At 40.4% G+C, this 245846-nt stretch overlaps 12 protein-coding genes across 20 annotated transcripts; 5 read left to right on the top strand and 7 right to left on the bottom strand.

The window, feature by feature from the left end:
- The first annotated feature begins 12818 nt into the window (after window positions 1–12818).
- LOC148356947 (ATP-binding cassette sub-family G member 4-like) lies at window positions 12819–34539 on the top strand. Its single transcript, XM_088347691.1, has 16 exons — window positions 12819–13109; window positions 14273–14380; window positions 14644–14879; window positions 16735–16852; window positions 16922–17054; window positions 17876–17926; window positions 17996–18141; window positions 18805–18928; window positions 22187–22301; window positions 22365–22498; window positions 23922–24023; window positions 24095–24263; window positions 24337–24437; window positions 27102–27260; window positions 27422–27540; window positions 33743–34539. Exons 3-16 carry the CDS (start codon window positions 14645–14647, stop codon window positions 33966–33968), a joined length of 1932 nt encoding a protein of 643 aa, XP_088203817.1. The 5' UTR covers window positions 12819–13109; window positions 14273–14380; window position 14644; the 3' UTR covers window positions 33969–34539.
- A 2390-nt stretch (window positions 34540–36929) lies between these two features.
- def6c (DEF6 guanine nucleotide exchange factor c) lies at window positions 36930–51918 on the bottom strand. Its single transcript, XM_088347692.1, has 12 exons — window positions 51663–51918; window positions 48606–48746; window positions 48355–48534; window positions 42860–43090; window positions 42653–42799; window positions 42480–42588; window positions 42218–42417; window positions 41058–41165; window positions 40826–40992; window positions 40561–40747; window positions 40411–40501; window positions 36930–38950 (listed from the first exon to the last, which is right to left on the bottom strand). Exons 1-12 carry the CDS (start codon window positions 51756–51758, stop codon window positions 38721–38723), a joined length of 1887 nt encoding a protein of 628 aa, XP_088203818.1. The 5' UTR covers window positions 51759–51918; the 3' UTR covers window positions 36930–38720.
- A 222-nt stretch (window positions 51919–52140) lies between these two features.
- Window positions 52141–63806, bottom strand: LOC148356945 (uncharacterized). Its single transcript, XM_088347690.1, has 9 exons — window positions 63700–63806; window positions 61235–61428; window positions 61076–61168; window positions 59650–59742; window positions 59474–59584; window positions 58998–59115; window positions 57387–57819; window positions 57241–57302; window positions 52141–56627 (listed from the first exon to the last, which is right to left on the bottom strand). The coding sequence occupies exons 1-9, from the start codon at window positions 63704–63706 to the stop codon at window positions 55243–55245; spliced, it is 2496 nt and encodes an 831-aa protein (XP_088203816.1). The 5' UTR covers window positions 63707–63806; the 3' UTR covers window positions 52141–55242.
- A 577-nt stretch (window positions 63807–64383) lies between these two features.
- washc3 (WASH complex subunit 3) lies at window positions 64384–67179 on the top strand. Its single transcript, XM_088346929.1, has 7 exons — window positions 64384–64590; window positions 64692–64790; window positions 64856–64921; window positions 64996–65115; window positions 66209–66319; window positions 66389–66453; window positions 66520–67179. Exons 1-7 carry the CDS (start codon window positions 64540–64542, stop codon window positions 66599–66601), a joined length of 594 nt encoding a protein of 197 aa, XP_088203055.1. The 5' UTR covers window positions 64384–64539; the 3' UTR covers window positions 66602–67179.
- A 2129-nt stretch (window positions 67180–69308) lies between these two features.
- On the bottom strand, window positions 69309–115969 carry apaf1 (apoptotic peptidase activating factor 1). Of its 2 annotated transcripts, none has more exons than XM_088346928.1 (25): window positions 115744–115969; window positions 109870–110037; window positions 108469–108814; window positions 105056–105254; window positions 104876–104988; window positions 101701–101832; window positions 101340–101578; window positions 100389–100556; window positions 100196–100327; window positions 99471–99584; window positions 98108–98292; window positions 97918–98044; window positions 97434–97559; window positions 97230–97370; window positions 95784–95909; window positions 95579–95725; window positions 94747–94875; window positions 75824–75949; window positions 73512–73763; window positions 73317–73442; window positions 72333–72458; window positions 71586–71711; window positions 71393–71518; window positions 71177–71323; window positions 69309–70006 (listed from the first exon to the last, which is right to left on the bottom strand). In XM_088346928.1, the coding sequence occupies exons 2-25, from the start codon at window positions 110011–110013 to the stop codon at window positions 69857–69859; spliced, it is 3747 nt and encodes a 1248-aa protein (XP_088203054.1). In that variant the 5' UTR covers window positions 110014–110037; window positions 115744–115969; the 3' UTR covers window positions 69309–69856. The 2 variants fall into 2 exon arrangements, with proteins under 2 accessions (XP_088203054.1, XP_088203053.1); XM_088346927.1 differs by having other exon boundaries at window positions 115638–115782.
- Window positions 115970–117838: 1869 nt separating this feature from the next.
- On the bottom strand, window positions 117839–127946 carry tcp11l2 (t-complex 11, testis-specific-like 2). Its single transcript, XM_088348148.1, has 11 exons — window positions 127848–127946; window positions 127577–127714; window positions 125306–125451; window positions 125105–125237; window positions 122795–122915; window positions 122509–122732; window positions 122312–122448; window positions 121339–121511; window positions 119785–119960; window positions 118866–119029; window positions 117839–118811 (listed from the first exon to the last, which is right to left on the bottom strand). The coding sequence occupies exons 3-11, from the start codon at window positions 125442–125444 to the stop codon at window positions 118546–118548; spliced, it is 1533 nt and encodes a 510-aa protein (XP_088204274.1). The 5' UTR covers window positions 125445–125451; window positions 127577–127714; window positions 127848–127946; the 3' UTR covers window positions 117839–118545.
- Window positions 127947–129475: 1529 nt separating this feature from the next.
- scyl2 (SCY1 like pseudokinase 2) lies at window positions 129476–148933 on the bottom strand. The gene is made up of 18 exons (XM_088347861.1): window positions 148781–148933; window positions 147391–147574; window positions 147164–147321; window positions 146092–146236; window positions 145873–146022; window positions 145575–145796; window positions 145399–145515; window positions 142646–142771; window positions 140645–140821; window positions 140359–140481; window positions 139526–139639; window positions 139169–139301; window positions 137002–137120; window positions 136839–136939; window positions 135335–135407; window positions 135197–135274; window positions 135007–135129; window positions 129476–132661 (listed from the first exon to the last, which is right to left on the bottom strand). The coding sequence occupies exons 2-18, from the start codon at window positions 147565–147567 to the stop codon at window positions 132176–132178; spliced, it is 2622 nt and encodes an 873-aa protein (XP_088203987.1). The 5' UTR covers window positions 147568–147574; window positions 148781–148933; the 3' UTR covers window positions 129476–132175.
- Window positions 148934–152638: 3705 nt separating this feature from the next.
- On the top strand, window positions 152639–169681 carry ttc39b (tetratricopeptide repeat domain 39B). The gene is made up of 18 exons (XM_088348159.1): window positions 152639–152720; window positions 155723–155757; window positions 155835–155939; window positions 156013–156144; window positions 159625–159695; window positions 159777–159909; window positions 161197–161302; window positions 161381–161446; window positions 162827–162935; window positions 164422–164489; window positions 164553–164612; window positions 164675–164836; window positions 164894–164985; window positions 165812–165932; window positions 166016–166127; window positions 166196–166313; window positions 166677–166793; window positions 167673–169681. Exons 1-18 carry the CDS (start codon window positions 152691–152693, stop codon window positions 167767–167769), a joined length of 1734 nt encoding a protein of 577 aa, XP_088204285.1. The 5' UTR covers window positions 152639–152690; the 3' UTR covers window positions 167770–169681.
- Window positions 169682–169770: 89 nt separating this feature from the next.
- On the top strand, window positions 169771–185412 carry cfi (complement factor I). Its single transcript, XM_088348158.1, has 17 exons — window positions 169771–169935; window positions 171121–171185; window positions 171239–171392; window positions 173699–173762; window positions 173836–174007; window positions 174077–174267; window positions 177291–177392; window positions 177502–177612; window positions 179752–179781; window positions 179857–179877; window positions 179956–180092; window positions 183279–183382; window positions 183467–183571; window positions 184346–184524; window positions 184910–185011; window positions 185078–185226; window positions 185293–185412. Exons 1-17 carry the CDS (start codon window positions 169891–169893, stop codon window positions 185359–185361), a joined length of 1800 nt encoding a protein of 599 aa, XP_088204284.1. The 5' UTR covers window positions 169771–169890; the 3' UTR covers window positions 185362–185412.
- An 867-nt stretch (window positions 185413–186279) lies between these two features.
- Window positions 186280–206573, bottom strand: LOC148356938 (aminoacyl tRNA synthase complex-interacting multifunctional protein 1-like). 6 transcript variants are annotated; one of them, XM_088347781.1, is made up of 7 exons: window positions 204599–204808; window positions 197703–197801; window positions 191311–191405; window positions 188863–188976; window positions 188530–188765; window positions 188285–188456; window positions 186280–186545 (listed from the first exon to the last, which is right to left on the bottom strand). In XM_088347781.1, the coding sequence occupies exons 2-7, from the start codon at window positions 197729–197731 to the stop codon at window positions 186373–186375; spliced, it is 819 nt and encodes a 272-aa protein (XP_088203907.1). In that variant the 5' UTR covers window positions 197732–197801; window positions 204599–204808; the 3' UTR covers window positions 186280–186372. The 6 variants fall into 6 exon arrangements, with proteins under 6 accessions (XP_088203907.1, XP_088203911.1, XP_088203909.1 ...); XM_088347785.1 differs by lacking the exons at window positions 197703–197801; window positions 204599–204808 and adding an exon at window positions 206501–206572; XM_088347783.1 differs by lacking the exons at window positions 197703–197801; window positions 204599–204808 and adding an exon at window positions 206243–206297.
- A 3143-nt stretch (window positions 206574–209716) lies between these two features.
- Window positions 209717–229656, top strand: LOC148356937 (ATP-binding cassette sub-family G member 4-like). Of its 3 annotated transcripts, XM_088347081.1 has the most exons (16): window positions 209717–210048; window positions 211418–211525; window positions 211794–212029; window positions 213946–214063; window positions 214124–214256; window positions 215073–215123; window positions 215193–215338; window positions 216002–216125; window positions 220976–221090; window positions 221154–221287; window positions 222114–222215; window positions 222287–222455; window positions 222529–222629; window positions 226160–226318; window positions 226477–226595; window positions 229168–229656. In XM_088347081.1, the coding sequence occupies exons 3-16, from the start codon at window positions 211795–211797 to the stop codon at window positions 229391–229393; spliced, it is 1932 nt and encodes a 643-aa protein (XP_088203207.1). In that variant the 5' UTR covers window positions 209717–210048; window positions 211418–211525; window position 211794; the 3' UTR covers window positions 229394–229656. The 3 variants fall into 3 exon arrangements, with proteins under 3 accessions (XP_088203207.1, XP_088203206.1, XP_088203208.1); XM_088347080.1 differs by lacking the exon at window positions 211418–211525 and having other exon boundaries at window positions 209719–210048; XM_088347082.1 differs by lacking the exons at window positions 209717–210048; window positions 211418–211525 and adding an exon at window positions 211584–211710.
- Window positions 229657–234986: 5330 nt separating this feature from the next.
- On the bottom strand, window positions 234987–245606 carry LOC148356936 (ATP-binding cassette sub-family G member 4-like). The gene is made up of 15 exons (XM_088347038.1): window positions 245444–245606; window positions 243433–243641; window positions 242296–242413; window positions 242094–242226; window positions 241497–241547; window positions 241282–241427; window positions 240401–240524; window positions 238845–238959; window positions 238650–238783; window positions 237354–237455; window positions 237123–237282; window positions 236949–237049; window positions 236352–236510; window positions 236071–236189; window positions 234987–235477 (listed from the first exon to the last, which is right to left on the bottom strand). The coding sequence occupies exons 2-15, from the start codon at window positions 243590–243592 to the stop codon at window positions 235255–235257; spliced, it is 1845 nt and encodes a 614-aa protein (XP_088203164.1). The 5' UTR covers window positions 243593–243641; window positions 245444–245606; the 3' UTR covers window positions 234987–235254.
- Between the last annotated feature and the right edge of the window lie 240 nt (window positions 245607–245846).

The raw sequence follows: 245846 nt of genomic DNA, 5'->3' as shown, positions 1-245846 counted from the left end.
TTATATTTCACAGTATTTTTATTTTAGTATTTCATTTTATTTTACTCTATTTTTTTTTTTTTTTCGATTTAGTTTCGTTTGATTTATTTTCCATTTTTTATTAAGTTTGCGTATTTATATTGTATTTGATCTTCATTTTTTCATTATCCATATTCATTTATATTTTATGTGGTTTTCATTTTATTTTGTATTTAATTTTATTTTTATTTGAATATTTTACTTTATTTTTCTATTTTTCAGGATGATTTGTTTTTAATTTAATTTAATTTTCATTTTATTAGATGTTTATGTAAACATTTTATTTAAGGTGATTTTATTTTGTTTGGTTTGGTTTTATTTTATTTTATCTTAATTTCTAATTACAATAATTATTAATTGAACATGTGATTGTATTTTTATCATTTATCTTTGTATTATTTTGCTTTGTTGTGTTTAATAATATATACATATACCTTTTATGTTTTGTTTGATAGAACTAGTTAATGTCTCAACTTATTCTGCATTGTCCGACTTTGAACTAGTGTTTCGATGTATTCTGTATTGTCCGCCTTTCACATTTTGTTCAGCTAAAGCTAGTTAGTTTCCAAAGATATTTTGCAATGTCTTCCTTTAATGATTTGTTCAGTGCACGCCAGTTTATGTTCCATCTAATCATCCTTCTCCTTTCATGTTTTGTTCAGTTGAAGCTAGTTGGAGTCCCAACATTGTACGCGTTGTACAATTTTCATGTTTTGCTCTGTTTGTTCAAGTTAGTGTCTCAACATGTTCTGTGCTGTCTGTTCATGTTCGGTTCAGTACAACCTAGTTTATGTTCCAACATAACCTCCTTCTCCATTTTTATGGTTTGTTCAGTCAGAGTTAGTTAATGTCTCTACATATTATGTTGTTTTGCATGTTCTTTGCTCAGTAAGTTTGTCAGTTAGTGTTATAAACATATCATGCGTCTTTTCCTTTTCATGTTTTGTTCAATTAGAGGTATTTAATGTTCCAATATATAATGCTTTCCATGTTCTGTGTTCAGTTTGTCAGTTAGTGTTCTAAGCATATAATGCCTCTTCCTCCTTTCATGTTTTGTTCAGTTCTTTTAGTTCATGTCCCAACATGTCATGCATTGACCGTCTTTCATGCTCTTAGTTCAGTTAGTTCGTCATTTAATGTTCTAACATTTTATGGGTCGTCCCTTTCCTGTTTTGTTCAGTTTGAGCTTGTCAATGGCCCAACATGTTATGTGTTGTCCTTTTTATGGGTTGTCTATTTAGAGCCAGTTAGTACTCCGGCAATACATTGCATTTGCTCTCCCAAAGGCACTTTCACTTTTGTTCTGTCACTTTTGTTCTGTCTCTTCCTTCGTCCTCCTTACTTGTTTTGTTACAACTGGTTGTTTGTCTGTCGTGTTCGTTTCATCCAGATCTTTTTTTTTTTAAATTGCTTTTTATTTAATGTATCTTCTTTCCACGGCTTGGACCATCTTAACAAGCTAATGGAGCCTGAAGAAGATCCAGCGCTGGTTCCTGGGGCCCAAGTCAATAGAGTGGCACCATGGGCCAAATTCCGAAAAAAGATCGACCTGAGGCTGGCATGGGCCAGGTCCCCCAGGTCTCGGCTTCACGCCCACCCGGGCCTCCGGGGCGGGCACCACTATCCAGATTCAGATTCAGATTCAGATCTACTTTATTGTCATTCTAGTACACGTGTATACAGAACGAAATGTCGATATCCCCAGCTAATGCGAGTGGGATGCGTCTTTGGAACCTGCCAGGTCCAGAACCTCAGTCACCGACTTTACCAGCTCATCGGCCAAAGCGGAAGAGATGACTCCTCGCCCATTAATCCCAGGAGCCCCCATAGTTACGGATGAGCTTTTCACTTTAGCATCACTTGTCAGATTAATTTGGGATATTAATCTTTGGCTGATATGAGAGTCAAGGAAGATGCAGGTTTGATATCAACAGGAGGCCTCCAGTAACCGCGGGGAGAAAAACGGACCCACTCCATTGAATGACTCCCTTTCTCTCACCGTGGCCCAGTGACCTGAATGTTTTTATTTGGAAGAAGTCAAGCAGTTGTAAAAACGTACCACGATGACTTTCCTGTATCCTTCAAAATAAAGACTGAAAGTGTGCATATATTTTAAACAGAATCATATAAAAGAGTAGAAAAATAGAGAATAAGTAATAAAAATAGTATGAACTCAAGTACATTCCATCAGAGCCATTTGTGACGTGAATAATAGAGATAATAGAGAAAATTACAAATAACTAGATTTAATATACCTTACATTTCCCCCCTGTTGTAAATTTCGAAGAACAGCCGTGAAAACAATACCAGAGGTTTCAAGTTTACACATCATTAAGAAATCCAACAGGTTGGTAGCTTTGTGGAGGGGCGAAAAACCTTCGTAAAGGAAAAAATTCCCCTCCTCCCACCTCGTTTTTATGAGGTCGAGAGTGTTTCTTATAAAACATAGAAAACATAGTAGTAATAAGTGATGGTTAACTATAAGAATCATAGCTAAAACAAACAAAAACCAAAACACACAAAAAACAAAAAAAACGAAATCCTGCCTGCGCGTTGGTCCCCACAGGGCCTAACCCGAGCCTGTGTGACATCGTAGGTCGCCTGCCGACGACGGTGTAAGCAGGGGCCCGACCGGCCTTACCCACTCGGATCTTCGTGTGTCAGTGGTGTATACAGTGAGGGGGTTTTCCCTTTTAGTTCGTAGGGATAAGTCCATTAGACAACGCTGTCTGGGTCAGTATCATCATCATCAGAGTATTGTGGGACAGAAATCAATTTGTAATGGTACATATGAGCAATAAACATTCTTGACACCATCTTCTTTGTCATGGGCACGATGCAGCAAGAACATACGCCACACAGGAGAATAAAGATCACTAGGATTCCGACAAATGGTGCCAGGATCTTCACCAGAATCTGGGACCAGCTGCCAGAGTACAGCCAATCGAGCCATCCCGGCTGAACGTCCTTCTCCTGGGTCAATGTGTTTTCATCCGGGATGTAGGTGCAGAAGTGTTCTCCTATCAGTGCACATACACCACCTTGACCAGGTGTATTCCCCTTCTATTGGCTTTATGACAGGACATGTCGTTTGTTGGCTTTCTGGACCCCAAATTTTGGTGCGGATGTTGGCTTGCATCGATTGGGCTGGCAAGAGGAGCAGGGTGAGGATGAGTCCCCACCCTAGGATGGTGACAAGCATGTTTATTTGAGTTCGGTGATTTTTTTGCAGTGACTCTGGTGAATCCAGGTGTCTCTTTCAGCTATCTTTATAGCTGTCGGCGTGGTGAGCAGGACTGTATATGGCCCGTCCCAACGTGGACTGGACCAGCTCTTTCTTTTCACCACTTTTACGAGCACCAGGTCACCAGGAGTCACTGTCTCCTGAAACAAAGAATAGAACCAGGCGGCAGATCATTTGCAGACACAACTTGTTTCTCTCTAAATAGTTTACATAACCACTCTGTCATTGGATCTGCTTGTTTTTTTTCTTCTGAGAATGGCTGACCTTCCCACATTGGAAGGTGGAAAGGTCTGCCATGCACAGCCTCAAATGGTGTGATGCCTGTGTTTATTGGTGTAATTCTCATATATGTTTTAACTAGACTTAGACATTCAGGCCATGGTTTGCCTGTTTCTTCCATTGTCTTTTTGAGTCTTAGTTTAACTGTCCCATTAGTTCTTTCAACAAGCCCTGCACTCTGTGGATGATAGGAACAGTGGTATCTGAGTGTTATACCCAGATGGGTAGCCATGTTGTCAATAATGTCATTGACAAAATGGCTGCCATTATCACTCCAGAGCACTCTTGGAATGCCATGCTCTGGGATGATGTGTTTACAAATGGCTTTGGCAACTGAAAGTGCATTGTTATATTTTGACGGTACAATTTCTACCCACTTTGAAAACGAATCAACAAGCACAAGACAGTATTTATATGGACCACTTTTAGACAGTTCAATGTAATCCATATGTACGATTTCAAAAGGGTAAGTCCCAGCTGGGGTCTTCCCTCATTTTGGCCTAATGTTACCTTGGACGTTGTGTCGGCAACAAACCAAACAAGATCTACAAAAATTTTTAGAATAGGTTTGTAATCCTAACGGTACTATAAATGCTTGTCGTACCACGGAACACATCCCCGGTGTTGAGACGTGGTTTTACCATGACTCAAAATAGCGACCGCGTGATACAGACTGCGGGGAATGACGGGTTTGTTGTCTTTTTGAAAAAGTCCTTCAAGAGTTTTTGTTACTCCCATGTCCATCCATTGTTGCTTTTCTTTGTCAGGTGCATTGTCTTGCATGTCTATTAAAATTTGTGTTGGAATATGAGACGAATTTTCTTGATTCGTTTGGGTGAAAGTATCTGATTGTCGAAGTGCAGCTTTTTTCGCAGCTGCATCAGCTTTTGCATTTCCAAGTGAAACAGGGTCTTTGTTTGTTGTATGTGCTTTGCATTTGCACACTGCTAATTTAGAGGGCAGTAGTACTGCTCTCAACAGTTCTGTTAGCAGTTTTGCATGTTGGACTGGTTTGCCGGATGAGGTCTTCATTCCTCGTCTTGCCCATATGGTAGCAAAGGTGTGAATGGTAGAAAAGGCATACTGGCTATCTGTATAGATAGTGACAGGTTTGTCTTTGAACAGTTTACAGGCTTCTGTCAGGGCAATTATCTCTGCAGCTTGAGCTGAGTAGTTGCTGGGCAGTGGTTCAGATTTTAAAGTCTTTGTCTGGCTGACCACTGCATAGCCTGGGTTGTTCTGTCCAAACTGGTCTTTGCCTGATGATCCATCCACAAAAATGGTGTCTCCTTCGTCGAGTGGTGAGTCTTTGAGATCTGGGCGAGGTTTGTAAACCTCTTCAGTCTTTTCTGTACAGTTATGCGGTTGTCCATCTTCTTCTGTAGGTAAGAGGGTTGCTGGGATGAGGGTGTTACACCTTTTGATGGTTAGGTGAGGTTGGGATAATAAGCTTCGGCTTCCTCTGTCCATTTTATAGGGGCATTTAGTGGTAGATCTTCTTTTTTTTACCACCATGTGATCCCCTTTAACCGTTAGTGTCAAACCTAGCGTTTTTATCAAGTCTCTTCCCAACAGATTTTCTGGACATTCAGGAACATAGACGAAACGAATTTCTCTGTGTTCAGTTCCATCTTCATCAACAACTGTCGTTGGTTTAGTGAAATATCTCTTGGCGGGTCTTCCTCCTACTCCAATTACTAACACTGATGACTTGGCCAATAATACTCCTGGTGGAAGGTTTCTAACCACAGATGATTGGGCTCCCGAATCTACTATAAAATCAACTGGTTCTTCTCTTGGTCCTACCTGTACTTGTCTTTTAGGAGGATTGACCGATGAGATATTTCCAAATAATACACTGAGATCCAGAATGGGAGTTGGTAGCAGATCTTTAGTCTCACCAAAGTTCTCCTCATCTTCCTCCTTGTCTATCTCTCTGTCGGTTAGTCAATCTTCGGATGATTGAGGATTATTATTTTTATGATAATGCCTTGGTTTCAGCTTGGAATTGCACTCATCTGCGAAGTGTCCATATTTTCCACAATTGTAGCTGTTGTCGTTTTTCTTTGGACGTCTTTTCCATCTTCCGGTTAAACGGCCGTTCTCTCTTCCACGACCTCTTCTTCCTTCTTCTCCAGGTGATCAGATGTTTTCTTATATTATTGACGATGCTGTCTTCCAGACCATCTAGGAAAGCCGACCTTAGCATGATTTGGAAAGGTGTATCCGGGGCTTCAGCTTCTTGGACTCCACTGCAGTTTCTCATTTTCTCTGTCAGCCTTTCGACATATTGCCTGACTGATTCTCCTGCTTCCTGGCGGCATTGGGTGACGGAGCTAAAATCAGGTGGCTTGGTGAAAGCTTCTCTTGTTCGGTCCATAATTTGGGTGAAATCCGCAGTCAAATCATCTCCATATGGATGTGCGACTTGGTTGACATCGAGGGGGTTGAAGTTCCCCATAACCCGTCCTACCCTGTATCCTAAAAGGTATCTGAGGACCGTCACAATTTCTGGGCCATTTAACCTGTAACTGTTGACAAGCTCCCTAACTGCTTCAGTCCATCTTCCCACGTTCTGCTCTAAAGGAGGGATGGAGGCACAGGCTTCTTTCATCTCAGTTTGGGTCCAAGGGCGATAAACGTGAATTTGTCTTTCTTGGCCCAAAACTCCGAAAGCTGGATTTGCAACAGCTATCATTGGATACATAGGATTTGTTGGTATGGACGAATCAGGCAGTTGGGGGTACAAGTTGGCTGGTTTTGTGGTGGTTATGTTGATCCTCGCCGTTTGTTCTGGAGCGGATGTACTCATCTCTTCATTCTTTGCTTGAAAAGTCTTGCCTCTGGTGCGGCCTCCCATTGGAGAGTGGTGCTTTTCAATTTCTCTTTCTTCACCCCCAACTTTTCCTCCTTTTGCTCGCTCATCCCTCTTATGCCTGTCGCTGACAGCCGTACGTTGATACTGCTCTTCTCTAACCCTCGCTTCGTTCTGCTCCTGTTCTCTCCTCACTCTGTTCCTGACTATCTCTCCATTCACCCCAGTTTCTTCTTCTGCTTCAATCTTCATACGTAACATTTTTCTCTCTTCCTTGCTAGCAATATCCATCCTTCTTTTCTTACTCTGATCAATCCACAGATGTAATATTCCTATCTGTGAGTCTATCTCACTTGTGTCTCTTCCCTTCCTAGCCCTTTCCTTTCTCCTGTGAATTAACTCAGTTTTCAATTCGAGCTTTGTCTCTATTTCCTTCAGTTTTTGATTAAAACCTTTCTTTAGCCATTTCTCCAAATATTTTGAACTATCAGGGTGTATTCTATTCATAAATTTCACATCTGGGTCCTCTGCTAGCATCTTTCTTTGGGCCTGGCCCATTTTTTCTTAAACAAATGTCACCCACAAAGAAAAGTATCTCTCAATAGCTTATTCCTGATCTTATTAAACTTTGACTTGCTAATTTTAAACTAAAAATGGCCTTTTTTTTTTTTTTCTATTAATTTTATTTCCTGGTATTGCTTTTAATTTATCCGTGTAAAATTACCAAATTGTATTTTACCTAACTTCTTCTTTCTTAAATTATCAATTTCCAATTGAAAAAGGAGAGGAGAGTGTAAAGGAATCCTTTGTTCTGCCTCTCTTAATAAGGAATAATCCGTGGGCCGGCGAGCGCATGCGCAGTACACAACACATAAGACAAAGGACACCAGAGGAATGCGGGAGGGGTTAGGGACATGCAAAAAGTAACTAACAGCTCAGATACATAAATCACGTACACAGACAGACATTGGGCCCACAGACAGACTCCTACAATACTCCCCACTTTAATGAAGCCACGTATTTATTCTGGGTTATTTTATTTTGGCCTGCTCATTTTAAGACGATTTCAAACAGAGGACTCTGCCGACTGCAGAGATTATATATATTCTCAAAAGCGAACCACTTTATGCCTGTCTTCTCTCTCTGATTTACGAGGCAAATTCCTCTAGTAATATCATAAAAGTGCCGTCTAACTTTCCGTTAAGAGCAACTGAAACGAGGCCTATTCCTCTAGTTTCATTCGATTGAGACTAGTAATCAATCGTACAGGCTACCGACACCGTTAGCGATGAGGCGAATCCTCGAATCCGATAATCGGCTCGTCAATATATGAATCACACACACACACACATATATATGTATCATACATATATATGGACATACACAATCATATTTGACTCGGTGAGGCACAACCCTCGAACCAATTTAATAATTCGCTAATGAATCCCCAATTGTCAACCTCTTATTTCATTTTATGGCTTTCCTTAATTATTTTTAATCTTAATATCAAAAATGCATCCCACCTGATTGATCAGATCAGCCTCCCCTTGTTCGAAGAACGGTTTTCCCAGGTCGTTGACTGAAACTAGATGGGAGAGAGAAAAAGAAGAACCAGTCAGGTGGTCCTTTGTTTGAAAAAAAAACTGTTGAAAAGTTTTCCCTCCTCAGTCAGACGACTGCTGGGGCACTTCCCGGGTTTCGGCACCAAAATGTCAGATTAATTTGGGATATTAATCTTTGGCTGATATGAGAGTCAAGGAAGATGCAGGTTTGATATCAACAGGAGGCCTCCAGTAACCGCGGGGAGAAAAACGGACCCACTCCATTGAATGACTCCCTTTCTCTCACCGTGGCCCAGTGACCTGAATGTTTTTATTTGGAAGAAGTCAAGCAGTTGTAAAAACGTACCACGATGACTTTCCTGTATCCTTCAAAATAAAGACTGAAAGTGTGCATATATTTTAAACAGAATCATATAAAAGAGTAGAAAAATAGAGAATAAGTAATAAAAATAGTATGAACTCAAGTACATTCCATCAGAGCCATTTGTGACGTGAATAATAGAGATAATAGAGAAAATTACAAATAACTAGATTTAATATACCTTACACACTGCAAGTCTCGAGAACCATAGCTAAACAAATTCAAACAAACGTTACAGGAGCTTAGTAAAGACTTTGGAACAGGAATACAATACTGTATTTGTTGTGCTGTATTTATTCACAATGTTTTTTAAAGCTTGCAGTGATGCTAAAGAAGTAAGCAAAAACATGATAATGAAAACCAAGCTTGCAATTATTAGGAAGTTTCTACCCTTGCTAAATCTTGTGCTCGTAACCAATCAAGGATCAGGAACATTTATTAAAACGATGTGTCCTAATAGCACAGTACCATATTTTCCCACAAACATGCTCATGCGAAGCACAATTTGACAATGTTATCAGCGTTTTGTTCAAATAATCGGAGCACAAAAACATCCAAATCTTATGTGAAAATTTCCCAAGGTCATCACGAGCAAACGGACTAACATGATTTGAATTTAAATCCCTTCTAAGGCTCGAGCTCGTCCATGTCTCGTGATGGATTATAAAAATGGCCGTCGTGAACCCATGTGGTGAATCTCTGGAATCAAGAATCTTCTTTATCGTCATTGTTGTTGTGTTTACGTTCTCTCTTGTCGTACATTGTGCGAGATTTTCTTTTTTTGTTTGTTTTTTTGCACATTGCCGCAGGACTTTTGTGGGAAAAATAACGTTTTAGTCATCTTCTCTGTATAAGTCTTGTGTAAATACACCTCCACAGTCGCTATTTAAAGTCTTAATATTTAAGTTATATTTATGTTGTGCCGGAGATGTTTTGTGTTTTTCTGTATTTTTGTGTATTTTTGTTTCCGCCTTCAAAAAAACGGTCCAAATGTTCACATTCGATGTAAAATAAAGAGTTATGTTTATTCTACTGCTTGAATTGGTGTGGACTTTGTTGGGTTCTATGCACCCCTGACTTTCAAGTTCTGTTCTGTTAGACCCAGTTAGATTTTCCAATATGGTTTTTTTTTCTTGTTTGTTCGGTTAGGGCTAGTTAGGGTTCTAATTTTTGTTCTGTCCACGAATGGGAATGGTTCTTGTGCTGTCCTACTTAAATATTGTGTTCCGTTTCTTGCATCTTCTTACTGTCAGGTTTTGTTCAGTCTTGCAATCATGTTTTGTACACAACGTTTTGTTGCACTCCTATAACGATGCATTGCCCTTTTTTGATAACATAGGCCAGTCTCTATGCACTCCTGTAAACATTTTGCCTATTCATCCTGACAGTCTTTGATCTTATTTTTCTCTTTGAAGTCTTTATTTCTTGTTTACCTGGAGTGCCATGTCTAATCTTGTTGCATACAATGTTTCACCACGTTGATATCAATGACATTAACGACAAAGACAAGCTATTAATGTTTTGGTTGTTGTTCTATCCACATTTGGGATATGCTTCTCTCGTCGTTTGCCTTTCATGTTTCGTTCAGTTAGAGCCAGTTGGTATTACAACATATTCAGCATCTTCATATTTTCATGTTTGGTTCAGTTAGAGCCAGGTAGTTATCGATATTCCGGTACAATACTGATATTGCAGCCCGGACTGATATCAACTAATTCGATATCTACACTATGAACTTTCTAATCCTGGATTTTGATCTGAGTCCAGATTTAGGTCCGGATTATCAGAGTTAATCTTACACCTACTGCCCTTAAATTGAGTTCAATTTCACGCCCTCAAAAAAATAAACCTATGGATTTTTGGGACAATATCGGACCAATATCAATATTTGATCAGGCCAGCCCTATAATCACAATAATAGCTCTAACTGAATTAAATTGTCTTTATTGTCTTTGATATCAACACGGTGAATCATAATGTGCAGCAAGATTAGACATGGCACTCCAGGGTAAATGTGTAATAAGGACTTTAAAGAGAAAAATAAGTTTGTTAGATAGATAGATAGATAGATAGATAGATAGATAGATAGATAGATAGATAGATAGATAGCCTATCTATCTATCTATCTATCTACCCATGTCATATCCCCAAGAGGGGTGACCAACAGCAAGAAAAACACTCACAAAAACAAAGAAAATTTAAAAAGTAGCAAAAAAAAAAAACCCCACACACAATTTTTTTTGGAACATAGCCAACCCAAATCCCCAAACACCTAAACGAGTTAAGCACCTCGGCACACAAGTTGGTCATCATGCTTTCGTCCCTCCAGATGAAACGGGACATGAGAAAGCGGCCATGTCACTTGGTCAGGGTGACTCAACACACTCTTCTGTTCAACAGCAGGGCCCGACAGCTTTCACTGGTTTACCGCTGCTGCATCATACAGGTGCCCTGCCCATCCCTTAAAACACGCCCAAACATCTCACTATCCTTTCACTACACTTCCACTCATTCCACTGCTCTAAATCCTAATAATGAAGGAACACGGGAAGTCTGAATCTAACTTTGTGACGTCACTACCAAGCATAGACTAGACCAGGGGTCAGGAACCTTTTTGACCCAAAGAGCCATAAAAGCAAAAGTTGTTTCAAAAAGAAATTGAGAGAGCCACATCATATATTTTCAGACAAAATTGAAGATATGGCCAAACACGCTTTCTAGACACAAGCTAATACTTCAGCACATTTAATTTCACTGTGTGTCATTTGATGATTTTATCATATTTATGATAATAATGCCAAATCCCGCGTTCCAAATCAATGTAAATAAGACATTCACAATTTGTCTTCCACCTTAAGTTAAGAGTGTTAAAACAATTATTTTCCATGAAATGTGTCCTTAATAACGGTTTCAAAACAATGTGAATGCAAGTTCTTTTGTAAAAATGTCACAAATTACTGCAAACGATAAGCATATCGTCATATCCACTTTCGATGTAGACTGCACTGAGCGAGAGAGAGAGAGAGAAGGAAGTGCCTTGCGCTGTGTGCAGGGATCCGCCCACCTGCACTGCTCACCCAATCAAAGTTGTTTGCCAGTGTTTTTATTTATCGGTTTAAATGGTTTCTTATCGAACTTCTGCATTAAGTTGCTTTGGCTTTATATGGACCAAAATCGGGATGGAATCACTTGACTTTGGAACGCCACCGAGAGATGAGCAATAGTTACATTTTATTTTGGAGCCTTATGTACTCATGAAAAGAGCCATATATGGCTCCCAAGCCATAGGTTCCCTACTCCTGGACTAGACGATGTCTTCAAGAGAGTCAAGTCAAGTCATTTTTATTTGTATAGCCCTAAATCACGACGAGTCTCAAAGGGCTTCACAGATTATTACACTATATTACACAGACTATTTTTCAGCCGACGAGTAGACCGGCGCTTTCAGAACGAAGGCTTCGGACCGAGACATAGGGGCAAATCAGATCTGAAAGATAAGAGGGAGCAAGTCCATGTATGATTTTGTATAATACTAAGAGAACCTTGAAATCACATCTAAGGCTAACTGGGAGCCAATGCAGGTTAGCCAAAATCGGTGTTATGTGATCGTACTTTTTTGTCCTAGTTAAAAGCCTCGCTGCGGCATTTTGTACCAGCTGAAGAGACTTGATTCTAGACTTCGGGAGACCAGAGAGTAGTGTATTACAGTAATCGAGATGGGAGGTAACAAACGCATGAATTATAATTTCCGCATCCGACTGAGACAGTATTGAACGGATTTTAGCAATGTTACGAAGATGGAAGGAAGCGGTTATAGTAATTTTCTTTACATGCGTTTCAAAGGATAGATCAGGGTCAAATATGACACCTAAATTTTTAACTGAGTCACTCTGTGTGATGTGACATTTGTCAATGTTCACAGCAGTTTTTGAGAATAAGTCACGGCATTTAGATGGACCAATGACTAACATTTCGGTCTTTTCAGAGTTAAGACGCAAGAAATTGAATGACATCCACTCTTTTATCTCAACGAGGCAGGCCTCCAAATTTCCACAGTTTAGTGTGGGAGATTCCTCCAACGGAAGATAGAGTTAAAGTAACTTGCTCTTCAATGGTTTGAAACTATTTTGAATTTTGAAATGTACGTATTAAACAGGTAACTAGAAACACGTGAAGAGAATTCTATGTCCTTTTATATTTAAATTCAAAATAATTGGCAACCCGGAAATCTCAATTTATAAAGTGCGAGTTGATGACGTCGGTACGAAGGACATAGAAGAGAGGCGACATTAATTTTTTTTTCAATGGTTTGAAATTAGTTTTTAAATCATAAATCTATTTTGTTAAATCAAACGATGTAAAATACGTGGGGACCAATTTTCTTCTTCAAATTTTGCACTTGAACCTTAAAAAGAACAAACTGTAGACATATACCTGACGTCACTACCAGACGTCACACGCCATTTTACAATTTTATTTTTACTTGTTATGTTTATCTATTTTGTGTGTCTGATTTAAAACTCAAACAACTTGACCTGAAAGTATTTTCTTTTCAAAAAATGAAATGTGGATATTAGGAAAGTGTCACATCAAGTCCGAAGTGACGTTAGCTTTTTTTTTATTCTTTACGTTGAACGATCAAAGAATATAATATCATAGCAGGATGAGGATGGGATACATTTACAGGAAACACACACAAGAAAAGTCGCGTTTTAGCGTCCTAAGGGACGAAAATATATTTATTTCCCAAGTGTTCTTAGAGGGGTGCATTTAAGTATCTTTGATAATCAGAGCTTTCGATGATCGTCGTGGAACATCGCTTTCTTTCAGGTAACTTTACTTTTCTGTATAAAATTGAAGATTTACATATTTGTAAGGAGTTTCAGGTTGCTAATTCCTCTGCAAGATGACTTCCATCCAAATACAAATTCAATAAACCAGATTACTTCTGAGTTTATGCTAGATTCATATGATTATCGTTCCAAAATAAGAATAAAAGAATAAACTCTCAAAAATGTATATGCATCAACAAAAAACGGTATCACAGCATCTTTAAGACATCATAGAGCAGAGATTCACCTCATAGTCTTTGAATTTAGCACTTCTTTCATCTTTTAATACATAGGTAAATGCACACATAAACGAAGTATACAGTTTTTATCGTATTATTTAAAAAATACAGCTTTATAAAGCATATTTATTACATAAAATAAACCATATTTACAGGGATTTAGGAAGTTGAATTGACTGAATATATGGGTGGACAATTTTTTCATTTATTATACTAAAAATAATAATAAATAAATGAATTTAATTGTATGTGCCAAAACAGAGCCCAGAAACCTGGGCGAAAGATTTGTGAAAATAGCCTTTTTTTAAACATTTATTTATGAATATTTATTTTATATTTTATTTGATATTTGCAGTGAATAGATTCATTTCATCAAATTGGTTGAGAAACACCCAGGATTACAGCCAAATCATACATTACGCATACTATATTTTTGTTTTGATGTAATTATTTTTCAATGTTATTTTAATGTCATTCTAATTTTGTCTTTATTTCCATTCTATTCTCTTTCATTGGATTCAATTATATAAGTTTACTCAAATTTTAATGTTAAAGGTGTGGTGCGTAGTTAAAGCTGTCCTCAAAAATCTTTTCTCTATTAAGTATGTTTTAACAATGCCCAACTGAGTTCAAAGAGCCCTAGTGCTTTATTTTCCATCTTCTTTTATCTTACTTTTATCAGGCCTGTTTAAATCATGCATTACTCTGCAACAATCTTTCTACTTAAAGTGATGATTAAAACCTTACATTTTAAAATGTTGCACCCCACCTCTAATGGTATATCATTTTATTTAATTTTATTTATAAATTTTTCACATCATTTTATTTATTTTATTTGTTTTTATTGTATTGTTATTGTTAGCTGCTCATGCTTACTTTTTCATTGGCTTTTTCACTGGGTTTTTCACTGGCTTTTTTACAGGCTTCATTCAGCTGCCCATGCAAGCGAAGATCATGTGATTCAGGCCTCTTCCACTTTTTTCCCCACTTTGTCCTCTGTAGCCACTGAGATTACCCACTTGGCAGCAGGGTATGGATTGTCGCTATTGTTATTTGTGTAAATCACTCTTCCACAGCTGCTAATGCAAGCAAATGTCGCTAAATTCTGTTCTTCAGAGATCTGGCACTTTTTCCACCATTTTCTTCTCTAGTCACTCATGTTATCCGCTTGGCTTACTGCTATTGTTATCTTTAGCCGCTAGGCATATAACTAAGGTTTTTTTTTTCCGATATTTTGATGTCAGGGTTATTGAGTGTTTAATAGAAATTATCACGCCGATTGCCACCTTGTAGCATGTTCCGGAAAGTGCAGGACCGAGCCGCCAGCTGCCTCCAAATGAGAGACAACGGCTCCGACCTTGCTAATCCGGCGCAGCCCCAACTGGGCATCTTTTCGATGTCCACTTTGAAGAAAGTAGACAACAATGATGCTCAACGTCTCAGCCAATTGCCGCGCCAGGGCGCCGTCAACTTGGACTTCAGCGATCTGTCCTACACCATCCAGGAGAGGACCTGCTGCAGGAAGTCAGGTTAAGTCATTGCCGAGCAAACAGAACCCAGATTACCCAACTCTCGGAAAAATGTTCCAATATTGAATATCATTCTGGGGGAAAAAAATGATTTCATTGGTGCTCATGTACAAGCATTCAATCCCAGTTTCCACTCCAGAGTATTTCAAGAGTTGACCTGATCCAATATTGAATGAATGAATGAAGCTTTTATTTCAAACATAACATAACAAAAGCAAAAACAAAACGACAAATCTAAAAAATGAAATAAAACACACAATGTTATCGTACATGTTCGAAAGGGAGTAGGAAGAAGCATATGCTCATTAAATCCTACCCCCTTGACTCTGTTAATAATTGTGTCGCACAGTTAACTCTTCTGTGTATATACATGTAGAAAATAAAGTATTATGATAACATAGTTCTCTTGGGTGCTCATGGTAAAACTGACTGCCATGTGGTGTGTGTTGTCCGGTATATAAGTATCTTTGGACCTGCTACCTTAAGGGGTCCGCACCCAGGCAGCAGGACCATCATTTTTAAGTGTCCTGATCTTTGCATCAAAAAGACAAGGTACAGGAGCTTGAGCCAGATGCCTCCAGCATCAAGCTCCCACTTGTCTACCCTAACTCTGAAATGTGAAGCATACTTCTGTTTTGAGTTCTTTTGAAGCTGTATATCTATGTGATTGTATCCCCATTTATTTAGTTTTTGTTTGTGTTTTACTAGTTTCTATCCTCACCTACATATTTATCCACCTCATAGTTTTTTGTTTATAAATATATGTCGAGATAGTGATGGATTTGCATATGATGGTGACAGTTATATAATAACAATGTTCAACAATAGCAATAGGAATAGACAAAGAGTTGATAATGATAACGACAACAACAACAATATAATACTAGTCATAATAGTCATTTAAATAATAATAAGCTTAATTATTAGCTTGACCGATCTAAAGATAAGGCATCTGCACACTTATATTATTTGGATCCCAATACTACTACTGATAACAATAATAGTTGCATAAATGTTATAAAAATAATTATCATAACAAGAGTTATAATGCCAGATTAATTCATCTTAGTTTTACCCATCTATTAACCATATAATGCTAGTAATCACTAAATATCATTCATACACCAATTATGACAATAACAACAATTAATAGTTATAAATATTATTATTATTATTATTATCACAATAATATAAGAATAACAATAACAATGTTGATTTGCTTGCATCTATTGAATTGAATTGTCCTTATTGTCATTGATATCAACATAGTAAAACATTGACATGGCAATCCAGGGTAAACATGTGAGAAATACTTTAAGGAGAATAAAAATAAAGACTGTTAGGATATAATGACAAAGTAGTGCTTAGAGACTGACCTAAGTCATAGATGTGCAATGAAAGAACAGTGCATCATAACAGTAGTGCAATAATAAGTGGTGCAATAGCAAAAGTCTCAAGATATATATTTTCAGAGTTTTGCATGCTTGTGCAGGGCGGCGATAAGAGAACAATTTTAATTTCATTCTGGTATCAGCCCAAGATATCTGTATTTGATCAATTCCATTATTGGCTCCCATTATTACAGTCAATTCCTGTTTCTGTTCTTGGAAGATTATTAGGGTTGGTCTGATCTGATATTGATATCAGATATTTCCATTTCAATTCAATTTGAGGGGAGCAGGACTAAGATTACATCTGATAATCCGAACCTGAATCTGGACTCCAAATTCATTATTAGAAAATTTGTAGTGAAAATATTAGATTGGTTGATATTGGTCCGGGCTGCAATATCGGTATCATACTGTAAGATGAATAAACCATATTTTTTTTTCCATTCTCTATTTCTCTGGATCAGATATGAAAACCCTGTTGAAGAGTCTATCTGGGCAATTCAACAGCAAAGAGCTCACCGCCATCATGGGACCTTCCGGAGCCGGCAAATCCTCCATGATGAATGTCCTGGCGGGTTACAGGTATAAAGGCCGGGCTGGGACGCAAGTCCTCCAAATGGGTTTTTCTGCATTGGTCTAAATCCTTCGCAGGGAGACGGGCATGAGGGGCAAAATCCTGGTCAACGGTCATCCCAGAGACTTGAAAAAATTCCAAAAGATGTCCTGCTACATCATGCAAAGCGATGTGCTTATGCCGCACCTATCCACCAAGGAGGCCATGATGGTATAGTTATAAAAACTAATAAAAGTATTAAAAACAATGGAAAAAGTGCTGAAAATGAACAAAAAATATCAGAGCCAGAACAGAGGGTAGGCCCAAACGCGTAACGTTTCACAACAAGCTTTATTGCGGAAGCGGAGAAGTCAGGTGCAGGAAAACTAATGCCAGCGATTTGGCGATCGCTGGGCAGGAGAAGCAGGAAGCCCACGAGATCGTAGCGTGGTCTGAATGCGGAAACGAGTGGAGTAGCCGAGACGGGCGATCGGAGCGTGGTCGATGTGCAAAATTGGGTCAAGTAGCCGGAGCAGGAGATCTGGGCGAGGTTGTTGGACAAAACAGGTGAAGTGGTCGGAGACGATTGGGAAGTCAGGGACACACGAGCAGGATACAAGTGAGGACGGGACAGACAGGATCGATACTGGATACAAGATACGGAATAACGGGGCTTGGATCAGGGATTGATATAAGATACAGGATACTGGACAGGCGGGATCGATAATGAGCAGGATACCGGACAGGATACAGGCTACGGGGCTAAGACCAGGGATCGATACAGGATACGGAACAGACTGGACCCATAGTCAAAACGCTTGCCTTGCAAGTGCGGAGGTTTGTTGATGGACTGACAAAGAGGGAATCAAAGCACTGAGCTTAAATAGGAGGGGAACCAGTCAGGAAACGAGCAGCAACTGGATCCAAATGAGCGAGAAAAGTAAAATAAAGTATTGTCTCAAAACCAGCACTTGCATTTAATAAATTATAAATACATAAATGAATAAATATTGAACCCTAAAAAATGGAACCCTCTGTTTTCTGTATATTAGGTGGCCGCCAATCTGAAACTCAACGAGCCCATGAACGTCAAGAAGAAAATCGTAAGTCTTCCCATGTCAAGTATCGCTTTTGGGATTGTTTTGCTGATTACGATTCCTGGTTGGTCACAGGTGAATGAAGTTCTGAGTTCTTTGGGTCTGACCGGCTGTGCTAAAACCCGAACGGACAACTTGTCGGGGGGCCAGTCCAAAAGGTTAGCCATTGGTCTAGAGCTGGTCAACAATCCACCGGTCATGTTCTTCGATGAGCCCATCAGGTATGATGTTCCATGAGGACGTCTTCAATTATTAATTCTCTCAAATTACAAAATCAGCTTCTAAATGTAATTGATTTTGTCCCATCTTTATTTTCTAATGTTGGAAATAAAGTTTTCATTTATTCAAAGTTTTCAAATGTACCCCAAAATTTCATGTCCAGGATGTTTCATAGTTTTATTGACTGAATTTACTTTTTATACGCTGGTTTTGAGTTTCATAGACTGGCTTTAAGTTTTGTTGCCCGGATTTCAGTTAGATGAAAATTAAGGTCAATAAATCTTAAACAGTCAATAAAACTGTAAGCAAGTCATTAAAACTGAGTCTACGAAACTGAAAGGCAGCCTTCAGTAAGGCAGACCAATCAATAACACTGAAATCTAGTCCATAAAACTGAAAGCTGGTCTATGAAACTGAGATCTAGTCTCTTAAATTTAAAGCGAGATAATAATACTAAATTTCGTTCAATGAAACGGAATCAAACTGAAAGCTGGTCAATAAGATTAAAAGCCTTTCTATAAAACTGAAAGCCGTTCAGTATAACTGAAAGTCAATCAAAAAAAACTGAAGGCCAGTCTATGAAACTGAAATCAGATTGATATTTCGAGTGAGGTACGTTTTGACTCAGTCTACAATCAGTTTGAATTTGTGCATTTGTGTCTCAGTGGGTTGGATAGCGCAACGTCCATCCAGGTGATCTCTCTCCTCAAATGTCTCGCTAAAGGGGGGCGGACCATCATCTGCACCATCCATCAGCCCAGCGGGAACCTCTTTCAAATGTTCGACAAGGTAATAGATTTTGGGTTTAATTCGCTCTTTAAATCATTCATTCATCTGAAGAGATGAGTTTCAAATTTCTATCAAGACCAACACAGTAAGAAAAACCTCTGTGTTTTAAGATCTGAAGTCAAGAGTTTGTGTTACACATGGGGCACCACAATATATGATCAGGCTTGACTTCAGGGAACCTCTTTTTTCAACTTTACTGCATTGAAGTTCAATTGCACCTCCGCTACACTAGGAGGCAGTGACATTCTTTGTGGCAGAGTCTTTTGTTTACATTTAACCTCCACGCAGAACATTAATCACCGGGTATAATCATAGAGTATGAAGTGTAGACATTCAGTGTAGCCTGCGCTCAAGTGACCCAATAAAAGAAATAAAAATAACACTGATGCGGGGACAGGTGAGGAGAGACAAGGTTAGGAGACAAACAAAAATATCCTCCCTTAGCACTTCACTGCGACTTTAGAGGGAGCCGAGCAAAGAACGGTGCGCTTGCTTTGTTAAAAATATTGGCAGCGGACAGCACAAAGCCAAAAAAATTAAGCTGTCACTTAAAGACATTACAACCTAATTACACTGATAAGACGCTGGAGTATTCCTGCAGCGAAAATGTGCAGAGCAGCAAAGATTTGGCATGGTGAATTGTTACCATTAATATATCCATCCATCCATTGTCTACAACGCTTATCCTCCATAGGGTCACGGGGGCGCTGCAGCCCATCCCAGGTATCTTCGGGCATCGGGCAGGGGACACCCTGAACTGGTTGCCAGCCAGTCGCAGGGCACACAGGGACAGACAATTCGCTCGCTCATTCATACCTAGGGACAATTTGGACCGGCCAATTAACCTAACATGCATGTTTTTGGAATGTGGGAGGAAACTGGAGTACCCGGAGGAAACCCACCCAAGCATGGGGAGAACATGCAAACTCCACACAGGGGGTTCGATCTCATGACCTCAGAACTGTGCCGCACATGTGCTAACCACTGCTCCGCCGTGCTGCCCACCGTTAATATAGAGCAATCTTAATTTAATTCCCACCAATATTATGTAAGGGGGCTTGCACGAGGGAGTTTTTTCTTCCGAGGGCGGGCTTGAAAGAAAATAATTGAGAAGATTAAGGTTAAGGGTTAGCGTTAAGGGTTAATTTGGTGGATTAGGAATTGAGGCTAGGGTTAGGAGTTATGGGGTTAAGATTAGGACATCCTGTTGTGGAAAATACACTTGCAAATGTAGAATGGATTTGCATACATGTGGAAATTTAGAAAGACTTGCTTACGTTTGTGGGAAAAGGCTGGGTAGACATCCTTGAAGATACTCTTGGCAGACATTAAGTTTCCTTGAAGATAGCGTGCAAGGGACGGGACGCTCTGTACTTGATACGTGATACAGGACCGCCTTTTGGGGTGTACTCAATCGAAGCCTAATCGTCACTACCAGCTTTAAATACATTGTCATGTTCCTAGCTCTGTGAGATCTTTATTGACGCATCAATAAAGTGACATCTCCCTCCGTAACGAGGCTGGCTCTCTGTCTATTTCTTTTATCCACTTATGAGAAGACTTTCTCTCGATTATCGGACCTCCAATTTCTACAACAATCCGGGGTTTGGATTTGGGTTCCTAGGTTAGGGATAGGTGTGAGGGTTTGGGGTAATAGGTTCGGGTTAGGGTTAGGGGTGTAGGTTAGGAGTTATAGGTTTAGGGGGATAACATTAAGTTAGTGGGTTAGGGTTAGGGTTAGAGAGATAGGAGGTTATTGGGGTGGACTTAAGGGTCAGGGTTTCTGGGTTAGTGATAAGGGTTGGAATTTATAGAGTAAGTAATTAGGTTTGTTGGTTAGGTTGCCCCTTGGGGTAAGGGTTGACACTAGGGGTTCAAGTCAGGGAGGTAGGATTAGGAGTTATTAGGGGGTTATGGTTAGCAGGTTATGGGTTGGCGCTAGAGGGTAGGGATTTGGGTTAGGAGTTATGGGTTTAAGCATAGGGGGTTAGTTGTTAAATTAGTTCACAATGGTTCGGGGGTTGGGAGGATGGGGTGATGGTTACTGTGTTCGATTAAGGGGCTTGAGTTCCGACAATCATGTTGATGTGTTTCAAAATATTCCACGTGCCATGGAACTCGAGAAATTATTAAGTTAACTTTTTTAAGTTGACTTTTGACCCGATATTCCCTCGAGCTGTGACGTCATCGGATGACAACAAGGAATCAAAACAATTGTGCGTCCCATTGAAAAACAGACGGCGATCATAGTAATCCATAACACTTACTTCCGCTTGGAATGATGGAAACTTTGCTTACCTTGTCGCTGGGGGACTTCTGACTGATTTGTCCGAGTTGCGTGCTTTGATCATCAAAAGCTGCGTGGGGTAAGTTTACCTGCCGTCGTGAACAGCGTGTGTTCTTTTTTTACCTTCGCCTACCTTTTCAGTATGTGATTGCGACTTTTTCTTTTGTGTTTTTCACTGGTTGTTTTGCAATTAATATAGTATCGTACTGATAGCTCCTCATTAGCATGGGGATCCCGTAGGCTTCCAGTTTCCGATAGCAGTTGGCTAGCTGGGTAGCCTGCAATGCACATTGTTTTTCCCTGGCCAGGTTTATGTTTGTTGTCATGGTAGTTTTTTGTTATTGGCTTTGGTTATCCTGGTTGCTTACTGCATGTTCATTTCTGCATGTTTTGTTTCTGCCTTTTAGCAACCAGCTAGCCTTCCGTGTACCTGACTACCTAGCCTTTTAGCACACTTATTTTTGCCAGTTTGCCGCATTTTGGCTGCTCGCCTTTTGTTTGTACCATTGCTGCACCCACCTGCGACACAACGCCTAAGCATTTCTCACAAAAATTACCAGAACCGTGCTTATAAAACTATAAACCCTTTTGACTAATTATTATGTAAACCAATATGGTGACTGGCTTGCTTTGGTGCTGGTGTTCTTCACGTGACGTCACAGCTCAGGTTTTCAAAGACGAGACTGACTGTTTTCAAAATGCATTATCTCGAAAATAATTGGAATATGCCAATGAAATATACTGTATATAGATATTATGACAAAAACATGTCTTATTTTCTCACATTTTAGATGTTTTAGAATTTGGGTATCCCTTTAAGGGGTGAAAGATAAAGGTTAGTAGTGAGGGGAGTGGGCTAGGGTTAAAGGGTTAGGGTTTGTGAGGTTGGGGGAGGGAAGCAGCTGCGGTACCTGTGCTTTGTTTAAAATTTGGCACCTTACAAGCTGAAGTTGCTCTCTTCTTCCCATCAGTTGTACATCCTGAGTCAAGGCCAATGCATCTACCAGGGGACGGTGCAACACTTGATCCCTCACCTGAGCCAACTCAACCTGGTTTGCCCTCAGTATTACAACCCGGCCGATTTCAGTGAGTGTTGCGAGAACCCGTCTCCTTTCTTTGGCCTGTTATTGACCCGTTTTCCCCCTTAAGTCATCGAAGTAGCGACGGGGACGCACGGGGACATGCAAGCCATCTTGTTCGAGGCAGCACAAGGGAGTCAATGTTGTGAGGACAGCAAGAGAAACTTGGGGGGAGAGGACGCTCACTCCTCCGATAGCGAATTGGTAAGACATCCCGAAGACTTGGAACAGTTCTAGATTTCAGATGTCAGAAAAAAAACATTTTTTTTTAAGTTCATAATTTGTATTTGAATTACTTGAATTTAGATGCTACTGAGGATAAGCAGTGCCGAGTGTGGAAGGATGGATGGATGAAAAAAATAAATACATACATTTGTATAAAAAAGATGAAATAATGAAATCAATAATACATTATAACAAACAATGTAATATAATTTTATGCTAAACAAAAAATGAAAAATTATCTTTAATTAAAAAGTAAAAATAAAATGAAAAACAAGTTAGAAAATGTATTAAACAATAAATAGCAAAAATAATACAATATAATACAGTGATAAAAATATGGAATTTAATTTAAAAATGGAGGATAAAATAACGTGTTTTATTTTTGAAAATGAAAAAAGTTGTAAAAATACATGTTGCATACATTTTAGAAGAATGAAAAATGGAAGATGAGAATAAATTAATAAAATAATAAATTATATGTATAGAAAATATATAACATTATTGATGAAAATGGGTTACTTATTGGGTTTTTGAAATACAGGGTTAAAAAAAATTAAAAAATTAAAAAAAAAGTATTTGGGAAATGAAAACGTTGCATTCAAGCAGATAAAAATTATACATAAATAAACATTATAAGAATGAGTAGATAAAAAATAAATTAATCAAAGAATGTAAACTTAAAAAAAATTAAAGAAAAAAATAAATAAAATGAACCACAAAATTAATGTAAAAAATTAGAAAGAATTATATAAAATAAAATTATTCTTTTTTGCTATGATATTTCAATCAGTAAAAAAATGAACTAAAAATATTTTTCAAAATAACTGATTCAAAAATTAAAGAAATAATAGAATATAGATTAAATAACTCCCCCCACCCCAAAACTAAAAAAGTGCTTTGATTAACATTTCTTTATGCAGTCAATAAAATAATAAATTATATGTATAGAAAATATATAATATTATTGATGAAAATGAGTTAGTTATTGGTTTTTTTTAAATACAGGATTAAAATAAAATGTAAAAATGAAATAAAAAGTATTTGGGAAATGAAAACGTTGCAATTTAATCATGCTTTCAAGCGGATAAAAATTATACAGAAATAAACATTATAAGAATGAGTAGATAATAAATAAATTAAACAAAGAATGTAAACTTATAAAAAAAATAAAATAAAATAAAAAATTAAAATGAACCACAAAATTAATGTAAAAATTTAAAAAGAATTATATAAAATAAAATTATTCTTTTTTGCTATGATATTTCAATCATTAAAAAAATGAACTAAAAATATTTTTCAAAATAACTGATTCAAAAATTAAAGAAATAATAGAATATAGATTAAATAACTCCCCCCACCCCAAAACTAAAAAAAGTGCTTTGATAAACATTTCTTTACGCAGTCATTGGCTCCCCTGCCCAATGCTCGAGACTTTGCCACCAGTACCTTGCAACAGTTCTACATCCTCTTCAAAAGAAACCTGGTATCCATATGCAGAGACGCGGTAAGACTTTTCCATCCCAAAGAGTTCTGAGACTATTGTGAGAATTGTGATTGAGGGAACGGTCTATGAAGGTTCTGACCCACCTCCAAGTGGCCTCCCACATCGTGATCGGCATCTTGATCGGTCTCCTTTACCTCGATATCGGAAACGACGCCCAACACGCCTTCAACAACACCGGCTTCCTTTTCTTCTCTATGCTGTTCCTGATGTTTGGCGCCCTGATGCCAACCGTCCTCACTTGTGAGCAATGCAGAAGGTGGAGGGACTCATTAAGGTGGCACGCTTAGAACCAATTGGGCTTTTTGTTGTCCAGTTCCTCTGGAGATGTCGGTTTTTGTCAGGGAACATTTGAACTCCTGGTACAGCCTCAATGCCTACTACATGGCCAAAAGCTGTGCGGACATCCCCTTTCAGGTAAGATTTGCAGCACCTTGTTTTTATGGGACCGATGGTTGTGTACCCTCCCGGAACTCTTCAGTTTATCCTTTGCTATGGACTTGCTCTTTCTTCTCCTGGAATATCCACCTTTTTGGGCTGTTAATATATATATATATATATATATATATATATATATATATATATATATATATATATATACAGGGAGTGCAGAATTATTAGGCAAGTTGTATTTTTGAGGATTAATTTTATTATTGAACAACAACCATGTTCTTAATGAACCCAAAAGTCTCATTAATATCAAAGCTGAATATTTTGGAAGTTGGAGTGGGGCTTTTTTAGTTTTAGCTATTTTAGGAGGATATCTGTGTGTGCAGGTGACTATTACTGTGCATAATTATTAGGCAACTTAACAAAAAACAAATGTACCCATTTCAATTATTTATTTTCATCAGGGAAACCAATATAACAGCTCAACATTCACAAATATACATTTCTTACATTCAAAAACAAAACAAAAACAAATCAGTGACCAATATAGCCACCTTTCTTTGTAAGGACACTCAAAAGCCTGCCATCCATGAATTCTGTCAGTGCTTTGATCTGTTCACGATCAACATTGCGTGCAGCAGCAACCACAGCCTCCCAGACACTGTTCAGAGAGGTGTACTGTTTTCCCTCCTTGTAAATCTCACATTTGATGAGGGACCACAGGTTCTCTATGGGGTTCAGATCAGGTGAACAAGGAGGCCATGTCATTAGTTTTTCTTCTTTTAGACCCTTTCTTGCCAGCCACGCTGTGGAGTACTTGGATGCGTGTGATGGAGCGTTGTCCTGCATGAAATTCATGTTTTTCTTGAAGGATGCGGACTTCTTCCTGTACCACTGCTTGAAGAAGGTGTCTTCCAGAAACTGGCAGTAGGACTGGGAGTTGAGCTTGAGTCCATCCTCAACCCGAAAAGGCCCCACAAGCTCATCTTTGATGATACCAGCCCATACCAGTACCCCACCTCCACCTTGCTGGCGTCTGAGGCGGACTGGAGCTCTCTGCCCTTTACCGATCCAGCCACGGGCCCATCCATCTGGCCCATCAAGACTCACTCTCATTTCATCAGTCCATAAAACCTTAGAAAAATCCGCCTTGAGATTTTTCTTGGCCCAGTCTTGACGTTTCAGCTTGTGTGTCTTGTTCAGTGGTGGTCGTTTTTCAGCCTTTCTTACCTTGGCCATGTCTCTGAGTATTGCACACCTTGTGCTTTTGGGCACTCCAGTGATTTTGCAGCTCTGAAATATGGCAAAACTGGTGGCAAGTGGCATCTTGGCAGCTGTACGCTTGACTTTTCTCAGTTCACGGGCAGTTATTTTGCGCCTTGGTTTTTCTACACGCTTCTTGCGACCCTGTTGACTATTTTGAATGTAACGCTTGATTGTTCGATGATCACGCTTCAGAAGCTTGGCAATTTTAAGAGTGCTGCATCCCTCTGCAAGATATCTCACTATTTTTGACTTTTCAGAGCCTGTCAAGTCCCTCTTCTGACCCATTTTGCCAAAGGAAAGGAAGTTGCCTAATAATTATGCACACCTGATATAGGGTGTTGATGTCATTAGACCACACCCCTTCTCATTACAGAGATGCACATCACCTGATATGCTTAATTGGTAGTAGGCTTTCGAGCCTATACAGCTTGGAGTAAGACAACATGCATAAAGAGGATGATGTGGTCAAAATACTCATTTGCCTAATAATTCTGCACTCCCTGTATATATATATATATATATATATATATATATATATATATATATATATATATATATATATATATATATATATTTTGTTCTTTTTTTCTTTCTTTCTTTCTTCCTTTCTTGCATTTGTATTCCATTTGCCCATTTCCTGGAATTTTCTTCTTTTTTGCCATTTTACTGGATTTTTTTTTATCTGCCTGTTTTTTATATTCTGCCTTCCCCTCCTGGGGATTTTGTCTTTCTGGATTGGGTCTTTTCTTCCCAGATTTTACCATCTATCTGTCCTACACTGGAATTTTCTTTCTGACCTTCTTATGGATTTTCTTTTTTGGCATTTTTGCTAGATTTTTTCTATCTGTCTTTCCCCCTGGATTTTTTTATTACAGGACACTCGATCTTTCTGCCCCTTTTGGATATTTTATCCAATTTATCAGCTGTTTTTTGGGATATTATATCTACCTAACTGTCTATTTTGCTGGATCTTTATTGGTTCATGTATTTTTCTAAGTTTACCTATCTGCCCCTTTACAGTATTTTTCAAGCAGTCTATTGCCCCCTTCTGGATTTTTCTGTGTATCTGACTGTCCTTTTTCTGCCCTTTATGGAGAAAAATCCTTCCTTTTTGGGGATTTGGGGAATGAATCATCAGCTTTTCTCATTTCTATTTAAGTGACCTCTTTCTGGATTTTTATATCTTTTTGCTTTTGTATCTGGATTTTCTTTGTACATGTAATTTTTCTGGGTTTTCCTATCTGCCCCTTTTTCTAGATATTTATATATGTCTAGTTGCCCTCAAATGTTTTTTCTAGCTAGCTAACTGTTTTGCTGGATTTTTCTATCCTCCCTTTTCTGTCTTGTGGCACCAGAAAGAGGCCAAAAAGAATGAATTCCGTAGTAATAGTAGTAAACGAGTAAAAATATGATAATCTCTTGCAGATTATCTGTCCAGTCCTGTACTGCAGTATCGTTTACTGGATGACGAGCCAGCCTCCAGAAGCGATTCGGTTCCTGCTGTTCCTGGCTTTGTCCACAGCCATCCCGATGGTGGCACAGTCTCTAGGCCTGCTCATCGGGGTGGTGTCTCCTTCACCACAGGTCAAACTTTCTGTAATAGAAAATCCAGATCCGGAAAAGGAAAATGGTGGACGAAAAGAACCTAAAAAAGACAGATATTCACCTTCTGGATCTGGATTCGCTATGGTTAGAGGCTTCTCTTTAATTCATTTGATTTCTTTGTCATCAATGATAACTCCCAGGTGGCGACCTTTGCTGGACCAATCACAGCCATCCCCATCATCCTCTTTTCTGGATTTTTTGTGAATTTCAGCACTATTCCGTACTACCTGCAGTGGACCTCCTACGTCTCCTATGTCAGGTAACTTTGGCACCTTATTAATAAACTTCCATTTCTGAATTTGTTCCTTTTTTAATAAACTCCCATTAAAGAAAATAAGTAACTACAAGAAATCATATTAAAAACAAAAAAGCAACTAAAAACAATTAAAATGACATACCTAACTAAAAGACATTATCTCATCTCATCTCATTAGCTACACATTAGCTTATCTTCAGTAGGGTCGCAGGGTTGCTGGAGCCCATCTCAGCAATCATCGGGCAGTGGGCAGGGGACACCCTGAACTGGTTGCCAGCCAATCGCAGTAAAAGACATTATATGAATGTATATTTTATTACAAAAAAGAAGCCAAACAAACATCCTTACATTTTGCAAAATATTTCTCACACACCTGTCTTACTGCAAACACCTGATCCACACATCATCTTCCTTTACGGAAACCACTCTGCTCCTCTATCACCACCACCTCTGTTTTTTCTCTCACTCTCTTAATCAAGACTCTTCCATACAGTTTACCCGGCACAGACAACAAACTGATACTTCTCTAATTGCTACCATCACACTTATCACCTTTACCCTTGTACAATAGCACCATACATGCACAACACCAATCAACAGGAACAACACCACTTAAAAAGCATACAATCAACAAGCTTACTAACGGGTCAACCATAGCCGTGCCACCTTTGTTCAAACATTCAGCAGTACAACCATCCGACCCAGGCGCCTTCCTATCTTTAATTTCTTTCACTGCATCTTGCGCCTAAGATGTTTCCACAGGCTTTGCTTTTAAATCACCCAACATTGTTATTCTCCCCATACCACCGATCGCCTCGACTCTCACGTCTCTCCAATCCTCCACATTCAGCAACTCCTCTAAATACTCTGCCGATCTCGTCCTGACTGCACTACCCCTAACCAGCAATCTACCTATCTAAATTAAATACAATTGGAATAAATGATAATAAATGAAATGAAATGTTTATTGAAGGTATTGTTGGATACATTAATCAAAACATGACACAAAAAGAAAAACTAATGCTGAGAGTGAGCATGGCCAAATATGGTCACCTTACGCCCCCTCCCCTAAGGAAATTTGACAGATCTGTTTCTGCCAACCTTTGCTTAAAGGTTTGCACCGTATTTGCACTAATAACCCAGTCAGGCAAAAAATTCCAAATTTTTGGTATCCTGAAAGAAATAAAGTTTCCATGCAAGTTGCTGGTAGGTCTAGGCACCCGTAACTTATATCTGTGACCACGTAAACCATCAACACGACAGAACTCAAAAAATTGATCAAAAGGCACATCGATCATTCCATGCAGTACTTTGAACACAAAAATTAAATCAAATCGAATTCTACGGAGCTCCAAAAAGTCCAAGTTCAGTCTTTGTAGTCTTTCCGGATATGACAAGCTGTGCATCCCAGGTATCCGCTTCGTATACCGTCGTTGAACTCCTTCCAGTAGGTTAATGTCCTTGAGTAAGTAAGGGTTCCAAACATTGTGTTATATTCTAACCCGGGTCTAACATAAACGCAAAACATTCGAACTAAGAATGCTGGGTTCTTGTTGTAAAAGTTTCTGTAAATGTTTGATGCTATGTTATTGGCTTTGTTGGTAATTTTGGCGATATGCGTGATAAACTTTAAGTTTGAAGTAAGAGTGACACCCAGATCCTTATGTTCAGTAACAACATGCAAATCATGATCATTAATGTTATACAGCGGAACAGAACCATGTAAAAACGACTGTGCTAAGCATTTATGAGATGACAATTGCAGTTGCCACTTTTCGGACCAAAGAAAAACTGATTTAATGTCATTTTGGAGAGAATCAATTGTTCCTGTCACCTGGGTTTTTGGTAAGAAAGCTGACAGTTTAGCATCATCGGCAAAAATTGAGATGTCACTACTTTGAATGGCCTCAGGTAGGTCGTTCACAAATAACAGAAATAATAATGGTCCTAGTACTGAGCCCTGCGGTACCCCACTACAAACTTCCGACCACGCTGAAAGAACATCATCAATTTGTACGCATTGTTTACGATTTGACAAATATGCTGTTATCCATTCAGGCAGTTTTCCCCTAATACCATAGCATTTCAGTTTTTGCAAAAGCTTGTTATGAGACACTTTATCAAAAGCCTTGCAAAAGTCTAAGTAAACAACATGACCAGCCATATTGTAAACAAAAAAACATACTGGTAATATTATTCAAATGAGCTATTAAGTTAGTCATGGTAGAATGTCCGGACCTAAACCCATGTTGTTTAAACGTAAAAAGATTGTGTTCCTGTATAAATTTCCAAATGGCTTCTGAGATAATTTTCTCAAACACTTTACAGACGCAGCTAGGCAAGCTAACTGGTCTATAGTTGGCTGCACTTGTTTTGCTCCCCCCTTTAAAAATCGGTATGACAATAGCACTAAGCCAGTCCTCAGGCAGCTGTGAATCCTCAAAAGATCTAGAGAACAGGTAAAATAATGGTTCACATAAAAAGTCAGCAAGTTTTTTAAGCAAGAAATTTGGAATTTTATCAGGGCTGGCTGAAAATTTGCTGGGAAGTTTTATCAAGTATCTATGAATTAACTCCTTTGAAAGTTCCACAGAATTTAGAACAGCTGAAGTTCTGCTGGGAAAGTCGGGTGAAACACCATTGTCACGACCAAAAACACTGGCATACTGATCATTTAATATACGGACATTGTCAGCATTATCTGTAGCAACGGTACCGTCAGATGCCTTCAGGTTGGGAATAGATGCCTTAGAAATTAGTTTACGGTTGATGTATGAAACGAATTTACGAGTATTATTAGCCTCTAAAACTTTATTTTCCTCAGCCACCCTTTCCCGCCTGATGGCCTTCCGCAGTTCCCTTGAAGCATCTTGATAACTTTCCAAGTATGCCAACTGATCACGTTTATAAAGCTTGTGAATAAACTGCTTTCGCCTATGCAATTCAGCTATATCACGGTTGACGTGAGGTGTAACAGCAACTGAGGGTATGTATACAAAGTGTAAACAACAGATTTAAATATTGCCCACATTTCTTCAATATTCCCACAATTATCAAAAGAGCGGTACCAGTTGACACTAGACAGAAAGTATCTCATGCCATGTAGATCACAGTCTTTAAAATTTATGTAATTCTGAGCAGCGGTGTCTTTTTTAAGAGCCAGGTTAAGTTGGAAAGTAACAGAATCGTGATCACTGGTAGAGAAACTCGGCCCAACGTCAATGTTTTTAATCAGATATCTGTCAGTGGAAAACACAAGGTCTAATACGTTGGACCCCCTGGTTGGTTTATCGACATGCTGAAAGAAACCTGCATTTGAAACCAAGTTTTTGAACATTGAAGTTAGATTAGTATCAGAATTTTGAAGAAAACTGTAGTGAAGGTCAGGAAAGTTAAAATCACCCATAAGTAGAATTTGCAATTTAGTATCAAAAATAGAATTCAGATGTTCGAACATAGCGACGTTGGCCTGAAAAGAGCTCAGACCAGAGCGATATACATGCACTATTCTCAGCTTCACCCCAGAAATAAGAATATCACAACTCAATAACTCAATTCTATCGAATTGATAATTAGCGACAGAAAACACAGCTATACAATGAGAAACCATGAGCAAAACTCCTCCATGTTGGGCATTTTTACGGTCAGTTCTAATGGACTGATATTTCTCTATAGTTGGCCCTGTGTCACCAGCGGAGTACCAAGTTTCTGTAATTGCCAAAATATCAGGGGTGTAGAAATTGATGTACGAGATCAAGTCATCTGCCTTAGAAGTCAAAGTTTGGGCATTAATGAGATGAATCAAGGGGCTGTTCAATAAAGGCGAAGGCGACCTTAGGCAAGTCCCGGCTTGACAATAATTTTCCCGTCCCGTATAATAATGTTTACTTCACCTTCGTCCCGACGGCGCTTAAGTTCGTCCTGTAGTTCCCTGTCGCGTTCCCTTTCTTTTGGTGTCATATCTGGACAAACAAATCCAGAAGACAACGTCGGGAAGGTACTTTTCACCCGATTGAATCCACGGAGAAACGCCAACCTTGATCTTGTATTCCGGAATCGGATCTTCACAATCCTGGGTTTACCATCATTCCTCAGCCTTCCATCACGAAAAACTTCCAGAATGTCCTGTTTCTCTACTCCCGGGACTGCTTCGGCGACTTCCTGAAAGAGCTGGGTATCCTGGACAGCTTCCCCATTTTCTCGATGTGTCTTTGCTCCAACCACCACGAGATTTTATCATACTGGACTGTCTCGGAAAATTATAATATTGTGATAAAGTTCTTTATTTTCTGTAATGCAATTAAAAAAACAAAAATGTCATACATTCTGGATTCATTACACATCAACTGAACTATTTCAAGCCTTTTATTATTTGAATATTGCTGAATTTGGCTTACAGCTTAAGAAAACTCAAAAATCCTATCTCAAAATATTAGAATATCATGAAAAAGTATACAAGTAGGCTATTCAACTAATCACCTGAATCATCTAATTAACTCGAAACACCTTGCGAGGGTTTCCTGAGCCTTAAAAACACTCAGCTTGGTTCAGTAAACTAAATCACTGCTGATCTGACTGCTGTCCAGAGGACAATCATTGATACCCTCCATCAGGAGGGTAAGACACAAAAAGAAATTTCTCAAAGAGCAGGCTGTTCACAGAGTGCAGTTTCAAAGCATATCCACAAAAAGTCTGTTGGAAGGGAAAAATGTGGCCGGAAACGCTGCACAACCAAGAGAGATGACCGCAGCCTTAACAAAATTGTGAAGAAGAGCCGCTTCCAGAATTTGAGGGAGCTTCAAAGACAGTGGGCTGAAGCTGGAGTCCAGGTATCAAAAGCCACAGTTCACAGACGTGTCCGGGAAATGGGCTACAATAGCCGTATTCCCATGGTCAAGCCACTTCTGAACTCAAGACAACGGAAGAAGCGTCTGACTTGGGCTATGGAGAAGAAGCACAGGACAGTTGCAGAGTGGTCCAAAGTCCTCTTTTCAGACAAAACCAAGTTTTGCATTTCATTTGGAAGTCAAGGCGCCAGAGTCTGGAGAAAGGCTGGAGAGGAGCAAAATCCAAGTTGCTTGAAATCCAGTGTCAAGTTCCCACAGTCAGCAATGGTTTGGGGAGCCATGTCAGCCGATAAAGTATTATTTTTTATGTTATGGACAGAGAAATTGTGGGTCCACTGTGTTTCATCAAGTCCAGAGTAAATGCAACTGTGTACCAAGAAATTTTAGAGCACTACGTGCTTCCATCTGCTGAAAAGCTCTATGGAGATGAGGATTTCATTTTCCAGCATGATCTGGCACCTGCCCACAGTGCCAAAACCACCAGTAACTGGTGCACTGACCGTGGCATCACTGTCCTTGATTGGCCTGCTAATTCCCCTGACCTGAACCCCATCGAGAATTTGTGGGGTATAATTAAGAAGAAGATGAAAGACACCAGACCTACAAATGCAAATGAGCTGAAGGCCGCTATCGAAGCATCCTGGGCATCAATAACCCCTCAGCAATGCCACAGGCTGATTGCCTCCATGCCACGCCGGATTGATGCAGTAATCCGTGCAAAAGGATTCCCAACCAAGTACTGAGTGCATCAATGGACATTTTCAAATGTTTGATTTAGTTTTGCTGTTATAAAATTATTTTTTTACTTGGTCTGAGGAAGTATTGTAATTTTTTGAGATAGGATTTTTGAGTTTGCTTAAGCTGTAAGCCAAATTCAGCAATATTCAAATAATAACAGGCTTGAAATGGTTCAGTTGATGTGTAATGAATCCAGAATGTATGACATTTTTGTTTTTTTAATTGCATTTTAGAAAATAAAGAACTTTATCACAATATTCTAATTTTCTGAGACAGTCCAGTATGTTATTCTAAAAAAATGATCATTAAAATAAAACATTTACGCTTAAAGAAGTAAAAAAAAAATTGTGCGTATAATAGATTGTAACAAATAATATATTATCTCCTTTTGAAAAATAGTAAATTTAAAAAATTAACTCGAATTGACACATGTTCTTGTCTTGCATTGTCCTCAATATGACTACATCGATTCGATTCTGGGGGAAAACAAAACAAAAAACGCGAAACAAAAAAGTATAAACTAAGGGAATTATTTCTGGTTCTGGATTTTTAAAGAGATCCGGCCCGTCTCGATCTCCGGCCCGGTTATGTGAGTTGCAAACCCTATCTTTCCCTCGCAGGTACGGCTTCGAGGGCGTGATCCTGTCCATTTACGGCATGAACCGAAGCGATCTTCATTGCGACGTGGAGCAATGTAATTTCCAGGACCCGCAACAAATTATACACTTGCTGGATGTGGAGGACGCCAAACTCTACGTGGATTTTATTGTCCTGGGAATTTTTTTTCTTCTCATCCGCGTGGCCACCTATTTGTTCCTGCGCTACAAAATCTCCTCCAATCGCTGAGCTATGCTAATGACCGCTAGCCGTTGTTTGCACGTAACTCAAGTGAAATTCTTGAAAAAGTCACATTTTTTGCTCTGCATCTTCCTTACAAAGTTTTTGTTTTGATCTCATATCCTTTAGATGATTGTAGGTCCTTGCTTTCCGGATTCCCGTAAAGAAAACCGCTCGTGATTGTTTTTTATCATTTGTAGCATATAGAGTGCTTTGACGTCCTAAGATTACCCACAATGCATTGCTGGCGGGCATTTTGGAAGTCAACAAAGCTTTTTACTTCATTGTTATTGTTCAGCGAACCAGTTAGATTCTACATTGTAATGCCGAATACGTGCGTTATTGTTGGCTGTTGTAGCCGAGGGGAAAAGGGTGGGAAGGGCTTCTTTAGACTTCCGAAGTGTGTTTACGATCAGGGCATTGAAGCTCAGGCGAAAAGTCAACGGCGAAGACGAATGTGGCTGGCAGCTATCAACCGGTCGAATTTGCCAAAGCTTGACTGTGTTCGTGTTTGTTCCGACCACTTTCTGACTGGTAAGTTGAATTATTTATGATGTAGAAATAAATTTTAAAAAGGTTATGGGACATGTGTACTTCATGACAACAGCTCGACGACCCCAAACTACTTTTATAACATATATGTGAGGTATTTCGCCGAAAACGACATTTAAAAACCGAACAAAACTCCGTTTCTCATTCGTTCACTATTTTGGTGGAGAAATTCAACGCGGTTTCAGGGAAAGAGAGTCTCCTTAAAGCCCCCGAAAGCTAAGCTAACTTAGCCACCGGTGCGCCGTTCGGAGAAGCGTTGTCTTTCCCGGGTTGTTCAACATAGAACAAAAGGGAAGCAACATGAGAACAACATTCCCCTAAACCTGCAACACAGTTGCAATGGGCACACAGAATCGATGATGACTTGTCAACAATGATCCATGGTTGTAAACTTGGCTGAGACAAACTCTGAGAATGTAGAACTTTCCCTTTCACAGTCTTGTTTTCATCACCTTTGCTTGTGTGCACAGACACATCCCGAACCCAACCAGACACAAATCTGTCGTAGGCTTCCATACTAATTTTGAAAATCCTTCAGTTCACAAAAGGGACTTGGGTGGAAAATAAGATAGTTAACAAGTTCGATGTAAGTCACACACGGCAACAAATCGGGATCAGACTTCCGGTCCTTGTTTTTAATTTTGTAGGGATCCAATTTTCCAATAAAATGCAACTTCGCAGCGTACCGCTCGCGTGCTTGCTTGTCTAAACTCTCCACGTAGTTTTCCATAGTGTGGATGGACAAAATCCGTACACAAACGAAGCTAGTTGAGTAAATAAATAGACAAACTGAGTAAATATTTGCTCCTCTCGCTATCACCGCTTGTAATCGACTGACTTCCGAGATGGCGGAACGAAGCCGTGTTACTATTTTTAGCACAAAGCTCGGAGCCCTCTATAGTTAATTAACATTTTGTTGTGAGATACTGAGTTGCTCGACATGAATGAGGTTTATTATAAAAAAAAGTTCAAAAATGAAGTAGCTTGGACGTTCACTGTAGAACGATAATATACATGCATATATAATTGAGTAGAATTTTATTATTCAAATTATGAATTCATTTTCTGCTTTAAATTATTGTTGGTGATATACTGATTAAAGGGATAACCAGAAACCTGTCTTTTTTCATTTTCTCCTTTTATACTTCCTTTTTTTCTTAACTTCTTTATACAACGTAATAATTCGTAATGTAATGCATCAAAGCAAACGAGCCGTTTGAGAGCCGGCTCTCTTGAGTTGAGCCGAAAAAGCCGGTTCTGTAAAAAGAGACGGACTTCCTTTCACTACACAACTCAAACTCGTTTGACTTGATTGATTTGCAGTTTCGTGATAGTCGGTGTATACCGGATGGTGCCCATAATTAACAAATTTGCGTTTTTCCGTACAGATTTTCTTGTACGTCATACAAGTCCTAAAATGCATAATAAACGTACTTTATACGGCAAAAACATACAGGTTGACAGGTATGATATATACGTAAGAATCCCTCCCTCATGTTGAGTAATATGTCGTAACTTATATTTTGATTTTAACTTTGCAGTTTTTGTTTTCTGTTATTCTGCATTACCTTCTGTTCCCTTGAAAATTGTTAACCTCGTATTGTTGTTAGACTGTTTCAAGCACAGCGCGTCGGTGGCACAATTCTGAGGTCATGAGATCGAACCTTCCTGTGTGGAGTTTGCATGTTCTCCCTGTCCTTGCGTGGGTTTCCTCCGGGCACTCTGGTTTCCTCCTACATTCCAAAAACATGAATGTCAGGTTAATCGGCCAGTCCAAATTGTCCCGAGGTGTGAATGAGCGAGTGAGTTTATGTGTGCCCTGCGACTGGCTGGCAACCAGTTCAGGGTGTCCCCTGCCCTACTGCCCGAAGATAGCTGGGATGGGCTCCAGCACTCCCGCAACCCTACTGAGGATAAGCGGTGCAGATAATGGATGGATAGATTGTTTCATGCCTCTTTCGTTCGTAATGATGCAATGTTGAATAAAAATATTTTTTAAAAATGTTTTCTTAAAAGCAAACTCCCTTCATAAGATTTTGTCTTTATTTTTAAAAAAAATCTACATTGAATTCGAAGGGCATCCTGCTCGAAATGGTCGCCTCTATCTATTGACTTTCATGTTCAGAATTTGTCTTTTTGTTTTGGTATTTGCTTTCATTGCTTGGTAAGAGCACCATTTCCTGTGGTGTCTCCTGGGAAAGTACAGCCTGATGGCGCCCATCCCTCTTCAGATAAACATGTCGAGTTAAGTGAAAGTCACATTTATTTGTATAGCCCTTAATTACAAGGACTGCACAGGTTACAATTACACCATCCTCCTATCTTAAACCAACATGCGGGCAAGGAAAAACTCAAAGCCTCAGCACGAGAAAAATAAGAAACCTTGAGAGTGGTAATCCCCCTTCCAGGATGCAATACATTTAGCATTGGGTAACAGTACACAAAACATAGTGAACATCAATAAAATAAAATATGTAATATGTTGAAATTTGTCAGAAAGTGCAACTGCAACAACACCTCAAGCCTGTAAAATAGTCCAAAAAGCCCATAACATAAGTTTCCATCCGGTGTCAAACAGGACCTTTCGCGTGTATCGCCAATGTGCCATTTGCTTTCATTAGATATTAAAAAAAAACACAAATCATGTTTGAAGCAATTTTTCTTATTAAGCTCCACCCTTTAAAGCAAACTACACATTACTATTATAAGTACAATTGATTTTGCTTGTTATAATTCAGAGATGAAAAATATTTTTGAAATGGGCGGGTTTTGATACCATAGCTGATACAAACATTTTTTTAAAGGGACAGTGTATATTCATTATTGGCTCTTAGTGATAAAAGATACTTCATCTTTTAAATAAAACAATATTGATTTAAATACAGTGCACAGAAAAGAGTATTGTATAGTTATGCATTTTAAAAATGTACCGTATTTTCCGCACTATAGGGCGCACCGTGTTATAGGGCGCACCCCCAAAAAATAGTTTTTGGTCCTATATCTTCCATAGGCGCACCGGATTATAAGGCGCTACAATGGGAACGTCGACAAAACAGTCAGATGATTCAGTCCAACTGATTACCCCCTTAACATTCCCAAAGCTTGGAAAGAAGCAAATACGTGTCGTAGACACGTGCGGATGCGGTGTCCGTACGATGTCACTTAAATGCGTCATTTCAAACATCATTCGGAAGGTTGAAGTCTTGGGATTCAAGAAATGCCAAACATTTCTATGTTACTATTTTCTTTTTCGCTCACAACTTTACTGTGCATATGACAATAAACACTTGGAATTGAGTTTAATTCACTCAACTCATCACAGCAACATCAAGATAGTTCTAAAACAAGATACCGGGAAATATAAAGCCGCAAAACTCACCCAAGTTCTCACGTTCAATAATGATACGCACTCATGGTCTTCTTACAACCGTGAGGGAAGTAAATCCAGGAGAGTCAAATATTTACAAATACAGACTAATGAAACATGTTTCTTTATGGCGTACTGTAGCAAGCTTGCTACGCCATTGCTAAACTCGGCCGATTGAAGGGTTTGTTTTGGGCATCTAGCCAATCCGAGGCTCCGAATAACTTTAGCCAATAGTGATCGATTCAAATGATGATTGACACATTGGTTAGCCAAATCCCAGCATACACCGCGGACTACTCCTTGTTCGGGGTAAAATCAAGTCGGCGGCCGTTGAGTAAGTTGTGAGACCTTGCGAATTTAATATTGAGCCATATAAAAGGCGCACTGTGTTATAAGGTGCATGGTCAGCTTTTGAAAAAAATTAAGACTTTAGGTGCGCCTTATAGTGCGGAAAATACGGTACATGTATTATACGTAACATGCACCTGATGTAAAGGGAGCTGACATTATTGTCTGTCATCCTGCTGCTATGGGTGAAAAGTAAAATGGTGCATTTTGTTCACTTTAAGATACCGTGGTTTGTATTCTTCTTTGTACTTTTAAGCACTCGTTGATGGTTGCATTACATTGCACAGCAACATCAGTGGGTCAAATAACACACACTGTACCTTTAAATTATCATTACTCGCTATGATAGCCGATACCATTTCAGCCAACTTTCAGTGGCCAGGAAAATGACCAGGAAATGAAATTAATGATTTGCCGGGGGATTTTCAAACAATCAATTTTATTGTACAAAAATCAATTTCAGTGTTCCGTAGCTATAAATATTAAAAGCAAGTTTATTCCGTCCCATTGGACGTTTCGTCTTCATCCTGGGAGTCGTCCGACAGACGCGCAGCTTCTAACCTGTCCACCATCGTGTCCCGGTACTCCTGGTGTGCGTGACTATTTTCGGGGGCGTAGCTGTTTTCAGAGGCGGGCTTCTTGAATCTGGAGATGAACTCGTTGCTAGCCAGGGCGCCTTCCTTCTTAGGACACGAATGTTTGGTAGAACGACGTTCCAAACGGTCTAGAGTGGAGAGGTGCGTTTGATTTAAAAAATAAAATATGCACTGTGTTTTCATATGAAATATTGACCCTTTGCATGTGATGTCACGTTGCCTTCCCCGGCAGAATAAGAGCCATGACGGACGGCAGATGATCCCTAGCAGTCAGCACTTGAATCAGCACTTGAGTTGAAACAAATATCAATAGCAAAGTACTCCATGATTTGCAGCAATTATTCTTACAAGGTACGTTTGCTGTATTTCCGAGCAATTTTTTGTTAAGTAGGTACGAGTCACGTCAAACAAACTCAATATAGCTACCTAAAAGTTAGCTAGTGCTATTGAAACCAAGTGTCTGATGTCTGCTGTGGTTTAAGCCATTGGCCTTTTTTTAAATGAATATAAAGGACAAAACAATTTAAGCAGCATTTGGTTACAGTCGATTTGAGATTTGATGGCACACTGGATAAAACAGACGCATACAGAGCTAATGTTAGTGTCTTACCATTGCCATTTTTATCACATAAACAAGTTGCTTTTATTGCAATTAACCAGTAAATCAGATAAGTAATTTTCCATATATCACATGTATTGAAGACTGTTATGTGCTCTACTATTAAGCTTATGACGCTGAAATGATCTGTAAAATATCAATGGATAAAACGGGAGACAAACGTTCAGAAGTATAAATTGTCATTTAGCCAAGGTAAATATTCTAAACATGCTAGATAGTGTTTTTTATACAAAGTACAAATGCCCTATGCTTTACTGTTCTATTAATTTCCTGAACAGTTTAGACACAAAGTCATTTTGGTCCTGTTTGCGCAAGAGGGGACATTTCATGCCAAGGTGCAATGTTCGACACAACAATGATAAAAACTGGTAAGAATCCAGATGTTAAGATTTTAGATCAGCGTGTATTGGGATACATTTACAACATAGTGGTACAGATGGTGAGGACCGAAGTCAAGCAGACTTGACAATTTGGTTGGATGTGTACATATGTCAGGAAGATGACAGTGTGGGTCAGTAGCTAGCCCTGTTAATGCTATCCCCAGTTTTCTAAAAAGCGCTCGTTGTGCTTTCCGAAAAGGTGGGCCAACTCATCCAATATTCATTTGACTAGTCATTGCCAATGGTTTTGATTAGTATAGCTGTCTTAAGTTTACTGGCCTCGTCCACAGTTTACTAAGGTTTACTATTGTCCATCATGGTGTCGTCACGTGGTTAGGTCACGTGAGTGCAAAGGGTCAATATTATGTTGTTAAGCGCTAAGCTAACAAACAATACACTAAGCGTAAAGGGAGAAGCAAAGCGTGAGAAAATATTCTCCCCAAAAAATAACAATTGATTTCCAAATACAAACAAAACATTACCACAGAAAAATAGTACTTCCACACCTTAAACCAGGGTTCATTATATTGACAAAAGGCTGATATAAATGGCAACTTGTGTGAAAATGAGATTGATGTGTGGCAAGCACCTCCAGGTCCAATGGGCTTCATAAGCCTGTTGAGTTGAACGTTCCAGTGGCGGACATGTTGACTGGCGTTCCGGAGCTTTTCCTGGACTTCCTGGAAAGCACAAGGACTATGCGGTCTGAGTAGTCCAACCAGGGCTGAGATGTTCTCACCTCCAGATGCTGGTGACTCCTCTGCCTGGACGCTCGAAGATCTAGGAGCTCCAGTGAGGCCGAGTGAAGGGCGTCATCGCGGGAAGGAAGGTCCAACTGGCGGTCTATGGCCTGGTCCTGCAGGACTCGTTGCTGCTCCTGGAGGAGTTGGAACTGCAGTTTCTTCTCCTCTTCTGCCTCTAGAAGCCTAAGAGGAACCAGAGATAAACAATTAATCAAATGCAAACTGTTACCATGGCCCTCCTATACTGCGTCCTTGAACGACCTCTCCAGTTCCTGCCGGGCCCTCTCCTCCTCCATGCGGGCCTGAATCTCCATGTTGAGCGCCGCCTCCATTTGGCGCTGAGTCAGCTCCAGTTCTTGGATTCTCTGGCTCTGTCGTTCCGCCTCCTTGGCCCGCTCCAGCATTTCCGCTTTCATGCTCTCTCTCATCTGCCGACGCATCAAATCAGTACCCCTCAAACTAGCGAAAATATACGTTGTGAGAAAATGGAGACCATGTGCGCCTCTTCCAGTTGACGCTCGAGCTCCATCTGCACCTCCCTTTGCTTCCTTCTCTCGCGCTCCTCCACTTCTCGACGTCGGGTTTCCAGCTCCCGTGCATGCTGCCAGGCAAAGCCGGTCAAAAGTAGAACCAACAGAGAGTAACAAACTCTTTCACAAGAACTGTCCTTGCCAGGCCCTTCGGTCATATGCCTTCTTATAAACGAATGTCTGAGCAGGATGAACTAAGGTAACTAACAATACCGCCAGACAGAGCTGGGACAGAAAATGGGCAGAGGTCCCTCGCCTTTGGATTCGGGGAAGTGTCCTAACCTGCCAGACAAGGTGTTGGCACAGGAGACGCCCAGAGTTCTCATGCCAGAACAGAACAGGAGGCAACCCGAGGTCCCTCCCTGTCAGAATAGAAGAAGCGGTGGCTGATGGACCTTCAGTGCTGAAACCAACAAGGCGCTGGCCCATTGTGCCTCCTTGACCAATAAGGAGCTAGAGGGGATAGAGGCAGCCAAGGCTCCTACGCCAACAGTGAAGAACATTGAAAAGAAACTAGCCGAGGGTCTCTCAACGCTGGAAAGGGAGCCAGAGGGGATAGGGGTAACCAAGGGTTTTATGCCACCCGACAAGGAGCCAGAAATGGAGAAGGCCAAAGTTCTATCGTCGCCGGAGCAGATTAAGAGGCTGCTGGAGGTCCCTCACCACAGGGATAGAACAGGTGCCAGTTGAGGGTCCTTCACCGCCTAATAAGGAGCCAGAGTCAGCCAAGGATCCTATGCCACCAGTTCCAGGCACAGAAAACGACCAGGCCACGGGTCCCTCATTGCCAAATAAGAAGCCAGAGGGGACAGAGGCAACCAAGGGTCCAATGCCGCCAGACAAGGAGTAAGAACAGGGGATGGCTAGAGGTCCTTCGCTGCCCAAACAGAACATAGCCAAGGGAATTGGCACGGACAATTGTTTTGGGGTTAAGTTAAAATGAAGGGGACATATGGCTCCGGGACTTGGCAAAGACGGTTGTTATAACAAGGCATTTTTCCAGAGAGCATGGCAATGTTGTTATAAAGGTTGAGTTTGAATAAAGTTATTAGATATAAATGGGCAGGTGACCTCAATGGCAGGGGTTTCAAATTTATGAAGCCCCCCTCCTTCCCAATCTTACCTGTATTATGCCGTCTATCTCCAGGTCCTGCCGCTCCTTGTCCTCAACATCCAGACTGCCGGAGTCTTCTGACCGACTGCCGCAACTACCACGGCTGCGCCGACGTCCGCTCTGCTGCCGCTGCAGCCGGCGCTTGGCTTTCAGCTGGCCGTGGAGTGATGGCTCACCGTCGCTCTGCAGACGTAAGGCCGAATACACGGCTACACACGACACGTGAGGTTCAAGTCCGACTTTCGGGGTTGCAAAGTCAGGCCTCGCCCACCTTGCATCCATTCTATTTTCTGCCTCTGGTCCGGGGCGCTCATCTCGTAGGTTTTATTGTGGGTTTTGACACAGAACAGGCAACGCTTTCCCTCGCGATCCGGGATGGGCTGCAAAGACCAGAAACTATGAAAGTGGTCTGAGAAACGTAGAAGGGATTCCACGCATATGGACCTCGATGACGCAAGTCTTGTCCAGCTGGATCTCGCCTCGCTTGTCTTTGAGATCCTCAGCGACGTAGTAGGCCATGGAGGACGGCTTGAGCACGAACCAGCGCTCGGTCCAGTTGCGCCGCACGTGGCCCTTTTTCCACATGTAGCCCTGCCGTCACCACACATTTATAAATTTGCTAACCACATTCTGAGCGGCACACTCACGCACCCTCTTCAGTACGTTGTGGTACATCTCCAAGAAGACTTGGTGCAAGGCCAGACTGAAGGCCTCGACGCTGGTGACACGCAGCAGGCGCCCGGCGTCCACCAGCTCCAAGAAACTCCAGACAGAGAGGCCTTCCTCGTGCACAGCTGAGTTTCCGGAAAGGAGCTCCTCCAAGGGCTTGCCGTCCCACTCCTGACTCATGGCCACGCAGATCTTTTTCAGAAGATACTCCACCTTGGCAAGGACCAATAACGGGATTTTTTTCCGAAGTTTAACAAAAATTGTATTTTCAAAAGTAATATATATCTGGCAATATGACCCTGAAGAAAAACGACACAGCATAAGTCCATTTCACAGCTTTCCCAACGAAGTGGCAGGAATAAGCCCTCTGACCTAAAATTGATTCAAGACAAGAACTGTCAATAAACCTTTGGATTCCATCCTAAAACTGAATCATAGAATGTTATGTGTCTTGTCTGTTTAATATGTCAAAACAATGCATTTTGCTTATCTGTCATTCTGTTCATGTAGTATTAAAAGACGGACATTTGTTTTGAGAAATGTAACTGATTAACTGAACGTCTCAAATGTCAAGCCACAGTGAGTTTGCTTTAGACAGTTAAACATCAATGAGGTCAATTTCACAGGTTCCCTAAATGGCTGAATTTCCTTGGATCACTTGTTTTTAACTCAGTCACAACTTTGTGGAGTAGGTGGTACAAGTGGGTGTAAAAGGAGTTTTTGAGGGATATGGTCTCATTGATGTGTTAGAAAACTTTTAAATCACTGATACAGACAGTTTTGTTATTTTCGTCTCTTTATTTTGAAAGCATAATCCCACGTTTATCTAGATGGTAGATGGTTAATGGACTGCATTTTATGTCGTGCTTTTCAAGTCACAGAAGACCGCGCTTTACAATGTATTCCATGCTTACCCATGGGGGCTACCTGCTTCTTGGGGACATTAGGGGTTCAGTGTCTTGCCCAAAGACACTGAGGAAATTCAGAAGAACGCAATGAAAAAGGTGATCACCGGCGGGTGCGCTGTGGATTGTTAATGGGCATAGAAGACACGGAGGCGGTGTTGGGAGAGAAGGGAATAGTGGCCTAGTGTGGCTAGGATGCATAGCAACTCTCACAATCTACCTTGCCAAGCCTGTTTTCACCAATTCTAGATCTATTACACATGAATGGAGAACCTGGAGCAACAACTTGTAGGAACCCGCTTTCTGGTCTCTACTAATCGTGATAATGGAAGGATTACTGTATGTCAAGATAAGAAGGGGGTCATTTTTATCAAAGGTGAGAATTTTTAAATGAATGCAAACCAAATGCTCTCTTTAGCCGATAGGACAGTGTTGAGTTTGTATAGCATAGTGAGTTGGTTCAGGTGTAAGATTGTATTCACTCAAGTGCATTCCTGTCAACCTCAGCCAATTGCTATTCCCCTTCTTAATAATAAACCCTTCAACACAACTATCTTTATTTCACTTATTATACACATTTCAAGATGGCGGCGCCCTCTATGGCGGCGGCTGGATCTGCTCCGGACAGTTTCTCACATTCTAGTCAAAAACCCCAATCTTCGACTCAGTTTATGAGGGCGAACAAAGACAACTCTAACTGTAGATTAATATACGATCGCAGTTTTTTGCTGGATATGCGAACATCCAGAAATCCAGCGCAAATTTCGACGATCACTCTGGAGTGTTTACTTAGCCTCGGAGTGCTACGTCAACAGAACGCAGCGGCCGACAAAGCAGCGAGTAAAAGTGGCAAGCGGAAGCGCTGTGACCGGGGAAGGAAACGAGGTTGTCGGGCCGGGCTAACGGCTCGGATGAAGGCTAAACCCTTCAAAACGCCTCTACCATCCATTTTCCTATCCAACGTCCGCTCCCTGGACAACAAACTGGACCATTTACAAGTGGAATTTACATCGAACCGCGAATTGACGAACTGTTGTGCTTTAATTCTGACGGAGACATGGCTAAACTCATCTATCCCGAATGACGCTGTTAGCATTGTGGGGCTAACTGCTTTCCGCGCTGATAGAAGCGGCGAGCTCACCGGCAAAAGCAAGGGGGGCGGTCTATGCATTTATACCAACAACAACTGGTGTAAAAATGCGAAGATAATATCGAAACACTGCTCACGAGACATTGAACTTTTGACGGTGATCTGCAGACCATTCTACCTACCGAGGGAGTTTAGCGCGACCATCATTACTGCCGTGTACGTGCCCCCCAGCGCTAATACGAAGGAGGCAATGGACGTTCTCTACCGAACTGTGAGTGAACTGCAGCATGCTTACTCCGAGTGCATTTTTATTGCGGCGGGGGACTTTAACCAGGCCAATATGAAAACAGTTCTCCCGCATTTCCATCAGCATGTAAACTTTGCTACAAGAGGTAGGAACACATTAGACCTGGCCTACACAAACATCAAAGGTGCATATAAAGCAGCCCCCCGCCCCCATCTTGGCTCATCAGATCACCTTTCTATTATGCTAATTCCAGCATACAAGCCCCTGCTGACCAGAGAAAAACCTACAGTGAAGCAGGTGAGGGTGTGGTCTGAGGGGGCAATGGAGGCACTACAGGACTGCTTTGATTGCACTGATTGGGACATGTTTAAATCGGCTGCCACTTACAACAACAAAATAAATATAGATGAGTACGCCATTTCTGTGTCAGCCTACATCAGTAAATGCACAGAAGACGTCAGCAATAACAAAACTATATGCACCCGTGCCAATCAGAAGCCCTGGATGACTGCTGAAATACGAAAACAACTAAAAGTACGGAACCTTGCCTTTAGATCTGGTGACAAGGAGGCGCTGTTATCAGCGAGGGCTAACCTGAACCGGGCTATCAGACTAGCAAAGCGAACGCACAGTCAAAAAATCCGGGAACGTTTCCTCAGCACAACCAACACCAGGGATATGTGGAAAGGCATTCAGGCCATCACCAGTTACAAGTCGACCACCGCCCCAGTGCAGAACACTAGCATGGACTTTCTGAATGACCTCAACAAATTCTTTGGAAGGTTCGAGGCACAAAACGGCACCCCTGCAGCGAAAGCGGTTCCAAATCAGGACGAAAGAGCACTCCACCTGGACTCATCTGACGTGAGGAAGACCCTGAGAAGGGTCAACACAAGGAAGGCTCCAGGCCCGGACAACATTCCGGGGCGGGTACTTAGGGAGTGCGCCGATCAGCTGGCTTGTGTACTAACAGACATTTTCAACACCTCGCTAGACCAAGCCAAAGTACCATCATGCTTCAAATTTGCCAACATCATCCCAGTGCCAAAGAAACCCCAGATCTTATCACTCAACGATTACCGGCCCGTTGCACTGACTCCTATCATAATGAAGTGCTTTGAGAGACTGGTTAAAGAGCACATCACCTCCAGTCTCCCCTCCTCATTCGACCCCTTTCAGTTTGCCTACAGGACAAACCGCTCCACCAGGGATGCCATCTCCTCTGCGCTTCACCTGAGCCTGACACACCTAGAGGAGGAGAACACCCATGTGCGGATGCTGTTCCTGGACTTCAGTTCAGCATTCAACACCATCATCCCACAACATCTGGTAGACAAAATGAGACTCCTGGGTTTCAACACCCCCCTGCGGAACTGGCTGCTGGACTTCCTCTGTGACAGACCCCAATCAGTGCGGATAGGTCAGAACAGTTCAGATGTCATCTACCTCAGCACGGGCTCCCCCCAAGGCTGCGTCCTAAGCCCCTTGCTGTTCACCTTGATGACACACGACTGCGTCCCTAGGTCCGCCACAAACCACATCGTGAAGTATGCTGACGACACAACAGTGGTGGGCCTCATCAGGGATGACAACGACCTGGCCTACAGAGAGGAGGTGGAGCAGTTGGTGGGCTGGTGCAGGGACAACAGCCTGGTCCTGAATGTCGACAAAACTAAAGAGATCATTGTCGACTTTAGGAAAAACCAGCCCAACCATGCCCCACTTTGCATCAACAACAAGGCTGTGGAGGTTGTCAGCAGTATCAAGTTCCTAGGGGTGCACATTACAAACAAACTCACCTGGTCCGTAAACACTGCATCACTGGTTAAGAGGGCACAGCAGCGCCTGTACTTCCTGCGGAGGATCAGGAGAGCCCACCTGCCCCCACCCTCCCTCATTACATTCTACAGGGGCACCATAGAGAGTATCCTGACCAGCTGTATCTCTGTGTGGTGTGGAGGCTGCAGCGCTACCGACTGGGGTAGTGTGAGGAGGGTAACGAGGACAGCAGAGAAAATAATCGGGACTACACTTCCCTCCATTCAGGACATTGGCCAGAAGCACTGCCTATCCCATGCAAAAAACATTACCGGGGACCCCTCTCACCCCCATCATGGACTGTTCACTCTGCTAGCCTCTGGGAAGAGGTACTGCAGTGTGCGGTGCAGGACCACCAGGCTCCGCAATAGTCTAGTCCCCCTGGCCATTAGACTGTTAAATGGTCAATCTAACATATAGTTAACTTAAATCTAAACGGCTGCTAATCTGACTTTTGCACTACTGGCAGTTTTTTTTTATAGCTTGCCACTCCTTGCACATTGCTCTCTGCACTATTGTAATTACAGCGTTATTGTTACAGTGTTAATGTTACTGTGTACCTGACTTGTTAACCTGACTGCCCATATTGCACATCTGGTTAGCTACTCTTCTTGCACTATCGGCACTATGGTAAAATACTACACGTAGCCAAAATACAATACAACATTATTTATATCTGTACATTCAAGGAAACTGTGGGGGTCAGATGCATCGACATTTCGTTCTGTATACACGTGTACTAGAATGACAATAAAGTAGATCTGAATCTGAATCTGAATCCTTCGTTCGTCCCGCGTGTCGTGTTTTCATCTATTACCTTTGTTAATGTAGTATTAAGCGTGCACGAGGATCCAACTTCATTAAGTACTTGTTTGTGTACCAGTTAAAAGGTTGTTGTGCAGTCAACTCATAGGTTAATAACCGATGACTGCGTTCCACTGTTAAAACTATCCAAAAAAAAAACGAATCCGGTGCTCCGAAAGAGGGGACAATCTTGATAGGAATATTAAATGCATCTCTTCAGATTAATTGATACATTATTTATTCAAAAATAATTAATTGATTTCAATATTAACAAAATATATTGGTGCCCCATGCGAGGGACAAACACACAACTGTTAGATTATGAGATTGATTATGACATTTTCATCCTGATGAAACAATTTAAAAACTGATTTGTTGATCTTAAAGGCAGGGCCTTACTAGAAATTTCAAACATATCCCTTCAGATTAGTTATTGAATCTGTTATTTATTCAAATAATGTAATTACCCCCAAAAATGCTAGATTCAGATAAAAAGTGCTGTAAGTGTATATGGGAACCCCCCTCAAAAATTCCAGAGAAATATCAGGAAGGAAGAGCCTCATTAACTGTAAACTGGAACGCGCCCCGGTGATGTCCCCTCCCCACAACACACCTCTTCCGGGATCATGATCAGCGGGTAGCGGTCCTCTGAGAGCAGGTTGAACAGGCAGAAGAGCTTGAAGCAGTTCCTCTCCGACAGCAGGCCTCCTTCCGGCGCCTTCCGGTTTTTCTTCATGGTCATGGTCCAGCACAGGTCGTCGAACTTTTCTTTGTCGAAGGTACCCTCCTTTACCTGCAGGGGCATGGCCTCGTGTTGTAATTAAAGCGCTACAATGAAACGCTCCCAAGCTAGAGGGGAAGAACCTTCTCCAGGATATATTTCTTGAGGTAGGGCATGTAGCCATGGTTGGACACAGGGCCGTCGTCGTCATCCTGGAAGTGCTCTTCCAAGGTCGCCGCCTCGTGCGGGATGTTCAGCACCGTGTACAGGTTGTGAGAAAGCACCTCCGCCGCGAGAAATGAAATATGACAAATATTGAAAAATACATATAAGGAAATTCTCACATCACAAAATGTATTCTTAAGTGGCATTGTATGCCGTCTTTTGACACCAGGAAGAGGCCAAAAAGAATAAAGTCCGTAGCATCTGCATTGACCAGCTGGCTAGGATGCGAAGCTGCGTCATTGCTGTCCTGAAGCCCTTAGAGACTAATTGTGATTAAGGGCTATACAAATAAAAATGACTTGACTTGACTGAACATCTAGATCAATTTTACTTATTACCTCTACTTATTGTTGATGTTGACTTTGCTTTGTGTATTGTTACTCAATGCAAAAATGCATTGCAGCCTGGTCATAGTGGAAGGGGGATTACCTCATGTGCGGTCCCTTCTCAAGGTTTCTTAATTTCCTTATGTTGAGATTTTTGGATTTTTTGGTTTCCCTCATGTAGGTCTCAGATCAGGGGGATGTGTTATTTGTGGCCTGTAAAGTCCTTTGAGCTATTTTCTGATAAAGGGCTATATAAATAAATGTGACTTGGCTTGACAAATACAAGTGAATGAGTAAATACACAATAACTAGATGCGTCACACACCCTGCACATGTATTGTGACATCAGGAGAAGGCCAAATAAAATGAAGCCCATATTAATACTGTACAAGTAAACAAATCGATATGTGATAACGAGAGGCATCACACACCCTGCAGGCCTTGTGACACAGGAAAAGGCCAAAAAGAATGAGGCCCACAGGAATACTAGTGAATATATGATAAGTTGATACATCACACACGCTGTATGACTTGGGACACCAGAAGGCCAACATGAGTGAAGCCCCTTAGAAAGACCTATGGTCCTGTGACACTGGGAAGAGTCCAAAAAAATCCCCATAGTAATACAATCAATGAGTCAAGATATGATAACAACTCATGACAAAAGTTACCGGACACCAGGGCAGACAACTCAGAAAAGTTGCCTGCCCAGCCATAAAGTTGCCTGCCCCAATTTTCAAAACTTGAAACACAATAAGACGAATAAAAACAACAACATTGTTGCAAAGTATTAAGGATTGATAATCAGAATATATAACAGAATAACAACACAACACAATTTAGTTTATTATAAATCTACTTATAACATTCATTGCATGTATATGACATCGCTGTTTTCCATCTGCCATCAGTATGTACCTGTATTTACGCATCTTCATTGATGCAATGTTTGCGTTGCGTCATCTGCTACAAGCCACGTGAACTCCTCTTTCCACGATGCTTTTAATGTATGTTTACGTTTTGTAGCGTCATCAATTTTGTTAGCTTCTTTCGAATCTTTCTTCCGGGGCTGAGGTTTTGGCTTGATTCTTGGTAAGGATATGTTAGGTGTGCAGTTTCCTCGTGCGTGAGAAAATGAGCAGGGCACTGTGGTTCAGCCTTTAAGAATATTTATTCCTCAACCGCAAGTAAACAACAACACGGCTCAATTCAATACAACATAGCGAGCAACAATTAGCAAAAAGAAAAATGGTGCGTGCGTCAAATCTTAACAATTCCTAACCACTTATCCATATTTCTTGTGTTCTCTGTGAGTCTACTTTGGAAAATGATATGCAATTGCACGACCTTACAACGCTCAGGATAATCGATGCAGGCTTCCGATTGGCTGCAGAGTATGCAAATTGCCAAACGAACAGAAATTGCCAAAACAAAGATTTCGAAATCGGAATAAAACTGTTTTTTTTTTTCTTGAAAAAGTCGTCCGCCACCCGGGCAGAGACGTTGTGTAAGATGTACGCCCGACGTAAAAGATGCACGTCCCGGGCGTCCGGGCAGATGTTATTTCAGACACTGTAACAATGTAAGTCAGGCCGAAATAATGAGGCCGCCTACGGCGCCTAGTATTACTATGAATGAGTTGGAAGAGAATTACATAGTGATTGTTATGTATCAGAGTCAATTGTTTTTCATCTAAAAAAAAGCTGGTATAGAAAATTATTCCGTTCACATTTCATACCATTATAGATAGTTAGTGTCCCAACAGTATCTTCATTGTCTGTTGTTTTTGTTCAGTTAGACTGTTAGAGAAAGTTGGTGTTCCAACATAATCCTGAGTTGTCTTACTTGCATGTTTTTATCATTTACACCCAATAAGTGTGCCATTGGTGTATTCAATGTTTTTGTCATCATGGCACACTCTGTCTGTCCACTTGAATTGTCCCTTTTCATGTTTTGTTCTGTTAAAAGTTGTTGGTTATCAAACATATCCCAAGTTGTCTCCCTTTTATGTGTTTTTCAGTTCGAGCAGATGACAATGTTATTGCAGATTGCTAATATTGTTGCGGTATTCTAATAGTCTGTCTTGCTGTGAGTAAATGGGCAAAGCATTGTATTTGTAAGGTTAAATAAGGGGGATTGTAATCATTAATAAAGGAGCAAATGGCTGAGGTTTCCAGGTATAGATATGGATTCATTTTCTGTCATTAAATCATTTTTCGAAAATCCTGTTTCGTGTTTGTAGGACCTGTTATGACATATTTTCATTTTAAAAGATAAACAAATAAAATATAGATTAATTAAAATGGGACAGGCTGTGACTATAAAAACATAAGCTTGCACACCACGCTTTATTCTTTTCTTTTTTTTTTTGTAACTGGAGCAAGCACCGATTGCAACATGTCAGGACAACTTTCTACAAATTCTTTTCGTCTTGGGGACCTTCCAAACTTGCGAGCAAGAAGTTTGAATAACAACATTAAAAAACATCTAATGGAAGAAGACTATGAATTTGTTTTATTGTTCTGGATTATTTTTTTTTTTTGTTCTATGCAAAATGTGAACGTCAGAAGCGTCCACAGAAATCAAAGTCCACTTTGTGGATGCCCTTTGCCCCCTCTCCCTTGCAGAAAGAAAATGTTGCTCGCTTACCTTGAGCTGCGACTTAGACACCTTCCCACACTTTTCCACATCCAACGAAGTAAAAGCATACCAAATGGACTTGAGAAGCTCCGATTTCAAGTCCATCTTTTTTTCCCCTCTGCCCCCCTCCCTCACCGGCTGGTGCGTGCAGCCGCTACGCTGGTTTACATGTCCCGAGGCTGTGGAGGGGGGAGGGGAGTGGGGAAGGAATGCGGGGCACGTCCTAAAAAGCAGATGATGATATTATTGTCTTATCTTTTTTTAATTAGCAGTTTTAACATACATTTCAAGTTAAAAAAAAAATAATTATTTTATGTCCTGATTCCATAAATTCCTCACCGGATAAAACTAAGTAAATAAGAGGATGTCAAGACACGCCTGCTTTGGTGACGTCACTAAGACAAAAGTCTTTGTTTTTCTATTTGTTCTTGTCATTATATCTCATACAAAACACAGATGGTGTCAATTTCTCAAACATTAAGCTGTTTTTTCACTAATTTTCCTATATTTTACTGGATAAAACTAAGTAAATAAGAGGATAGGAAGATACGCCGACTTTTGGCGACGCCCCCTGACGCGACTTGGACATTGTTTTTTTCCGTTATTTATTGTTGTACCAATTTTACACAAAAAATACATTCAAAGGGAAAAAAGGGAATATTTTCATACTCGATCTCTTGAATTTATCACCGGATACAACTAAGTAAATAAGCTGATTGAAAAGGCATATCTAACATGGACAATGTTTTCTTTTGGATCATTTTTGTCCTCATTTTGCACACAAAATACATTTAAATTAAAAGAATGGACTGAATTTCTTACATTTCTAACCGGATAAAAGTAAGCAATAATAAGATCGTAAAAGAAGGTTCTCATTTGGTGACGTCTATATCTATGACGCGAGCTGGGCATAGTTTTATTTTATTCTTTACTTTTTCCTGATTTTCTTTTTTACACAAAACACATTTGAAGTAAAAATCGGACTGTTTTCTGACTGATTTTTTTAAACTCTTCACTGGATAAAACTGCTATGCAAATAAGAGGATCCGTAACAAGCAGCCGTGTTTGATGACGTCATTGTTAAGTGATACGGACATACGTTGCATTCAATAAAAATGGGAAGTTGGAGTTTTCCAACCTTATTTCCACAAAATATTACACTAAATGTCAAAAACTTGTCTATTTTGTGACCTAATTGAAATTCCTCACCAGATAAAACTGCACTGTAAATAAGAGGATCAGCAAGACACAGCCACCACAGCAAGACTTTTTCTTAATTTTTACTTTTCTTTCTCGAAGTTATTTACAAATTATTCATTAAATGACACAATAAGCGGCACTTTTCTAAATATGTGAAAAAAGTGAGAACTACTGCGGAGAGAAATGGCACGCCCAGTGACGTCATTTGACTTGAAAACATAGTTATTCGTAATCTTTTGAGTAAATCGTTTTAAAAGTCGCCATTAGACGAATATAATTGTCTGAAAGAATAATAAGAAGCACTCATTTGCGAATGAGTGGAAAGGTCACAACAGGGTTAATGATGCCCGCAAGCTATAGCATCATGTAGGCTAATCGATAGGGTAATGAGGTCGTGGAATTGGAGCTTTGTTATCTGAGTAAGGAGGATTCGCTGCTTAACCAATGAAAATGTTAGAAACTAGTAGTGATTAAAGAACAAAATAATAAAAAGTATTTTTTTTAAATTAGCACACTGTTCCGTTTTGTATGTCTGTTTTTTATTTGTGTTGCAATGTAAACCACTTTTTTCTCCAATATTATTCGTATAGCCATAGACAAATATCCTTTTGTTTATTTTTAAATCCATGATTTTGAAGCTTCAGGGTGTAATACATAGCAAACCTTATTGGCGTAAAAATAATTTCTTAATTAATAATTAAAACACGATTTATTCAAATATTTAGCAAAAAACACACTTTTCCCACTGCTTCCTTCTTTAGCTACTCACGCTAGACACATTTTTTCCACCATTTTCTTTTCTAGCCAATCATATTAGACACTTGGCTCCTGCTTGGTCCTTCAGTGTCACTCACTTTCCACAGCTCAACCTTCTGTTTTTCCTGTTTTCTTTTCTATCCACCCATGTTAGCCATTTGGCTGCTTTTATGTTAGCCTCTTTGCTGCTGCTTTGTCCTTCAGTGTAACTTGCCTTACACAACTGGTCATTGACTATTTTTCCTTTTCTATCCAACCGTGTTAGTCACTTGACTCCAACATTGTCCATTGTCCAGTCTCATTCGCCTTCCACATTTGCTCATTGACTTTTGTTCAGGGTTTCCTTTTCTAGCTACACCATACAGCCTCTTTAACCATACTTCTCCAGTGTCTTCAACACCATACAGCCTTCTCCTACTTAGTGGTAAACTGAGAGCGATGGGAGTAGGCTCACACCTTGTGGCATGGATTGCCGACTACCTGACAGGTAGACCCCAGTATGTGAGACAGGGGGGTTGTACACTGTGGTCAGCAGCACGGTAGCGCGGCTGGGGACCGTGCTCTCTTTGGTCCTGTTCACCATGTATACGTCGAACTTGCAGTACAACTCTTGAGTCCTGCCACGTGCAGAAGTTTCCTGACGACACTGCTATCGTGGGATGTATCAGAAGTGGGCAGGAAAATGAGTAAAGGCAATTGATCCAGGGCGTTGTCCAATGGAGCGACGCTAACCACCTGCACCTGAACACCACCAAGACCAGGGAGATGGTGGTGGACTTCAGGAGGACTAGACGTCACCCTGAACCTGTAACTATCAAAGGAGAATGTGTAGAGTTTTTCCAGACCTACAAATACCTGGTGTGCAGCTGGACAATAAACTGGACTGGACTGCCGACACAGAAGCTCCGTGCAGGAAAGGACAAAGCCGACTGTACTTCCTCAGAAGGCTGGCGTCCTTCAACATCTGCAAAAAGCTCCTGCAAATGTTCTATCAGACTGTTGTGGCAAGCTCCCTCTTCTATGCGGCAGTGTGTTGGGGAGGCAGCACTAAGAAAGAAGGATGCCTCTCGTCTGTATAAACTGGTGAGGAAGGTGGGCTCTGTTGTGGGCACAGAGCTGGAAAGCCTGACAACTGTTGCTGAGAGACAGGCACTGAACAAGCTGCTGTCAATCATGGACAATTCACTAAAACCACAACACAGCATCATCTCCAGACAGAAGAGCAGCTTCAGCGACAGACTGCTGTCACAGTCTTGTTCCATGGAGAGACTGAGATCATTACTCCCTCATGCCATGAGGCTCTTTAACTCCGACCAGGGGAGTACAAGACCACATTAAACCCCAACCCAAAATTTGCATATTTTACCCTATTTTTATTACAGTGTCTATTTTTTGGAACATTATTTAAATGCTCTTTATTCTACATGTTATCTTGGGTATTTTTGTGTTCTTTATCTCTTATTTTATTTTTTAACACAAGGATACTGCTGGAAATGTGAATTTCTCTACGGGGATGAATAAAGTATCTATCTATCTATCTACACATGTTAGCTGGCTGGGTTTAAACTATGGCTCGTTGTTATTGTTAAAGTTAGCTTTTCCTGCTCCAACGTCACTAGGCCCGCCCGGCCGGTCATTGACTTTTTTCTTTACAGTTTCCTTCTCTAGCCGGCAGGTCTCCTGAGAGCATCGGCAAGTGGGCGGCCCGCTTATGCGCCGCCAGCTGTGACGAGCTCTTGAAGCGCGTCTGGCAGGCGTCACAGGCGTAGGGCCGCTCTCCGGTGTGCAGGCGTTGGTGCAGCTGCGCTTCGCCGGCGGTCAGGAAGGCCTTGGGGCAGTAGTTGCAAGGGAATGGCCGCTCGCCCGTATGGGTGAGGCGGTGGCGGCCGAGGGCGGAGGCTTTGGCGAAGCCTTTGCCGCAGGTGGGGCAAGGGTAGGGCCGGGCGCCGCCGTGTGAGGCGGTGTGCTCGCCTTGCGCCTTTTTGCTTTTGAAACGCTTTTGGCACAGCGGGCATCCGAAGGGGCGTTCGTCGGCGTGCGAGCGCTGGTGCTTGGACAGCTCTCCCTGCGACAGGAAAGCCTTCCCGCAGGTGCAGCAGAGGAAAGGCCGCTCGCCCGTGTGCATGCGCAGGTGGCGGGTTAAAACCGAAGCTAAGGTGAAGCGCTTGGCGCAGTGCCGGCACTGGTGCGGCCGCTCACCCGTGTGCACACGCGTGTGCTTGGCGAGCATGAAGCGCAGCGAGAAGCGCTTACCACATTGGTTGCACTGGTGCGGCCGCTCGCCGGTGTGGGCGGCGGCGTGGCGCTTGACGTCGGAGCGCCGCGAGTACGTTTTATCGCAATGTGGGCACTTGAAGCGCCGCTGAATCAAATGCGCCCGCCGGTGCAGAGAGCGCGCCGCCATTGAGTCAAAAACCTCCCCGCAGGTGTCACACGCGTAGCGGCTAACCACGTGAGATTTCCGGTGTTCGAGCAACTCGTCGGCCGAGGCGAATCCGGCGCCGCCGCAGATGGAGCACAAATGGGGCAGGCGGGCCGCGTCGGCGTGACGCCGCTTGTGGTGAGCCGTCAGCGTCCGCAGGTTAGCAAAAGAGGCAGTGCACGCCGAGCAAGCGAAAGCGGCGGCGGCGGCCGCGTGCCGCTTGCGCCGATGCTTGGCCAGGTCCCACGAGTGCTGAAAAGTGGCGGCACACTGCGAGCAACGGAAAGGCCGCTCGCCCGTGTGGCTCAGCTGATGGCGCCGCACGTCAGACGTGCGCGTAAATGTCCGTTTGCACGTCGGGCACGTTAACGCTTTTTGACGGTCGGCGAGGATGCCGCTGGAACCGTCTCCTTTGGGGAAGAGCTTGATGGAGGTGAAGATCTGATCGCAGGAGGTAGGAACGGGGGCGGACGCCGATAGCCATTGGTAGTTGTCAGCGCTCTGCATGTGGAAGTGCGGCGGGCTGTCGCCGTTGGACTGGTGGAAGGGACAGTGGGAACACGTGAAGATGATAGAGGAGTTCTCGTCCTTGCCGCCTGCATGTGGGAGGAAACCAAACACTTGTTACATCACAACATTTTGAGTGGTAGGCTGCTTGTGGTTAAATAATGTGGGGATATTTTTGACTCTGAGCTCAATTTTACTCTACTTCTCAAGAGTAAAATTGGGTTTTATCATGTGAATAATATAGCCAGAGGTACTGCTTTAATATCCTCTCGTTTACATTATTGTAATGCTCTACTCTACTCTATTATAAGAATATTGCCAGCTTGCAGCAACTAGAAAACATTCCCATGCGTTTAAAGATTTATTTCTAGGTGCTTTAAATAGTTTTTAAATGGCTTAAAAGTCTTGTGGCATCCTATCTGTCTGATCTGCTTTTTTATATAAGCCCTCCGAGTTCTTGAGGTTCCCTTGCAGCGGCTTGTTGACAGTTCATAGGGTAAGGAGCAAAACCTATGGTGAAGCAGCATTCAGCCACTCGGGTCCTCATCTATGGAACAATCTGGCGGAGGACATCCGGTCTGCAGACCACTTATTATTTTAAAGAGATATTACTCTTGTCATAAGCAATCATAAAATGAAACATTGAAAATTCCTATTTACAGAACCTTAGAAAACTTCGCTTAGTTTGATGCATGCGTTTACCTTCGTCACTTCCTCCAATGGAGATCACAGTGGAGGACACTGGTTGGTCTGCTCCTCTAAAGCTGTGGGACAAAAAGGACATTGTTGTAGGTTCCAGCACACCTCCTACATAATATGAAATTTTTATTCATGCTTGGTCAAGATACCAAATGAGTGAAGTATCCGTCTGTGGAGTGGACGAGGAATGCTTTTCAGACACAGAATCAACTTTGGCATGGGATGTTATGTCCTTTCCTGCTTTAGACAGTGTATTGCCAGGCTGGACATCGTCCTTTTCCAGGACATACAGATGATTTAATGTAGCGTCCTTAACCGAGACCAACGTTTCAGTCAGCATCTCCATCGCGTTGGGCGTGTCCACCCTCTCGTCTGACTTAGCGGAACCCGCGTGCCGGGAAGCTGTCTGAAACTTGCCCGCCATGTCTTGGACATTCACTTCGGTATAGACCGTCACAATGTTGCGCTGATATAAGATATTGGAGGACATGTCCTCTGGATCCACGGACAGCTTTGCTTTTTGAGAAGGTGGGATGGACAGAGCAGACATGATACAGCTGCCCACATTGGACGACGGACCTTCTGCAAGAACCACAAACAAGAGTTGAACTTTGACTTCCAATTTGGAAGCCTCAACATTATACAGTATCCTGGGCAGCTGAAAAGGACCAATAGGTGGAGTTGGTCAGAGCTGGTCAAAGCGGCTAACTTTAGCAGCTATCGGGAGAAGCTAGTAACAATGCCAGTAAAAGATTGCAAGAGTAAGCTTTATTTATACAGGGAATTAACAGTAGGGATTACCACTTGTGTGGCCCCTTCTCAAGGTTTCTTATCCTTGCCCGCATGTTTCAGATCAGGTGATGGTGTAGTTGTGGCCAGTGCAGTCCTTTGAGACAATTTGTGATTAAGGGCTATACAAATAAATGTGACTTGTGAAGGAAAATGTGAAAAAACACACCAGATGCCTGAATAAAATGACTTTGTGACCTTTGTTTGTTTGACAAGTTGTGGAAGGGGAGTGACACTGAAGGGCAAAACACCAACAGCTTACAATAATAATAGCAGCTAGCAGTGGACCATAGCCTGCAGCCAAATGGTTAGCATTCCTGGCTAGAGAAGGAAACAGTGGGGTAAAAAGTCAAAGATGCATGAATCACAGGTCTCTGTGAAATCCAGTTACACAGGCAGCTTTGGTAGGCGAGTGACACTGAAGGACAAAAAAACAAAAGCTAACAATAACAATAACAATTGGAGCTAACAGCAAGCCATAGCCTTCAGCCGAGTGACTAATGAAGGAATTAGTGGGAAAATAAATTTAAAGATGCTTAATACTTAGACTCAGGGACATTCACTTCCATGACCAGCTGTGAAAGGCAAGTGACACTGAAGCACAAAACCCCAACAGGTAACAATAACAATAGCCATTGCCGAGAGCGGAAACGCTAAAAGTGGCTAGAGAATGGGACTGTGGAAAAAAGTGGAATATGGCTGAATAATGGAACTTGGTTGTGAAAGGCAAGTGACACTAACGGACAGAGCAGGAGCAGCTAACAATAACAAAAGCGGACAGCCATAGCCCACAGCCAAGGGGTTAACATGAGAGGTTGGAGAATGAATAATTTCTCATTTGAATCAATAGTGTTTAATTGAAATTGATCAAGGATTATCCACCATCAACGGGTCACTACACAATACATGCTGTCACTTTAAACTGAAGACAAAAACAGATCTTGAATAAAGCAGAGTAACAATATACTCACTTTGTACTTGAAAATGTCCATCAGTTTTGCAGTGTTCGAATATTGATGCCAGCTCTTTTGGCGTTGGCTGGACACACTTGTTCACAACAGAAGGAGCTGACTCGAGCCAGGCTGCAGTCTTAAATCAAAACACAGCAAAATGAAATAATATACCGGTTTAGTTCTGTTATAGAATCAACACACACACATGAGTTGAAACAGAGCTGTTGGGCGCCTTTCCTTGGGCCTTGTTCAATCAAGAACAAAAAAGACAACAGATGCTTCCGCTCGGTTTCCGCATGCAGGAGGAGCAGCATCACACAATTACACTCTCTGCTGGTTTTGTCTGCTCTACCGATAATCCAATGGCAAAGCACAATAAGCTGACCTTATCCAGTGACATTAGGAACTTGTGACACCAGGATGAGGCAAAAGACAAGTACATAATGACTAAATACACAAATATTTGACAAATAAAATCAAGGTGGACTTCAAACCTGCTTCAGATCTGGTACAGGAAGCAGCTTCTCTAATTTGGAAAGGAGATCCCAAAGTAAAACAAGAAGAGCTGCATCGTAGTTTGGTCCGTATTGGACGGGGAACACTTCCTGTTAGAATACAAAACAAAATAATTCACGATAAAACGAGGGGAGGAAATCATGCTCTCTCCTACCTGAAAGAAGTAGGCCCGTTCGGCCGGATCCTTCAGGAGGCTCTGAACCAAAGCCACAAAAGTGGCCTCGGCCACTTTCACCTCTGCCTCGCCCTGCAAGTACAATCATAATAATAATGATTCATTTCAATAATGATGATAATAATAATAACAACAACTTGAAACAGGCACTTTCTGGAAATAATTTCTGTAGTGACAGCGAAAAGGCTAAAAAGTATCAGAAATAGGTCCAATTTGATTGGAGTAAAGTGGAATAAGCTAAGGAAAGTTGAAAATGTTACATAAGATATTTGAATATTGTAAGATAATGTAGCAAAGATGAAAATTAAAAAGGTACTTGAAATAATGAAAAGTATGAAGAAGGTATTGGAAAGTACTAATTAAAAATGCTATGAAAGTATGATAAAATTCTTCCAAATCTTAAAAAGTACTGAAAAGTATGGGAAAGTGATTGAAATGTATTGAATAGTCCTGAAAAATGCAAAAAAAAGAATTTCCAGGTATGAAAAAGTAATCAAAAGTAAGAAAAACTTCAAAAAGGTCAAGAAAAGTATGAAAAGTACACAAAGGTATGAAAGTTAGTAATATTGATTAAAAAGTACAAAAAGCTACAGAATGGTGCAGAAAAGTGCAGTAAGAAATACTCAATAGTACGAAAGATAACGATACTGAAAAGCAAGAAAAATATGAAGAAATACTGAACGTTTCAAAAGAACCGAAAAGTGCGAAGATACGTAAAAGTACAAAAAGTACATAAAATAATTGAAAAGTGGTCAGAAGTGGTCAGAAGTGCCAAAAACGACTGAAAAGTATGAAAAAGTAATGACAAATTCTGAAAAGTGAAAAAAGAAAACACACTCTTTTCCAAATATGGAAAAGTACTGAAAAGTAGTAAAAGTGCTGGTATCGTACAGTAAAGTACGAAAAAGTAAATAGATGTATAATAAAGTATTCAAAAATACCAAATACTTAAAAAAACAAAAAGTACTGAAATGTATGAAAGAGAGGTGAAACGTCTTAAAAACTACTAAAAAGTACTCAACGTTATAAAAAAAGGATTGAAAAGCAATGTAAAGAATGACAAAGTTCGAAAAACTACTGAAAAGTATGAGAAAACACAGAAAATATACTGCAAATATGAAATAGGACTAAATAGTATGAAAATGTACTGAAAAGCATGTAAAATACCTGAAACGTAGTAAAAAGTACTAAAAGGGACAGAAAAGTAGGAAAAAGTACTGAAAGTCCTGAAAAAGAGGCAAAAAGTCTGCAAAGTATGACTGGAAAGTACTCAATAGTATGAAAAAGTACTGAAAACTATGAAAAAGTACTGAAAACTATGAAAGAGAATTAAAAACAATGAAAAAGCGCTGAAAATGGTGAAAGTACCAAAAAGTGTGAAAAATACTCAATTTCTTAAACTTACATCTGAGCTGACTGGAAGTCTCTCCAAATGGTTCTGGACCCGACGAGAATCTACGGAACCTCGGACTGAACCTTTGCAAATCTCCAGGATCATCTTAAGCAAAATACAGGTGGGAAGATCTCAACAGCTCTAGACTAAACGGGTCCATTTGCAACCTACCTTGGCCCTGAGACCCAAAACCAGTTGGGCCCTCTGGTGTGGTTCCATCAATTCAGGCATGGCCTCGGTTACTGAGGTAACGAACTCTTCCAGTTTTTGGTACTTGCTATCGTCTTTGCCTTTTGCCAGCTGCCACATAGCGGCCGAGCACAGTCGCAAGGGGGGCACCAGGTAGCGCAGGGCGAAGGCGCTCCCTGCGCAAAATACAATCGTACCGGGGTGAGTAAAGTATGTACCCAATATTATGAAAAGCTACCCAAAAAGTATAATAAAGCACTAATAGTATGAATGTGTTTAAAAAAAATACAGACAATTCTGAAAAAGTACTTATAGGTATGAATAAGTATTGAAAAGGGTACTCAAAAGTAATAAAACACACCCCAAAAATATGAAATAGTACAAGCAATATAAAAAAGAACCCGTTCATATGAAAGTGTATGAAAATGTAGTTACAAATTTTAAAACATGAAAAAGTACTAAAAAGTATGCAAGTGTACTTAAAAGTACAGAAAAGAGTGAAATAGCATTGAAATGTAAGAAAAAGTACTGGATAGTACTAAAACGTACCCAAAAATATGAAATAGTATAAAAAGTCCTGAAAAATATGAAAAAGAACTCGATAAATTGAAAGTGTTTGAAAAAGCACTGAGAAGTTTGAAAAGAATGAAATAGTATAAAAAGTATTGAAAACGTACTCGATAATATGCAAAAGTACTGAAAGGTTTGAAAAACTACTGAGAAGTATGAACTTCTACTAAAAACAAGAAGAGTATAAAACAGTAATAAAAGTAGTGATAAGTATTAAAAGGTTCCAAATAGTATGGTAGTGTATGAAAATTGTTGAAAGGGTATGAAAAAGTACCCAGTGTAGGAAAAAACGTAACAAAATTCTGGAAAAAGCACTCATAGGTATGAACATCCGAAAAAAGTATATGAAATAGTATAAAAAGTAAAGAAAATATGACAACAAAACTTGTTAAAATGAAAGTGTATGAAAAAGTACTGAAAAAATGAAATAGTATTGGAAAGTAAAAAAAAAAAGTACTCGATAGTAGGTAAAATAACTGAAAACCTTGAAAAATTACTAAGAGCAATGTACTTGTACTGAAAAGTACTAAGAAGTACAAAAAAGCATGAAATAGTATTATAAGTACTGACAAGTATTAAAATATTCTCAATAGTATGAAAATGTATGAAAATGTGTGACAAATATGAAAAGGTACTAAGTAGTAGAAAATGATACTAAAAAGTAGCCGAAAAATGAGATAACATAAAAAGTACTTAAATGTATGAAAAATTACTCGATAGTATGAAAGTGTATGAAAAGGTACTGAAAAAGTTTGAAAATGTACATGATCATATGAAAGTGCATGAAAAGGCACCGAAAAGTATCATATTGTATAAAAAGCAGAGAAGAGTACGAGAAAGTACTTAATGGTATAATAGTGTAGGAAAAAATAATGAAAAGTTTGAAAAAGTATTAAATAAGTAATGGAAAGGATGAAAAAGTACTGAATAGTATGAAAGTGTATAAAAAAGTACTGAAAATTACTCAGAAGTATAAAAAGGTGCTTAAAAGCATATTAAAAAAAACTATAAAAAGTACCAGAAAGTATTGAAAAGGTATTCAATAGTATGGTAGTGTATGAAAAAGTACTGAAGTGTATTGAAAAAGTTTTCAAAAGTACTGAAAAATATGAAAGTGCACAGAGGAGTACTGAAAATGACAATAAAGAATAAAAAAGCTCAGAAAAATATGAAATAGTAAAAAGTACTGAGAGTTATGAAAAAGTACGCCACAGCATGAAAATATAGGAGTGGGAGTATTAAACTAAGAGAAAAATTCTCAATTACAAATACTCATATACAACCATTTGTCAGCACATTAATGGCGTTTAGCATTGAGTGTTAGCATCAAGCAAACAGTTTCAAATAATCAAAAAATATTTTAAAGCATACTTGAATAAAAAAAAAATAAAACAAACAAAGAATAAAATCTGTATTAAAATAAAAAGACTTAGAAATACTAAACACATAACAAATTTATTTGCAGAAAAATAATGTCTTATAACGTATATCTGCATATACATTTATTCATAGACAGATATCAGTGAATTTGAATCAGTGAAGTGTGAGTTTCCCTACGGGGATGAATAAAGTATCTATCTATCTATACATCAGAAAACTGTAGTAAAACAGCAATGACGTCATTAACCTGTCTCCAAAAGAGACAGCATGTTTAAGAGCAGGGAACTCTGTACAGTTGACAAAAAAATACATGCTAAATGAAACAAATTTCTTAATATGATCGCATTGAAATTATTATGTTTTTTTGTTTTTAAATAATAATAAATACTGTTAGTTCAAATATAAATCGAAGCGTCCCTAAACGCAACACCACGAAATACCTTTACAAAATAGCTATCTTGTTTAAAAAATAAATAGTTTATTATTCAAATACATACGGTTCATTTTAACTCCCAGTGAAGTTTTTACTGCTTATCTCGTGGTTGTAGTCAAATAAAACAAAGGTTTTTGTCTTCATTTACGGGTTAGCATGCGCCATCTCGACGCAAGCAGTTGTCCTAAACTCCTCAACGTCATTTCCGGGTTTCAAAACAAGAATTTTGTCAAGCGCTGCTCATTTTACAGAGAGCAAATGTTTATTTTTGTAATATAATGCGATAATAAGTATCAAATAAAATTACTGAAACATATTTCAACAGGATAAACTATTCGTTTGAAATTTATGGAAATAGGTTTTGTGTCGCTTGAAAAAAAAAAACCTAGTGTTTTTCCTTTAGCCTATTTACGCCATTTCCGGTTTAGGAAACCACAAGGTTACGTCAAACGGAAATAAAATGTGTATTTTCGTTATATTCACCTGTATTTTTTTGAATGAAACAGTTTTCAAACCATAATTCAAATATGAAACGTAGAGTTTGGCTTTTTTTTAATATATCAAATCTCTTGACATACTTGTAGTCTCGCGATATTATAGATTCCGAGCAGTTTTCTTTAAACACACTAATATTTTCATACAATCTAAAAAAAACAAACATTTAGCTAACACAAATTTTAAAATCATGATCTAACAGCGAAAAGTATTTGTTGCCTTTTCGGGAACTGTTTTTGTGTCACTTGAAAAACAAACGTAATTTTACAGTATTCTCGAGAAGTCACGCGATATTACCTTTTGTAGTCACATGAAACAAGTCAACACTACACGTCTGATTCTTTATCGTATAGATCAAAATACATTTTATTAACACCTGCTAGAAGCGATTTATCTTCAAGTAAATGACATGGATGAGCACGGGCTTCCGATTGTGGGCTCAGGGGTCGATTTAACAAAGGTTGGTGACAACAAGCTAGCTGGTTGGCTTGTGCAGCAAATGTAGCCTTGCATTCTTATTGTTGCAAATGGGAATACAGTACTGTCATTTCTCTCATTTAGGTTCCGGCGATCCAGCAGAGAAGAATTGTGGCTTTTCTCAACCAGTTCATCGTGCACACTGTTCGCTTCCTGAATAATTTTTCCACAGTGTGTGAGGAGGTTTGTGATACTATTTGCACTTGTATGTCCTCAATCAAAACAATTGATCTTTTTCTGCCCCGAAGAAACTTGGCAACATTTCCCTGCGGATTCAGCAGCTTGAGACCACACTGTGCATACTGGAAGCCAAGGTAAGTCCTATCTTCTTAATGATTTGAAATATGATTTGTCCTTCTTGATGGACAACATGTACAACTGTATCCAGCTGTCCTCGATCCCCGGGTTGGAGGACGTCACCATAGAAACTGGAAGACAAAGTCTAGGAAGCAATGTGACTGAAATTCATGTGCAAGATCAACCGGCAACGATGCAAGCCAATTCACAGGTAAAACGGTGTTATTAAAACAACAGTATGTAAAATCGGAATTAAAAGTGCTTCATTCTTTGAAGTCATAGAGTATCGATTCAAAATGGAAGCACAAATGCACGTGCTATTTCGTAAACATGATTTTAGGTTTAGGAAATGGTAATCCTGTGCCCCCCTAAATGTTGTTGCACTTGTTTTCATTTCACTGTTGTTACGATGCATTATCATTATAACATCGGTCAGCCTCTAAGCACTACATTGTAAATGACCTCATGTGCAGTCCCTTCTCAAGGTTTCTTCATTTTCCTCATGCTGGGGATTGAGTTTTTCCTTACCCTAATGTAGGTTTTAGATCAGGGGATGGTGTAATAATCTGGTCCGTGCAGCCCATCGAGACTCTTTGTGATTAAGGGCTGTACAAATAAACACGATAGACTTTAAAGAGAAAAAAAGATAAGACTATGATCCTGGAGTGCCAGGTTGAATCTTGTTGCATACAATGTTGATATCAATGATAGTAAAGACAAATTCAAATCAAGTTCAATAAAATCAATGAGATCCATCACAACCAGGCACTTTTTCCACATTTTCCCTCAAACGGCTCATGTTAGCTACTTCGCTGCTGGTTATGGCTTGCTGCTAGTCGTGATTGTTATTGTTAGCTTGTCCTTGTTGGACCTTTAGTGTCACTTGCTTTCCACAGCTTTCCATGCAAGCAAACGTCGCAGAATCCTCTGATTCAGGCTTTTGGCACTTTTCTACAGTTTCCTTCTCTAGCGTCTTATGTTAATTTGTCTGCAGACTATGGTTCGCCGCTATTGTAATGTTAGCAGCTCCATGTAAAGCAAGTTTGCTTTTGCAATCTTTCGCTGGCCTTTTTAGTAGCTTCTCCTACTAGCCACTAAAGTCAGCCTCTTCCATCTGCTCTGAACAATTCCAGCTATTGGTTCTTTTCAGCTTCTCTAGGTAAATTATGGAAGTGAGGTTGGGAATCTTTCCACATGGTATTCTTTGAGTTTTTGTGGTGCATTTTATTCCAATGCCTCAGTTCCATTCTAATTGACAACGACCTCTAGTGGTGAATTATGACACATTGTCTATTTAATTTCAGTCATGTCCCAGCGCTCCAGACGACATCCCAACTCCCAAAAGCGAAGACGCTAACATCATGACGGTGGCCAAGGATCCGCGCTATGCCAAATATCTGAAGATGGTTCAAGTGGTGCGTGAAATTTGGCATTCTGGCTCCCAGGCTTTTCATCCCCAGTAACACAACTGGTTTTCTCGACAGGGTGTTCCACTCATGGCCATTCGAAACAAAATGAGCACAGAGGGTTTGGATCCAGATTTGCTGGAGTGAGTTTACATTTTTAGGGGTTGTTTTTGTTTTTGTTGAATGTAACTTTTGCTTTTTTGTGCCAGCAAACCCAACAGTGTTGTCCCTGATTTGGAAGGGAAATCTGGCGAGGAAGCTTCGGATAGCGAGTCATCCTTCAGCGATTGATGCCAAGACCTGGAAACACATCTGCCCAAATATGGACAATTAGCCAGCTGGCAAGTGCTCTGGATAAAGCACTTAATTTTATTTCACTAAAGCATTTGTTGGAGAATCCAAACATTTCAACGAGGACGTTGTAGTTCTCTTATTTTGATGACGTGAAAGTACGTCACTTTGAAGTGCTCTGATACTGAATGTCACACAAGAAAAGAAGATGACTAATTTTATCAAGCTTTACACATAAGTATTTATGAGAAACCATGTACACAGTACCGTTAAGAAGTTTGGAGTCGCTGAAAAATTTCCATCCTTTGACAAAAGCAAAGTTTGAAGGAAAAAAAAAACATTTCTTATTTCTTATCTCGATTATACCTACTATTTATTTTGCAACTCATTTGATTGATATCAAAAAGTGTGAATTTACATGGAAAACTAATGTTTGGGTGACTCCAAAGTTTTGAGTCGTGTAGATATTGCAAAAATGTGAAAATATGTCGCGCTGAAACATTATATGAGTGCCCCAATACTAAAAGGCTGCCTTGGCTAAGAAAAATAGATCATTAATTAAAATTGTTTTTTTTTTATTTCTAAGCTAAAACATTTTTCAACAATATTATACAAAAAAAGAGTACTCTAAAATGTTTTTGTTGAGAGTTAAATTACAAGTAAAAAATAAACAAAAATATTGAAAATTACATTGAGCAAAATTTTCTTCATGGAAAGAATTTTGATTGTTGATTCAAAATTATCCATCCATTTTGTGCACCGCTTATCCTCAGTAGAGTCGCGGGGGTGCTGGAGCCCAGCTATCTTCGGACAGTGGGCAGGGGACACCCTGAACTGGTTGCCAGCCAGTCGAAGAGTTAGAAGTGGCCAGACAGTTGCAGGGCACACAAAGATGGACAACACACTCGCTCATTCAAACCTAAGGACAATTTGCACCATCCAATTAACCCGACCTTTTTGGAATGTGGGAGGAAACCCACGCAAGCATGGGCAGTATAGCAAACTCCGCACAGGAAGGCTGGTAGCTGGATTTGAACCCATGACCTCAGAACTGTGACGCGGATGCGCTAACACTTCATCTGCCGTGCCGCTGATATGGAATGATTCTTTTTTTTTTTACTTTGCTGACAAAAGTTTAATTTCCATTCTTCGAATTCAGCTAACCTGTTCCCAAAGCCAAACCATTTTTCAAGCAAATCCAAGCTTTCATTTCATATTGAATTACATTTTATTCCAGGGGTTGCCAACCTTTTTGCAGTTAAGAACTATTTTTTGTTACTGATGAGAGCAAACGGCTACTAGTTTGACATGCATTTCTAAAAAAATAAAAGTAACGTATTGCTTAGTTGTTACTAAGTTAATAGTATGTTATTCCCAGGCGCAATTACAGTATTATTGGTGTTAAATAAGCTTACTCAATAACCAAACAGCATGCAAGTTAGAAATCAGATTTCCTAAAAATTACCCATGATATATTTTCAGAACGAGTCCGCGGGTATTCAGGTGGTCTTGGGGTACTATCTGGTGCCTACGGGCACCAAGTCGGAAAACCCCCTTTTAACGGGGATACGCATTATCTGTTATTTAGGACATCCGTTTTTTCCTACCGTAACCCTTATAATCCTGCTTCTGGAGACAAAAAGAATGCCTCACTTCTAAACATGAAACAACCCTCAGACCCGTTAGTGGTCACCGGCAGGGATGCTGTCAAGCTGAAAAAGGAGTCTTATCGGGCCCTCCTGGTCTGTGGGACTCTGGAAGCAGCTGGCATGTATTGGTAGGCCAAGCGGAATGCGCCTTCGGCTGTCACTCAGGCAGAAACTCGAGCATGGGAGGAGGTTGGCGAGGCCATGGAAGCTGACTTCCAAATGGCTTTGAGGAAATTCTGGTCCAGCATCCGGTGTCTTAGGGGGGAAAGTGCCATCAACACAGTGTATAGTAGAAATGAGGCGCTGCTTACCCCAACCTGGGACGTTGTGAAGCAGTGGACAGAATACCTGGAAGACCTCAATCCCACCAACACGTCTTCCTCTGAGAAAGCAGAGCCTGAGGGCTCTGAGGTAGGGTCTCATATCTCTGGGGTTGAAGTATCTCAGGTGGTAAAAACAAACTGTTCATTGGGGCTCTGGATGTTGTGGGAATGTCATGGTTGACCGGCGTCTGCAACATTGCGAGGACATTTGGGACAGTACCTCTGGACTGGCTGACTGGGGTGGTGGTCCCCCTTTAAGAAAGGGAACTGGAGAGTGCGTTTTAACGACAGGGGAATCACACTTCTCAGCCTCCATGGTAAGGTTTATTCGGGGGTACTGGAGAGGAGGGTTCGTAAGGAAGTCGAACCCCGGATGTGAGCCGCTGAACAGTGGACCAGCTCTACACACTCTGGATGATTTAATATATTAATTTTCATTATTTTTTCTTTTTTTGTTTTTAACACTTTTCTTTTGGATTAGTATCTTTTATATTTTTGTTATACTGTAATTTGTTTATATTTAAATATATTATTTTATTATTTTGCAAAATCTCAGTTAAAAATTGCATTTTAAAAAAACATCCTCCATTACCTATTTCTGTTAGCAAGTAATTCTCACTTTTTTGGATGAACTTTAATTAAAATAAAACAAATTCTACTAAATTTTTACCCATTTCTTTTTAGAAAATTTTAATTTGGCTTACTGTGGTTTACTATAAACACAAATCCCTTAAATCAAGGCGTGTCAATTTTTTATTATTAATAGTGCATTTATCAAATACAATAAATACTTGCACATGAACAGTACAATATTATTAACATTCATAATTCCTGAGTAGACAAACATTTTCAAGAAATCAGTTTGACAGGTACAAATTATTTTTTGCAGAAAAAAATATACAAAAATCCTCAGAACTTTCCCAAATATGACAAAAAAAGGCATTGATGAATGCATTGTGTAGGATATTGCGCCTCAGTGGTTCAAAAAACTCATCCAAAAAAACAAACATTGATCTTAATTATAAGCAAAAACACATGGGCTTGCTGATGAATGTTTTTTTTAAGTGACAATGTGTAAGTCTAGTACATGTGTTTTTGCTCTTTTTTTGATGTTTCATCTAAATGAATGAAGTATTTTTTTTGCTAGGGGGTCACTATATAACACTCACTGTTGCTTAAAGAATTGTATTGGCACTAAAGAAAAAGGTCCGTTATAAAAAAGGACATGGGTCATCTGGTTGACCGATATGGACGTGAAAATCCTGAAACAACTTGCGGACTTTTTATGCTAGCACCCTCTTCAGGACGTAAAGGATGCCCATGTTGTCGATGGTGACAAAGGTGGAGAAATCGTGGGTAACGTGGACCTTCTTCAGGGCGCTTCCAGTTGGATAGAAGGTCTGAAGGGCTTCCCCGCTGTCCACGTCCCACCACTAGACAAACAAAGAACAAACAAAAAAATGAATAGACCACAGTCTAACCCCGGGATAACAAATGGAGCATTTGATCATGATTTTGCTTATACCTTTAGTATGGCTACAGGATCCCCCCCACAACTCCCCTTCTCTCACTCTTCTTTTATCTTCTTCTTGCACTCTCTTTTGTTTTGTTCATTCATTCACTCATTTGTTAGTTATCTCTTACTCGTTCTGTTTTTCATTCTTTCTCCCTTGTTCTCTTTTTACGTTTCTTCTATTTTTTTCCATCTTTCTCGTTTTTCTCTTGCGTGCTATCACTCTTTTTCCTCTTTCTTGCTCTCATTTGATTTGTTCATACCATTTTGTTTGTAGATTCTCTTTCATTTCTTTGTTTTCACTCTCTTTAGTCAGTCTCTCTCTGTTTGATTTATTCTTCCCCCTTTCTTTTGTTTCCACTCTTGTTCACCTTCTCTTTTTCTTCTCCTTTATTGTTCTCTCCCTCTAACTATTTCTCTCTCACTTTTTCACTTGTTTGTTTTCTCTCTTTCCTTCTCTTCACACCCTCTCTCATTTGTTTGTACAAGTCTCTCGTTATGTCTCTCTTTCATTTGTTCTGTTTTCCTCTTTTTGATTCTCTTTCTCACTTGTTTGCTCTCTGTGTAGTTCATTCTCTCTTGTTCTTTTGTTTTCTGTCTCCCTTGCTTTCTCACTCTTTATTTTTTTGCTCTCTTTTATATTCTCTCTCTCTTACTCTCTCACACTTACTGGGTTTCTTTTTTCCCCTCTTCCTGTCTGGTTATCGCTTCTGATTCTTGTGCTTTCTCTCATTTGTTAGTTTTCCCTCTCATTTTTATATTTTCTCTCTCTCTGGCGTTAGTTCTCTCTCATGTATTCGATATCTCTGTCCTTTCTTTTCTCTGTCTCTTTCTGTTTGAATCAATCTATCTCTCTCTCTTTTTTTCCTGTCACCCATTGTTTTTCACTTTTTTGTCTTTCTAGTTCCCTGGCTTATTCTCTCCATCCCTCTTGTTCTCCCTCTCTATTTCTCTCACTCTTTCTGTCTTACTCTCGCTCTCCTTTTTTCATTTATTAAGTGAGAACGTCGTCAGGCAAAGACAACATATCTCGAGGGTCTAACGTATATAAAAATAGGACATTAGGAAAATGTAAAACTTGTGGCCGCACCTTGACGTATCCACCTGTGGACACCAGGAGTGAGTCGTCGGGGGAGAAGTGCAGGTCGGTCACCCAGCCCCCGTGCAATGAGTCCAGGCCATCCTTTCCCTCTCGCGAACAGATCTTCAGCAAGGTGCCGTTGCTCACACTCCATAACTGTTTGAAAAATATATTTTAAAAAATGGTGGTGTACTTAAGACAGGATAACCAGCTCGAAGGACCAACTCTGATCTCTCCGCTGTCATCCCCCGTTGCCAGCCGCCGCCCGTCCCAGGTGAAGCGGCAACTGCGTACGCAGTCCTGGTGGCCGCGGAGGACGAGGAGACCCTGCCAAGACTTGCCGTGCCACATCTTGATGATGCAAACAAAAAACCTTTTAAAAATATATCCAAAATAAAAGTAATGTTGTGGTGCAGACCTTGGTTGTTTTGTCGGCGGAGGTGGTCGCCAGAAAACGTCCGTCCCGGGAGACGTCACAGGACAAAATGGCTCCCCGGTGAGCCTCCATGTGCTGGAGCTCCGCTCCGCTTTCCAGGTCCCACACCTGAGACGGGCCAAGAACCAAATCGGATCAATTCTAATGGTAATTTTAAAAATGGAATTTTTAATTGAACCTTTTTGTTGATTTGTTTATTTAATTATTTATAAATTGTATTTTGAATCCTTTTCTATTTTATTTTTGAAGGAACCATTTAATTTCTTAACCATGTAGTTATCTTGCGGTTAAGATATCTGTGAGTCATGAACTGTGAATTTCCAAGAACAGAAAAAACATATTTTGAAAAGAGAGCAGATCAAAGAAAAAATGTTTAAAAAGAAAAATAAAAAAACGAAATGATTTATTTAAAAAAAAGGATTATTAGAAATGTGTTTTGTTTTTTACTTTTTTTTAACTTTATAATAATTGTTCTGTTTCATTATTTGCAAGTTATAGGAAAAAAACGCCATACAAATGAAGCATAGAGTTTGCTGAATCAGATGAAATATTTTTGCTAAAGATTATTGATCAATTTGTATTCATTTATAATAATTATTATACGCTATTATTATTATTATCATTATTATTGAAATAATAAGAACAACAAAAAGAAAAAACGACTCTATATAGGGACATAGTATCTGTCCGTTTCTTAGAGCTGGACGGGTGTGTCTTCCTCCAGGTTACCTTGAGCGTGCCGTCAAAAGAACATGTCAGCAGTAGCTTTCCAGCTGGGGGCAGTAAAACAAAACGTCGGACTTGCTCCTTGTGCCCTCGCAATGTCATATGCTCATGAGTTTGCCACTTCCATACCTGCCAAGAGAAATCAATTCAGGGAATGGAGGAACCAAAAAGTAACAAGGACAGGAAGGGGGACATGGCGGCAGTTAGGGGGAAGAACAAGGATGTAACAAGGCCAGCAGAGGAGTTGGAAGAAGTTGCAAGGGGAGGAACAAGGAAGTAATGAGTGGGAGGGAAGAGAAAGTCATGAGAGCAAAAAAGGGGAGGGAGTAGGTAGTAGTAGCAAGGGGGAAGAATGAGGAAGACACGAGTGGGAGGAACCAGCATGCCATGAGTGGGAGGCACAATGAAGTTATGAGAGCACCAAAGTAACAAGGGCAGCAAGGGGAAAGGACATGGAAGTAACGAGGGCATGTTGGAGGATGGACATTGAAGTAACAAGGACAGCCATGGGAAAGAACGAAGAAGACACAAGAGCAGCAATGCGGAGGAACGAGGAGGTTACAATAGGGAAGAAGGAGGACATAACAAGGGCACCAAAAGGGAGGGATATGAAAGTAACTAGAGCATGTAAGGGGAGAAACAAAAAAGTAACAAAAGCACTGAGGGAAGGGGACAAGGAAGTAATGAGCGGATGAGAAGGACGGATGAGGATGTAGCAAGGCCAGCAAAGGGCTAGGATATGTAAGCTACAAGGGGGAAGAACGAGAAAGTAATGAGTGGGAGGTACGAGGAAGTCATGAGAGCACCGAAGGGGAGGAGGAAGTAACAAAGGCATGTTGGAGGACGGATGAGGAAATGACAAGGCCAGTTAAGGGAAATGACAAGGAAGTCACAACGGCAGCAAGGAGGAAGAACGAGAAAGTAACTCGTGGGTTGGACGAGGACATAGCAAGGGCACTGAGATGGAGGGACAAGTCAGGAGCTCACATTGACGGTTGTGTCTTCAGAGGACGTGATGAGTGTTTCTCCGCCGTGGACAAACTGACAGTGCAGAACTGTCCCTGTGTGACCCAGTAGGGTGGCTAGAACCATCCCGGTTGGGAGGCCCAAAACCTGTACCAAAAAAGGAGAAGAAATGAAAAAACCTGAAAACACAAAATCCAAACGGATTTTGTTGAGAACCTGGACTGTGCCATCTTCTGTGCCGAAGGCGACGGCCATGGGCTCGGCGCTCAAGCACGTGCATCGAATCCTGGAGGGCATCTCCTGCGACTGGAACAGTGGCTGACCCGGTTTGCTGGCCCGGCTCACCCGGAGCCGGTTCCGGTTGTCGGCGGCCGAAACCAAAATGTCTCCGTCTTGGGTGAAAAGGACATCAGAGTCTCGCTTGAGGCGCACTGCAGACGTGGTGTGCACTTTATTGGTCTCCCAGAGCTGCCAAGAAGGGGAAGGCGGAGCTAAATAGGAGGTGGGGCTTAAAAGGCAAAGACACATCAACTTTTGTTTTTAAAAACAATTTTTGGGGGATTTCAAAATATAGTTTAAGGTTTTTAAATCATTTTATTATTCTATTTTTTTAAGTATGTTTTATTTATTGAAATATATTAACACATATAATATTTTTGGAAATTGTTGTTTATGCTTTTTAAATAATTTATTTTAATGATTTAATTTTTACTGTTTTTTTTCTGGAGAAACCATGAGAAAAAAAACTATTACCCAAAAACAAAAATTTGTCAGACAAATAAAACTTCCACATTTTTAAACTTCATTTAATTTAAAAAGATATATATTTTTTTGTTAATAGAATTTATTCCTGTTTTTTGAAAAATAGTTGTTTTTATTACACATGTATATTTTTCTGTTGTAGAAAAAAATCAATTTATTTATGTTTTTGATATTTTTTTTTAATATACTACAGTGGAACCTCGGTTCTTGACCATAATCAGTTCCAGAACCCTGTTTGAAAACCGATATGTTCGATCACCAAAATCATTTTTCCCATTAAAAATAATGTAAATCGTTTTAATCCGTTCCAACACCCTGAATGTTTACCATGAACGTAAACATGAAGCTAACCCAGGCTAATCGTATTTTCACGTTATCGTAATCTTCCGTACGAAAGATTACGCTAACATGAACGTGTAAAAATAAAAAAAAATCAAGTCATTTAGCACCCGGGCCTCCACAACAAGTGGTGAGCGGTTCATTGGAAAGGGGGCTCCGTTCAAACACCCTCAATGTTGGGCTCCGTTCAAACACCCTGAATGTTTAGCTCGAATGTTTAACGTAAACTTAAAGCTAACCCAGACTAATCGTACGTTTGCGTTATCGTAATCTTCCGTACGAAAGATTACGCTAACATGAACGTGTAAAAATAAAAAAAAATCAGGTCGTTTACAAGTCATTTAGCACCCGGGCCTCCACAACAAGTGGTGAGCGGTTCATTGGAAAGGGGGCTCCGTTCAAACACCCTCAATGTTGGGCTCCGTTCAAACACCCTGAATGTTTAGCTCGAATGTTTAACGTAAACTTAAAGCTAACCCAGACTAATCGTACGTTTGCGTTATCGTAATCTTCCGTACGAAAGATTACGCTAACATGAACGTGTAAAAATTTAAAAAAAAAAGGATAAAGAAAAGAATTATGAATAGGATTTCTTACCTTTGTGGTGGTCAGCAGAAGGCAGTACTTTGCTATTATTTCTTTCTTAAATGCAATAGTTGTACGCACTACTTTTTTTTTTTTACCTGTAGCAACTTTGCTGCTTGCACTGACTTTCTTCGGAGGCATAATTAAGGGCTAAAACACTTCGTACACCTAAATTAAAAGCGAAAGCAAAACGAAGCAAGTCCGCACGCAATGACAGTTGGTCACGCCGCTCAGCATCGCACCCTAGCGTATGCACTCACGCATTACCGGCGTTCGAACTCCGATTTTTTGACCGAACAGCGAAGCAACAATTTCTCAAAATTTTTGGTCGGACTGGGAGGCGTTTGAAAACCGAGGTTCCACTGTATATTACTTCAGTATTTCATCTTACTTTTTGAATATTTTTTAACTGTTTTCAAAATATATATTTTTTTCTTTTTTGAAAAGAAAAATAATTTTTCTTCTGTTTTTTAGAAAAATAAAATCAGCTTTTTCTGAAGGAAAAACATTTTTTCTCCCGCAATTCTATTTATTACCAGTAGAACCGTAAGAAAATAATATTTTTTAAAAGACAAAAAAATATAAGTCAGAAAAGCAGAACTTTTGCATCCATTTAAAAAAGGAAAAAGTAAAAAAAAAACAGTAAATGCTAAAAAATATAAAAACACAAAATAAAACACGCAGAAAGCAGATCTTTTTTTCCAAAAACAGGAAATAAATATTTCCCTCAAAATAAGATTATAAATATTTAAATATTCCAAAAAAAGAGAGAAAAACAGCTAAAAATAGAAGAATGCATTACTTGAAAAACAGACAAAAGAATAAGATGAATGAGGTCTGACCCGCACGGTCTGGTCATCAGAGCAGGAGAGAAACTGTGAGCCGTCAGGCGAGAAGTGGACCCGCTGGACCCAACTCAGGTGACCGCTGCAATCCGCCAACTTCTTGTTGTTGTCCAAGTCCCACAGCTGAGGAGAACACAGAAAGATCCCCAATTTTTCAAAGAGGTTTTTAAATCAATGAAAATATCTATCTATCTATCTATCTACCCTGGTCATATTCCTCGAGAGGGGTGACCGAAAGATAGACAAACACATACACAAAAACAAAGAAAAATTAAAAAAGGGAAAGAGTAGCAAAAAACACACACAAAAATGTTTTGGGACCATGGCCAACCCAAATGCCCAAACAAGTTAAGCACCTCGGCACCCAAGTTGGTCATGCTTTCGTCCCTCCGGATGAAACGGAACACAAGAAAGCAGCCATGTTACTCAGGTCAGGGTGACACAACACCCTCTTCTGTTCAACAGGAGGGCCCGACAGCTTTCGCTGGTTTACCCCTGCCGCATCATACAGGTGCCCTCCCTGCCCATCGCTTAGAGCGCGTCCAAACATCCCACTATCCTTTACAACACATCTCCACTCATTCCTATCACCAACAAGAGCTCTAGCTTTCACTATACTTAGACCTCTTTCCTCCAGTGCACTCATAACTCCATCCATCTACGTCAATCACGGCCTTCCTCTTGGTCCCCTTCCATTTACTTCTCTGTCGATCCTCTTCAACATTCGCTCCTCATCCACCATCTCCATGTGTCTAAACCAACCGAGTACTGTCTTATCCACACGCTTGCTCTGTTCCATGACCACTCTGTTCTGTCTCTCTCAATTTCATTTCTCAATCTATCCAATCTTGTCACTCCTTGTCCCGCCCAACATACTCTTCAAACATGTTCTGTTGTAGAAATTGGAGGTCCGATAATCGAGAGAAAAGTCTTCTCATATGTGGATAAAAGAAATAGACAGGAGCCCGCTTCGTTATGGAGGGAGAGGTCACTTTATTGATGCGTCAATAAAGATCTCTCCCTCCATAACGAAGCGGGCTCCTGTCTATTTCTTTTATCCACATATGAGAAGACTTTTCTCTCGATTATCGGACCTCCAATTTCTACAACATTTGGCGCCCAAACGTGGATTGGCACTAATTAAATAAACAGAAAAGGGAAAAGACTTCTCAGTGGAACGGTCTCGAATGAGCGGTTGAGGTAAGGATAGTTTTTTCTCTCCTTGTTTCAATTTGCTTGTCGAGATACGTGGGGGGACGGGAGCCTGTGACGTCGGAGCTAAATTATGAAAATTCGTGCACGTGGGATTTTCCGTCTATAATCAGGCCCAAGTTCGGACGGATGAGATATGTAAACTGAGTTGAGATTTATTTTTTTTGTGTGTCCCGGGAGTTCGGTGCTACTGAGTTGTGATTTTTATGTCCGACGGGAGTTCGGTGCTCAAAGAATATGTAAACTGAGTTGAGATTTATTTTTTTTGTGTGTCCCGGGAGTTCGGTGCTACTGAGTTGTGATTTTTATGTCCGACGGGAGTTCGGTGCTCAAAGAATCCTGTTTGTTTTGGGACGTAGGCTGCTTGAAAACCTGGATAAGAGGTAGCAGCGGCGTCGGTATTTGTATATTTATGATTGTCTTGAGATTTGTGTAAAGCTGTGATAAGACGTCGTCAATTGCTGAAGTGACAGTTCGAGAGTAGACGATCTATGTATGGTTAATACGGGGCATGTTTTATGTGTTTCCCTAGTTGATTGATGATTTGGGAGGGAAATGTAACCTTGCACTTAAGAAAAAGTGTGGTGCATGGAACCTCGCCATTTTCTACAATCTGAAAGGTTATACCGACGTTAGAAAAATGAGCAGTAATCAGATGTTGTATTATTAAGATATATTCGCATAGAAACAAGCGATACAAAGAATGTGTGAGAATTGCTGACATGTTTTCAGTCTGGGAGACGTCTCATTCGGAAATGTTGGTGTGTGTGCCAGCTGGCGTTAATTGTGCATGTGTCTCTCTGTATGTGGATGTGTGTTCTGTTCGGTTCGGTTTCTCCGTCGCCTGCCTGAGTGAATGTGCGCGGGTGATTTATGCTTAACTGTTTAAGGGCTAGGAGAGCCTGTGTTTCTTTTTGTCTTTTTTGTTTTTTTTGTGTTGTTTGGCGTTGGGAGAGGAGTTAAGGAAGCATGGATGATTGATGGGGTGACTGCTTATTCTACGTTTTGCGGTCTTGTATGTGCTTTAGAGTGTTTTGCTTACCCCCACCACTCTCCATCTTCCCTGTGTGAGTTGAGCTCAACCGTGTGGCCCTACGTATTTACGTATTTGGGAAAATATAACGATTCAATATTGTGCTTTAAAAGAAAGCTAATTAAACGATTTAGGTTCACTATCAAGACATTTCTAATAAAAACTCGCAGGAAAAAACCTTAACCGAGAACGAACGTTTTATCCAGAAGCTGTAGCAAAGAAACTCAAACGTTTTTGATTGGGTAAGTGTTAGGAACTATAAACAGGACATGCGCATTTTGCTCCATTGCCCAGCGCCTGTGCTAAAAGTAAATACGTAAGTGTCTTCAGTTGTAGGGATTTTTAACACTTTCGTTTTGGAATAGAGTGGCAGACAAAATGAGCGTCAGCACTCATAGGTGACGGCGGGAGAGAGTCGAATTTTAAGTCACTCAACACTCAAAACGTCACACAGTGAAAATTACAATCGCTGAATGAAAGTACCGTAAAATTACTACGACAGTAATAAGGTAATAGAGAAATGCCCCTGGGGCAAGGGTGTCAAAGTCATTTGAACTCGGGGGCCACACGATAGAACAAACATTCTGTCGGGGGCCTGACGGGTAGATACAAGAGAAAGAAGTTAAAAAGAGACACAGTAAGTGAAAGAGACAGAGAAAGAGGGAAGGAAAAGGAGAGGGGGAGAGAGCATGAGAGACAAGAGGGATAAAAAGTCATGAGAGAGGGGGAAAAGTAAGTAATCAAAAGAGAAATAGAAAGACAGAAGGAGAGAAAGGAAAGCGTGAAGGGTAGGAAGAAAAAGAAGAGAGAGGAAAGGAAAAATGAAGGTAGGGCAAAAGAAGTTAAAAAGAGACACAGTAAGTGAAAGAGACAGAGAAAGAGGGAAGGAAAAGGAGAGGGGGAGAGAGCATGAGAGACAAGAGGGATAAAAAGTCATGAGAGAGGGGGAAAAGTAAGTAATCAAAAGAGAAATAGAAAGAAGAAAAAGAAAAGAGAGGAAAGGAAGAAATGAAGGTAGGGCAAAAGAAGTTAAAAAGAGACACAGTAAGTGAAAGAGACAGAAACACAGTGGGAGAAAAGGGGTGGAAAAGAGAGAGAGAAAGCGAAAGAAATACAGAACAATGTCTTGGTTCAGCATTTTTCATAATTCAACCTGCAGCCTCTTTGACACCTGTGCCCTAGAGGTATACTAAACAGTATCACAAAACTAACGATTAAAAAATAAAATAACTACAGAACTAAATACCAAGTTAAGTGCAAGAAGGGCATTTATGAGCTGGCTCTCTTCAATAATTTTTCATGCTCATTTTGTTCTAAAACATTTGATCGAATATCACACTTAAAGATACACACAAGATCGCACACGGGCGAAAAACCTTTTTCCTGCTCTTTTTGTAGTGTAAAGCTCCCAAAACTTTAAAGCTAAGTTGTGAGTGTGCTCATGAGAATACCGATAATCACTAGGGATCTTATTTTCGTACTGTATTTCCAATTTGGAAATCATATTTGTCACTTAATATACAAATGACCATGTATATTGCTGTTTAACATCTTGGACTAATCTGATTAAAACGAGTTCTATGTTTTAATAACCTTTTTATTATTAATTTCTTCTTGCTTGGGCTATTTTTTCATTTACACATTCAAAAACAAAATCATCTCATCAGAAAAAAGCCGTTTTGTCCAATGAAAAGGACTGACTTAACCAATTACCAACAGCAATGACGTAATCTCGAAGCGACGAGATCTCATTAGCAAAGATCGGCGTGCAAAAAAGAAAATATAAATAAAATCTCATACAGCGAAACCAAATAACGATAGGGCTTGCAATGCGTTGAATCTTTGTTAACGAGGAATTAAATGATAATGACAATTGAAAGGAAAAGGTTGCGTCCCCAGCATGGATGATGCATCACCACTCACAACCACCCCACTCTCCGTCTTTCCCCCGTCTTTCGCTCCTTTACTGTATGGAAAAAAAAAAAAAAAAAGTGGAGGGATTACTTAATTCGTCAAGTGCTCCGTTTGCGTGTGGCCTTTTGATTTGTGGGATCTTGTTCCGATAAACGTGATAAGTATAGTTTGGGTAAATTGAGGAAACAATTTGGCAAGCATTTTCAAAAGACAATGAGGGGCAGATTACTCGATCTTGAGGAAGACCATGACAAATTTAAGAATTTAATTGCTTAGGTGATCTCTTCATGGTCATTTAACCTAGACTAAACATCCGAGTTTGTAAACATAACCGATTTAACAGGATTCAGAAGTCAGACGGACTGCTGAAAAGGGCTGAAGATGGCAAAAAACAAACAAAGACGTTCACTCATCCGTTGTCTGCGCCGCTTGTCTACAGCAGGGTCGTGGGGACACTGGAGCACATCCAGGCTGTCCTCAAACAGTGAGCAGGTGGCAATCTGAACTGATTGCAGCCAGTTTCGAGGAGAAAGAGGTAGACAACTGGGCGCCAAGGTCAGTGTGGCACTGATAAAGCTCATGGCACATTCCTGCAGCGGATTGCGAGTGGAACGTCACGATGGACTGAGCCAGACGGCCAAGGCCGTCGACGAGGCGGTGATAACGAACAACACGAGTCTGCATTGAATCACGCTAGAATCTTGTTGATTGACGTGGTGTTTACAAATCTGAGGAATATTGATACGTTTGGATTGTGAATTATTTTTATTTTTGACACAGAAATACTGCTAAAATTGTATTTTGAATCTGCTTTCCAGGAAAACGGTGATGTGTCTCCAGATGCAGGAGCATCAGGAGGATTATTAAGGAGAATAGGTAACAGGGGAATACCTTTGACTTTATATCAGATACAAGTGCACAATTTAAAAATATTATGCAAGGGGGGGTGTGAAATAGCTGAAAAAACAGGGTTACTGATCTCCGTATTTACAGGCCACGGCAGACGGAGAGAATAATAATGGAAAAGAGTAAATGGAATATTAAAATCAACGATGAACAAGATCTTTGTGAGTACTAGGCTCAACTGAGGGGATGCGCTACAGTTAGCGCTGATGAGTTATCGCATGCAAACTCATTGGATCACGCATTTAACACCGCATGAAATGCTAACAGGCAGACCAGCACCGCATCTAGGAGGTCCCTATAAGGGGCCGCCACTTGAGCAACTACAAACTGAACTGAGAGACTGTATGAGACAATTGACGGCTGTCATCTACCGGCTGGTGAAGAGGCAAGAGTCCAGGGTCGAACAACCATTCGAGAGGACGGTCGTCCCAGGAGATCTCGTGTACATCAAGGTGTTTCGACGAAAGTGGAACCATCCGAGGCGTGAGGGACCCTACACCGTCGTGAGGGCAACGCCGACCGCAGTCCAGGTCGAGGGCAGCTCAACCTGGTACCATCTGAACCACTGTACCAAGGCTCGCGCTGCCACCGTCGACGAGACCAAGCAAGATCAACAGGGCAGTAACGTTAAATTTGGAAAACAAGATGTGGATGACAAAGCTGTGTGTGATAATAAATTGTCTGATATGGTTGTTACTAGGAGCAGAGCTCGGGAAATCGCGGCGGCAGATGGAAATTGCGGGTCCAGAAGTGCAGCCGGAGATCCCGACAGCGACGCTGCAGTTGCGGACCATGGCATATCAAAGAGACAGCGGCCCGGTTAAGTGTGACACTACTATACAACATGCTGAAACAATTGAAAATTTGGAAAGTACAAATAGCAGAAATAAACAAATTGGAGGTACTAAAATCCCGAGTACGATGGGATTAATCCGACAAAAGAGAGACGTGGAACCAATCGAAGTGCCGACTGTATACCGAAAACCAACTATGTTAACGACAGTACAGACTGAGGTAACGGATAACACGCCAAGCCTTAACAGCTGGTGGTTCAGTTTGGGGGTCACTCCAGCACCTAAAGTCATGATACAGACGGTAACAACACACCTAAAATCAGAGAAACCTACACCCACGGCGACAGCACGGAAGAGTGAGGTTACAACGCCGACAGCCAAAAATGAGTGCACGGCCAGTACGTAAAATTCGGGAGATTGTGTAGAAGAGGAAAACCATAACCCTAACTCGGTAGTTGTGTAGGCACATGGTCTCAATGTGCACTGACTTAATTAGACTAATTAACTTAAATTTTTGTGGGCCATCTGTCTTGTTTTATGTTTTATGTTTGTTCAATGTTGTAAGTGTTTGTATTCTTTCCTGTATTCTTATCTTTCTTGTCTATATGGTTGTCCAGCGTTTAATCGGCCCACGTAACTGAAAGGATTAACAGAAAAATATCGAAGGAAGAGGAAAAAGGGAACAATACAGTACTCATTGAGACGAGAAAAACGTTTTTGAAGAGGAAGACGGTTTAAAATGTATTGTTTTAGATAGAACCGATAGCACGTCTCGTTAGGAATCGAAAACGTTCGTTTTTTTATAGAAATCGTTTTGACGCTAAGGGTGTGCAACATAGCGTCCGAGAGCCTATGGAGTTCCCAGAAAAATAAATGTTTTTTCAGTTGGAAAACGGTGAATTTAGGGGTGAAAAGTTTCAAAAAAATTATGTTTGGTTATTTTAGGTGCTTTAGATTAAGTTAATGCCAGAATGACACCAAGAAAGAATAGGATAATAACAAAAAGAAAAAGGTTAACCTATTCCAGTTTTCAGTTCGAAATTGGAAAATTAAGGAATGTGAAGACGAGGAAAAATCCAATTGAGTGAATTGGGATGGAGTAATTTGAGATGGAAGCATTGTTGTACGAAAGTAGTGGAAAAGCGTGAGTAAATACTTTCTTTTCATTGAATATGGAGGAAAAATTCATTGAGTCGAATAAAAATGAGTAAGATGAATCATTGTAGATCAATGCACGTCGTTTTCACATTAAGTAGGTGAAGCTAAGATAGTAGATTGAATTGGTTTGGAAAAAATAAAAAAAAATATAAATAAATAAATAAATAAATAAGTGAGATGGTTATATGTCAATTTCCCATTAAACTAGTGGGCTAAAAAGCATGTGTTAGAGGGCGTAGGAGAAGGGAAAGGTATGTAGAAAATGGATTGTTGGCAGAGCAAGTAAGGAAGTTACAAATACAGAAAGATAAAAGTTAGTAAAAGAAGGTAAAAAGGGGAAAAGAAAGTAGGCGTTGAGGAAAAGAGAAGAGGGGGACATGCAAGTGACAAAAGGAAGAAATGAAAAGGGGAAAAGGTAATTAAATGACATATTTTTGTTGACAATTGGCCGCAGTAAAGAAAGCATATGTTCCGGGTAGACGTGTATAGCTAGATACCATCGGACAACCGAGAGGAATTCCAGAGGAATTTAAAGTTAGGAATGAAATTAAGTCTGGATTAGAATCAATGTTTATCTGGATAACTCCGAATAAGAACGCAGAATGGATTAATTACATTTATTGATTTATTACAACCAACGACGTTTTATTAATTACATTAACGAGGCCTTTAGTGCAGTAGGAGAGCAAAGCGATTTTCTCTTAGCCAGTAAAGGAGGCGTGTGTCATATGATAAAGGAGGAATGCTGTACTTATATACCTTTAAACACAACCGAAGCAGGAAGCTTCACAAAAGCACTGTCAAAGATTCGTGAGTTGAGCAATGAAGTGACAGTAAATACTGAAAAGAACAGTATCTTTTTTTGGTTCTCGTCTACATTTGGGTACTGGGGTAGTCTGTTAGCGAAAGGGGAAATTATTGTGCTAACTGTCGTAATAATTATGTGTTTGTTGTGTTTCTGTGCCATACCTATTCTTAAAAGAGGAATTCTTAAGACTTTTGGAGAACAAATGACAGTAGTGGCTAATACTAGGGTGGCAGAAGCTCAATGAGCACAGTTAGTGATTAAATATCCAAGCCTATTCCTAAGTGAGGAAGAACAGATGACTCAACTAAATTCAACGCCTTGAATTTTATCTGGCAACGTTGATAGTCAGTCTACATTATAATAAAAAATGGTGCATCTGCGGAAAGAGACACAAATGATGATCTGCACTAATAACAATATCAAGTAGCACTATTGTTAAACACGTAACACACTATATAGCACTAGGAATAACAGCAACAAATATATTGGTTTCTGATTGTGATTCTTTTGTTGGTATGTCACACTGCCGGGGAGCAAGCTGCTGTCTGGGATGGTCAGGATGCATCGTCGCTTCCGGGTTTTTGGCTGCATGGAAACTGAGCGTGATGCCTGCTGGGATGAACACTCACTCCAACATCTGACTTCACGACACCCGTTGACGAATACGACAATGCATGGTCTTCAAATTGTTCACGGGGGTCAGGCCAAAGGCCAATGTGGATATCACTATCCAGTCATGCACTCATCTTGGAATGTACCGACGACTGTTACCGAAATTTGTTATCACTCACTTATCAGTTCATTTATTCATTTACCTTTATCACGTACCGATCAACCGTCGACGGTCCGCGTGTATAATCCAGTGTGTACGGATAAAGATAAATGAAGGGGGGGTTAGTGCATGGGTCAGATGTTTGGAGTGTTGGGGGTTTTTGTAAATGAAACATGAACAATGAAAGTTAGAATGATCACAGCAGGCTGACCGCCAGAATTTTATTTTATTTTCGATTCGCGTAAACTCTGTCCGTGTATTGATGTCTATGATTTGTAATACTTTGCCACTACTCTGTATTGATTTTCAATTTTAATTTCCATTCAAAATGGGAGTATAAACTCCCAAAAGGGGGGATAAGGTAACAGAAAAAAAAAAAAAAAAAAAAATTGAAAATCAATACAGAGTAGTGGCAAAGTATTGGTAGCTTCACCTACTTAATGTGAAAATGACGTGCATTGATTCACAATGATTCATCTTACTCATTTTTATTCGACTCAATGAATCTTTCCTCCATATTCAATGAAAAGAAAGTATTTACTCACGCTATTCCACTATTCTCGTACAACAATGCTTCCATCTCAAATTACTCCATTCCAATTCACTCAATTGGATTTTTCCTCGTCTTCACATACCTTAATTTTCCAATTTTGAACTGAAAACCGAAATAGGTTAACTTTTTCTTTTTGTCATTATTCTATCCTTTCTTGGTGTTATTCTGGCATTAACATAATCTAAATCACCTAAAATAACCAAACATAATTTTTCTAGACTTTTCACTTCTAAATTCATCGTTTTCCAACTGAAAAAACATTTATTTTTCTGGGAACTCCATAGGCTCTCGGACGTTATGTTGCACACCCTTAGCGTCAAAACGATTTCTAAAAAAAACGAACGTTTTCGATTCCTAACGAGACGTGCTATCGGTTCTATCTAAAACAATACATTTTAAACCGTCTTCCTCTTCAAAAACGTTTTTCTCGTCTCAATGAGTACTGTATTGTTCCCTTTTTCCTTTTCCTTCGATATTTTTCTGTTAATCCTTTCAGTTACGTGGGCCGATTAAACGCCGGACAACCATATAGACAAGAAAGATAAGAATACAGGAAAGAATACAAACACTTACAACATTGAACAAACATAAAACATAAAACAAGACAGATGGCCCACACAAATTTAAGTTAATTAGTCTAATTAAGTCAGTGCACATTGAGACCATGTGCCTACACAACTACCGAGTTAGGGTTACGGTTTTCCTCTCCTACACAATTTCCCGAACTTTACGTACTGGCCGTGCACTCATTTTTGGCTGTCGGCGTTGTAACCTCACTCTTCAGTGCTGTCGCCGTGGGTGTTGGTTTTTCTGGACTTTGGCGTGTCGGTACCCTTCTCGCCTGTATCGTCACATTAAGGTTTAGCATATTATCCGTCACTTTAGTCTGTACTGTCGTTAACACATTTGGTTTTCGGTAGTCCATCGGCACTCCGACTGGTTGCACGTCTTTATATTTATTTTAAGTGAAAATCAAAATCCCCACTATAAGATGCCCTATCCATTTTGAGCATTCTATCCCAAAATTCCAACTGGAAGATAAACAATTTATTTTTTAAATTGTCAGTTCTAAATTTCGAATTTTGCTTTTTCACTAAATACAGTCACTGGATCAGTTTAACCATTATCCTTGTCAGAATCATTTACCCTGATTTGAGTGTTTGAGTGTTCTCTTTTGTAGATTGATCACATCCGAGAAAAAATTTGTATGCACTTTTTATTATTTTATTTTATTATTAATCTCAAAAAACAATTATATGGAGAGCTTTTTCAGAAGACAATTTTTCATCAATCCGTATGTTATATTTCATTGTATTTATTTCATGTTTATCTATTTTGTGTATATGTATGAACCCCTACTGAACACCAGCATACCTTCAGGGCAATTGCAGTTGATTCAACAAGGTTCGTTTGCTTTCGGAACGGACTAATCCCGTTTCAATCCAATTGATTCAAATTGATAATGTGTTTCGATTTACAATAGTTTCATCATTCCATATTTACTACTAGAACCAATTAAACTTATAAGTAGAGATACAACTGTGTTATTGTAGTTGTGCACGTATGTAGTATTTCTGTCATGTCCAGCATGGTCGCCGTGGCGACCGTCTAATTTGCGAGTGTCCTTCTTAAGGGCTTGCCGGTCTGAGTAAAAGCCTGTTTTATGAGTATTCCTAGTCTGAGTTCCCGTTTGCCTGTAGGCCAGTTGCTGTTTTGTTTTTTCCCTGAGCGTTGGACAATTTTGCTGAATAGAAGTACCTGGTCGTTAAGCGATTGAGTTCTGGTCCGGTCTGCACTTAACTCAACCATTCCTGCAGTAGTATCTTATAATATTTACATATTTACAATAAGATTCTGTAATATTTTCGAAGTCTGTTGTAGTATTTTTGAAGGATTTTTTTTTTTTAGTAGCGCTAGTATTAATGCTGTTGTAGTTTTGCAGCAGTATTCTTGCAGAATTTCTGTAGTTGGTCTTTTTAGAATTATAGCCGTACCATATACTATGTCCCGTTTTTCAAGCTCTATATTCCGTTTTCTAGTAATTTCATAGAATTTCTGTAGTAGGATTTACATTATCGTAATACTTTACCATCCCATTTCTTGTTCTCCTTTGGTTTACTGCACATGAATGGCATGATTAAACCCTAGAGGTTTAATTCTGACCCAATTGTGGAAAAATGTATTTGATAATGTTACTTCCGGCGCCGTCACGAATGGCAGCCACTCCAGCAGCTCTCGTGTTATTTTCGCTACTTTTGTGATTTATTTATTTGTTTATTTATTTTTGCGTACTTTATCAGTGCCTTGCAACACTTGGATTACTTTCTATCCTACGGATATGAGTTTCATCTCGCAAAAATACGTACATTAAACAACACCACCTACATTGGACATTACCGAATCTTACTGCAATATGTATTCTGCGTAGCACTATTTAGTTACTCTATATAACATGCTAAAGTGGGCATTTGCACGTCACACTGGGTATTTGTATATTGTATTCTTTTGGCTTTACTATTGTTTGTTATTGTTATTGTATTGTTCTCAGCTCAGGGATGCTGCTGGAAATGTGAATTTCCCTCAGGGGATGAGTAAAGTATCTATCTATCTATCTATCTGATTAATTCGTTCACCCCTGTGCTCAGCATCTTTTTCTATAACAAAATTTTATGTATTGCGTGGTACGTATCTTCTTATTCTAAAGCAAAACAACATGTTATGTCTATGTTTATTTGCCTTCAATTAGATATTGATCCTTTTAATAATTTCCTTTTATTTTCATAGCTTATCTATAAAATACTGTTATATGTTTTGCACAATGCTGACAACTTCTTTTTTGCACTACAATGACTATTTTTCACCAAATGCATATTTACACAAACCTCAACTGTATGTAACATTTTAAATGCACATTCTTGTGTAAATATTGTATTAATTACAACTATAACCTTATATTTTCCGATCCTTTACCTAACTCTGAAGATGGAGTGTCATGCCAAATTTAATTGTCAGTTACAATATGTGAACCCGTTTTGTAACTATGTCCGTAAAGGTATATTCCATTCCATCATAAATGGTCTGGATTTATATAGTACTTTTCAAGACCCTGGGGAACTCCAAAAACACTACCTAATGTGTTGTTTTTCATACTTTTGTCTCAAGTTTTTCATACCCAATTTTCAGCAACTTATCCTTATTTAAATAACTTATGTTGTATGTTTGTCTTAGTGTTTCTTTTTCCTTTCCTTTCGGAATTAAACAAAACAATATACTAGGTTAACTTTTTTGTGTAATTCAGGGGCACTTAGAGTCTCGTTAAGTCTCATCGTGCTTACGTACTGAGATGTTTTAGTGAATTAGCCAGTTTATTCAATTTCTAAATTTTTCTCTAAATTTAAGTACTAGTAGACATTAATTATCTTAGTTTAATTAATTTCCATTCATTTCCCATGCAGTTATATTTCTAAATCACCAAAATCGTCTTGTATGGTTGTCTCTAAATCCACTAATCCGTTATTTTGAATTCCTTTAATCCTTTCCAGGATTGATCAATCTTTTTCTCATTGTCTTCTAAAACAAAAATGCTCTTTTCCATAGACATTGTTTCATTTTAACTTAACCAAACCATAAGTCAGCTATTGTTTCACATTTATTAATCATTTGTCGAACGTAACGCTCATTCTAAAAAAATTCAGTGTGGACTCAATTGTCCTAAAAAACTGCCAACTCGAACTCAATGTCAAAAATTTCTAATTGTCTTTTCATCCCTCTGTAATCATAATCTCTTATTGTTGATTCGATATAAAGTAATACCTACTTGTCACTCATGAATTATCTTGTTGAATCGTATTTATTTTATATTACTATCTTAATCTTTTATTCCGCGCAACAATCTTCGTTTTTACGCAATCGTCTTAGTTCCCTTTGTTTCTTTTTTTCTTTTCTTTTTAAAAGAAATATTTCATTCAGTGACTGAAATAGCTTCAGCTACGTTATTAATGATTTCTAGTCTCCAATTTTCTTCCCTGTGATAATATGTCGTCATTTTCAAACTTCTTTCAATTTTTTGATAATTCGAAATCATTCATACCACTAGTAATCTATTATTGAATATGAGAAAAACTAAGGAAACAATCTTTTTATGTATTACGCCTCTTTTGAATTTGGCCATTTATAACCAACGAAAAGATGGACACTGAAATTATGGACGGTTTCCAGTCGTCTTCTTTGTTTTACTCGCCCTTGCTTTATTAGGAGCATAACTACACGTCTTAAAAATTCTTACCCTTTTGCCATTCGCATATTCAACGAGAGATGATTAGTTTTGCTATTTAAACATTCTTTCTTTTTAAACTATTCTGTATAATTATCTTGTATACACTCAGTGTTTTCATTTCACCATGTACCTGTGTCCCAGATGCATCATTCATGCTGGGGACGCAAACTTTTCCTTTAAATTGTCATTATCATTTAATTCCTCGTTAACAAAGATCAACGCATTGCAAGCTTCATCGTTACTCTGTATTGCTGTATGAGATTTTATTTTTCTGCACGCCGATCTTAGCTAATGAGATCTCGTCGCTTCGAGATTACGTCATTGCTGTTGGTAATTGGTTAAGTCAGTCTTTTTCTTTAGACAAAACTGCTTTTTTCTCAATTTATTGAAGAGAGCCAGCTCATAAATGCCCTTTTTGCACTTAACTTGGTATTTAGTTCTGTAGTTATTTATTTTCAATTGACGTAGTGTACCATGTCTTTGTTTTAAAATACCATATTGAATCGTTAGTTTTGTGATACTGTTTAGTATACCTCTAGGGCACAGGTGTCAAAGAGGCTGCAGGTTGAATTATGAAACCCAGGTGCCTTGAACAAAGACATTGTTCTGTATTTCTTTTCGCTTTCTCTCCCACTTTGTCTCTGTCTCTTTCACTTACTGTGTCTCTTTTTAACTTCTTTTGCCCTACCTTCATTTTTCCTTTTCTCTCTTTTCTCTTTCTTCCTACCCTTCACGCTTTCCTTTCTCTCCTTCTGTCTTTCTATTTCTCTTTTGATTTCTTTCTTCCTCCCCCTTTCTTTTGACTTTTTTGTTTCTCATGCTCTCTCCCCCTCTCCTTTTCCTTCCCTCTTTCTCTTTTATTTCTCTCTCATTTTCTTTCTCTTGAATCTACCAGTCAGGCCCCCGACAGAATGTTTGTTCTATCGTGTGGCCCCCGAGTTCAAATGACTTTGACACCCTTGCTCTAGGGGCATTTCTCTATTACCGTATTACTGTCGTAGTATTTCTACGGTACTTTCATTCAGCGATTTTAATTTTCACTGTGTGACGTTTTGAGTGTCGAGCGACTTAAAATTCGACTCCCTCCCGCCGTCACTTATGAGTGCTGAGGCTCACTTTGTCTGTCAATTTGTCTCAAATTATTGATTCAAAACCTGATGCAAGCCAAGTTATTTTGTGAAAATGTCAAATTCCTACAACTGAAGATACTTACGTATTTACTTTTAGCACAGGCGCTGGGCAATGGAGCAAAATGCGCATGTCCTGTTTATAGTTCCTAACACTTACCCAATCAAAACGTTTGAGTTTCTTTGCTACAGGTTCTGGATAAAACGTCCGTTCTCGGTTAAGGTTTTTTCCTGCGAGTTTTTATTAGAAATGTCTTGATAGTGAACCTAAATCGTTTAATTAGCTTTCTTATAAAGTATTTTTAGCAATTTACATCCAAAACAGGGACCGCTGGTGTGACTACGTGACTGTAAACTAGAGTAATAATTAGAAGAAAATAGTGCTTCTTTGGGCACTGTGACTCTCCTTATTTATCCTGTTCAGCACTTTTACTTCGGTTGCACTCCACAGTGCAAAGACATCTTGGGGTCAATGTATACACACTGTCCCTTTAAAAGTTTCCGAGTGCATGTTTCTTATGAAACCATATTCTAAAAATTATATTTTACACATTTTCGTCATATCTCACATTTTTCTTTTTTCCTGTAATATTTTTGATTTTGGTACTTTCGAGCTTCCATACCTCAGGGCCATTGAGCCCTTCATGAGGTAAAATGTACTTGTACTTTCCAAATCCTCAACCGTTTTGGCATGTTATACAGTAGTGTCACACTTAACCGGGCCGCTGTCTCTAGGATGCGTCATGGTCTGCAACTGCAGCGTCGCTTCTTGGATCTCCGGTTGCACTTTCGGAACCACAATTTCCATTCGCCGCTGCGATTTCTCGAGCTCTGCTCCTAGTAACAATCATATCAGACAATTTATTATCACACACAGCTTTGTCATCCACATTTTGTTTTCCTAATTTTAACGTTACTGCCCTGTTGATCTTGCTTGGTCTCGTTGACGGTGGCAGCGTGAGCCGTGGTACCGCGGTTCAGATGGTACCCTTTTGAGCTGCCCTCGACCTGGACTGCGGCCAGCGTTGCCCTCACGACGGTGTACGGTCCCTCACGCCTCGGATGGTTCCTCTTTCGTCGTAACCTTGATGTAGACGAGATCCCCTGGGACGTCTTTTCAAATGGTTGTTCGACCTTGGACTCTTGTCTCTTAACCAGCCGGTAGATGACAGCCGTCAATTGTCTCATACAGTCTCTCAGTTCAGTTTGTAGTTGCTCAAGTGGCGGCCCCTTATAGGGACCTCCTAGATGCGGTGCTGGTCTGCCTGTTAGCATTTCATGCGGTGTTAAATGCGTGATCCAATGAGTTTGCATGCGATAACTCATCAGCGCTAACTGTAGCGCATCCCCTCAGTCGAGCCTAGTACTCACAAAGATCTTGTTTATCTTTGATTTTAATATTCCATTTACTCTTTTCCACCATCCCTTGACTTTGTTGATAAACCTCACCGAACCGTTGTTTAATGTGTAGTTTTTGTAAGATGCCCTTCACGACCTTTTGAACAAATGTTATCCGAGCTTATTTCTGACGGTATGCCAAATCGCGGAATAACTTCTCTAATCAAAAACCTAATTACTGTTCCCGCACCTAGATCTTTTGATGGCACTGCTCCTATTATTCCTACTACTCCTATTATTATTATTCTCTCCGTCTACCGTGGCCTGTATCTGATATAAAGTCAAAGGTATTCCCCTGTTACCTATTCTCCTTAATAATCCTCCTGATGCTCCTGCATCTGGAGACACATCACCGTTTTCCTGGAAAGCAGATTCAAAATACAATTTTAGCAGTATTTCTGCAATATTTTTCTGAAAACGTTTCACTAGTTTTCCAACCTCACTTCTCCAAGACAGGTCTGTGAAGTATTGCTCTTAATTAACCCATCGCAGAAAGGAATGATTTTGAGAATTTACAGTTACAGAGCGAACAATCCCGTACTAGGATTCAGGTCGCATGGAAAAAAGGACGGGGGCTACCGATTGATAATGATTTTTGTCGAAGAGAATACTAAGTTACACCTCTTGTGTTTGACTGGCGCTTATCCAGTTTAAAATGCTGCACAGAGTTGATTATTCCAAGTCCAAACTTTCTCACATAATACAAATGTCTCCGTTCGATTAGGCCTCTCAGATATTAGATAAGAGACTTGAGTCGATTTGCTAGTTGCTGTGACCTTTCTTGCTGAGTATCTTCCTATCCAAAAGTATTCTTGCACACGTGATCAAGTTTGAACCAGTTTGGGCCATTGAGTCTCACATTGGCACATGGAAGAGGCTGAGCCACTCCTCCCCCCTTTCTCTCTCTCTGCATGGGTGGGCAGCGAAGACAGTATAAGAGTACAGTGGGACCTCGCTACTTCGCGGTTCGACGTTCGCGGATTCAGAGCTTCGCGGTCTGTAATGGTAAAAAAAAATAAATAAATAAATAAAATCTTTTTTTTTTCTTTTTGAAGGGGCATCGCTACTTCAAAGATTTTCAGTTTTTGCGGGTGGTTTTGGTCCCCATTAACCGGGTCTAAAAAATATTTAAAAAAAAAAAATATATATATATATATATATATATTTTTTTTTTTATTATTTTTTTTATTTTTTGAAGGTGCGCCGCTACTTCGCGGATTTTCACTTGTCGCGGGTAGTTTTGGTCCCCATTAACCGCGATAACCGAGGTGTTACTGTATGGGCACTATCTTAGATAAAAAAAACTTTTGTGTCACACCGAAAAAGGCTCCACAGCTGTGTATTCCATCTTTCTGGCATCCAGTAAATAGTTGAACAAGAATATGTCGTATCCTGGTTTACATTTGTAGCATAAAGAGCATTTAAGATAAAAGAACCAGGCTGAGGTTCAGATCGAACTTTACTGGCTAGGTGTAACAAAATGCAAACGGATCCCTCTGAAATCTTAGTCTTATGTTCTATTGCTGCCCCAACCTGTATATAGGGCTGTTTTGATACCATGTCAGTTATTCTCTGGGTGAATTTAAAACCTTCCCTTCCCTTCGATAGCAATAATTGGTGCAAGGGACATTTCTACTGCATTGAATTCTACCCAGAAATATATTAAAGCCTTCTAATTTTGGCTTGTAAGGGGATGTTTATTCCTGCGTTGAAGTCTACTTGGTACCCATACTTTGGCTCAAGGAGACTATACTCTTTCCGAAACTTAAGAGGATCAAGTTCACCACTCACTTTTACCAAAAGTGGCTACCTCTTACTTCAAAAGCTTCAAACGTTTGTCCCCCTCGATAAGTGCCTTATGAAGTAGCTTTTTGTTTTTATGTGTGTATGTTTTCACTGTGGGAGTCCCGGCAGCAACGGGAGCTACACTGTGGGAGTCCCGGCAGCAACGGCCTGGGTTGTGGAACCCAGAAGGAGAGGACCCACACAGAAGGGAGAAGACCCACACAGAGGACTGTCAGAATGCTGCTTGGGAGGGTGGGATGGCAGAGCTATGCCCTTGCACAATAGTATTGCCTTTTACACGCTGGTTAACTACTGTTAAAAGAAAATAACTCTGAAATTGTTTAATTGATGAATATGCTTGATGGCTGTTGAGATTGTCGTTTTTGTTTTTGCTGCTGTTGGTGTCGGTGGATTTGTTCAGACCAAGGACAATCAACTTTGGCCTGGACGGATCTATCGACACTAACAAAGATGTTATACAGTATAATGAAATTGTGAATATGCTTGATTGCTAATATGTTTTTCGAGAAGGGTTGTTCAAACCTCACATTGTGTTTGCTGTTAAAAACGTCATATTGGAATATAATATTGTGAATGTGCTTGATTGCTGTTGTGTTGGTCAAGATTGTTTTCTGTTGTTGGTGTCAAGGGATTTGTTCAGACCAATCGACTTTGGCCTGGACGGATCTATTGACACTAACAAAGATGTTATATAATGAAATTGTGAATATGCTTGATTGCTAATAGGATTTTCGAGAAGGGTTGTTCAAACCCTCACATTGTGTTTGCTGTTAATAACATCATATTGGAATATAATATTGTGATTGTGCTTGTTTGCTGTTGTGATTGTCATGATTGTTTTTTTTGTTATTAGTGTCAATAAATTTGTTCAAACCAAAAAGTATGTTTTTGAGTACACACACATAGCCAACCACGTAAACTCAGGCCTTGGTGGGGCCTGGGTCGTACTTTTGTTTGTTTGTTTACGTATGAGTCCTCTGCTGTCATTTGAAAATCCTACACCCAGGATTTTGTGAGGTCCAACTGTTTTGCATATGCACTTTGAAAAAAAAGTACAATGCATGTTTGATTGTGCTTCCAGTTGTATTAAAGATATCAACAAAAACATAAAAAAAATAGAAACAATAAAATACAAAGGGTGGTTTGAAAAGCACAAGTTTGACCTCCACAGCGTAGTTGGAGAAGGCGATGGCCAGCAAGTTTCCGACGGGGCATGTGTGGCAGAACTGGACCATGCTCATCCGACCGGTTCGAATCTCCAGCAGCATCTGCGACGTCCCCACCTCCATTACCTGTGCAAAAGCCGCAAACGTTTGGCAAACAAAATAACAAAATCATGTGAGGTGTACCCTTGCCAAAGAGTTTGACCCCATCTGTCGAATTATCAGCCTTTGACCAGCTTTCAGACAAAAAGAATCATGAAGTCTGACACAATTCTCAAGTGAAAATAGATACATTTCATATTTCATTTTTTTTTGCTAATAAAAAAGCCATAGAATATTATTTGTCCTTTTACGATTTTTATTTTTTCAAATTAATTGTAATTTAAAAAAGAATAACCTAGAAATTAACAAAATAATGATATTAATAAAAATAATAAAATAGAAACATGAAAAATAGTAATACAAAATATAAAAATATGTACAAAATTTGAAAGATTATCAACATTTCAATATTTTATACTATGTAATCTTTTGAATTTTATATAATTTCTATGTTTTCATTATTGTTTCCATTTTCATTATTATCTTTATTTCAAAATAAATTAACCAAATATTTTGGTAATTCTCATCTCATCTCATCAATTTTCTGTATTATCCTCTTGAGACCAAAGCTCTTGTATGATGTGGATTGATGTACACTTATGTGTACACCAGGTCTTAAGAGGTTAAGTCTGAAGCCTGAAACGTCCCGAAAGGTCGAATACAAGTGGAATAATCCAAGAAGGGGGGGCATAATAGACTTTGGCAAGGCATTGTATCGAACCGGACAAACCAAAACGGCGCTCCTGACGGCGCAAACCAAACGCTTTCCGTCGCCAGTCCAGCTGCTGCACTTGACCAGAACATCCTCGCCGGCATCGACGCACCACTCTTGCACATTTATTGTCTTCCACTCGTTGGCGGAGGACACGTCAAAAAGCTGGAGGGAGCAGGGTATTTAGTGGGCGTGGCCTGGCTGGAAAAAAGGAGGCGCTCACCTTGACGGTGCCATCATTGGAGGAAGTGGACAGGTAAGCATCGTTGGGGGAGAAGCAGCAGTGGTTGACAGGCTCAAGGTGGCCGAACAAGGTGTTTTGAGATGAGGGTTTGTTCAGGTTCCACAGCTGGAACATGGATGAAGATGGAATTATAAGGGACAGTGTGAAAAAATTCCCCACTAAAAGTAATAATCATAGTTGTAGCTTAGAATGGCACAAAAAGTGTGTGCATTTCAAGAGGAAACTACCAAAGTCTGAAGTATAACACTTCCCAAGCTTTATTTAAACTAGGCAGCTAACAATAGCAGCTAGCCCTGAGCAATAGCCTGCAGCGTAGTGGCTAAAGTGGGTTGAAGATGCATGATTCTGTGGAAGGTGATTGATACTGAAGGACGCAACAAGCTTGATTTACCCTACGTATGTCAAAAGTGTGGCCAGAATCATTGCATAATTTTCTTCTTCTCTAAGAAAGTTTTGATTTTGGTAAATAGACATATTCAATTGATTTAAAAAAATATAGGTGAATCAAAGAAAATTGTCATTGTAATTGTTTTTTGGCACTCAATTTAGCCCACTTTTGCTAAAATAGAAACTATAGACTACTCAGGGCGCCTGAATAATGGCGGCTAACGTTGATAAAGAAACTTTTATCATCAATCTTCTCAATTAAAAAAATTGGAAAACTGAAAATGAATGCACAGAATACTGTACTATGCAAAATATAATAATTTTAAGTAGTGTAAACAAATTTAGCTTTAGCGATTAGCTTGTATCCTTAGTATCTGTATTGTCAGCGCTTTAGGGGTCGCTAGCTGCGACCCACACAACATTTACAACTTGCTACGTTCAAGCAGCGGACATCAAGGACACCGTCACCTCTATTAGCATTAACTATTAATAATATTTATAATGATTATAAGCAACATTAATTTCTAGCATCAGCAATCTAGCGTTACTCAATTAAAACATTGAACAATTGAAAATTGATGCAGACCAGAGCAATCCTTTCCCCTCATTTTAAGTATAATTTTTCAGGCTGCCGTCTACCTGAACTGAATACATATTTAGCCTAGTGGTTAGCTTTAGTATTGTATAACATTGCTTTGGGGGTCGCTGGCTGTGACAAGCACAATATAAGCAAGTAGCATTAGCAAATTCTTTCATTTAAAACATTTGATCAGTCCGGCCCTCAAATTGTAGTCAAACTTTTTATTCGGCCCTTGGTCCATTTGACTTTGACACCCCTGATTTACAATGAAGAGTTAACAATAGCAGCATACAGAAGGCCATAGCCTGCATCCAAGTGGCTAACATGCGAGGCTAGAGAAGGAAACAGTAAGAAAAAACGGCAGATCAAAAAATTGTAAACCGAGATATCAAAAATAATGCCTAATTTTGACACCACTAGGAGTGGCCATAGCACACAGCTTTATGAGCTGCATTGACCTTGACGTTCATGAAAGCGTCGTTGGAGCAGGTGGCCAGCAGGAGGGGCCGTGTGGTGTTGGTGAACTGGCAGTGGTTGACCTGCTCTTCGTGCTCCACTTTAAAGATTCTAAGCAATATTCCCTGCTCGGCGTTCCACACCTGCAAAGAGAAAAAAAGTTGCACGAAAAGAAGAAATGTAGTCGGAAGTCGTTAGCGTTTGACCTTGACTTTTCTGTCACTGGAGCAACTGGCCACGAGACGGTTGTCGGGGGAGAAGGCGCAACACAGGACTTCGTCGTCGTGGGCTTGGATCTCTGTCAGCTTCTCGCCAGACGTACTCCGGAATACCTAGGAACGTGGGATTGCGGCGCAGATGGAGTAAGAGAGGGGGAGATAGAGGGCAAGAGAGAGAAAAGAAAAGAAATAGAAAAACAGAGAAATAAAGATAGAAAGAGGGTAAGAGCAAGAAATCGATCAAATTAAATATATATAGAGAGAGAGAGCAAGAAACAGAGCAAATTAGATGGAGATAGAGTGAGAGATGGAAAGAAAGCAAGGCATCTTTCTTAATTTCTTAAATTGGCTATGGGTCCAAAGATGCTAAAGGGAGGCCAAAAACACCATAACCATTGAAACGAGGCCGTGACCATCACAACTTATCTTCGGAATACAACCCTTGCCCACTATAAACGAGGCTTCACTGCACCTTGAGCGTCTTACTGGAGCCGCAAGTTGCGATTTTGCTTCCGTCGTGGGAGAAGCAGGCGGCATAGACCGAGCCCTGGTGGGGATGGATCACCAGCCGGGTAAGACTCTCCACACTGTCTTTGTTCCTACACACAAACCAATCATAAGTAGGATGACATGTCCCCAAGGCGGACATTCTGTTAGCTTACAGCCAGTCAAAGTAGAGCTTCCCGTTTGTGGCTCGTTCTTGAGCTTGTTTCAGAGCTTGCCGGTAAACTTCGGATTCCTGAGGCTGCGACAAAGCGAGCTGGACAACGTCTGGAAATGGTCGCTGCTCCAGCTGATGTCCACTGAGGGACAAAAACTCCTGGAAGTGACTTCGTACATCACTGTTCTGGAAAAAAAATAAAATAAATGCTATTCTTGCGCCAAAGCACACTTCTGCAATCGAACGAAGCGCAAGGCACATGCCCAAAATATTAAAGTTAACCTATGGAAGCAAATTGTGAATTTTTTCTCAATGTTTCCTTCTCTAGCCGCTCATTATAGCCACTTGGCTGCAGACCCTGGCTCACCGCTAGCCGCTGTTGTTAGGTGCTACGGCTTTGTTCTTCAGTGTCACTCACCTTCCTCCACGCACATCATCAAGTCCCATGATTCAGGGACCTTCAACTTTTTTCCCCACCATTTCCTTCTTGAGCCACTCACGTTAGCCACTTGGCTGCAAGCTACGGCTCACTGCTAGCTGCTTTTGTAATTATTAGCTGCCCCTGCTTTGCCTTTTACAATTCCCCTTTTTGCTGATAGTAACTGTTTTTTTCCCCACCGTTTTCATAGCTGCTCATGCACTGGGTTTTGTGATTCACAAATTTAGCACCTTTTTACACTTCTTACTTCTCAAGTCACTCATCTTAGCCACCTGACTGCAGGCTAAGTTTTATAGCTATTGTGTTTGCAAGCTGCTCTATGAAAATCACTTGGGTTCCACAGCTGCTCATGCAAGCAAATGTCGCTCACTTCTGCGATTTGGGAATCTGGCACTTTTTCCATTATTTCTTTCTCTAGCCACTCACGTTACCCACTGCATGTGATAGTTGCGGAGTCTAGTGATTTTTGTTTTTATGTTTGTTTCCTTCTCTAGCCACTAATACTAGCCGCCTGGCTGCAGGCTACGGCTTGCAGCTAGCTACATTTGTTGTTGTTATCTACTTCTCTCAGTGTCACTCGCCTTACATAGTAGAGTCCGGTGACTTAAGCATCTTCCACTATTTTCCACTGTTTCCTTCTCTAGCTGCTCATGTTAGCCTCGTTGCAGGCTATGGCTAGCTGCTAGCTGCTTTCATTTCCATTAGCTACTCCTGCTTCCTCTTTCAGTTTCACTCCCTTCCACAGCTCTTCTGGGACTTTTTTCCCCACCGTTACATTCTCTAGCCACTGAAGTTAGTCACCTGGCAGCAAATTGTTTGTAAATTACAATACTTTATTGGTTTTCATTGCATTTAAAGTGAAAATCGAAAATATCTCAGAGTACTTTTCATTTTTTTACTGTGATAAATTCGGAATTTTGCTGACCTTTCTGTCCAAAACTGGTCCGTATTCTACTATGTCGTTGATGAGATGAGCCGGGCCCAGTAGGCGGGCCTTGTGTGCGACCCAGTCCAGAGAGAACAACAGATCGAACAGCTCCTGGTAAGACAAAAACAATTTTAGGCCTTTTTCATTTCAGAACACCAAAGACTGAAACGAACGTTGCACACTTTACACTCTATCTGATATGCAGTCGTCCAGGCTTTTTTTTTAAATACCACATGATAATAACTAAGGGAAACAATTTTGGTTTAACTTATGACAAATCTGATTTTGCGTTTATTTATATCTTTTAGGACGACTTTGTTTCCTCCATTCTCTAAAATTTGTTTCTGGTACAGTGAGTATAAATAGTGGGATTATGAGATTCAAGCTAATGCCTTTTCATGCAAAATTTATATCACCAGTGGTCTAGAGGTTAGGATTCGGTGCTTTCACTGGCGCAACCTGGGTTCCATTCCTGTTGCATACAGTGTTTCGCAAGATTGATCAATCATTTCACAAATACGGTAGTATACAGTAAAACCTCTGGAATCAACAGACACGAATAAACATTGTATGCATTTTCCATATTATCCTCTGTATTTTCCGGTATAAAAGGTACACCTAGTTATAAGGCGCACTTTCAAATTCCTAGCCAATTTGGGGTTTTTAGGTGCGCCATATAGTCCGGAAAATACGGTACTTATTTTCAGTTGCCATTGTGTTACCTGAGGGAGGTTGGCTCTGGCCATGTGGTATATCAAAAACCGGATCCAGTAGTGGCATTGGTCTTCTGCAGATGTGGGGGGAGCTTCGCTGTAGTGCTGCTGGTACTGGCGCACCACCTTGGTGTGAAGGTTCTGTAGCACAAAAATAAATCTCGTTCATCGATATTTTTGGTTTTGTGAGCTCGATTCACACCTCCAGCTGGGCACGGTTCTGCTCCACCAAAAAGTCCAGTTGAAGGTCGTGGAGATAGTAGAGCTGAGGTTTGCTGTGACTGTCCACAAAAAGCAGAGACTTGTTGACAAACTCCTCCAAGATGTCTTCCACTTCCTCAGGCTCCAAATCCCACAGGACCGACAAAACCTGGACAAACGATGCCAGAATGGGGTCCACGTGACTTCCCTCGGCCAACATTTCAATAAGAACCACATATTTAAAAAAAGCTAGAATAAGTAAAAAATGATTAAATATGATTTGAATATTGAACATTAACGTCAGCGAAACAAAAATTACAAGTATTGAAATGTACTAAAAATTCTGGAAAGTATGAAGAGGGCATTGAAAATGAAAAACCATGTAAATAAATGCAACAAAGTACTGAATCATATAAATTAGTACTGAGAGAATAGAAAGAATCTAAAAAGTGCAAAAAGTAGTACAACGTACTGCAAAGTATTGACTATTTGAAAACATACTAAAAGTGTAAATATTCAAAAAAAGTAGTGAAAAGTACTGAATAGAAATAATACTGAATAGTACTGAAAGTATGAAAAAGTACTAAAACGAATGAAAGATAAGTGGAAAAAGTACAGAAAATTTTCAAAAAGTAATAAAAAGGACTGAAAAGTATTGAAAACGTAAGAAAAAATACTAAAAAGATAAAAAGTATTGAATGCTACTGAAAAGTATGAAAAAGAAAAGTAACTCTAAAATATCAAAAAGCATTCAAATGTAGTAAGATATCAAAAAATATGAAAACGTAAGTATGAAAAGTAGAGAAGAGGACAAAAAAAAAATATGAAAAAGTACCGGAATTTTAGGTGATCAGAAAATACAGAACGGCAATTTTAGGTTCATGGCAGAATAAGTTGAAAACGTTAAATAAATTGTTCTAATTTCCTTTCATCTTTTTTTAACGGCCCTGACCTTAGCAGGAATCTTGACATCGGGCCCCAGCACCGCGAGATCCCGGTAGAGGTGTCTGTGATCTTCGGGCAGGACCTCGATACTTGCTGCCATGGCCTGGTCCAGGGCGTCGTAGTCGTAAGATGAGGACTTGCGGATGCGCTTGAACTGTTTCTGCTGTAGTTGCTGCAGGTAGTAGCTCCAACGCGAAGGTTTTTCCTTCAGCAAGGCGCCGATCAGGGACACTACCAGGGGGGAGCCTAAGACAAGAAAAAAGCAGAGGCTCAAAGAGGTGACAATGTCTTCCAGATTGTGCAGAGACCGGACTCTCGGTCAGGTTCTCCTTTGACATTGGTGAGTGAGGAAGAGGATCTGGATGCACCTTTGCATTCCCGGACGATGCTCCGAGCCTCCTCGGGCAGATTTTCCAAAACGTAACCAGTGTAGAGGGCCAGAATCTCCAACGCTTTGTTGTCTTCTAAACCGCTCTCCACCTCCTCTTCATACCTCACTCCTGAAAAAGACAAAACGTTCAACTATGAAATGTGTCTAGTCTGCTTAATGTGTAGAAACAATGATTGTTCCCATGTGTTTCATCTAGGATGACATTTGTTTTGAGAAATGTAACTGGTAAACAGAGAGTCTTAACATTTCCATCTTCAGTTAACAGTTAAACATCATTAATGTCCATTTTTTTTTTACTTAGAATCCAAACTTTTTTCCCAAGACTGATGAAATTAATTAAGAAAGCACGGACTGCTCCTTTGTTTCTTCAGAAGGCCGAAACTCCTTTTGTTTTCGTGCAGGATCAAATATTATTTCACTTTTGACAGGTAATGAAAATAACTCCTGATCATTTATATGGGCTTGTGTCAACAATGTCCTTTTTTCTTTTATGTGTATCCATTTTTCCTTTTCAGGTAAATGAACGTAGTTTGTTAGTATCAAACACATGATTGTTTATTTGTGTGTCTTTATTACTTTTCTTCTGGACTGATAAATCATTATCCACATCAATAAACTAAATAAAATAATTTAATGCTAAAATTAAAACATGTTAAGAGTATTGCTTCCTTCATGATAAATGCTAGAGAGAATATGAGGCTTTGTCAAATTAATTCAGGTGGAAAACGGTTAGCAATACCTGCTGGCCGAATCAGTTACCACTGAATTGGATTCTAAATTAAATAAATAAAATTTAAAGCAATTTACTCTACAACTAAATATATTGGAAAGTATGAAGGGGATACAGAAAATCAATTATAAGTAGGGACAAGACAAGTAAATACTATAAACTATTAATACAGAGAACAACAACGTCTTGAAAAGTATTAAATAACTTGGAAAATCTATTCAAGTACTTAAGAGTACTGAATAGTATGAAAAGGTACTAAAAAGTAATTATATGGCGCACCGTGTTATAAGGCGCACCTTCAATGAATGATATATTTTAAAACTTTTGCCATACATAAGACGCACCCCATTATAAGGCGCTATAAGTGCATGCTGGTTTAAGATCAGGTAATTGTGCAATTTTGTAATTGTAATCTTGTGCAGTCCTTCGAGACATTTTTGGGATTAAGGGCTGTTTACGGTAAATAAATGTGACGACTTGACTACAGTAGAGAATGTAGTTACGTTATGCAACCTCTAGATGTTGCCACGCTAAAGGGAATGTCAACAAAACATTCAAAAAGGTCAAACTTTATTAAGAAACAAGCTTTCCACAACTCCATTTACTCCTAAAATAAATAAACAGCCGTTTTATTATTTTATCTGAGGTAAAGCATTTTCGTGACACATCTTTAACATCTTTGAACAACATCAAGGCATATAGTTTACTTTTCCTCCATTTAGTCAACACGCAAAGAAAAAAACGTCTGATTCTGTTATTTTAAATGAAACGTTAGTGCAATCGCAATAAAGTGACACTCGCAATGTGCAAAAACAACAAGTGCAAAACAATAACAATAAAGCAATAACATAATAACTGTAAAATGTAAAACATAAACACACAAAAGAAAAACAGATCACTCTATAAGCTCCTCATCGACGAATCCCTCGAATTCTTCTTCTGCTGTGTTCGAATTGACCATATCTCAGTGAATGGGCCATCCAACACGTCCGGTGTTTTTGTCCTGTGCCAGCGCTGTTGCCTTCATACGTATGGTTATCGTACTGACACTTCTGCTTGCCGCTCTTTGTTGAACAACCCACTGTTCAAGTGTCTCCTCTAACTCTGGCCATCTTGCTTTATTGCCACGGAAACTTTGTTGAGTTTTCCTTACTTGGCGGAGCTTATCTTCATCCTTTCTCCACTTCCGTACCATCGATTCATTTAAGTTTAACTCTCTCGCTGCCGCTCTATTGCCGTGTTGTGCTGCGTGACTGATCGCCTTGAGTTTAAACTCGGCGTTGTACGCGTGTCTCTTAACAGGAGCCATTTTTTATACAAATGCACGTATGAAAGAGAATCGTTGTTTAATATTTCCCAGTATGCACAGCGCAAAAAATGGAGTCGGCGGCTGTTTCTCGTAGTTGCAAGACCTTGCGAATTTAATATTGAGCCATATGTAAGGCGCACTGTGTTATAAGGCGCATGGTCAGCTTTTGAAAAAAATTAGGACTTTTAGGTGCGCCTTATAGTGCGGAAAATACGGTAAAAGGGTACTAAAAAGCACTGTCCAGTATGAAAAAAATCAATGGTTAAAAGTAATTACAAGTACTTAAAACATAATGAATTATGAAACATTCTAATAAACACTGAATAGTAACGAAAAGTATAAAAAAAAAGGTTCTCAATAGTAAAATGTCATAACAATTACTGAAACGTACGAACAAATTACCAAAATGAACAAAAGAGCCGAAAATGTTCTAATAAGTAGTGAAAAGAAAAAAAACAAATAGGAATGAAAAGTATGAAAAACGAACTTAAAAATTATAAAAAAGTAGTGAATAGTAATAAAATGTATTGTATGATAAAATGTATTGTATGATAAAATGTAATTGATAAAGTTCTGATTAGTAGGGTATGACAAAGTATAAAGTAAAAAAGAATACTGAAACATATGAAAAAAGTAATAAAATGAAAAAAGGTGACAAAAAGGTTCTAATGAGTAATAGAAAGTAAAATACAAAAAGTCCTGAAAAGTTAAAAAAATAACTCAAAAATCAAAGTGTGAAAAATAAACTTCAAAATTAGGAAAAAGTAAGGAAAAGTAACGACTAGTATGAAAACGCACTGTATAATATGATGTAATCAAAAAGTACTGAATAGTACTGGAAAGTATGACAAAGTATCGGAAAGTAAAAAATCATTAAAAAAATACTAAAAAGTATGAAAACATAATACAAAGTACAATGAATACTGAAAGGTATTAAGAAGTCATCAAAAGTCAAAATAGAAAATGTACTGAAAAGTATTTAAAAGTCATGAGTAGTATGAAGAAGTACGAAATAGTATGAAAAATCCTGAAAAGTATTTTCTAGGCTTAATCTTAATTTGCTGTCTTTTATAATCCACTCCTGCAGAATACAGCACAGAAACCGTTGCTCACCGCTTACAGAATCGGCAAGACTTCGATTCCTGGTGGTCAGAAGTATTCGGCAGTGAATGTCAAAGGTTTTGAGCACCAGGCTGTCCCAGATGTCGTCCAGAATCAGCAGACATCTAGAAACCGACAAGCAGACGTGTGCAAAAACCACTCGGAGAACGGTTCGGTTGGCGGGGAACTCACCTGGGGTATCGGCGCAACACCAGGAAGCGGAGTCGTTCCTTGGCCTCGTCTAGGGAGGTGGGAGGACGCTGGGTGACTTGAGGGACCTGAGACTCCAGGTTTTGCTCCAGACGAAAGCACAGCGCTTGGATCTTCACCAGCAGGTTGGCTTTATCCACTTGACCGATAGACAGCCAGTGGATACCTCCTGGGAAGCACTCTGAGGGACAGACAGAAACCAAAAGTCTGTCTCAATAATGGGTGCAACTAACAACGGTTTTAATAACAATAATCAAGACTATTCAAACAATTCCTCAAACAAGGGATAGTTACATTTTATTTCTTAAATTTAGGATGAAGTTGTTTTAATTATGTGGCAAATGATAATAAACACAAAAAATGGGTACAGTGACTAATACATCTTTTATTGAGCATACTGTGGATTTGTACAAAAATTGCTTTAAGACGCATGGGATTATAAGGCGCACAGTCAAAAATGTTGTGAATTTTTTTTTATATATAAGGCACACTGGAATATAAGGCACATATAAATACAAGTACAGTAAGGACGAGGATTTCACATAAAATAAATAGGTCCCATATTTGTGCTTTGATTGATCACTCAAAATACATATAGCTGATCACAATTGCAAAATATTGATGCAACACGAATCGAAACTGGATAATGGCAAGGAGAGTGCCAGATCCTATCCACTAGACCACCAGGGATACAAACGACACATTATTAGCTTTTGTAGAGAAAATTGCTTTAAATTATATGTCATCACACAATTTTTATGTTGGCCTGGAGAGGGATGGGCGCCACCAGGCCGTAGGGAATGGTGGCTATACGACAATAGTGGTTAGGTTGGGTTCCAAACAACCGACCAACTACGTTATTGATATTATTGGGCCGGGCCGCAAGAATATTTTCAGACATTAAACGAGTCTGGGTACAGAAACTCGCAATGTCTTTACAAAATGCACAAGATTCTAAACTGAACGAAGAGAAAGGCATTGTAGAAAGAAAATTTGTCATCCTGAAAGATTTAATAGAATTGTCTTTATTGTCATTGATGTCAACGGATAACTATACACACTGGAAGTAACAAAATTAGACATGGCACTCCAGGGTAAAACATGTAGTAAATACTTTGAAGAGAAGACTAGACTATCATGATAAATTGGCAAAAAAAAAAAAATATTATTACAACGTAGTGCTCAGAAAACTGCCCTAAATTATGACATTTGTGAATTGTAACAATGGTGCAATGAAAATAAGTGCAATAACATATAGCAGTAATCTAAAGAAATCGAATATAATTCACAAGATATATATACAGTAATCCCTCGGTTATCGCGGTTAATGGGGACAAAAAGTGAAAATCCACGAAGTAGTGACGCACCTTCAAAAATGCTTAAAAACATAAAATAAAATAATTTAAAAAAAAAAATTAGTAGTATTTTTTTTAGACCCGCAAAGCTCTCAACCCGCGAAGTAGTGAGGTCCCGCTGTGTATATATATATATATATATATATATATATATATATGTAGGGCAGCACGGCGGCGCAGTTGTTAGCGCATGTGCGGCACAGTTCTGAGGTCATGGGAACCTCCTGCGTGGGTTCAAATCCAGCTCCTCCGGTTTCCTCCACATTCCAAAAACATGCATTTCAGGTGAATTGGTCGGTCCAAATTGTCCCTAGGTGTGACTGAGCGAGTGAGTTGTCTGTCCCCGTGTGCCCTGCGATCGGCTGGCAACCAGTTCAGGGTGTCCCCAGCCCATGATTGCTGGGATGGGCTCCAGCAACCCCGCGACCTTACTGAGGATAAGCGGTGTAGCTGATGAGATGAGATGAGATATATATATATATATACACACTCAAAAAATACAGTAAACATTCATCTCCCTGTAGCGAAAAACCAAGTACAAGCAGTGGTAGAACAGTAGAAAAATTTAATGTGCATTTGGTGAAATACATTCTGTGTTCAACTGCAAAGTTTATAACTTAAGAACTTAACGATTCTCAGCAGTTTGTAATCGAACGATTTCACCAACGGATGTTTTTCTTTTTATCTTCAACCCTTTAACAACTAGCGTTTGTTCTTTGGACTGCGTGCATTTTATTTGTCAGGCACAGTCTGGCATAACGCTGAGGCTCTCCTTTATAGCAAACTATACATTTTGGTTTGAATATTACAGTACAGTGGAACCTCGGTTTTCGAACGCCTCTCAGTTCAAACAAATCGGAGTCCGACCAAAAATTTCCAGAAATTCTTGCTTCGCTGTTTGGTCAAAAAATCGGAGTTCGAACGCCGGTAATGCGTGAGAGTGCGTACGCTAGGGTGCGATGCTGAGCGGCGTACGGGTGTAGATCGCTCTTTTCGTGACCAACTTTTATCGCGTGCGGACGTGCGTCGTTTAGCTTTTGCTTTTGATATAGGTGTACAAAGTGTTTTAGCCCCTAATTATGCCTCCGAAGAAATTCAGTGCAAGCAGCAAAGTTGCTACAGGTAAAAAAAGTCGTGCGTACAACTATTGCATTTAAGAAAGAAATAAAAGCAAAATATAAAGGAGGTGTGCGAGTGTCTGATCTTGCTAGGGAATACCCCACTGTCCACCTGTGCCTTCTGCTAACCACCACAAAGGTAAGAAATCCTATTCATAATTCTTTTCTTTATCCTTTTTTTTTTAATTTGTACACGTTCATGTTAGCGTAATCTTTCGTACGGAAGATTACGATAACGCAAACGTACGATTAGCCTGGGTTAGCTTTATGTTTACGTTGATTATTCAAGGTAAACATTCAGGGTGTTGGAACATAGCTCAACTTTTAGGGTGTTGGAACGGAGCCCCCTTTCCAATGAACCGCTCACCACTTGTTGTGGAGACCCGGGTGCTAAATGACTTGTAAACGACGACGATTAGCCTGGGTTAGCTTTATGTTTACGTTGAACATTCGAGGTAAACATTCAGGGTGTTGGAATGGATTAAAAGGATTTACTTTATTTTTATTGGGAAGAACGATTTTGGTGATCGAAAAAATCAGTTTTCGAACAGGGTTCTGGAACGGATTATGGTCGAGAACAAAAGTTCCACTGTACTTGAATCTAACAGAGGCGAGTCATACTCCGTTTTGTTTAACTGTCCGATATTTTTCTCTAAAATGTTTGTGCATCACCGAAGTACTGCAATGATACGCAAGGTCTGCTACAAAATTATTTGTTACGGTTCGAAACTTGTTCATAAGCGACCCTCAGCAGAGATTATCATCAGGTAAGGTGCCTTACCCTTTTGGGAAAACGTGGCGATAATAGTGGACAATGGAATTTATTGTTGACTATTTTTGATTTTTGTCGACAACGTTGACTAATCATTGCACCCCTAGTCTCGCTTGGGGACAAAAAAAACAAAATGAAGAGACCAATCACCTTCGATGAGTCTCTGGTCTCGAACGGCTTCTGCTGCCAGCACGGACTTCCCAGAACCGGCCATCCCGAAGACGGTCAGCCATCCCGGCTCTTTTCCCAGGTGGTAGAGCTTATCCCGGATCTGGTTGACCAACTCAGGACGGCTGACGAAAACCACGGGCCTCTGAGGGACGCCCCCAGCGCTCAAAAGTGATTGGACGGCGCCGTCAGAACTCTTGACTTGGAGTAAAGCGGCTAAGTCGTAGTAGGCCTCCTTGACCAGAGCGTTATAAAACGAGAGGAAAGCATCATTGTCCTTCATGAGCAAGAGTTCCAGTAGTGCGGATGCCTGCTCTCTCCTGCTTGGCTTTACAAAGACACAAAATCAGCATGTTTTAGTCTCTTAAAGTGACAGTGTTTAAGAATTGACTACATGAGGTTGTTTTAGCTTAAATGAAAAAGAAACCTTGGAAGAAGACACACTACAGAAGCCTGAAGGATACCATTTGGCAAATCTCTAAAAGCTACTGACATTTTATACCCTGAGTGGCTGAAAAGGCCAATGGCTGAAGTTGGTCGGAGATAGCTACTAAAAGGGCCATTGAAAGATTGCAAGAAAAATATTTAACTACACAGAGCACTTACAAATAACAATAGCTATTATAGGTGATACAAACCCTGCAACCAAGAGGCTAACTTGAGTGGCTAGAGAAGGAAAAAAAGAATCATGGGACTCAGCGACCATTACATGCCAGGTTAAGCCGTGGAAATTGTGTGACACTGAAAGATAATGCTGGATCTGCTAACAAAAGCAGCATTAGTGAGCCATAGCCTGCAACCAAGCGGCTAACATGAGTGCCTAGAGAAGGAAACAAGCAAAAACTCATTGGACTCATTGACCATCACATGCAGGGCTCAGCTGTGGAAGGCGAGTGACACTGAATAACGATGCTGGAGCAGGTTACAATAATATTAGCAGTGGTTAGGTGGCTAACACGGGCGGGTAGAGAAGGAAAAAGTCCCAGATTGCTGGATCACAGAACTCACGACATTTGCTTTTGCATGAGTAGCTGTGAAAGGCAGGTGATTTACACTGAACAGCTAACAATGGCAATAAGTCATTGCATGCAGCAAAGTGGCTAACATAAGTGTAAGATGCCTGAGTGACAGGACTCAGTGACATCCACCTGCATTAACAGCAGCTGACAATAGCAATAGCGATTAGCCATACACACCAGCCAAGTGTCTAATATGAGTGGCTAAAGTTTAAAAAAGTGGGAAAAAATAAGATCACACTTATGAACTAGTACATGCATTTTTGCTTATTATTTGATTCAAAAGTGTTTGTCTTAAACCAATGAGGTATTCTACACCAGTAGAGTCACTATATATGACACACTGTCACTTAAGAATGCCACCAACCTGAGCACTGATCCTCTCCTCCTCCTCGCTGGTCAGCACCTCGTCGCTGATCATGTGATCCATCAGGTAGGGGGGTTTGATGTCTTGCTCCAGGTGGTGGCGGAGGCGAAGCAGTCTGCTCCGCGCGCCTTCGTTTAGCGCCATCGCCCCACATGCAAAAAAAAGGCACTTTTGTGCCACACAAACCATTTAAATCTTTTTGGAGACCAGTTTTGGACCTAAAACGATAAGAAGCACTGACATTCGTTCACAACTTCAATTAAAATATCTATTTCTTCATCTTTTCAATTAAATACTAAAATACAATATGTATCCGTATATAACGGCCATTTTTTGTTTTTTGTTAACAAAAAATAATTTTAAGTTTGGTATACAACCCTTAACGTACATTGCTTATTTAGTCAAAAATTTCACAAAACTGAAGGATTTGAACCCGGATCATGGCAATGAGAGTGCCAAATTCTAACCCCTAGGCTACCAGTGATGTAGATGACATACAAAATATAATGACATTTCATTTCATCATCACATTATTTTTAGTCATGGTACCAGAGACAAATGTTTGAGAATGTAGAAAACAGAGAGTCAACCTGAAAGAAATGAACTAAAAAAGGCCAACAACGAAAAACAAAACTTTGTTTTATCTGATGATGAATCGGACTTTAAAGGACATTATACAAATACACTGTAAATGTTATATTGGTATTGTGTTCATAGTTTGCGTTGTCAATAAATGATTTGAATCATGGCCGCACGAATCAAATAATGTTTGTCATTTACACTGCTTAGGCTGAGCTGAGAAAAAGTTTAACAATACTCTATGTGGATTTTTAATAAAAAAATAAGGTTGTGCGTTATAAACGAGCATACATTTGCACGAGAGAGCATTATATACGAATAAATACGGTAAACATTATTTCTTTTTTTGACCAGAGGTGTGATGTTCTGGCCCGCCTAAAATGAAATGCACGGTTTGGGTTTTTGAGTTTTTCCTTGCCCTCATGTAGGTTTTAGATCAGGTAATAATAATAATAACAACAACAACAACAATAATAATAGGTGTAATAATAGTCTGTAGTTTGCAATTATCTGTGGTCTGAGCAGCCCTTTGAGACTCCTTGTGATTAAGGGCGTCACAAATAAACATGACGTGACGTGTTGTGACTGCGATCGAGTATTGATTAAAATTATTTTTAACCACTGTGCCGCGACACACTAGTATGCCGTGAGAAATTATCCAATGTCACTTTTTAAAATTTTATAAAACATTTATAAATCATTTCCTGCAAATATTATGTCATTGACAAGTGTCTGTACTATAAAAACTGGGGGTATTATAAATTATATTGTAATTAAACGTACTGTTCAGTGTAATTTTGTAACATTTTTGGTGAGTGGTGTTCCGCAAAGTTTTTCCAGTGTAAAAAACATGTCCTGGCTCAAATTTAGGTTGAAAAACACTGGATTAGAGCAGGTGCCAGCAGAGCACTATATTTTATTTTTTAATTATGGCCGCTGAAGCATTGCCATTGTTTCATCTCATTAGCTACACCGCTTATCCTCAGTAGGGTCGCGGGGGTGCTGGAGCCCATCCCAGCAATCATCGGGCAGTGGGCAGGGGACACCTTGAACTGGTTGCCAGCCAATCGCAGGGCACACAGGGACAGACAACTCACTCGCTCATTCACACCTAGGGACAATTTGGACCGGCCAATTCACCTGAAATGCATGTTTTTGGAATGTGGGAGGAAACCAGAGTTCCCGGAGGAAACTCACGCAAGCACGGGGAGAACATACATTGTGTCTCTCCTAAAATGAACTGCACTGTTTTGGCCACAATACATTATCCCCAGTCAACTATTGGCGAGAGAAAGGGTTGGGAGCAAATTTGTGTCATGCGTGGAGGCTCCTCTCTCCAATTTTATCCGCCTAAAATAACCTGCACTGTTAAGGCCACGATCCATTATCCCGAATTGACTATTCCTGATAGCGGTGTTTGGAGATGGTCAAATCATCTGGGTTCAAGTCTTATTAATTGATTATGATAATTTTATATTAAGGGCAGCACGGCGGCGCAGTGGTTAGCGCGTGTGCGGCACAGTTCTAAGGTCTTGGGAACGTCCTGTGTGGGTTCAAATCCAGCTAGCGGACTTCCTGTGCAGAGTTTGTATGTTCACCCCGTGCTTGCGTGGGTTTCCTCCGGGCACTCCGGTTTCCTCCCATATTCCAAAGACATCCATTTCAGGTGGATTGGCCAGTCCAAATTGTCCCTGGCTGGCTGGCAACCAGTTCAGGGTGTCCCCTGCTCACTGCCTGATAATTGCTCGAAAGGGCTCCAGCACCTCTGCGACCCTACTGAGGATAAGCGGTGCAGCTGAGGAGATGAATTTTATATAATTCATCAATTACTTAATGGTTACTTCCAGGACAGTCCAGTGAATCCCACCGAGTAAAATATTTACAGAGAAATAAAAAAAGTAAGCCTAAAAGCATTTCTGCTTCATTGGATGTTCCTTGACGTAATCCGTTTGTTTCATTACATAATTTCTGTTTACAAATGAACTCATTTGTAAAATTATTCCCAATATGGACGATAGACTCTGACCTGTTGTTTGACACCACTCTTGGCCAACAGCAAGCTTTCTTTTATGGTCCGGAGCCCACATTAGCCTATAATAGAGCTAAGATCGGATCTTAAAAAAACCCAGCCTGACCTGACTCGACCCGCAGGTACAAAAACCCGAACCGCCCAAACCTAACTGATTACCGTATTTTCCGCACTATAAGGCGCACCTAAAAGCCTTTATTTTTTTCAAAAGCTGACCATGCGCCTTATAATACAGTGCGCCTTATTTATGGATCAACATTAAGTCGCAAAGTCTTCCAACTAACTTGCAACCGCCGACTATATTTTCCCCCGAACGCCGAGTAGTCCGCGGTGTATGCTGGGATTTATTTACCGGCATTTCATTGGCTAACCAATGTGTCAATCATCATTTGAATCGATCACTATTGGCTAAAGTTATTCAGAGGTCAAGGGGCGGATCCTTTTTATCATTTACAGGCTGGCATTGGCTTGAACGGCAAAACAAAGCCTGCAATTGGCCAAAAAAGATGTGTCAATCATCAGTTGAATCGATCACTATTGGCTAACGTTATTTGGAGGTCAAGGGGCGGATCCAATAAACCATTTACAGGCTGGCATTGGCTTAAACGGCAAAACAAAGCCTGCAATTGGCCAAAAAAGATGTGCCAATCATCAGTTGAATCGATCAATATTGGCTAAAGTTATTCGGAGGTCAAGGGGCGGATCCTTTTTATCATTTAGTCGCTAGTTCGCGCCTCGGCCGAGTCATACCTAAGACTTAAAAAGTGGTTGGCGGCGCCCTCTGTTGGCAGCGGCTGCATCGGCTCGCTACAACGGGTCAGGTGTAATCGACATTTCGTTCTGTGTACATTGTTACACAGAATGACAATACAAGGAAATTATTATTATTATTATTATTTACAGGCTGGCATTGGCTTGAACGGCCAAACAAAGCCTGCAACTGGCCAAAAAAGATGTGTCAATCATCAGTTGAATCGATCACTATTGGCTAAAGTTATTCGGAGGTCAAGGGGCGGATCCTTTTAATCATTTACAGGCTGGCATTGGCTTAAACGGGAAAACAAAGCCTGCAATTGGCCAAAAAAGATGAATGTGTAGAGCACGTGGTTGACGGCATACAGAAAGCATTTTTTAACTATACTATATTTGTAAATATTTTATTCTCCTGGATTTACTACATTCACGGATATAAGAGGACATTGGCTGCACATTATTATCAACACGCCTTCGGTCAGCTACTCCGGTTATATATTATCCCTGTATCTTGTTTCAGACTGAACTCGATGTTTCTGTGATAAGCAGTGCAGATAATGGATGGAATGGAGTGTCTATTTTTAAATTAAACTCAATTCCAAGTGTTTATTGTCATATGCACAGTAAAGTTGCGAGCGAAAAAGAAAATAGAAACTAAGGAATGGTTGGCATTTCTTGAATCCCAAGACTTTAACCTTCCGAATGATGGAACGATGCATTTGAGTGACATCGTACGGACACCGCATCCGCACGTGTTCTCGACACGTCTTTGCAAGCTTTCGGAATGTTAAGGGGGTAATAAGTTTGACTGAACTATCTGACTGTTTTGTCGACGTTCCCGTTGTAGCGCCTTATAATCAGGTGGGCCTTATTTATGTCAAAAATAGGACCAAAAACTATTTTTTCGGGGTGCGCCCTATAACCTGGTGCGTCTTATAGTAACTTGATTGTGGGACCAGCCCCCCAAAAAAACCTGAAGCTGCATTTCTGCACCATGTGTATTTGGCTCTGAAGTGTGCGCTTCGGCACCAAAGTGCCTTCTTCAGCAGAAGTGAGCACTGCACCAAAATGCAGTGCCAAGGTGCAGCTTCTGGTTTACTTCGGGCTCGGTCCCTCAAAGAGTGTGCACTTCGGCCCCGAAGGACACATGGCCCAAAAGTATAGCGTTGAATAGCACAATTTGACCCCAAAGTGTGCACTCTGGCGCCAAAGTACATGTGGCGCTGAGGTGCAGCAGCGAACTTTGTTACTCAATTAGAAGTACAGTTACTTCAGAATTTTATCACTTGACTCAAAAAGTGAGAAGTAGTCTTTAAAATAATTACTTGAGTAAAAGTAAGGGCATGCTGTGCAGGTTCTCCACGAAAGGATAAAAAAAAAAAAAAAAAAAAAAAAAAAAAAAACAGCGAGAAAGAGAGGCCCTACACGGCCCGATTTAGTGATTGAGATTTTATGCCCGAAATTCTGTCCGAGTTTAGGTGTGGGCCCAAGATCTTATCTTGTGGGCCTGTATTGATAAAAACAAGATCACCTTATTTAGCTTTAAATATCTTTAGACAGTAGTAACCAAATTAAATGATGATTGACACATTGGTTAACCAATGAAATTCACAACATAAATGTAAAAGTTTTTTCTTTGTGTATATTCAAATTAGAGCCAAAAATTATACATGCGCCAATGCAACTGGGAATCCATTTTCATGCACCATTATTACGCACAAGTGTGCAAGTCATTGATTGACTACTGGAAAGAGAAGTAGCACATTTGCAACTCTTTCGAAATATCTAAAAAGGTTTTTAGTCTTACTTTTCAAAAGAGACCAAAACCGTCCATATTTTCCGAATGGTTCAAGGACAACTTTCTATTTACCTTAGATGCGTCTAGGAACTACAAGGGGTTAAATGAACACAATTCAAGTGTTTTTTTTTAACGTGGAAAAGAAGATAGTGAATTACTTATTTTTCCCCGCGTTAATTTTGTCATGATTTATTTATTTTATAGATAATAGATCAAATAGAAATATAATGAGTATTTAACTAAATAATGTATGTTGTATTATGTATATTAATTTAAATACATATCATTTTCATTTGTTTGTTTGGAATACATCATTTTCCGTTTGGAGAGCGTCATATCATCTGGAGTCAAGGTTTAAAAATCGAATATGCTAATTTCAAGTTCGAATCAAAACTTCTATTAATAAATAAAACATACAACACAAATAATTAGTAACTAGTGCTTGGGTGTCCGAAAACAATTGAAAATAAATTTGAAGAAAATGCATGAGAAATATATTTTAACAGGGCAACTAATGAATTCAAAATCGGAGAAGCGAAAGTCTCACGACATGCCGAGACATGTTGAAGTCTTGAGAAACAAAGAAAGTAAGCGCTTAGGGATACTTACAGTAATCTTCTTATAGGTAAAAGGGAGGATATTTTTTGAAATGATTATTGGTATAATATAACGTCAGAATATAAATATAAAAAGTGAGTAAATCCAACGTGTTTACCAAGCTTCACACCTTCCCACTTTTGGCGACTTCCTGCTTGACAACATAACAACTAGAAGTGGCCAATAGTGATCCGAGCTAAGACCATGTGACTTTTGACGTTTGCCTTCTTTTTAAAAGTAAGTGCTAAAGTTACGTGCGATTTATTTTTATTTAGAAGGGATATTTACTAAGGTGAGTAATATTATAATTTAAGTAAGGATATAAGTGTAAAAAGTGAGCAGTCCACAGAAATCTCAAACCCTTCTTCCGTCAAAGACTTCCGTGTTGACAACCTGAATGACCAATAGTGTGCCGACGCATGACGTAATTTGTTTGCCACTTTGTAACTGGGCAGACTGGGGACATCATTAAAGACGAGTAAATAGATTATAAAAACGTTATCATTTTTAATTACTGGCAGACAATACGATTTACTTGTAAATTCCTAACGCAAACAACACATTTTAAAATATACATTAAGTTTTTATTTACTAAATAGGAGAATAACAATGTCATAATTTGTTCTGTTAATCCTCCAGAAAATACACTAACAAATCACACAAAAATGATAACAAACTGAGTAACTCTAGCGTAAACAAAAACATAAACTCATGCATACAAATATATTTTTAAATCCCTATTGTTTTTTTAACACTTTTAACTTATAGCAGCCTTTTTTAGAGATCGAGAGAAACATTATATTCCTGAAATTTCTTAATGATTATTCAAAACCTGTTAAGTGTATGCAAAATAGTAATGGAAACGAATATTTATGACTTTGGTTATTGCCTTACTGAAATTCCTTTATGTATTCCGGTTGATTAATACAAATGAATTAAGAAAATAGCTATTTGACTTTTAATATGAGTACAATTGTAGTCATTCATAAATCAACCGTTTTATGACAGTGTGGGGGTTATAAAATAATAAAATTGAGGGTCAAATCAGTTGGTATTGACAGGTTTATGACCTCAAAACAGGAATTTTGGAAATGACGGGCATGTGTTTAATAAATAAAATGTTGTTGACCTTTTGGGAAATTTGATGACATGTGGGGGACATAAAACTAAAAAAAAACCTGCTGATCTTGACAAGTTTGTGACCTTTTTGATTTCTGTAACTGTTAGAAAATATGATTTATGAATGTAGTCATGAGTATAATTGTGTTCATAAACCACAGTTGTATTAAAAAAAAACACCCTTGGTTTAAGGTGTTGAATCCGAGCAGTTGTAAAAACCAAAAAGTCCCCAGATTTTGTTAGTTTTGTAACTCTTGACTAAAGCTACATTGAGATAATTTCTCAATTCATATTGAGTTTTATTTAGCAGAATTCATGTGATATGTACCGGTATTCGTTAAATGCTTTCGGAATACAATCTACTGTCATAAATTATTTTTTTCATTGATAAGAGGTTATAAACCCACCATTATTTGAATATTCTTCTGACAATTTTATGCCAGGAGGTAAGGTAAAACATACATCCATTTTCCGCCACTTATTCACACTAGGGTCCCGGGGAGCTGGATTCCAACCGAGCTATCTTCGGGCACAAAGAGACAGACAATTCACTTGCTCATTCGCATTAGGGGATGGTGTAATAATAGTCTTAAAAAATAGTCTGTGTAATAACCTGTGAAGCCCTTTGAGACTCTTTGTGATTAAGGGCTATAGAAATAAATTGACTTGACCTAGGGATAATTTGGACCGGCCAATTAACCTGATAGGTTTTTGGAATGTGGGAGAAAACCGGAGTATCCGGAAACGCCGCATGGGGAGGCTGCGGTAGCTGGAATTGAACCCTGGACCTCTTCATGTGGGGCTGCACGCTAACTACCCAGCCGCTATGAGACAACAGAATGACATTTTTAAAAATGCACAAATGCGCAGAATTGCAGGCATAAATCATAAAAAAACGATGATCTTGTTAAGATGACCCTTTTGACAAAAGCGGCATTGTAATAGTTTTTTACGTTGGTCTGCTGATCTTAAAGGGTTTATGACCTGACAAAAACGTTTTTGGGACAGGGATGGTTAGGGATTTCATGAATACAGTCATGCATTATTCTTTCCTGTTATGACAGTTTTATGACAGGGTCACAAAACAATCCAAGTTTGCTTAACTCAACAGTTTTATTCCCCTAAACCATTTTTTCAGCAACTTTGGAAATAACACAAATGCATAGAAATGCAGACATTAATCACGATAAAAATCAGGTGGTATTGACAGGTTTATGACTTTTTTAAGGAAAAGCTGCATTTTAATATCACTCCCAATGTGAATTTATTGGATTTAGAGTTTTCAACTCGTTTTTTTTCTCCATTCTGAAGATATTATGCCAGGCAGGAGGGTTATAGAAACAACGGAAACATGGTCTTAAATGAATTAATATCTTCTGATATTGACAGGTTTATGACTAGGAACTTTAGAAAGGCAATGAATGCATCAATGAATCCTATTTTTTGACAGTTTTATGACAGGGTCACAAAGCAATCAAAGCTAACTATTCTTGACAGGTTAATTCCCCTAAAACATATTTTTTCAGGAATTTTAGAAATGCCACAAATGCATAAAATTTTAGCAAAAAAAAAAAGATCATTTTGACAGGTTTTTGGCCTTTTTGACAAAAGCTTACAGATTTTGTCAATTTCTACATCAATTTTCATTTATCTGCATTAAAGGTTTTTCAATATAGACTTTTGCACCACATTGCAGGATCATATAACTTTTCATATTTGTTATTTATTCTTCCCCCTTCACTGTAAATGTGTCTATGGTAAATGTTTTAGGTAAAAGTTCAGTTTTTGGGGTAAAAAAAAATCATTTGGTGGTGACGTGGTCCTCAGGGGGGCGAGTTGGTGTCGACGGGGCCGCCGCTGTGCCGTGGTCAAACATCAACTTCCTGATGATGTCGGCATAAAAAGGTCCATATACGGCTTTGTTGTAGCTGACCAGGGAGAGGAACCTGCTCGCTAGCGCCACCAACTCCGAGTGGATGGCAGCCAGACCGGCGGGCGTCGTTTCCAGTCTGGATTGCGGTTTTGGGTCGCAGATGAGAGTCATGAAGTAGTGCTGCACACGGTCCTCTGCGGGAAGATGCGTTAGCACGCTATTACGCTAAGGAAGCGTCGGGAACCTACCGACTAAAGTGCGGACGGGGTTGTCCCGATGGGCGAGGCTAGAGATCTGGCCCGTCAGGGTGGACTCCAGGGCGGGGCTTAGCGTGGAATAGCCCCTCTCCGCTAGCGACTTGTTCAGCTCGCCACAAATCTTAACGCTTATGCCCGCTAACGCCTCCTGCAGGCTAAAATAAATAAACGTGGGCTTGAAACGTCAAGAAAAAAAAACAAAAAAACGTTAAGAACCGTCTGCTTCCTTGAATCCACCTATGCATAAGGGGAGGAATGAGTAAATTAGTACATTTAATATAAGTAACTTAACTCTCTGTGATTGATCGGATCTTTGTCAAATTCACACAGATGAAAAAATTGTGTTTGCTGAATTAAAACACCCAAATATTTAAGGGTTTCCATATTTTAATGAGGATAGCATGTAAACAATGACAGAAGGGTTCAGTTATTTATTCCCCCCTCTAAAATCACCATCAAACGTGATCTGATGTCAGTCAAAATCACACGGATAAAAAGGACAGTGTCTGCTTAGACTAAAAGCACCTACACATAGGTTTCCATATTTCCATGAGGATAGGATGAAAACAATGACACATGGGCTAGGAATAAGTAACTTAACTCTCTGTGATTGATTGGATCTTTGTCAAATTCACACGTAAGAGAAAATAGTATCTGTTTGAACTAAAAAACCCAAATATTTATAGGTTTCCATATTTTAACGAGGATAGAATGTTGACAATGATTGAAGGATGAAGAATAAGTAACACTCTAGCTATGGAGACTCAAAAAGCAATATTGTTTCAATTATTAAAACCAATTTTCCTCATACAAGCGTTTGGTTAAACTCAGTGCTGCCAGCGAGACCACAATAATGTGATGGTTGAGTTACTTATTCCTCCCCCTTCTGTCATTGTAGCCCTGTACTTACGAGTTGTGGTCGAGCAGAACGGCGGTCATCCTCTTGAGGCGCTCGGAAAGGGCGGCCACGTCCTGGACGGGCCCGCCCACCGTGCTGTTAACAATGAGTAAGACGGCATTGACCATCTGCCAGCGCTGCAGCTGCTCTTGCACTTCCCGCAGACGCACCTCGTCTGTCATCCAGGTCTGAAATGGGAACAAACATTTCATCCTAAAGGGACAGTGTGTAATATTTCAACACTAGATGTCGTCGTAGCTTTAGAGTATGGTTGGGTGCCATGTGCCTAACATGAGTGGATAGAAAGAAAAATAGTGGAAATTGTTTTTTTAAGATGACAAGCCTGAATCAGGGAATTAACTATTCAATATCGTATAAAACTCCTGACAACAACAATAGGGGGGTTTTGCAAGCCATGGCCTGCAGCCAAGTGGCTCGAGAAGGAAATAATGAAACATTATTTAAGATGAGAAGCACTAGCCGCCTGAATCACAAATCTATACAATAGTATACAATACAGTAAACAATAATGATGACTAGAAGTGAGCCACAGCCTGCAACCAAGTGACTAACGTGAGCGGCTAGAGAAAGGAAATATGGGGGCAAAAATAAGATGACAAGCGCTAGATGCCTGATTCACAGAGTTACACAATACAATACAGTAAACAATAATAATGGCTGTGAGCCACAGCCTACAGGGACATGGCTAACGTGGGTGGCTAAAGAAGGAAGCAGTGGAAGAAAAAGATGACAAGCGCTAGATGCCTAAATCATGAAACCAATATTAAACAGTGAGAATTCGTTGTAGCTTGGAATGGCGAAGAGTTGTGTACGTAAGCTGAAGTGGCTAACATGAGTGGCTAGAAAGGAAACAAGTTGACCTTTTCTGTTAGATGACAAGCCTAAATCATGGAACCATTTAATAGTGTACAATACAGTTAACAATATGCAGCCAAGTGACAAACATAAGTGGCTAGAGAAGGAAACAAATGGAAAGAAGATGACAAGCGCTAGATTCCTGAATCATGAGATTAACATTTCACCACTAGTAGTTATTGTAGCTTCGAATGGAGTTGAGTTGTGCACATCAGCTGAAGTGGTCAACGCGAGTGGCTAGATAGGAATCAGTTTTTTTAGCTTGAATCATGGACTTATTCCAGACTATACAAAACAGCTAACAATAATTGCGGCTAGCGCAAACCGTAGCCTGTATGGCTAACATGAGTGGCTAGAGAAGGAAACACTGAAAAGGAATTTAAGATGACAAGACCTATTTGCTTATGCCACGGAACTTCAGACTAATTTACGATACTATTAATAATAACGGCTAACGGCAAGCCACAGCCTGTAGCCAAGTGGAAAACGTGAATGGCTAGAGAAAGAAACGGTGGGAAAAAATTAAGATGGAAAGCACTACATGTCTGAATCACAGAACAATACAATACAGTTGACAATAAAAGCGACTAATGGCGAGCCACAGCCTGCAGTCACGTGGCTCGTGGAAGTGGCTAGAGAAGTAAACTGTGAAAAAAAACACTTTCTGGATTTGTTTTAAAAACTACTGACCTCAGGGAGTGTGCTTTTAGAATAGTCCCACAACAGGATGTGTAGGAAAGCGGTGTTGAGGACTTGGAAGGGTCCAGGTGATGGCGGCTGTCCTTTCCCCAAATTTTTGGGCATTGTCGCCAGGAGTTCTTCGTAGGTCATTTGGATCCAAGCGCTTGTTTTGTCCAGAGCACCTGAGAAGGACAATACAGGATGCCGCTTAAGAAGGGGCTCTTTGTTTTTGTTTTTTCTCTTTCCTAATTTTCCCGCCTGTCTTATTTACTTCCTTTCAACCCCTTCCCTCTCTGTTCTCTTCTCTATTTTCCTTTCTTTCACCTGTTTTTTCTTTCTCTTTTTTATTTTGATGCTCTTCTTTTTTGCCACTTCCTTTTTAATGATTCTTTCTTACGTTCTTTTTTGTGTCAAGTCATTTTTATTTGTATAGCCCTTAACTTTAACTTTCTCGCGTTCTTCATTTCTTCCTTTCGCTCTTTATTCCTTTAACGATATATTCTCTCTCTCTCTCTCTCTCTCATTTCTCTATCTTCCATTCCCTCTGTCTTTTCTGTTTCTTCCCTTTTGCTTTCTCTTTTCTGTCTCTTATTTGGCACTCTCTCTTTTTCTTCCTTTCACTCTGTTTTTCTCTTATTCTTACCTTTACTTTATCTTTTCTGTCTCTTTCTTCCTTTTCCTCTTTTCTCACTCTCTTCTCCTCCCTCTTTTTTATTTATCTCTTTTTTCACTCTATTTCGTAGTTCCCTGTTTTCTCTCAATATTTTTTCCTTTCCCTGTCTAAGTCTCTCTCTTTTATCTCTTAATATCCCTCTATCTTTTCTTTATCTTCCTCTCTTTGTTCAGTCTCTTGATTTCCCTCTTTTCTCTCCCTCTTTCTTTATCCCACTCTTTCTATTCTTATCTCATTTTATAGAGAAAAAAAGCCAATTGATTTGAGTCAATTAAGGTTCTTTTGGTGTGTGTGTGTGGGAGTCCTCACCAGGAGTGGTGTCCAGAATCTTCTGGAAGGTGGCCCTCTCGTAGTCCACGCTCTGTTTCTGCATGACAGGCCGCATGTTGTGGATGGTCAGGTTGACGAAGTCCGCTTTCATCAGGTCCAGGACGCGGAAGATCTCCCTGGAAGACAAAAGCATCGTCAAAGTGGATTCCGTCCCGGAACGTGGCGGACACGTTTACCTGAAGAGCGAGACCACGTTGTCCGTGTTTTTCTTCAGTTTTTCTATCTCGCTGTCTCGGATAGGAGCGCAAAGCTTTCCCATGATGCCGACGATGTAGGACGCCAGGCCTGCAATGTCCACCACATGGTTCTCCATCTGCTGCTGGATCAGGTCAGTGTCCAGAACCTCCTGGATTTGGGACCGCATGCGATTTGCGCCGGGATTGAGGAAGGAGAGCAAAATCTAAAGGAAAGTTTGCCTGTCAGCGTCTCATTATTTATTTCAGATTCCTTTTAATGTTGCACCTCTCGGATTTCCTTTAGAAGTTGGATAGCTTTCTGATACTGCGGCGGGTCTTCATTGAGTTCCAATTCGAGGATGTCCCAGAAAGCTTTGTGAACATTCTCGCGGACCATCTTCCATAAACTGGAAGTACACAAAAAGAGAACATGGATTAATGTCCATTCACAAACATGGGTTTCCGGGTCTTTTTCCTTGAGGTCTTTTTCGATCCGGAAAAACTAAGACAACAGACACTTGCGCTCGATTTACACATGTGGGAAAGCGGAATCTCGCATTTACATACTTTCCTTGTTTTGCTGCTTCTCCTGGCATTATATTGACCCAGAGAAGCCAAAAAAAGAACGAATCCTAATGTCAGACAACATTGGTCAAAGAGTTAAAAGGGAATATTGACGATACTAGAAATCAAACGCGGTCTATTCTATTTGCTTATTGGAGTGGTTCATGAATCTGTAGCGAACCAAGATCTGAATCTCTTCCTGACAATGTCATACCTGTCAACCTGTACGTTTTTGCCGTACAAAGTACGTTTATTATGCATTTTAAGACGTGTACAATGTACAAGAAAATCTGTACGGAAAAACGCAAATTTGTCAATTATGGGTAACATCCGGTATACACCAACTATCACGAAACGGCAAATCAATCAAGTAAAACGAGTTCGCCGCGATAGCCTCTATCTCGGTATCATTTTTTTCGTTGCAAACGAGCCGAGTGGTTTAATGCTACTGTGCGCATGCGTCTGCCGCCTGGGGATTTCCCATTATGCATCATCAAAAAAAATATGGTGTAAGATTATTTTGTATTTTGTAAGGGAAAACACGACAGTTTGTACGGGTATGGAGCAGTGGAGGTTGACAGGTATGCAATGTTCGGAGACTGTAAAAAGGTTGGGCAAGTTGGATACTCCCAGAGCAGCTAGAAAAAGAAAAATAACTTGGCTAATTGGTTAGAGATAGAGGAAGTGACTAATTTTAGCAGGATACTGAAACAAAGGTACAAAAAAGGCCAGTAAAAGATTGCAAGAGCAACTTCAATTACATACAGCGGCTAACATTATAGCTGCTGGCAGTCAGCCATAGCCTGAACCCAAGTTGTTAACATGAGTGGCTAGAGACCAGAGGTGGGTAGAAACGAGGTACATGTACTCTGTTACATTCACTTGTGTACGTTTTGGGACATTTTGTACTTCTGGGAATATTTTTTAATCACTCTTCTTTTAACTTGAGTAGGTTTGTGAAGAAGTAACTGTACTCTTACTCCGCATTAGGCTACATTGATCCCGTAACTTGAATCCCCTCTATATACAAATATATATATATATATATATATATATATATAGAATATACATAATTAAAAAATGCCACTTTTGTTTTAATCCACAGAGGGCTCACCCAAACAAACTGACAAGTATACAGACTTGTAATTTATTGTTGATTGGATAAACTTTGATTATCTGATTAAATGGTTGTTACAAAAACAAATAATCAATAAATAAGATATTGCTACAGTAGCTGAGTACTTGAGTAGTCTTTATCACCAAATACTTTTTTACCAAATACTTTTCTAATCACATAGATGAATACGTTTTACTTCTACTTGGGTCATATCATAATGAAGTGACAGTTTTTGCACTACTATACCCACCTCAAGTCAAGTCACATTTATTTATATAGCCCTTAATCACAAAAATGTCTTAAAGGACTGCACAGGATTACAATTACAAAATTACACAATTACCTGATCTTAAACCAGCATGCGGGCAAGGAACAACTCAAAAACCTCAGTGTGAGGAGAAAAGAGAAACCTTGAGAAAGGACCTCACATGTGGTAATCCCCCTTCCAGGATTGACCAGGGTGAATTACAATTAGCATTACTGTACACATATATAGTAAACATTAGGTAAGATGTTGAAAATGTCCGGAAAGTGCATGACATCAACGACGCCCCCAGCCTGCAAACCAGTCCAGAAAGTCTATGCCACCTTTGCTAGAGACAAATGAGCAAAAGAGCAGAAGATATCTAAATCACATCACTCAAGCTATGCTAAGCTAGTGACCCTGAAGAACAGAGCAGGAGTAGTCAACAATGACAGCAGCTAGAGAAGGAAAGAAGTTATGTTGTGTAATATGATCATATATTATTGAATCATACACACTGGGGATTTAATGGTGTCTTTTAAGTGACAGTGTTTGTGGAATGTGGGTGTGTTCAAATTCCTTTTTCAAGGAACCGGTTTGTTGTCAAAACTGCCTGTCATGGCATGCGACGGGTGTCGATATTTGTGGAATAAAATGCACGTTTTTCCCACCTGTCATCGGGAAGCGTGTTCGGCTCCAGACGGAAGTCTCGGTTCACCACAATCTCGTGGAAGAAGCTGAGGTTGGAGAGGTCCCTGGCGGACCCCATGACTTCGTCCAGAGTGATGGTCTCGGGGGGACTGGCTGGAGAGGGCACAACGGGCAGACGTTGATCAGGGATTCGTGCTGGAAACAAATCAGTGGGAACTTACAAGACGGCGAGGACGTCTTGCTGGAGCCTTCGCTGGTGAAGCTCTCGCGGGAGGAGTCTGTATCGCTGGTGCTGCTGCGGTAGCGCCGAGGCGAAGATTCGCCGTCGCTGGAGGACGGCTGCTCGTTGTTTAGAGGCATCTTCAAGCTGCAGGCCAATCACGAGAGTTTATCGTCTCGGACATTTGCTCTATGACCGCTAACTTCTTTATGACCTCTTGGTCCATCGCCGTAGCAACAGTTGCCATGTCACACTCAAAAGAAAACACTTTCAACAGTAGCTTGTATTCAATTGTTGCCAGGGTAATGCCAGCTCCCCGATCGGTGGATTGAGTTACAGGAGGCCGGCGGACATTGAGTGGCAGGCCGCAATGGGCTGAAAAATTGGCAGAGGGGCGGGGCCAATAGGAAAAAGAAATATACTTCATGCTACTGTATCTGAAGATACTTTGGCCTTACGTGAATTTGTTTTACTTTTATTTTAACTATAACATATTTTTATGGCATTATCAGAATCAAAGTAAACAAATAATTTAGATAATATAATTTTTTAAAGAATTGTATTGTTCTTATTTTATTGTATTATTTCTATTGTATTTTATATATATATATATATATATATATATATATATATATATATATATATATATATATGAAAATGTTTTATGAATTAAGATAGATAGATAATGTTTTTGTTTTAAATTGTATTTAATTTACATTTTATGCTGTATAATATGTATGACTTATATGTATAGTTGGTTTTCATTTTCTTTTTTCTTTTAATTTATTTATTGTATTTTATTTGGGTTTTAATTTTATTATAATGTAACATATATTCATAATATATTTTCATGAAACACAAATTTGGATAATATGTGTTTGTTTTGGCATTTATATTGTATGTTTACAAGGTATATATTATATATATTTTTTGTATATATATATATATATATATATATATATATATGAGAACTTATGTAATATGTTTAGTATTTTCATTTTCTTTATCATTTTAATTGTATTATATATATATATATATATATATATATGTATATATATATATTTTTTTTTTATTTTTTTTTTTGTGGAGCACTAAATTTAGTAATATGCATGAATAACCTCAAAATGTGTGTTTTCTTTTGCACAAATAAGATAAATACATGATTAGAAATCATTCCAAATACAGAGAAACACAATTTAAAAATTAATCATTAAAATTACTACACATATAAAAGGGAAACTGGGAACAAGACTCCCACCTATCAACACGTTTGTATTCATAGTATTTTGTTTTACATATAATATCAATGATATATTTTGAACATTTTAACTATATTTTTATGGAGATAAGACATTAGGTGACACAGGGGACACTATTTGCATCAACACGTTTTTACAAGCAGTACTTTTTCTTTCCTTACATTATAAATATATACTGTATTATCATGTTTTTCTTCTGGAGTGGTTGTCCTGCTATCTGGAGCTATGAATGACCCCTCCCACTTTTGGTTTAAAGATAGCACTAGTAAAAGGGGTAGGGGGGGTTGCCACTGTGTGTATATTTTTTTCCTTTTTTGCACGTTGGTTCATGATGTTGACTGCAAGAGAACATACCTCGGTCAAATAGAAAACAAGGCTGATATTTGCAGGTTCATAAGGGATTATTTGAACATTTATATTAATTGTGGTCTCTGTGTTTTTTTTGGTTTGAACCATTTTATTGACACTTTTAACAGCAATTAAACACATTCACAATTTCATTATATCATATTCTAACAATATGAGGTTTGAACAATAGTGGTGATTTTTTTAAATTTAAAAATCAACAGTTGAAGAAAAAGTCTTAGATTTCGAGTCCCCTTGAACACTAAAAGTATATAAATGTCATATAGGCTCGTTTCTGGGTCGCTTTGGTGTCACAAAGAGGTCCACAAACGCTGCAATGCAACGTAAACAAAGCGAGGAATGAATAAGGCGGGGTTTAAAACACTTGACGCACCCCATTGGCTTCATTTACCCGTCTATCATGCTTACATGTAAAACAATTGGTTGGGACCGAAACGACATTCCCACACGCGTGAGAACATTGTACACGTGATCTGGAATCTAAAAAAAAAAAAAACAAGAACAAAAGCTAAAAAAAGTATCAAATATTTGTTTGAAACAACATTTATTTGGTTATGGTCAAAGCCAATCGACAACGTGACCTCAGTTAAAAATGATTTATTTCCGGATGATTACCACTTAATAGAGCTCACAAAACGCAGTCTTACCTTGTTGAAGTATCCTGAATTTTGTGAAGATCATAAATAGTTGCTTAAAACTAAGTTAAATCGTTGTTTCCCGAGATTATCTTGACGATTTAAAGGTCCTTGGAGCCTCAGGGGAACTGGAGTACGTATGGACGAAACCTTAGGTGACACGGGGTTGTGTTATCAAAACAGTCGTTTAAGAACACCAGAGGGTCGTATTTTCCCGTAAAAAATCCAAAGTAATTAACATAAACAATTAAAAATTGTTTTCAACTATGAAAATTTTGGTTACCTTTTTAACATGTGTTTTAATTTCGGCGTGAAATGCGTCCGCATCCAACCCTCAGAGAAATGGTATGTTCCTATTCGTTTTGTGAGGGAGGGCTTTTTGTATACGGATGTGACGTCACTTTTTGGACCACACTAAGAACTCGTTTGTATGATTTCAGATTTGAATTTAAAAAGTTCAGATAAACAAATTCAGATTCTTTTGAGACAGCCTAAAATAGAATAGAACTCCGTATTAAACGTTATGGTTTGCACTCAAATGTATCTTATTTGACATCAAACTACACTAGTGGTGTAAAATTCGTCCTCATCAACGTCTGAGAAAATGGTTTACCTGTAGTGGGTTTTACATAATTCACCCACGGAACCATTGTTTAGTTAGCGAGTTCCTAGGGGGACTCTTAATTCGGCCGGCTCGAGCCGCTCTCTTGTTTTGTTTTGTTATTGCAAGTTTAAATGTCATTAAAGCAGCTTTCGTTGGCACCTTCTTTTGACACTCTGCCTACGACTCCCGTCTCTGCTCGCTACATACCCCTATTTTTTTGCATAAAACGTCACTTTTCTAGACGGCACTAGAATTCGTTTGTTTGAATACAGACTTGCATTTAAAAAGATTTTTTTTTAAAACCTATACATACGTATTATATTTTTAACACTTTGCTATATTTTGTATTTGGGGAAGAAACACTGGGAACAGATCGCACTGAATCAACTCATTTTTTATTAGTTCAGTACAGTATTTATTTACAAGCTACGAAGGCCCGAACAGATCTGGGACCAAATGGAATCAGACATGATACAAGTAAGCTAGGTGGGCCTAACATGACTAGTTTCCTGAATTTTTCCTTCTATTTTCTCTTCCCTTTGTTTCTTTTTTCTCAGCTTTCCACTACTTTTTCATTTTGGAATTTTTTTTTTGTTCTATTCCCCCTTCCTTTAAGTCATTTTGTGCATAATTTTACATAATATTTGGTCATATAGGGATGAAAGAAGCAAAAAGAACCTGGTGAACCGTTTAGGACCCGAAAGAGACGGTTTCTTTTAGTGAGCCGAGCCGAAAAAGCCGGTTCTCAAAAAAACTCTGACTTTACTCAACTTTGTTCTACTTCGACCTTGACTTCCAAATACTGCATTTAAAACACAACGTCAGGGGAACCCTTGTTTTTTTACCTTCATGCACTGTAACTTGGACTTAATTCGCTTCTTAATTAGCAATTTCGAGCCCTGATTTTTGTGAGCTGGCTAGATTTTCTTGTGCGCGGAAAAGCTCTGGGTAGTGCACAATTGCGCACACACGCAGCTTAGAGGGAACATTGCGCTGGATAGATTTTCTTGTGCGCTGAGAATGTGCGGGCAGTGCGCTATTGCGCACGCGCGCAGCCTAGAGGGAACATTGCCCTTTACCTCATCTCTTTCCTCCTTACTCCCTGGCAACTAAACAGTCCATAAAACTTGGGACAATTTTTCACACGAGACTGCATGAAACAGGATCCCATATAACGCAACCGGATGAGAAAGTTATGAGGGTCGACGAGAATCAGTCATTTACATTTTTTTAACGTAAACCTTAAATGTGTACATTGCCAATTACAAGTGCAGCTTTTTTTCTCGCTCGGAAAAATAACTCCACGCTTTTAACGATAATACACTTTTATTAAAACAACTCAGACAACAGTACAAGTACACACAAATGCCAGGAGCACTGCACAAGAGATGAGTTGGAATGAGCAAAAAAACTTCCTGGAACGTAAAAGCGCAATTTTCATATCAGATGTAAGAGTAATCATACAGCTGCGTGGACATCAGCGCTATATGATCAGAAAGAATCTTTTGATATTGCACAATTTTCATCGGCTAAGGCCTCTTCAACTCTGAGCCATCCAAACAAAACCTGTCCAAAAGTGCTCCAATCTAAATATATAATAACTTCTTTAAATATTTTAAATCATAAGTGTGAACGATAAACTGCAAGTGTGAAACAATCACTGGAACAAACACAAATGCTTAATGTTCATTGGTCAAATTTAGGGGAAAAAAGTTGAACCTTGTAAGGCACAACAGCCTACGATGCCAGCATCCGAATCCAGCTCAAACTTATACACACCACAGGATATGGTGCCCCTACGATCCCAGTAGTTGAGGGATCCACCCACTCACCAATGGATGAAAGTAAACGTGAATGTTTTTGATGAGCGAATCGTAAAATACCGTTGATGAAAAAATGTTGATGAAAAAGATACAAGAGACTGGTTATTGGCAGAACACTAATATATATATATATATATATATATATATATATATATATATATAAGCACTGGTTGTGTAACGGTCTGTCCCTGGTAAATCTGATCATACCAAACTCAAATGTTGACCATTAGGGCGACAGGGCCTCCCTTGGATTATATAGCACATTTAGTTCCAGATGTACCATGCAAAGTTCATGCAGAGTTTACTCAGTTTCTTCACAATATTTCCCCCTTGTGGAAAAACTATGACCTCTGGATAAGTTTGCGGGACATATCTGTAAGAAAACGTGCTTCAAGATCAACCTGGAGAATTTACTCTGAATGTCTATTATATAGTACGGTATAGCATTTGCTTCTAGGTCAGATTCTACACGATATCCCCACCTTGTGGTTATACGGAGTGAACTGGAAACATCTGGAAGCAAATGCTGTGCTATACAATTGATGTTGAGAATCTGCTCCCAAGGTCTGTTGTATAGCAGAGTATTCTTCCAGATTGCCTTATGCATGACCCCTCCGTGCTGGGTTTATTATTTTTAGTTTTTCCTTGCACTCATGTAGGTTTCAGATCAGGGGATGATGTAATGGTGCTCTTTGTAGCCCTTTGAGACTTTCTGTAAGTAATGGCTGTAGAAATAAATATGATTTGACTAGATCTGGATCTCAACAATATCCGTCCGTGTGGAAAAACAGTGTACTGAACACACCTCGATGCAAAATTTGTGTGACCAAGAGAAGGTCTTGACTCCCGTTTCAAAAAGGGTAAGAAACGAGGGGGAAATATAGTGGAAAAGCAGTCAACTCTGCACGAACTGTGATATATAATATACCGTAATTGTCAAATCTTTTGTTAAGATTTAAATTTCTAGGAAACAAACCGTTATCACTGATAACATCCTTTTACCGCCTGGGTCGTAGGGGCCACACTGTGTGATGTGACTTTGGACAGCTCCCTCCACTGCTAAGGTTCCTAGCCTGATTTTGGGTTGTGGAAAAGTTAACAACTGTCCATCTCTTGATGTTGTCAACAGAGTTGTATTTCTTTCTTCCTCTCCTTCTGCCTCCATGGACTGTGCCCTGGAAAATGATCTTAGCCAGTCCTGATAATCTTGTGATGTGACCATGCCACTGCAGTTTTTAGTCTGCGGCAGTTGACAACACTATTTGGTAAGGTCCAATATGCCTTCTGAAGGTGTTGCGCACCAATTAATCTTTGACATGGGCTTTGTAGCCGATGCTTAAGATATATTCTGTAGCATTGTACCTGTCTGGATTTTTACTTTACAGCATTGCTGTGAAAGTCCATGTCTCACAAGTGTCCCTCCAGATGTGTTTTAGTCTAGAAAGTGCAGTTATGGTTTGAGCTGCCCCAGAAAGCATTTCTGGTTCTGATCCATATTTTGATACGACGGCTCAAAGACATTTACATTAGGTGACAGGTTCATGTTCTTGGTTGTTGGTGATGTTTTGGGTGATACATTGGGGGTTGTTTGTCATTACTTTTGCTTTTTTTTCTACGCTGATTTCTATCTCATGGGTTGATCTCTGGGTTGATGCTTTGTCCAGGTGATTGACCAGGTCTCTGAGATCCTGTTCTTTTCCCTGTCAGTTTGGCAATATCATCAGCAAAATAAAGGTTAGTAACCCCAATGCTGACTGAACCTCTATGTTGGTCCAGGGCTTTGGTCATGATCCTCTCCGGGGAAAAAGTTAAGTAACGTTATATAACTTGTACATATTAGCTTTCTGCCTATAACCACACCTTTCCTGGTCACCACAGACAAGCCAATTGTCTTTTTCATCTGCATTTAAGATACAATATTCTACAATAACCGTTGTCATAGAAAAAGGCCTACCTTAATCTCAGATGCTACACAATCAGCTGCCCCCCTCCCGGATGAACTCCTCCTCCCAAAAAACTGGAATAAGTAGAACAACCCCAAGGTCAAATAAAAACCCCATGTAAGAAACCCGTAGCTTGGTAAAAGACGACGAATGACAAGAAACGCCATTTCCTTCAAATACAAATGAGGTGCAGAACGTGAGCACTATCCAAAAATGGGTTAAAAAAATCCTAGGTGGACCTTCAGCCAAACAAGTCTTTGAGGTCGTTGTTGGCAGAGGTGCTGTGTTTGAGTCCGCCTTGGTTGGAGAAGTTCTGGGGGCTGAAAAAAGGGTTGGCCTGCATCCCGAATCCAATCGCTGGCTGAGCGTTCTGGGGCGGAGCCAACTGGCCTACCCAAGGACCGCCACCTGCGGGAGCCATTTGGCTGAGGGACACTTTGGGCTTACTGGACGGGAAAAGGTTGTCCAGGGCCGACATGTTGACCTGACCGTGATTGGGCGCCAGGTTCGCGAAGTTGGGGGCGCTGGTGGTGGAGGCCATGCCGCCGTAGACGGCGGACCCTGGGGGGCGCATGCCTGGAAATCCCAAGCCATTGGATGCCATGTTCGGGGGAAAGGTGGGCATGGCAGGCTGAGCCTGCGCCATGGGTGGGGGTACCGTGCTGGTCAAGGACATACTGTTCAGGGACGCCATGTTGCTGAGGAGGCTACTGGTCAAATCTTTTGTCTGCAAAAATGAAAAGGAGCAATTGATGTCAAGGAGGAATGTGCGATAAGAAATTCCAATCTATTCTAAAAGCCCTCCCGTGAGTCTAATTTTTAAAATAAAATCTCCCAGGTTACAATAAGCAGATCAGTTCCAAAGTGTGTTGAAATTAACCCCTTAACGAGCCTGTAAATTTTGCCTTAAATCCCGATCCAAGACGTACCCAATTAAATCGAATACTGTTCTAGAATCGTTTGGAGAATATGGACGGTTTTGGTCTCTGAGTAACACTTTGTCCCAAACTGAAATAATCAGTGCAAGTGCTGCCAACATTGAGTGATCCAAGTTGGAATACACAGAAATAGGAATCTATTCTCGCTAGGTTTTTTTTTCAGTTACATGCCTGCAAACGAGTGTAGCATAGGCATTTTAGCTGGAAAACAGCTGAGACAATAGCATTAAGTCCTACTTGTTGCCAGGTCAAATTTTCTTTACAATCTGAAAAACAAAATTTTGTATTTTACACATTTTTCTAAAGGTAAGTCAAAACTTTTCCAAAAGTTACCGTTCGGAGACGATTAGTTAACAGCTCTAAAACCTCTGCAACCGTGTTTTTACTTTGGTCAATATTTAGACATTGTGAAAGAGTTTTCTTTTTCCAGATGTCAATCACTGATTGTGCACAGAGTTATCACAGGCTCGGGACCACAAATAAAGCTTGCAATTGGTCCAGAGTGTTATCAATCAAAAGTTCAGAGTCTAATTATTTTCGATTGTTCTCGATTGTTCTCAGCTCAGGGATGCTGCTGGAAATGTGAATTTCCCTTCGGGGATGAACAAAGTATCTATCTATCTATCTATCTAATGGCCATTTTGGACGAGTCTGTTTCCTTCTAAAAAGGAATTATGGGGCGAAACAGACAGATAACAACAAAGATCATCAAACGATGCCGGAATGCTTTTAGGCATATTATATATATATTTTTTAATCTGTCGGCATTACCGTGTGTTGACGTAACTATTTTATACTGTTGGATTCACTTAGATGTAAATGTAACTAGACCATGTGTGTGAAAAATTGTTTCATGAGTGGAATACTACCACACTTGTTGGGCGAGTTATACCAGCTTTATAGTTTTTGGGTATCTTGTTTCAGACTAATCATGTTTCTGTGATGAACATTTTGATGTAAATTGAAATTGAATTTAAGTTTTCTAATGATATATGGCATACCATTTTTCAGTTTCTGTCACACTGAATATAATAGTTATAATTCATTATATGATATATGTAGATATAAACTGTCACATATTTTGTTCCTCAATAAAAAATCAATAAAATGCACTATTCCCTCTATTAAATGTGTGACCCAGTTACACAAGCACATCAAGTTACTGAACATACAACTGACAAATATACGGACAATATTTAATGGACAAAACTTCCATTATTTTGTGCACATATTTACTGGTTTGTTGTCGATTGAACACCTGCGTTACATCAAATGACCAGCTGATGTTAGCACTGCTAAATGAGATATTAAATGAGGCCTCGATTGATCAGGCTTTTGGCAAAGCAATTGGCCCAAAAGACTCGATACATTCACGGGGCTTCATCCTGCCATCACGACAGGCAAGCTGTCGAAATGTCAAGGGGTTAGAGAACAGCAACATTATGGGCCGATATTGACAATTATGTAAACGGTGCATAATAGTCAAAATAAAGAACTGGAATCCTATGCACTCTCCTTTGAATGTCTCCAAGGTTAAAAACATAATAACCTTTTCAGTTACAAAAAACAAAAATATAATTTCACACTCATTAGCCTGCTACATAAAAAAAGATCGATAATGAGTCATTTATATTTGAATCTATTTTTATATTCCTAATGTTAATTTTATTGTAAATGAGTAAATTTAAGCAATTTAAAATATTCTTTACATTTAATGTATCTTTTTTACTTATTATGTATAAAAACATTTTTTTTTGTTTTATTAATTTTTGGATATGAATAGCTTTTTAAAAAATATTTTTTATCAGTTTTTATTGGTCATTTTGTTTTAACTTCTTAATTTTTTTAAAATAAAAATAAAAAACATTACTCCAAAACAAGTTTATTAGATTGTAAAACATATTGAACATTTCATTAAATCATATGTCAACGCTTGAATTAAAAAAATATTTTCTTTACTGCAAATAAATTTTTTTATGGCATTCGAATATTTATTTTGATTTCTTCTTGTTACTGATGTGTACAGCTAAGATAATGCCCCCTGATAAGCATGAGTAATCCATTTTTCTTTGCCGGGGCATATGTGTGACCTCAAGTATTGGGAGCACTCAAATCATATAAAGTAAAAACGTACCCGCGAATTGGCAGTCGTGGCCGGTTTGACGGCCTGCGGGGCAAGCGGCTGCTGTCGCCGGAGTTTGGCGGCTTGCTCCTGCTCTTTAGCCAATCGTTGTTTCTCCTCAAGCGTTAGCGACATCTTAAAACAGCACCAAAAAATCCATGACATTGAGGTCGTCACCAAACCAAATCGGTATTTTTCTTACTCGATTCGGCTGCGGGGCTGCCGTCAAGGCACTGTTCTCCTTCCCGTTCATCCCCCCACTGCCGAAAATGTCATCGATCTGCAATTGGGGAATTGTTTTGCAACCTTTCATGTTTCTGACCTAGAGGGACTTTCTCACCTGGTGTGACGACGGCGGCGGCGCGTTCTTGGTATCTTCTGAAGGTTTGTCCGTGCTGGTGATGTTCAAACTCCTGGAAGAAGCGCCATGAGTAAATCACAAATTAGTCACCCAAGAATCGTAAAGACGTTAATGTAAATGTCTGGGAACCAAGGTCACGTTCAAGGGCAATGAGTTGCCCTGGGGCACTTCTTAGAAAGATGTACTGCAATTCAGAGGTAACTTGCTAACTTCTATCATTGAGCTTGTTTCTTAGGCATTAAAGTGCTATTGTTGACAGAAGGAAGAGGAAAAACAAGTAAAAGAACCCATTGCATTTTTAAAGTCACACAGATGAAAAAAAAGAGTCTGCTTGAAACATCCATTTGAGGGGGACACGACAAAGATTGTATGTTTAAGGTTTGTATTGGTATGTTTAAGGATTGTATAAGTAACCTGTATTGTTTTGTATTAAAATATTAAAATATGCTCTATAAAGATAAAGATAAATACAGTTAAATGTAACTTACTTTTGGAAGATGAGCTTCAAGAGGTCCTCCTCCGTGTTAGAGAGTGGCCGGAAAAAAAGCGATCCAACGATTTTTGTCAACCGCATCAAGCTTTCTTATTCCACTTTCGTTTCAAAAGTAACGGCTCGCCTCTTATACTTTACACCAACCATATTGAAGGGATGCACGAGATATTAAACAATAAAAACTTCAAAGTTCTTAGCGCACTAGAAATAGTAAAGACACAGTATAGACTGTATACAATGTTTACACACAAACTAGGAAAATGATTTTTTTTCTTCCGGGTGGATGCTGGATGACCTCTCATAGCGCCACACAGCCAGGGAAAGAAGCACTACAGTAATGTCCTGTGCCCGGAAAAAGTTGCATAGAATACAAAATCTAATTTACAGCAATGTCCTGAAATTTTCTTTTCGTATCTACCATTTTTCGTGTCGAATGGTCGTAAGTAGGGAAGCGTCTGTACTAGTGTGGAAGGTGTTGAAATACTTGAGGGGACACGACCAAGATAAACTTAAAGCTTTTTCCACCCCGTCGGGTGTGATGATTTCGATTCAAGGATTGACGTTTAAAGGAGTTGAGGGGACATGACCAAGATAAGCCTCATCTTTTCCCGTCAGGAGTTCAAAATTAGAATTTTTAATTCATTGTCAACAAGCAACGCAACTTTGCGACTAATAGGGGGCGAGGACACTGCACAAGACAAACGTCCAAACCAATGACAGCGGCCGTTAATCACGAGGGAAGAAGAAATGCAATGGCAAAGTGAATCCACCAAGAGAGAAGAGTCAACGTCAGTTATTATCAATATACCATTGTAGGAAGGTGTTGAGGCACTTAAAGAGACACGACCAAAACAAGTTTTGCCCCTTTCCTCCCTTAGCAATTTTTCTTTTAAGTTTACTGTGTATTTGTGTTTTTGGATTTATTTTTCTCAGCCTCGATTCGGGGATGAAAAATACAAAGATAATTCGTGCTGTGTTAGAGTAAATCACCTCTGCTGCTCCTGCATCATGTGCAGCTGCTCCAGCTTGGTCTTGTGCTCAGCTTCCATGCGGTTCAGCATCTCCCGTATAACCACCATGAAGGAGTTGAACTACAATGACACTCATTTAAAAACGGATGGATCACAACCTCCACCCCCCAAAAACGAGCTACCTGATTGAGGTTGAGGCTGCTGTCAATACTAAGAGACACTAAATGAGGCAGGGTCTTGGAGGCCAGGTTCTCTTTGGGGATACCCAGCTTCTTGTGACTAAAGGTGCACTTGTAGATGCCTGAAGAGACAACGGATACGGCAGAAATAAAGATCAACTACAATAGCATTGCTAACATTTTCCACTAGCAATGGGAGAACTACATTTACCATTAAAAGGAACGTATACATTGACTTTTCAGCTAGCACAAATCCATCAATATATTAAGTGAATCATTTGGAATATCTGGACAGATTTTAAAGGAGCATTTTCTTTTTGCTCATTCTTAATGGTCAATTTTATTGATTTTTTTCTTTTCTTCTTCTTTGGCAGAATTTGAAGTTTTTCGGTAAAAAACTTAATTCAAATAGCTTATGCGAATAAAAATGTTTTTATAGTGTTTCTGAATATATTTTCCCTTTTAGGAACAAACTAGAATTTGGTCAAAAGATTTATTCTTTTGATTTTATTTTTTGTTATTTAGGGAAAAAAATGTTTTTCAAAATATTTTTTTGATTTAAAATATTGTTTCCTAGTCTTTCCGAGTATTTCCCCCCCAAATATTTTGTTCCCATTTGGAAACAAACATGAATGTCTACAGATTCATTATTTTGATATTATTATTATTATTTAAAAAAAACAACCAGCTCGGTGGACTTGGGGGTATGGCGCCCGCCCCGAGACTGGGAGGTCGCTGGTTCAAGCCTCGGCCGAGTCATACCTAAGACTTACAACATTGGTACTCATTGCCTCCCTGCTTGGCGCTCGGCATTAAGGGTTGGAATTGGAGGGTTTGGTCACCTAATGACTCCCAACACATCAGTTGGGTTGAGCTAGGGGGCTGGGAATCCCCTCCTCTTTATCAATCTCCCAGAAAGAGTCAGAAATATGAACGTGTTCCTGACTCTAGCCACCTCCCACTAGGGGGATATGGCTCCGGTATGTATGTATGTGTATCCATACATGCCGGGACGGCAGTAGCTCAGGAGGTAGAGCGCTCGTCTTGGGATCAAGGGGTCCCAGTTCGAATCCCGGCTCGTCCGTGTTACATGTCGAAGTGTCCCCGGGTAAGACACTGAACCCCTAAAACCCCCAATAAGCAGGTTAGCGTCTTACATGGCTGCAAGGCCGCTTTTGGGAAATGTGGAGCACATTGTAAAGCGCTTTGGGAAGTCATTGACTTGAAAAGCGCTATAAAAAAAAATATATATATATATATATATATATATATATATATATTTTTTTTTTTTTTTATATATATATATATACACACACACAGTAATCCCTCGGTTATCGCGGTTCATTTTTTAAAAAAAATTATTATTATTTTTTAGACCTGCAAAGCTCTGAACCCGCGAACGTGGAACTATGAAGTAGCGACGCCCCTTCAAAAATGCTAAAAATTAAATAAATAAAAAAATTGCTTTATTTTATTTTTTAGACCCGCAAAGCTCTGAAACCGCGAACGTGGAAGCGCGAAGTAGCGAGGTCCCACTGTATATATATATATATATATATATATATATATATATATATATATAAAAACAAACAAAACAAAAAACAAAGTCTGTTTATTTTTGTCCTGTTTTTCGAAATGCTGTATTTTAGATTTTTATCCTAGGTGTTTTGAAACAAATTTGTAGTACTTTTTACCTAGATTTTCTGAATTTTGCTATTTTTTTTAACTTAATGACTTCTGAGCAGCAACTGGAATATCAAAAAATAAGAGAAAATACTAAAGATTCGAAAAAAGATAACTACATGAAAAATAAACCTCGTAGTCATGAAAAAAAAAATTGATAACATGTACTTTTTTCACGGCCAAGCATTTTAAGGACTTTTTCAATTTCTCCAGCACCATTAAAAGTAGAAATCCATTGTATTTTGCATATCCACAAATATATCTGTGATTTATGTATGCGATTTTTAATTTCGAGAACTTTTCTATCCTTGAAAACACAACATTAAAATTCAAGCATTTTCAAGGATTCCTAGCACTCGTGCGAACCCTGAATATAACAAAGAAAATGATTTTTCGGGAAAATACACACAATTAACTTTAAGGTAAGTAAAGAAGAAATGTGATTGATCACGTCTTGACAGCAATGGTAAAAAGAGGATGGGCTGACCCAGGATTCCCATGAGCACGGCTGGTTCCCTGGAGGGGATCTGTCTGAGAAATGGCAAGATCTCGTCGATCACGAACCACTTGTCCATGTACTCCAGGATCTTCCCCAGACACACCAGCGAGTTGACTCGCACCTACCACAAAAGTGAAACAGGTCAACTGTCAGCTAAATCAGTAAACTACTAGAATCAAACCCTCAATGAGAGACGAGACAAATCCATTCCAGAGGAGATATGATAACTTCTTGCTTTGAATTTCATCAAATTCAGCCGAAACCCACCCCCTTATATTGCCCACAATATGCATATATATATATATATATATATATATATATATATAAATTAAGAAAAAGACTGACGGCAAGAGAAGACGTCTGCAGGCAGGCGGATTTGATGCGAGGAATGAGGGAGTTCTTGATGGACGGGTAATCGATTAGGTTGGCGAACGTAGGGATGATGTTCAGGCACAGCTCCTGAGGGATCGACAACAAAAACTTGACCAAGGGGGACACATTTATCTTTTAAACGTTTTTGAATTTAAATAACAACATTTTTATATTTAAAAAAGATGGGAAAATATGTTTTTTATTTTTCAGATTCCTAAAAAATATTTCTGAAATACGTTCCGTTTTTGCAATTTGATTAAAACAATATTTTGGATCAATGAAAATTGTAATAAATAAGTGTATCTTTTTAATGTAATGTTTTTTCCAAAGAGGTGCATTCAAATTAATAATTTGAAAATAATAATCAAAAATACTATATAGAAATATAATTAATAAATTGATATAGTAATACAAATAACAAAAAACCTAATAAATATTTTTTTAAATGTAAAAAAATGAGAATAATTGAATTAACTAACACTTAAAATCAAATATTATATTTTTTATTTTTATTATTGTTTATATTTTTAAATAAAATTTTCTTATATATTTAATTAATTTGAATTTAAGTAAATAATGTTAAGAAAGTTATATTATGAATTCAAAGTGACCCTGTAATATTGCATGCTTAATTTTCAGTTGTTTATTTGTTCAAAAAGTCTCAAAAGTACAATAATACTGGTTCCACTTCACAATTGTGTCCCACTTGTTTATTCCTATTTTTATTTTTATTCTTATAATTAAAGTTCGTTTGTCACTTAAGTTTTATTTTGTAGGTGCCGCAAAAAAAAAAAAAAAAGCTCCACCTGGATCTGCACGGACGGTGCCTCCAGAGCTCGGTACACCATGGGCAGCACACTGTTCTTGATGTCCTCAGCCGGCGTTTTGGTCAGGAGCAGGTCCATTTTTTGCAGGAAGATGAGCAGAATCTGAATGGGGAAAACACAAAGAGGATTTACAAAAATACTTCCTTATCCAGAAGGCAAAATACCATCTCACCACCTACCATGTTACTGGCCTTAAGAAGCATGAAAAAAATAAAGAAAGCTCTAAAATGAGAAAGTCCTGTTGAGCGAACGTCCCTTTTCTTACCTGGACGGGTTCCTGCTGCTTGAAGACGGGGTTGAGGTCTGGAAGGACAAGACGGACATACTCGTCCTTGGTGCACTCTTCAGCGATCAGCAAGACGTTGGGGAGCACAAAGGGGACCATGTCCGGGTTGACAAACTCTGAGGTGAGGGCTGGGAGGATGCGGTAGACCACTACTCGCTAAGACAAAAAGAAAAAAAGAAATTAGATTTGCCATCTACAAGCATCATCTACGCTTGTATGAAAAAACACTATGAATCTTTTTTTTTTTTCACATTTCTGCATGAAATCACCATAAAATGGGATCTGGTCAGAGGGGAGAGGAATAATTAACTGAACCCTCGGCCTTTAAAAAAAATCACAGTGGCTCCTTCAAATAAAAGCATCCACACATTTCTAGATTCCCTCAATTTGATGAGGATAGGATGGAAACTATAGACCCTTTTCCATTACATGGTTACAGCTCTCCATGCCTCGTCCTGGGTACCAAGTGCTTTTCCTAGTCTCCTTTTTCCCCATTACAGTCGTACCGCATTGAATCTTTTCTTCCGGCGCCGTCACGAATGGCAGCCACTCCAGCAGCCCGTGTTATTTTCGATTGTTCTCAGCTCAGGGATGCTGCTGGAAATGTGAATTTCCCTTCGGGGATGAACAAAGTATCTATCTATCTATCTATCTATCTAGTACTGTGCCTTGACTTCATCACCATGTACGGGCGACATACTCCCTCTTGTGGTCAAATTGGCGACATACATGACATCAAATTGGCTTATTTTCCATCCAAACTTGTGACCATAAAATGTTTAAGTTGTCACATATACGGCATACACAATTAATAAGAGAGGGTTGGGTTACCCTTTCCCCCCCCCCCATCTGTTATTTGGATGAAAAAGAAGAGTGTGTTAACTATAACCACGCAAACAGGTCTATGTTTCCATAATTCAGTCAAGATAGCAGGCAAATAATGTCAGAAGGTTATGTTAATTATCCTTCAGTCCTTCTGTTGATTAAGAAAAAAATGTGTCTGCTTTGATTAAAACGGCCCTAACGTTTATAGGCTTTCATATATTAATGAGGATAGCATGCAAAAATGATGGAACCCGTTTAGTTACTTATTCCTCACCTTTCAAAATCACTCAGATGAAAAAATGAGTCCGCTTGTACTAAAACCATCCAAAGCTTTTCAAATTTCCATGTTTTAATGAAAATAGCATGTAAATAATGACACAGGGTTGAGGTCTTCCCTTCTGTCATTGTTGGCATGCTAGCCTCATGAAACACTCAAACATTTACAGGTTTTCCTATTTTAATGGGGTTGCATGTAAACAATCACTAAGGGTTCAGTTACTTATTTCTCCCCCTTCTGTCATTAATGGCATGCTATCTCAATGAAAAATCTGCTAGAACTAAAACCACCCAGACCTTTATAGGTTTTCCTATGTTAATGGGGTAGCATGTAAACAATTACAGAGGGTTCCGTTACTTATTCCTCCACGTTCTGTGATTGTTGACATGCTATCCTCGTGAAAAATCTGCTTGAACTAAAACCAAAAAGATATTTATAGGTATCAGCATTAAGTAAGGAAATCTATAATTGTGCGCTCTTAATAAAAGCATATTCTTTGATTTGTGTGATTTTGTCCAAGTTCAGATAAATGGCAAGGTTTCTCCTCATTCATAATGACAGACAAAAAAAAATCTGGTTTAACTCAAAGCACCCAAGCACTTTTAGGTTTCCATATTTTAATGGGGTAGCATGAAAACAATAACAAGAGGTTCAGTTACTTATTCCTCCTCCCTTCTGTCATTGTTGCTATGCAATCCTCATAAAAATGTGGAAACTTGAAATGTTTGGGTGGTTTGAGTTAAAGAAAACTGTTTATCCATCTGTGTTATTTTGGCAAAGATGAGATCATATTTGACAGTGATTTTATGCAGAAATGTGAAGAATTCCAAAAAGCTCATATACTTTTTTTTAACACAACCAAACTGGTTTTAAAGCACCTTGGGGAGTTTGGGCAGGACTTTGGGGAGGCCTTTGTAGAACTGCGACTTCTGCAGGTTGTCCCTCTGGAAGAGCGAGTCAAAATACTGCAGCGTCACGGCGCCCACGTCGTCAAAAAATGGTATCTGGTGTGTGATACAGAATAATATGACCTTTAATATCTATGTTCAATAATATGATATGAATATAAAATGAGAGTGATTTTCTGGAACAACTTTGGGCAAAGTAATTTCTGCTGGGATATGCCATCACACTTTTTGATCTGGCCCAAGCGAAAATGGTAAAAAATAAATACAATTAATATTATATATATATATATATATATATATATAAAATATACATATACTGTATATATATATAAAATTGGTGGTAAAATAAAATTAATAAAGTTGTGTTGTTTTATTGTTTCCAGTGTCCCTTTTTCAGAAAACATGTCTTGCATTGTGTACATTCAAATAATGTTAATGTGATTATTGAAAATAAATATTTTCTCTAGGGATGTGTGAGGTGCTAGCTAAATGTAGTGTTAAAAAAGCTGAAGGATTTAGCGGACGCAATATAAGCACTGGCACAGTTTCTGAGCTCTTTGAACTCCTTCCTGGAGCAGTTGCGTCCTTTCCTTCATACAATGGCTCGATTGACTCACTCATGAATGAGTTCAATACCACCCTGACTAGTGTCCTGGATTCAATAGCGCCCATAAAGCTAAAATCACGTCCTAAAAGACGCACGCCTTGGTTTACTGATGAAACTAGAACCCTTAAACAAGAATGCAGGAAATTGGAAAGAAAATGGCGCGCTACCAAGCTTGAGGTTTTCCATCAAACCTGGTGTGACAGCTTGTTAAAGTATAAAGCGGCCCTTGCCTCTGCAAAATCGGCCTACCTTTCGAAGGTGATTGCGTCTCAAAAGAACAATCCCAAAGCCCTTTTTGACACTGTAGCATCGCTTACAAGGCAACAGACTATCGCAGATAGTTCGACGCACTCTGCTCATGACTTAATGGTCTTCTTTACTAAGAAGATTCAATGCATACAGGAAGAAATTGCTAAAGACATTATTAAGACCACACATATTAAAGGGCTGAAATCTACAGATGCACTACAGGGTGGCTGTCCTGGGAAATTGTCCGGTTTTAGTGAACTGTCACTTGATGATCTCAAACAGGTGGTGAATGCGGCCAAACCGACAACTTGCTAGTTCGACCCGCTCCCAGGTTCACTTATTTAAAGTCTTTTTGGCGTCCTTGGGCCTTCAGTTCTAAATATTATAAACATATCACTCTCCTCAGGTGTAGTTCCAGCAGCTTTTAAGTCCGCCGTTATTAAACCCACACTGAAACGACCCAACCTTGATCCAGAAATCTTAAGTAATTATAGACCTGTGTCAAACCTACCTTTCCTCTCTAAAGTACTTGAAAAAGTAGTGGCACAGCAGCTGAATGTTTTCATATCCGAGAATAACCTTTTTGAATCCAAGCAATCAGGATTCAGGGCTAACCACTCTACTGAGACAGCTCTGATCAAGGTAACAAATGATCTCCTACTGGCAATGGATTCTGGCGCTTCATCACTTTTGCTGCTGCTGGATCTTAGTGCTGCTTTTGACACAGTGCACCACAATTTCCTACTAGAACGGTTGGAAAAATGGATTGGTCTCTCAGGAACCGTCCTCTCGTGGTTCAGATCCTACCTCTCAGATAGGACGCACTGTGTTAAATATGGTGAAATGACATCTGAGCCCTTTAATTCTACATGGACTTGCTCCCTCTTATCTTTCAGATCTGATTTGCCCCTATGTCCCGGTCCGAAGCCTACGATCTGAGAGTGCCGGTCTTCTGGTGATCCCAAGAGCAAAGAAGTGTTCTGCTGGTTCGAGAGCGTTCTCCATCCGGGCACCGGTGCTGTGGAATGCTCTTCCCCCTGAGATCCGATCTGCAACCTCAGTGGAAATGTTTAAATCTAAACTTAAAACTCACTTCTACTCCATAGCATATGAATAACCTACTCTTCTCGTCGGCTGAAAAATAGTCTGTGTAATATAGTGTAATAATCTGCGAAGCCCTTTGAGACTCTTCGTGATTTAGGGCTATACAAATAAAGATGACTTGACTTGACTTAACTGAGTTCAAAGAGCCTTTATGCTTTATTTTCCACTGCCTCTATCTGCTATCTTACATTTAGCTGAGGTGTTCGGGGTTGAACACATTAGGTTCAAGGAAGCTGGGTGGAGTGAGTGTAGTCATGTTCGTCCCCGCAGTTTTTTTTTAAATTTATATTTGGCAGTGTAGTATGTAAATTTCAAAGAAAAGTTTTTTTGTGCACGTCTACAAAATGCACGTCGTTGCACGTGCATCATGAAAGAGCTTGCTGAGGCTACAATGATGACGCAAGCAAGTGAACGATCTCACAAAAAAATTGGAATTCACCCCAAAAATGGTGTAACTCTTAGGTATGACTTGGGCTAGGCTCGGACCTGTGACCTACCGGTTTATGACGTGGTGTGTCGAGTCAGACCGCCAAGAAAAATTGAAAGATTTTCAAACATTTTTAAGTACTTGAACCAAAATCCAAGCACCCGTACAAGTACAAGAAATATAATAATAATAATAATAATAAATCTTTAAAAATAATGTATTTATTATAAAAGAAAGTAAAAATGAGATCAATTATTACGTAAATAATAATAATCGTTATTTCGTGAGAAAAAGGTTTTTTTTCTTTCAATCATGCATTCTTGTGACGATGCCAACCTTGGTCATCTGGTCAGCGTCGGGCCTCAGGTTTGGGGTGACGCTGAGCAACATCTTCACGTGGTCGCGCACTTCTTCTGGGAGTTTGCTCAACAGCGCCGGACTTATATTTGTGAGCTGCAAAGACGGACATCAGAACAAGCAATTGCGCGGCGTGGCGATGGCGACCCGCCTACCTGGTCGAGTTGCCGACTGAAGCTCTTGAAGATTTCGTGCTTGTTGACGGCAAAGACGGCCTTGCCCTGGTTAAAGATGGCGTGCGCCACAACACCCAGCGAGTACATGTCAGAGGCCGTGTCGCAGCTCACCGACAGGATGTACTCGGGTGCCAAGTACTCGGGGTTGGGCAGGCACAGCGGCGGCAGGTTGGGTTCCCATTCTTTGCACGAGTACTTGGGCTGTAGAGGAACGAAATGTTATGGAAAAACCTATTTGACTTACATTTGCGAGTCACATGATTCTAAATGGACTTACGTCAGTATTTGACGGATCTGTGGATGAAATACTGAAATCAAAGCCCATAATCTTCCAGGATCCGCTTTTGTTGAGAATAATGTTCTCCGGACACAAATTCCCGTGGACCATCTTGACTCCGTTGTGCAGAAAAGACAAACCTTCAGATATCTAGAAGGACAATAAAATAAGGACAATCAAGTAAGGATGATTACAAATTGTGGCCTTTTTTCTTTTTACCTGCAGCAAGCCGTATTTGATCTCCACGTCGTATAAATTATAGTCCTTGATGTCCTTGGGCACAGGGCTAGGCAGGTTGTCCCAGTGGCCCAGGACATTGGACAGGCTGGCGAAGACTGGCTCTGTGCAGAAGGCCAGACAGTCTCTGGGGAAACCACATCAAGACATTGATTGCTAAAATACAAGCCACTGATGGTGCCTGAATAATACTGGCTTCTTTAATTTAATATTTATGTAATGGGGATTTTTACATCAAGGAAATTGTCTTTTGTGTCAGCTAGAAAAATAAAGAGAGCTGACAGATCCCTAAGAAAATACTTTATCTTAACATATTGAGATTGATTTGTTTCAGTAGGTCAAATTAAGTTCAGTAGAAGACATGAGTCTTTTTTTCAATTTTTCAACATTTCATCAGTACATCCCTCGGCTTGTAGCTGATTTTTTTATTTTCCGTTTGAATTTCACATGTCGTGTCTTGACCACGAAACCCTAAAATATAATTCTTGAAAAAAAAAAGAGAGCTAAATTCACAAAAAAATAAAAGGAAGACGACGCAGAATATGTAAAAACACTTTGCTGTAACAATAATGAAAGTGCCAAGACCATGAGAACATGAAACAAGGTTGAAACGCTAACTGAACAAACCATAAAAGGAAACGGACGCAGGATATGTTGTGAGTGATGTCATGGCGCAAATAGAATTGTTTCTGTATTTAACTTTTGGCATGAATTAAAGGATGATTTAATCCACGTCCCTCACCAAAATACAAGTACCGCGCTTGCTTGCTCTGTTGCTGCATATTATGTAATCACAAAATGAGCTTGTATGTGACTAGATATAAGCATCAACACACACTAAATAAAGATTGATACAATGGTGGCATACACAATACGTGATAGCACAGTACTCAAACGAATCTTTGTTTGAACAAATCCGTTATCAGATTGGTATTGGTTCCCAGAAGTAGGATTTGATCAGTCATTGGTAGAAAAAAAAACAGTTTTTTGCATCCCTGTAGTAGTATTCACTTAGTCCCGCCCCATGTGGACCTATGAAAAGCGCGCTAATTACCGCGACTCTTCCAGTGGATGCTGAACCGTCAAAAGTCGGGGGTGTCGCAGTCGGGTCAGCTGCTGCACCCCCCGCTTCAGTGAATCCACAATTTGGTCTTTGTCAAACTTCTGGTACTTGTCAATCATCTTCTTATCAAAAACAAACACAGCCACTTCCTGGAAACAGGAATAGACGTCTTGTGAACAAAAAAATAATATTAAAAAAATCTTTGAATGGCGGCACACCTGCTTGGTGGACTTCTTGGTTCCATTGTAGATCCTCCAGCACATACCGGGCCCGGCGCTGGCAATGTGCCGGCCCACCTCGAACTCGCGCGTGACGGGATTGCCCATGACGGCGCTGGTGACGTCGGCCGTCACTTTGGTGACGGTGCTCTTCAGTTTGTTCAGCATCAACTCCATGATGAGACTGCAACGAAAAATCAAGAGTTCATTTCTTCATGTTAACAATCATCAAGCAAAAATTGCCATACCATTTCAGCCCTTTAAAAAGCTCAAAATCAAATGATGTTGAAACAGGAAGTCTGACAAAGGGATGTCAACAACATAAAACGATAACTAAACCTAGCAGGATACATTCTTGCTCAATCACTAAGGAATGCAATAATTGAAAGCATGCTAGAAACACTTTATTTTTTTAAGTGACAGTATTTTATAATTCACCACTAAAGATAATTTTACCTTAAAATCGTGCTGTTGTTTTGGAAGAAGACATACGATGGAAGCCTTGAAAACCCCACTTGGAAAAAAAATCCCAAGCCTAGTTCCAGATTATAACCGGAGCGGCTGAAATGAACCAATAGCTGGAGTTGCTCAAAGCTAATGGCTGTTGCTGAATTAAAAGAGTAGCTGGAGAAGTTACTGAAAAGATCATTAAAATATTAGAGTAAGAGCAAGCTATTTATACGCAAAACATCTAACCATAACAAAAACTGAGTGGTCAGAGAAAGAAAACTGTGGCAAAAAAGCCTCAGTTTTCTGAATCACAGGATTAAGCGATGTTCACTTGCATATCCAGCAGTGGAAGGTGACATTGAAGAACGTCAGTTTTACTACACACTAAGTTGTAATTATCATATTATTTTTTTGCTTGTTCATCCAGATAGCATGATATTTTTTCTCTTCAAAGTCTCTGTACTACATGTTCTATCCTGGATTACCATGTCTGATAGCGTTGCATATAGTTTCACAATGTTGATATCAATGACAATAAAGACAATTGTAAATCCCATTCTAATATAAAACAATACAATCTCAGTACATTTTCTTTTACACATAATGAATACTCTGTATTCTGGAATTATTTTTAATCATGTAATTATTACACAATGTGTAAATCATGTTTTTAACTTAATTTTTTTTCCATTATGACGTGATTGGTCCAGTCTCGCATTATTTACCAAGGCAAACATATAGCAATTATTCAATTTATAAATAAATACAACAACACACTTGTATTTTTTCACTTTATAATAAGATTATTTAGAGCATCCATTTTAAATACTTTTGAAAGAATTCACCGCGGCAGTCGCGAAGCTAACTAGCGGACAATGCGCAGTCGCACTGTTGTGTTAAGACTCAAGCTCAACCCCGAAGTGATATCTGGTCAACTTACACGAATAAATGACGATATATTTTCCAGGTGACTCCTTTTTAAAAAGTCCACTCCGTTCGGAGCGTTGTCACTGACGTGGCTGGCTTAGGTCCCCATTTTTTCGAGCCGTCCAAAGACTTAGCTAGCATACTACCCCAGAATGTCTTCCTGAGAATACAGTTTTACTTCCTAGTTTTGCGACACCTCACCTTACGTTTACGTGACATATTGTGGGTGGACTTCTTCCTGGTGATGAAAATGAGCAAATTTCACAAACTTAAAATACATATTGTTTTTGTTTTTTGTTTTGTTTTTTCAAAAAATTATGAAGACACTTTAAAGTTACGTGGTTTTTTTCATTACTTTACAATGTTTATCACACTTTTATTACTACTTCTGGATCTTCTGAATAATGTGGCTTTGTTTTAAAGTTTAAGAAAATGATTGAAAGTTTATACCAAAATATATAAGTTGTGTGTGCTTACTTCATACCTGTCAACCTGTACGTTTTTGCCCTACAAAGTACATTTATTATGCATTTTAAGACGTGTACGACGTACAAGAAAATCTGTACGGAAAAACGCAAATTTGTCAATTATTGGTTCCATCCGGTATACACCGACTATCACGAAACGGCAAATCAATCAAGTCAAACGAGTTCGTATCGTTTTTTTCATAGCAAACGGAGCGAACGTTAGATGCTACGTACGCATGCGTCTGCCGCTGTAGTGCCTAATTTCGACTCCCCTGCAAAATCCTCCCCACCTCGCGTGAACCCGCATTCTGCTGCGCTTCCGACAATAGCAATCGTATTGTATATAATAAGCTTATTAAAACAATAAAGCTATTGTCGGAAGCGCAGCAGAATGCGCGTTCACGCGAAAGGGGGAGGATTTTGCAGGGGAGTCGAAATCAGGCACTACACATCAATGGTTGATATTGTAGTTTGGTTTACAAAATAGAAATGCCAACTAACTTTTTCCTCCCCAATTTCTTTTTTTTTTTTAAATCTTTTTTTATTATTATTAAGAATATGTACAGAATGATATAACGAAACACATGTACAATATAACATGTTAAACTATGTACATAAATAAACACGTTTGGAAAAAATATATATGGTGTAAGATTTTTTTGTATTTTGTAAGGGAAAATACAACAGTTTGTAAGGGCATGGAGCCGTGGAGGTTGACAGGTATGTTACTTGAAGGTACAACACCAAGTTTTAAGATAAATGTTGGTATCCCACAAAGATGCCCTTTATCACCCTACATATTTGTTGCAGACGCCATCTACAACAAAAATTGACAATCTATTAAATTAAATTAAATTAAATTAAAATATTGTTTTTAAATCTATCTTGCTTCCGGTTGAACTTAAAAAATATAAACTTTTAGCTATTCATGATGCACTAATTCAAAAGACTTTGACAACCTACCTATGAAATGTACCATTCATCTAACAAAAGATACCAGACATCATGAAAAAAATGAATTAAAACAATGTAAATCTCAACCGGATTTATGGCTTCAGCAGGACATATCTTTTATTGGCTGAATTTTTTTTTGACTAAAATGGAATGTTTATATAGATGCATCTATCCAGCAATTCAAAACAGTATCATCAACTCTATCAACTAATTGCACTTTAGTTTTATTTGGAGAAATAAACCGCATTACATGAAAAAAGTCACACTGTCAAATAAATAGGTGAGGGTGCCTTGTAACCAATATATTTTGACTGCTTTAATGAAATTCTAAACATAAAATGGATTAAAACATGGATGACCAATAATTTGTTCTGGTATTGTATCCCTAACTATATATTTAAAGGCTCAGAAGAATTGATTCTCTGTGTTTTCGTTGTGCAGTTGTTAGTGCATTCATCTGGCATGCGAAAGATTCCTGGTTAGAGACCAGGTGGAAACATGTGCTGGCCTGGAGAGAGATGTGCATCACCAGGCTGTACTTGCTCAGGACACACCACAGGAAAGAGTGCCCCTACACACCGAGTGGTTAAGTTATTCAACCAACCAACTAATACTGGAGAACTACCAATTCAATTGTCTGACTTTTACAAATTCTGCTGCACTGGAAATTACTTTGCGTGCACAACTTTTTATTGCACTCCATTGCCATCTGGAATAACTTCTATGTATTAAGTATGAAAAGAACATGTGGTCAATATCACATCTGATGGACAATAACGGTGTAATATCAAATTGTGATTTTTTTGTAAATCAAGTGGGACTTCAATGCAGCCCGATCTGAGTTTAACACATTAGTAAATGTCATTCCAAAGTAATTAATATCCATAACAGCCAAAATTCTAAAATATCAACAAATAAACCTCCAAATACCTCCACCTCCTACACAGAGCATGTCAATTCTGGACAGTAAATGCAATAACAACAACATCATAAGACAATGCTTAACAAAATTGACATTTCCTGGAAAACGAAACAAAAATTAAATTCATTATAAATTTGATGGCACAAATCTATTGAGAGCGATATAATAAAAATTACCCATAGCCTCCAAAGTCAAAGAACCACTACTTAAAATTATGAATCACATTAATCCATCAAAAGATTAATTAAAATTGAAGATTAAATCATGTATATATATATATATATATATATATATATATATATATATATATATATATATATATATATATATATATATATATATATATATATATATATATATATATATATATCACATGTTGTGCACGGTCTTTTTTTTAATTAATGATAACAAAAATGAGCTGAATTTATTCGTTTCAATTTTGTAACTTATTTTGATATCTGTATGTATGTTAAGTTTTTCTTTCAATACGTTTTTTCTTTTAACTATTCTTAACTCCTAAAAAAAATCAAACCCCTGAATTACTGGGCTTTGGGTGTTCTCAACTTGCACCCACGATGCGTTTACGTCACCTGTTGTGGGCGGTCTTTTCTCATAAATGTTGAATTAAGTTTATTTACGCACTGCGCAACAAAAGCACTGACAACTGATTAACAAAAGGAACACAAAACATTTGCACAAAAAACAGCTTAACAATACGACAATATTACACATGAACATTGCCAAAAGGGAGTAGGCTGAAGCCGATGCTTTTAAGTGCCCACCCCTGTTACATTTTTTCCCTTGCAGGTAAGACATATTCAAAACTAAAACAAGAAAACAGAACTTTACCCCAAGGAAAATTAAAAACAAGGAAATGTAACCTATCACAGCATCACTTGTGCTCAGAATATAATAACCAGAGAAAATATTGATCATAAATAAATGTCTTAAGAATGTAAATCCATAATACGTATATATAAGATTAAAATTGATTTAAATAAGGGACATCTTTAAGGTCTTTATCTAACTTGTTGTATAAATGAATAGCTTTTCAGGTCGCAAATTGGCTTTTCAGATGTAAGTATGACATTCAAAAACACAATTTTGTGCACTCTAATATCGATAATATCGCTTATATTAAACTCATGTAAAGCGCTTTGGGAGGTCTTCATTGACTTGAAAAGCGCTGTATAAATACAGACTATTTACGGTTTACCATTCATAAATGACTTGGGTAGAAAAAGGCAGTGAAAACAATCATCCTTAAAGTCGACTTTTATTTTTTTCACACGAGCAGAAGGGGCGTGCCGGTGTTGTGCCCAATGGGCACGTTTTTTTAATTAAAACATGTTATAAAGGCTTTCAAAAGTAAAATGTTACACTTTCATATCAATACTATTTTAATCATGGACTCGTGAATGCCATTGTTTACAAACTCTTCAAAAAATATCAACGTTTAGTTTCTCTTTTTTCAATGTTATGCTTCACGAGCGGAAGTGACGTAATATACACTTTTTTCCACCTCATTATGCTGGGCTCTCCTCCAGTCCAGTCGCGAGTGACGTGTCGGAACCGACGCGATGGAGGACCCAAACCATACAGAGGACGAGGTGACTTTTCTCTCTTCTACTTTGACATTGCATTGTTTTTTTCATACACGAAGCATAAAGCTGTTGCTTTGACGAGAAGCTTTTTGTGCGAGGTTAGAATCAGAACCGGTTTCAAAAAGGTCCTCAGGTATGGTATACCGGCTACAGGCTCGGGTGCTTTAATTTGGTCTGTGTTTGGATGGGACAAGTTGTTTTCTCTATGTGTTTTTCCATGTAACATGAGCTAATTCTAGACTGTTACCGCTGGGGGGGAGTGGCTGGACAAGCGAGCCTGCATCTTCATCTTGTGAAGGGCCATTGTTTGTGGAAATTGAGGATGTGCTGAGGTGGCAGGTTATCCGTAATGTGTGGAATGCAAACGATGAGTCAAAGAAGCTTCTGTTTTGCTGCTTCGTCGTCAGGTGGCACTTGGGTGTTCCGTCTCTAAGAACTCGTGACCTTTGCCCCCATGTAACACTTCCTTAGGCCACCGTTATCTGTTATAGCTAGAGAAGTGGATCCCGTAAATGTAGACATGGAATACGATTTTATATGATGATTTATTGACAGAAAAGAAATTAGTATTGAAGAATATACAAAAAAAGAAAAAGGAAGTTTTCTAGGATCTTGAGAATGAAATACATCAAAGCTATGTCAATGCAGGCTTGACGACGCATCCCTGCTACATCATGTTGAAACACTAACTTTAATTGAACAGAACATTGTAGGACGAAGACGCAGGATAGGTCAGAACACTAACGAGCTTGCACTGAACCGACCATGAAAATAGGCACTGCAGGATATGTTGGAATGCCAACTGGTTCCAACTGAACTTAAGATGAAAAAAAACATATGTGTCGGGACACTTATTACTTCTTACAGGATTTAAAAAAAAAAAAAAAAAAAAAAAAAAACTACAGAAGCTATGTTGCAACACTTCCTAATTTCTAATTGAACAAAAAACATGAAAGAAATGTGCAAAATATGTCGGACCACCCAAAAACACAAAAGGGAGAGAGAAGAGCATATATCTAGACTATGGTTAGCTTTAACCGAACAAAACATGAAAGTAGGACGATCGAGGATTGTCACCCACACAAGATGACAAGACTATGAAACATAGTGTTAAAAACACTAAGTGGCTGTAATTGAACAAAACAAACTAGGTTTCACTGCTATATCAAGTAAAAACAAATATTTAATGGACAAAACATTAACGTAATAAATCCCAAGATATAACACCACTTAGCTTGCACTGAACAAAAAATGAAAAGGGACAACATAAGATATTTTGGAATCCCAACTGTTACTAACTGAACAAGACATTAAGATATAACAACACAGGAATTGAAATAAAGGCAACAAAGTATATGATGGAGCACTAACTAGCTCTAACATGATACAACATGAAAGGAAAACTTAGGGTATGTCGGAACACTAACTAGCTCTAACTCTGGGATCTTAAACTTAATTTACCGGTACTTGGGGAGCCGCCAGACCTCGGTTCTGTGTGAGGTTGGGCTAATAGTTTTTCATAAAAATGTTCTGATTAAAATATTACACAAAATAAGATCTAAAAATAAAAAACATTAAGAATAAATATGAAAATCCCTCAATCAAGTCAGTAGTAAAACAATCGGTGCTCCGCTAGGGCTGCACTTAAAAGGGCAATGTATTATTCAATACCTCCTAGCAGTAGAACAATGTTTGAAAAAACAATGTATAAATACACAAACTGTCATGTAAATGAGCATTTTTTAAAAATACTAATAGGTCGAAAAATGTAAATTGATTTTGCATGAGCCTCACCTAGAGGGAGATGAGATAATTGTCGCCTTCTTGCTGCTATGTTGTACCCCCAAAAACCTGGCAAAAGGCTAGGCAAATGAAAAGAAGATAGATGATTCTGCATGGTCACTTTAAGTCTCTGTCGTTTGTACTTATACTTTAGCACTTGTTTCCTAGCGGTCAAACGATACATAATTTTCCTTCAACTTTAATATTCAAGCGGAGGCTTGAATTTATCATCCTAAGGGCCACAATTGGCCCCTGGCCTGTGAGTTTAAGAACCATGCTCTAACTCACAGGTGTCAAACAGGCTACCCGCGGGCCAGATCAGGGCCGCTAAGGGATTGAATCCGGCCCGCGAGACAACACTCGGAGAAGCGCAAGAGAAAAACAAGCTGCAGGTTGAAATATGTCAACTTGATGTGGCCAAAGCCAGGTGCCTCTCACAAAGGCCTGTACTTGTACTTATTTATTCATCTCTCTTTCTCTCTTTCTCTATCTTTCTCCCACTCTCTGTCTCTGTCTTTTTCATTTTCTGTGTCTCTCTTTTTCTCTTCCTTTGTTGCTCTTTGTCTCTTTCTCTCTCTGCGTCTTTTAAACTTATTTTGCTCTAACTTCTTTTTTTCCTTTTTCTCTCTTTTCTTTCTTTCTTCCTACACTTCACGCTTTCTTTTCTCTCCTTCTGTATTTCTATTTCTCATGGGATTTCTTTCTTCCTCTCCCTTTCTTTCCCCCTCTCGCACGACTTCTCTTTTTCTCTCTTTTGTTTCTCCCGCTCTCTCCCTCTCTTTCTTTGTCCCACCCTCTCTCCTTTTCCCTCCCTCTTTCTCTAATTTGTGTATCTCTCTTCTTCTTTCTCTTTAATCTACTAGTCCGGCCCCCGACAGAATGTTTGTTCTATCGTGTGGCCACCGAGTTGAAATGAGTTTGACACCCCTGTCTAACTTAACAAAAAACATGAAAGAAAACGTGCAAGATTTGTTAGACCTCCAACTACCTCTAACTGAACAAAACACAAAAGGTAGAAAAGACGAGATATATTTGTACTTGAGCAGTTCGGGCTGAACAAAACAAGAAAGGAGGGCAATGCAGGATATGCACTAACACGTGGATAGGACAAAAATGAGAGTGCCAAGGCGACAAGACATCTTGTTTTAACACTAACTGGCTGTAACTAAACAAAACATAAATATGTCGAGTATATGTGACACTGTATGGTCATGTCTTTTTGTCAGGAGCGTTTTGAAGACGCCTACGACCGCATTCCCAGGTGAGTAAGCCTACCGAATGGCGTGCTTAGCGCTGTTTTTCCCACAGCTTTAAGCTAATGTGTGCTTGTGACGACAGTGCGTGCGGCATGGACCTGCAGTCTGCCATCCAGGAGACCCAATGCGCCCTTAACTTGGTCCTCAACAACAAGTTCTCGGAAGCGCTGGATCTGCTCAAGCCCTGGTAAATTGTGGGAGGGGTTGGTGGTGCCGCTCTCTTCTTTGGCTGAAGCGTCGCCCACTGTCGTTCTGTGCAGGTCGCGGGACAGCATGTACCATGCGCTGGGTTACAGCAGCATCTTGGTGATGCAGGCCACCATGACCTTCGAGCACAGGGACATCCAGACCGCCATGGCCACCATCAAGGAGGCACTGCGCACATGCCAGAGGTAGGTGGGAGGTGAGCGCCACCTCCACCCCCACTGACTGCCTTGCATTGGTGCGTAATGTTCCCGGTTAAGAGAGAATGTGGGGAAATTATTTGAGTGGTCAAATGTAATGACCTCTGTGACCAAAAGGGGGCACCAAATTGGTTTAGTTTAGAGGTAAAATCTTAATCCCAAGCACTTCCACTGAAGTTTCAGATCTTATGTCCGGAGGCAAAGCATTCCACACCACCGGGTGCCGGATCGGGGGTGCTTTCGAGCCTGCAGATTTCTTCTTGGCTCTTGGAGTCACAAGCAGACAAGCATTTTTTTGAGTTGAGGTTCCATGCAGGAACATAGGGGAAATCAAATCTGAGAAATAAAATCTTAGGAATAAGAGTGGGCAAGTCCATGAAAAAAATTGTATGTTAGTAAGAGAACCTTAAAGTCCCATACTGGAGCCAGTGCTAGTTAGCTTATGTAGAACTGATCAGGCCAAACTTTCTCGTCTCAGTCATAAGTCTTGCTGCTGCATTTTTAACCAGATTGCAAACATTTAAAGCTAGATATCGGAAGACCAGAGAGTGATACAGTACAGTAATCAAACTGAGAAATGATAAACGCATGAATTTGGACCTGCGGAAAAGATATCTGCTGTCACACATACAATAATACTCACTTTTATTCTTTATTGTGGTGGTTTGCAGTGAATAAATATATAAATAACAGACAATACAACTCAAATATAATTAAATAGTCCTTGTTGTCATTGATAACAACATACTGAAACATTATATGCAGCAACAATAGACATGGCACTCCAGCCTAACCGCGTAATAAAAGATTAGAAAAAAATAAGATGAAAGACTGTCAGTATAAATGGGCCAAAATATTTACAAGGTAGTGCTCAGAGCAGGGGTCACCCACTTGGTGCCCGTGGGCCCCAGGTGGCCACCGGAGAACACCTGAGTAGCCAGCGGACTGGCTTAGAAAACAACTCACCATTGATGGGGCATTGTGATTTTCTAGGAAATGTGATTTCTAACCGGCATGATGTTCAAGTGGTTGACTTAGCCTATTGTAACCCTATTTCGAAAATTACAACCTGAGTATAACATCATAATAATAACATAGTAACAAAATGGTACAATGATACGTTATTTTAGAAATGCATACAGAACTGGTAGCCATTGGCACTAATCATTTACGCAAAAGGAGCTCTCATCTTCGATAAGGTTGGAGATCTTTGGCTTAAAGCACATGTGTCAAACTCCCGGCCCGCGGGCCACATCTGGCTCACGTGTGATCAAATCCGGCCCGCAAGACCATTTAACATTATCGTCATTAATGGCCCGTTATCCATTTTGTTCAAAACTTGAACCATTAATCCTGTTCAGATACACGCCAAGTCAAACCAAATCTGAATTTTGAGTTGGAACTTTTCAAGATTATATATAGGGCACGTTTTCACTACGATTTGCAGTCAAGGTGGCACACAAAAAAATAATAATCTGTGTTCAGTGTTCAGATACTTTTTGATGAATCCACGGAACAAATTGTAAATATGCCAAAACACTGGAAGAGAACTTAAAGTTATTTGATTGGGTGAGTGGGAGGGATGGGTGGAGCTATGCAAAAAGTGCAAGCACTCCCTCCCATTTCTTGCCCTACGCCGTCTGCGCACATAAGGCTCCCTGTTTGCAGAATCTTTTGACGTTTTTACAAAATAAATGCTTGCATCTGGTTTTGAAACCAATATGTATGAAAAAAAGGGTCAAAATGAGTTTAACCGATCTTGAGTAATTGGGACACGGGCTCTGGCATTATTCTCTTTTCATAATTTTTATCAAATCATCAAAAATAAATGTGCTGAAGACTAAGCTTTTGTCTGGGGCGCGGGTTTAGCAATTTAGTAAATTTGTCTCATAATATATGGTGTGGCTCTTTCCCAAAATAAAATTAACATATTTTGCTTTTATGGCTCTTTGAGTCAAAAAGGTTCCCGACCCCTGCCATATACTATATATATAATATACCCTTTTCGCCGCGCTGAAAACACAATACTGCAAAGAACTACACAGTGTCTGGCTGCGATCAGAGCAAATGATCAAATCAGAGTCATAAGAGCAAAGAAAACGGAATGATTAGAATTGTTATTTCTGAAAAATACATGTTTTATGTATATTTACAGGTTTTGTAGCATTTTCATATTTCTACTTTTGACAGGAGATATATTAAGGAGAGCAAAATATTTTGGGATATTTAAGTTTTTTTTTAATATATACGTACGATGACATAGGAGCTAAGAAATTTGAATGTTATTTTAATGTTAAGTTGTTTAAGTTAAGTTCTAAGTTGTATAATTTGACAAGCTATTTTTATTTAGAGCAAAATAATAAATACTGTAAGTGATTTAAGGTTTGAATGTAATATTCTTGTCTGTTTTTATTCATATTTATCTTCCAAAAATATTAAGTTTAAGTGTGTTCAATAAATGTTTATCCTAGTTGGCCCGCGACCTTAAGTGTGTTTTGAATTTTGGCCCCTCGTGCAATTGAGTTCACTGGCTTAGAAACTGGCCTAAGTTGTAATAATTGTGCAATGTAACAATAGTTCAAAAACAGTTGAAAATGTATTGTCTGAAGGTTGCTAGTCTTTATTTATATTTGTTTTGTCAATTCGACGGTAGAATTACTATTTGTTTAAATCACACCCTTTGATCGGATTTAATAGAGTTTATTTAGTCTACTGTCCATCCAACAGCACTTCAATGTGATGTATAATCTATCCAAAGACTTTGACTGTTAAAAGCAAAATGGAGAAAGGGGGTGGATGGAGATTGTAGACTTAAATTGTTCTAACTGGATAAAAGGTCGTCGCAATAATTTTTGGCCTGGAAATGGTTAATGTTGTTATTTTACTCCTAAACAGTTCTTTATGATCTCAAACTGGAAATCATGTTATCAGTTCAGCTAGGATTCCGTTAGTCAGCTTCAACCGGAATACAATTCTGGAAGAGTCCGCTGGCAAAGTCCACATTGATTAAAAAAATCCCCAAAATAAGGAGAGTTGTGGAAAAAAAAAGAATCTTGGTAGGGCATAGGGGGGCAGCTTAGCATTGTGCAAAGCGTGAAAGTGCGTGCAGATGCTGGTGACTTCTTGTAATATGACAAGCGTGTGTCTTTGACATGGTCCCAGACATAATAGAGTAATGGCTCGTTCTTTTGCCTCCTTTTGCACTGTAAGGAAAAAAGTCTAGGAATGTGTGGTTGTGTCCAGTCCTACGCTGCCACAACTCTAACTGGTATCTCTTTACGATTTTTCTAAACTTAACTGTTTAATTTTTCCAAAAGAAGATTAATTTTTTTAGTTATGTCTAAAACCATACTAATGTTTTACACAAGAAGCAAGCTATGTGACATCAGAAAAAACAGTGATGCAGGCATAAAATCATGAGGCGTTGCAGTACTTAAATGCCTAAAATGTCTGATACTCTACATTTAGGTTTCGCAAGAAGAACTCTGTGGTGGGGTCCCTTTCCAGTCTGCTCAGCAGGCAGCCCAACCTTCAAGAAGGTACAACAGACCACAAATTGCCCCCCCCCCATGCCTAATCCCCAACAAAACCTCACATTGGCGACGTTTGTTTTACCTCAGACGAGATGCACGCTGAGCTGTGCTACGCCGAATGCTTGCTCCAGAAGGCTCTGCTGACGTTCGTGCAGGATGAGAACATGATCAGTTTCATCAAAGGCGCCATCCAGATCCGGAGCAGCTATCAGATCTACAAGTTGGTCTTTTTTCATCTTGAGCCCAGTGATCGGCTACCTTTTCTATACCACGGGCCAGTCCAAGGGAAGCATTAACAGCCATGTGATTTTTCTAAAATAATGATAATGATAATAATGATATCAATTGTAAATTTTATAATAATAACAACATTATTAATAACAACGAGCATAAATCAATTTTGTAGTTATGTGAAAAATTTAGATGTCTTTGCAACATTGCACCAAAATCCCATTCATTCATTCATTCATTCATTCCTTTTTCGAACCCCCTTATCCTAACGGGGGTCTTGGGAGTGTTTTTGAAATGTGGGAGGAAACCGCAATGACTGAGGATGCGTGGAGAACATCTGTTGGTGATATATTGTCTCTGTGTTGCGTTCTTGACTTAAAGCCCCAGAGTGTACTACTTGACCACTAGAGGGCCCTGCTGTCTAATTCAAACAAAAACCAATAATCACTGCAGCTACATGCCAGACAAACATGGCAGCGACTACTAGGTATGGATTCCACAATGCAAAAGAGCTATGATTTTTTTTTTTAAATAAAAAACAACATTGGTATAATGGTTTATGTATTTGTGCCTAGTATTCAAAAACATAATTTTCATTGAATGGAATTGTTTCTATACCACTATGAGGCAGTAAATATTACACACTGTCCCTTTAAGGATGCATGCATCCTCCAACTTCATTGCCAAAGGTTTTCCATAGCGGCAAGTTTGTTTAGCGTTATTCTAGCATGACGTAGTTGATCATTCTCCACGCTGAATGGCTATAAGCACAAAAGTGTAGTTTGATTCATTCTTCACTGTATCTTCAGCGGGTGGGAATATTTGTTTCCAACGTGACAGTTGAACCGCCCAACAGGCACTTGTGCCTGCTTGTGTGAACCCCACTGATTTTATTTCAAATGTACTTCCTAAAAGTCCCGGTTCAAGTTCAGTCTAAATGGAGCTGTTTCGGTACAAAAAATAGGTGAAAGATAATGGAACTTATTTTTCTCTCTGCGCGGCCCGGTAACAAACTACCCACAAACTAGCAAAATTCTACGTCCACACCAGAGGCTTTTTAGTTCTCGTTAGGTACATCGCTGGAAAACAAAGATAAATGAGATTAACTAGTGCCATCAAAAGTCCTGCTCTGGGTAGCTTTGCGCCGTTTCTGGTGTGGACATAGCACCTCACCTTGAGCATTTTGAAAAGAACGTGTGTTGGAACTTGCCGTCATTGTGTAAGGCGGGATTAACAGCAAGGCGCGATTCCTCTTAACTTTTGTTTTCCATTTTAGGGATTGTCAAAATGTGCTGAATGTGACTCCCGACCTGAGCGTCCAGTCCGACCCGCATCGGCAGTTCCAAGGCGGAGTCAAGCTGGGCGTGGGCTCCTTCAACTTGGTGATTCTCGGCATTAATTACACTGAGCTTATCGACTTCTCCTGGAAGAGGAGGGGCTAACAAAGTTTTTCCTGCCAGATGCTGTCACTCCTCCCACAGAGGATCCTCAGGCTGCTAGAGTTCATCGGCTTCTCTGGAAACAGGGCAAGTGTCTCATACCTGTCAGCCTCCACAGCTCCATGCCCATACAAACTGTCGTATTTTCCCGTACAAAATACAAAATAATCGTGCACCATATTTTTTTTTTCCGGAATGATGCATGATGGGAAATCCCCAGGTGGCAGACGCATGCGCACAGTAGCATCAACCTGCTTGCTTCGTTTACAATGAAAAAAACAATACAGAGATAGAGGCTTCCACGGCGAACTCCTTTGACTTGATTGATTTGCCGCTTCGTGATAGTCGGTGTATACCGACCGGATGGTACCCATCATTGACAAATTTGCGTTTTTCCGTATAGATTTCCTTGTATGTCATACTCGTCTTAAAATGCATAAAAAACGTACTTTGTACGGCAAAACCGTACAGGTTGACAGGTAAGGTGTCATAATTGGTCATTTGATCCGGACAAACCCCTTAACAGGCAGTGCTGAGCGCTTACCTGGAAAAAAAAAGTATTAGTTACAGTTACTGTTTACTTCATTAAAAGAGTAATTTCGTTACCTTCCAGACTACTGACACCCAAAAGAAACTCGTTACTCTGTAAGTAATATGTAGTACAAATGACCATACATACTCCTACATACATACATACACGCATACAGTACATACATTCCCTAAAATCCCAATCCCCTAAAACTGCTTTAAAATACACACTTAATAACAGAAATGGAAGCAAACGTGCACACGAACCTGTGAAAGCTTTCAAATTTCTTGCTTGTGCAATCTTGTGAGTTTGCAAACAAACACTTAGCCGAGACACCCTGTATCCATTTTGTCTCTGGGCTTCGAACCGTTTGAAGATTTCCTTCTCCATTTCTGGATACTGTCTAAGACTTTTTCATGTATTCTCCAGACATGGTGTTTTGCAAAAATAATTTTACAAGTAAAACGACCAAATTCCAGCCCACTTTTATTGTAAATTCTGTCTCACATTTGCCTCATTGATTTTGTTGTAGCTGCCTACCATTCACCACTAGTCACCAAATATGCGCATATAAAGTAACCCCTGATTTCAATATTTTGTTATATAGTTGTAAATACAGATTGGATATGAGTATAAACGGTAGGGACAATAACCCCATGAGAAGAATTCATTGTGCCACCTTAACTGTATTCAGTTATACTTTGTAGATAAACATAAAAATGCCCTACTTTTTTATCATGCATTGCTGGTGGTTTGAGAGTTGTATGTTACATTGTGAGCAAAGGTAGTACAGTCAGCGATCAGAGTATGTCGTAATTAATTATCTGTTTTTCAAAGCGTAGCAGAGTAATGCACCATCTGGTAACAAAAGTTGAGTTACAAAATGCTATTAATAACTCATTACTGTACTAGTTACCGAGGGGATTCTCTCCCAACAGGAGTTCGGCCTTTCCCAGTTGCGAGAGGGAACGTCGGGCTCTACCCTGCGCTCCATCTTGTGCACGCTGACGCTGCTTTTCTATCACACCTATGTCACTCTCGTGCTGGGTAAGTAAATTGAGAAAATAATACAAATGCGGTCAAATTTGGAAGTTGGAAAAGTATGGAGTTTGATGACATGAATACTCGAAAAAAATATAAATTTTGCCTCAAGGCTGTGCATTTGATTTTTTTGGGCACTAAGATCTATTTATTCATTCATTCATGAATTCATGCATTCATTTATTTATTTATTTGTAGGTATGTAATAACAAATGAAAAATAAAAAAGGGCCTATAATATGTCACTTTTAATCACGCTATAACATTCAATCAACTTGATAAGACTCAGAAAAAGTAAATGGATTTATTTTCCTCGATAGAATATATTTTGATTTTCTTTAGTAGCAACACAACTTGGCCGACTCTCTACCGCTTCGTGATGTGCCTTAGGCACTGGAGAGCTTGGTGTGTTAGAAAGATTCTAACAATTTATCTTACTCATCAGAATAGATTTTAAGTTTTCTATAGATTGTTTCCAACCCTAAAAAGGACATGTGCTGCATACAGTATAATGGATGGATGGATGATTTTCTGTATAAGTAGTAGGACAACATGGTCATGTCTCCTCTCAGCCTCTTCATAATATGCGTGAGGCACTGGGGAGGTTGGTTTGCTAGAAAGATTTTAAAAATGTGTCTTCCTCATTAGAATAGAATTTTGATTTTCTATAAAAGTAATACCACAACTTGGTCTCCTCTCAACCTCTTCACAATGTGCACGAGGCACTGGAGAGATCGGCTCTCAGTTGCGTGGCTTACCCTTTTGGGATTGGACGGGTTTAAAAACAAATTGTTATAAAAGATATTTTGAAGAATTAATAATAATAGTTATAAAAGATAGGTAATTTTAAAAAAGTAAAGCTATATAATGTTCAAACATTAAATTGAAAAACATATACTTAATTATTTTATTTTATTATTATTATTTTTTTAGACTTGCGAAGCTCTGAACCCGCGAACGTGGAACCGCGAAGTAGCGAGGTCCCACTGTAATTGTACATAAAATAAGATTTAAGATTGACAGCCAAACAAACGACCGTCTTAATGGTGACACAATTTGTTGCATTCCTTTAAAAACTACACAAAGTGTAGAGGACATATTTGAATATTTTGTACTCCTTTAGCAAAATCCTTAATTTTCTTCACGACTATTACAGTCATCATTGGCCAAACGTTACGTATGGCCGATGTAGCGTTTGTAAATTAGTTTTGTTTTATTATTGCTACTAATTTGTCCAACTAAGATAATGCAAGTTCATTAAAAAAGAGTTTTTCTTAGCCAAGGCATGTGTGACATTTAGTATTGGAACACTAGTATCATGTTTCAAAGTATCTTGTAATTCTAGTCATGTCTGACATACAAAGTATGAATCAATTGATTGATAAAATAATGCTCTATTCCATCCAATATTACGTTTTACCCAAACTGTATAATGTAATTGTAATCATAAAAAAGAAAATGATGTTACACATCAAAATAATTGTATTTTGCAGGATGTGGAGAGGGAAATGTGGCAGAAGCTGAAGCCCTGCTGGAGCCCTACCTTCAAAAGTATCCCAAAGTAAGCGCTTACATCACCTCCGCCCCTTTCATCCTCCCCTACCTCTGCCTGGTTTTTCTCCAGGGTGCCATCATCCAGTTTTACGCAGCTCGGCTCGCCACGTTGCGGGGACAATTTGAAAAGGTATGGGCTTGGTTGTTGGCGCCGGCTAGCCACGCTAGTGTTAACCGACTTTGTCACCGCAGGCATGCTCGGGTTACCAAGACTGTGTTAGCAGCCAGCAGGAGTGGAAGCAGATCCACCATCTGTGCTACTGGGAGCTAATGTGGACGTACTCTTACCAGCAGGACTGGACGCAAGCGTACCACTACGCCGAGCTTCTGTACCGCGAGAGCCGCTGGTCCAAGGTGAGCGACAATAACTAGCGCTGCTGCTGCCATGTTAACCTTTCCTGTTTTCTGCAGGCCATCTATGTCTACCAGAAGGCCGCCATTCTCAGCATGATGGCAACAGAAGAGGCGCAGAAGACGGGGGAAGATGTGACACAGCTTTTCAGGTGCGGCTTCACGTCTAGCGCTCAGGGCTAAATGGTAAAGTGTTAGGGTTGGGGTTAGAGTTAGAAGGGTTAGGGGTAGGTTTTGGAGTTAGGGTGGAATTTGGGGTTAGAAGGGTTATGGATAGGGCCTGGGTAGGGTTAGGGATTCTAGAGGTTACAGTTTAGGTTTAGTGGTAGAGTTTGGTTAGGGTTAGGGTTAGAAGTGTTTGAAGGGTTTTGTTTTAGAAGGGTTTAGGTCTAAGGCTAGTGGTGTTAGAGCTAGGGCTAATTTAAGAGGGTTGTGTCTAGGGTTGGAAGGTTTAGAGCGAAGACCACCTGAGTAGCCCACCAACTGGTGGAAAATATATCAAGGGTAATTTTTGCTCTTTACTAAATGCCATTTCTAACTCACATGATGTTTAGTGGTGTACTGACTAACTTCTAATTATGACAACCTGGTACTAACATAGTAATAACATGTTATTTTAGGAACTCATATCAAACTGATACTCTTTGCGCTTATTAGTGAGAAAAAGTAGATCTCAGGTTAAAGATTGGAGACCCCTTGTCTAGTCTTAAACTAGTTAGAGTTGGGGTAGGTTTAGGGTTTGAGGGGTTAGGACGGTTAGGGTAGGGCTAGTGTTGGATGGTTCAAAGGGGCTAGGGTTAGGTCAGAGTAAGAGGGGTTACAGTGACAGGTTTAAGTTTAGAAGGCTAGGATTAGAGGGGTTGTTGTTGAGTGTTTAGGGTTTTGGCTATGGGTTAGTAGGGTTATCGTTTGAAGAGTTAGGGTAGGGTGACCGTTAGAAGGGTTATGGTTTTCCTTCCCTTATGCTTTTATGTGCAGACAGGTGGAGGGTCTGAAGCAGCGTCTAGCAGGGAAGTCCCTCCCCGTGGAGAAATTCGCAGTGAGGAAATCTCGGCGATACAAGTCTGACACGCCTGTGCCTCTGGTGCTTCCGGCTCTGGTAATCCACAATCATTCTCTGTCTCGCCAGTGAGACCTCCCCCTCCATTCCCTTTGCTGAGCTCTCTGTGGTGCTCCTCATAGGAGATGATGTACATCTGGAGTGGCTTCACCATTGCCGCAAAGCGAGCCGACTGCATCGAAGCGCTACTGGTGACCATCGAAGCGGCCGAGGAGCAGCTGGCTGGTTGCACCCGTAGGTGGCACCCCTCAGCAAAACGACAAACCCAACCAAATCAGCAGACTAACCAGCTCTCCCCACAGAGCCGTCCGAGTTCCGCGTGGACGACGGCTGCCTGGTGCAGATGCTGAAGGGCCTGTGCCTCAAGCACGCCGGGCGCCTCTTGCAGGCTGAGCTCTGCTTCACACACGTCCTCTCCAGGTACGAAATATCAGCATGATGGCAACAGAAGAAGCGCAGAAGACGGGGGAAGATGTGTTTCTTATGAAATGGAAAAGGGAAATATTCACAAAAAAAGAAAAGAAAAAAAAGTGGGGTGGGAAAAGGGAAAGAAAGGGAAGGATGAAAAAATGGAAAGAAGAAGAAAAGAGGGGAAAACAAAAAATGTGGGGAGAAGAGGTCAAAAAGAAAGAAAACAAGACAAAAAAAGAGCTTTTGGGTACTTTAAGCATTAAGATGGCGGACAACCCCCTCTAGGTGTTGTGTAAATAAATACAAATTTCTAGGATAGTTGTATGGGAAACACTGGAATCCATTTGTCAGTGGCCATTTGTCTCTTCGCAGCGAAAGCCGCATCCGTTACGACCATTACCTAGTGCCCTTCACGCTCTATGAGCTGGCCCTCCTCCACCGGCAGCAGGGGGACCTCGCCAAGGCGGCGGCCTTCATGGAAAACGCCAAGTGAGTCTCTCTCTCTTTCTCTCTCTCTCTCTCTCTTTCTCACCTCTCTCTTTCTTACCTCTCTCTCTTTCCTCTCTCATTTCTCTCTTGCCTATCTTTCTCACCTCTCTCTCACTTCACACTTTCTTGTCTTTCACCTCTCTCTATTGCCCCTCTCTCTACCGTCTTTCCACTCTCACCTTTCTCTCTCTCTCTCTCTCTCTCTCTTCACCCTCTTGTCTCTCTTGCCTCTTTCTATTCTTCCTCGCGCTTCCCCATTCCTCTCGCCTTTCTCCAATCTCTTTTGCCTCTCTTTATTCTCTCTTTTTGTTTTTCTCTCACCTCTCTTTTACCCCCCTCTCTTGCTTTTCTCTCTCTTCCCTCTCTTTCTCAACTCTCTCGCGCCTCTTTCTGTTTCCTCTGTATTTGCTCGCTTGCCTCTCACCTCTTTCACTCTTTCTCTCTCTTTCTCTCTCTCTGACCACTTTTTCTCTGTATCTTACCTCTTTCTATTTCCACTCTCGCTTCGCTTTCTCTCTAGCTCTCTCTCACCTCTCAATTTTGTCTCTTTCACGTATCTCTCTTCCGCCTGATTGTCTTTCCACTCTTGCCTCTCTCTCTCTCCACTCACTTGTCTCTCTTGCCTCTCTCTATCATTACTTTCACCTTCCTCTTCCTCTCACCCCTCTCTTATTTCTCTTGCTTTTCTTTCTCCTCTCTCCTGCCTCTTTCAGTTTTTATCTCATCTCAATCCTCTCTCTCTCACCTTACTCTCTTTCTCTCCTCTGTCTTTCGCCTCTCTTGCTATTTTGCTTTCTCTCTCTCTTTCTCTTTCTCTCTCACCTTACTCTCTCTCTCTCTCTCTCTTTCCTTATCTCACTCCCTCTCACCCACTTCCAGGTGCAACTACAAAGACTACTCCATGGAGTCCAGACTTCACTTCCGGATTCACGCCGCCCTCAGCAGTCTCCAAAAGTCTCCTTCCGCCACCCCATAATACCCGGGCTACCAAATCTGAGGTTATCCTCTTGGATTTGCTCACCGGACATTTCTCGATTTGTTCCAAACGTTTTTTTATCGGTCCGGGGATGACCAAAGAACCTTTGCATGAGCAATCTAACTTGTCCCAAAAAGCCACTGAAGTCTGCAGCTTCATCTTGTCACACTGACCTTGGATAAGCTTCACGAGCCTCCTAGCTCTTCCTTTGGACGTTTTCCAGGACTTATGACAATAGACCCTCGGAATATGGCGAACCCACCTTATGATCTTTTCTATGTTTTCATGTGGAATATGATGATTTTTTTTCAGCCCCTAGTTGCCTGGTTATGGCATCCCTAGTTTACGATATTTTATCGTTAAAACCATAACACAGTATCCCTAGCTTACTATATTTTCACATTACCACTTAGAATCCAACGTTTTTTGGGGCCTTCATTATTGCGTCATTAGCCTACGATTTTTTTAACGTTACTATGTGGAATTAAAGGTTTTTCGGTCACTTGTTACGGCGTACCTAGCTTACAACGTTTTCATGTTATGAAGTGGAACACGATGTTCTTTGTGCCCTTAATTACTTTTTTTTCCCTCACCAAACTACAACAACAACACAATGTCCCCAGTTTACAATATTTTCTCGTTACCATGTGGAATCCGATGTTTTCTCGGCCTCTCGTTATGTCGTCTCTAGTTTACGATTTTTTTTCACGTTACCACGTGGAATACGATGTATTGTTCAGACCGTTGTTGCGTTTTTTTCCCCCTGCCATACAACACCAACAACACAGCTTCCGAAGCTTACGATACTTTCACTTTACCACGTGAAGGCCAAGTTTTATTTCTGCACCACGTTATGGCGTCCGTAACTTTATGATTTTTTTTTTTACGTTACTTCGTGTAATTCAACGTTTTTTTTGGTCCCTCATCACTCCGTCCCTAGCCTGAATATTTTAATATTATGATGCGGATTACGACACTTTTTTGTCAACTAGTTGTTTTTTTTTCCAACGGTATATGATATCAACAACATAATGTCCTTCGCTCATGATATTTTCATTATTGCAACGTGGAGTATACTGTTTTTTCTGTCCCTAGATATGATTTTTTTTCCTCAACCACAACACAGTTATGATATGTTCATGTTACCATGTGGAATATCATGTTTTTCTGCCAATTGTTAAGACATATTCCCCACCAAACAATATTGACAGCACGGCATCCCTAGCTTAGAATATTTTCACGGTATTATGTGGAATATGATGTTTTTACGGCCTTTAGTTACGGCGTCCCTGAATTTTAAGAAATTCATGTTACGATATTACATTTTTACGTCCCACTTTGAGTCATCTACCTCACTCTACGACATCAAAACAAATTATTTCGCGGCCCAAAAACTTTACAAAATACAAACTTTTGCAGTTTTACTTAACCATACCACCTCAGAACAGATATCGTCGTATCCCGAGAGTCTATTGTACTTGAGAAATGTACGTTCTCTTATGTTGATTGAGTTTCACGCTTGCCAGCGCCTTAATTGTTAAAACGCACTTAAGCTGTTTTTTTGTTTTGTTTGGTGAATGTTTCGAAACCAAAAAACAAGAAAGCAACCGCCTGGATGCGTCCAGGCATCCGCTGCCACCTAGTGGACTTTAGCGGGATAGAGGCAAATTCCTTACAACTTCTAAGATAAAGAAGCGTTTTTCTGTGTATTTTCTTCAGTGTGCCTGTTTGACATGCATTGCCTCAATGGGATTTTCTTTGTGTTGGCAGCTAGCTAGCTAAGCTAGCAGGCAGCTAGCTTCCCAAAGTCATGCTTGTATAGCTTTCGCAAAATGAGATTTACGAGCAAATATTTATTCGGATGCTGTGTCCACTTCTGAGTGAATTGAAATAAAGGACTTCCCTTACCACAGTGTGCGGGAAACGTCACTAAAAGTTTGTTTGTTTTTGAGCCCCAAATTGACTCATTCCTCCCTCCATCGCTCGGTGTGACTTTCCAATGTTGGCTGCCGGGGTCGGTGTCCTCGTACCTCATACATTGAGCTAATCATTGACCGAGAGGACTCTTTAGGTGCCCTTGAATTTTCGAGGCCTCAGTTTTGGGGAGACGCTTCGTTGGAGATGAGACTTTTCCTGCCTTCGTTCCTCCTTTTCACCTCCATATTGGTAGGTTTACTTTTCCTCCTCACGTGATAAATGTGTTATCTTTGAGTGTATTGAGGTTTCCAGGTTTTTGCCCATTATTACGAAAGAAAGCCTCCCTCCCTGTTTTTACTCCAGTTGGTTATTCCTCTCCCTTCTCTCATTGCTTTTATTGTATCCTCATTAAAATAAGGAAAGCTTCAAATGTTCGGGTGCTTTTAGTTAATGTCACGGTCGCCATGGCTACCAGTCTGCCGCGCCCCCGAACTCAGCTGCAGCAGATCAGCTGATTGCTGGTCTGCTATTTAAGGCTGGATTTTGGGTTTGGCGGGCGCTGGCTCATTACACAATCCCAGGTCTGTTATGCCTTGTCCTGTTGAGTTCGTGCCGGAGGAACTCTGTATTGTTCTGTTTTGGTCCCGGAGTATTGGGCGACTTTTATTTTGTTAAATAAAACTTATGATCGTCAACGCATATGAGTTCTCCCTTCCTGCCTCCGTTCTGGTCCGATCACTCCTTCACTCCACCACGTCACGTGACAGTTAAAGCATCTTTGTGATTTTAAGATGGTAGTGGGTTCCATCACTCATTGCCTTACTTTCCATCAATGTTTGCATGCTATCCTTAAAATATTAAAATCTATAAATGTGTGGTTTTAGTTAAAAATACATTGTTCTTTCACCTCCCGTGATTTTGAAAAGGAGTTCAGTTACTTATTCCTCCCTCTTCTCTTTGCATGTTATCCTTATTATAATTTGAAAACTATAAATGTTGGTGTGTCTTAAGGTTGGGCACATTTCTTTTCATCTCTGTCATTTCAAAAAGCCAAGGGGTTCTGTTACTTATTCCTTCCCATTCTGTCATTTTTTGCACGCTATCGTATTTAAATATCGAAACCTATAAATGTGTGGTTTTAGTTAAAGCAGGCACTGTTTTTTTCATCTGTGTGATTTTGAACAAGAGGGTTCGGTTACTTATTCCTCCACCTTTCAAAGTTACACAGATGATTTAACAAACAATTTCTAGGTTTTTCTGTCTTAATAAGGACAGCTTCCAAAGGACAGATGTTTCGATTACTTTTCCTCCATCTTCTGGGTGCTCCTGGGTCATGTCTATTGTTGAAAAGCGGTTCTTGCAGTTATGATCGGGTGATCTGGTGACATCCTAAGGAACAGGCTTTTGATCAGACTGCTACGTTTCTCCCTGCAGGAGTCGAGCCAGATTGAAAGTCCACCGGACCAGTTTTTGGGTCCCGAAGAGTGTCTGGCCAGGAAGTAGGTGGTTCCGGCGTCCCTGCTGTTGCTCGTGCTCAGTGCTTTGCTTGCAGGCCCACGCGAGCGTCATGTGACCTGGTGTTCTGTCCCCCCTGGGAGCGATGCATCGACGGACGTTGCAGCTGCAAGCCACCATATTTGTGTCCCTCCGAGGACATGGCTCCTGTCTGCGGGCGGCAAGGACGAGTCTTTTTGTCCTACTGCCAGGTAGCGCGCCCTCAAAAATTGAGGCTATCACTATTGGCGTAACCAGCTAGTTTTTGGGGGTACTCAAGCAACCCCAATTTCAACCCAACCAACAAAAATAAGCACCGAAAACAATAGTATTTTTAAAACTCTCCTTTCCTAGGCTTAAATATGATGAAAAATGCTAAAATGAAAAATAAAAATCAAACAAAACAAATTGAAATTACTCCACCGCCTTGAAATGATCAAGTCCATTTGATTCCTAGCACCGTTCTCCGCTTCTCTTTAGCTCAGATAGTGTCACTTGCGCCATAGCGGCAGAGTCTATGAAGGCTCTGGTGTGATACAGTGAGAGTATGTTACACGGTGGTTATGTTGAACAACTATTTTACCACCAAATGATATCATCATCAGGTATTAGCCTTTATCTTCTCTGTTACAAATTAATAAATAAAAAATGGACATGGTACAGAAAGATTATTTGTGCAAATAAATAAAATATATAAATATATATATATATATATATATATATATATATATATATATATATAGGGCAGCACGGCGGCGCAGTGGTTAGCGCGTGTGCGGCACAGTTCTAAGGTCTTGGGAACCTCCTGTGTGGCCGGTCCGAATTGTCCCTAGGTGTGAATGAGCGAGCGAGTTGTCTGTCCCTGTGTGCCCTGCGATTGGTTGGCAACCAGTTCAGGGTGTCCCCTGCCCGCTGCCCGATGATTGCTGGGATGGGCTCCAGCACCCCCGCGATCTTACTGAGGATAAGCGGTGCAGCTAATGAGATAAGATGAGATATATAATATATATTATATACTGTATATATATTCACTTGGCCCCAAATATCAACCTGTATTGGAAATTAGGAAAGCACAGCACAAAAATCATGTGGCCACATGGGTTATGATTTACTTTTTGTATCTGCTATATTATTATTATTATTAATAATTTGAAGGATGTAAAATGGCATAACCAAATAGAAAATATAATTAATTGTAAGATAATTAAAAGAAAAAATAAATTAAAGAAAAATAATGAGTGAATTGTATATTCTTTGGAATGTGCGCAAGGTGCTGGAGAGCTTGGCAAAATAAGATTATAAGCGTTTATGTTCCTAATTAAAATATTTGTGTAGTTTCTTTTTAAAGAAATATTAGCAAAACTTGGTTGTGTCTCCTCTCAATGTCTTCATAATGTGCAGCAGATACTGGGGAGCGTAGCCAAGATAAGATTCTGAGTGTTTCTGTTTCTTATTGGAATTTTTTTTTTTTTTTAATTGTATTAGTAGCACAACTTGGTTGTTTCTCATCTTTACCTCTTCGTATTGTGCATCAGGCACTGGGGAGCTTGGCCAAGATAAGACATAGCATTTATGTTACTCATTAAAGTATATATTTTCATTTGATTTGATTTATTATAAAGTACTAGCAGAACTTAGTCATTTCAAGTCAAGTCATGTTTATTTGTGACGCCTTTAATCACAAAGACTATCAAAGGGCTGCACAGACCACAGATTATTGCAAACCACAGACTATTATTCCACCATCCCCTGATCTAAAACCTACACGAGGACAAGGAAAAATTCAAAAACTCAGGACGAGGAAAAATAATATACCTTGAGAGCCTATGCTAGCAATGTAGGCACCGTGGCTAATTTTGTAATGCACACTGCAAACTTCTGTAAAAAGAAATAGGAGAATTTAGTAAAATAGTGAAAATATTAATCTTTTTATATTTTATTCTTATTTAAGGAAAAACTGCAAAAAAATAATAACATTGCACTTGGTCAAAATAATTCCAGTTATTTTTTTCTTTTATCTATTTTAAATAATTTATGATTGATTTGAGGCGGGCGGCACAGCGGCGCTTCTGCGGCACCGTATTGAGGTCATGGGATCAAATCCAGCTACCAGCCTTCCTGTACAGAGTTTGCATGTTCTCCCCGTGCTCACGTGTGTTTCCTCCGGGCACTCCGGTTTCATCCCACATTCCTAAAAGATGCATGCCAGGTTGGCCGGTCCAAATTGTCCGTAGGTTGAATGAGCGAGCGAGTGAGTTGTCTGTCCCTGTGTGCCCTGCGACTGGCTGGCAACCGGTTCAGGGTGTCCCCTGCCCCCGCGCGAAGTTAGTTGGGATGGGCTCCAGCACCCCCGCAACTCTACTGAGGAAAAGCGGTGCAGATAATGGATGGACTGATGATTTAAGGCCCTAATTGTTATTTTTTCTGGTTTTGTCAAAATTAAACTATAGTTTGGACTCTATGTCGTGGATGGTATTACTCAATATTAGCATTGTAGGGTGTTTTTCTTTGTCCGCAGGCCATGGCCCTGTCCTGCCGCACCGGAAAGTCGGTTATGTCTCACTTTGGACAAAAGTGTCCAGGTTAGATTGCAAAGTTGCCGATTGTCCTGCTGATGCAGCAAAAAAAACACGATCACTTTTGTGCTTCCACCAGCTGCCGATGAGCATCTGGAGTTCCAGACTATCCTGGCCTCGGACACCGGCGCAGTCAGTGTGTCCGTCCCCGATCCTGTCCGTCCAGGAAAACGGAGGACGTTTCTTGTTTGCGCCGCCGGCTGGGACGTGGCCGGTGCCAACGTGGCATGCAGAGAACACGGGCATCCTCTGTGAGAACACTTTCATTGGTCAGTCTGTTTTAGTGAACTTACTCTGTCTTTTGTTGGCGTATCCTGCAGGGGCGCCGCCTCAGCCGGCTCATTGGTGTCCGCAGTCCTGAGCAAAAGAAATTCCACGCTCCCTGCACGATGCATTAGCGTTCGCTGCCGAGGATTTGAGAGGTCATTGTCTGAGTGCGTCCTGCACGACAGTGCCCCCGTTGGCTGGAAGGTTGCCACGGCAACATGCTACCAGAAGGACACTAAGAAAGGTACGAGGGACCAGAGGCAAGATCGGGCCCAAAGATCCAGCCCGACCTGAGCCATGTCCATGGGTAATAACGCCTGACTGGACCCAAACCTGACCAATTAACATGATTTGCAGTGCCAAGCCCAAAGCAAACCCAAATTTCACATTTTATTTGTGAGGACTCGAGAGGAGGTTAGGTGAAACCTAATATGATCTAAACATTTACATTTTTTATATTTCTGTGTTTGCTGAGATTACATTATTAATATAGATGGATTTTTTTTTCTGAGAGCTGACGGGAGGCACTAGATGGTCACAACGTATGGCCCACGTGCTGAACTCAAGGCTGCAGTACAGGCCCGCACGGCTGCTTGCCGCGGCCATTTCGCGAGACCAACCAAACAGCCAACCAGGCAGAAGAGAAGAAGACGAGCTGTCAATCAGCTCCTCTATTTATACGGACCAGGGACGCTTGACCAGATCACGCCTCTTCGAGCGTGATCTCAGATATCTGAGACCACGCTCGATCCAATGATGGTGTTTGAAGTCGCTTAACTTGTTAGAAAGCCAAAGAAGTGAGAAATTTGCGTAATGTTCTGTACTTGAGAATGCCTCTCCAATCGACATAATTACATAGGATGAGAACATTGTTTTGTCAATCCATAGCCTTGGATGTTTTAATTACATTCAAAACTTCACGTTATCAGATTTTATTATGGTACATGTTTAATTGGTACGTTCGGGAACTGGTCAAAATGGTACGCTGTCGTTCCATCCATTCCAAAGCAAGCCACCCGAAATAAAGAAGGTGGAAGTAATTTTTGTGCTGGGCTTTTTTGCTCTACACTTTAATAAAAAAACACACACTCTCTCGGATTTAAGACATTTTCTTTACTTATCATCCATAGCAGAATAGGGCACAAAAAAGAACAAGGATAAGAAAAAGACAGAAATAAAAAAGTTGGGATCTTGGCTTGCACCATTAGTATAGAAAAAAATGTGGTTGGCTTATTTTTTTCTGTAAGTAGACCTTTAAGTAAGATGAGATTATTGTAATTGGATCCAACTCCCCTTTAAACACACCAATCAATACCTGGAACCATTGTGAAGAACTTTGGTTCCAGTGTGTTGATGTGGTGATGGTCAGTCTGCAATCTTCAAGTCCGGAGGCCTGGTCGGGAGCAGAATCAATAGATGTAGAACGTTGATGTGTTGGTTGGATGCTTGCGGCTGGCAGGACCTTTCTTTGTCTCTCTGGGCACGTTAGCAAGCATAGATTGGCATCCCTACCCCAATCTTTGGCCCAACGGTGAAGGAGCGTGCAGGCTAGACTTTCGAGGTCACTTGTGGAATTCGACATGCTTAGCTGCTAGCTGAAGCAGAACTCTGTCGCCCGCTTGCTGAATCCAAAGTGTTGGTCTCTTGCTAAGCAAGAGCTTCTTGCTCCTTGCTCATATGACTGCCTCGGCCGCTGGCTGGATCAGAAACGTTGCCCCTGGCTTAACAGGACTTTCCTGCTTTCTGGCTCAAACAGAACTGACTTTTCTGGGTGAGGGGCGTCAGACACAGACCTTTCTTGCCAGCCTCCTGGGAGGTTACCAAAGCAATTCCACTATGCTCTTTGTTTTCACAGACAGTCGATAGGATCAGACCAACCCACACCCAATTGCGAATACACCATACAATTCAATCCCTTTAATGATTTAATGCACAAGTTCTGAAATCATTTGATCATTTTATTTAATTGCAAACAGGTAATTTTCCAATATCTGCGCAAACCCAGATGGGCTGTTTCAATCGTGTATAGCTGGGATCGGGAACCTTTTTGACCCAAAGAGCCATAAAATGTTTTGATTTTTTTTTTCAGTGAGAGAGCCACACCATATATTTCAGGAAAAAATTCGACAAAACCGACAAACCTGCTCTCCAGACAAAAGCTAATTCTTCAGCGCATTTTATTTCACTGTGTGACGTTTGATGGTTTCCCATATCACACATCAATATAAATATACCACCTCCCACAGTTACTTAAGAGTGTTGAGGCACATTTTGTTCGTCATTTTTCTCCTAAAAAATAGTTTCAAAACAAGGTAAAAAGGAGAAAGAGTGTGCGGGTCTTGTCAAGTGTATAGCTCCGCCCATTCCTACTACTTACCCAATCATATAGCTAGATGCTTTGCTCGAGCTTCTAGGTAAAACTTTGTTTTGGGTTAAAGTTTGTTCTGTGAGTTTTCATCATTTAATCTGTTGGTGTGTCACCCTGACTAAACTGTGTCCTATATACACAGGACTGAACCCTTGGAATAACAGTATTGTTTCGGCTTTGAACGTATGACAATTGGCTCCGCCTAAAGTGGCACATCTATTCACGTATTAAATTCATTTCGGAGTAGCTTCTTATGTGAAGATGCATTGTGGATGTGAATGCTCTAATTCGTTCCAAACCCCGCAAAAGCAAAGTATGATATTTTTGGGATAAATCATAAGAGTATCAGAACATTAAACAAATACATGTTAAATTTAGATGACTACACAATGAACATAAAATGAGAGGCACATAATGTAATAAAAGAAGAATAAAGGAAATAATTAAAATATCCATTTTTGACCCATGTTTACTGAAAAAAATGATCCAATGATGTCTGCTTTTGCTGGCTTTTGACAATTCGCCGAAAATGCGCAAGGCAGACGTAGCGATTGCCTGACTTGTCAACACTTTTTCAGGTCAATTCCTTTCCACAAATCCCGAGACTTTATGGAATTTTGCTAAAATGTCTTTTATTTGGGCTGATTGAATGATGACTGCGTCTGGCCAGAAACCTTCCCCTTCTTTGTCTGTGAACTCCGAACTGTGACAGTGACACGAAGAGCATACATGCTCACTGGTTGTCAGGCAGATTTAAAGCGGGAAACTGAGAACAGCAAATTGCAAGATCGCGCTGCAAAAAAGGGAAAATCTTGCACCTCATTTTGATATTTTCTAAAAAAAAAAGAAAAATGCAAAAAGTTGTAACACAATAAAACCATTTTATTTTATCTTTTCAGAATGCGGATTTTCCTGCGGCAACGGCAAATGTGTGTCGGCCGACCGGACTTGCGACGGCGTGGACGACTGTGGCGATCTCAGCGATGAAATGTGCTGCAAACGTAAGGAGGCCCGCAAATAGAAAAGCCTTCCAATTTCGTTAGACTTGTACAATGACACTAGAGGCCGTTTATTCCGTTAAATGACTGTCCCGCCCCTTTTTCCCGGCAGGCTGCAGAAGTGGCGCTTTCCTCTGCAAAACGGGCATTTGCGTCCACGCCGACGCGCTTGCAGACGGACAGACGGACTGCTTAACGGGCGAAGATGAGGCAGTGACCAACCGTGAGACTGCTCACACATTCATTCTATTCAACCCAGTCCCAATAGTCAAGTAAAGTCACATTTATTTGAATAGCCCTTAATCACAAGATGTCTCAAAGGACTTCACAGGTGACAATTACACCATCCGCTGATCTTAAACCAACATGCGGGGAAGGAAAAACTCAAAACCTCAGCACGAGGAAAATAAGAAACCTTAAGAAGGGGCCTCCCGGGTGGGAATCCCCCTTCCAGGATGACCAGGGTGCAATAGATTTAGCATTGGGTAACAATACACAAAACATAGTGAACATCAATAAAACACAACATAGGTAGTATGTTGAAATATGTCCATAACGTGCATGACAGCAACGATGCCTCAAGCCTGTGAAGGTTTCCTCAAATAGTCTCTGCGAGGAACGAAACCTCGTGCCTGTAGAATTGTCCAAAAAGTTCATGACAACCACGACGCAGCTTCCCGTTTCTGCCAGCCAGTCAATGCAGGTGTTGACATGCTTCATGTCCAGATGCTGGTCCGCTGACTCATCTCAAGTCGTCCTTCTCCCTTGTATCACCACCAGCCAGTCGAAAATGTCAGGAAATACTGTAAATGTAGACACAAAATGAAATTTCCCAAAAGCTTTTATTCACAGAAAAGTAATCAGTGTTGTATAGTGTACATGAACAGAACAATTAAGTTTTTTAGGATCATGAGAGACATCAAAGATAAACTAATAGATGCATGACTAAATCATGTTCAAACACTGTCTAGATCTAAGTTAGAGCATCAACTGGTACTAACTGAACACAAGACAGAAGTAAGAAAAACAAGGGCACAATGTTCCTGGCTCTCACAGAACCAATCATGAAAGTAAGACGGCACAAGAAAAATTCCCAATTAAGGACAAAATAATAAAGGGAGTTCACTGATGGCACGACAATGAAATAAGTGATAAGTATAACTAAAACAAAACATTTTTCAATTGGTTGTGATGCTAACTAGCTGAAACTGAGCAAAACATGAATATACAGATGATGCTGAATTGAACACAAACTTGTTCTGACAAAACCAACAGCACAAGACACACCCCTACGCGAGGAGAGAATAACAATGAGAGCGCTGTGACGACGAGACAATGAAATATGATGCAGGCGCACTAACTATCTCTAACTGAACAAATGTGAAAGGAAGACGGTAAAAACTAACCCTTACTAACTGTAACTGCACAAAAACAGGAAAGTAAGACAACTTTCGATATGTTGGGACGTTAACTAGCTCTTACTGAACAAAACATACATATACAAATGACGCTTATCATGTTTGAACACAAACTTCCTCTAACTAAACAAAACATGAAAATAAGACTGAGTAAGTTTTTGTTCCAACAAAATAACTGAAAGAGACATGAAAGTAAACAACTTTCAATAGTTTGTGAGCTAACTAACTCCAACTAAATGAAACATCAGAATACAGACAACGTTGGATATCTTTGAACACGATAGCTCTAACTGGACAAAATGTGATAGGAGGATGGCATAGATTATGTTGGAACAGTGACTCTAACTGAACAATATATGAAACTGAGAAAACTTGGAATATGTTGGGAGACTATCTCGAGCAGAACAAACCATAGGAGAAAGACAATCCAAAGGTTTGTGGTGACACTTATAAACTGTAACTAAACAAAAACATCTAAGGAGGACAACCCTAAATATGTTGTGACGTGAAGTAGCTCTAACTGAATGAAACAAGAACTACAGACGACGAAAACAAACAAACTGGGCGAAATATAAGAATACGCATGCTGCAACTCTAACTATACCTGGACAACTCAGAATATGTCAGGACACTCTCTGGCAGAAGAAAACATGAAAGGAAGATGACGCAAGATATGTTAAAACAGTAAATCTAACTGAACAAAACATAGAACTAAGACAACGCAGAATATGTCAGTATGCTAAGTAGCAGGACAAAACACTAAAGAAAGAACACAAAATGCGTCCGGATATTTACAAATTATAGTAAACAAAAATATGAAAGAAAGACAACACTGAATATTTTGTGACGCTATATAGTTCTAATTAAACATAACATACAACTTAGCTGGGGGGGATTTTCTTAACCCAACACATGTCTGTAACGTAACGCTCTTTCATGTCCAGAACGAGCCGGTGTGGACCTGAACAGCACAGGTAGGTACCCGAGGGGCGAGGAGCACATCCACCTTGTTGTCCAATGATGGCATTCTTCCTTCCTTCTGCTTGTAGAGTTCGTCTCTCCTAGAGAAGGTTTGTAACCTCAGCTGACTATTTTTTGGGGGAGGTTTGGTGCCCCTGTTTTCAAGCAATGACTGGTGCATCCCACAGAAACTCGCTCTAGCCGTCTCCACCTGGAGTCACGCCTGAAATGCGGCGTCCCCAACGTCACGGCGGCCCTAGACATCAGTGTGAAGGACCGGCAGAGCCGTGTCAAGAGGGTGGTGGGCGGCATTGCTGCCAACCGGGTGAGTTGGCGCCACCAGCTGGAGCTTGTACTGTACATAACTTGAAAGGAAGTCTTCACCCCAGACTAGGGCTCCAACTAACGCCTATTGAAACGATGAATCCAATAATCAGATAATTGTTATTTTTTTGCGGCACAGTTCTCTGGTCATGGGATCAAAGCTTCTTTTGCGGAGTTTGCATGTTCTCCCCGTGCTTGCGTGGGTTTCCTCTGGGCACTTCGGTTTCCTCCCACATTTCATGCATGTCAGGTTAATTGGCCAGTTCAACTTGTCCGTAGGTGTGAATTGTATGTGTCTGTGTGCCCTGCGACTGGCCGGCAATCAGTTCAGGGTGTCCCCTGCCCACTGCCCGAAGATAGCTGGGATGTACTCCAGCACCCCCAAGACTCTAAAGAGGATAAGCAGATAATGTATTTTTTTAACATACAGTGAATTTTTACAAAAATTAAATAAAAAAGGACTATCCAAAACCCATTAGGCACCTTGTTAGTAGAGACACAAATCCATCAATAAACCTCTGTTCATTTTTTCAGGGACAGACAAATAGATAATACATTAAAATCAAGTAAGGCGGCATGGCGGATGGGTGGTTAGGGCGCAGCCCCACGGTGCAGAGGTTCAGGGTTCAGGTCAAGCTATTGCAGCCTCCCCGTGTGGAGTTTGCATGTTCTCCCCGTTGCTGCGTGGGTTTCCTCCAGGCACTCTGGTTTCCTCCCACATCCCCAAAACATGCATGTCACGTTAATTGGCTGTTCCCTAGGTGTGAATACGTGAGTTCGTTGACTGTCACTGTGTGCCCTGAAATCTATCAGTCAGGTGCATCACCGCCCCTTATTATCATTTTCTTTTTATGTCTCTGTTCCTCAAATATCTTTCAAAAGGTCCAGTACACTTCAAAAATGGTAAAAGTATCCCTTGCTGAGGCCTATTATTCAAGTCCAACAATCCTTTCAATGAAAATTCCTTTATTCCTTCTTCTGCCAGCCCCTTCCTCATCTTCTCCCTCTGCATTTCATAACTCCTGCATTCCGTTATTGCAAGCTCCACCCATTCTTCCTTCTGACAGTCTTCACACAATCCAGTTTTATGTTCCATCATTTAGGAGTATCTTTGTAACGTGAAAACTTCTTATGTGAAGATGCATTGTGGATGTAAATGCAAACTTCAGGAGCATGAAGTAAGGCGTGTGCTGAAAACTGTTACCCCAGGAAGGCAGCTGGCCCGGATGGAGTACCAGGCCGGGTACTCAGGGACTGTGCCGATCCGCTGGCTGGGGTTTTCATCTTCAACAAGTCCCTGTCACAGGCTGCCGTCCCACCCTGCTTAAAAACCTCCATCATCATTCCCATCCCCAAGAGGTCAGCAGTGGAAAGCCTCAAAGGCTACAGGCCTGTCACACTTACACCTGTGGTCATGAAGTGCTTTGAGAGGTTGGTGTCCCAGCACATCAAGGACTCCCTGCCACCCACACTGGACCCCCACAAGTTTGCCTATAGGGCAAACCGCTCCACTGACGACGCCATAAACACAGCACTTCACACCGCGCTGAGACACCTGGACCACCGGGGGAGCTACGTCAGAATGCTCTTTCTGGACAGCTCAGCCTTTAACACCATTATCCCGGAGATCCTGGTGGAGAAACTCTCTCATCTAGGACTCTCTTCCTCCATCTGCCACATAATGGACTTCCTTTCAAACCGCCCACAGTCAATGAAACTCTGCAACCACGTCTCTCCCACCTTAACACTGAACACTGGCTCCCCCTAAGGATGTGAACTGAGCCCTCTGCTTTTCACCCTCTACACCTCCGACTGCTCACCGACCCACCTCACAAACACAATTGTTAAGTACGCTGACGATACTACCATGGTCTGCCTCATCTCTGAAGGGGACGAGGCGGCGTAAAGGGATGAGGTGGAGTCACTGACAACGTGGTGTTTGAAAAACCACCTCGTACTGAACACCGCAAAAACAAAATAACTCATACTGGACTTCAGGAGGAAAGGCAGGAACCCAGCACCACTCATTATAAAAGGACACTGTGTAAAGAGAGTCCACTCTTTCAAATTCCTGGGTGTGCACATCTCCAATGACCTCTCCTCTGCAAACATCAGAGCGGTGGAAGGGAAGGCCCAGCAGCGACTCCATTTCCTGAGAGTGCTCATGAAAAATAATCTGAAACAGCAGCTGCTGGCGTCCTTTTACAGAGCCACAGTGGAGAGCATTCTGACATACTGCATTATGGTGTGGCATGCTGGGCGCATGGCAGCAGACAGGAAAACACTTCAGAGGGTCATCAACACAGCCCAGAGAATCGTTGGTTGCTCTCTACCCAGTCTGGAGGACATTGCCTGCTCTTGCTACCTCAGCAGAGCAGAAAACATCATCAAAGACTTTTCTCTCCCCGGCCACCACCTCTTTGACCTACGGCAGATGCTACAGGTCACTAAGAACAAAAACAAACAGACTCAGAGATGGTTTCTTCCCCAGAGCCATTACCACCCTTAACACACCCCGCACAAAAAACTGAAACTCTAGCAAACACACTACCTCATACAGATGTAAAATTGTATTCATGCTTATGCTCACTTTGCACAATGTTGCCTATTTTTGCACTACCGCATATTGCACTAATACGATCCCAAAACTGTATGTAATATCCTACATGCCCACACATTCTTGTGTAAATATTGTGTAAATTATAGCCTGTATCTTCTTTTTTCCTCTATCTTCTTTGTTTTCTTTTATCCTCACTGTAAAATGTGAGACTGGAGTGCCATGTCCAATTTTGTCGTGACAATATGTTCAACCCATTTTGTAACAATGACAATAAAGCTATATTGTATTGTATTCTATTTTATTCTACTCTATCAAGGCACTTTGTCTAGTCCTTAGTCATTACAAGTCAGGACCTCATTATTACAGTCTCCACTCTTTTTTTTTTGCCACCGAACCTTGCTGTCCTAACATATTTGGTAACGTTTATACAGGTGTTGCCCTCGGCTCCATCTGTCCCACATGCCCTGCCATTTCTGATTTGTTCTTCCCCTAATTACACATTTAGTTTCTGCCCTACTAAAGCTGACTTGCATTTCAACCTTTTTAGCTCTCTGTGCCCCTTTCGCCAAATTGTCTGCCCTCTCATTCCCTTGAGACCCCCGACTAATGGTTGCAGCCCTACCCCAGACGCAGATCCAGTGGCAGGTGGGCCTGGAGGAGAACGGAAGGATCAACTGCGGGGGAACATACATCGGTGGCTGCTGGATCGTCACGGCAGCGCACTGCGTCAGGTGCCGGCTGGGGACAGTCTTCGGTTGTTGCTATCTGGTGATGGATCGCTTGAATGACACCCGTGAACTTTGTTTGACTTGCAGCCCCAACCCCTCAGCGTTCAGAGTCAAATTTTCCATCTGGAAGAAGTCCAGGCCCCAGGACACCACAGACATCATTCCGGTGGGCCAGATCATAATCCACCCCGGGTAATACCGCAGCCGCCGCCTGTCAACAAGTTAGAATTTGAGTTGTTCTATTTAGATAAAATTTGTGCTTTGATACCATCGTGGTACAATAGAGTTGTTTGGGTCCAAAAATAGTGCTTCACCGCAACCCTGGTCCCTTCGGAACTATGTAGAAGTGAATTAAGGTGTTTAAGTAAGACAAAAGGTTGCTTCCCCGACATTCTTGCACCTAAGGAACTATGTTGAAGTTAATTGAAGCGTTTATTTAGACCAAAGTAGTGCTTCATCGCCACGATGGTGGCTACAAAACTATACTGAAGTCAGTTGAGGTGATTGATTTTGGCAAAACTGTTAGCCCCATCTTGGTGCCCGATAAACTATGTCAAAGTCGGTTGAAGAGCTTTTAGAGCATCCAGACAAAAACAGTGCTTCAACATCCTAGTGCCTAGTGTTGAAATACATTGAGTTTAATATTAACACATTAGTGCTTTAATGCCATCTTTTTGCCCTATAAACTGTGTCGAAGTGTATCGAGGTCTTTCTTTGGACCAAAATAGTGCTTCACCGCCATGATGTTACATGCATACGGTAACTATGTTGAAGTTAGTTGAGGCGTTTCCTTTTGACAAAACTAGCGCTTTGTCGCCATCTTAGTGCTCTGAAAACAAAGTTGAAACCAGTTGCAAAGCCTTGTTCAGAAAAAAGGGAGCTTCACTGACATCCTAGTGCCTAAGGAACTATGTTAAAGTTTTAACCTGACAGCATTTCTAGCGGCTGTGCTGTCTGTCCCCCCAGGTACGACTCTAGCACCTACCAGGACGACATCGCCCTGGTGAGGCTCAAGGACCTCCCGGAGGACAAGGGGAGGTGCATGGTGGAAAATCCTGCCGTAAAGCCCGCTTGCGTCCCCTGGTCTGAGCGGCTCTTCGGCGCCAACCACACCTGCAGTATCTCGGGCTGGGGGCGCACAGCAGGTACCAGGAAATCACCAACTGTACCTAGGCCATAAACTCCAGACTGGGCTTGACTGATGAGCATAAACTGTTCGTTTATATCTGTCATGGCCAAGCCCCTCTGATATGTGTCTTATTGCAACACGTTTTAGTGTAGGGGTTGCGTTGACAAAACTATAACAAAATCACCAACAGCACTTGGGCCAAAAATTCTGGACTGGGCCCAATAGATGATCAAAAACTGTCTATTTCCACCTGTCCTTGCCAATCTTCTATGTGCAGTGTACAAGTTACAACAAGGTGTTAGAAACAGGCACATGGCCAAGGGGCTTTGCGAAGTCAGATGTTATCGAAATTGAGTTTGAATGAAGGAAGAGTGACCTGACTAGCTTCCACCATCTCCCAGAGGGACAGGCGTCAGAGGTTCTCTTGTGGGCCAAAGTATCCCTGATCCACGACTGCCAGCGCTTCTACAAAGACCGCTTCAAACCTGGGATGATGTGTGCCGGTCAGTTTTTTGCCCCACTCGCTGTCTCCCATCACCCAAAAAACTCACCATAGTTCATCTACATAGGTGACTTGGAGGGAAATGTGGACTCCTGCCAGGGGGACAGCGGCGGCCCCTTGGTGTGCGAGGACAATCTGGGGGTTTCCTATCTGTGGGGAATCGTCAGCTGGGGTGATCAGTGCGGGCAGCCGGACTCCCCTGGCGTCTACACTCAGGTGAGAGACACTGGCAGGGAGGATAGTCTTTGAGGGATGTTCACATTCCTGGTGGACTTCCCATAGGTGGCGCACTACTTTGAGTGGATCCGGTTGCACACAGGTTGGCCCACCATCACCCGATTCAACTCATGATCCTCATCTTCAATTGCAGGGTCAATGTCAATAAAGGCGCAAAACGGAAAACACCAGTGTCCATTTATTCCGCCTTTAATGTTTTTGTTTGGTTAGAGACAGTTGGCCTTCCAACTTTATTTCATGTTCTCGTCTTGGCACTTACGTAATTCTTCCATCAAGAACTTTCATGTTTTGTTCCATTAGATCTAGTGTCCGGACATAGCCTGTAGCATCTTATGTTCATGTTTTTTTCATTCTGCACCAGTTAGTGGTTTCAACATAAATTCCTATCTGTCCTTGGCCGCATGGGTGCATGCCCTGTGTGGTCACTCTCTCACGATTTTTTCAGTTAGAGCCAGGTGTTTTTTCAGCCAGTTAGCTTTCCATCATAATGTTTTATGGGCTCTTCTTGGTGCTCCCGCTATTTTTCCATCAACATATGAGTCTATATAATGCATGGTCTCACTTTCATGTTTTGTGCATTTATATATAGCATGTTAGTGTCCTAACAAATCCTGTGGTGTCTTACTTTGTTGAGCAGTTTTAGTGTTGGACAACCCAGTATATGACTAGTCCTACCTGAACAAAACGTGTGAAATAAATTGCGCAGGATATCTCGAGAACCTCCTTACATGTTTTGTTAAGTTAGAAGTAGTCAGTTCACGACACATCCTGCGTTTTCCTTCATGGTTTATTCAGTTCGAGTCAGTGATTTGTTTAAAAATTATATTATTTGGTCTCATCTTGGCGGTCCATAGGGATGTATGTCCTGTCTCCTTTTATTTCATATTTTGTTCAAATAGACCTAGTCAGTTAATGTTTTGTGCAGTTAGAGATAGTTAGTGTCCTAAAATATTCTGTGTCACCTTTCTTTCATGTTATTTCTAGCACATAGCACATAACTTTGCTGAAAGAGACCAAAGGCTTCAATTTGAGTTACAGTTCCTCTTTATTGAACCAAGATGGCCGAGTTTGACTCGTATGAAAGGTCCAGACATGCGGCGTGATGACATCACAGGGTGCCGACGTCTATGTGCATCCGATGGTGGCATCAGTGATGGTTGGTGCTGTGCACAGGCCTTTGCCGCTCACCTGGAAGGCGCTGCCTAGGTAGGTGGCCACGCCCTTGGCGTCCACCCGGAGGCCGGGCTGCACCCGGTCCCAAACCCGGTGCTTGGCTTTTAATTCACACTCGGGTTCTCCTAGAAAAGACATGAGCACCAGCATCTAGTGAAGCGTGTTAGAGCTACTGAGAACCCAAGAAAAACAGTGCAAGTATAAAGCTGGGGTTATGGCTCAGCTCATGGCTCTTTGGGTCGGAAAGGGAACCTTTTATAATATCAAAATATCTAGATTTGTTTTTGTTTTTACCATAATTTTAAGACAACATTTAGCAAAACAGCCGCACCCGCTCTGCATACAAAAGTTAATTCCCAGTGCATTTTATTTCTCTGGGGGACATTAGATGATTTGATCAAATTTATAATATAGTAATAATGCCAAAGCCTGTGTCCCTTTTCAAATAAAATACCACTTTATATTTGTCTCTCTCCTACAGTTACTTAAAATAATTGAGGCTCATTTAGAACTTCATTTTTCATCAATAATGGTTTCGAAACAAATTGCAAGCAGTTATTTTGTAAAAAAAAAAAAAAAAAAAAAAAAAAAAAAAAAAAAGGCACCAAAAACTACAAGTGAAAGGTTGATGGATGTATTTCCCTTCAGCGCAGTGGGTGCGTATGAGAGGAAACCGGGCCATGTGTGCATAGCTCCGCCCACCCCTACCGATCACCCAATCAAATTGTTCAGTGTGCTTGGCTAGGGTTGGCTAGGGACACTTTGTTTTGTGGGTTTTTAATCATAAGATGTCTCAACAGAGAACATACATTATTGATTGAGCTTCCATGTAAAATATTATTTAGTGATATGCAGCCAAAGTGTCCAAACCGCAAAATGTTTCTCCTAATGTCTTTGCCCAGTATTTCACAAAGTTTTTGTTTTTTTCTGGGATACCCATAGCACCAAGATGACTGACAATGTGAGCTCCCACTAGATTAGCCTCATGTTATGTAAAATGAATACAAATTTCACAACCTACCAGTATTTTAAAAATGCACTCATATATGTTAGTTCATCATTCAAATCAAAACGTGTTTTTTTAATGAATGAAGTTTTTTTTACACTTGGTGGTGTCTTATTTTACACAATATGAAAATTCCCATAACATGAAAAGTAGCTGCTGATGCTGGTTGCTAATATTGTGCTGGTCGCAGCTAACTACCCCTAAAGCTTATGTCAGCTGTTAAAGCAACACTAGTTGCTAATGTTGTGCTTTAAGACCATGTTGGCAATGCTAGATTATACAAACTCACAAGCTGAGAGCGAAACGCTAGAGTTAAATATATGCTCACTTCTTAAAATAGGAAAGATAGTATGATTATCCAGCTGTTATGACTTAGGTACCATCACTAGCCTATAGTTTTATTTTAAGTCAACTCAAGTCAAGTTGTTGATTTGTGTAGTCCTCAATCACAAGGAGTCTCAAAGGGCTGCACAGGCCACTAACTATTGCAAATTACATACTATTTTTACACCATCCCCTAATCTAAAACCTACATGAGGGCAAGGAAAAACTCAAAAATCTCAACATGAGGAAGATGAAGAAACATTGAGAAGGGACTGCACATGAGGAAATCACCTTTGGAGGATGACCAAGCTGCAATGGATTTTTAGCAAAAAGTGAGTTAAATTTACTTCCAAGAAATATTTCTGCAAAAACAGAATTGTTTCAAACAACAAAAAACACAAACATCTATGAATCATAAAACGTAAGTTAAAAAATATTAGACAATTCTTGGGGTATGACACAATATTGTATCAAGATCATATCGGGGGCTGTAGAAATCCTTCATTCGGGTGTCTAGACGGATGGAAGAATTACCGGGATAGTCGGGGAACGTGACACGGTCTCCCGGGTCAGAACTCTCGGGCGGGGCCAGCAGCTCGGCCGCACCGTCAGCCCCTATGCAGCGCAGGAGGCGGGCCTGTGAAGCCACGCCCTTGACTTTGCAGGCTTTCATGTTGCAGAGCAGTAGAGCGAGTGAGCCAACCAGCTGCCAGTGACAAACAAATTCAAGTTAGTTAAGTCCCGCCCTCTTAAGGGGACGGAAATTCCTGAAACCGAACCGGCTGCCTGTGACCCGGCCGGCGCTTGCTGACGATCGAGCGTGGGCTTTTCTCTCCCACGTCGACATCTTGCACATTCAGATTGGTCGCCGCCGGATGTCGGCGGACACTGAGAATCCGTCCCACCCTCAGGTCCAGCAGGGACACGTCTATTGGTGCCCCAGATGAGGAGGCTTTGCGGCTTCTGTCCTCAGTGGGGGACTGGACGGCTTTGCTCGCCGGGGCGGGGGCTTTGCCTGAAAAGTGGGGACACAAATGGGTGGATGGGGCCTCCGGTGGACGGGGGTTCCCCAAAGACGGCCCTCTCGTCTTTTGGCCACCCCGCGCTCATACCGATGCGTCTCCGCTGCTTGTCCCGGAGTTCGTGCCTCAGATCCTCTATGTCCTTCTTCAGTTTGCCGTTTTCCACCAGCAGCTTCTTCTGATCGCGCATGGACGTCTGCAATACTGCGAGAGGTGTAAAGACCACCTGTCAACCTCCACGGCTCCATGCCCTTACAAAATAATCTTCCCATCTCATCAGCTGCACCGCTTATCCTCAGTAGGGTCGCGGGGTGCAGGAGCCCATCCCAGCAATCATCGGGCAGTGGGCAGGGGACACCCTGAACTTGTTGCCAGCCAATCGCAGGGCACACAGGGACAGACAACTAATTCGCTCATTCACACCTAGGGACAATTTGGACCGGCCAATCCACCTGAAATACATGTCTTTGGAATGTAGGAGGAAACCGGAGTATCTGGAAGAAACCCACGCAAGCACGGGGAGAACATACAAACTCTGGACAGTAAGTCCGGTAGCTGGATTTGAACCCACACAGGAGGTTCCCAAGACCTTAGAACCGTGCCACACACGCTCTAACTGCTGCGCCGCCATGCTGCCCCAAAATAATCTTACATCATATTATTTTTTCAAACGTGTTTATGTACCGTATTATTCCAGACTATAAGCCGCTACTTTTTTCCCAAACTATCAACCCTGCGGTTTATTCAGTGATGCGGCCAATTTATGTAATTTTTCTATCGGCTGCCAGCGGCGCTCAGTTACAAGAGGTAAGATTTAGACTGCAACTTTGAAGCTTGTGCACAAATAAAAGTAGCGTGGACATATCTTCATCATGCAAATTGTAAAAAGAAAGGCACATGACGCAAATTCAAGCTGAACGCTTTCGGGAAGTCCGATATAGAAGGAAACAAAGCTATCGCGCGCAAAGTTTACTTTGCTATAGTGATGCTAGCGTGTTATTGATTAGGGGAGCGTGGAACAACGTCTATAAGACAAAGACTCTTTCCCAGATTATAGGAAAACGACTTTGATGACGTCAGCTAAAAGGAGAAAGATGAGGACGGTTTATCGCGCTTACTACAAGTACGGTATGATTTTTTAACGGAGCTGAATACTGTGTTGCGAGCGTGTTGCTAGTAGGGTCTTGCTACCCTTCACAGGCACGGTTTGGGATGAAAGTTATAATATTATTATTAAAGCTTAGAAAACTCTCTCAGTGTACCGTCTTTCTTTGTAAATATGTGTAACCATGTATAATATGTATTTGCAACTGTATATTTTGTAATGTATGTATTTTAGAAACTTATTCTAATATGTTTTGTACGAGCAAATGAGAAAGAAGGGGCAGGGCAAACGCGGGCTGACAGGAAGTGGAGTAAAGGTGAGACGTGTTTGTGGATGTGGCCGACAATAGTGGATATATATTTATCCCACCCTTAACTTTGGAAATATACACTTTTTTCCTTGGATTACTTTCAACGGGGACCCGGACTCTGCAGGTCTGCATTAAATGTTAAGTACCGGTATCATTTATCAATCGTTTTGACGGCTGTGTTTTTTGTACTGTGTGTATGGATTATTTTCGTGATTGTATTGCGTTTTTTTCAATGTGGGCGCATGCGGCTAATATACAGGTGCGGCTTGTGTATGGAGAAAATCGTTTTTCCCCCCGATATGTGATGGGTGCGGCTTATAATCAGGTGCTCGATAGTCCGGAATTTACGGTAGTTTAACATGTTATATTGTACATGTGTTTCGTTATATCATATATATTGTTAATTAACATTTTGTTGAGAGATACTGAATTGCTCGACATGAATGAGGTTAGTATGAAAAAAGTTCAAAAATGAAGTACGTTCACTGCAGAAGGAAAAAACACATGCAAATAAAAATAAGTAGAATAATACATTTTTTAATTCAAATTATTCATTCATTTTCTGCATTAAATTATTGTTGGTAATATACTGATTAAAAGGATAATCACAAGCCTGTTTTTTTTTCATTTTCTCCTTTTATACTTCCTTTTTTTCTTAACTTCTTTATACAACAATAATGATTCGTAATATAACGCATCAAAGCAAGTGAGCCGTTTGAGAGCCGGCTCTCTTTAATGAGTTGAGCTGAAAAAGCCGGTTCTCTAAAAAGAGACAGACTTCCTTTCATTACCACATGAAATCCAAGGCGGCAGATGCATGCGCACAGTAGCATCAAGCCGCTCGTTTCGTATGCAACGAAAAAAAAAAACGATACAGAGATAGAGGCTACCGCGGCGAACTCGTATGACTTGATTGATTTGCTGTTTCGTGATAGTCGGTGTATACTGGATGGTACCAATAATTGAAAAATTAGCGTTTTTCCGTACAGATTTTCTTGTACGTCGTACACGTCTTAAAATGCATACTAAACGTACTTTGTAGGGCAAAAACATACAGGTTGACAGGTATGGGTTAGCCTGCGGTTAGCAAGGGCCTGCACCGCGTTCTTCCCGGGGATCTTACGAGCTTTTTCTCTGGCCAGCAAAGCGTGAGTCTGGAAGTACTCAACAATCTTCCCGCCGTCTTCAGGATCCAACTTCATCAAGGCCGCAGAAAGGCTGCACAGATGAGTCAAATAATTAACATCTAACGTAGACTATTGTTTTTGTGGTATTATGCACTTGTTTTGAAAGTTAAGATGAATGAATCATTGGTTGTTCGGATCAGCAATTTCAGTTAAATATATCATATAGCGGGCAGCACGGCGACGCAGTGGTTAGCGCGTGTGCGGCACAGTTCTGAGGTTGTGGGAACCTCCTGCGTGGATTCAAGTCCAGCTCCTGGCCTTACTGTGCGGAGTTTGTATGTTCTCCCCGTGCTTGCGTGGGTTTCCTCCGGGCACTCCGGTTTCCACCCACATTCCAAAGACATGCATTTCAGGTGGATTGGCTGGTCCAAATTGTCCCTAGGTGTGACTGAGCGAGTGAGTTGTCTGTCCCTGTGTGCCCTGCGATTGGCTGGCAACCAGTTCAGGGTGTCCCCTGCCCACTGCCCGATGATTGCTGGGATGGGCTCCAGCACCCCCGCGACCCTACTGGGGATAAGCGGTGCAGCTGATGAGATGAGATATCATATGGCAGACAAACACAGTAATATCTGAGAAGTGAAATGAAGTTCATCGGATTTACAGAAAGTGGGCAATAATTACCTAAACAAAAGTAGGCAGGTGCATACATTTGGGCACCCTTGTTTTATTGATTTGAATACGTTTAGCACTAATTATTGGAACACAACATTTGTTTGATAAGCTCATTAAACCTTGACCTACATACACATGTGAAGCCAATCATGAGAAAGGGTATTTAAGGAAGCCAGTTGCAAGATATCTTCTGGGGAGTGGCAATGATGGGAGCCTCAATACAACTGTCAAATGACCAGACAACAAATATTGTTCAACATCATGGTTCAGAGGAAGGATACAAAAAGCTAGCTCAGAGATTTCAGCTGTCAGTTTCCACTGTGAGGAACATAGTGAGGAAATGGAAGCCACAGGCACAGTTCTAGTTAAGGCCCGGGGTGGCAGGCCAAGAAAAGTCTCAGATGAGCAGAGGCGAAGTATGGTGAGAACAATCAAACTCAACCCACAGACTAGCTCCAAAGACCTAGAACATGATCTTGTTGCAGATGGTATCACTGCGCATTGTTCAAATATACAGCGCACTTTGCACAAAGAGACGCTGTATGGGAGAGTAATGCGACAGAAGCCTTTTCTGTGCACATGCCACAAACAGAGTTGCTTGAGGTATGCTAAAGGACATATGAACAAGTCAGCTTTATTTTGGAATAAGATGCTGTAGACTGATGAAACTAAAATTGAGTTACAGTATTTGCACATAACAAGGGGCGGTATGCATGGCGGAAGAAGAACACAGCATTCCAAGGCAAACACTTGCTACCCACAATAAAATTTGGTAATGGTTCCATCATGCTATGGCGCTGTGTGGCCAGTGCAGTTACTGGCAATCTTGTTAAAGTTGAAGGTCGCATGGATTCCAGTCAGTATCAGCAGATTCTTGCGAACAATGTTCTGGAATCAGTGACAAACCTGAAGTTGCGCCAGGGCTGGATACTTTAACAAAACAACGAAAATTCTACTAGAGCATTCATGCAGAGGAACAAGTACAATGTTTTGGAATGACCATTTCCGTCCCCAGACCTGAATATTATTGAAAATCTGTGGTGTGTTTTAAAGCGGGCTGTCCATGCCCGGAAACCATCAAACCTGACTGAAGTGGAGATGTTTTGGAAAGAAGAATGGTCAAAAATACCTTCAACCAGAATCCAGATCCTCATTGGAAGTTATAGGAAGCGTTTAGAGGCTGTTATTTCTGCAAAAGGAGGATTTACTTAATATTGGTAGAATTTTTCTGTTGGGGTGCCCAAATTTATGCACCTGCCTACTTTTGTTTCAGCAGTTATTGTACATTTTCTGTAAATCCTATGGACTTAATTTCACTTCCCAGATATCACTTTGTTTGTCTGCTATTTCACATATTTAACTAAAATTGCTGAGCTGAACAACCGATGATTGATAAAGGAAAATCTTGAACATGATCAGGGGTGCTCAAACTTTTGCATATGACTGTATATGTTCGTCATGGTTTACCTTGTATGTTTTTGTTCAGCTGGGATGAAGGTGTATTGCAACTCACCCAGCGATGTCTTTCAATTAGAGCTAGTTAGGTTGCTTTCTTTATATTACATTGTCTTGCTATTGTTGTAATGACACCATGTGGGAATGTATCATGTGTCGTATCTATTTTATGTTTTGTTCAGGTAGATTTACAGGTAGTTGATGCCCCCACAAACCTTGCGGGTTTTAAAGCGAGTCTTACTTTCATATTTTGATCAGTTAGAGCAAGTTAGTGTGCCTGAGTCATATAGTCTTGCTGTGATTGTTCTGCCCTCGTGTGGCAATGTTCCTTGTGCTGTCTCCCTTTCATGTTTTCTTCTGTAAGTTTGTGTTGCACCATATCCTGTGGTGAGTTCCTTTCATGTTTTGTCCATTAATAGCTAGTTAATGTGCCTGCATTATATGTCATGTTCTTGTTGCCTCACAGTTGTGTCGGCTTCTTTGATGATTTGTTCTGTTACAGCTGGTCTGTGTTATGACATTTTGTAGTTGTTCCATCCACACGTGAGTATTTTCCCAACATCCTCTCCTTTCATGTTTTGTTTAGTTAGATCTAGTTAGTATCCCAACATATTATGCGTTTTCTTACTTTCATGTTTTTCTTTAGTTAGAGTTAATGTTCCAACATATCCTGTTCTTCCTATTTTCACGTGTTGTTAATTTAGGTCTAGTTAGTGTTTCAACATATGTAGCAGGGATGCACCATTGAGCCTGTGTTAGCGCACTTCAGATGTCTTTGAATTCCAAGGATCCCTTCATGTTTTGAGTATCCCCCCGAGTGCTGAAAGCATGTGTGTCTGAGCTGGGAGACCCTCTACAGCGCATCTTCAACCTGAGCCTTGAACAGGGGAGGGTCCCTCAGCTGTGGAAAACATCCTGCATCATCCCAGTCCCAAAGAAATCAAGACCTCAGGAACTCAACAACTTCAGGCCGGTCGCCCTGACGTCACATGTGATGAAAACCATGGAGCGGTTGCTCCTGCACCACCTGAGGCTACAGGTTCGTCACGCCATCGACCTTCTGCAATTTGCTTACCAGGAGAAGGTGGGAGTGGAGGATGCTATAGTATACATGTTACACCGATCCCTCTCTCACCTGGATAGGGCTAAGGGGGCTGTGAGGATTACATTTTTGGACTTCTCCAGTGCCCTCAATACCATACAGCCTCTGCTACTGAGTAGGAAACTGACAGAGATGGGAGTTAGCTCACACCTTGTAGAATGGATTATGGACTACCTGACAGGCAGATCCCTTTTTGTGAAACAGGGGGGCTGTACATCAGACACTGTGGTTAGCAGCACAGGATCTCCGCAGGGGACCGTGCTCTCTCCGTTCCTATTCACTCTGTATACATCGGACTTTAAGTACAACTCTGAGTCCTGCCATGTGCAAAAGTTTGCAGATGACACTGCGATCGTGGGATGTATCAAAAATGGGCAGGAGGAGGAGTACAGGAAATTGATTCAGGACTTTATCCGATGGAGCGATGCAAACCACCTGCACCTGAACACCACCAAGACCAGGGAGATGGTGGTGGACTTCAGGAAAACTAGAACTCACTCGGTTCCTGTAACCATCAAAGGAGAATGTGTAGAATTTGTCCAGACCTACAAATACCTGGGTGTGCAGCTGGACAACAAACTGGACTGGACTACCAACACAGATGCTCTATGTAGGAAAGGCCAAAGCCGACTTTACTTCCTCAGAAGGATGGCCTCCTTCAAAATCTGCAAAAAGCTCCTGAAAATATTCTATGAGAAAGTTGTGGCAAGCGCCCTCTTCTATGCGACAGCGTGTTGGGGAGGCAGCGTCAAGAAGAAGGATGCCTTTCGTCTCAATAAACTAGCGAGGAAAGCGAGCTCTGTTGTGGGCACAGAGCTGGACAGCCTGACAACAGTAGCTGAGCGACAGGCACTGGAAAAGCTGCGGTCAATCATGGACAATCCATCGCATCCACTACACAGCATTATCTCCAGACAGAAGAGAAGTTTCAGCGACAGACTGCTGTCACTGTCTTGTACTACGGACAGACTGAAGAGATCTTTTCTTCCTCATGCCATGAGGCTCTTTAACTCTACCTGGCAGAGTAAAAGCCCACATTAAACCACACCCCCTACATTGCATATTACCGAATTTTATTGCGATATCTATTCTGTGTAGCACTATTTAGATATTCTATACAACACGCTACAGTGGGCATTTGCACGTCACATTGGGTATTTGTATATTGTATTTTTTTTGCTTTATTATTGTATTGTTCTCAGCTCAGGGATGCTCCTGGAAATGTGAATTTCCCTGTGGGGATGAATAAAGTATTAGAGGTAAGATCGGGCCAAAAAAAAAGCACCCGAGCCCGACGCAGGCCCAAGGGGTATTAAACCCGACCCAGACCGAGCCCGACTAATTAACTGGATTTGCTGGCCCGGCCCGAAAGGAGCCCGAAATTACATGGAAAAAAAAAATATTTCTTTTTTTTTTTCGACGGGAGCTGCTTTAATGACATGTAAACTTGCAATAACAAAACAAACACGGGAGTCGCTAGAACCGGCCGAATTAAGAGTCCCCCTAGGAACTCGCTAACTAAACAATGGTTCCGTGGGTGAATTATGTACAACCCACTACAATATTTTATTTATAAGGAGGGGTGATTTATGATAACAAATTAAACTCTGACTTTTGTTACAACATCTAGGCCTAAGTTAAATAAAACTGTTACATCTTTTATATTTCTGTGTCTGCACTGCAGATGTTAGATTAAGCGACAATCTGTCTTTGACGGGTTTTTTTTCGAGGCGGCATAAACATTTAAGGGCGTCCATCATTTTGACGACTTGATCATTGGGCCATAATCCACAGCAGCGGTACGTCCTTAAGATTCTAGCGTTGGCTTCGCTGAGTGTCAAATTGACACTCAGCGAAGCCAACGCAAGTCTCTGTATCATTTTCGACTATCAATTTGAAAGTGCTCCACACTTCACTCTTACCAGAGTGTGTTTTCCTTGTCAGTTCTCATCTCTTTAGTTCACCCTTCACTTCTTGTTGGTCCGACTCCATATCGGGGATACCAGGCCAAAATCATGCGAATTTGCGGAGGGGAAGATTATTAAGAGGACAGCATTCACGTCACGTGCACAGAGCATGCTCTGGCTCCGTTAAATAGCAATTACAGCTCCTTCTCCGTTTTATCCAAATTATTTATTTTATAACAAGTATTCCTTGGTCTAGTATCCATACATAGTTTAAGTATATATTTTTAATGAACATATATTTATAATTATTAATTAATTAAAAAAAAAAAAAAAAAAAAAAAAAAAAAAAGCAGGACCGGACCCGACCCGACCGTATGACTGACATTTCAGGCCCGAAATTGCCTCTATCTATCTATCTATCTATCTATCTATCTATCTATCTATCTATCTATCTATCTATCTATCTATCTATCTATCTATCTATCTATCTATCTATCTATCTATCTATCTATCTATCTATCTATCTATCTATCTATCTATCTATCTATCTATCTATGTTTTGTTGAATTAGATTTTCGGTTTCAACATTTACCTGTAGTGGAGCCTACTCTAGCGTTGCTTTAATGTATTTGGAAAAATGGTAAATGGTCTGCATTTATATAGCACTTTTCATTTGGCTTCTGAAGACCCTCGTAAACGTCTTCTGTTTATGTTCACTCAAATTCCTTTTCTGTAAATAAATCATTTTCTAAAATGTTATTTACTATTCAGATTATGGAGATCCGTTTCTTTGTGTTGTGTCTCTTTGGTCCAAAGTAATTAACGAACCACAAGTATAAATATAAATGTACAGTATAGAAAAATAAATAATTTTGTGGAGCAATTTTTTTTTCACAGGGGCGCACAGACAACAGCTGTGCGCGCTCAAAATAACTTGCGCATGCACTCACCGTCAAAAAGTTAGTTAACGAAAACCTATTCACACACATCAATTTTATTAAATGTAGAATGTAGATATTAGTAACAGTGAGGTATTTTGTTAATTTATTCGGAGAAAAGTGATGATGCACATGCACACGCGCGCACGCGTACACGCACGCACACACACATATACACACGCACACACACACACACACACTCACACTGCTCAACAAAATAAAAAATTACAAACTATTGTATGAACAATTTAACTTTAGTGAAATAAAAAGTAACAAAAAAGTTAAGTAAAGAATAATTAAACTGATTTTCCAACCTGGAATGAAACATCTCGTCCGCGTCCATTAGTGCAACGGCTTTTCAGTGTACTGTGTAATGTCATGTGACGTCACGCAGGCCCATCAGCTGTCTCAGTCTGTCTTAAAAACTCAATGTCGGTCACATGATCTCGCAAGGACACAGGACAGGATACACACATAAATATTTATCTCTCTCTCTCTCTCTCTCCATATATATGTATATATATATATATGTATATGTATATATATATATATATATATATATATATATATATATATATATATATATATATATATATATATATATATATACCTTTATTGTTATTGTTGAAAAATGGGTTGAACATATTGTGACAACAAAATTGGGCGTGGCACTCCAGTATCACATTTAACAATGAGGATAAAAGAAAACAAAGAAGATAAAGGAACAAAGAAGATAAGGTTATAATTTACACAATATTTACACAAGAAATGTGGGCATGTAGGATGTTACATACAGTTTTGGGATCGTATTAGTGCAATATGCGTTAAGTGCAAAAATAGTCAACATTGTGCAAAGTGAGCACAGGCATGAATAATAATAATAATTTCCTTGTATTGTCATTCTGTGTAGCAATGTACACAGAACGAAATGTCGATTACACCTGACCCGTTGTAGCGAGCCGATGCAGCCGCAGCCAACAGAGGGCGCCGCCAACCACTTACAATTTTACATCTGTATGAGGTAGTGTGTTTGCAAGAGTTTGAGTTTGTTGTGCGGTGTGTGTTAAGGGTAGTAATGGCTCCGGGGAAGAAACTGTCCCTGAGTTTTTTTTTTTTTTTTTGTGTGACCTGTAGCGCTTGCCGGAAGGCAGCAGGTCGAAGAGGTGGTGGCCGGGGTGAGAAAAGTCTTTGATGATGTTTTCTGCTCTGCTGAGGTAGCGAGAGCAGGCAATGTCCTGCAGACTGGGTAGAGAGCAACCAATGATTTTCTGGGCTGTGTTGGTGACCCTCTGAAGCGTTTTCCTGTCTACTGCCGTGCACCCAGCATGCCACACTGTCATACAATGTGGGCGCATGCGGCTAATATACAGGTGCGGCTTGTGTATGTAGAAAATCGGTTTTCCGATTGTATGTTAGAATGCTCTCCACTTTGGCTTTGTTAAAGGACACCAGCAGCTGCTGTTTTAGATGATTTTTTCCTGAGCACTCTCAGGAAATGGAGTCGCTGCCGGGCCTTCCCTACCACCGCTCTGGTGTTTGCAGACCAGGAGAGGTCATCAGAGATTTGCACACCCAGGAATTTGAAAGAGTGGATTCTCTCTACAGTGTAGAGGGGTGTCAAACATACGGCCCGCGGGCCGGAACCGGCCCCCAAGGAGGTTCGATCAGGCCCGCAGGATAATTTGAAAGTGGAAAAAATGCATAAAAGACATGGAATTAATATTTTTAATTCGCTGCAATTCATAGATTATCCGCTAAGGGGCGCACTCTTTCCATCAGAATAGAAGAAAAGGCCGCATCCCTGAGACAGACTGAAAACCGCAGACGATATCAATGCGCCATCTGCTGCTTGTTACGACGTTGTTAATACCTTGGTCTCTACCTCTCTGCTACACCCTAATTAGCCAAAATGTCGTTATCCAAACGGAGAAAAGTAGATAAGGAGTGTAGAATTTTCAAAGAAAAATGGACCACCTCCTATTTATTTGCAGAGATGCACGGAAAACCTTTGTGCTTGGTGTGTTTGCAACAAGTTTCGGTATTGAAGGAATATAATATTCGACGCCACTACGAGACTCATCACAGCGAAAAATATGACGGCTTGCAAGGACAACTGAGAAGAGATAAGATTAACGAATTGCTGGCGGGTCTGAGGAAACAGCAGTCAACTTTCATCCAGAGCCGAAAAGTCAGTGAAGCAGCGGTAAAAGCCAGCTACACCTAGCCACCCCCCCCTAAAACAGGTTCAGTTGCATCCAGCTAGCTGTGCTTTTCACCGTGAGGACATGGGCCCACCACGAGTAATCAGGGTAAATTTCATGGCCCTGTGAACTTCATAGCCAAAGACAGATTGGGGGGGGGGTACATTTCTCGGCAGCAGCCAAGCAGCCAGGATGGTCCCTCCCACCAGCATTGTTTACAGTGTTAGGTTGACGTCGGATCATTTGTACTAGAAAAAAATGACACCGTTGCTGTGACAATATTAGGCACACGATGATCTGTTTATTCAAGTCAAACACAAAATACAATTATCGACGTGTTACGTCTTCGTTTGAGAAATCATACACGTTCGTGTCCCGTTTATCTGTTGATGATTTGACACTTCGTTTCAGCATAATCAGCTTTATGGTAGCGTGCATAACAGTTTCAATACGAGCGATTTGAGTCAGAAAAGGCCTTTTTAAGAGTTATTGATCTTTTTCGTTATTCATTATCCATTATCAGTTATCAGTCAGTTCGTTATACGCTACAAAGACTAGGAGCCGGGACTCTTACTCTCAGCCAAAAGGCTAAGGTAAGGGGCCGGTCACACAGACATTTGCGGTTGAATGATGGCCAGAAATTTCTGCCTTTGAGGCGGACGCTATTGGACGTATTGAGCTCGCCATTGAAACGTTATAAAGCTGTGCTTAACTCGAGTTCGAGAATTGACGCGCGGGTGGCAGCGCGAAACACTTTTGCCATGCTCAAAGCTTCAGAGCGCAGGTGGGGTGTTTTGGGGTTTTTAAGGGTTATTGATCTATCTTCGCTATTCATTGTCCATTATCCGTTAGCGGTCAGTTCATAGTACGCTACAAAACCTAGGAGCCGGGACACTTGCCCTCAGTCAATAGGTCAAGCTAAGGTCCTAGCCCCAAAGCCTTGATGTGATCATTGCGAATGCACCGTAACCCAGAAAGTCCTGGTCGTGAAGCAGATGCCGCTGGGGCGCTGTAGGCTGTTTAGAGCCCGCAATATAGACAAGATAGAGCTGTGCTTTACTCGCGGTCGCAAATTTTCACGTGCTTGGGCGCGTTCAAAACTTTTGAGCAGCTCAAAAGTTTGAGCACGTGTTAAAAACGCGTGCCGCACACGTAGTCAACACGAGTTAATGACAACAGAAATGACGTGCTATGGTCGCGGCCAGGGCGCAGTTACACTTGGGTAGGACGGGAAATTTCAGCGGGTAATCGTGGGTGGAGCATGGTAATAGCATGTTCTGTGCCTGTATCGCGGTGTTATTACGTGAAATTAGCGTGTTACGCATGTGACAGTCAAACACCTTTCTCTGCGTATAAACAGCGCAAATGCCGAACGTGCTCGTGACGTCAAAGGGGTGAACATGGATCCCCGTCAGCGTAGTTTCTCTTCATTTCGAATAAATCATTCGGTGCATCCGTCACAGTCGCAGCAAGGCTTCCAAGCTAGGACCTTAACTTGGCCTTTTGGCTGAGAATAGGAATCCTAGCTATTAAGCCTTATTACACATAATGAAACTGGTCGACAATGAATGGTGAATAAAGAAGATGGACTCAAAATCCCTAAACTCCACCCCCCTCCGTCAACATGAGTCTGTGGTTTGTTCTATATTGTTCTTCTACAGCCCGATTCCCAGGTTATCGTCCCCCCGCTAATACAACCACGTGTACATCGTCCAAACTCACATTTAAGGAATGTAATGGCGAATAGACAATCAAAACCTCTTCATCTTGCTTTTGTTGGAAATGTAATGCAGAATAAACCGTTTTGTCAACGCGCATTCTCCTGCGCTCCCAACGAAAGCGGATTGTACTCTATATAAAACGCTTAATAAAACTAGAAAGCGAGCTAATTATAATAATTGGGAGATCCTAGTCTATATAACGCGTTTATTTAAACAAAAAATTGCGATCTTGTTTTACAAAATGCGTTTGTTAACATGGAAGAAAAAGTCACGCGAGGGGGTGGGGCGGTTTGGTTGTTGCGTAGGAGTCGGATTTGGGCACATCATCGGCTCGGCAGTTTTCATACACGTGGTCTAAACACGGAAATGACGCGCAAATGACGCGATGAGAGGAAGCGGAACAGTCGCCGGCGTCTTTTTTCCGGCCATACCACAGGTCAAAAGCGGGTTGGCCATTTTTGCGCATTTTCCGTTGCGGGCAAACACGGGCGAAAAAAAAATCCCAAAATTTTAGCCGTTATTCAGCCGCAAATACCTGTGTGACTGTACCTTTGAGGCGGACGTTATTGGGCTCGCCATTGAAACAATGGCCATTGAGTCAATGATTAACTTGAGTTCGGGAATTCACGCGCGGGTGGCAGCGCAAATTATATTTGCCATGCTCAGTTCTTCGGAGAGCGGGTACACCTCCTTTGACGAGCGTAGTGAGGCTTAAATACGGCCATTAATTCTTAGTTGTGAAGCAGATGCCTCTGGGGCGATGTTGGACGTTTTGAGCCCGCAATATAGACGAGATAGAGCTGTGCTTTACTCGCGGTCGCAAATTTTCACGTGGTTGGGCGCGTTCAAAACTTTTGAGCAGCTCAAAAGTTTGAGCACGTGTTTAAAACGCGTGCCGCACACGTGGTCAACACGAGTTAATGACGCAGAAATGACGTGCTAGGGTCGCGGCCAGGGCGCAGTTACACTTGGGTAGGACGGGAAATTTCAGCGGGTAATCGTGGGTGGAGCATGGTAATAGCATGTTCTGTGCCTGTATCGCGGTGTTATTACGTGAAGTTAGCGTGTTACGCATGTGACAGTCAAACGCCTTTCTCTGCATATAAACAGCGCAAATGCTGAGCGTGCTCGTGAAGTCAAAGGGGTGAACATGGATCCCCGTCAGCGTAGTTTCTCTTCATTTCGAATAAATCATTCGGTGAACCCATGATAGTCGAAGCAAGGCCTTAGAGTTGGGACCTCAACTTGGCCTTTTGGCTGAGTTTACGAATCCCAGCTATTAAGCCTCAATACACATTATGATTTTGATTGATGATGAGTAATGATTAAAGCAGATAGACTCAAAATCCCTACACCCCACCCACCTCCGTCGACGTAACAACTTCGGCTTAAGCCACTTTTTATATCTTGACATTTCTTATCTCTATAATAAAATAAAAGGGATGCCACAGTTTGATATATTGCTCTTCACGGGACTGTGATTTGGTCTATCATGATATTCTCCAGCCAGGTTCCAAGATTAGCGTTCCCCCGCCACTATAACCACATTTACCTCGTCCAATCTCACATTTAAGGAATGTAATGGCGAATATACTATCAAAACCATTTCACCTTGCATTTGTTGGAAATGTAATACAGATTAAACCGTTCCGTCATTGTTATTGTTGTGAAAGTAAATTGACGGTAGATCCTCCCCCCCTCGCGTGAACGCGCATTCTCCTGCGCTCCCAACGAAAGCGATCGTATTCTATAAAAAACGCTCATTAAAACTATAAATTGAGCTAATTATAACAATTGGGAGATCCTAGTCTATATAACGCGTTCATTTAAACAAAAAATTGCGATCTTATTTTACAAAATGTGTTTGTTAACATGAAAGAAAAAGTCACGCGAGGGGATGGGGCGGTTTGGTTGTTGCGTAGGAGTCGGATTTGGGCACATCACCGGCACGGCAGTTTTCATACACGTGGTCTAAACACGGAAATGACGCGCAAATGACGCGATGAGAGGAAGCGGAACAGTCGCCGGCGTCTTTTTTCCGGCCACACCACAGGTCAAAAGCGGGTTGGCCATTTTTGCGCATTTTCCATTGCGGGCAAACACGGGCGAAAAAAAATCCCAAAATTTTAGCCGTCATTCAGCCGCAAATGTCTGTGTGACCGGCCCCTAACAAATGGTGTCACGGATCAGCATGAGACTGTCGCTGATCTTCCTTCCCACGATAGCACAGGTTTGATCCGGATCAACCAAGTCTCCCAAGACTACAGACATTCGTGTTGCTAGAAGCTTGCTGAAAATTTTACAATCCACGTTTAAAAGCGTTATGGGACGCCAGTTTTTTAAGTCAGTTTTGTCTCCTTTTTTGTGCAATAGAGTAACTATCCCTATTCTGAAACTGTCTGGCATGTTGTCTCGACTGGAAAATTCGTTAAAAACAGTAATCAGATCTGGTGCTAAAATATCCCAAAAAGTCTGGTAAAATTCGAGGTTAAGCCCGTCCTCCCCGGGAGATTTGCCTTTTTTCATAGTCTTTATGCAACCATTCAGTTGGTCTTGGGTAAAGTCCGATGTTAAAAAGGGGTCTTGACGCACTGATCTTGAAATATGATCTAATACATGCCCCATTTCATTCTCATGTGTTTCTTTCTTTTCATATAACTTTTTGTAGTAGTCTTCGACTAATTTGGTTATTTCACTACTTTTCTTTGTTATTTGCCCGTTTTCGTTTTGAAGTCTAAAAAGCCCCTCACTTTTGCTCATAATTTTTTTTAAAAAGTAGCGTGTACATTTTTCCCCTTTGCTCTTTATTTCCGCCAAAGTGTTTAGTTCCTGTTTGGTCTCTTTGATTTAATCATAAAAGTCCATCCCCTTTTCTGTTAGGACGAAATAGCGTTGGAGTCTTATTTGTAGTCCCGACATGCGTTTCATCTCTTTAAGTTTCTTGTTTTTCCCTGCATTTTTAAAAAAAGTCTGTGTTCGTTTCTTTGTCATTTCCCACCATTGTGCTCGTGAATCGTACGAGTCTTGAAGGGTCTGCCAGTCTTTGTACAGCTCCCTATATTTTGTGGCTAGAGCCTCATCCTCCAGCAGGGAGCAGTTTAACTTCCACAGACCCTTCCCAACATTCATACCTGAAGGAAACGAGAGAGAGCAGGACAGCAGCAAGTGATCCGAAAAAAAAAACAGGAATTAATCTTGCATCACTCAGTGCTAAACCCCTTGTAAATATGTAGTCTATTCGAGAGGCTCTGGCATTGTCACTACTGAACCAGTTGAAGCCCTCCTCACCTGGATGTATGGATTTGAAACAGTCCACCAGTTTAAATGTCCGGCACATGTCTTGTAATAAAGTTGATGTTTTATCTACTTTAAACTCCTCATCGGTCCTCTTTCTATCCTTCCTACTTAGGATGCAATTAAAATCTCCTCCCACGATTAGTAGTTGATGGCCTAGCATATGCGACTGGATGTTCTCTAAGAGTTCGTACCTGAGTTGTCTGTCGGTATGGCCGTATATGTTAATGAGGTTAAAATCATTCCCTATATAAGAAAGTCTTGCTAAGATTGCGCGTCCGTCTCTCATCACAGTACTCCCCTTTATGATGAGTTGAGGGTTGTTTATTAAAATGGCTACTCCATCGTTAAGGTTTTCATTCGAGCCACTCCATAATGACGGATATGGCCAAATCTCTTCCCACTGTTTATAATTTTTTTGAAAAGGGATGCAGCATTCTTGTAGCAAAAACACATCCGTTCTGATAGTTTTTAAGAACGATAATACGCTGTGAGCCTTAACCTTTGATCTCACACTTCTCACATTGATAGTAGAGAATGTAATGTTCATAATTGTTGTTAAAGTATTTAAACTACTTAGACAAAACCGGGGGATCCGAGTCCATTCTTTGGTGATCATCGAGAGTGTCATCTGTGTCGGACACATCACTTAAGAGCAGTACCTCATTTGGAGACTCATCGGTTAAAACTCTGGAATCCTCTGACTCTCTGTCTGTGTTTCCAGGTCTTCCCCTTTTTTCTGGGTTAGGGGGTGAGCCAGAGGACCTATGGAGAGGTCTCTTACTTCCCTGCCCACAAATGGTCAGATTTTTTCCCTCCCCGACTTCCTCCGGCTCAACTTCATACAGTTTCCCTTGTGGGATTTTTCTTCGGCAATTGGCTTTCCTCTAAATCTCTCGTCTTTGTTTCCGGTGTTTTCACCACCCCCAATTTTGTCTTACTTTTACCCCTTTTTCTAGTGCCTTTATGGGTTTTTGGAGAGTTGTTCGCCTTTTCGATTTGTTTGTCATCTCCAAATTCCAGCAGTGGCGTAGCAAACAAATTTGCTAATTTGGACTCTGTCCCAGGCCCTTCCTGATTGATATGTGTTTTTGGATTGGCAGTTGCCTTTTCTATTTGTTTGTCTTGTCCAAATTCAGGTATTATATGAAAAATCGAATTTGAATTTCCAGGTCCTTCCTGATTCAAATTTGATTTTTTGGTCCCTCCTCCAGGGGTTTTGGTAAGAACATCTGTATTTTCAGTTTGTTTGTCATGTCTATTTTCTTTGTGCATTTCTTGATCATCTACATTGGGTATTTCCATAACTTTATTCATTTCTTGTTCATCTTCATTAGGTATTTCCATAACCTTATTAGTTTCTTGTTCATTGTCATTTGTTATTTCCATAACTTTATTTATTTCATTGTCTTTGTTATCTTTATTCATTACATTGTCTTTGTTACATGTATTCATTTCATTGTCTTTGTTGTCTTTGTTAACTGCTTTCCTAGCTTTCAATTTGTTAGCAAAAGATTTTGGGCAGTTTCTATAGAGGTGGTTCGTTTCTCCACAGAGGTTGCATTTTCTGCTATTGGTGCATTCCTCAAAGGAATGTCCAATTGTCCTGCACTTTCCACAAAAGATTTGATCACATACCTCAGCCAGATGCCCATGCTCACCACATTTGCGACAGAGTTTCGGTTGTCCTTGATAGTGGATAAAGCCACGGTTTTCCCCCAGGGATATAGTCGAGGGGAGGTGTTTCAATCCCTGAAAGCCCTGAGGATCTTGCCATTGTTGGATGGGTACCCTCCAGGCACCGGTCCAATAGCCTTTCTCATCCCTCACCTTCATAGCCTGGCCTTTTACTGAGCAGTATCTACTCAACCAATAGCAGACGTCATCAGCACTCACCATCTCGCTAAACATTCTGACAATTACAATCTTGTTGGCGTTATCAGTCAGCTTCTCCACCGTAAATCCAGAAAACTGGGGCCTCACTCCCTCAAAGCGATTCCAAAAATAAAGAGCCACAGTTTCAAAACTTACATCAAAGCCCTTGCCAGAAGGCATTTTTATGACAGCATGTATCTCCTCCTTTTTAAACTTCAAAAGCTTTTCAATAAATTTGCTAATAAAATCCAGCCTTGACATACCCTCCGAAATATCCACAACATCTTTGAGCCAGAATTGTACGCAGTTGTGTCTCCGCGCGCCGGTATAATGCCCGGCCATGGCAGGACTCGTCAAAAATAGGCGAGTAGCCAACTCTCCCAGGGTAAGTGAAGGCCTCAGTACCTATCGCTAAATTGAGTCTTGTCTCTCTTGCCGAAATCCCTTGGGCGAATTATTAGTGTCAATAAATTTATTCAAACCAAAAAAAAAAAAAAACCCTGTACACTCCACGTACCGGCCCGGTATTGCATTACGTCCGGGAATGATGCATTCGAAATGATCGCAGCAAGGCTTTAAGGCTAGAACCTTAGCTTGGCCTTTTGGCTGAGAGTAAGAGGCTTTGTAGCACATTACGAACTGACTGATAACTGATAATGGATAATGAATAACGAAAAAGATCAATAACCCTTAAAATCATAACTTGCTCAACTGCCATATTTTATACGTTTAAGGTTTATAGAGGTAGGTTTAAGACTTGTATAAGTAACCTGAATTGTTTTGTAATAAAAAATGAGCAATTTATTAAGTAATATGCTCTACAAAGATAAATAAAGTGAGGTTTAACTTGTTTTGGGTGATGCGCTTCAGGAGGTCCCCCTCCGTGGTAAAAAGTTTCTGGAAAAAAAAAACGGTCCGACCATTTAGTCATCTGCATCAAACTTTCTTAATGGGCTGGAGATAGTGAAGGCCAGGGGTCAGGAACTTTTTTGACCCAAAGAACCATAATAGCAAAAAATGTTACTTCAGCACATTTTATTTCACTGTGTGTCATTTGATGATTTTATCAAATTTATGATAATAATGCCAAATCTTGCTTTCCAAATCAATGTAAATATGACATTTACAAATTGTTTTCCACCTTAAGTTAAGAGTGTTAAAACAATTATTTTCCATGTCCTTAATAACGGTTTCAAAACAATGTGAATGCAAGTTCTTTTGTAAAAATGTCACAAATTACTGCAAACGATAATATCCACTTTCGGTGTAGACTGCACTGAGCGAGAGAGAGAGAGAAAGAGAGAGAAAGAGAGAGAGAGAGAGAGAGAGAGAGAGAGAGAGAGAGAGAGAGAGAGAGAGAGAGAGAGAGAGAGAGAGAGAGAGAGAGAGAGAGAGAGAAAGAAGTGCCTTGCGCTGTGTGCAGGGATCCACCCGCCTGTACTGCTCACCCAATCAAAGTCGTTTGCCAGTGTTTTTATTTATCGGTTTAAATGGTTTCTTATCAAATTTCTGCATTAAGTTGCTTCGGCTTTATATGGACCAAAATCGGGATGGAATCACTTGACTTTGGAACGCCACAGAGAGACGTGCAATAGTTACATTTTATTTCGGAGACATATGTACTCATGAAAAGAGCCATATATGGCTCCCGAGCCATAGGTTCCCTACCCCTGGACTAGACGATGTCTTCAAGAGAGTCAAGTCATTTTTATTTATGTAGCCCTAAATCACGAAGAGTCTCAAAGGGCTTCACAGATTATTACATTATATTACACAGACTATTTTTCAGCCGATGAGAAGAGTAGGTTATTCATATGCTATGGAGTAGAAGTGAGTGTTAAGCTTAGATTTAAACATTTCCACTGAGGTCTCAGATCGGATCTCAGGGGGAAGAGCATTCCACAGCACCGGGGCCTGAATGAAGAACACTCTCGGACCAGCGGAACACAGCGGATCACCAGAAGACCGGCACTCTCAGATCGTAAGCTTCGGACCGGGACATAGGGGCGAATCAGATCTGAAAGATAAGAGGGAGCAAGTCCATGTATGATTTTGTATAATACTGAAATCACATCTAAGGCTAACTGGGAGCCAATGCAGGTTAGCCAAAATCCGTGTTAGTCAAGTCAAGTCAAGTCATTTTTATTTGTATAGCCCTTAATCACAAAGAGTCTCAAAGGGCTTCACAGGTTAAAAAGATTTACTGGACAGACACGTGAAGCCGCTGCGTCTAGACGCGCCGCCATCTTGAAAAAAAAAAAGTCTCAAATCAAGGTGTGTCCCCGGGACACAACTTTCTGCCACAAAATTGTCATTATGATCTATGAGCTGCATTTATATTACATGATTGTACTTTTTTGTCCTAGTTAAAAGCCTCGCTGCGGCATTTGTACCAGCTGAAGAGACTTGATTCTAGACTTCGGGAGACCAGAGAGTAGTGCATCACAGTAATCGAGACGGGAGGTAATAAACGCATGAATTATAATTTCTGCATCCGACTGAGACAGTATTGAACGGATTTTAGCAACGTTACGAAGATGGAAGAAAGCGGTTCTAGTAATTTTCTTCACATGTGTTTTAAAGGACAGATCGGGGTCAAATGTGACACCTAAATCTTTAACTGAGTCACTCTGTGTGATGTGACATTTGTCAATGTTCACAGCAGTTTTTGAGAATAAGTCACGGCATTTAGATGGACCAATGACTAACATCTCGGTCTTTTCAGAGTTAAGACGCAAGAAATTGAGTGACATCCACTCTTTTATCTCAATGAGGCAGGCCTCCAAATTTCCACAGTTTAGTGTGGGAGATTCCTCCAACGGAAGATAGAGTTAAAGTAAATTGCTCTTCAATGGTTTGAAACTATTTTGAATTTTGAAATGTACGTATTAAACAGGTAACTAGAAACACGTGAAGAGAATTCTATGTCCTTTTATATTTTAATTCAAAATAATTGGCAACCCGGAAATCTCAATTTATAAAGTGCGAGTTGATGACGTCGGTACGAAGGACATAGAAGAGAGGCGACATTCATTTTTTTTCAATGGTTTGAAATTAGTTTTTAAATCATAAATCTATTTTGTTCAAATCAAACCATGTAAAATACGTGGGGACCAATTTTCTTCTTCAAATTCTGCACTTGAACCTTAAAAAGAACAAAGTGTAGATATATACCTGACGTCATTACCAGACGTCACACGCCATTTTACAATTTTATTTTTACTTATGTTTATCTATTTTGTGTGTCTGATTTAAAACTCAAACAACTTGACTTGGAAGTATTTTTTTCAAAAAATGAAAAGTGGATATTAGGAAAGTGTCACATCAAGTCCGAAGTGACGTTAGCTTTTTTTTTTTTTATTCTTTACGTTGAACGATCAAAGAATTAAATATCATAGCAGGATGAGGATGGGATACATTTACAGGAAACACACACAAGAAAAGTCGCGTTTTAGCGTCCTAAGGGACAAAAATATATTTATTTACCAAGTGTTCTTAGAGGGGTGCATTTAAGTATCTTTGTTAATCAGAGCTTTCGAGGGTCGTCGTGGAACGTCGCCTTCTTTCAGGTAACTTTACTTTTCTGTATAAAATTGAAGATTTACATATTTGTAAGGAGTTTCAGGTTGCTAATTCCTCTGCAAGATGATTCTCATCCAAATACAAATTCAATAAACCAGATTTCTTCTGAGTTTATGCTAGATTCATATGATTATCGTTCCAAACTAAGAATAAAAGAATAAACTCTCAAAAATATATATGCAATAACAAAAAACTGTATCACAGCATCTTTAAGACATCATAGAGCAGAGATTCCCCTCATAGTCTTTGAATTTAGCACTTCTTTCATCTTTTAATACATAGATAAATGCACACATAAACGAAGTATACAGTTTTTATCGTATTATTTAAAAAATACAGCTTTATAAAGCATATTTATTACATAAAATAAAGCATATTTACAGGGATTTAGGAAGTTGAATTCACTGAGGAATGCCCTTCCCCCTGAGATCCGATCTGCAACCTCCGTGGAAATGTTTAAATCTAAACTTAAAACTCCATTGCATATGAATAACCTACTCTTCTTGTCGGCTGAAAAATAGTCTGTGTAATATAGTGTAATAATCTGTGAAGCCCTTTGAGACTCTTCGTGATTTAGGGCTATACAAATAAAAATGACTTGACTTGACTTGACTTGAATATATGGGTGGACAATTTTTTCATTTATTATACTAAAAATAATAATAAATAAATGAATTTAATTGTATGTGCCAAAACAGAGCCCAGAAACCTGGGCGAAAGATTTGTGAAAATAGCCTTTTTTTAAACATGTATTTATGAATATTTATTTTATATTTTATTTGATATTTGTAGTGAATAGATTCATTTCATCAAATTGGTTGAGAAACACCCAGGATTACAGCCAAATCATACATTACGCATACTATATTTTTGTTTTGATGTAATTATTTTTCAATGTTATTTTAATGTCATTCTAATTTTGTCTTTATTTCCATTCTATTCTATTTTATTGGATTCAATTATATAAGTGTACTCAAATTTTAATGTTAAAGGTGTGGTGCATAGTTAAAGCTGTCCTCAAAAATCTTTTCTCTATTAAGTATGTTTTAACACAATGCCCAAGTGAGTTCAAAGAGCCCTAGTGCTTTATTTTCTATTTTCTTTTATCTTACTTTTATTAGGCCTGTTTAAATCATGCATTGCTCTGCAGCAATCTTTCTACTTAAAGTGATGATTAAAACCTTACATTTTAAAATGTTGCACCCCACCTCTAATGGTATATCAATTTTATTTTATTTATCAATTTTTCACATCATTTCATTTATTTTATCTGTTTTTATTTATTGTTATTGTTAGCTGCTCATGCTTACTTTTTCATTGGCTTTTTCACTGAGTTTTTCACTGGCTTTTTCACAGGCTTCGTTCAGCTGCCCATGCAAGCGAAGATAATGTGATTCAGGCCTCTTCCACTTTTTTCCCCACTTTGTCCTCTGTAGCCACTAATATTACCCACTTGGCAGCAGGGTATGGATAGTCGCTATTGTTATTTGTGTAAATCACTCTTCCACAGCTGCTAATGCAAGCAAATGTCACTAAATTCTGTTCTTCAGAGATTTGGCACTTTTTCAACCATTTTCTTCTCTAGTCACTCATGTTATCCGCTTGGCTTACTGCTATTGTTATCTTTAGCCGCTAGGCATATAACTAAGGTTTGTTTTTTTCCCGATATTTTGTTTTGGGTTATTGAGTGTTAAAGTAGAAATCATCACGCCGATTGCCACCTTGTATGTAGCATGTTCCGGAAGGTGCAGGACCGAGCCGCCAGCTGCCTCCAAATGAGGGACAACGGCTCCGACCTTGCTAATCCGGCGCAGCCCCAACTGGGAATCTTTTCGATGTCCACTTTGAAGAAAGTAGACAACAATGATGCTCAACGTCTCAGCCAATTGCCGCGCCAGGGCGCCGTCAACTTGGACTTCAGCGATCTGTCCTACACCATCCAGGAGAGGACCTGCTGCAGGAAGTCAGGTTAAGTCATTGCCTAGCAAACAGAACCCAGATTACCCAACTCTCGGAAAAATGTTCCAATATTGAATATCATTCTGGGGGGAAAAAAATGATTTAATTGGTGCTCATGTACAAGCAGTCAATCCCTGTTTCCGCTCCAGAGTATTTCGAGAGTTGACCTGATCCAATATTGAATGAATGAATGAAGCTTTTATTTCAAACATAACATAACAAAAGCAAAAACAAAACGACAAATCTAAAAAATGAAATAAAACACACAATGTTATCGTACATGTTCGAAAGGGAGTAGGAAGAAGCATATGCTCATTAAATCCTACCCCCTTGACTCTGTTAATAATTGTGTCTCACAGTTAACTCTTCTGTGATGCCTCCAGCATCAAGCTCCCACTTGTCTACCCTAACTCTGAAATGTGAAGCATACTTCTGTTTTGAGTTCTTTTGAAGCTGTATATCTATGTGATTGTATCCCCATTTATTTAGTTTTTGTTTGTGTTTTACTAGCTTCTATCCTCACCTACATATTTATCCACCTCATAGTTTTTTGTTTGTAAATATATGTCAAGATAGTGATGGATTTGCATATGATGGTGACAGTTATATAATAACAATGTTCAACAATAGCAATAGGAATAGACAAATAGTTGATAATGATAACAACAATATAATACTAGTCATAATAGTCCTTTCAATAATAATAAGCTTAATTATTAGCTTGATCCATCTTAAGATAAGTTCTGCACACTTATATTATTTGGATCCCAATACTACTACTTATAATAACAATAATAGTCACATAAATGTTATAAAAATAATTATCATAACAAGAGTTATAATGCCAGATTAATTCAGCTTAGTTTTACCCATCTATTAACCATATAATGCTAGTAATCACTAAATATCATTCATACACCAATTATGACAATAACAACAATAGTTATAAATATTATTATTATTATTATTATTATCACAATAATATAATAATGACAATAACAATGTTGATTTGCTTGCATCTATTGAATTGAATTGTCTTTATTGTCATTGATATCAACATAGTAAAACATTGACATGGCTATCCAGGGTAAACATGTGAGAAATACTTTAAGGAGAATAAAAAATAAAGACTGTTAGGAGAGATATGCAAAAATAATGACAAAGTAGTGCTTAGAGACTGACCTAAGTCATAGAAGTGCAATGAAAGAACAGCGCATCATAACAGTAGTGCAATAATAACTGGTGCAATAGCAAAAGTCTCAAGATATATATTTTCAGAGTTTTGCATGCTTGTGCAGGGCGGCGATAAGAGAACAATTTTGATTTCATTCTGGTATCAGCCCAAGATATCTGTATTTGATCAACTCCATTATTGGCTCCCATTATTACAGTCAATTCCTGTTTCTGTTCTTGGAAGATTAATGGGGTTGGTCTGATCTGATATTGATATCCGATATTTCCATTTCAATTCAATTTGAGGGGAGCAGGACTAAGATTAGATCTGATAATCCGAACCTGAATCTGGACTCCAAATTAATTATTAGAAAATTTGTAGTGAAAATATTAGATTGGTTGATATTGGTCCGGGCTGGAATATCGGTATCACACTGGAAGATGAATAAACCATGGGGGCGGCAGTAGCTCAGGTGGTAGAGCGATCGTTTTAGGATTAAGGGATCCCAGCTCGAATCCCGGCTTGTCCGTGTTACATGTCGAAGTGTCCTTGGGTAAGAGATTGAACCCCCAATTACCCCCAATAAGCAGGTTAGCGCCTTACATGGCTGCAAAGATCATGGCCGCTATTGGGAAATGTGAAGCACATTGTAAAGCGCTTTGGGAAGTCATTGACTTGAAAAGCGCTATATAAATGCAGATCATTTCATTTCACCATAATTTGTTTTCCATTCTCTATTTCTCTGGATCAGATATGAAAACCCTGTTCAAGAGTCTGTCTGGGCAATTTAACAGCAAAGAGCTCACCGCCATCATGGGACCTTCCGGAGCCGGCAAATCCTCCATGATGAATGTCCTGGCGGGTTACAGGTATAAAGCAACGCAAGTCCTCCAAATGGGTTTTTCTGCATTGGTCTAAATCCTTCGCAGGGAGACGGGCATGAGGGGCAAAATCCTGGTCAACGGTCATCCCAGAGACTTGAAAAAATTCCAAAAGATGTCCTGCTACATCATGCAAAGCGATGTGCTTATGCCGCACCTATCCACCAAGGAGGCCATGATGGTATATTTATAAAAACTAATAAAGTATTAAAAACAATGGAAAAAGTGCTGAAAATGAAAAAAAATTTCAGAGTCAGAAAAGACGGTAGGCCCTAATGTTTCACAACAAGCTTTATTGCGGAAGCGGAGAAGTCAGGTGCAGGAAAACAAATTCCAGCGATTTGGCGATCGCTGGGCAGGAGAAGCAGGAAGCCCACGAGATCGTAGCGTGGTCTGAATGCGGAAACGAGTGGAGTAGCCGAGACGGGCGATCGGAGCGTGGTCGATGTGCAAAACTGGGTCAAGTAGCCGGAGCAGGAGATCTGGGCGAGGTTGTTGGACAAAACAGATGAAGTGGTCGGAGACGATTGGGAAGTCAGGGACACACGAGCAGGATACAAGTGAGGACGGGACAGACAGGATCGATACTGGATACAAGATACGGAATAACGGGGCTTGGATCAGGGATTGATATAAGATACAGGATACTGGACAGGCGGGATCGATAATGAGCAGGATACCGGACAGGATACAGGCTACGGGGCTAAGATCAGGGATCGATACAGGATACGGAACAGACTGGACCCATAGTCAAAACGCTTGCCTTGCAAGTGCGGAGGTTTGTTGATGGACCGACAAGGAGGGAATGAAAGCACTGAGCTTAAATAGGAGGGGAACCAGTCAGGAAACGAGCAGCAACTGGATCCAAATGAGCGAGAAAAGTAAAATAAAGTATTGTCTCAAAACCAGCACTTTCATTTAATAAATTATAAATAAATACATAAATGAATAAATATTGAACCCTAAAAAATGGAACCCCCTGTTTTCTGTATATTAGGTGGCCGCCAATCTGAAACTCAACGAGCCCATGAACGTCAAGAAGAAAATCGTAAGTCTTCCCATGTCAAGTATCGCTTTTGGGATTGTTTTGCTGATTACGATTCCTGGTTGGTCACAGGTGAATGAAGTTCTGAGTTCTTTGGGTCTGACCGGCTGCGCTAAAACCCGAACGGACAACTTGTCGGGGGGCCAGTCCAAAAGGTTAGCCATTGGTCTAGAGCTGGTCAACAATCCACCGGTCATGTTCTTGGATGAGCCCATCAGGTATGATGTTCCATGAGGACGTCTTCAATTATTAATTCTCTCAAATTACAAAATCAGCTTTTAAATGTCATTGATTTTGTCCCGTCTTTATTTTCTAATGTTGGAAATAAAGTTTTCATTCATTCAAAGTTTTCAAATGTACCCCAAAATTTCATGTCCAGGATGTTTTATAGTTTTATTGACTGAATTTACTTTTTATACGCTGGATTTGAGTTTCATAGACTGGCTTTAAGTTTTGTTGCCCGGATTTCAGTTAGATGAAAATTAAGGTCTATAAATCTTAAACAGTCAATAAAACTGTAAGCAAGTCATTAAAACTGAGTCTACGAAACTGAAAGGCAGCCTTCAGTAAGGCAGACCAATCAATTACACTGAAATCTAGTCCATAACACTGAAAGCTGGTCTATGAAACTGAGATCTAGTCTCTTAAATTGAAAGCAAGATAATAATACTAAATTTCGTTCAATGAAACGGAATCAAACTGAAAGCTGGTCAATAAGATTAAAAGCCTTTCTATAAAACTGAAAGCCGTTCAGTATAACTGAAAGTCAATCAAAAAAAACTGAAGGCCAGTCTATGAAACTGAAATCAGATTGATATTTCGAGTGAGGTACGTTTTGACTCAGTCTACAATCAGTTTGAATTTGTGCATTTGTGTCTCAGTGGGTTGGACAGCGCAACGTCCATCCAGGTGATCTCTCTCCTAAAATGCCTCGCTAAAGGGGGACGGACCATCATCTGCACCATCCATCAGCCCAGCGGGAACCTCTTTCAAATGTTCGACAAGGTAATAGATTTTGGGTTTAATTCGCTCTTTAAATCATTCATTCATCTGAAGAGATGAGTTTCAAATTTCTATCAAGACCAACACAGTAAGAAAAACCTCTGTGTTTTAAGATCTGAAGTCAAGAGTTTCTGTTACACATGGGGCACCAATATATGGTCAGGCTTGACTTCAGGGAACCTCTTTTTTTAACTTTACCGCATTGAAGTTCAATTGCACCTCCGCTACACTAGGAGGCAGTGACATTCTTAGTGGCAGAGTCTTTTGTTTACATTTAACCTCCACGCAGAACATTAATCACAGGGTATAATCATAGAGTATGAAGTGTAGACATTCAGTGTAGCCTGCGCTCAAGTGACCCAATAAAATAAATAAAAATAACACTGATGCGGGGACAGGTGAGGAGAGACAAGGTTAGGAGACAAACAAAAATATCCTCCCTTAGCACTTCACTGCGACCTTAGAGGGAGCCGAGCAAAGACCGGTGCGCTTGCTATGTTAAAAATATTGGCAGCGGACAGCACAAAGCCAAATAAATTAAGCTGTCACTTAAAGACATTACAACCTAATCACACTGATAAGACGCAGCACGGCTGCGCAGTGGTTAGCACTTGTGCGGCGCAGTTCATGTCATGGGACCCTGTCGTGGGTTCAAATCCAGCTCCAGACTTCCTGTGCGGAGTTTGTATGTTCTCCCCGTGCTTGCGTGGGTTTCTTCCGGGCACTCCGGTTTCCTCCCACGTTCCAAAAACATGCATTTCAGGTGAATTGGCCGGTCCAAATTGTCCCTAGGTGTGTGAATGAGCGAATGAGTGGTCTGTCCCTGTGTGCCCTGTGATTGGCTGGCAACCAGTTCAGGGTGTCCCCTGCCCACTGCCCGGAGATGGCTGGGATGGGCTCCAGCCCCCCCGCGACCCTAATGAGGATAAGCGGTACGGCTGATGAGATGAGATGAAGACGTTGGAGTATTCCTGCAGCGAAAATATTTGGCATGGTGAAGTGTTACCATTAATATATCCATCCATCCATTGTCTAAAACGCTTATCCTCCATAGGGTCACGGGGGCGCTGGAGCCCATCCCAGCTATCTTCGGGCATTGGGCAGGGTCACCCTGAACTGCTTGCCAGCCAGTCGCAGAGCACACAGGGACAGACAATTCGCTCGCTCATTCATACCTAGGGACAATTTGGACCGGCCAATTAACCTAATATGCATGTTTTTGGAATGTGGGAGGAAACTGGAGTACCCGGAGGAAACCCACCCAAGCACGGGGAGAACATGCAAACTCCACACAGGGGGTTCGATCTCATGACCTCAGAACTGTGCCGCACACGCGCTAACCACTGCTCCGCCGTGCTGCCAACCGTTAATATAGAGCATTCTTGATTTAATTCCCACCAATATTATGTAAGGGGGCTTGCACGAGGGAGTTTTTTCTTCCGAGGGCGGGCTTGAAAGAAAATAATTGAGAAGATTAAGGTTAAGGGTGAGCGTTAAGGGTTAATTTGGTGGATTAGGAATTGAGGCATGGGGTTAAGATTAGGACGTCCGGGGTTTGGATTAGGGTTCCTAGGTTAGGGATAGGTGTGACGGTTTGGGGTAATAGGTTCGGGTTAGGGTTACGGGTGTAGGTTAGGAGTTAATAGGTTTAGGGGGTTAACATTAGGTAAGTGGGTTAGGGTTAGAGAGATAGGAGGTTATTGGGGTGGACTTAAGGGTCAGGGTTTCTGGGTTAGTGATAAGGGTTGGAATTTATGGAGTAAGTAATTAGGTTTGTTGGTTAGGTTGCCCCTTGGGGTAAGGGTTGACACTAGGGGTTCAAGTCAGGGAGGTAGGTTTAGGAGTTATTAGGGGGTTATGGTTAGCAGGTTATGGGTTGGCGCTAGAGGGTAGGGATTTGGGTTAGGGATTATGGGTTTAAGCATAGGGGGTTAGTTGCTAAATTAGTTGACTATGGTTAGGGGGTTGGGAGGATGGGGTGATGGTTACTGTGTTCGATTAAGGGGCTTGAGTTCCGACAATCATGTTGATATGTTTCAAAATATTCCACGTGCCATGGAACTCGAGAAATTATTAAGTTAACTTTTTTAAGTTGACTTTTGACGCGATATTCCCTCGAGCTGTGACGTCATTGGATGACAACAGGGAATCAAAACAATTGTGCGTCCCGTTGAAAAACAGACGGCGATCATAGTAATGCATAACACTTACTTCCGCTTGGAATGATGGAAACTTTGCTTACCTTGTCGCTGGGGGACTTCTGACTGATTTGTCCGAGTTGTGTGTTTTGATCATCAAAAGCTGCGTGGGGTAAGTTTACCTGCTGTCGTGAACAGCGTGTGTTCTTTTTTACCTTCGCCTACCTTTTCAGTATGTGATTGCGACTTTTCCTTTTGTGTTTTTCACTGGTTGTTTTGCAATTAATATAGTATCGTACTGATAGCTCCTCATTAGCGTGGGGATCCCGTAGGCTTCCAGTTTCCGATAGCAGTTGGCTAGCTGCCTAGCCTGCGATGCACATTGTTTTTCCCTGGCCAGTTTTATGTTCCCCCTCGGATGGGTCTGGCCTTGATGCGGCGAGGGGGCTTGCGTGTTCCAGTGACCCTGGAGAGCGATACCGTCGGGAGCTTGCTCCTGGTAGGGTCACCCATGGCGGGCCGGTCTCCGGGGTAGGTTCCAGACAAACAAAGACCCCAGCGTGTTGGTACGCTGTGAGGTGGCAGCCCCACCAACCGACTATCCTGCGGAGGGCTAACAACTCACCCAGGAGAAATCCCCTTTGTTATGAAACTGATCAGAGAAAGAAGCCGGACTGACCAACACGTTAACGGACCCCAGCCTGCCCCCGACCAACGAGTACGGATCGACCTTCGCTGTAAGACCCGTGTCGCCACCTGGAATGTCCAGACACTCCTTCGCCCTGGAGCTGCCACCCTGCTGTCCCGAGAGCTCTGTCGCTATAACATCACCCTGGCAGGGCTCTGTGAAGTACGATGGCAAGGCAATGGTGAAACAACAGCTGGCAACCATTGCTACATCTGGAGTGGCCCCGAGAGCCGGACCGGCCTTTACGGTGGTGCTCTTGCCATTCCAAAAGCCCTCCGGAGGTCCCTCATCAGCTGGACACCAATAAGCGACAGACTACTGTCTGCCCGCTTCCTCCTCCATCACGGCAAGATGACAGTGATCGTCGCCTACGCCCCCACCGATGTCGCTGATGAGGATGCGAAGGACGCGTTCTTTGACCAACTCCACCAGGCTGTCGACCAAGCTACACGACGTCACCATCATCCTCACTGATGCCAACGCCACTCTATCCAGCAATGATCGGTCCCCCGGCTCACCTGTCGGCACCACCTTCGTTGACAGCACAACAAACGAATATGGCAACCGCCTCCTCCTCCTCTGCCACCAAAACAACCTTTGTGTTGCTGACACCTGGTTTCCCCGGAAATGCATCCATCACTGGACGTGGTACAGCCCAGATGGCAGAACCAGGAAGGCATTGGACCACATCCTGAAATCACGACGCTGGAAGTCGTTTGTAACCAACTGCCGGGTGTTCAGAGGAGCACAGCTTGGCAACACAGACCATCGTCTGCTGGTGGCCCAGCTCAAGCTAAAGCTCCGAGTCAACCAGCACAAGACTCTGCCTCGCCCCGACTCCTCCAGACTCAGCGACCCCAACATCGCCAGAGACTTCAGTTGCTCCATCCGCCGCACTCTCGATGCCCTGGCTCCTGACAAGCTGACAGACTGGGCGGCCTTCAAGGAAAGTGTCCTGCAGTCTGCTCACAATGTCCTTGGACGCCCGCGATCCTCCCAGAGAAAGCCCTGGATATCAGAGAGGACACTAAACATCATAGACCAGCGGCGTGAGGCCCGGCTCCGAGGCGACCTCACGGAGTATCGGAGACTGAACCGCCTGCGCAATGTGGCCATTGCTGAAGATAAGGAGAGGTTTTGGCAGACAGAAGCCCAACAGCTTGAGTCCGCGGCCAACAACAACAACATGAGCCGCGTATTCAGTCTACTACGCCAAGCCCGTAGCGGCCCACACATAAAGACAGCGCTGGTAAAAGACTCAGACGGCAACCTCATCATGACAGAAGCCAACTGCTTTGTTTGTAGGAATAATCAATCAATCAGGTTTATGTTTGTTGTCATGTCATGTTTCATTTCATTTCATTTCATGGTAGTTTTTTGTTATTGGCTTTGGTTATCCTGGTTGCTTACTGCATGTTAATTTCTGCATGTTTTGTTTTTGCCGATCGGTCCCGGTTGTCATTTTAGCAGCCAGCTAGCCTTCCGTGTACCTGACTACCTAGCCTTTTAGCACACTTATTTTTGCCAGTGTGCCGCATTTTGGCTGCTCGCCTTTTGTTGTACCATTGCTGCACCCGCCTGCGACACAACGCCTAAGCATTTCTCACAAAAATTACCAGAACCGCGCTTATAAAACTAAAAACCTTTTTGACTAATTATGTAAACCAATATGGTGACTGGCTTGCTTTGGTGCTGGTGTTCTTCACGTGACGTCACAGCTCAGGTTTTCAAAGACGAGACTGACTGTTTTCAAAATGCATTATCTCGAAAAAAATTGGAATATGCCAATGAAATATACTGTATATAGATATAATGCCAAAAACATGTCTTATTTTCTCACATTTTAGATGTTTTAGAATTTGGGTATCCCTTTAAGGGGTGAAAGATAAAGGTTAGTAGTGAGGGGAGTTTGCTAGGGTTAAAGGGTTAGGGTTTGTGAGGTTGGGGGAGGGAAGCAGCTGCGGTACCCGTGCTTTGTTTAAAACTTGGCACCTTACAAACTGAAGTTGCTCTCTTCTTCCCATCAGTTGTACATCCTGAGTCAAGGCCAATGCATCTACCAGGGGACGGTGCAACACTTGATCCCTCACCTGAGCCAACTCAACCTGGTTTGCCCTCAGTATTACAACCCGGCCGATTTCAGTGAGTGTTGCGAGAACCCGTCTCCTTTCTTCGGCCTGTTATTACCCCGGTTTGCCCCTTCAGTCATCGAAGTAGCGACTGGGACGCACGGGGACATGCACGCCATCTTGTTCGAGGCGGCACAAGGGAGTCAATGTTGTGAGGACAGCAAGAGAAACTTGGGGGGAGAGGACGCTCACTCCTCCGATAGCGAATTGGTAAGACATCCCGAAGACTTGGAACAGTTCTAGATTTCAGATGTCAGAAAAAACATTTTTTTTAAGTTCATGATTTGTATTTGAATTACTTGAATTTAGATGCTACTGAGGATAATCAGTGCCGAGTGTGGAAGGATGGATGGATGGAAAAAATACATTTGTATAAAAAAGATGAAATAAATAATACATTATTTCAAACAATGTAATATCATATTATGCTAAACAAAAAATGAAAAATTATCTTTAAATAAAAAGTAAAAATAAAATGAAAAACTACAGTTAGAAAATGTATTAAACAATAAATAGCAAAAATGATACAATATAAACATGTTGCATACATTTTAGAAGAATGAGAAATGGAAGATGAGAATAAATAAATAAAATAATAAATTATATGTATAGAACATATATAATATTATTGATGAAAATGAGTTACTTATTGGGTTTTTTGAATTACAGGATTAAAAGAAAATGTAAAAACTAAAAAAAAAGTATTTGGGACATGAAAACGTTGCAATTTAATCATGCATTCAAGCAGAAAAAAATTATACATCAATAAACATTATTAGAATGAGTAGATAATAAATAAATTAAGCAAAGAATGTAAATTAAAAAAAAATAAAATGAACCACAAAATTAATGTAAAAATTTAGAAATAATTATATAAAATAAAATTATTCTTTTTTGCTATGATAAATCAGTAAAAAAATGAACTAAAAATATTTTTCAAAATAACTGATTCAAAAATTAAAGAAATAATAGAATTAGATTAAATAACTCCCCCCAAAAGCTAAAAAAGTTCTTTGATAAACATTTCTTTCTGCAGTCATTGGCTCCCCTGCCCAATGCTCGAGACTTTGCCACCAGTACCTTGCAACAGTTCTACATCCTCCTCAAAAGAAACCTGGTATCCATATGCAGAGACGCAGTAAGACTTTTCCGTCCCAAAGAGTTCTGAGACTATTGTGAGGATTGTGATTGAGGTTACGGTTTTTGAAGGTTCTGACCCACCTCCAAGTGGCCTCCCACATCGTGATCGGCATCTTGATCGGTCTCCTTTACCTCGATATCGGAAACGACGCCCAACACGCCTTCAACAACACCGGCTTCCTTTTCTTCTCTATGCTGTTCCTGATGTTCGGCGCCCTGATGCCAACCGTCCTCACTTGTGAGAAATGCAGAAGGTGGAGGGACTCATTAAGGTGGCACGCTTAGAACCAATTGGGTTTTTTGTTGTCCAGTTCCTCTAGAGATGTCGGTTTTTGTCAGGGAACATTTGAACTCCTGGTACAGCCTCAATGCTTACTACATGGCCAAAAGCTGTGCGGACATCCCCTTTCAGGTAAGATTTGCAGCACCTTGTTTTTATGGGACCGATGGTTGTGTACCCTCCCGGAACTTTTCAGTTTATCCTTTGCTATGGACTTGTTCTTTCTTCTCCTCTCTTTCTTTCTTTCATTTTCCTTCCTTTCTTTCTTTCTTTCTTTCATTTTCCTTTCTTTCTTTCTTTCTTTCTTTCTTTCTTTCTTTCTTTCTTTCTTTCTTTCTTTCTTTCTTTCTTTCTTTCTGCATTTTTATTCCATTTGCCAAGTTTCCTGGAATTTTCTTATCCTTTTTGCCATTTTACTGGATTTTTTGATCTGCCTTTTGAACCCTGTTTTTTTATTCTGCCTTCCCCTCCTGGGGATTTTCTCTTTCTGGATTTGGTCTTTACTTTCCAGATTTTATTATTTCCACTGGATTTTTCTTTCTGACCTTCTTATGGATTTTCCCATATTTTCCTTCTGTCTTTCTGCCCCTTTTGGGTATTTTATCCCATTTATCAGCTGTTTTTTTTCTGGATTTTATATCCACCTAACTGCCTATTTTGCTGGATTTTTATGGTTACATGTATTTTTCCAAGTTTACCTATCTGCCCCTTTACTGTATTTTTCAAGCAGTCTATTGCCCCTTTCTGGATTGTTCTGTGTATCTGACTGTCCTTTTTCTGAATATGTCCTTTACCTTTTTGCCCTTTTTGGAGAATAAATCGTCCTTTCTGTGGATCTGTATCCCCTTTCCTCATTTAACCATCTATTTATGTGATCTCTTTCTGGATTTTTATCCCTTTCTGCTTTTGTATCTGGATTTTCTTTGTACATGTAATGGATTTTTTTTTATTCCTCAAATGACACTTTTTCTGCAATTTTCTGTCCCTCCGAATACTTTTTTTCAGGATTTTCATTATATCTTTCTTCCGTTTTGTGTCAGAGATCAGAAACGGAGACAGGAGCCACTTGCGTTTGTTTTACCAAGCTTTATTTAGAAGGAGGAAAGGGCTTACACCGGGTACCCGATCGCTTTCAACGCGGAAGTGGCACTTCCGTGGTGAGCGAAGGCAGTGTTGATAGCGGGGAAAGAACATGGCCAGGACGGTTGAGCAGAAATGTAATCGGGTTCATAAACTGCTCCACGAGACGCGTCAGGAAAGGAAGCTACTGGTCCGGGCTGCCCCCGGGTTGCAGGACAGTCATGCCCCCATTGGAGAACCTCTGATCGTAGGCCCCCCCCGGAACGAACAGTCGCCCTTCAGGACAGATACTGGGGCCTGCTTGATCCTGGAGCCCCTTCGTGACCCGGTCCTCGATGTCCCAGGTGAGCGTAGCTACCACACGGGAAGCAAGGAGGATGGCAGCCGGAACCCGGGGTAGATTGTCCTCCTTCTGGAACTGACGGGAGAGGGCGTCGGGCTTGACATTACGGGACCCCGGGCGGTAGGAAAGGGTGAAGTTGAACCGGGCGAAGAACAAGGACCAACGGGATTGTCGCAGATTCATGCGCTTCGCCGAGCGGATTTATTGTAGGTTTTTGAGATCAGTTCATACCAGGAACAGAACGGAACCCCCCCCCAGCCAATGCCACCATTCCTCCAGCGGCAGTTTTATTGCGAACAGTTCTCTGTCTCCCACGTCGTAGTTTCACTCAGTAGTGGACAAGCGCCGTGTGGTCCTCGGCCGACCTCTGGGACAAGACCGCACCAACCCCAACATCCGAGGCATCCACTTTTACCACGAGTTGACGTTCGGGGTCAGGCACCTGGAGAATGGGTGCAATGGAGAAGTGGGCGTCGAGGGTGGTGAAGGAGTATTTGGCCACTATAGACCATCGGAACGGCTCCTTGGGACTAGTGAGAGCCGTGAGGGGGGCTGCCACCGAACTGTAGTTCCTAATGAAGAGGCGGTAGAAGTTGACAAACCCGAGGAACTGCTGGAGTTTCTTGCAGCAGTCGGGGACGGGCCAGAAGGTAGGTGACTGTCGATTCCTTGGCGGGGTCCATTTGAAGCCTCCCCTCCGCCATGATTTTTCCTAGGAAGGCCACGATCTTGGCGTGGAACTCAAACTTTTCACCCTTGACGAAGAGCAAGTTCTCCAGGAGACGACGAAGGATGAGCTGGACGTGTTGCGTTAGGATGTCATCCAGGTAAAAGAAACACGAACCGGTTAAGCACGTCACGCAGCACGTCGTTGATGAGAGACTGGAAGACGGCGGGGGCATTGGTCTAGCCGAAGGGCATGACCAAATACTCGTAGTAGGGTTGTTGAATGCTGTCTTCCACTCGTCGCCCTCCCGGATATGAACCAGATGAGAAGCATTGCGGTGTTCTAGTTTGTTGAATACCGTGGCCCCCTAAAGCAGTTCGAAGGTGAAGGAGAGAGGAGGTAAGAGGTAAGGCGGAGCGTGGGACACCAACTCGTCTTTCATATAGTCTGCCAAGCTGTGGAAGTAGGTGTCTACTAACGCCTCCGCGTTCCAATTACTCTAGCTTGCTAACGTCCGAAAGTCGATCGAAAAGTCGGCGATCGTGCGCCTCACCTGGCACATGTTCATCAGCGATCTCGACGAGTCAGCTGATGAGGATCCCGTGTCGAACACCTTGAGGATGTCCTGGGCCATGAGATCAAACGAGGAACACGCGGCCGATCCCCGTTCAAATTCTGCCGTTCCCCAGGGTTGACCCCTCCCGGACAAGTGGTTGATAGTAAAAGCCACCTTGGCCGCTTCGGATGCGAAGTTACGGGGTAGCAAGTCGAAAATGAGCCGTCAGTTTACGAGGAATGCGCGTACTTGAGCGGGATCGCCACAAAATTTCTCCGGAGCACCCACTCGCGGCTCCACCACTCCCATGGCGGGCATGTTAGGAAACTGCATGGCCGGGGAACGCGGTGGCATGCTCGGGGTGGAATTACTGGGGGGTGGAGCTGATGACGTCAGTTGTCTTGACAGCAGCTCCGACAACTTTGTCACTTGCTTGTGCAAGAGGTGTTGATGTTGCTGGACTTGTTGCAGGAGAGTGGCGACGTCACTCAAGACTCGTTGGACCGCCCCCTCGGCCCAATGCAAGCATTGCAAGGCGGAGGGAGTCTCCGAGTTTTTTTTTTCCTTTTTGCTGATTATCCAGACATTCTATCCATCTAACTAGCCTTTGTGCTGGATATTTCTATGTATCAGCCTTTTTTATGGGAGTTTCTATCTGATTTTTTCTGGATTTTTCCGTCTTCGCCTTTTCTGGATTTTTCTGTCAATCTTATTACCTCTTTTCTGCATTTTCTCGTTAGCCACTCTTTTTTGCTGGATATTTCTATCTTTGTGCCTTTTTCCCCCTTATTTTAGATCTGTTGTTTCCTTCTGGGTTATCCTATTTGCCCCATTTCTAGATATTTATATGTCTAGTTGCCCTTGAATGTTTTTTCTAGCAGGCTAACTGTTTTGCTGGATTTTTCTATCCCCCTTTTCAGATATTCTATCTGTCTTGTGGCACCAGGAAGAGGCCAAAAAGAATGAATTCCGTTGTAATATTAGTAAACGAGTACAAATATGATAATCTCTTGCAGATTATCTGTCCAGTCCTGTACTGCAGCATCGTTTACTGGATGACGAGCCAGCCTCCAGAAGCGATTCGGTTCCTGCTGTTCCTGGCCTTATCCACAGCCATCCCGATGGTGGCGCAGTCCCTAGGGCTGCTCATTGGGGTGGTGTCTCCTTCACCACAGGTCGATCTTTCTATAAATAGAAAATCCGGATCCGGAAAAGGAAAATGGTGGATCAAAAAAACCTAAAAAAGACAGTCACCTTCCGGATCTGGATTCGCTATCGTTAGAGGCTTCTCTTTAATTCATTTGATTTCTTTGTCATCAATGATAACTCCCAGGTGGCGACCTTCGCTGGACCGATCACAGCCATCCCCATCATCCTTTTTTCTGGCTTTTTTGTGAATTTCAGCACTATTCCGTACTACCTGCAGTGGACCTCCTACGTCTCCTACGTCAGGTTACTTTGGCACCTTATTAATGAACTTCCATTTCTGAATTAGTTTCTTTTTTAATAAACTTATATTAAATAAAATACGCAACTACAACAAATAATATTAAAAACAAAGAAAAGCAACTAAAAACAAAAAAATAACATACTTGACTAAAAGAAATTTATGACTTTATATTTAATTACAAAAAATGTTAAACTTGAATTAGATATTTATCTACCTAACCTGGTCATAATCCCTCGAGATGAGTGATTGACAGCACGACAAACACTTACACAAAAACAAAGAAAAGAAAAAGTAGTAAAAACACAAAATATTTGACCATGGCCAACCCGAATGCCCATACACCCAAACAAGTTAAGCCCCTCAGCACCCAAGTTGGTCATGCTTTTGTCCCTCCAGATGAAACGGGACACAAGAAAGCGGCCACGTCACTCGGGTCAGGGTGACACAACACACTCTTCTGTTTAACAGCAGGGCCCAACAGCTTTCACCGGTTTACCCCTGCCGCATCATACAGGTGCCCTGCCCATCCCTTAGGAAGCGTCCAAACATCCCACTATCCTTTCACAACACCTGTCCACTCATTCCTATCACCAACAAGGGATCTAGCTTCCACTACCTTTAGACCTCTTTCCTTCAGTGCACTCATAAAACCATCCATCCACGTCACTCGCGGCTTTCCTTTTGGTCTCCTTCCATTTACTTCTGCTCTGTAGATTCTCTTCAACATTCACTCCTCATCCATCCTCTCCATGTGTCTAAACCACCCAAGTACTCTCTTATCCACACGCTTGCTCAATTTCACTACGACTCCAGTTCTGTCTCTCACGATTGAATTTCTCATTCTATCCAATCCTGTAACATACTCCTCAAACACTTAATGTCAAAAACATTTTAATTCATTCTCAAATATCCATTCGGGCTCCAAGTCTCTGCACCATACTACACGGTTGACACATTTCTCATTCAGTCCCCTCTTAACATCCGTACTCATACTCTTGTTGCTCATCACTCTCCTCAGAGCACCCAAAACCTAGCTTCCTTGATTCACTCTGTGCAAAGCCTCACACTCCATTCCACCAACTGCAGCCACATCACAACCCAAGTTCCTAAAGCTTTCAACTTCTTCCAGCACCTGTCGATGCAACCTTATTTCTAACGCCATGCTCACAACTTCACTGTGAACACTTCATCACCTTACTGTTCCCAACAATCGCCAATAACTTACACCTATCACACACTCTTCCAAACTCCATCACCAACCTTCTCTTAATGTTTCTTCAGAATCAGCCATAAGCGCTGTGTCATCTGCAAACAACTGACTTACCTGCCACACCGTTCCAATGTTATCCATCCATCATCTCTCCACCTCTGCCAAATACTCTTGCATTCACCTCTCACCACGCCATCCATGTACACATTAAACTGCCATGGTGACATCACACACCCCTGTCTCAGACCAGTCAACACAGGGAACCACTCACTTGTCTCACTCCCTACTCTTACACATGCTCTGCTGTTCACATAAAAACTCTTCAATGCTTCCAACAACATTCTACCCACTCCATACATTACCATCACCTGCCACAACACCTCTCCATCTACTGTCATACTTCTTTTTCAAACAAACATCCTTACATTTTGCAAAATATTTCTCACGCACCTGTCTTACTGCAAACACCTGATCCAAACATCCTCTTCCTATCTTGAAACCACTCTGCTCCTCCATCACCACCTCCTCTGTTCTTCCTCTCACTCTCTTAATCAAGACTTTTCCATACAGCTTACCCAGCACAGACAACAAACTGATACCTCTCGAATTGCTACATTCATACGTACTTACTTACTCACCTTTACCCTTATACAATGGCACCACACATACACAACACCAATCAACAGGAACCACACCATTAAAAAGCATACATTCAACAAGCATACTAACCATTCAACCATAGCCGTGCCACCTTTGTTCAAGCATCCAGCAGTACAACCATCCGACCCAGGCGCCTTCCAATCTTTCATTTCTTTCACTGCCTCTTGCACCTCCCATGTTTCCACAGGCTTTACATTGAAACCACCCAACATTGTTATTTTCCTCACACCACCGATCGCCTCGACTCTCTCCTCTCTCCCGTCCTCCACATTCAGCAACTCCTCAAAATACTCTGCCCATCTCGTCCTGACTGCACTACCCCGAAACCAGCAATCTACCTATCTAAATTAACTGGAATAAATGATATCATATGTTATTCTAAAAAAATATAATTAAAATAAAACATTTACACTCAAAGAAGTAAAAAAATGAGTGAATATAATAGATTGTAACAAATAATTAAAACAATTAACTTGAATTGAAACATGTTCTTGTGCTGCATCGTCCTCAATACGACTACATCAATTCGATTCTGGGGGAAAATAAAACAAATAACGCGAAACAAAAAAGTATAAACTAAGGGAATTATTTGTGGTTCTGGATTGGCGGTCTTTTGTCAAAGAGATCCAGCCCGTCTCGATCTCTGGCCCATCTGGTTCTCTGGCCCGGTTATGTGAGTTGCAAACCCTATCTTTCCCTCTCAGGTACGGCTTTGAGGGCGTGATCCTGTCCATTTACGGCATGAACCGAAGCGATCTTCAGTGCGACGTGGAGCAATGTAATTTCCAGGACCCGCAACAAATTATACAGTTGCTGGACGTGGAGGACGCCAAACTCTACGTGGATTTCATCGTCTTGGGAATTTTTTTTCTTCTCATCCGCGTGGCCACCTATTTGTTCCTGCGCTACAAAATATCCTCCAATCGCTGACCTATGCTAATGACCATTAGCCGTTGTTTGTGCACGTAACTCGAGTGAAATTCTTGAAAAAGTCACAGTTTTTGCTTTGCTTTTTCCTGGTTCAGGCAAGCGTTATTGTTTTAATCTCATCTCCTTTAGATGATATTATGTCCTTGCTTTCCGGATTCCCGTAAAGAGAATTGCTCGTGATGGTTTTTTATCTTTTGTAGAATATAGCCTGACACATAGTTTGTCATGCACGTGACAAAAATAAAAACCTTGAAAAAGTCAAATTTGTCCTCTCTCTGGCAAAGATGTGTTGATGAATGCTTTTAGCTTCTCTCGTTAGATTATTGTAATTTCCTGCTCACTGCGTCCCTAAAAATAGGTCATTGTAATTCTCTGCTTCTTGGACTCCGCAAAAATAGATTGTGTCAATTTTTCAGGTCTGAGGAATCCCGAAAAAAGTGTATTTCCCTTCTCTCTGGAATCCCCAGAAATAGGTTATTTTAATTCGGTCTGATGAAGCCTTGCCGAGACTCCCCAGAAATAGATTTGTATTACCGGTTCTGAAGACTCTTGAAATTTTGATTATTCTCATACCCTGCTCGCTGGATTTTTCAAAGTAGATTTTTGATATTTTTATATGATAATTCCCAGCTCTGAAAACACCCTAAAATAGATTATTGTGATAATTCACTCCCTGGACTCCCTCAAAATAGATTATTTCAACTCCAGCCTCTGAGTATTCCCCAAAAAATAGATTATCCTGCTTTTCTTTGTCTTTCTATCTTCTTTTTTATTCTTTTTTCATGTATTTTCTTTATCTTTTCTTTTTTTCCTTTCTTTTTCTTATTTCTTTCTACCGAACTTTTTGTCTTTTTTTTCTGTTCTTCATTTCCTTTTAGTTTTTATTTTCATTTTTCCTATTTACTTGTTTTCTGTTTTTCCTTATTTTATTCCTTTTTCTTCTTTTTCTCTTTCGTCTTTATTGTCCTGCTTAGCGAAAGGCTGGGCAAAAAAAATGAGAAGAAAAATGGTAGCCATGTCTCCTTGGTTTGTATTCTTGTGCTTTGCAACACTTGTTTTCGGTGGCACTACACAATACAGCGACATCTAGTGGTCAGATATCACACAGTGTCCCTTTAGAGTTTAAGTTTTGCCGGTAAAACTCAACTTCCCTTTCCATAAGCGATGATTAAAGGATTTTGGGTTTACCTGGCGGGACAAATATGAGCTCATTCTCAAAAGCTCCTTTGTGAGTCCAATGTGGCTTGATTTAGAAATCTTCATTGCCTGGGGGGGGTCAACTCCTTCAAAAAACATGAATGTGAAAAATGGCACAAAAGATGAACGTGAGCGCCTCACTTTCCAGACTGCGTACGTGCGGGACTGAAAATGCTTTGAGATTAACATAGAAAACATTTTTTCCACTGGATTGGGAAACTTGGCACCAATCTCACCCAAGGTCAATTCAAACTAATTCAAAATATTTTTGCCACAATTAAAGCAACGATTGACTTTCAGTTCAACATCCCATTGCCTTTTTTATTCACAACGTGGGTCAGCCAAGTGTTTAACACAAGTGGCTAGAAAAGGTCAAAGATGACAAGCCCCAGATGCAATGGCGTGTTTCACTAAAGGTAGGTTTATTTGTATACAGCAGCTAACAATAACAATAGTGCTTAGTGGCAAACCATAGCCTGAATCCAGGAGGCTGGCCAAAGAAGGAAACAGTGGAAAAAAGATGCCTGAATAGTTGAATTTGCCAACGTTCTCTTGCATGAGCCGCTGTGGAAGTTGGGTGACACTGAAGGTGATGGCAGGAGTAGCTAACAATTACAATACCATTGCTTGCAGTTAAGTGGCTAGCCCGAGTGGCTAGAAAAGGAAACAGCAGGACAAAGCAGGAGCATCTTATGATAACAGCGGATCGCAGTGAGTTGTATCCTGCAGTCGTAAGTGGCCAGAGAAGGAAACAGGAAAATAATTAACTTGTTTTTTGCTAATCATTGAAATAGTGTTTAATTTCAATGGATTAAGAATTTGGACACCACAAGGTGTCGCTGTATAATGAACGCTGTCATTTTAAAGTTAGCCTTCAGTTCTATCAACATGGACTGTGGTTTTGATGGGGTTGTATTTATCCTACAGTTGACATTTAATATGTTATATGTGTTCTCAGCCATTTTGAAGAGTTCTCAGCCCGTAAGCTACTCTTCAAGGCCATGAGTTGTTTTTTTATGTACAGACTGTGTTTTTGTTCTCACATACCAACGAAATACATCCTGACCTGGCATCCCATAACTCAAGATTGTTCTTCACCAAAGAGCCTGGGAAAAAGGAGTTTCCCAGGACCAAGGTCACCTGTCATCATTGGATGGAAAGCAGGCCTTCGAAAGAAGACTAATCAACTCTACGTAGCAAAGGCAAAAACTGAATATTAGAAGGGAGGTTTTTCGAGGAGATCCTCAGAGCCAGAGCCGAGCCAGAGCGCAGCAAGCAGAGCAGAGCGAGCGAAAAGATGTCTAACAGCAGAATCTCGGCGGCTCTCAAAATGATGATTAATAAAGTAACTAATTATAAAGAACCGATTCTCTTTGTCCTATATTTCAGAGCGTTTTATTATAAATGTTGGAGACTTGAACCTAACAGGTTTGTATTTACCTGTTTATTGTGATGTCCCCTGATTGGTTCTCGTAAAGTTCACTTGCGCGTGGATTTCACAACAACCCGAACTTGACGTTGCGGTGACGTCCGATGACGCGTTCAAAGTCGGCTCAGAGAGTTGGATAAACAAACACCTGGAGTGAAGTTTAGATACTGCTTTTTTTTCGAAATAGTCGACACCCAAAGAACATTGTTAAGTAATCGTTGACCTTTGAACTACTCGCGTTAAACAATCTTTAACAATTCATATCTTGGAAATTTTAACAAAGCGGGAGGAAAATTGTCCTGCTGCCTATCAATAACTCCCTCCCCCGACACAGATGATTCAATAAAAGGCAGGTCAACAGTTTTCTATGAGCTGCAGTTCTGTTGGAGGGGCTACCATGCCCGTTTCAAACGCAGCCATTAAATATATCTTTAACTGGTATTTATCTCCCTATAGTGGTTGATTTAGGGCTATACAAATAAAAATGACTTGACTTGACTTGACTTAAAAAACAAAGACATTATTTACAGTGAAGAAAATAATTATTTGAACAATCTGCTATCTTGCTATTTCTCCCTCTTATAAATCATGGAAAGCGGTCTGACATTTTCATCATAGGTGCATATCCACTGTGAGAGAGACAAACTAAATAGAAAAATGCAGAAATCACACCGCATGATTTTTTTAAAAAAAAAATTTGTGTGATATAGCTGCAAATGTATTTGAACACCTGAGAAAATGAATTTCAATGTTTGGTACAGTAGCCTTTGTTTGCTTTGACAGAGGTCAAACATTTCGTGTACTCTTTCACCGAGTTTGCACACACTGCAGGAGGGATCTAGTCCCGATCCTCTGCACAGGAGCATCTGGTTTTGGCTTCAAGCTAGTTCAAAATGTGCAAGCAGGTCAGGAAAAACAGTATTTAGGTTGACATTTATAATCACCATCTTCAAAATTGAAATCACCATCTTGATTTTGTCACAACTATTTGGACTCATTTCTGACCATTTGTTCTGTCTTGGGGCGGCACAGTGGTTGGGTGGTTGGAGCGCAGCCCCACGGTGCAAGGTCCAGCTACCGCAGCTTACCGTGTGGAGTTTGCATGTTCTTTCTGTGCCTGCGTGGGTATCCTCCCACATTCCAAAAACATGCTTGTTGATTGGCCGGTTCAAATTGTCCCTAGGTGGGAATGAGCAAGTGAGTTGTCTGTCCCTGTGTGCCCTAAGACTGGCTGGCAACCAGTTCAGGGTGTCCCCGGCCCACTGCCCTAAGATAACTCAGATGGGTTCCTGCAGTCCCACGACCCTATTGTGGATAAGCGGTGCGGATAATAGTTGGAATGGATGGATGTTTGGTCTTGTTGGGCTAAAAATAAAATTCCGCAATTTTAAAAGTTAAATAAAATCATAGTCTTGATTCTGTCACGATTTAAAATAAAAAACTGGTCCGACTTTCAAGGTCCTCTTGGTATTATTCAAAATCATACATGGACTTGCTCCCTCATATCTTTCAGATTTGATTTCCCCCTATGTTCCGGTCCGAAGCCTTCATTCTGAAAGCGCTGGACTACTGGTGAACCAAGAGCCAAGAAGAGATCCGCAGGCTCGAGAGCGTTCTCCATCCGGGCACCGGTGCTGTGGAATGCTCTTCCCCCTGAGAGCCGATCTGCAACCTCAGTGGAAATGTTTAAATCTAAGCTTAAAACACACTTCTATTCTATAGTATATGAAAAACCTTTATTTTTTTTGACAATATATCTGTACTATTTGTAATTGCAACATCCGTTGCAGCCTGGTCATCCTGAAAGGGGGATTACCACATGTGCGGTCCCTTCTCAAGGTTTTTCAAGTTTTTCCTTGCCCTCAAGTTGGTTTCAGATCAGGGGATGGTGTAATAATAGTCTGAAATATTAGTCCGTGCAATAACCTGCGCGGCCCTTTGAGACTCTTTGTGAATAAGGGCTGTACAAATAAAAAGGATTTGACTTGACTCGTTGAACTAAAAGAAAGACATACTTATACGATTTTTTTTAAAGTAAAATCACGATCTTGATTTTGTCATCTCGTTTGAACCTTAATACCATTCTTTTCAATATATAAATACCATTTCTTATATTTTGTTAGGCTAAAAATTAAATATCACAAAGGCACGATTATTTAAAATTAAAATGACGATCTACATTTTTGTCACCATTATTTCTTTTGCCCTTTCACTAAATTGGTCAATTTTAACCATTCTTGTCGAGCTGAGAAAAAAAAATCACAGTTTCAAAGAAAATGATTTATTTCATCACCATTATTTTTTAAAACCGTTTTCAATACTCATTTTCTCATTTCTGACCATTTTCTCGATCTTATTGAGCTAAAAGGGAAAAACATTTATGATAAAAGATCACAATCGGAAATTTGTCATTATTGTTTTTGCAGATTAAAAAAAAATACTCTTATAATTTCTGACCATTAAAAAAAATCATATCACAAGTTAAAAAAAGAAAATCACATTCTTGTTTTTGCCCCACTTACAGTAATTAATAGGGAGGATGATGGGATAGGGAAAATAAGCGACTGACTATCCCTTTTCGAACATATTATGATCACATTATTTTGTTGTTGAGTCATTGTTTTTATTTTAATGTTCAAAATAAAGTTTTCATTCATTCATCTATTTTCAGGACGTCTTCAGAGCAGGGAATTAAAATAATCAAACTTTCAAGAGTCTTCAGACCCGGTAAAATAAATCTATTTTGTGGGAGTCTGGGGAGGGCTTTGTCAAATAGGTTATTTTAATTGTATTTTGGGGGATTCTAAAAATACACTAGTCTATTTTTCGGGATTCCTCAGTTCTGGAAATTGAAACATTCAGTTTTCGGGGAGTCTGAGAAGCAGATAATTACAATCATCTAACAAGAGAAGCTAAAAGCATTCATCAACACGTCTTTGCCCGAGAGAGAAATAAACAGAGGACAAATTATACTTTTTCGAGGATTTTATTTTTGTCACGTGCACAACAAACCATGTATATGTCTGGCTATATTCTATAAATGATAAAAAGAAAACACTGGTTGGATATTATTTTCGGAAATCCCAAAAGCAGGGACCTACAATCAGTAAAGGAGATGACATCAAAATAATAACGTTTGCCTGAACCAGGAATAAGCAAAGCAAAAAATGTGAATTTTTCAAGAATTTCACTTGCATTACGCGCATAAACAACGGCTAATGGTCATTAGCATAGCTCAGCGATTGGAGATTTTGTAGCGCAGGAACAAATAGGTGGCCACGCGGATGAAAATAAAAAAGAATCCCAGGACGATAAAATCCACATGGAGTTTGGCGTCCTCCCCGATCAGGAAGTGTATGATTTGTTGCGGGTCCTGGAAATCACATCGCTCCACGTCGCACCGAAGATCGCTTCGGTTCATGCCGTAAATGGACTGGACCAAGCCCTCGACGCCGTACCTGAGAAGGAAAGATAAGGTTTGCAATTTTTAGCCCTCACACTGCGGCCGTGCAGACTGGATCAGGACAGCCAAGGGATTGAATCCGGCCCGCCAGACAAAATTGAGAGAAGCACAAGAGAAAAATGAGTTGCAGTTTGAAATATGTACACTTGATGTTGCCAAAGCCTGTAGCTGCTTTTCTTTCTCTTTTTCTCTTTTTTCTCTCTATATCTCTCTCTCCCTATTCCCCCTCCTCACTTTTCTCTTTTTCTCTCTCTCTCTCTGTGTCTCTCTTTGTTTCTCTTTTTTGTGTCTTATTCTCAGTCTTTTTTACCAGCATGCTATGTCTTTGTCTTTTTTCTTTCTGTCTTCTCACCTTTTCTCTTTTTTCATTCTCTCCCTCTCTCTCTTTCTCTCTTTCCCTCTCCATCTCTTTCTTTCTTTCTCCATTTGTTGCCCCAGAAGTAACTCCTGTTGCACTCTTACTGCCGCCACAGTTAGTCGACTGCGGCTCAAAGGTCCCGGGGCTCTCTTCGGCGACATACTAGCATGTATCTCTGTATTCGGCAAGCTAGCTTGTAGTACTGGCAAGCAAACGACTCCCGAAGTTACCTGGCGTAAGAGACGTAGGAGGTCAACTGCAGGTAGTACGGACTACCGCTGATCCTCCCAAATATACCAGAAGAGAGGATGATGGGGAAGGCTGTCAATGGTCCAACAAATGCCGCCACCTGGGGGTTATCATTGAAAACAAAGCAATTGAATGAATCAAAGACAAGCCTCTAACCATGGAGAATCCAGATCCGGGAGGTGAATATCTGTGGTTTTTTTAAGTTATTTTCATCCACTATTTTCCTTTTCTGGATCCGGATTTTCCATATAGAAAGTTCCACCTGCGGTGACGGAGACACCACCCCGATGAGCAGCCCCAGGGACTGCGCCACCAGGGCGATGGCTGTGGACAAGGCCAGGAACAGCAAGAACCGAATCGCTTCCGGAGGCTGGCCCGTCATCCAGTAAACGATACTGCAGTACAGGACTGGACAGATCATCTGCAAGAGATTATCATATTTGGACTTGTTTATTAGTTGAGGTTTTTGAGTGTTTCCTTGCCCTCATGTAGGTTTTAGATCAGGGGATGGTGTCATAATCCATAAAAAGGTCAGAGAGAAAAATCCAGTGGAGGACAGATAGATAGTAAAACTGGAAAGAGACAAAAATTCAGAAAGAGAAAATCCCCGGTGGGGCAGGCAGAATAAAAAAAAAAAACAGGGGTCAAAAGGCAGATAAAAAAAATCCAGTAAAATGGCCAAAAAGATACTAAAATCCCAGGAAATGGGTAAATGGAATACAAATGCAGAAAGAAAGGAAGAACAAAAGAAAGAAAGAAAGAAAGAAAGAAAGGAAGGAAAATGAAAGAAAGAAACATCTAGATATTACAGGAGAAGAAATAACAAGTCCATAAAAAAACAAGGTGCCGCAAATCTTACCTGAAAGAGGATTTCAGCAAAGGTTTTGGCCATGTAGTAGGCATTAAGGCTGTACCAGGAGTTGAAATGTTCCCTGACAAAAACCGGCATCTCCAGAGGAACTGGACAACACAAAACCCAATTGGTTCTAAGCGTGCCACATTAATGAGTCCCTCCACCTTCTGCATTGCTCACAAGTGAGGACGGTTGGCATCATGGCGCTGAACATCAGGAACAATATGGAGAAGAAAAGGAAGCCTCTGTTGTTGAAGGCGTGTTGGGCGTCGTTTCCGATATCGGGGCAAAGGAGACCGATAAAGAGGCCCATCATGATGTGGAAAGCCACTTGGAGAACCTTCAGAAACCGTAACCTCGATCACAATCCTCACAATAGTCTCAGAACTCTTTGGGACGGAAAAATCTTACCGAGTTTCTGTATTTGGATACCAGGTTTTCTTTGAAGAGGATGTAGAACTGTTGCAAGGTACTGGTGGCAAAGTCTCGAGGATTGGGCAGGGGAGCCAATGACTGCAGAAAGAAATGTTTATCAAAGCACTTTTTTTAGTTTTTTTTTTTTGGGAGGGGGTAATTTAATTTATACTATATCATTTTTTTAAAATGTTTAATTCTTTTTTTCAAATGATTTTTTTGGTTCATTTTTTAGTTTTTAATCAATATTTATTTCGTGTTTAATTTATTTATTATTTATTAATTGAAATACTATCATAGCAAAAATGAAAAAAATCAATTCATTTTATTCTTTCTACTTTTTTCAATTTATCTTGTGGTTCATTTTAATTCATTTTTCTTTTGAATTTTTCTAAATACCTCAATTTTTAGTGTTTACTTTTTTTGTTTAATTCGTTATTATAATGTTCATATATTCATACTGTGTACCTGTAAAATTCTTGATTTCTAAAAATGTAATTTATTTTCATTTTTTTCATTTTCTTTAACTTTTGTATTTTTTTAAACCATTTTTATGTCACTACTTGAAATCATTAACATTATAATCTATTTTGTGTATAATTTATGTTTTTATTCATTTGTTTCGATCTTCTATTTCTCCTTTCTTTAAATGTATGTAATGTGTATTTTTTACAACTTTTTTCATTTTCAAAAACAAAAAACGTTATTTTATTCTCTATTTTTATTATTTTTATCATTGTTATTATGTATATTTTTTTGTGATTTACTGTTTTGTATATTTTTTAACTGATTTCATTTTATTTTTACTTTTTAATTAAATATTTTTTTTGTTTATCATAATATGATACAATATAGCTTGTTATAATTTATTATTTTTTTATTACCTCATCTTTTTTATACAAATTTATGTATTTATTTCTTCCATCCATCGATCCATCCACCCACTATCCATCCATCCATCAATTAGTGACATTTTGGACCGGCCAATTAACCTAACATCCATGTTTTTGGAATGTGAGAGGAAACCGGAGTGTCCGGAGGAAACCCACGCAAGCAAGGGGAGAACATGCAAACTCCACACAGGAGGTTCGATCTCATGACCTCAGAACTGTGGCGGACACGCGCTAACCACTGCACCGCCGTGCTGCCCCTTCATCCAATATCTGCACTGCTTATCTTCGGTAGCGTCTAAATTCAAGTTATTCAAATATAAATTATGAACTTAAAAAAAATACATGTTTTTTTTCTGACATTTGAAATCTAGAACTGTTCCAAGTCTTCGGGATGTCTTACCAATTCGCTGTCGGAGGATTGAGCGTCCTCTCCCCCCAAGTTTCTCTTGCTCTCCTCACAACATTGACTCCCCTGTGCCGCCTCGACCAAGACGGCGTGCATGTCCCCGTACGTCCCAGTCGCCACGTCCATGACTGAAGGGGGAAACCAGGGTAATAACACGACGAGAAAGCAGAGGGTGCTTGCAATGCTCACTAAAATCGGTGGAGGGTTCACACTCATGGCAAACCAGGTTGAGTTGGCTCAGGTGAGGGATCAAGTGTTGCGCCGTCCCCTGGTAGATGCATTGGCCTTGACTCAGGATGTACAACTGATGGAGAGAGGAGAGCAACTTCAGCTTGACAAGTGCCAAGATTTAAACAAAGCACAGGTAACGCAGCTGCTTCCCTCCCCCAACCTCAGCAACTCGGACCAAACAGTCCCCCAGCGACACGGTAAGCAAAGTTCCAATTATTCCAAGCGGATATAAGTGTTATGCATTACTTAGATCGCCGTCTGTTTTTAACGAGAATGGCCATTGTTTTGATTCCCTGTTGTCATCCGGTGGCGTCATAGCACAGGTCAAAAGTCAACTTCGAGAAATAATTTCTCGAGATCCACGGTGCGTGGAGAATTTCGAAACATATCTGCATGATTGTCAGGAGGAAAACTACACGTTGTGCCTTATTGAAAGAAATGGTCTTTTGTTATCCCCTCAAGACTATAACTATTAACCCACCCTCCCATCTCGACCCCCTTAATCTAACACAGTAACCATCACCCCACCCTCCTAACCGACTTGCCATAGCCAACTAATTTAAGAACTAGGCCCCTATGCTTAAACCCATAACTCCTAACCCAAACCATTACCCCCTAGCACCAACCCCTAACATTTTAACCCTAACCCCTAAACCCACTAACCCAACTGCTAACCCCTAACCCCCTAATATCTCCTAATCCTACCACCCTGACTTGAACCTCTAACTCCTAGTTCCAAACCTTACCCCAATGGCCCACCTAATTTACAGACGTAACTACTTACCCCATAATTCCAACCCTTACCACTAACCCAATAACCCTGACCCTTAAATCCACTCCACTAACCCCCTAACCCTAACCCACTGATCTAATGACTAACCCCTAACATTTACCCCCTAAACTCATAACTCTTATCCTCCACCCCTAACCCTAACACCTATCCCTAACCTAGTAGCCCAAACCCAAACCTCGACCTCCTAACCTTACTTGTCTAACCTTCACCCCATAACTCCTAACCCTATCACCCTTCACTCAAATCCCTAACCCTAACTAATTCCTAACCCACCAAACTAACCCTAGACTTTAACTCTTAACCTTAATCTTCTCAATTATTTTCTGTCAAAACCCCCCCGGAAGATAAAACACTCTTTATTGGGGCACTTGAGGGCAGACTACACTTAATGTATACACTTCATACTCAAGGATTATGCTCTGTGATGAATGCACTGCGTGGAGTTTCAATGTAAACAAAACACCCTGCCACTGAGCATGCCACTGCCCCCTAGTGTAGTGGAGTTGCAATTGCACTTTAATCTGGGAAAGTTAAAAAAGACGTTCTTTGAAGTCAAAGGTGACCATAGATCGGTACCCCATGTGAAGCACAAACGCTCGACACCTCAGATTACAAAACGCAGAGGTTTTTTTTGACTGTGTCGGTCTTGATAGAAATACGAAACTCGCCGCTTAAGATAAATGAATGATTTAAAGAGCGAATCAAACCCCAATTCCATTACCTTGTCGAACATTTGAGAGACTCTCCAGCTGGGCTGATGGGTGGTGCAGATGATGGTCCGTCCCCCGTTAGCAAGACACTTGAGGAGAGAGATGACCTGGAAGGACGTTGCACCGTCCAACCCACTGAGACACAAATGCGGAAAATCAAACTGATTGTAGACTAGTTTTCGGGATGGTCTTCCTTTTAAAAGGAGAAGCTTGACCTTCTCAGCCCAGATTGGAGTCCAAATTGACATTTCGAGTGCGGTACATTTTTACTGGCTTTCAGTTTCATGGACTGGCTTTCAGTTCTTTTGATTGACTTTCAGTTTTACGGACCCGCTTTCTGTTTGATAGAAAGGCTTTCAGTCTTATTCACTATCTTTCAGTTTGATTCAGTTTTATTGAACGACTTTAAGTATTACTATCTCGCTTTCAATTTAAGAGGTTGGATCTCAGTTTCATAGACCAGATTTCAGTTTCATGGACTAGATATCAGTGTTATTGATTGGTTTTCCTTATTTAAAGCTGACTTTCAGTTTTATTGACTCAGTCTCAATGACTTGCATTCAGTTTTATTGACTGTTTAAGTTTTATTGACCTGAAGTTTCATTTAACTGAAGTCCGGGCAACAAAACTGAAAGCCAGTCTATAAAACGGAATATTAGTCAATGAAACTAAAAGCACGTGTATAAAACTGAAAACCAGCGTACAAAAAGTATATCCAGCCAATAAAACTATTAAACATGAAAATTTGGGGTACATTTGGAAACTTTGAATGAAAGAAAACTTTGTTTCCAACATTACAAGATAAAAACAAGACAAAAACAATGACATTTAAAAGATGGTTTTGTAATTTGAGAGAATTCATAATTGAAGACGTCATCATGGAACATCACACCTGATGGGATCATCGAAGAACATGACCGGTGGATTGTTGACCAGCTCCAGAGCAATGGCCAAAATTTTGGACTGGCTCCGCGACAAATTTTCAGTTCGGGTTTCAGCGCAGTCGGTCAGACCCAAAGAAGTCAGAAGTTCATTCACCTGTGACCAACCAGGAATCGTAATCAGCAAAACAATCCCAAAAGCGAAACTTGACGTGGAAGGACTTACAATTTTCTCCTTGACGTTCATGGGCTCGTTGAGTTTCAGATTGGCGGCCATCTAATATACAGAAAACAGGGGATTCAATGTTTATTCATTTAAGTGGCAGTAAGTAAGCTTATTTTAGACTGAAACTGTCTTGCAAGTGCTTGTATCGAGACCTAAAGTGACCTTTTTAAACCACAGGTGACCCAATTTCAACTGGAAGAGACTCATTTTGAACCGCGAGGGCCTGATCTTGAGAATGGAAGTGACCATGACAATCCGGAAGTGAACTGCGTTGAATGAAAAGTGCAAGTTTTAAACCGGAAGTGCCTAGTGCAAACTGAAAATGATTCATTTTAATCAAGGAGTGTTCATAAGTGATTCGTTTTAAACAAAAAGTGCCTATTTTGAGATTGATTGAGTTTTAAACCAGACTTGACCTGTTATTAACAGCACGTGACTAAACCTAGTACTTTATTTCACAATTATTTCATACATTCTTGTACTTGTTGCTTACTTTTCACCATTTTTCAAAACTTTTCAGTGTTTTTGAGTCATTTTTGTTTATTTTCAGCACTTCTTCCATTCTTTTTAAAACTTTTTTAGTTTTTATAAACATACCATCATGGCCTGCTTGGTGGATAGGTGCGGCTTGAGCACATCGCTTGGCATGATGTAGCAGGACATCTTTTGGAATTTATCCAAGTCTCTGGGATGACCGTTGACCAGGATTTTACCTGTCACGCCCGTCTCCCTGCGAAGGATTCACACCATTGCAGAAAAACCCATTTGGAGGACGTGCGTCCCAGCCCAGCCTTTATACCTGTACCCCGCCAGGACGTCCATCATGGAGGATTTGCCGGCTCCGGGAGGTCCCATGATGGCGACGAGCTCTTTGCTGTTGAATTGCCCAGACAGATTCTTCAACAGGGTTTTCGAACCTGATCCAAAGAAATAGAAAAAAAATGGGGTTAATCATCTTCCATTATGATACCGATATTGCAGCCTGGGCCGATATCAACCAATATAATATCTTCACTACACATTTTCCAATTCTAGATTTGGAGTCCAGATTCAGGTTTGGATGATCGGATCTAATCTCAGTCCCGTTCCCCGCAAATTGAATTGCAATCCGAAAAAGAAACGATACAGGTTTTTGGGGCAATGTCGGACTATTGTTAGTATTGGATCAGGCCATCTCTATAATTACTCCGGAAAGGATACGGGTATTAACTACTTGCATTGGAAAGCAATTTTTGGAGTCAGAATCAGAGTTTTGGAATACGATCCAGATTTCTGGGTTAGAGCAGACCATTTTAAAAATCACTCAGAAGCAAGAACTGGACTAGTTTTGGATGAAATTTGATACAAATTTCTGAGCCGATATTGGACCAATCTCAATATCAGATAAGGCCACCTCTTCAATCACATCTGACCAGAAACTGGACTTTTTGGAGCTAATATCAGAGTTTGTATGGAATTGATCGAATACACAGATATGTTGGGCTGATAATAATATTATTTTCTTATCACCGCCCTGCACAAGCATGCAAAACTTATTATTGAACGACTACTGTTACGCTGCAAGATTCTTTCATTGCTATTTTATGAGTTAGTTCAGTCTCTAAGCACTACTTTGAAATTATTTATGCCTATCTCTCCTGACAGTCTTTAATCTTTTTTCTCTTTAAAGTCTTTCTTACATGTTTACCTTCGAGTGCCATGGCTAATGTTGTTGCATATAAGGTTTCACAACGTTGATATCAATGACAATAAACACAGCTCAATTCAATATTGGATCAGGTCAACTCTTGAATTACTCTGGAGTGGAAACTGGGATTGACTTCTTGTACGTGAGTGCCAATTAAATCTATATTTCTTTTCCGGACTGATATTGGATATTGGAACATTTTTCCGAGAAATAGGTAATCTGGGTTCTGTTGCTAGGCAATGACTTAACCTGTCTTCTTGTACCAGGGCCCTTCCTGGATGGTGTAGGACAGATCGCTGAAGTCCAAGTTGACGGCTCCCTGGCGCGGCAACTGGCTGAGATGTTGAGTGGACATCGAGAAGATGCCCAGTTGGGGCTGCGCAGGATTAGCAGCGCCGTTGTCCTCCATTTGGATGCAGCTGGCAGTTGTGGAAAGCTAGCGACAGTGAAGAACGAATCTAAAAATAACAAAAGTGAGTTAAAGCACAAGTCGCGAGAGAAGGAAATAGTCGGGAGAAATAGCACCATATGTCGGAATCATGGATTGAGAGTTTATAAGTTTATGGTACACGTAACAAAACCCAAATAAATAAATTCATGTAAAATAAAATTAACATAGGTGGGGTGGAACATTTGAAAATTGAAGGCTGCAATCATCACTTTAATCCAAGAGATTGTGGCAGAGTAACTCGTGATTTGCTTTTTAAAGCTGTATTTTCCTTTTAAATATTATGATAACTGTAGATGCTGTGATATACAGTTTATTTTTGTCGAATTTCTATTTTATTTGAGAGTTTATTCTTTTATTCTTATTTTGGAACGATAATCATACGAATCAAGTATATAATCAGAATAAATCTGGTGAATTGAATTTGTACCTGGGTGGAAATCATCATGCAGAGAATTTAGCAACTCGAAACTCTTTACAAATATGTAAATCTTTAATTGTATGCAGAAATGTAAAATTCCCTGAAAGTGTGCGATGTTCCACGACGGCCCACGGAAGTTCTGATTAACGAAGACACTTAAATGCACCGCTCGACGAACACATAGGAAATAAATATATTTTCGTCCCTTAGGACGCTAAAGACGCGACTTTTTTTCTCGTGTGTGTTTCCTGTAAATTCATCCCACCCTCATCTTACTATGATATTTAGTGATTTTATCTTTTAACGTAAACAATAATAATAATAATAATAATAATAATAAAAATACCAATAATAAGAATAATAACCATAAGCATGAATATAATAATGATCCAATGTATTTCGAAGCACCTTTTACAACACCAAGGTCGCTGTACGTATGAGTAGGACACAACAATAAACGAAGAGGAAAACAAACCCAACAAAATCTAACGTCACTTCGGACTTGATTTGACACTTTCCTAATATCCACTTTTTTATTTGAAAAAAAAAACTTTAAAGTCGAGACATTTGAGTTTTGAATCAGACACAAAAAATAAAAAAAACATTAAAAAATAAAAAATGAAAATATTTGTAAAATGGCGTGTGACGTCTGGTAGTGACGTCCCGCATCTATGAATGGTCTTTTAAGGTAATTTCAAGTGCAATATTTGAAGAAGAAAATTGTTCACCACGTGTTTAACCCAATTTCATTTGAATAACATATATTTAAAATTCAAAAACTAATTTCAAACAATTAATAAAAAGTCGATGTTTCCTCTCTTCTGTCCTTCGTACAAACAACATCAAGTCGCACTTTTTAAATTAAGGTTTCCATGTTGCCGATTCTTTTGAATTTAAAAATTAAAGGACACATAATACTTCGTGTTTCTAGTTACCTTTTTAGTATGTACATTTGTAAATTCAAAATAATTTAAAAACATTGCAGAGCAAGTTAACTTGACCTCTCTGTTGAAGACATCGTCTATTCTATGCTTGCTTGTCACGTCAGTTAAATTCAGACTGCTTGTGTTCTTTCAATATTATGATCTAGACTAGTGGTTCTCAACTGACCCAGAATTCCACCCAAATCATTCATTCATTCATCCATCCATCCATTATCTACATCGCTTATCCTCAGTAGGGTCACGGGGGTGCCGGAGCCCGTCCCAGTTATCTTTGGGCAGTTGGCAAGAGACTTCCTGAACTGGTTGCCAGCCAGTCGCAGGGGAAAAAAAATCACTTCTCAAATTTATCAGATGAAAGGATTGTGCCTTTAAAAGAAGAGCTAGTTGAATATATTCACATTTAGAAGAAAAAGGACAAATTACAAGCAAAAATAAAACATAGCTTACCGTATATACTTGCTGTCGAGGTTAAAACTCGAGATTGTATTAGGATGGAGAAAAGAGCACACTCCGAGTCGGAACTTCCAAGATGGGTTTCCAAGATGGATTACCAAGTTGGGCTCATTGGAACTCATTTATTGGAAAGTACAGGCATAGGAGAACACATCTTATTGGCTAGAAGTGAGGTCACATGAATACAAAATAATCTGATTGGTTTAGACAGAAAACAATATTTAAATGAAGTGATAGCGTGTGAGCGTAACGAGCACGAAGGAAAATTAAACTTTGTAACAAAAAAAGTACAACGCCTCACCGAAAGAAGAAACATTGGGAGGAAAGCTCTGCCCCGTAGTTCCGAGCACTAAGGCAAAAGACATCTTGAATAATCGTTTGCGGGCCCCAAATGGAT

The sequence above is a fragment of the Urocampus carinirostris genome, chromosome 11 (genome assembly GCF_059441175.1).
Source record: "Urocampus carinirostris isolate Australia breed hairy pipefish chromosome 11, RoL_Ucar_1.0, whole genome shotgun sequence".
Taxonomy (NCBI): domain Eukaryota; kingdom Metazoa; phylum Chordata; class Actinopteri; order Syngnathiformes; family Syngnathidae; genus Urocampus; species Urocampus carinirostris.
The sequence above is the reverse complement of the archived record's forward strand: the minus strand, read 5'-3'. Positions and strand labels throughout refer to the sequence as shown.

Coding starts and splice junctions, on each gene's coding strand:
- LOC148356947 (XM_088347691.1), top strand. CDS start 14,645: ATGTTCCGGAAAGTGCAGGACCGAGCCGCCAGCTGCCTCCAAATGAGA. Junction 17,055..17,875: donor CCACCAAGGAGGCCATGATG/GTATAGTTATAA, acceptor TCTGTATATTAG/GTGGCCGCCAATCTGAAACT. Junction 24,264..24,336: donor GATGCCAACCGTCCTCACTT/GTGAGCAATGCA, acceptor TTTGTTGTCCAG/TTCCTCTGGAGATGTCGGTT.
- def6c (XM_088347692.1), bottom strand. CDS start 51,758: ATGGACTTGAAATCGGAGCTTCTCAAGTCCATTTGGTATGCTTTTACT. Junction 43,091..48,354: donor TGATCATGATCCCGGAAGAG/GTGTGTTGTGGG, acceptor GTCCTTGCCAAG/GTGGAGTATCTTCTGAAAAA. Junction 40,502..40,560: donor GGAGTCACCAGCATCTGGAG/GTGAGAACATCT, acceptor TGTGCTTTCCAG/GAAGTCCAGGAAAAGCTCCG.
- LOC148356945 (XM_088347690.1), bottom strand. Junction 57,820..58,997: donor TGGACATTTTCAAGTACAAA/GTGAGTATATTG, acceptor TGGTTCTTGCAG/AAGGTCCGTCGTCCAATGTG. Junction 56,628..57,240: donor CATTGGAGGAAGTGACGAAG/GTAAACGCATGC, acceptor TCCCACATGCAG/GCGGCAAGGACGAGAACTCC.
- washc3 (XM_088346929.1), top strand. CDS start 64,540: ATGGATGAGCACGGGCTTCCGATTGTGGGCTCAGGGGTCGATTTAACA. Junction 65,116..66,208: donor CGATGCAAGCCAATTCACAG/GTAAAACGGTGT, acceptor ATTTAATTTCAG/TCATGTCCCAGCGCTCCAGA. Junction 66,454..66,519: donor TTGGATCCAGATTTGCTGGA/GTGAGTTTACAT, acceptor TTTTTGTGCCAG/CAAACCCAACAGTGTTGTCC.
- apaf1 (XM_088346928.1), bottom strand. CDS start 110,013: ATGGCGCTAAACGAAGGCGCGCGGAGCAGACTGCTTCGCCTCCGCCAC. Junction 73,764..75,823: donor CTGATGACCAGACCGTGCGG/GTCAGACCTCAT, acceptor CCTTCTTGGCAG/CTCTGGGAGACCAATAAAGT. Junction 71,712..72,332: donor CTTTTGACGGCACGCTCAAG/GTAACCTGGAGG, acceptor GGCCCGTCTCAG/GTGTGGGACCTGGAAAGCGG.
- tcp11l2 (XM_088348148.1), bottom strand. CDS start 125,444: ATGCCTCTAAACAACGAGCAGCCGTCCTCCAGCGACGGCGAATCTTCG. Junction 122,449..122,508: donor AACGTGGTCTCGCTCTTCAG/GTAAACGTGTCC, acceptor TTTGTCTTCCAG/GGAGATCTTCCGCGTCCTGG. Junction 121,512..122,311: donor GATTCTGGACACCACTCCTG/GTGAGGACTCCC, acceptor TGTCCTTCTCAG/GTGCTCTGGACAAAACAAGC.
- scyl2 (XM_088347861.1), bottom strand. CDS start 147,567: ATGGAGTTGATGCTGAACAAACTGAAGAGCACCGTCACCAAAGTGACG. Junction 145,516..145,574: donor TCAGTCGGCAACTCGACCAG/GTAGGCGGGTCG, acceptor CCGTCTTTGCAG/CTCACAAATATAAGTCCGGC. Junction 139,302..139,525: donor TGCAGACGTCTTCTCTTGCC/GTCAGTCTTTTT, acceptor CTTTTGTGGTAG/GTGCGAGTCAACTCGCTGGT.
- ttc39b (XM_088348159.1), top strand. CDS start 152,691: ATGGAGGACCCAAACCATACAGAGGACGAG. Junction 156,145..159,624: donor GCACTGCGCACATGCCAGAG/GTAGGTGGGAGG, acceptor CTCTACATTTAG/GTTTCGCAAGAAGAACTCTG. Junction 164,490..164,552: donor ACCTTCAAAAGTATCCCAAA/GTAAGCGCTTAC, acceptor GTTTTTCTCCAG/GGTGCCATCATCCAGTTTTA.
- cfi (XM_088348158.1), top strand. CDS start 169,891: ATGAGACTTTTCCTGCCTTCGTTCCTCCTTTTCACCTCCATATTG. Junction 171,393..173,698: donor TCTTTTTGTCCTACTGCCAG/GTAGCGCGCCCT, acceptor CTTTGTCCGCAG/GCCATGGCCCTGTCCTGCCG. Junction 179,878..179,955: donor GTTCGTCTCTCCTAGAGAAG/GTTTGTAACCTC, acceptor TGCATCCCACAG/AAACTCGCTCTAGCCGTCTC.
- LOC148356938 (XM_088347781.1), bottom strand. CDS start 197,731: ATGGACGCGGACGAGATGTTTCATTCCAG. Junction 191,406..197,702: donor GACGAGATGTTTCATTCCAG/GTTGGAAAATCA, acceptor TCATCTGTGCAG/CCTTTCTGCGGCCTTGATGA. Junction 188,766..188,862: donor CAAGCAGCGGAGACGCATCG/GTATGAGCGCGG, acceptor CCCACTTTTCAG/GCAAAGCCCCCGCCCCGGCG.
- LOC148356937 (XM_088347081.1), top strand. CDS start 211,795: ATGTTCCGGAAGGTGCAGGACCGAGCCGCCAGCTGCCTCCAAATGAGG. Junction 216,126..220,975: donor TCTTTCAAATGTTCGACAAG/GTAATAGATTTT, acceptor TCTTCCCATCAG/TTGTACATCCTGAGTCAAGG. Junction 226,319..226,476: donor TGGTGTCTCCTTCACCACAG/GTCGATCTTTCT, acceptor GATAACTCCCAG/GTGGCGACCTTCGCTGGACC.
- LOC148356936 (XM_088347038.1), bottom strand. CDS start 243,592: ATGGAGGACAACGGCGCTGCTAATCCTGCGCAGCCCCAACTGGGCATC. Junction 238,960..240,400: donor TCTCTCAAATGTTCGACAAG/GTAATGGAATTG, acceptor TCTCTCCATCAG/TTGTACATCCTGAGTCAAGG. Junction 237,456..238,649: donor AATCCTCCGACAGCGAATTG/GTAAGACATCCC, acceptor TTCTTTCTGCAG/TCATTGGCTCCCCTGCCCAA.